This window comes from Prunus avium, chromosome 7 (assembly GCF_965620075.1).
Source record: "Prunus avium chromosome 7, drPruAviu1.hap1.1, whole genome shotgun sequence".
Classification (NCBI taxonomy): domain Eukaryota; kingdom Viridiplantae; phylum Streptophyta; class Magnoliopsida; order Rosales; family Rosaceae; genus Prunus; species Prunus avium.
In genome coordinates this window covers 36,889,274-37,110,413 of record NC_142290.1, presented here as the reverse complement: position 1 = coordinate 37,110,413, position 221,140 = coordinate 36,889,274, and the positions used below count along the sequence as shown (strand labels likewise).

Here is a 221,140-nt window from a genome sequence, read left to right as displayed (position 1 = left end):
CCGATCTCAACTCAAAGTTTTCCAAAGTGCTTGCGGGATATACTATGCAAGATGGTTGTCCAGTTGTTGGCGGTGAAGAGTATTCTTGCATAGTAAGTTCCGCATTTGCAGCTGCTGCCGCCATTGGTGAAGGTGGAGGTGACTCGACTTTTGGTGAGCTTGGTGATGATGAAAATGGCGAGAGTGAAAAAGGCAATGGAGTAGACACAGCTAGTTGGATGTTCCTTTCTCTCAAAGCTTGAGCTTGGATATCTTCTACAGTGTAATCTAATGAAATATCCAAATTTAGAAAGGACATAAGCAAAATGTTCCTGCAATAAGAAGAAACAAAAACAAACCCAAATAAAATGAAATGACAAACAAAGAAAAAAAGAAAATAAAATTAAGTACTCTAAATATACTCAAACAAAACATATAAGCAACCGTGCCAGTTCCCAGGCAACGGCGCCAAAAATTGTTGCATTCCTAAAAGGACACAATTTAATGTGCAAACAACCAATTAAAAATACCTGCAAGTGCACGAATCTATCGAAGTATAGATTGTGTAAGTACGGGGTCGATCCCACGAAGAACTTGTCGGTTGCCTATAAGTTCTAATTCGAGTACAAAGAGAACACTTAACTAACACACCACAATGCACAAATGCAAATTTGAAACTAAAAGAAATGTAAAAGAAACCTAAAAGAAACAAACAAAACAAAAAAGAAATGTGCTGTGAACAGTGACCAGCGACCGGTCGTTATGTAAGAGCGACCGGTCGTTGTGGTATGGCGACCGGTCGTGAGGTAAAAGCGACCGGTCATTTTAGTACAGAGTCGAAACTTCAGAATTGTGTGCTGAGCGACCGGTCGTGAGACACTAGCGACCGGTCGTTCTTGGGCAGAGTTGTTTTCTCTGTTTTTCCAGTTTCGACCTCTGTCCAGTGTTTTGCCTATAACTTTCCAACCGTACGTCCAAAATTCACGTTCTTTATACGGTTGGATTCAGCACAGAAAATAGAAGAACACAACGCGGACCAAAAGTCCAAAAAAATTACGGAAATAGATAAAATTTAGTAACAAAGACACGTAACGTGTCAAACACGCAACTCACACACACATTGAGGGGGGGGGGTTTGATTTGTTTGAAGTAACCTATTTCTATTGCATGAAAGTAAATGGACTTTGAAATTAAATGAGAATGGCAGAGATGAATTATCAAGATGTGAAATCAAAATGTAACAAACACTAGGGTTTCGGAATCCACCCTAAACAATTCTACCCAAGTTCATGAATACTCAAATGATGAACTCTAAACATGTTGATGAAAATGTTCGCAATCAAGACCATGGGTCGTGGCTCAAGACGCATTGATCCTCTCTAATATACGTAAAGTGCATGGTTCGTGCTACAATACTTGTGCCCTCCCCATAACCGAACCTAGGTATGGTTCGTACTTCGATTCAATTACAAGGAGAACCCATTAAGTTCAAAGAGAATATGAACATCACAAGAATCCTAATAGCATGGTGTTTACATTAGGTATTCAAGAAACCAATTCACATGGATGATTCTTACTTCATCCATTTATTGCTTAGGATAACATGAGGATACACATAATCCCAACAATCTCAAGAAGCATGCTTTCAAAGGTGATCAATCAAAGAAGAACATACATCAATGATAGATTAATTTGGTGAATTGGAATTCATCAACAATATCTAGAAATTCATACACTCAAGCATCAAAACAACAAGGTAATCATGTTTAGGGCTTCAACCTAAGCCCTAGCTATGGAGTTTAGTTACACATACTTACTTCAAACACAAATTCAAATTAAAACTAGAAAGAAGTTACAGCTTTTGTGAAGGTGGAAGCTCAAGGTCTTCAATGGTGGAAATCTCTTCCACTTCTTGCTTGGATGACTTTGTCTTCCTCCTCTAGCTCTCTAGCTCCCAGCTTTTTGAAAGTCTCTGCAAATTGGAATAAAAACTGAATGAATGATACGTTGCTTAGCTGCTGCCCTTCCAATCTGCCCAAAGTCAATTGATTCCTCTCTATGCTCCTCTTTCTCCTCCTTTCATCATGGCACACTTTTGCCTTTGTTTTCTTGTCTCCTCTCATGATGAAGTTTTGTCCTCACAAATATACTTTCAGAAAATTCCACTTAACTAAAGTAAATTATTGTTACCAAATGACATGGTAACAAGTAGAAGTAAGATCACACTAAGTGGAGGTGAAAACTGGCCAAGTCGGATTTCCAGAGCTGTGGTAACATGCTGGATTGGTTGGATAGGCAATACTTATCCAATGGAGCTCAAATTTGGATATGTTGTAGTCAACATCCATTGGAACAAGTTTCATGAAGATCTTCACCTCATCCGAGCACCGGAGCATGCTGATCCGAGGCCAAGAAGTTGACCTACGAAAATGAACAAAACAGAATTTATCACTAATAATGCACTTTTAGCTCATTTTCATTATAACCAAGGTAAAACCTATTAAAACACAAAAAAAAAGTAAAAAGCTATAAAAAGTCAAGAACTAACTCAAAATAAGAGGTGAATAACATGAAAAATCATGTGTAAAAATGAACCGAACACTCGTATCGTCCCATCAAACATTCTAATTCGAACAGTGTCGATTCCTTTTACAGGACATGAAGAATCGTCCCCCATTAAAACTTCCCCGCTGTTGACTTCTTTGTAAGTATCGAACCATTCTCTTACTGCACACATATGAAAAGTGCATCCGGTATCCAAAATTCATTTTGTGAAAGCCTTGGAGCCTGATGTTACTGAAAGAAGCTCCTCGTCACTCTCATGCTCGGTGACTGCACTAGCTGATCCTGAGCTTCCTTCCATCTTGGCTTTCTTCTCTTTCCAAATCTTGCAGTTCCTCTTCTAATGATCGGCAGAACCACATTCGAAGCAACCTTCCTTCTTTTCCTTTTTCTTCTTGGATTTTGACCTACCTCTGTTGCTTGTTTTATCTTCCTTTGTCTTTTCCCGTCCCCTCTCCTTGCTTTTGGCATAAAGGCCTTGAGAGCTTTCAGTTATATCATCTAGTTTAGCATATGACTGAAGAGCTTGAATTACGTCTTCAAGCTTCAGGGACTCTTTTCCAAACATTAGAGTTGTTCGAAAGTGCTTGAAAGACGAAGGTAGAGACCTCAGCAAGATGATAGCCATATCATCATCTTTGTAAGTTTCTTCGACCTTTTGAAGATTAGTTATGCAATTCTAGAACCTGCATACGTGATCTTCAATATCACCTCCTTCTTCCAGTCGAAGTCCGAATAATTCATCCTTTAGAAAAAGTTTATTGGACACGGTTTTGCCCATATAAACATTCTCCAACTTTTCCTATGCTTCATGGGCAATCATCTTTTCGGTGATGTGTGACCGAAGTGATCTTGTGAGATGGATCTCGATGGAACTCTTGGCTTTCTTGAGAACCTTAGTCCATGCTGCGTCTGTCATGCTTGCCAGCTTCTCACCGTTGGCTACTGTTGCATTCCTAAAAGGACACAATTTAATGTGCAAACAACCAATTAAAAATACCCGCAAGTGCACGAATCTATCGAAGCATAGATTATGTAAGTACGGGGTCGATCCCATGAAGAACTTGTCGGTTTGCCTAAAAGTTCTAATTCGAGTACAAAGAGAACACTTAACTAACACACCACAATGCACAAATGCAAATTTGAAACTAAAAAGAAAGTAAAGAAATGTAAAAGAAACAAACAAAACAACAAAAAAAAGGAAATGTGTTGTGAACAGTAACCAGCGACCGGTCGTGAGGCAAGAGCGACCGGTCGTTTTGGGTCTGGCGACCGGTCGTGAGGTAAAAGCGACCGGTCATTTTTGGTCAGAGTCGAAACTTCAGAATTGTGTGCTGAGCGACCGGTCGTGAGACACTAGCGACCGGTCGTTCTTGGGCAGAGTCGTTTTCTCTGTTTTTCCAGTTTCGACCTCTGTCCAGTGTTTTGCCTATAACTTTCCAACCGTACGTCCAAAATTCACGTTCTTTATACGGTTGGATTCAGCACAGAAAATGGAAGAATACAACTCGGACCAAAAGTCCAAAACAATTACGAAAACAGATAAAATTTAGTAACAAAGACACGTAACGTGTCAAACACGCAACTCACACACACATTTGGGGGGGGGGGGGGGGTTTGATTTGTTTGAAGTAACCTATTTCTATTGCATGAAAGTAAATGGACTTTGAAATTAAATGAGAATGGCAGAGATGAATTATCAAAGAGTGGAATTAAAATGTAACAAACACTAGGGTTTCGGAATCCACCCTAAACAATTCTACCCAAGTTCATGAATACTCAAGTGATGAACTCTAAACGTGTTGATGAAGATGTTCGCAATCAAGACCAGTACGAGTGGCTCAAGACGCATTGATTCTCTCTAATGTACGTAAAGTGCAGTACGAGTGCTACAATACTTGTGCCTTCCCTATAATCGAATCTAGGTGTGCTTAGTACTTTGATTCAATTACAAGAAAAACCCATTAAGTTCAAAGAGAATATGAACATCACAAGAACCCTAATAGCATGGTGTTTACATTAGGTATTCAAGAAACCAATTCACATGGATGATTCTTACTTCATCCATTTATTGCTTAGGATAACATGAAGATACACATAATCCCAACAATCTCAAGAAGCATGCTTTCAAAGGTGATCAATCAAAGAAAAACATACATGAAGGATAGATTAATTTGGTGAATTGGAATTCATCAACAATATCTAGAAATTCATACACTCAAGCATCAAAACAATAAGGTATTCATGTTTAGGGCTTCAACCTAAGCCCTAGCTATGGAGTTTAGTTGCTCATACTTATTCCAAATACAAACTCAAAATAAAATTAGAAAGAGTTTACAGATTTTGAGAAAATTGTGAAAGCTTCAAGGTCATCAATGGTGGAAGCTTTCTTCTCCCCTTTGCTTGGCTGCACCTTGGCTTTCTCCTAGCTCCAAGCTCTCCAAAATCTGCTCTCAATTGTGTAGAATGATGTAAATGACTTCCTTTCCCACGTTCAAGACCTCTCCCACTTCAGATTGCACTCCCTTTGCTTCCCTCTCTCCTCCTTTCCAGCTTTACTTTTAGTATAAAACTCATTCTTTTCTCTAAAGCCTTTGCCCATTGTCCCCTTGCCATGATGAAGCCTTGACTTCACAAAGATGCCAATTGCTTCAGAAAATATCTTATCTACTAAGGTAAATTCTTGTTACCAAGTGTTATGGTAACAAGAATAATCAAGATGACACAATGGAGGTAAAAGCTGGCCAATTCCGGATTTCCAGAGCTGTGGTAACATGCTGGATTGGTTGGATAGGCAATACTTGTCCAATGGAGCTCAAATTTGGATATGTTGTAGTTAACATCCATTGGAACAAGTCTCATGAAGATCATGACCTCATTCGAGCACCAGAGCATGTTGATCCCAGGCCAAGAAGTTGACCTACGAAAATGAACAAAAACAAAGTTTATAACCAATAATGCACTTTTAGCTCATTTTCATTCCAACCAAGGTAAAATCTAAGAAAACACAAAAAGGAAGTAAAAAGCTATAAAATGTCAAGAACTAACTCAAAATAATAGGTGAATAACATGAAAAATCATGTGTAAAAATGAACCGAACAGCTACATCATCCAAATCTTGTTGTAACAGTACGTTCTTCATCATCCTTTGCCAGTCCATGAATTCATCATTGTCGTCAAAGGGCTTTAACGCAGGTCCTAGATCTGCATTCATCTTCCCTTTAGACATCATAGAACCCCTTTAACCTGGCTCTGATACCAATTGTTAAATAACCCGCACACTAGACCTTGTTCTTTAATGTAACCAACGGCAATAGACTAAACTAGCAAATATTAGAAAACTTAGAAACACACAAGAATTATACTGGTTCGGCTGAACTTTTGCCTACGTCTAGTTGTGATTTCTCTAGATAGAGAAATCACCGCTCCTTTGATTAATAATAGAGATTACAGAATTTTTGCAAACCCTAGAACTAAACATAACAACATTACCTTCTAAATAGTCTTCTTTGCTCTTGCACTTCATCTTCTTCGAGTCTTGTATTTCCTCAACTACAACAATATATATAGACATATGTAGGAGTCACAAGGGAAATATGATCCAAAACAATAAGCAAATCTTAAATATAGTAATGTCAATAACTAACTTAACATACAGGGAATTTTATGTGGCAGACTTGCCCCATAACTTCAGAGCATCCTCCTCTTCTGTTTCAAATCCACTTGCCAAATTAAAAGGCCAATTAAGAAGAACCTCTTTAAAAAACCCGAAACTGATCAACTTCTGTTTTTCATTGCAATAAATTAACTTCCAAAGGTTCAAAGTTATGATTAGCTATTAGAAAATGAACTATGCCAGAAAGAAAACTCACAATACTACCCCTCATGATCCTTCAATAGGTAGAGGCCAGAGAACATAAAATATCAGCCACTCCATGTAGGCCTATGTAGCATTTCAATTTAATTTTTCCCTTTTTTTCTTTATAAATCCAAAATATTAACAAAAAATATAATTAGAAGAGGGGTGAGAATCTATGCTTAAGCGAAACACCCATGGTTCATAGTAACCAAGATAAAACCAAGAACATGGGCCTTCATAGGCAAATTCGAAAGAATAAAAATATGAAAGAAGATAAAAAACCCAGAAATGGAAAAACTCCTTCCTTCAAAGAAAAAACCTAAAATACAGTTTCAGAAACTTTACACAAATTTCTTTACAAATCCAAAGTATTTACAACAAATATAATTATGGCTTACAATTCAATACCCAAATAATTTAACTCTAAATCCAATTAGGGCAAAGAAATCGATTTTTTAGAAACCCTAGACAAAAATACTAAGTTGAAATACCCTTAGCCTTTTGAATCATCTAAATCCTCATATGCACAGTTAGAAAGAGAAATGAAGAGGAGGGAAGTTGTAACCTTTCACATGGATGGAGGTCGAGAGCCCTGGATATGATATTTGGTGGAATAAAGACAATAGAGTAGAGAGGAGAGAGAGATATGGAGGTTAGCTTAATTTTTTTGTATTTTTTATAATTATTTTTAGTTTTAGTTAATTGATGAAAATACCCTTAAATTTAACGGAAACTTTAACGGAGTTAGATTTATATGGTGAATTGCAACACTTTATAAAATTCAGGTGGTTAAAAATAAAAAACTAAAAATTTAGGTGGTAATAACGCACATACATGAAATTTCAAATGATATTTATGCAAATTTCTCATAGTAAAAATATATATATATAAAGCAAAAGGCAGAGAATGGTGAAACATTCAAAATACCAGAAAATGCTCTTGGTTAATGCAAACATTAATAATTGAAATTATTAATTAAATAAGGATAATATGGTAAATTCACACTTTTTCATATTTAAAAAAATTAAAATTAAAAGAAAAATCAGATAATTGCCTATTTTTATGGAAAACAACTACCCATTATCTTTTTTAATTTTTTTTAAAAAAGCCTCTGGCATGCGCGAAAGCGCGTACGGAGAGGCTAGTACTAATAATAACAAAAATCAATTCTTATTTCTATGTTTTTTGCTCATACCGTATTTCTACTTTTTTATTTTCAGCAAACTGGATCAACTTTTACAATAAATAAAAAAGAAAAGAAGGAATCAAATCCATGAATTTCTCATAAGCTATATTGTTTTTTTTAGGGCTGTTTTTGTCTTCTTCTTTTTTTCTTTTTTTTTTGGGTCAAGTCTTTGAGCCAACTCCATTTGCTCTTTCTTAATTTTAAATTGAATTACTAATATATAAAAAATTAAAAAAACCAACCAGGCGTGTCCCAAGAGGCTAGTGACACCGATGAAATAGAGTTTTGTATGGTTTAAACTACCCTCCCTCTCTCTCTCTCTCTCTCTATAAAATGCACCATGCACTGTAATTATTATTTAAATTTGAAGCACAGGAAATCTGCAATTGCGTTTCTCTCTCCCTCTTTCCTTTGACCAAAACCCTAAAACAAACTCATCACGCGAAGCACTGCTGTGACTCGTCGCAAACTACCAAGACTAATGGAAAAAGGAATGAGCCCAACCTCTCAATTTGTCCAACCCAAGGTAAACACTAAAAACTGGTTTCTACAATAACACTAGCATGCATCAAACCTGCACCTTTTTAAAATTGTTTTGTTTCCCATATATACACCTTGTTCAAAATTTTGCATCTCTTTATGTGTTTTTGGGGCGTTTTATTTGAAAAAACCGGCCGCTATTATTTGATTATTTGAAAATAAATTATAATTTAAATAAATTTGATTGAACGATGAAATCAAATAACCCTAGTGCTTTACTTTATTATTATTATTTTTAATCATGTTTATGATATCTCCATAATTATAAGGATGAGGAGTACAAGTTGGAGGAATCGGGGAAAAGAAGGAAAATACTTAAGGATGATGAGCACATGGTGGTGGAGGATCGTATCAGTAAGTTGCCCGATCAGGTTATTGTTAGCATAGTGTCACTTTTGCCGCTAAAGGAAGCAGCAGCTACCAGTCTCCTTTCTAGGAGATGGCGGTATTTCTGGTCATCTACTATGACTCTCAATTTAGAGGCTGTTAATTTTGAAGACCGTAAGACCTTAAGCTACTTCTATCAACTTGACGATGATATACGAGAACAAAAAGGCCATGAATACGTCAATTGGGTGAATCACGTGTTGGAGCAGCATAGAGGCCAAAGCATTGAACGATTCCGGGTTATCTTTTTTCTAGATAACGACTTTACAAGTTCCATTGATAAATGGGTTCAATTTGCAATGGAAAAGAGAGTTCAAGTACTTGAGTTGGACTTATTGACAGCTTGGGGGGGTTTCAACGACGATGACTATACATTTCCCTACAAACTATTGGGTCTGGAAAAGGGATCTGCTTCGACTCACCAGTTTTCTGTCATTCCAAGTCTAAGCTCCGGTGGATATTACAATAATATTGGTTTCAAGTCCCTCAAAGTTATTCGTTTTCAACATGTTGGTGTGACCGGGGAGCTTGTTGAGTTCTTCTTGTCCAACTGTCCACTTCTTGAGCGATTGTCTCTAACTTTTGCCAAAGATTTAGTTAATTTAAGAGTTGTCGGTCCCTCTATTGCATTGAAATATTTGGAGATAAAATATTGTCAACGACTCAGAAACATTGAGATATGTGATGCAAACATTGTTTCATTTATTTATTGTGGAGGGTTGATATCTTTGCATCTCAAGAATGTACCACTGCTTGTTGATGTAACCTATTACAAGTGGAACATTTATGCTGAATTCACAAGGCTTGTGTTCAACCAACTTTCACCCTGTCTTTCTCATATAGAGATTCTGAAGCTAGATATCAGAGGAGCGGTTAGTACGTAGTATTATATGTGAAGAGTCAGTTTTCTTTTCTTGCTTTTTGTAATTTATTCTGTTCCTTACTTGTCATTTGGTTTGGTGGATTTCAGGTCTACAATCAAAATCATGTACTTCCCATACTAGCAAATCTAAAGCATTTGCAATTATTAGTTGATGCAGACAACTGTTGGTCCCTTGCTCGCTTAGCTTCTTTTATGAAGGCAGCCCCTTACATGCAGAGACTTGTTTTGGGGGTATGCATACATAATTAATGCATTTGTTATTCATAGATTGATTGATTACAAGTACAACTTGATAGACAATTGTATATTCTGCATTCATATCTTGAGTGGTTTCGTTCATTTATCTTCATTTTTATAACTGCCAATATTTTTGAAGAAAGAAGCATAAAACGGAAGACAAGAAGGAAGGTTTTGCTTCTAGTTCTTGTGAAGTAAACTAAAGTGTTGTTTTCCTTGGTGTGGTGCAGTTGGGTTTCGGAATATCCAGTGTGGAGTCAGCAAAAATAGAGAAAGCTGCCAAATGCGCCCATTACTACCTCAAGGAAGTAGAAATATCAGGGTATCGTGGTCACAAATGTTGTGTTAAACATGTCATGTACTTGAAAAAGAATGCTCTTGCATTGGAGAAGATAGTTATAAATCTTGTCCGGTTTTGGTGTGCGCCTACTGGATACGAGTGCAATGTCCTAGCAGTTAATGAGGAAGAGAATGCAAGAGATCATGCTACCCAATACCTTAAACAAAAAATGCCTTCTACCATAGAATATGTATGCCTCTAGTATTAAGCTCAACTGCTTATCTTAGTAATATATCTAGTGTTTTTATTGATATCAACTATTAGACTTTGATATATCTATGTTTACTCGATGGCTTGTGCAAACAAGCTCAAATTGAGTACGCATATTTTATGCCCTTTCTATAAACTATAATGACTGCACATTATAGAACACACATCTTTGGTCTCCAATTGGAGTTGTCGAATATTAAAAATATACAAGAGCATATATTCTCAATCCGATCCCTTCATACACTCATTCTAGATGGGGGGAATTCTTTTGTGTGGGTTGGCATGATTGGTTGAGCAGGGGCACTTGTATTTATATGCATCTACCTAAGAATTGCTTTCTGATCAGTTGGACTGCCCATTGTGCTTAAACCAACAGCTTGTTGGAGTAATTGGAGAATGGTCGGTGCTATCTCTGAGAGATTTGTCTCTTGTGTGATTGCTTCATTACCAAGCCAGTACTCAATAATCTTCATCTCATTCAAAGTAAGAGTGCCTTGTCTGTCTGTGCAGATTGTGGTGGCTAACCCCATTGTCTCACAAGCAGATAGTTTCCGCACCAAAACATTATCATTCATCATGGTTTTATGCATTGAATAATTAGCTAGGGTAGTCAAAGTAACAGCCAGAGGCATACCTTCAGGAATTGCCACCACAACAGTTGTGATCACCGCAGCTACAATAGCCACAACATTATTCATCACGTCGCCATAATTGTCCCTGCTGTTTCCTGTGAAATAATGAATCACATAAACCGCTAGAACAAGTAGATCCACTGCCAAACCAACCTTCCCAATACAAGAAGTCAGCTTGTTCAGGCGTGTTTGTACAGTTGTCAGATTATCATCGAAACCACAGCGACTTGCCCTTGGGGAAAGCTTAAAGTTGGAAACAGCAGAGATGATAACAACAAAAAGGCTAGCGAAAATGATACAGCCACCGGCGTACCACCCACCCATCTTTCAAGCCATGCAATTTGATACCAAACAATAGAGTGAGTAGTCCGCATACCAGAAATATCAATATTGCGGCATCCTTGAATGCTTCAAATACAAAACTCAGAAACCCTTTTGCTGCAGCCAATTCTTTAAAACGTCCAATTTGACTCATGAAACGGTCAGGGATCTTTTCCTTCACACTATCAATAGTATTAGCAAGCATTTTCTGATCAATAGCAAGCAATTTCTTCTCTTCTTCTTCTTTGTTGGGTTCCATGTCAATGGCAATGTAAGAGAGGGAGCGCACTAATGGGGCATTTTTGTCCTGTACTACTTCCTTATACAGTGAAACAAGAGCCCTGGTACAGTATATCGCTGTCAGAGCCAACCGCCATTTCCGCTTCTGGCGTTTCAGCATCAGCACTGATGAGGAGACATCTTCTTCGCTCAAACACATAGAGTGAGTTAAAGAACACGGAATTAAAAAAAAAAATGAACAACAAAGGAATCAAGGCTAAAAGTTGAGGGCAGTACTGTAGTCTGTAGGGTTCTAAGGAGTAAAATTCATAGATGGGCTTGGGGTTGTAGATATAGAGGAAATGAAAATGATATATATATAAATGGAAACCAAAAGTTCCCAAGGAAGTGCTTCATCATTTCATTATGTACACGTTGCGAAATTTCTTAAACCTTTCCCTTTTTCTCAACCTTTCCTTCAACCATGAAATTTATTAGGATAGTAGGTCATCATCACATTTTCTTTTGAATTGAGATGTTTCCTACAATGCAAATATGAATTGAGATGTTTCCAAACACAACTTACAATTCTCCACTTGTTTAGTGCATGCACAAAGGACTTTCAACAAGCTCAGGCATTGGTGCTATTACCTTAATTAGCTTGCATATTAAAAGTTCCATGATCCTGTGGGTTTCTTTGTCCGCAATCTGGCCTTCGCGAAGAATATCAGAAGCCAAGGGAGTGCCACCATAGGGGCTCTGTACCAGTGCTAAACCAGCAACTTTGTCTTTCAAATCACACCAGTAGATTGACAATGCAGCTGCAGCATCAAAGCCGCCCTTCCTGTGCCCCAGCAGCATCACACGCTTACTGGATCCCCAGTAAAGCTCCTCGATGTATTGCTTGAGTTCCAATGCATTGTGCTCAACAGATGCCTTCATCCAAGAAAACATATGAAAGGGGAATACAAATTTCACAAAACTCAGTCAGCAACACTCTGAATTTTTGCAATATGGCAAGCTAGACCCATCTTCGAAAAGAATTTCTTTGTTCCAACAAAGTATAAGGGGCTGTGATTGCTAAAGAGGCCTGGAAAATCAAAGTTCCCATAACTATAGGCGCCACAATGCTAAATGTGGATTGAACAGGGGAGAAGAACAAAGTCCAAAGGGAAAAATAAATTCTCTTTACCCGGAATAAGCAGATAGAAAAATGACCTAGGCAATGTGTGCTCCCCATTCCTGAAGTATATAGCATGACATACAAGCAATAGGAATTTACAAGAATAGACTAAACAGATATGATAACAAAATTGAACACAGTTCCTTAACAGGTCCAACCATCCAGTGCAGTGGAGCTATTCTATTAGCTTGGTACCTTATTCCTGCAAGCAATTCCAAGAATCTCGCTGTACCATCCTCCACACCAGGCATGCCAGGAGTGTGTGGCAACCATCCAATATCGTCAGATGAACCTTGCAATGTTTTCTGTACTCGAGATGCCAGGCTGACAAATGCAAAAATGAAGCTCAACTATGAGAACCTAAAAGAATGAAACAATGACTTGTAATTAAAGGCAATGAATTATTTGCATTGAGTAAAACAGAATCCAATCTGAACTAAAACTAAAATAAACTAGTCATAGATGAAAGATTTACAGAGAGGAAAAGATAATTCTTTCATTGATTTAGGGACTATATATATACAAGAGAGAGACAGCCAATATGGCTTGCAGCACAGCACGTGAACATAGTTACAGGAAACAATAAAGGCCTTGGAGTTACAAAACAATTACGGGAAATCAGGAGAGAGTAAAGACATTGGAATTACAAAAAGAAAACATGTATACAGTAATCAAGGGTTGCTTTCCTGATATACAGGTAATAGTGTAGATTCTCCTCTATTACGCCCCCGCAAGCTGAACGGTGGGGACTGAACCGGAAGCTTGGAAATGAGAAAAGAAAAACGAGCAGCAGACAGACCCTTAGTAAACAAGTCAGCAAGCTGATCAGAGGAGCAGACATAACGCACATCAAGCTCTTGTCGAGTGACCTTTTCTCGAATATAGTGATAATCGACCTCAACATGGCGGGTACGAGTATGAAAAACAGGATTGGCAGCCATGGAGAGGGCACTCATATTGTCACACCAGATCAGCGGACGGGAAATAGGGAGACGAAGGTCACGAAACAAAGAACGAAGCCACGAAATAGCAGCAGCAGTGTAAGCGAGTTGACGGTACTCGGCCTCAGTGCTTGATCGGGAAACACCTCGTTGCTTCTTAGAACTCCAAGCAATAAGATTAGTGCCCAGATAAATGCAATAACCACCTGTAGAGATGCGTGTATCAGGGTCACCCGCATAATCAGCATCACAAAAAGCTTGAAGCTTTAAAGGACCAGGGCGATAAAAAAGGCCATGAGTATAGGTGAGCTTTAAATAACGGAGTATGCGCTTGACAGCCACCAAATGAACAGTTGTAGGGCTATGGAGAAATTGGCAAACTTGATTAACAGCAAAAGAGATGTCAGGACGAGTAATAGTGAGGTATTGAAGGGCACCAACAATACTTCGATATTGAGATGGATCAGGTAACGGATCTCCATCAGTTAAACTCAAGCGGCGACCACTGATAACAGGAGTAGGCATGGGCTTGGAGTGAAGCATATCAGTGCGCTTCAGTAAATCCAAAGTATACTTGGATTGAGAAAGAAAGAGCCCATCTGCAGAACGCATTGCCTCAATGCCCAAAAAATAATTCAAAGGACCCAAGTCCTTCATTGAAAAAAGACGGCCAAGATCAGAGAGAAGCTTGGCGATAGATGAGGAATTATTGCCAGTAACCAGGATGTCATCAACGTAAATCAACAAATAAATAACTGTATGGCCATGATGTAGGACAAAAAGAGATGTGTCAGCAGCAGAAGCGATAAATCCAAGCTCCTCCAGGTACGATGAAAAACAAGAAAACCATGCCCGAGGTGCCTGCTTAAGGCCATAAAGGGAGCGCCGCAATTTACACACATAATTAGGAAGGTGGGGATCAACAAAACCTCTAGGTTGCTTCATGTACACATCTTCAGAAAGATACCCATGCAAAAAAGCATTCTGAACATCCAGTTGCCGAATAGGCCAAGCGAGGCTGACAGCAAGAGAAAAAATAAGACGAATGGTGGTATGTTTGACAACAGGACTAAAGGTCTCCCCATAGTCAAGTCCCTCTTGTTGATGAAAACCATTGGCCACTAAGCGAGCCTTGAACCGCTCAATAGACCCATCAGAACGCCGTTTAATGCGAAAGACCCATTTGTTCGGAAGAATATTCATAGAGGGAGAAGGGGGAACAAGAGCCCATGTCCCAGCCTTCTGAAGGGCATTGAACTCCTCACTCATGGCATGCCGCCATTCAGCTTGCTTGTTAGCCTGAGAAAAAGAACTCGGTTCAACAATATCAGTAGCATGAACAACATGTAAAATCAGTTTGGGATTCGGCTTACGAATGCCCGCCTTACTCCGAGTGGTCATTGAATGAGTATTTTGTGGTGGAGCAACTGGATATGTCGGTTGGGAAGGAGTAGGGACATGAGTGATAGCTGGAGGAGGAGAAGGAAACCGAAGAACGCTACGGGTTGAGTCTCTTTGATAGGTACGTAAGAGTGGAAGAGCAACAGTAGAAAGAGTGGGCTCGACAGTGGGAGTGGTGGGGCATTGAGAATGTGTTGGAGTCGTAGGAGGGCCTGGAAGGGACAAAGAGGCTGGAGCAGAAACGCTGGAAAGTGTAGGAGTGGTGCTGGCAGCATGTGAAGGAGCTGTACTGGAAGCATGCGGAAGAGAGGTGCTGGAAGACAAGTCAGTGAAAATGAGTGGAGAGGAATACACGGGAGACACCTGGGGAGTTGGAGCAGCAACTGAAACACGGAAAGGAAAATGAGACTCATCAAAAATTACATGGCGAGATAAATAAACACAACCTGTGGTTCTATCCAGACAACGATAACCTTTATAATTTAAGGAATAACCAAGAAAAACACATTGTTTAGACCGAAAATTAAGTTTATTATTATTATAGGGACGAAGGTATGGGTAACAAGCGGATCCAAAAATACGAAGAGAAGCATAGGATGGAGGATAATGGAATAACTTTTCAAAGGGGGAAATAAAACCAAGAACTTTTGTCGGTAAACGATTAATTAAATATAAAGCAGTGTTAAGCGCATCCACCCAATAAGTAGTTGGCATAGAAGCATGAGCAAGAAGGGTAAGAGTAGTATCAATGAGATGACGATGTTTACGCTCTGCCAATCCATTTTGTTCAGGATGGTGAGGACAGGAACGACGATGATGGATGCCGTGGTGCTCTAAAAAAGTGGTTAAAGTCTGATTGACAAATTCTCCCCCACCATCAGTTTGAAGAACTTTGATAGAAGCTGAAAATTGGTTAGACACGTAGGCATGAAACTTAATAAAGAGGAGAGAGACTTCATGTTTATTTTTCATAGGAAACAACCAGGTATATCGAGTAAATTCATCTACAAAAAGCACATAATATTTAAATCCTTGAAGAGATAAAGTAGAAGAAGACCAAACATCCGAATGTATTATTTCAAAAGGAAACATAGTCCTTGACTGAGACAAAGAAAAAGGTAATTTGGTTGCCTTGCCTAAAGGACACGATGGACAAAAAGAGAAATGCTTAGAACCAGACATAGGTAGACGCCTAGAAAGAGAATCAAAAACAGCTGGAGAAGGATGACCGAGACGAGAGTGCCAGACATCAGCGTCGCTCTTAACACCAAATATTAGTTGAAGCAGATGGAGAAAAAAGAATATTATTAAGAGAAAAAGGATGAGAGGAATGAGTGACGGAAGAGGAACCAATTTTGTTAACCGACAAACCTGTACCAGCAACAACACCACCAACATGAGAACCATGATAATCACGTGCATCATTCAAGTTACCAGCATCAGGAGTAATGTGGGCATTTGCCCCGGTATCCAAAAGCCAGGTGCGGGAAGCAGCAGGAGAATATGAATGGGCAGCCATGGCAGAAAGTTGGGGAGATGGAATACGCCCTTCGTAAGCAAGATTCATACGGTTATAACAATCTAAGGCAGTGTGACCAGGGCGATTACAAATCTGACAGTTGACACGCCCAGAAACAACGGAGCTGCCGGAAGGTTGTGAGCTGCCGGAAGTCTGCGATGGAGAAGAAAACCGACGATTGTTGGAATGGGGAAAATTCCGGTTATGCCCATTATATCCACCGGTCGAAGAGGATGAAGACTGAGGACTAGTAAAACGACCACCACCACGGTTGAAGGAGGAGCCACCACGAAAAACACCATTACGACCACCACGATAACCACCGCCACGGCCACTGCCCCGACCAGCAACTAAAGCAGTGGGTGTGACTTCGTTTAAGTTAAGACCTTGGGATTGAAAACGACCTTCAGCCGTCAAAAGTAAAGCCTCTAAACCTTCATAAGTGATTGGGGAATCCCTGGCTTGAGCGGAACTGACAGTAGTTTCATAGAGAGGACCAACATTGTTCATAATTATAGAGACAAGTTCTTGATCATTAACGGAGTGGCCAGCAAGAGCAAGAGAATCAGAAATACCATTAATCTTGTCCAAGAATTCAGAAATTGAGGAATCACCGCGAGTAGTGCGGAGAAGCTCGCCACGAAGGTGAATAATGCGATGCAGAGTTTGAGAAGCAAAACGTTTCTCAAGGGAAAGCCAGGTGTCACGAGAAGTAGTATAGCGTGCAACCGGTCCAAGAACAGAGGGGGTAAGTGAACCATTAATCCAACTAAGGATAAGCTGATCCTGGCGAATCCAGTCATCATAGGCTGGATTGACTTTTTCTGTGTCGTCTTTATCTTTGACAACAGAAGGAGGGCATGTGGTTGTCCCTTTGACATAGCCCATAAGACCACGACTCTTTAGAAGAGGAGTAATTTGAGCCAACCAGAGAGGATAGTTGGTGCGATCCAGTTTGAGAGTCAGAACAGAGGCAATGGAAGAAGAGTTGGAAGGAAAGGCATATTCAGAGGAGGTAGAGGAAGCCATTATGATTGGACTGTTTACTGGATACGAGAAAAAATGCAAAAAAAAAATATATTCAAGGGATCGTTTTCTGCTCTGATACCATGAAAGATTTACAGAGAGGAAAAGATAATTCTTTCATTGATTTAGGGACTATATATATACAAGAGAGAGACAGCCAATATGGCTTGCAGCACAGCACGTGAACATAGTTACAGGAAACAATAAAGGCCTTGGAGTTACAAAACAATTACGGGAAATCAGGAGAGAGTAAAGACATTGGAATTACAAAAAGAAAACATGTATACAGTAATCAAGGGTTGCTTTCCTGATATACAGGTAATAGTGTAGATTCTCCTCTATTAATAGACTCTATGGAATATGAGTCCATCAGTTTGCATAATTGAAATATAATTGTTTTACCTAGAAATTCGAAGATGAGCACATCTAACGTACACGACAGAACTTCTCCAACAAGAAATTGCCAATCTCCAAGCAAATTGTAAACCGTGTAATGGTAGTGTCAACCTACATCAAGATGAAGAAACATCAGCAATCTAACAATGAAGATGACTAGATTGAGATTTGAGAAATGCAAAACAGTTACAGTAAGTCGTACTTTCTGATAAACACTTGTAATTAGAAAGGGAAGGAGGTGAAAAAGATTAAATATTACAATTAATCATTCAGTTCACTTAAAAGTAGATGGGCTCATGATGTTTTCTCATGAAAGCTAGATTAATTGCCTGACCTCAGTTTTTTAATGCGTACTCAAGTCTTCAAAGATTCATATTGCAGAAAGCTAATAGCACAAAACGGTATTACCCTTTAAAAATGAGGGGGACATCTGTATAATTGAAATTGGTTTCTACAATTTCAGATCTTGTATCTTCTGTAGGCTCTGAGGCTCTTCTTTCACAGGTTTCAGGGTTACAAGGTTTTGCAGATGATGAACAACCTTCAGAAAATGATTTACAAATGCCATGTCTCAATGATCTTAAATGCTCTCCAGCAGAAATGACCAGCAAATCATCTGAGTATCTATCAGCATCTCTGACGGCAAGATCCTCTGCAATAAGATCATTTCCAAATCCATCCATAACATTATAAGAAGATGCATGAGTGTGCATACATGTAAGCATCGTAGAAAGAACTCACCTATAAATTGAATTAATCGACGACTTATATAACTAGCCAGTGTCAATAGACGGGTGAAAATGTCATCCATTGATGAGTAGAATCCCAGACTATCAAAAAGAAGACTTGTGTTCCACACAGTATCATTATAGGCCTGATACAAAGACCTTTATTAGATATTTAAGCACAAGGTCTGAATCAAACTGACAAAACTAAAGATGTCAAATTGAAACTTCAAACCCCCATAACTTATTCCTTGTGTGATAACATAAAAAAGAAATCAAAGAATCGATAAGCTAATTATAATTTCTTAGCTAATCTTGATCAAGAATAAGAAAGTTACAATAGAGAAGAGATACAACAAACATACAGAAAAAGTAGAGATAATTTGCAATAATGCACAATCGTAAAGTTGAAAAGTACTCACTGCGAGAGGCATTTCAGATATTTCATTTTCAATATAGACATCACCCATTAATTCTTCGAATCCTGAATTATGCAACAAAACGATTAAGGTGATACTACAAGACAACTTGAAAGGACGAAACTTTGACACAATCAGTACATAACAATAAGAACCCAGATGAGTAAATCAATCATATGAAGAGAAAAACACAACAAATCAACCCCATTCTTTCAACATACTGAACTTATGTAACTCATCATCAAAACAAAATGTAATAAAGATATCAGATAGCAACTTATAGTCAAAGAAGGACTAAATCTGCAGAACCCAGAAACAGCTTGTGGCTCAGCAGAAGCAAAGCCAATTTAATTTATAGAGGGAAGAAGAGAAGGAACAAAAATCTGCAGACCCCATTTCCAAGGAAGTTTAATACATTGGAAAATCTGCAGATAGGCACTATAGACAACCCAGAATCACACATTGGAAAAATAAATACAAGAATTCGAAGCATTAATATTTGGAATTGTTAACATGTAATCAGGGTAGAGACCAAAACAAAGTGTGAAGTTCATGAACAGTTACAGAGCAGAGAGCACCAAAAAGGCTAACTTTGTTATAGTGAAAAAACTGAAACAACAATTCAAAATCACCTCACTCACATCATATAAACATGATAGCAAAATCCTTAATTTAATTACCCAAAAACAAAAATGAAAGCTGGTTGGCTGGCTCAATTTTACACACATTAATTAAGCCTCATCATCAATAATGTAAAACATAACTCAAGCAATTTCAGTTACAATTGGCAGGCATTCTAGTCTAGTTCATGAATCTATGCCTTACCAGAGTGACTGAGAAACACTAACATTCTCGAGGCAATTGCAAGTTTGCAACAAGAAATGCTATTCTTGTTTGGTTCCCGAGAAAATGAAAGATCATGACTGACCTGAGTACTGGAAAGTACAAAACTTGAGGCTGAATTTCCTTTGAAGCCAAACAGAAAAACCCAAAACTGAGCAGTTCAAGCTTTTTGCAAAGAACACGGCTTTTCTTTGTTTTTGGGAAGTAAAGAAGACGGCTTTTCCAAGTTTGGTCCTTTGAAAGTCCGTTTAAAGAAGGAAGAGCATCTCACTCTTCAGTCTCATCCACTTATTGATTTAAAATACTTTTCCTTAAATAAAATACCAATTCTACTGTCACACTGCTCAGAGACCGCGATCGGGACAAGCATTCAACATATATATATATTTTTTTTTTTTTGCTGACATTCATTCGTTTTTGTTTTCACTTTGTCTTCACTCTGCCATGATGCCATCTGGCTTACTTACTGTATTCATTATCTCTTTTTTTTTTTGTTGGCTTAAAAGGACCACTGTAAAAGTGAAAGTACACTTTGGTTATTAGTTGTTACTCAATTTACACGACTGCCACTGTTCAGTGTTGACCATTAACTAACATTTTGGCATCATTTTTTTTGTACTTGCCGGTTGTAAGATCAATCTACATATAATCCACACCACAGGTAGAACAATTTCTATTATGTGATCTTCAACTAACACTACTTCAAGCTTATAGGAAGCAAAAACACAATCTGTAGTTACTTTTTTCTTCTTCTGTTGAATATTATGACACAATTGGCCATTTACATACACTATCCCCATTAAGCTAGAATTTCCTTGTACTTGAACAAATCTCTCTGTCAGCTTCATTTTCAATTTCAGGGGCAAGAAATCATCGGTAGAGTCAGTCTAGATTTTCGTTATTCCGGAAAATACCTGTCCTGGTCTATCAGAAAAATTGTGCTTCTGTTTTGTATGCCGTGGTCATTGATGGACCACTCCTCATTCACCATACTTCCTTCAAATGAAAAATGATACCTCCGCGGCATAGGGAGGTTCAAGTAGGCCAATCTTTGAGCCAACAGTGCTCTCAGAGTAGAAACAGAGTCGGTAGGATAAGGTCTCAGAAAATATGCATGCCCCTTTCCGATTTGGACCTTCACCTGGATCCTATTTTGCTGCGCTACATTGCCTACTACTGCAGCATCGTGTGCATTTGTCTGGTTGGCTCCTGATGCAGCATCTATCTGATTGGCTGCTGCTTCTGCTGCTGCATTGGCTGCTGCTGCTGCATCATTGGCGGCTGTTGATGATGATGCAACATCTGAAACATGGGTGAAAGATAATTCAATCCGATCCGAGACTTGAACATTTTGATTTGCTGCTGATGATGCTGCTGCATCATTCGCGGCTGCTGAATCATTAGTGAAATATAATTCAATCCCATCCGAGGCTCGAAGAATTTGATTTGCTGCTGAGCACTCGCCGACGTCGGCATTTTGATTGATCTCCTCTGCCATGGTTCCCTTCTCTACGATTATATCCACCAAATATGTGCTCCAATATAAGTTTAGGAATGGGCAAGAGTTCTGCTCGAATTCCCTTCCGTTAAACAGTACCGTTATATGTTGTGAATTTGGTATTGCCAACAACACTCTGAAATCCTGTATAAGTGTAGACACACTGTCCATTATGCTAACCACTCGAGTTTGTTGACTAAAATGAAGATCAATCAACCACCAAGCCGTAATATTCACTTCAACTGTTTGATGTCCAGAAGTATCACTAAAAAAATGAATTAAGACCAAAAATCAATTTCATAGGCAATAATCAAGGTTTTCAAAGACAAATATTTGGTAATAAATAAAATAAACACGTCAAGACTTGAAAGAATCATACCCAAAATTAAGGAAAGAATCATACCCAAAATTGAGGTAGTGTGCAATTTCTTCGTCTGTCACTGTAACCTCCGAATTATCAAGAAGAGGTCCCATATACTCGTTTGGCACCGTGGCCACTGGACAAGATACAACTTGAACCACTACTCCTCTCTTCAAATATTCAAGAACTACGTTCTCCTCTTCTCCGACCACCAGAAAGAGCTGTTGTTGGTTAGATGGAATCCCAGTCTTCTCTTCAATCTTAAATTTCACGTCTTTCACCTTCTCCATACTACTGGAATAATCCACGATCCATTCCTCGTGGCATTGAGAATATTGCCTGATCAATGCAACACGTATCATATTCATGGTGGACTGAAGGTATAAAATTTCAAGGGAATGGTTTTTTGAGGAGGAATTGTTGCAGAGGCTCTCTCAGTGTTTGGAACGCAGAGCTATGAAATGAATGCGGGGGCGGAGGGAAATGTTTTCTTGAATTCTTGCAGAGGCTCTCTCTCAGTGGTAGGAATTAAACGTAGAGCTATGATATGAAGGTGCGGCAGAGGGAAGTGGTCTCTCTCAGTGGTAGGAATTAAACGCAGAGCTATGATATGAAGGTGCGGCAGAGGGAAGTGGTTTCTTGCTTGCTGAGGAATTCTTGCGGAGGCTGGCTCTCTTAGGAATTGAATTTGGAATATGAATCTGCAGGGGGAGGGAAACAAGGGAAATGGTTCAGGGTATCATATTCATGGTGGACTGAAGGTATAAAATTTCACGGGAAATGGTTTTTTGAGGAGGAATTGTTGCAGAGGCTTTCTCTCAGTGTTTGGAACGCAGAGCTATGAAATGAATGCGAGGGTGGAGGGAAATGGTTTCTTGAATTCTTGCAGAGGCTCTCTCTCAGTGGTAGGAATGATATGAAGGTGCGGCAGAGGGAAGTGGTTTCTTGAAGTGGTTTCTTGCTTGCTGAGGAATTCTTGCGGAGGCTGGCTCTCTTAGGAATTGAATTTGGAATATGAATCTGCAGGGGGAGGGAAACAAAATAAGCGATATTTATTTGTTTACATTGGGACAATTTAATCATGTATTCTTAGCAATTAGGCCCAACTACGAAATAATCATTTGTCTCAGTAATGAAAAAGTTGGCCCAACAAAACAAACCCAATAACAAATATTTTTTCCCGTAAAGAAATGACATACTCGGGCCTAATAACGAATAATTGAGCGTAATTAGGGTTTATTCTCTTGTACAAAAACTGCAAATGCCTCCCAATTAAATACCTCAAAGAAAGGAGTAGTTATCTGATATGATGACTGGCACACACTCATAGAATATGGCCTCAACTACTCGAGGTGTGTGAACCTCGTAACCCCTGGCACATATGCAATACTTGCTGCTCTTCATGTATTCCCCGTAAATTCTTTTGCTTTCAATATCACGTGGCATTGGATGTCAGGTTCTTTGTTCTCCCAGTAGTGTAGTAGAATTGGTCGGAGATATCCATGCATGCCCCCGACGAAGAAGGCAAGAATAGATCTTTCTGAAGCAGGTTTTCCTCCAAGATCCTGCAAAGGGTTCTCAACAGAACGTATATATGTAACAGGTATTTGAAGTCTCTACCAACATTGGCATTGCAAAGAGATCTGATGCAATTCTTCATGCACTGTTTTGTGAGTTTTGGGGCCTGAAATTCCATACGACAAGGCTGTATTAGATAAAGGCTTTGATAGAGGATGGTATAATGCAGTTCAATATGACTTATAGTGTCCATTTTCCCCTTGAAAAGGCAAAAGGCAGAAACATATAGGAGAAAACCGCATCATTATCATCCAAACTAACAGGCGAAAACCATACTTCACCAACATTGATCTAGTTGTAATCCATAATTCAGGAAGCACAGCTCCTGGATTAATAGTTATTCTAGACTAACAAATAATGCTCATGGTGCTGAGTAGGACTTATACTACACAGGAACTCATCAACTTTGAAAGAGAAGAGATAGATTGGTGACTCTGAAACTATGACATTAAAATTAGATTGATGCATGAGAACCATACCCAGTCATGACAAGCAACAAGAAAATGATCTGCTCCTTCCGTTCTGTTCCAGAAAGAATACTTTCTTGCAATTAACGCAACATAGCTCTTCAAGTATTTCTCTAGGACCTTCTTACCATTTTTGACATTTTTTTATTCCCCTCAACTAGTTTCATAAACCACCCTTCTGAGGCATAAATTCCTCTCATCAAAGGCTGATGGAATACAGGCTTCTCACCTTCCTTGTAGATATAAACTTTGAGCATGTGATCCATCAAGTCATAACTCCTGCAATAGAATACGTATAAAAATATCAAGATAAAATTTGTAATGGGTTTCCACAAAGAAGTCTACATTTCAAACTTTCTACTCCCTGAAGAGACAGACAAGGCAACATGGAATCAGAGCAATATTCACAATTCCATATCTAAATAGAGAATGCTCATGTATCTCTAAAAGCACGAAGAGAATCTGTAGAGATTGATAAGTCCCAAATTGAAAGTAAAAACATAGACATAACTGAAGCAGTACAAGCAACCACTAAAAGAAAATGAAAATAAAGCATTTTATACATGCATATACATAGTGGACAGATTAGGTATCTAAACAAAACGGGCTTACCTTATGAATTTGGAAAGATTTCGTAAAACAGAAGCACTAAGTCCTGGATTGTTCCTTATGATGGGAGCATTCTCAATCTCTAGTTTTGCAGATTGAAGTTCACGATCACGTATAGAATACCGCCCGTGGGCTCTAGTGCCAATAAAAGTACAAGTGAGTATCCACAAACTTTAACTCATTCCTTGTTGCCCAAATTGGAACCTCAAATTTAAATTCATACCATTGAAGGAGAAGAAACAGGAACTCGAAGCAATAATGCATTCATCTGGGATATTGATGTTGGTCGTGGATTTCACTTCTTTAGTATGGAAATACTAGTCATTGTAGAATTGTCATTCAAGGTGACTGGAACAGGTTGCCATAGCTCAGTCTTTTGATGCTCAATTTGGGTTTCTGTAGTTTGTTTCAGATTGCCCTTTGAATCTGCATTTAAGTTTTCCGGACTCTATGTAGAGATTCCTTGCGATACAACTGGCACAATACCAGCTCCATTTCTACCTTCACTCACTGTTAAAACCAGAGCTTGTTTTAGGTCCATTGTCTGCCTTGTAACTTTCATCTGTTTTATCAGTCTTCTGTAAGGAATCATTTCTAAAATCGAGTGTCTTTTCCTGAACAGAAATATCATCTGCATTTCTATCCGTCCCCTCCAGAAAATTCTCATCAAGGGTTAAATTCTTCTCCAACATGAGCTCCTTGTGTGAATTACTGTCACCGCCTGGTGCCGAATCTGAAACATCAGTATCATTAACCACTAGGCCCACTACAACACCAACATTAGACTTGCTAGGCTTTGAATTGTTTGAGCTGCTAACATTGGCAAAAACTGTGGATGTTGAAGTTGAACCCTTATCAGCAGGTGAAAAGTAAAATTTTTACCAGAGGGAAGCTCGGAACACTGAGATACAACTACAATAACAACCACCCCACCGATTATCAACAGCAGTCTCCGGATTTCAATGTTGCCGGCAATATCCATATCACAGAAATTGCACAGTCAACCACTTGGTTTTAACAACGACACTTAAATATCGGAAAGAGAGATTACACATCACCACCACAACCCTGAAACCATATACATGCACCTAAGCAATTACATTGTAATTTGTAAATGCGGCATGTCGTTCTTATGTTTAGCCGACGACGTCGCTTCGAAGGGACTTGACACTTGGCCGTTGGCAGTTAGCGCCAAGCTAACCTTAAACCTCTCTCTCTCTCTCTCTCTCTCTCTCTCTCTCTCTCCCCCTCCCTCTGCAAACCTCAAACTTGAAACCCCTACTATCAACTGCTCTGCCTCTGCGACGCCGTTTAACTGGTCTGCATCTAAACCCAGCAAAATGCCTCTTTTCTTCTTAAAGTTTTAAGCTTTGTCTTTCAATTTGAGGATCCCAAATCCTACTTTCCCAGTAAATGGTGCTAAATTTGCCCACTTCCTGCCCAATTTTCGCGCCACTATAGAACCTGAACCCGACCCAGAACAGCCCGCCCAAGGAGGTCCGGTTCAGACGGTGGAACAACGCCAACGCCGAGAAATTTAACCAGTGGCGGAGGGCCCAGCAAGAAATCGAGGACGATATCCGCCGCGAGCGCCGCTTCGACTCCGCCACTAGAATTGCCACTATTTACGACTCTGCCACTGACACCACCACCACGAATGAAACATTCAAATCCATAGGCACACCTTCGTTTCCCTCAAGCCCTTTCATCTCGGGCAAAAAAATCCAAATACTCTAAAAACCCTAACTCTAACGAATCGCACCCCGTATTTCGCCGAATCATAAGACACACGAGGCTCTCGAAAATCCCAAAAGATAAAGGACCAACAGTTGACAGAAAAGCCAACATTTCCGTCGGCGACGATGGCCTTTCGTACGTCATCGACGGAGCCCCATTTGAATTCAAGTACAGCTACACTGAGACTCCTAAGGTGAAGCCCCAGTCCCCGGGCCCGTACTCACTCGGGTCGGGTCCAAAGTATGTGAAGTCTAGGGAGGAGATATTGGGTGACCCACCGACGCCTGAAGATATTGAGTGAGATTGTGAATTTGGAGGCAGTTCCAATTTTCAATTTGGGTGTGATGATGTGAGTTTAGATTTTAGAACTTCAAAATGCTGGAGATTTGTAGTAGCCTCAAGTTTTCAACTTTGCAAACTGGAGGAAAGCTTAAGTTTTTACCAGAAATTTTCTAGGTTTGCGATATTATTATTTTTGGTCATTTATGTATTTTTTTTACATTATTAGTAGTTTATGTTACACTTTACACATCAATTTGTAAGATTCTGTTAAATATTTTTGTTAAATTGCTAACGTGACACATATGTCAATTTTCCTGTTTCTCTTTTCCCTGTGCCACCCTGTTTCCCCCTAATTCTTCTGACACGTGTCCTCTCCCTGGACATGAAACGCATCGTTGTTAACTTTGAATAAAATGAAAAATAAAATGATAGAATAAAATGAAAAGAAATAAAGAAACAAAAACCCAGCAGCGACCCAAGCGAAAAAGCGATAGCCAACCCTACCCCCTCCCCCAGTCCTCACACACACACATTCTCTCTCTCTCTCTCTCTCTCTCTCTCTCATGGTAAAGATCTGAATATGAAGGTTTAGAGAGAAAACATATCTGGAACAAGAAGCACGCACCTTTCGTCATCACACTCTCGACTCTCTCACTACTAAATCCCAAAACAAAAACCCCAAAACGTTGTGAGAACTGTGAACTTTTTTAATTTTTTAATTTTTGGTATAAAAAACTTTAAATTTCGTTTTCTCCCTAGTGATCTTGAGGAGCAATTGTTCAGACTTTGTCTCGTTAATGATCGACCGATCAAAGAAACAAGTTTAAAGACATTAAAAATCCAAAAGGAACACAGAGAGCTATGACAATGGTTGATGATGCATTCGAAGTGGGAGAAGAGGTCGGGTTGAGTTCAGACTATCTTAATATGGTGCAGAAATTCAAAGTTGAGAAAGAGAGGCTGGGGGCAGTGACAAGCAGAGGGGGCTGCCGCTGAGGTGTGCTGTTTGCGGAGGGGTTGCAGAGAAGATGAATGATTTTTTTTATATATATAAAAGGAAAGATGAAGATGAACGAATTATTTGATAAAATTTTAATAAAATTGACATATTAAACAGAGTTAACCTTCTGTTAGTTAACAAGACACGTGTTAGAAAAATAAGAGGGAAACAGGGTGGGCACAGGGAAAATGGAAACAGGAAAGTTGGACTCATCACTCTTAGTGTATGGGGTGCGGATACTAACTTGAGAGGATAGGATGTGCTTAATGCAAACTCACACATTTCTTAACTTGCTACCACTAGTGATGGTTGGAGAAAAATTATAACAAAATGAAGATAAATACCATTTAATTTTTATAAATAAACCCAAAAAATAACAGCTGGCTTTATTTTATTTAATTTTGATTATTAAATTACTTTGATGCCCTATTGAGTGTTTTAGGTTTGTTAATGAGGTTTTGGGATTGGGTTTGTTTTAAGAAATCGATGACAATTTTGCAATTTATAAGAAGTTAAAAGCTTTTTTGTTATGTTGTAAATGAGTTTTGAGTGTGTTTTTAAAGTCCATTTCACATATGGTATTTTTATAATTTTGGTCCCTATATTGGGTATAATAGTGAATCTTCCTAAAATGAAAACAACTTTCAAACATAATGGTAAGATAACTCTGAGGGAGAAAGAATAAATAAGATAATGCCATTTTATTTATTTTTTGTTAGACGCCATTTTTTATTCCTTTCCTTCCTCTATCAAATCAACTAAAGAAAATGATTAATTTTCCATCCTCTATGTTCTTTAGTTAATGCCAAGGATTTATTCCATCTCCAAGTAAACGAATTATTTCAACTTGGAAAACTCATTCAAAAATCTCTACATTGAGCTCCATTTGTATCCACATTTTTCAATATAATCCAAAATTTAGATTGGATTCTAGAAGACCGTCTAAATTAAACCCCAAATTAAGAAGTGTTAATGTATATTTAGGATTCAACCACTCTCTCTTATCTCAATAGTTCATTCATTCCTAAAAAAGAAGAGCAATTTGCAAGGTAAAGATGCAATCATTGGAGCCACAGCTCATCAAAACAGCTTGATATTTAGAGAGAGAGAGAGAGATTAAGCATTGATTAATCCGCCCTGAGTTAATTAGTGGTACAATAAGACACAACATTTCCTTGAAGTCCTCACATGCACGTAATACTTGCCACCCCTTTTCTCCAAATATCATTTAAGAAATTAAAATTAACTATTTTATTACTCAATCCTCCTTACCCAGCCAACCCCACACACAAAAAAACATAAAAAATTAATTAAAATTATTGAATAAAAAGAAAACAAAACCAAAATTTGAAATGCTAAAAACACAAAAGAAGCAAACCAGGACGATCAGGAGACGTCTCAGTCCTCCGCTCGTCTGGAATTCCCTGGCAAAGGCCCCGCGTTGCCGCGTTGCGGTGTTTGAAACGGCGGCGTATATTTTGGGGTCTGCTGGTGATGGGCGATGAGAAGTCGTCGTCGTCGACTATAATGGCGAGCAGAGACAGAGAACCGCGAGATCGTGAGCTTCTCATTCCCGTGGCTGACTCCACCGATGAAGATGCTTCTTTCAAACCCTCTTCGTCTTCCTCTATTTCGCACCACACCGGCCGCGAGGTTAATTTCTATTGCTGTTTATTGGCCTAGGGTTTGTTTTCTGTTTGATTGCTTTGTGTCTGTTTGCTTGATGAGAAAACTAGGAAAATTGGAGGGGAAGTTGAAATTTCTTGCATAGGTTGCGAATTAAGTTCGTGGGTTTTTATTGGAATTGGTTTATGGGTTGATTTTTGTGAGAGAGTTTCTAATTTTGTGTTTGACTTGGTCTGACTTACTGTTTATCGAGGCCATTGGAGGACCAAACTCAGATTCAGGTGCTATCTTGTTTCTGATGTTTTCCATCAGTTCAGAAGAGACTTCTGATGTGCTGAATTTGACTTTTTTTTTACTTTATGGGCCTTAAAATTTTGGTATGCATTTGATTCAATCTCTCTGTCTGCTCCAGCCTCCAAGTAATATGATAAGAAGATGAAATATTTGAGTATGTTTGGGCATTTCAACAGGAATTGAGTGAAGACGTTGTGTTTTACTTTGTTTGTCAATCTGTTTTAAGGGTTTTTACCGCATCATAACACTGATAACAACTTAAATTGCGTCTCGTAATATTTCATCAAGAGCCGTTAGATTGTGGTAAAAGTATGATACTACTTTGATGCAACTCTAGGAATTTTCTTTTTACTTGTGCATAGACTTATATCAATTTTATATCATTGATATTTTTCTGGAATTTCTTGTTGAGGACTTAAAGTTCGTTATTTTTGGTGGCCCAACTTGAGACATAGTTTTCTCATGCTTTGTGTGCGTGTGTTTTTCTATTAATCTTCCTAACTCTCATACTATCTCTTATTATCTCTGTGCAGACTTTTTCCAAAGTAGTTAGAAGTTGGGCATCAAAAAAGTTCATGACCGGATGGTGCACATTTCTTTCTTGTGGTTCCTATTTTCCTTAAAGTCATGTACATATGGAATTCTAATTTACAGTTGATACATGTATGTTTGTATGTAAACCATCAATTGGCGAGGGTCTAATCAATTTGTGTTTAAGGTTGTTTTCTTGCAAGTATACAAGTTATTTGATTGTAGGTTATTCTTGAAATTTATAAGTATTTGTTGAATTTATGCTTAGTTTTGACATGCTGACAGATGGAATGATTTAGAGGTGATAGGACCATCGACTTAGCAGATTGTTGCCATGTGTTTTATAATATATCTTTCCCTTTTTCTGAGGGTATAAGTATATTGTTTATTTGAATTCATTTTGTTGCAGACAAAGAAATAGTTGCATAATATATAGCACTACCCTTTTGTTAGATGATTGCAAGAAATCCCTTGCTTAGCTTCTTATAAGTTTTAGACAGATCATAGAATTTTTCTATGCTTATCATGTGTGTTTGGATTGTTTTTTGGTGCATACAATTAATGTAGTGGCTAAACGAGATTTTTAATGTCAACATTTTCTTACAGTCTTTTGCTTAATGCCATTATAGTTGCTCACTTTTTATTCTTTTGCAGTGTGATCCTGTTTCCGATAGCAATCACTTTCTATATAACGTGGTGGTTTATTCACTTTGTGGATAGCTTCTTCTCCCCAATCTATGCTCAACTTGGAATCAACATTTTTGGTAAGTAGTAAGTACACTTTGATTCAGTAGCACATTTCCTTTACGCCCATTCTTTCCATTAGTATACTGTAAGTTGCATTAGTTATTTGTGTTGGGATTTGATGTTGCTGGGATTTCCATGTGGTCAATATTTGGAGTTTGAAAAGAAAATGTACTCCTAATGCAGCATAAGGCAAAACATGGTTTTGTCATATTCATTAAATATGTGGAGTTTAAAGTCAAGCATGCCCTTGTTCAGTGATTTTTCTTATTTTTTTGGCTGTCTGTTTTCATGATGTCTAATTGACCTTTGAACTTCTGTATGCATTTTAGGTCTTGGATTTGTCACTTCCATTACGTTCATATTTCTTGTTGGCGTGTTCATGTCATCATGGTTGGGTGCATCTGTCCTGGGCCTTGGTGAGTGGTTCATCAAAAGAATGCCGTTTGTTCGTCATATCTACAATGCCTCCAAGCAGATTAGTTCTGCCATATCCCCAGGTGTGTTTTATAGTATTTCTATTCCCCTTGTTTGGACTGAATGAAATAGATGTGGACTGTTATAATCTTTAGCTCTGTATGAAATTAGATCAAAACACGCAAGCCTTCAAGGAAGTGGCCATCATAAGGCATCCACGCATTGGTGAATATGCATTTGGGTTCATAACTTCATCGGTTGTCCTTCAGGTCTGCAAATAATTTCTATGTTGTGAAACTACCACTTCAGCACTATTTTTGTCGAACATTTTTCTTTATCATGGTCAGAATCCTGTTATTCATTACTTTTTTATGATAATCAATCTAATTTTATGAGCATGAATGTTTAATTTTACCTTACCTGTGTAATAATGCATGGTTTAAATTGTTGTCATGCGAACAGTGTTTTAGAAAATTGGTTTTGTGATCCATTGTTTGTTGTTACCAAAGTGCAATACTGACAATGACATGGTGATATATTCTATAAGAATTTAAGAAGCAATCTTATGCCTGAATATATATTTCTTTAATGCAGAGCTATTCTGGAGATGAAGAGTTGTGCTGTGTTTATGTTCCCACGAACCATCTTTACATTGGTGATGTATTCTTGGTCAACACCAAGGATGTCATTAGACCAAATTTATCTGTACGGGAAGGAATTGGTGAGTAGGCTATATATACTACTTCATCAATAAGATAAAAAGACCTGTTTTATAGCTCCTAGCTTGAAATTTACAAAACAACTTTTTCTAGTTACTCGACCCCTATCCCTCATCATTATGGGCATCTAAATGCCTTTGTGCTAATTTCCACATAAGCCAGAAGAGCCTTTGGAACCAATGATACCTCCCGATGAAAAAAATACAAGGGTCCTATTGGTTGTTTCCAAATCTACAAGTCAGAGAATAAAGTTGACACCATTGGGAAAGAAAGAAAAAGAAAAGAAAAGAAAACGAAGTTAATCTCCATCAGAGTTCAGTGACTAGTTGTCTTAGATTGGGGTTCTGTATTGAGTTTGCAATTTTCATAAACTATATGCTCCCAACCCCAAATACAAAGGATAATCGAAAGAAGGAAAACAGTTTGCTTTTTATGTCTTTGAAACTTTATTGACCATGAAAGCGGTATTAATTTATCTGTTGTTTAAATGCAGAAATTGTTGTTTCTGGAGGCATGTCAATGCCCCAGATCCTGTCAACACTCGATAACCGGATTATGGCAATGGATAGCTGAGTGAAGGCGTTAGATGTAGAAGAGTTGCTTCTTTATTACCTTTTTTTTGGTTCCTTAATGTCATCAGACTGGCCTTGCAATCTATGTGGTGCTTATGCAGGATTTAGAACCAGATTGTCAAGGGTCAGATTCTGGCGACATTTGTAACATCAGTTGTGATGTCAGAATGTAGAATTTTAGTGTTTGCTTGAAATATAGTTTTGATTGATAAAATGATATAACAGGCGTATTTATAGCCTTTTTGACTTTCAGATTGCTTCTCGACTTTTAGAATTGCCTCTGTTTAATATTTATTATTACTAGCGCGTACGAAATTCTTTGCTGTTGATGTTTTCAGACTAAAGCAATTTTGTAGATTAAAAATAGCTTATTTGGTACCAAATTACATATATTATTCAGCATAGAATCAGGCAAACGAAGATTTTCTTTTCTTTGCTTTTAGTGTGTTTGATTACCCATGCACCTGAAGTTGTGTTGAAATCTCCATTATCCAAGGTGTAGTGTGTTTGATAATGCATTTGAGGTCTTGTGTTAAAAGGTTCCGTATTCGAATCCTCTTCTCCACTATAAAAGAAAAGAGGACCAATCTGGGCCGTAAAATTAACAATCAAGGGAATCCATCGTTTAACTGTTAAGTGATTATTTTAATTATTTTAATTATTTATATTTTATTTCTATCAGCTGATGTGGCATATTATGTCTGATTATTGACGGGTCATTGATTGTTACATCATCATTTAACAGATAACTTAACAGTTTGACTAAGTAAGGTATGCAAGTGGTAGAAAATCAAATTTTGGGTACAAAGTTGATACGAAAAAACTTTATGTAGTGAAGGCTGAATTTCAAGAAACTTCCGGGTAATAAAGTGAAATTTACTCAAAAGAAAAAATATATATATTTGTTAAACTCATTAAGCTATGGGCTTTCGTGATGTGAGGACCAATCTGGGCCGCAAAAATGAAGATCCTCCTTTATAACAGGCGGGCTTTATGTGGATCATTTGTTGTTTTAGCCCAAATCAAAGGCCTTTCTCTTTTAATACGAATTGGACTTCATGATTGAGATGATCTTCCTTCATCACAACATAGCGGGGCAGGATATGACTTATAGTATAGAATAGCCCAATTCAAAAGCCCTACCCAAAACACAAAACCCTAGCTCCAAACCCTCCGTTCCACCTCTTTATAAACCAGCGTAGTGTTTCGCCAAAACCCAAGTCCGCGCTTGGCCGCTAGGGTTTCAGTTACCTCTGAAATTAGTCTATTCACTTCATTAGAATTCCATTGTTGTATCTTTGTTTTGATTTTTCTGGTTCGATTCAAATCGGGACAGTGACGATTCATATTGATAAGGTCTCGTTCGTCGTAATTGGCCGTGAAGGCCTTGCCGACCATCCTGTTATATCACCACCCATATTCTGAGTCCCTTTCATCTCAATTTTGAAAAAAAAGTTTCGTTTTTTCATTCTTTTGTGTTGACATCTGGTTATTTTGAAATTGGGTTTTATTTTATCAAATTGCTTTTGGTGATGCTGCAAAAGTCTTTGTGTGTTACTTCTCAGCCGATGATTAAAAGTAAATATTTAGACAAGCATATGTCTGAATTACTCTATGTGGAACAACCTAATCTTCTCTATGAGGCTGATCATCTTCATTTTCTCTGTGTTAGGAACATGAAATTTTGGATTTTTCATTTCGTTTGAATCAATGTCCTTGGATTAGTAAACAAATAAACAGTATGATTTGCACGTAGCCGCCTGTGATGAGGATATGGTTTCGTGTAATTTATGACTATCAGTGATTACATATATACCTCTACTGCCTTCCTTCTGAGGCTCATAAGTTCTCTGTCTATCTTACGTACTTGTTAGCTACATGATTTTTTGTTTTATAAAAACAATCTGAAAAAAAGGTTGGTTAATTTCATTATGGGTCGAGTGATGATTAAATGCATAGTTCAGCTGATATCTGCGTGATTAATGCAATTTTAGTCTTTCGCTCCTATCTGACGATCCTTATGAATTAATCTGTAGTTATGGTTTTTCAACTTTCTAGTGTTTTCGAGTTTTAAAAGTTGTTTTCTTGGATACCAGGAAAAATGTTTTTCTTTTCTGCTCTGGTAGAAATGTGTACAAAAGCATTGTTAATTATGTACAAAATAGCCAGTGATTTTAATCTTTTTCTAGACAAGCATATGTCTGAAACTGTTGGTGCTGATAAACTTATTTCTATGAGGCCTGTTCCTCTTGCCTTGAACTTACATTGCCTAGTAAGAACATGCTTACCTAATCTCCCTATGTATGAGCTTTTGGTGGAGATGTTTAATAGGTTGTTATTTGGCCGATTTAGATTTCTAGTTTTAGATAGAACTCTAAGTGGACTGTGAGGATGTATTATTGGTCTCGTTCGTCGTAATGGCTCTTGGGCCTTGCCGACAAGAGTGATATATCACCACCCATAGTCTGAGTCCTGTAAACCTAACAGTTGCTGAAGCAATTTACTCTGTTTTTGTTGGTTACAAGCTTTCAATGTTTGTTAATGTTGCTTTCAATTTTGCCCTAGTTTCTCTTCTTTATCAGGTTTCTGTTGTGCTCGGTGATGTACTCGAGACTTTTTAGAGGCCTTCTCCAGCGTCGGAAGAGACCAAAGTTGGAATTGTTTCATTCTCTGTGGGATGATGTTTCCATTTGTTTTGTACTTTTGGCCACTGGCTTTGTTGTAAACCCAGAAAGAACAAATTGACATTGTTGACATTTTTTTTCTGAAATATGTACGGTGTTGAAAGAAGTTTTATGTACCAAATTTTCTGTTGTTCATATGTTTTATTCTTTATGTTGCTTTGGTATATTCTCGTCAATGAATTATATATTTGTTTGCCGTCTTAAAACTTTTCAAAACCATCCCACTTTATACTGTGAAATAATTTTACAAACCACTTTAACCGAAGTTGTAATCTCACCATTATTTATTTCTTTTTATTGAATTTTTATATTTATAGATTTATGGTTGCCGATGGAGTGTTAAAAAATATAATGAGAGTTCAGTTTGGGTTAAAATGGTGTTTAAAATGAAGAGTAAAAATACTGTCGCTTTAGATTGTGTGACTAAATCAATTGTTCCTATCAACTCAGATTTGAGAAATCTAAGACGCCATTTATCGTCAGAAAAAGACACCATCAATTATGCCACCACTTCAGCGACGTCGTTTATGCCAGCCAAACATAGCCCTACAACCCCGTCAACTTCACATGTTACCGCGGGTACCAGAGAGTAACGGACGACTAAAAAACTGCCGACACTTAGTATCCGAACCTACAGCTTCGGAGCCTCCCGAACCTAGCTTTGTCGCTATATCTGAGCATAAAGCCTCTGACTCACTCCAATTCCGTCTGTGTCTCAGTGCACAACACTCACACTCCCAAAGTGTATAATGAAGACGTAGTGCTCTGCTTTTGCTGTGTGTCTCGCTCCAATTCACGAAAACGGCACCCTGTCTCTTTTCACACAGAGAGCTAACAAAGCCACCGCCAATCCCATCAGATTTCTCCTCAGTTTCTGAACCCAAGGCCACAAGCTTTTCTGTTCCATTTGCTCAGTTTGCTCTTCGTCTTGTTTCTAATTCGGGCATTTCTCCCTGTTTTGCCACGACCCTTTTAATGAAAACCTAAGCAATTCGTTAAACCCAAATCAAAATTCCAAACTGGGTCCAATCCAATTCCATCAGATTTTTCCTCAGTTTCTGAACTCAAAGGCACAAGATTTCTGTTTCATTTGCTCAGTTTGGTCTTCGTCTCCTTTCTAATTCTGGCATTTCTCTCTGTTTTGTTTTACCAGGACCCATTTAATTAAAACCCAAGCAATCCATCAAACCCAGATCAAAATCCAACGAAGCTTCAGAATTTACAACTGGTTCCAATCAAATTCAGCATCTTTCACCAAAATCTCCAAAGATAACGCATTTAAACACACACCATATATAGCGCACGCCTGCAGCAAATACGATGCACGCAAAATCTGACTCGGATGTGACCAGCTTGGCACCTTCATCACCAAGATCACCAAAGCGACCTGTTTACTACGTTCAAAGCCCGTCCAGGGACTCCAACGATGGCGATAAATCGTCCACAATGCAAGCCACGCCAGCCTTCAACAGTCCCATGGAGAGCCCATCGCACCCTTCTTATGGCCGGCACTCGAGGGCGTCATCTGCCAGTCGGGTTTCGGGTACCTTTCGGTCCTCTTCGGGTCAGAAAGGGACCCGGAAGCGCAACGATAAGGGGTGGCCTGAGTGCAATGTGATTGAAGAAGAAGGTGACTATGGTGGGCTTTATAAAGATAAGGGAATTTCTAGAAGGTGCCAGATTTGGATTGCTCTGTTTGGGTTTGTTTTGATTTTCTCCATCTTCTGCTTGATTCTTTGGGGTGCTAGCAGGCCTTACAAAGCTCGGGTTGCTGTTAAGGTATGCTTGTTGATGATCATGACCCTCTAAGCAAATTTCAATTTTTTAAAATTTGTTTTGCTAATTTTTTATTGTTTAGGACTTTTGTGTAATCTAGTGTTTGATAATGTATTCGGATTATCTATATGTTATTGAATAAAGTAATCTGTTGGGAATGAATGTTATGATTTTTATAATACTCTGTTGTCAACTTTTAAGTCACATCTTAGATTATTGAAATTGAAGCTGGCACTTGGCAAGAACTACTTTTTGAGGTTTGGAGGGGTGGTCAAAGCCTTGTTCTTGAGGCCAACGAGGGTTGGTTGAGTTGGTAGGGATCGTTCTCTTCGCTATCAAGCCTAAGTTCAAGTTCTACTGCCATAGTTAATCTGTAAAAACCAAAAAAAGGGATAAGAACCCTCTGTATGCCCTGGCCTTGGAATGGGATAGCCTCCCCTATCTCTAAACTTTTGTTTACCATTAAAAAATAAAAGCCTTGTTCTTGCTTCACTTCCTGTTGGTATTTATATTTCAAATGATCTTCAATTTAAGTTTTTTCTTCAGAGCTTGGCTGTGCATAATTTTTATTTCGGGGAAGGATCAGACACAACTGGTGTGCCTTCAAAGATGCTAACAATGAATTGTTCAGTGAAGATGAGTGTGTACAACCCTGCTACGTTTTTTGGTATTCATGTGAGCTCAACATCAATTAACCTTATGTATTCAGAGATTGCAGTTGCAACTGGCCAGGTAAGATTTATACATTGGACTGTTATTGGATTTATGATGATGCAATGCCAATAAGAAACTCATCCAAGTGAGCTTGAATGGCTGCGTCACATTTGCTTTTTCCATTTCTTTTCTTGTAAATTAGAGTCATCTCTTGATGTGTGATTTAAGAAGCTACTTTCAGTTATTTCTTATTAGGTTTAGGTTTAGTTTCACCTTTTTCTTATTTGGTTGCAAATAATGCAGTTGAAGAAATACTATCAACCAAGAAAGAGCTACCGGAATGTGACTGTGAACCTCCAAGGAATCAAGGTTCCTTTATATGGGGCTGGGGCAAGCTTAGCAGTCTCTGATAACAGTGGAGGAGTTCCGATGATGCTGATGTTTGAAGTCCGGTCACGAGGGAATGTGGTGGGGAAGTTGGTGAGATCAAAGCACCGAAGGCACATATCTTGCTCCATGGAAATCAACTCTCATAATAGCAAACCCATCAAGTTAAAAACGAGTTCATGTACCTACAAATGAGCACCTGGGTTTTCACCTGCTGCTATTTACAATGCCTAGTGTTTCTGTTACAGTTATTTTTGTTATCAGTATATGATAGTGTGGAGTGGTATTGTATGCTTTCTTCCTTGCTAAGAAGGTTCATCTTGTCATACAACATTTTGCAAAGTTCTGCATAGAGGCTATTATACTAGTGGGACCATTGAGACTCACCTTATATGACAATTCATAAGTTATAATGAATTTTGCTTTCCGTGTCCAAGCACATCCACAGGTTTATTTATTTATTTATTTTGAAGTGAGAGCAAATTCTGAATTGAAACAAATATTCAGGGGTCGATTTGCAATGTACAACAATTATATGATGAACTAGGGCCTTCCAAAATTCGCCCGTATCCCAGTTTCTTTTAGAATTGAGAAATTACACAAAGATTGAATGCAAAAATGGTAGAGCACAAAACGAAACAATGTCAATCGAAGAGGCAGAAGAAACTTCATATGGTTAATAATTCAATGATACACTTTCCTTTTGCTGAGACGCTGGAACGCTATCCTGCTTATCAGCACCTTCCTTTTGCTGAGACACTGGAATACTATCCTGCTTATCAGCACCTTCCTTTTGCTGAGACACTGAACGCTCTCCTGCTTATCAGCAGCACAACCAGTCTCAAGAACCGTGGCGCCAATCCTCTTTGGAGGCCAATACCGAAACAGGGATCTTCCTAAAATATTTTTGGCTGGCAGTGGACCCCTAAACATAACACAACTTAAACAGTCAACAGGAAGAACCAAAAGATAGCAAGTAAACTGAAGATCTTAAAAACAACATATCTCACTATTCTGCACTTGGGTTTAGTATACATTACCATACGTGTGAATCATAGCTGTTATTTCTATTGTCACCCATCACAAAAACTGAGTTCTCTGGCACACGCTGCACAACATAAACACGAAGAAAAACATGAAAAGTCAATTACTCTTTAAAGCTGAAAGGTACGGAAAGATAAAGAAGCCAAAATATTATAACATAATTCTTACAATAGGAGTCATATTGTACGAAGGTGGTTCAAGGATGAACTTTTCATTTCTCTCCACCCCATTAACAATGAGCTTCCCATTGCGAACCTGCAATCATCATTGTTTTGTAGTTGGAGTTAAATAAAAACCATCACTATATTATTAGAAATCATCATTGTTTCGTATTGTTTTTAGGTGCAAGTCAGAGTTAAATTTGAAAATCTAGATTGCCATTTCCAGGGATAATGGTTAACTAGCATAACATTACATGTTCTGAAAGGAGGGCAGAGTCGGCAATCATTCTGAACAAAATTTTGTTGGTATTTCCCGTTTCTTACAGGAGAGAAAATAAAGTGTATTGGTGTGATGATGTCTCTTGGTTGACACACAGGGATGTAATTAACCGTAGCAAGAATTATGAAAGCAAAAAAGAACACCACGATATTACGACATGGGAAGATGCTCTAATTCAGTAATCTCACCTCTACAATATCACCTTCCTTGGCAACAACTCGTTTAATGAAGACATCATAGTCAGTATACCCTACTTGCTGAAGGACTGGTGGACTTTTAAAGATAACTACATCATTGGCACATGGCTTTCTGAAATAATATGTAACCTGGCAATGTTAAGAGGAAAATAAATTAGGTAAACATTCAATAGTTTTCTCATCAAACAGTCACATCACAAACTATAGAGAAGGCGTATCATTGTCAAAGTTTTAGACAAAAAGTCCAAGCATATAATTCTCATAAGATTTTACCTAGGTCAGTGGTCATACTAATGCAGACAAATATGATCAATCTGGTTTTAAATTAGCTTATGAGAAATTTCAGTGTTAGTTCTGTTGCCACTCGGTAAAAAATTTATATTTCCTTTCCACTATCACCTCAATCATCTACCAGTCATCCTAAATTATAATCTCTGAAAGTTTAACCTTTATTTACCCCCTTCCTTATCATCCTTCTGATGTACCCTTACCCTCAAACAATGCATTTCGAGAAAATCTAAGTTAACACAAGACTAATGGAAAATTGATCATCAAAATTCGGTGACATCCCACATTCCAACTCCCAAAGAAACTCCAAAATCCGAAATGTTATCACCAATTAAGTTCAAACATAAGCCTTATCTTTAAATGTTGCCATTACAATTTTGACTTTTAGCCAACCAACAGGATTCAAAGCTTAGAAAACAGAATTCATACTCCATAAGCAATATATCCACCAAAAAACAAATAAAGTTCTGACCTTTTCTGCTACAATTCGGTCTCCCACATCCAAAGTAGGATACATGGACAGCGAAGGAATGTACCTCGGCTCAGCTATGAAAGACCGGAAAGCAAGCGATACTGCTATCGCCGCAAAGACTGTCGTCGCGTCGTCGGTAGTGATATTGAGCCATTAAGGTAAAGGCCCCCTCTTCTTCTCCACCTGCTCATCATCCCGTCCGCCATCACCTCCGCCTCCTGCTCCACCATCATCACCACCTCCTCCACGGTCCCACACCGCCTTGGTTTCCTCACCAGAGTCCTTTAAAGCATTGCAAGCAAGTTTTTTGAAGTGGGTTTTATTATTTGCGGTTTTTATAGAAGGGGTGAAGTGGGTTCTTGAAAGTGGGTGGAGATTGAGCACTGTGAAATTAGGGATTTTGATGGGTGTGGAGAAGTGGGTATGGTTAAAGTTAGGGTTTTGGAGGGAAGATAATGGAGGGGAGACACGTAGAGAGAGCATCTCTTTCTCTCCCTCTATCTCAGGCTAGCTATGCATTCAATCTGCAGAATTTTAGCTTTTGGTATTTCCTTTTTTTGAATTTTTATTTTAGTTTTGAATATTCGTGAGCTTCCAATGTTCTCCATTTTGTTGGTATCCTCCCATTGTGTCCTTTTTTTTTTTTTTTGGTTGAAAACCAAGGTATCCCCGCGCGATTGCGGGGACTAACCTTCGAGGTACTGTCGGGCGCAAAGCGGGGACCTCTCCCAACAAAGTCTGCTCTATTCGCAAGCGCCTGGGATCGAACCCAGGACCTCTTGTTTAAAGGATCCAAGCCCCTTCCACTTGGACCAACTCCTGTTGGTTCCCATTGTGTCCTTTGATCCTGCTACTTGCACATCATTGGATCCTGTCCCGGTAGTGGGACCCAATTCAATATTTTAATTGTGTTTATTGAGAGCTTAAATGCATTCTTGAGCTAAAACTCCACTTTAGGGAGATTGCAGTGAAATTAACATGAGAATAATCACTGTGGCAGAGAAGAAAAGCTACAGGGGCTGGCTGCTAGCCTGCAACATAAAACTTCGTTTATCAAAAGTAACCCTTTTTATTACTCATTTGTGAATAGTATTTTCATTTAACAAATATATATCAGAAGAAATTGTTATCTTTGGCCCTGAATTATCAACATATGTTACACATTTCATGTAGCAAATTACATAATTTCCTACACTTTGACTATCAACAGCAGGGACACCAATAGAGATGGAAGTATATGCTGCAACACTATCAACAGCTCTGAATAGCAAAGAATCATCAACACTCATGAATCTAAGAACCAAGGAAATGTTCTGGAGCAGGATAATGTTTTGTCCCTCGTCGAAATAGCATCATCTGAGTCGCCTCTGTTTCCTCATCAATGTATTTATTTACAACACTGGGCGTGTATTTACAAACTGCCTGCACATCCCAACTTGAGTCTGAAACTGCACATATGATCATTGGTTGCACTCTAAATGCAGACGTATGAGCAAGACACATGGTTTTAGTAGCATTCTGCATACTGTCAGATGAAAACTGAAATCCTCTTGAAATCATCTAACCTCTTATGTTGGCAGCAGATCCGCCGTTATCAGAAACAACTACTCCAGGTATTGGCAAAACATTAGGATGAGAAGTACTTAAGTTTTGTTTCCTATTAATCATCTCCAAACTCTGCTCAGGTACCTTGTCCCTCCTATTATTTTGTACCACTTCCCTTTCTTCTTCTGAATCATTTAAGACTCTCATGGCTTCGGTCATTAAACCTATCACACGCCAAGCTTCGGCGACAAGCTGGATAGTTCTCTTCTCAGGAATAACACCCTTCTCTTCCATTATATGGAGCAAATCTTCTGCTTTCCATGGTTGCCTAGCTTCTCCATATCCCCATATTAGGGTCTCGAAAGTTTTCAAATTGGGGGCAATGCCCATTTCACACATTTTCTCATAGATACTCCAAGCATGCTCCATTTTGCCAGCTGTGCACCACCCACTCATGATGGTTGTGAAGATTACAACATTTGGATGCACACCATAATTTCCCATGGAAATCATAACTGACTCAGCCTTACCAGGCTCACCAGCACGCACATAGCCTTTTGCAAGAACGCTGAATGCATGGATGTCTGGTTCTATGTCAGCTTTTATCATGTCATTGAAGACCTCCTGGCATTTTTCCATGAGCCCTGCCCAGCTCCATGCATCCATTATGGTGCTAAATGTTATCACATCTGGCTTCATCCCAAATTCTTCCATCAATGTTAGTATCTGTCAAGTTAGGCTGATTGTCAGTGAAAATTCTGTGAGAAAATTGAGGAACTGAGTGACACATGATTTCTCTTTTCATAGTTTTTGCTGATATATTCCCATTAAAATGCCAAAATTAACAGTGCAATATCTAAGGCAAATGGCATTTCACTAGTCTTTTAGAGTGGCATTGCAGATGTAAGAACATTCCATTATTTTCATAGTCTTGTATAAGTAAAATAATATACTACTTCACATCTATCAGGGTCAGAGAACTACACACAATTCAGAATAACAAGGTTAGTGAACACCAAGATTCTGTCAGCGAAGTGAAACATAAAAGCTCAAAATACATCATGGTGAGAGAGAGAGAGACAGAGAGAGAGTTAATCAATAAAAGGATTGAAGGTAAAAACTCACCTCATCAACTCCATCAGTGTCTGTAATGTCCAAAAACCCCTTGATAAGAGAGTTAATAATAACAAGATTTGGATGCACCCCTAGATCCTTCATTCTGTATACAAACCTCAAGGCATCTGTCATGCTACCTTCTTTACAATATCCATTTACAATGATGCCACAAGTTCGCTCGTTGGGGTTCACTTTGTTGTTCTGCATCTCCAACATCAACCTTTCAGCGATATTTGTCTCTCCATTCTCAGCATAAGCCCTTGCCAATGTGTTGTAAGTCACTACATCAGGTTGTATACCAGATGCAACCATCTTATATACCATATTCCAGGCCCTTGCCAATTGCACCCAAACTTCTAAATCATCTTTGGGTTTGTCTTCCCAAAAGGGTGCATACTCTGTAATCTCAATTGGGTATGGTCCAGAAGGGCTTGTATCATGTTCTCTATCAATAGTCTCTGCAATGTTGTGAATCATGATAACTAGCCCCTCAAAGGCTTGTATCTGTATAGTTGTCAAAGGGCTAGACACTGGAAATGACTGCTTGCAAAGCAACTTCCCAATCTCCTCAAACACATTATGGCAAAGGGGATCACAATCATAGTTCACATAATGTCAGTTGTCTGCAGAAATTTATAATCCCTTCAAGTGCAACCTCTTGAAGTTGGATTGAGACTCCAGGACCTGCAACTCTAAACAGCACAAACGTGAAGAAGGCTTCTAATTGGACACGAATGAACCTGCAGAAAAACAGTAAATCATTCTCAAATTTTAAAAAGAGGAAAAGCACAACAAGAAACTTTAATTTCCAAAACATTTCCGAATGAACCTAAAACAATTTCAACCTGCGAAGAAAGTGGTACATATTCAAAACTGTACTGCAAATCATGGAAAAAACAAGTGGGCTCGAACGCGTTCCGTAGTGAACCAAATGGTGAAAGAGATCATCTTTCATCATCCTCAATAGCTTCGAATGCGACCCAATTCCATCCCCACTCAACTCGATTGCAGAGTTGATCAAAACCAGAGCAAAAAGCTGCACATCCTCATCTGCAGTTTGCACAGTCGACCCCTGATCTGTCTCAACCACCTGAACCACATTCAACAAAGAACACAAAAAGTGAAAAATATCAACCGCACACCAAATCCCATACCCAGAATCCAAATTCCCCTCATCAGCATCAGCATCTTCAGTATCAGTACTTGCCGAGCTGTCCCCGTCCCTGAAATCGATTTCGGGCAACCGCGAAAATATGATCTGGATCAGCTCGTGCATCGTGTACCTTGCACATCGCTGAAGCAAGTCTCCTCTGCTCGACAATTGCTGTACCACCTGAAAACAAGTGTTCACAATTGTGCAGGCAGCCTGATCGGAGAGCAGAACCGAAGCGCGGTGGTTCATAATTCCGGTCAAGACCTGAAGAATATTCATCACCACGGCATCCACGGAGACCGGGTCGGTCCATTCGAGCCGGCAGGTGGTGATGGCGGTGACGACGGTGTTAATGGCATCTTTGGCCCCTGGAGTTTTCTCGTCGAAGATTCCGAGCTTGAGAATCTTCAATGTGGCGGAGAGAGCGACGCGGGTGGCGGCGGCGTGAACTTCGTCGCTTTGGATGACGTCTAAAAAGGGGGAGAGTTAAATGGAGGGGTCTATCGTGCGCCATTCTTGCTGGGGGTTGAAGATGAGGGCGCGGAGGGATTTGAGGGGTTGGAGAAGGGAAGGGTCGAAGGCGTCATCGGGGGCGGCGAAGCAGTGGGAGGTGGGGTCCAGGGGACGGCGGATGACGGCGCCGACTTCGGTGTTTAGCATGCACGAGAGCCCGAGCTCTTTTCTCTTGAGTTTTTTGGCTTGGTTTGATTTTCCGTTGTTTTCATCGTTGCTGGTATCACTTGGTTTCTCCGATCTCTTGGACTGATATATATACCTGGGGAGAAAGGGAGCACATGCTTGCATCTCACAACTTCGCACCTGAGTTGCGAGGCTTGTTGAAGGCAGCGGACAATAGCAACACCTGCGCTTCACAGAGGAACTCGAAGATTTTCAACAACTACAGTGCATTGGAAAGCCATATGGATAGGGTCCATCATGGCTGGAAATCTGCATACCCCACTTGTCAAAAGCATAATTGCAAGAGGGTATTTTTGAACAAAGAAGAATATGAGTCTCACAAGCCCACTTGTGGGAAAAAGTGAAATTTTGTGGGACTCATACTCTTCCTTGTTCAAAAACTCCCTCTTGCAATTCTTCTTTTGACAAGTCGGGTATGCAGATTTCCAGCCATGATGGACCCTATCCATGTGGCTTTCCAATGCATTGTAGCTGCTGAACATCTTGGAATTCCTGTTAGAAGCACAGATGATGCAGGTGTTGCTGTTGTCCGCTGCCTTCAAGCCTTGCACCTCAGGTGCGAAGTTGTGAGACAGTAGCGGCAATTGAGGTCGTCCTCATCAGGATTCATGATTTTCACCTAAGAGAAATATGATAAAATCATTAGTAAAAAATGATGGGTTGGAGTTAGAAGACCCGTCCATTTCACAGGCCCAATTCTCCGCCAAAGTGCAATCAAGCAAAGCACAGAAGATATTTCTACAGAAAGAAAAAGCAACCTTGTGAAAATGGGCGGTGCATTTTGATCAGGAATCAACTGAAGATTATTTCATCACACATCAAAAAATATATTATTCAAACAAAAAATATATTATTTACACCCAGTCACTGCCCTAAAACCCTAATTCACCTTCCCAAACCCTTAATTTCCCCTAATTGCAATCGGCAAATCATATGCCCAATTCCCCAAATTTTAACAATAGACCACGCAAGCAAAAACAGCCGATCAAAAATAGTCCCTAAAATTCAACAGAGGTGAACCAGCAATATTTTAAAAACTGAAAATACATTATATAAGGAATCATCTAAGCCACATCTAAGATGTTAATAACTGAAAATACATCAACTTTAAATATCAGACAACACAAACAACATATTAATCCAACAAGATTCCAGATATTAGTGACACTATCGGATCAATTCAAATCATGAATGACGAGAAGTGTTTAGAATGTGACAAGAACATCCTAAACCCTAAACCATGACACAAACAACATATAATGCCATTACCTTCTGTCGCTTGAGAGCTCTTTCTCTCTCCTTGACAGCTTCCTCTCTCTCTCTCTCTCTCTGCCTCTCTCTCTCTCTCTCTGTGGTCTGGAACTTATGGGGATTGAATGGGAGGGTCTGTGTTTATATAGAAGGACAATAGATAGTAGGCTATAAAACAGATAAATAATATAAAGTCGGCTCTGTATATAATATCACAATACGATATTATAAGCGTCTACAAGCGTAAAAAGAAACAGAAAAAACACATGGCTAAAAATTACCCCACTCTCCTCTCTGAGTCCAATTTTCCTGTGCCCTCCTGTTTCCTATCTAATTTTTTGACACCTGTCACTCACTAACTTCTAACTTTAACACTGTTAACATTTAATAAAATTAGAAAAACAAAAATATTAAAGACAAAATAAAAACCCAACAGCGCCCCACCCACCTACCGTGACCAGCCACCCCATCCCGCCGCTCCACCTTGCCGACTGCAATCCTTTCTTCTTTCTCTCTCTCTCAGTCTCTCTATCTTGTCAGTGTTCCGATCTTGAGATCTGGAACTCAAGATCTCTCTCATGTAAGGCAAGTTCTTTTCCAGTAATACAATAATTCTGGGTAGTGGGTCTGATATCCAAACCCTTCTAGACCCAATTGACAAAAAAAAGGGCTGAAGAATAATCTCACATTGAAATCTGAATATAACCTCGAACTGTCTTAAACACCCAGAAAAGGAAGAAGAATTTTTTTTTTAAATGTAATTTATTCTTAAAAAGTTACCTGTTGAATCTAGTAATTTCCACCGCTACAGAGAGATTGGAATGGAATTGGATCTCTGTGTGTGTTGAGTATTTTGAGTTTTGTGTGGTTGTGTGTGTTCCTGATACTTGTTCACACCCTCCTCTATGCTATTTTGAGACTGGGGTGTTTTTGTTTTGGTTTTGATGGGTGGGCTAGGCCAGCGGCAAGGAGGAGATGAGAAGAGGGGTTTGCCGCCGGTGGGTTGGGTAGCTGACCAGGTTGCGTGGGTGGGGATGTGGTGGCTTTTTTCTTTAATAATGAATTTTTGTTTTTCTAATTTTATTAAATGTTAACAGAGTTAAAGTTAGAAGTTAGTGAGTAACAGGTGTCAAAAAATTGAGATAGGAAACAGGAGGGCACAGGGAAATTGGAAACAGGAAAGTTGGACTCCTCCTCTCTCCTCTCTTTTTTTTTTTTTTTTTTTTTTTCCTTCTCTCCAGAGGCGGACCTACTAAGGCGCAAGGAGGTGCAGCTGCACCTCCCCTCGCCAGAAAAACCATCGTAGGATGTCTTTGTCCTTTTACTTTTATTTATTTTTATATTACTCCATTTACTTAAGTTTACAATGTAAATAAAGAAGTACCCCTCATTTGAATTCAAATAAAAATACTAGAAAATCAAATTCCCACCAAATCAAAATATAAAAATTCGGTTTTAGTGCAAAATACGATTTAGGCTAAAAATGATGGCTCATTAAGTCAATATATACTTCATACTAAAATCCCATAAAATCAAGTTTTCTTATTTGATGTGTAAGGAACAAAAGCCGCCAAAAATTATCTTGAGAAAATGATTATTCCGAAAAACCATTTTTCATACTTAGTCAATATTGCACCTCCGCTAAAAAATTTATGGGTCCGCCAATGCTTCTCTCCTCTCTATCTCTCTTTTCTTGTACAAGGACGATAAATAAGAAATTAGCTTGTTGAACAAAGAAGATGACCATGATGAGGATGAGGGCTTTTCCATAGATGGAATGAACTCTCAAATGGCAAATGGTCCCAAAGACCCAAAAACGGAACTACTTCTTCTGCATGAGAAAATTCATGATGAGTAAATATTATTTCAGTTGAGTAAATTTTTTACCTTGCTTTTTCTAAGTATATGTATATAACTTTTATGACAATTTAAGGCTTTGATGTATTTAACTTTTATGTCTATCAACAACTCAAAATTAATTCATTACTTGTATGACTTGTCGCATAGATGCATAGATGCATCCATTCATAGGGTTTAGGGTTATTTCATTATTTTCAGTTTTTAAATTTTGGCTTTGACTTAAAATTTTTGTTAAAGAGACAACACAAAAGCAAAAAAAGTTTGTAAATCACACTATCGTATAAATCTTGATGTATTCTATCCAGCAGCATTATAATAACAAAATGTTTACAATCATTTACATATTAGGAATCCGACATACCAATCAAAGTGCATTATAAAATGCCTTTAGCTTTCTTGTTTTTTATGTACTATTTAAGTTCAACAGATGAAGTGATTTTCATGTAAAGCACAGCATCCATATATTGACACCTGACATCCCAATATTGTCTTTGTGATGCTGCCATTTTCTTCAGCATGAACCATAACATGTGGTCAGGGCAATGCTTGTCCCCATTTTATGTTAATTATACCAAGCATGTCCTCAACTGCAAAAGGACCAATTAGCAATATTCCAATAGTTAAGAACATGACAACAGATTTTGGGGTCAAATCGAGAATAAAGCTTAAATGGACAATGTCCTTTCTACTCGAGCGAAGATCTTTCGTTGACCAAAAAAAAAAAAGAGCGGAGATCTTTCTTTAATATATATATATATATATATATGAGTTTTTCTCTAATGCGGACGTCAGCATTATGTTAAAGTCCAGTCGTCTCCTTTGCAGCTTCTTTTTTGCAAGTGGATTTGGTTCTTAGTGGAACCCACTTTGCTTGAGGAACCATACTAGCTTAGTGGAACCCGTTCATCACTGATATGGCTCTATAATTAAACAGAAAAAGAAGCCAGCTTACAGTAGCAACCAATGGTATTGCTTATTGTTCTTCTGCACACCTTCCCACCTTTGGGATACTTTTTGGAAGGCCCCATCCTTAATTATATATTTATATATGGAGTGCTTACCATGTTATATATATATATATAACGTAGTATAGCCGGGCGGCTATACCCTTTTTCTAGATTAAAAACCCAGAGTATAGCCGGACGGCTATACTATTAATATAACAAAGGGACCCCGAGTCTTTAGCGCCCACTTCACCACGCGTCAAAAACGGCCCCATTAAAGCCGCACGGCTAAACTCGGTTTTTGGAAAGAAAAAAAATTAGGGCTTGTTCAATATAGGTCCCTACATTTTCTATTTCCTAGACATATACCCATCGCTTTATAAATCTATGTGTAAAACCCAATTTCAAACTTAAATGACTAGTTAGATATAAGAGGTCATAGTATTCATATGATTTTACATTGTTGCCACAAGACTTCATATTTTATTTATAATTTATTTCAAGCATTTCATTAACTGCCATAATTGTAATTAATATTTTATCCAATAGGTACATTATTTACCCATAGGTAAATTATTTTACAATATAACTATAAATGCGTATAGGTAAATGTAGAGGCATAGGTTGCTAAGAAAAAATGTAGGTAAATTCATGTACCTAAACACATAGAGGTCAAATAGAGAGCAACATGTTATTTCCCTTTGAACAAATTAATTTCAAACCATAACAATTATTAAATTTGGAAATTGGTATAAATAAAAGGAAATCAATAAGCTATCAATTTGAAAATTAAATACGAAATGATCAAGTAGTCAATTTTATATTTTTTATTTAAACGAGTATATTCTTAGTTTTTTTGGCTGTGGTGACTGATGAAAATCCTTCTGTGGTGACTGAACAAACGGCATTCTTTTGATGAACCACTGACCAAGGCCCAGGACAGATGCAGCCAACCATGATGACATGAACAAGGGCATGCTTGACTTTAAACTCCGCATATTTAATGAATATGACGAAACCATGTTTTGTCTTAATTTAGGAGTAGATTTTCTTTTCGAACTTCAAATATCGACCATATGGAAAATCCCAGCAACATCAAATCCCAACACAAATAAATAACTAATGTGAGTTACAGTATACCAATGGAAAGAATGGGGTTAAAGGAAATGTGCTACTGAATCAAAGCCTACTTACTTACTACTTACCAAAAATGTTGATTCCAAGTTGAGCATACCCCTCAGAAAAAGGGAAAGATATATATATATTATAAACACATGGAAACAATCTGCTAAGTCGTTGGTCCTATCACCTCCAATCCAAATCATTCCATCTGTCAGCATGTCAAAACTAAGCATAAATTCAACAACTACTTCTTCTAAATTTCAAGAATAATCTAAAATCAAAGAACTTGTATGCTTGCAAGAAAACAACCTTAAACACAAACTGATTAGACCCTCACCAGAACATATAATGATTATAATTGATGGTTTTACACACCAACATACATGTATCAACTGTAAATTAGAATTCCATATCTACTTGCCCTCCCCTCACCACTAATGCTATGGCAAGTGTCAATGGTGGTTTCATTACTTTTGTAAAATAAGTAAGGAAGGATTAAGTAATAAAATTGTGAAACTACTTTCATATATAACTTCTTTATCAAGAAAATTAGAACATCAGTTTTCAAGCCTCCAAAACTACTCATTGAAGTGACATATTACCCCCCCAGTAAACTTATGTGAACTGCAGTACAAGTGACATCACACTGGGCTTAATCCTTTGAAGAAAATGTGGGAGCTGTAGACATATAATATGATCCGGCTTAAACCACCATTTGATTGACTCCTACAAAATTAAACAAGCAAAATGAATAAATTGTTTGAAGAACTCAGGTAACGAGAAAATAGAACTTTAGAGAGCACCAAACATAGGTATTTACAGACCAACAACAACCATCTCTCAGTGAAATACCAAAACTAAAGAGACAGTACTCAAAGGCTCAGATATTAGCTTGAACAAAATTTTAAACCCGAAACCCTAAGAATTTATATACAAGATTGAAATTATACATATCTTTAGATGTTTGAAGAAAAATATTAAATAGTACCTCTGGCTCTGAGAAGCCGTTTGTCTGTCATCAACCTTCATAAACTTGTGCATAATACTGGAGAAGGGAAAAGAGTCTTTCAAGTTCCCCATAATATGAAAGAAGTGACATATTGGACTCTTGTGTTGACTATACAATAATTCAATGACTTCTAATGTGTATGAATTTTTGTTTATGGATGTTTAGCAACTAATAGTAATGGGGGCGACGAGGTTGTTAAGGTTCACTTGCTCGCCACTTAGCTTCCATGCTAACAAAAACCTTACATAATAAACAATGTGGTTTTATTCTTTATTCATTGCAATTACAAATAAATGAAATTAATTGTTGAAGAAAATCTTTAATAAAAATATTACATGTGCGCTATGCTACAAGACTATGCCTCTGAATTTTGCTTTTCAGTTCAGCGACTGTTTCAAAATTGGTAGAGATCAGTGAAGGGCACCTTCTTCTTCTTCACCATCTCTTAACAACACCCGTTGCAAAGCAAGAATGGTGGTTGAACTCGAAAGAAACCTTGAGTGTGTGCTAACACAAAATTCAAAAGTGATTGAAGTATCAAGCTACGGGGACTAAAAAAAAAAGAGAATGGCACAAGAAAGAGTCCATTGAGAAATTTTACTTTTTTGGTCAATCTCAGTTCATTCATGCCCCAAAGCTACACTATAGAGAGGAAAAAAAACAAAGATTACAAGAGCCAAAAGGCCAATACATAAAGATGAGTAAGTCCCAACTCCGAAATGCATAAAGTGTAATTTGGTTCGTTGAAGAGGGTGCACTTATATTGTAAGCAAAGCGCACACAACTTTCTCATGGATATTCAACAATGTATTTTTATTATTCGCATAAATTATCCTAGAAAAACAATTTAAAAATGAACGATTTCAATTATACATTCATAGTCCACAAAATAAGATATCCTTATTTCCTAACTATAAAAAGCCTATCCTTTTTATTTAAGTTCAACAGATGAAGTGATTTTAATAGTTGAACTAGCCTTCAACCTGCCCTTGTGGTTCATTGCGCTTGCACTAACTCCTAGTGGTCTTGGGTTCGAAGGTTGGTACCACATTCTCAATAGTTAAGAACATGACAACAGATTTTGGGGTCAAATCGAGAATAAAGCTAAATGGATAATGTCCTTTCTACTCGAGCGGAGATCCTTCTTTTATAAATATATATAATATATAAAAAATAAAGGGTTATTCGCAGCAATGGTCTATACCCATATTTACAGTTTGGTCACTCAATTCAATTATTAGTTGCAGAGGTCACCCAATTAGGTGTTTTGTTGCACCGTTAGTCCTACCGTCAAGGCTTTCTAATGGTAGGGACTAATGGTGCAACACAACACCTAATTGAGTGACCAAAATGTAACTTCGAGTATAGTTGAGGAATCATTGCTACAAATAATCTTAACTGAAAAGTCACATTTGCCCATCAATAATCTAAGAGATGCTTGCCACGTCATCATTTAAAACAGAAAAAATAACAGACTTGATGGTAGGACTAACGGTACAACAAAACACATAATTAAGTGACCAAAGTGTAACTTGGGGTATAGTTGAGGGACCATTGCTGCGAATAACCCAAAAAGAAAACCCACTGTATAGCCGAACGGCTATACTATTTATATATAAAAAGGGACCCCCGGACTCTGCGCCCGCTTCACCACGTGTCAAAAACCGTATAGCCGAGCGGTTATACAATTTTTTAAAATTAAAAACCGTAGTATAGCCGCATGGCTATACTATTTATAATTTTAAAAAAACCAACGGCCTGGCGCTTTGCTCTTGCTTCGCCACGTGTCAAAATAGTATAGCCGTTCGGCTATACTATTTATGAAAAAAAAAATAATAAAAAAAGACCCCAGTAAGGCCGACCGGCTATACTCGTTTTTAGAAAAAACAAAATCCCGAGTATAGCCGCGCGGCTACACTATTTATAAAGAAAGAGAGGACCCGCCTAGCGCCTAGCGATTCGGCGCCACGTCTAGATGAACTCCTCTTATATACGACAAGCCGTTTTAGCTCGAGTTCTTAAAATATCCTCTACTGCGAGGATGTAGAGCTTGGCTGTGCATAATTTTTATTTCGGGGAAGGATCAGACACAACTGGTGTGCCTTCAAAGATGCTGACAATGAATTGTTCAGTGAAGATGAGTGTGTACAACCCTGCTACGTTTTTTGGTATTCATGTGAGCTCAACATCAATTAACCTTATGTATTCAGAGATTGCAGTTGCAACTGACCAGGTAAGATTTATACATTGGCCTGTTATTGGATTTATGATGATGCAATGCCAATAAGAAACCCATCCAAGTGAGCTTGAATGGCTGCGTCACATTTGCTTTTTCCATTTCTTTTCTTGTAAATTAGAGTCATCCCTTGATGTGTGATTTAAGAAGCTACTTTCAGTTCTTTCTTATTAGGTTTAGGTTTAGTTTCAGCTTTTTCTTATTTGGTTGCAAATAATGCAGTTGAAGAAATACTATCAACCAAGAAAGAGCTACCGGAATGTGACTGTGAACCTCCAAGGAATGAAGGTTCCTTTATACGGGGCTGGGGCAAGCTTAGCAGTCTCTGATAACGGTGGAGGAGTTCCGATGATGCTGATGTTTGAAGTCCGGTCACGAGGGAATGTGGTGGGGAAGTTGGTGAGATCAAAGCACCGAAGGCACATATCTTGCTCCATGGAAATCAACTCTCATAATAGCAAACCCATCAAGTTAAAAACGAGTTCATGTACCTACAAATGAGCACCTGGGTTTCACCTGCTGCTATTTACAATGCCTAGTGTTTCTGTTACAGTTATTTTTGTTATCAGTATATGATAGTGTGGAGTGGTATTGTATGCTTTCTTCCTTGCTAAGAAGGTTCATCTTGTCATAGAGGCTATTATACTAGTGGGACCATTGAGACTCACCTTATATGACAATTCATAAGTTATAATGAATTTTGCTTTCCGTGTCCAAGCACATCCACAGGTTTATTTATTTATTTATTTTAAAGTGAGAGAAAATTCTGAATTGAAACAAACAAGTTACTTCATTCAGGGGTCGATTTGCAATGTACAACAATTATGATGAACTAAGGCCTTCCAAAATTCGCCCGTATCCCAGTTTCTTTTAGAATTGAGAAATTACACAAAGATTGAATGCAAAAATGGTAGGGCACAAAACGAAACAATGTCAATCGAAGAGGCAGAAGAAACTTCATATGGTTACTAATTCAATGATACACTTTCCTTTTGCTGAGACGCTGGAACGCTATCCTGCTTATCAGCACCTTCCTTTGCCTGAGACACTGGAATACTATCCTGCTTATCAGCACCTTCCTTTTGCTGAGACACTGGAACGCTCTCCTGCTTATCAGCAGCACAACCAGTCTCAAGAACCGTGGCGCCAATCCTCTTTGGAGGCCAATACCGAAACAGGGATCTTCCTAAAATATTTTTGGCTGGCAGTGGACCCCTAAACATAACACAACTTAAACAGTCAACAGGAAGAACCAAAAGATAGCAAGTAAACTGAGGATCTTAAAAACAACATATCTCACTATTCTGCACTTGGGTTTAGTATACATTACCATACGTGGGAATCATAGCTGTTATTTCTATTGTCACCCATCACAAAAACTGAGTTCTCTGGCACACGCTGCACAACATAAACACGAAGAAAAACATGAAAAGTCAATTACTCTTTAAAGCTAAAAGGTACGGGAAGATAAAGAAGCCAAAATATTATCACATAATTCTTACAATAGGAGTCATATTGTACGAAGGTGGTTCAAGGATGAACTTTTCATTTCTCTCCACCCCATTAACGATGAGCTTCCCATTGCGAACCTGCAATCATCATTGTTTTGTAGTTGGAGTTAAATAGAAACCATCACTATATTATTAGAAATCATCATTGTTTCGTATTGTTTTTAGGTGCAAGTCAGAGTTAAATTTGAAAATCTAGATTGCCATTTCCAGGGATAATGGTTAACTAGCATAACATTACATGTTCTGAAAGGAGGGCAGAGTCGGCAGTCATTCTGAACAAAATTTTGTTGATATTTCCCGTTTCTTACAGTAGAGAAAATAAAGTGTATTGGTGCGATGATGTCTCTTGGTTGACACACAGGAATGTAATTAACCGTAGCAAGAATTATGAAAGCAAAAAAGCACACCACGATATTATGACATGGGAAGATGCTCTAATTCAGTAATCTCACCTCTACAATATCACCTTCCTTGGCAACAACTCGTTTAATGAAGACATCATAGTCAGTATACCCTACTTGCTGAAGGACTGGTGGACTTTTAAAGATAACTACATCATTGGCACATGGCTTTCTGAAATAATATGTAACCTGGCAATGTTAAGAGGAAAATAAATTAGGTAAACATTCAAAAGTTTTCTCATCAAACAGTCACATCACAAACTATAGAGAAGGCGTATCATTATCAAAGTTTTAGAAAAAAAGTCCAAGCATATAATTCTCATAAGATTTTACCTAGGTCAGTGGTTGTATGCAGACAAATATGATCAATCTGGTTTTAAATTAGAAATTTCAGTGATAGTTCTGTTGCCACTCGGTAAAAAAATTATATTTCCTTTCCACTATCACCTCAATCATCTACCAGTCATCCTAAATTATAATCTCTGAAAGTTTAACCTTTATTTACCCCTTTCCTTATCATCCTTCTGATGTACCCTTACCCTCAAACAATGCATTTCGAGAAAATCTAAGTTAACACAAGACTAATGGAAAATTGATCATCAAAATTCAGTGACATCCCACATTCCAACTCCCAAAGAAACTCCAAAATCCGAAATGTTATCACCAATTAAGTTCAAACATAAGCCTTATCTTTAAATGTTGCCATTACAATTTCGACTTTTAGCCAACCAACAGGATTCAAAGCTTAGCAAACAGAATTCATACTCCATAAGCAATATATCCACCAAAAAACAAATAAAGTTCTGACCTTTTCTGCTACAATTCGGTCTCCCACATCCAAAGTAGGATACATGGACAGCGAAGGAATGTACCTCGGCTCAGCTATGAAAGACCGGAAAGCAAGCGATACTGCTATCGCCGCAAAGACTGTCTTCGCGTCGTCGGTAGTGATATTGAGCCATTCTGGAAAAGGCCCGCTCTTCTTCTCCACCTGCTCATCATCCCGTCCGCCATCACCACCGCCTCCTCCTCCACCACCATCACCACCTCCTCCACGGTCAGAAACCACCTTGGTTTCCTCACCAGAGTCCTTTAAAGCATTGCAAGCAAGTTTTTTGAAGAGGGTTTTATTATTTGAGGTTTTTATAGAAGGGGTGAAGTGGGTTCTTGAAAGTGGCTGGAGATTGAGGACCGTGAAATTAGGGATTTTGATGGGTGTGGAGAAGTGGGTATGGTTAAAGTTAGGGTTTTGGAGGGAAGATAATGGAGGGGAGACACTTAGAGAGAGCATCTCTTTTTCTCCCTTTGTCTCAAGCTAGCTATGCATTCAATCTGCAGATTTTTAGCTTTTGGTATTTTCTTTTTCTTTTTTTGAATTTTTATTTTAGTTTTGAATATTCATGAGCTTCCCAATGTTCTCCATTTTGTTGGTATCCTTCCATTGTGTCCTTTGATCCTGCTACTTGCACATCACTGGATCTTGTCCTGGTAGTGGGACCCACTCCAATTTTAATTGTGTTTATTGAGAGCTTAAATGCATTCTTGAGCCAAAACTCCACAGGGAGATTACAGTAAAATTATCATGAAAATAATCACTGTGGCAGAGAAGAAAAGCTACAGGGGCTGGCTGCTAGCCTGCAACATAAAACTTCGGTTTTCAAAAGTAACCCTTTTCATTACTCATTTGTGAATAATATTTTCATTTAACAAATTTATATCAGAAGAAATTGTTATCTTTCGCCCTGAATTATCAACATATGTTACACATTTCATGTAGCCAATTACATAATTTCCTACACTTTGACTTGCACAATCAGCAGGGACACCAATAGAGATGGAAGTATATGCTGCAACACTGTCAACAGCTCTGAATAGCAAAGAATCATCAACACTCATGAATCTAAGAACCAAGGAAATGTTCTGGAGCAGGATAATGTTTTGTCCCTCGTCGAAATAGCATCATCTGAGTCGCCTCTGTTTCCTCATCAATGTATTTATTTACAACACTGGGCGTGTATTTACAAACTGCCTGCACATCCCAACTTGAGTCTGAAACTGCCTCCTACATATGATCAGTGGTTGCACTCTAAATGCAGACGTATGAGCAAGACACATGGTTTTAGTAGCATTCTGCATACTGTCAGATGAAAACTGAAATCCTCTTGAAATCATCTGACCTCTTATGTTGGCAGCAGATCCGCCGTTATCAGAAACAACTACTCCAGGTATTGGCAAAACATTAGGATGAGAAGTACTTAAGTTTTGTTTCCTATTAATCATCTCCAAACTCTGCTCAGGTACCTTGTCCCTCCTATTATTTTGTACCACTTCCCTTTCTTCTTCTGAATCATTTAAGACTCTCATGGCTTCTGTCATTAGACCTATCACACGCCAAGCTTCGGCGACAAGCTGGATAGTTCTCTTCTCAGGAATAACACCCTTCTCTTCCATTATATGGAGCAAATCTTCTGCTTTCCATGGTTGCCTAGCTTCTCCATATCCCCATATTAGGGTCTCAAAAGTTTTCAAATTGGGGGCAATGCCCATTTCACACATTTTCTCATAGATACTCCAAGCATGCTCCATTTTGCCAGCTGTGCACCACCCACTCATGATGGTTGTGAAGATTACAACATTTGGATGCACACCATATTTTCCCATGGAAATCATAACTGACTCAGCCTTACCAGGCTCACCAGCACGCACATAGCCTTTTGCAAGAATGCTGAATGCATGGATGTCTGGTTCTATGTCAGCTTTTATCATGTCATTGAAGACCTCCTGGCATTTTTCCATGAGCCCTGCCGAGCTCCATGCATCCATTATGGTGCTAAATGTTATCACATCTGGCTTCATCCCAAATTCTTCCATCAATGTTAGTATCTGTCAAGTTAGGCTGATTGTCAGTGAAAATTTTGGGAGAAAATTGAGGAACTGAGTGACACATGATTTCTCTTTTCATAGTTTTTGCAGATATATTCCCATTAAAATGCCAAAATTAACAGTGCAATATCTAAGGCAAATGGCATTTCACTAGTCTTTTGGAGTGGCATTGCAGATGTAAGAACATTCCATTATTTTCATAGTCTTATATAAGTAAAATAATATACAACTTCACATCTATCAGGGTCAGAGAACTACACACAATTCAGAATAACAAGGTTAGTGAACACCAAGATTCTGTCAGCGAAGTGAAACATAAAAGCTCAAAATACATCATGGTGAGAGAGAGAGACAGAGAGAGAGTTAATCAATAAAAGGATTGAAGGTAAAAACTCACCTCATCAACTCCATCAGTGTCTGTAATGTCCAGAAACCCCTTGATAAGAGAGTTAAAAATAACAAGATTTGGATGCACCCCTAGATCCTTCATTCTGTATACAAACCTCAAGGCATCTGTCATGCTACCTTCTTTACAATATCCATTTACAATGATGCCACAAGTTCGCTCGTTGGGGTTCACTTTGTTGTTCTGCATCTCCGACATCAACCTTTCAGCGATATTTGTCTCTCCATTCTCAGCATAAGCCCTTGCCAATGTGTTGTAAGTCACTACATCAGGTTGTATACCAGATGCAACCATCTTATATACCATATTCCAGGCTTGATTTATTTTCTTCTTGTTACACCAGGCTCTAACAATCATGTTATATGTCCTGTCATTGGGTTTCGTATTCTCATCCTGCAACATAAGCTCTAGCAATTTTAAAGATTCTTCAGGTTTTCCAGCAATTCCATATCCTTTGATAAGAGTGTTAAAAGTACTGGTTGTGGGCTTACATCCACTCTCCTCCATTTTCTGAAAGATTTTCATGGCATCGTCTATATTTCCAGATTCAGAGGAAGCATTAATCATTGCATTAAAAAGTATTGAGTCGGGCTTCAGACCATTCTCCTCCACTTCAGAGAGGAGCAAGGGAATAGACTTGAAACGCCTCTGGCGGGTCAAGGCAGCTACAAGAGTTGTGTATGTTATAAGAGTTGGCCTGTGTCCTTCTTCTGCTAAACTTTTGAAAATGGATTGGGCTTCATGTGGCTTCCTTCTTGCAATTAGATTATTCATCAGTTTTGTTCTTGAACGAACTACTTGGCAACTGGTCTTGCCCAAACATACAAGGCAATGGGATTGAATTCCTGAATCTACCAGAGTTGAGTCCTTCTTTTGCGAATGTGGTTCCTAAGTAGTTCACAATGATCAGAATTAGACCATTACCATGTTTAACCACAAATGCAGGCATAAACTATGCCTAAAATTCAAAGAATCCTAAGTGGGAATAATCTAAATTGAACTCAACTAAACTGATATTTACTTCAACAAAGGCCACTGAAAGAACAATTCATTGTCAGCCTAATTAGTAGAAGTTGTTCAGTTAAGATTGAGGAAGAAACAGAATGCACATTGAACAATAAACTTAAGTTGCAAGATCAAGCAAACTGACTACTTGCTAATACGATACCCTGAGTGAAGATGATTTGTTGCCTCCAATCGTTACCTCTTGGCGTCCACCCATGAGCTCCTGTCAGCACCAAATGCCCCCAATTCTTCTCCACGGGCTCCTCAATTTTTGAACTAACTTCCTTGATCAAATTCAGATTTTGGCTTCCAGTCCATACCAAAGTGTTTGCTTTCACCAAAGGTTCAGACTTGAGGGACAGTTAGACATTCATTTCCTTCTAGATGGAACCTGTAAAGGATGTTCGAATATGCTTGATCAAATATCTCCTGAGGATGTTTAACATTTAAACCAACGAAGGGGAAGCCTATATGTAAGTCACATGCATCTCATCTGCTAATACAGTTATGAGTTATATAGGTAGATTGATTGGGAATCCAAATATAGTTCGAATATATGAGCAATAGATAGATAACGCAGAGATTAAAGGGCCCTCTATAGTGATAAGGGATGCATCATATCAAAAGAAATGATAAGGGAACACATATTCAGAGGGAAGAAGTCAGTAATTTCTTTCACTAGAAATCTTATACACCCTAGCAACAACAAGATTAGGCAAAATGCAAAGCAGATAATAAGCAACACCACAGATTTTGATGCAAAGCAGAATGGGAGTCGTTCCAAGATAGTGGAAAACAGAACTGAGGTAACCACCATTCATCCATATCCCATTGCTGGCAGAGAAGAGCAACAGTACCAAACATCCAGGCAGCAACAATAACCATTTTCATGAAATAAAAGTCTTGACTGGAGTACTAAAAAACCCAAATTTATGCAGCAAAAGAAAAACAACAATGGGGTCCAAACAACTGACTGTTCTTGATCTTGAATTAACTCTCGCACTAAGAAACCAGAAACTGATATGATTTCTAGTCAGGGAAACATTCAAACATCCCAACCCACATATTTCAAGAATCAAATTTTCAAACAAAATGGGTTTTGGAAACCATCAACAGCTGCCAAATATAAATCAATGCGAAAAAATAAACAATTTGAGCTCAAAACAGCATTAAGTTCAGTAAACTCAAGCAACAAAGTTAAGCAAAAATTATATAAATCAGAAATCCCAAAAACTAAAGAAAGCTGTTTTGGGGGGGAGGAGGGGCTTATACCTGTTGAGCTGACAGTGGCAGAGCTTGGAAAGAGAGGTGGAGTTGCATGGTTGGTTGCCGAGTTGTGCATGTAAAAGTGGAAGGGGTGCTATTGTAGTCTAGCGGGGTGTGTGTGTTTGTGTTGTGTCATCCACTGGAGATTCTTATCCACAAATATTTGTAGTGAAAATTCTGGAATTTTTTTTTGAGGCTGTTAATTGTAGGAGACAAAATAAGTATATTATTTTGTGGTCAAAAATTAGAAGACCACAATTTTTTCTTTTTTCTTTTTTCTTTTTGTACCTAAAAGTATCCTTTTAAATTAATGGTAAGAGAAGTAGGAGGAGCTAATTGATGTAAAACTATTCTCTTCCATCATGTACCACTTGAATTGAAACTACGTGGTCACTTACAATTGTCTATTTTGCAAGATTCTTCCTACTCTTTGGAAGATTTTTATTAAGAACAGCAACAAAAAGAAAAAGAGAACTTTCGCAACCAAAAAAAATCAAAAGAGAAAGAAAAAGAGAAAAGAAACCAAGAGAAAGATTGACAATTAACTTAAGTCAAAATCAATGCTCGGCGGACCAAAGAAAAATAACAATATTTGAGTGAAAAGAATAAGTCTTTAATTATATAAACTTGGCCAATGTGGGTCTGGTCGAGTAAAAGTGGGTTTTGATTTATAGACTAAAGATTAAGGTTTGAATTTCAATGACATCTTAATTATGTGTGTGTGAAAAACCTTCCTCTATAATTTGGTTAAACCTATATTAACTTGAATGGGACAAAATTAGGATGGAAAAGATGCATAAATAAATCTAAATCAAAACAAACTCTCCAAGAGCAGTTTGTAAAATCAAGAAAATGAGATTAGATTATTATCAGGCTCCGTACCAACTTGTTCATAAATAGGACCATTGCGTTCTCGCAGTTTTTAGCTTCAAGCCTCCAACTTCCTCTACCATCCCTCTCTCCGCCTCTCACAAACGTAGAGACATAAAATGATGCTGAAGCTGTGGAAATGGTACCAGAACTGCCTCTCTTTTCACCCACTGAAGACTCAGGTCATCAGCTCCGGCGTCCTCTGGGGCGTTGGCGACATTGCTGCCCAATACATCACTCACTCCAACGCTAGAAAGCGTCTTCAACTTTCTGTGAGTAACCCATTACAAAACCTAATCTTCTCTTACTTCAATATGGTTCTTTTATTTCTTATACCGGATTCTGTAATTTCATTCCTTCAATTGAATTTCTTATTTTCGGGAACTGGGTAGCTGTAAATGTCTCTTTTTGAGTTGGGTTTTCGAAACGGCCACACACAAACAAAAAAAAAAAAAAAAAAACTTGGGTTCGTCTGCATAGCATAGTAGCCTTTTAGAGCCTCTGAAGTTCCCCTTTTTTATTCTTTCTGAATTTGATACCTTTTTTTTGTTTAAAATCATGAACCTTTTCTTCAGAATTAGATACCATTGACTCTGGGTCCATTACGACGTCTTATAGAACTGAATACGTTATACAGCTTTTGAAGGTATGATTTATCATCCACAATAAGGATACTACAGATAATGGAATCAACTCCTAAAATGATGGTAGGGGAATGATGGCTTAATGGTCAAGTTCTATGTCTATCAAAGAGATGAATGCCATTACAGAAAATGTGTGTCATCACAACTGGAGCTGATAGTTCCATGACATGCTTATCTACTACCATTTGCAAATGAGACTCTCATTTTTAGAAATGCATCATAGGTCTATCCATGCTATTTGCTCACGCTTGCCATTGGTAGTGATTTGATTTATCACTAAATAGTGGAACCTTGTTTCATTCATTTTTCTGGTCAGCGGAAGGTTTATGGGGTACTTATTTCTTTCATGAACAAGTCTGCGTCAATAAATGGAGGGGGGTTTTATTTTTTTTGTGGAGTTTTTACTCTTTCCTATGGTTCGTCATATAGACAAAAAAGGCTTTGACTGATTTCATATTTGCAGGTTGATGGTTTAGAGGAACTAATAAATGCTCCTTTACATTTGTGTATATGTTGTTTGGAAGTCAAGGAACTACTTTTATCATGTGCAGGAAATAAATTTTCAGTTTCCATAACTAGTCTTTCAAAATGAAAAATTAACTGAGGAGTTCAGGTACCACTGAAATAGATTCTTCTGTGTGTGTGTGTGTGTGTGTGTGTGTGTGTGTGGTAATGTCAGTGCATGTGTGAGCATGAGTATGTGTTTCCAGTATAATAGCTCCTTTATCTTGCTTTTTAGTGTAGTGTATCTAACCAAGCCTTGATGCCCATTTTTCCGTCCACCTATTTGTTACCTCAAACTTTGTAAGTGTTGAACCTACGCTAAAGAATGCAGTTGAACTTTGGAGCAGAACCTGATTGATTTTGAATTCAAGTCATTGTTGGTGTTTAGGATTTGCTTCAGTTCACGTCATTGTTTTTTTGGTTGAACAAGTCATTTTTTTTGTTTTTTTGTTTTGGAGAAGCAGTATTAGTGTTTTTTTATCACCAACCACTTTCTATGCACATATATGATGATATTTTATATTTCCTATTTTCCTATAGCAGGATACAGACGCAGACTTCAAAGTTAACTGGAAACGCGTAGCTATAACAAGCACGTTTGGGTTTGCCTTTGTTGGACCAGTTGGCCATTTCTGGTTTGTTTTACCTATCCTGTTTCTTTTCCTTCAGGTTGCCTGGTCTGATCTGTCTGCCAACTGTATGATAGAAAAAATAAAAATAAAAAGTATAACATTGCATGTTTATAGGTACGAAGGCTTGGACAAATTTATAAAGCTGAAGCTTCACCTACAACCTAAGTCAGCGCGGTTTGTTGCTGCTAAAGTGGCAATGGATGGCCTTATCTTTGGCCCTTTGGATTTGTTGGTGTTTTTCACTTACATGGGATTTTCCACTGGCAAGAATTCTGTTCAAGTGAAGGAAGGTTTGAAGAGAGATTTCCTGCCAGCCCTTGCTTTGGAGGGTGGTGTGTGGCCAATTGTTCAGATTGCAAATTTCCGATATGTTCCTGTGAGGTACCAACTCCTCTATGTTAATGTCTTCTGCCTGTTGGACAGTGCATTTTTGTCATGGGTTGAGCAACAAAAGGATGCTGCTTGGAAGCAGTGGTTCACATCTTTTACTTCTTTTAAGGAAGGAGGAGGTCAGGGAAGATTATGATTATCTTCTTCCCCACTTTTGTATTCTTTCTTTCTCTTTCGTTTTACAGTACTGCAAATGGGGGGGGAAAAAGGCATGTGTTTAGGACACAGAGAATCATGAGCCCTCCTTAGACTACCAACCTGCGTTTTCAATGTTGGGGTTATGGTAGTGGTGTAATTGTTTTCCAGTTGTATGTGTTTAGTAACATTTATAAAGCGAAATGAAAAACACAGTTTAAATTTTGAATTTGATACGCCATTTTTCATGGATATCTAAATGGTCTTTGACATTTCTGCTCAAGGCCAACCGTGTAATGAGAGATGCCTCATGTCACAAGCACCATGAACCGGACCATGAGCTTCGAAATTATAGTTCATGCTGATGGTTATCTGGAAGATGAACTGAATAATGTGGTGCTTTAAAAACAACTTTGCAGTAGACAACCTCAATATTAGCATTATACACGATGTTTTCCGTACTGAAAGTTTGGGGTTTGAAGCTGGGTTTTTTTTTTTGGGTGGGTCAAGAAGCTGGGTTCAATACAGGTAACCTCGGTTGCAAACTGCAACATAATCTAAAGACAGTACAAAATTGTGCGAGCATCCAGGTTGTAGAGAATGGGTGGACCCGCTGATTCGAAACTATGGCGACTAGATGAACGTACTATGACCTCCGCCGAGTGGTACTTTTGGCTTGAATGTTGCAGATACCATTAAGCATGGGCAGTGTTTGAAGCCAATGCTCTGAAAGGCAAAATGAGGATTGTTACTTTTCAGGAAAAAAGGTTAGATAACTAGAGACCACAATATCCGATTTGAATATACAAAAACTTACTGGGATGCTTAGCAGTAGTCCTTGACTATTCACTAGGACAGGCAGGCCTCTTCTTGCAGCCAGAGGGATAGACTTCAGGGATACAAGGGCTCTTTGTGCTGAGAGCCTTGCATAATCTAGACATCCGTTTGTCTTCTCTTCTGTTTGCTCTACCCTACTATCTAAAGAATGTCTCTGTTCTTGAAAGTTTTCTGAAGTTCGACTCTTCGACAAGTTGGCAAGATACAGCCAATCTGGTTCACTCATGTTCCGCACCTCAACCATCATGTCATGACCAAATACACAAGATCTGCAACAGCCCCGACTTTGTCCCTCCGAAACTCCATCGCTATTAGCTTCCTCAGAAGTTGCATTTTCAGTAACTTCCTCACTCAGTTTCCATGTGACAAAGAACCGGTTCATGAAGCAACATATTTGCCCAGGGTGAAGAGGTTCACTCCTTGATGTACTAACAGATTTGACTCCATGCTCTGACTTGTAGTCAGCTGCGACTTTGCTCTTAGACTTGAAATTCTGAATCTCTTCCTTCTGTAATAAAAGAATATTTGAAAGGGTTGACTCACTAAGCATACCAAGATTCCTGGCTCCAGTTAGAACTGATTCAGAAGTTCCTTCCAAGAAATGCACATCTGATGCATCTGGAATTAAGGAATCTGCATATGATTTGCCATCTGCTATAATTTTCACAATCTCATCTGAAGTACAGTTTTCCTGTTCTGCCTGAAAATGTAGATGGGATGATTCCATTTTTGAAGGTAGAGGACAATCGACAGAAGAACAAACTAGAGCTTTCATGCCTCTAGACCCAGGAGCTGGAGAAAGGTAGCAGCCAGCTGCTGTAAGGGAGGTCTGCATGATTGGAAAAACAGAACGATAATTCAATGAAACTATAAGTAATACCAAATACAGCTATTTGGACTTTGAAAAGGCTAACTTTTCATGTTACAGTTGTATTCATACCTTGCACGGTAAAGTATGTGTGTAGTCCAAAAGCAATTTTGAAGTACTACCTCTAATTGGCCTGTGCCTTTGTGAGATGAACTGCAAACAGAATGAATCTCAGCATAAACATAATTCATCCAAAAGATATACGTTTCTGAGAAAAATAACTATAACGTCAAACAACTTGTATGGTAATAATTGTAGTACCTTCAAAACCAAGGCAATAAACTTTGACAGGCAAATGTCCTCGATTTTTGATTCATTAAGAATCTCTAAATCAATAACAGCATATCCCAGCTGCAGGCACAATACCAAATGAAATGTCTTAAACATATTCAGAAATCTTTACACTATAGTCAAACGAGAAGTTGGCTATAATAGTTATCAGTTATCAGAAACAATTAAAAGGTATGGACACTCAAATGATGCTTACATCCATAACAGTCACTGCTTTGCTTATCAAATTACCACAAATATAATCGATGTATATGCGTGTTTTGCGACAGGCAGAAATAACTGCTTGTAGCTCCAACTTGAATGCACCTAGAAAAAGAAAAAGAAAACACATTGGTAGTCTGTAAATGTTATGGCAGTGTTTGCAAACAAGAAAAATGGCAATAACATTTTTGCATAGGGGAACTATACGTATAGCACTACTACGTAGTTAACAAAACATGCAAGAGAAGATAAAAGCCTTTACCACCCAATTATAAGGACTAAACTACAACAATTGAAATTATGTTTAAAACTCACTTGATGATGAGTCCCTTAGAGACATTCGAATTCTATTACGAGCATATAACAGGCTTTGATTCGTTGGGTCTTCCACCCAGACCTGATTACTTCTTTCACATATCTAGAAAAATTATGAAATAAATTAACTCAGATTGGTTCCAAATACAATTTTTTTTTTTTAAACACACATTTAACAGATACTACTCAGCTCCATTACACTAACCTCGTACATATCTTCTTTTGAAAGATCCAGGAGTGGTCGCACAACAAGGATACCGTAGTTTCCCGAAACTTCAGCATAGGAATGGGTATGCGTGGAGAAAATTTGAGACGTAAAAGGCATACCAGCAAGTCCAAGGACACCGCTATTACGAGATAGTCTGAGCACAAATAACTCAGCCTGCATTGGGTCTTAGCAATCATTATATATCTAGCATCTGTAACGAGCCTGGAAAGTTTAAATCAATACAGAAGAAATAATACCATAATCCTTATAAATAAGCTGATACTTTCTTTCAGTTTTGTGATTACAAATATAAAGACTCTTTCATGTCTGGAAATGGATTGGCCTCTTTTTCGAAACAACTAATTTGTACATGCCTCACACATAACACACAGATATACAGCTGCAAAATGAAAGAAAGTTAAATTAAATGATTGTTGGACAGACCTGGTCATCAGCATGATGTGCAATAAGTAACACACCAATCCGGTTCTGGATGCAAATCTTCTGAAATATTTCATACCTGACATTCAAACCCAATTTAAACAAATTGCAAATGAAATAATGTACATCACCCAATTGAACCATATATGTAATGAACCAGTTATCAATATTCAAAAACAGAAGTAACATCCCCAGTAGTAGGCATTAGGGACTTTGGAAAATGAGAAGTAACCACCTCATGTCACGAGCTGCTTCTTGCAAGTGACCTTGTTTCGGATGACCATCCGGCCAATCACAACGGGCAATATGACTTCTGATTCCTACACAAAGTTCATATTGGCTTATCTACTTCCAGTCAAGTCTTAAACTGAAATTACTATGTTAAGCCGAAGGCACCGAAACTATATATCAGGAGCAACACCGAAAAGTACCCATTTTAGAGACCCGATTAGAAACAGTGTTGGCTTCTTCTTTGCTCTCTGCACGCAGCCCATGGTCGACAATTATTGCCAAAAGCCCGTCAATGAAGCCACAACCATCACATTTCGCATCAAAGTCTTGAGCTTTCCAGTGGGCGGTCAAAACACATAGAGCCATACTGTCTGGACCTCCAGAGACCCCAATAGCTACATACAAAGCAGAAAACAAGCATCACAATCTCACTGGGATTTAATTGAACTCTCCAAGCTCATACAATACAACCAAAGAAAATGAAAAGATAAACAACACCCTTTTTGTTTTTCAAAAAGAAGAAAAATTTAGAGAGCAAAAGAAGCGAAATTAAGCCCATAAAATGAAAAACAAGATAAAGTAAGAATTGACCAATATGTTAACATGAAAAGAAAAACACAGAAAAGTTGCAGAGAAGAAGAGGAAGAAAGTGAGTACAGACCGACTCGGTGGTGGGGCTTGAGGCCAGCCATGGCCATTCGTCTAGAGAAAGCTTCCTTGTACTTGGCCATGTCGACTGCGACGACTGGGGCTTGGGTGGACGAGCACTTGCAGGAAACTTGACGGGACATGAATGGGAGTTTCCATGTTGTTAGGGGTATTTTTGGAATGGCGAAAAGTAAGGTTTGGGTACTGGTTTGCGACGGTAAGATTACCCCTCGCGCCATTTCCAAGCTTCAAGCTTTGAGTGGATTGCTCTGTTTTTAACTGATAGCGTTGAGATGGAGAAGGCATTATACAGAGCCGTTGTCGTACGAACAAAACGCAGCGTTTAACCTAACAAATGAAAGCAACAAAATGCAATAAAAAACTTTTTGTCCCAATGGTTTACCGGTTTTACCACTTTAATCCCCGTATTTTCAATTTTAACCTTACAGTTTTGGATGAGGGAAATAAACTTGAGATTTTAACAAAAGTCAGAATTTGTAAATTGACATGATCCAATTCCCATATTTGGATTTTTTTTAAAACATAGAAATTTAAAGATTTAGCGTGAGAAAAAACATGAATTTTGGAGGTCATAAATTTCAACTTTAAATTCCATCTAAAAGTCATCATTTCTAAAATTTCAAGAGAGATTGAGTTTTTTTTATAAAAAAAAAACTTTACAAATAAAGGTTAAATTCTTTATTTAAATCTGTTACCCAAACAAGAAACTTTACAAATTCTAAAACATTGATTTCCTTCATTTTAAATTTCATCATTTATGAATTCCTTTGTACTTTTAAATTTTCTCATCAAAACACATTGTTATAGTTTTTAATTAGACACAATTTTGAAATTAGGGTTTAGAAAAAATTTGTGTCTCTAGGTTCAAATTTAAATGTATTGAGAGACACATGGTCAAAACGTAACTAAATTAGGAAGAATTTGATAGAAATTGAAATGCTTCGAGTTAAAAATTACAAAAATAAAATTAACTAAATTGACCAAAGTGATAAATTGGCAATTTTTATTTTTATTTTTGTCAAAAGTAAACCAACAAATTAAGAGCATCTCCAAAACCAACAAATTAAGAGCATCTCCAACAAACTCTTTAACCACTTTGAAATTCTAAAATAGGTGAGCCATATCATAAAAACTCTCTCCAACAATCTCTTCAACCTTACTCATCGAAGCTGCAACATCTTTCTCTCTCTTCATGACTGGTAAGTTGACTTTGGCTCTTCAAACATTTTATTTTATTTTGGAAAAACAAAACCTACCTTGAAAATGTTATAAACATGTTTTTTTTTTCTTTTCACATAATAAATTCATAGACATTTTTCATATTTTTCATTCTTTTCCATTATATTGCATTAACTGAATTGAAGAGTATATTGGAGCAAAAATTATTCAAGTAGCAAATAAGGCTTTTCAAATTGGTATATTTTTGCTCACCACTTTAACCCAAGGTGTATCCTCACCACCCTTCTCAACACTTGACACGTGTCCCTTGGCATAACTATAGTTAACTCTTTACTTTGTATTTATACAACCATGGTTATGTAAATATACACATGTCAAATGTTAAAAATAGTGGTAAGGGTACACCTTGGGTTAAAGTGGTGAGCAAAAATACTCCCCTTTTCAAATTGTCACGTAAGTCAACAAACTTCAATTTGACGAATTTTATTTGTTACTATTGTTGAAGATGCTCTAACATAGAAACTCGGCTAGAGAAAATAAACTGCAGGTACAAATTGGACCGGGCATAGAAACTCGGGTTGTGAAAATATTCGATGGGCCAGAGGGCTTTAACAAGATTTAAAATTATTTATTTATTTTTTTACTATTTTATAAAATTAAAATCTGATAAATTTGAGCCAAAAAAAAGACAAGTTTTTTTTTAAATTTTTTTAATAGAGAATAAAAGACAAGTCAGCCAAAATAGAAAGCAAGACAAGTTAAACTGAAAGATTAAACAGTGCTTCTCCGGACCGACCCGCATTTTCTCCGATGCGAGAGCTTTCCCGCCAAATCAATGAAGCGTCAACGCCAATCTTTTTAGCTCCGTCGTCGCCATGACCACTTCTCCTCGTACCTCCATTCCATCGCTTTCCCTCGTCTTCATCTTCATCTCCATCTGTGTCTCGATCTCCATCTCTCTCCTCCATTTCAAGACCCAAATTTCCCCAACCCTAGACCTAAACCGTGGTACGCTAAATTCCTCTCATCCTCAAACCAACCGCCAAAACTACGTCGTTCGATTTGCCGAATACAAAAGGGCGGAAGAGCACCGTGAGTATTTGAAATTGAGTGTTCGATCCGATGGATGGGATTGGATCGAGAGGAACAACCCGGCCAAGAAGTACCCTACAGATTTTGGATTGGTTTGGATTGAAGACTCGGCGAAAGAAATAGTAGTTTCGGAAATTGGGAAGTTGGGGCTGGTGAAGGATGTCAATGCGGATATGAGGTATGGGAGGGGTTTGCTTGCAGAGGAAAAAAGAGACAAAGTTGGGGCTTTTGTCGATGGAAAGAAGCGGCCGGGGAAAATTTTAACGGCGATGTCCTTTAGCGAAGCCGGCGGCGATACACATTTTACGGCCACAAGTAATTATTCGATTAGCTGGAGAAGGCAGCTCATGGCTCAGGTGGGTTTTGGTGCATTTATATGAAACCAAAAGAGCTTCTTGCGCAATTCATGCGTTTCTGTTTTTATGACCAGAAATTGTTTCTTGATTTCCATTTCAATTGAGGAACAGGAAGGAGATTGAAGTTGGGATTCGTATATTTTTCTATGGGTGTTAATCCTATTTTGTGGGAAAGGTTTATCTTGGCTAAGCTACAAGTCCTTCCTAATTGGGTTTAACTTGATAATGGCGGAACGTATTTAAGACTATATCACTTCACTTTGTTTTTCTCAATAAATCCAAGATAATGTGGAGAAGCCCTCCCTGTTTTTTTTTTTTTGGTGTGTGTGTGTCTCAAATACTGGCCATTTTGAAATTAAATTTGGAGAAAGTTCCAGCAGTGTTCCTTCTTTTTTTGGTTTGTTTTGATTCTTGAAAAATTCCTTGGTGTTTATTTTTAATTAACTCTCTTAATTTAATTCTTGCAGAAATCTCAAGTTACTTCATTATTTGGAGCGGATTTTCTCTGGGAAAAGGGGTATACTGGTACAAAAGTCAAAATGGCCATATTTGACACTGGCATTCGAGCTAATCACCCACATTTTCGTAATATTAAGGTACTGTTTTCTGGGAAAAGAGGCTCGAGTCTTTTCCCCTTGTGGGTGTTTGTAGTCAGAGTTAATCACTGTTATTTGCCTTATAAATACATGTCTGTTTGCTTATAAAAATAAAAGTAAAAATCTCGGTGCTATGCCGGTTTTCAATTTTGAGCAATTATGCAGGAGCGCACAAACTGGACCAATGAAGATACATTAAACGACAATCTTGGACATGGGACATTTGTTGCTGGTGTTATTGCTGGTGTAGATGCAGAGTGTCTCGGTTTTGCTCCTGATACAGAGATTTATGCTTTTCGTGTGTTTACAGATGCACAGGTAATGACATCGGACATTGGAAGATTTATTGACATGGCATTATGACTAGAATGATATAGATTATCATTTTCGAAAGAAAGTCTTTGAAAGCAAGATTTAGAGAACTTTGTATTCAAGCCATGGTTTTAAATACTTTGCTTCGTGGCGTTTCATTTGGTTAATCAAATTTAGCAAGATTATGAGAAGCTTGTGTTCAGCTTATTGCAGGTATCATACACATCATGGTTCCTTGACGCATTCAACTATGCCATTGCAACCAATATGGACGTGTTAAATCTAAGTATAGGTGGACCTGATTACTTGGACCTCCCATTTGTAGAGAAGGTAAGGCTCCTTGGTTAATTTTCTGTATTTCACAAAGAACCTTTTAGTGTGGTGGTTTGGACCTGTATCAACTTGTAGATTCTGCATTGAAACACGTGTGGGCATATATCATACATGTTGTGCTATTGAAGTGTGGAACTTAAATTTGTGCTCCATTTGCTCACAGGTTTGGGAAATAACTGCAAACAATATAATTATGGTTTCGGCAATTGGAAATGATGGACCGCTTTATGGAACTCTAAACAATCCAGCAGACCAAAGTGATGTCATTGGTGTTGGTGGCATTGACTACAGTGATCACATTGCTTCTTTTTCTTCACGTGGCATGAGTACTTGGGAGATGCCTCATGGGTAATCTAATATATTTTCCTTCATACCACTTATTGCGACTCTTATCTTCCTTTCCCATGGTTATGCCTTTTTTAAGAGATTAATAGTGCTGTATATTTTCAAGTGTTTGGTGCTCTGATCTTTACAAGGTTTTTAAGTGATCTTAAGGCATTCAATCCTTTGTTGTTCCTTGGGCCGTACAAGCTATGTTAATGTTAACTATATAAGTTTTCTCTGCACAGTTATGGTCGGGTGAAGCCGGATGTAGTCGCATATGGACGGGACATTATGGGATCTAGGATCAGTACTGGCTGTAAAAGCTTATCTGGCACTAGTGTGGCAAGTCCTGTGGTTGCTGGTATGGTATGTCTGCTTGTGAGTGTTATCCCTGAGAGCAGTAGGAAGGACACTTTAAATCCGGCAAGCATGAAACAAGCATTGGTTGAGGGTGCTGCGAAGCTTTCTGGTCCGAATATGTATGAGCAAGGTGCAGGCAGGGTCGATCTGTAAGTTCTCCTGATTTATAGGCCCTTTACTTTTTTGTACAGATCTCATTTGCGGTTATTCTTACTGTTCAGCGTTGGTACTACTGGTTTTCAGTTTTAAGTTTTGACTTTTTGGTCAGGTTAGAATCATATGAAATCCTTAAGAGTTACAAACCTCGTGCCAGCATCTTCCCAAGTACTCTCGATTATACAGATTGCCCTTACTCCTGGCCCTTCTGTCGTCAGCCGCTTTATGCAGGTGCCATGCCTGTTATCTTTAATGCTACCATTCTAAATGGGATGGGTGTAATCGGCTACGTTGAAAGTCCACCCACATGGCATCCTTTAGATGAAGTAGGGAATCTTCTAAGCATTCACTTTACTTATTCTGAAGTTATCTGGCCTTGGACTGGTTATTTAGCGCTTCACATGCAAATTAAGGAAGAAGGTGCACAATTTTCTGGAGAGATTGGAGGCAATGTTACTCTTAGGGTATACAGTCCTCCAGCTCAAGGAGAGAAGGATATTAGGATTAGTACTTGTGTGCTTCAGTTGAAATTGAAGGTTGTCCCTACTCCACCAAGATCAAAACGAGTTTTGTGGGATCAGTTTCACAATATTAAATACCCTCCAGGTTATATCCCTAGAGACTCTTTGGATGTTCGTAATGACATACTTGACTGGCATGGGGATCACCTGCATACAAATTTTCACATTATGTTTAACATGTTACGAGATGCTGGGTATTATGTGGAAACACTTGGTTCGCCTTTTACTTGCTTTGATGCTCTCCGGTATGGAACACTTCTTCTGGTAGATCTTGAAGAAGAGTACTTTCAAGAGGAGATTGATAAACTGCGGGATGATGTTCTTAATTCTGGACTGGGATTGGCTGTGTTTTCTGAATGGTATAATGTGGACACGATGGTGAAGATGAGATTCTTTGATGATAACACACGAAGCTGGTGGACTCCAGTCACTGGAGGCGCAAATGTTCCAGCGTTGAATGACCTTTTGGCTCCGTTTGGGATTGCATTTGGAGATAAGATTCTAAATGGCGATTTTTCTATTAATGGTGAGCATAGTCGGTATGCATCTGGAACAGATATTGTGAGGTTTCCACGAGGTGGTTATGTGCACAAGTTCCCTTTCCTGGATAGCTCTGAGAGTGGGGCCACTCAGAATGTACTTCGGACTCCTGAGATGACCACGGTAAGCAGGAAGGCTACTCATTCAACATTTTCTTTTCTTTTTTCATATCTCAACTTGAATGAGACTCTCTGTCTCTTTGTCTCTTTCACACACACACACACACACACAAAATTATGCAATATTCCTTGAACCAAAAGTTGATTTAACCACGTGCAGGACATTTAGAATATCAGGCATGCAGGCATGTATTTCCATTTTGATAATTAAACTCAATCATGATTCATATATGATTTTGATTATGGTGCCTATTGACAAATGCAGGCAGATTCTCCCATTCTTGGTCTTTTAGAGGTGGGTGAAGGTCGTGTTGTAGTCTATGGAGACTCTAACTGTTTGGACAGCAGTCATATGGTAACTAATTGTTATTGGCTCTTGAGGAAAATATTAGATTTTACTGGTGGAAACATCAAAGATCCTGTGCTTTTCTCAAACTCAGTTAAACAAAAATCAGCTTTATATGTGGAAGACAACCAATTACCATCCCGTAGAACGGATGTGAATTTCTCTACATATTCTGCTGTTGTGGAAAAGGAAGTGATCTGTGGGAGTGACTCTGTATTTGAAATCTGGGGGACTAAAGGTTACAGTTCACAGGTCAGGGGAACAAACAGAAGATTACCGGGTTATTCTGTAGTTGACTTGGATAGAGGTTTAAATTCTACAGTCGATACTTCCAATTTGAAGCATCCCAAATTGCTCGTGGAAAATAGAAGTGATTCTTTGGGGAACAGGTACTTCGGCCTGTTCTATGGGGATGAGGTAAGCCAACAAATGGTTCATGAAAAATTCGTACTTTGATTAGAAAATGATTCTCTCTCATGCTATTCTCTTACTGCATACTATAACATGGTAATTAATGCTGAGAGTTTCTTCTAAACCTTTTTGCAGCTTGATATGCCTGTGGTTGTTCCTAGTCATTGGCTTGTTCCTGCAATAATTGCTGTAACTGGTAAATGATCGTTGACTCTTCCAATTCGTCAGAAGAAATGTTTACATGGTTTTAAATGTCGTTTACTCTTAAACTACTTTGCTGCTATTGTAGGTATTTTGTTAGTTTTGAGCTTTTGGAGAATTCGACAGAAACGACGGCGGCGAAGGAAAGGATCTGGCTCTGGCCGGTTTTCTAATCTATAGGTCCGGATGATTTTTCCAGTAGCCTTTTTTTTTTTTCTTTTTTCTTTTTTTTTCTGAGGCCTTTGATCTCTTGTAGCGTTGTTCTTGTAATACCGTCACGCCTACCAGAGGATTTCTTTGTAACATCACTTCACTAATTCAAGAGTCTTGTTGTCAGCACCACAGGAAACGATTTTGTATCTGTCAAGGTTTGATAGAAGAATTTTTGGTTTTTATAGTCAATTTGTATTCATGGTAATGATGAGTATCAGACAAGAATTTCGAAAACAAACGTAAAACATTCAAATTCATATCGTTTTCTTCATTTTTACTTCCTTGGAAAACAAACGATGGCCAAAAATATTTAAAAGACAAAAAAAGAAAAAAAAGTGAATCAAATTCTTGTACATACAAATTAATAGTGTTCTTCATTCAAATTTCCGATGTACTTCATTAAAATTCGAGGATTTTTGTTATGAACAGAGTTGTATTTTGCCAAATTCGAACTAGCAGAGAGGTCTACCTATTCCCGGTCCCCACCAAGTGATGAGGGTCATAAAATAAGAAGGGCATGTGCAAGACAGCACGAACAGCCAAGAAGCATGGGCTGGTGGGCATCTTCTTCTTCTTCAACCAAAAAAAGTTAAGACTTTGTTTGACTTTGTCAGAGATACACAGCTTTTTCTGTGTTGGATATGTGGGCCGCGACACCACTAGGGTAGGCACTAGGGTTGGAAAATTTGGCTTTGTGTATGCCTTTCATGATGAACAGAATTTGAGCAAACCTTTTAGAAAAGGAAATGGAACCAAAAACCATCATTCAAAAAACATGCACGCTTGTTCATGGGGCGCTTAATATGTAAAAGAAGAAAGATTAAGCCACAAATAAAAGAATTGGATAAGGTTATTTGTAAACTGTTGTATAAGCGCTCCTAAGTACACTGTAAAACCGATAGTTCAAATGGATGAAAAAAAAAATATAGATTTAATTGGTGATAAACACGTTCTTGAAATCAACGTAGGAATATGGGGGGTCGCTTTTTACAGGAAAATTGGTGCATTGGCTGTGTCAAGAAGTTCCACTAAAACCTTTACTGTTCTTCTTAATCCTTCCCATCTCCATTTCTCGGGTGGTTAGGCGGCTTTGGCCTTCACCGCTGCTTGAGCCAGATGGGTACAAGCCATACTCACTGGTGGGTGCACTATACTCGCTGCTACCACCATACTCCTGGCTTCCCAGTGCCATCTTCCTGAATTTTTTCATGTCCTCTTTGTATTGGCTTGTGTCATAGTCTGAGCTCCCATATGAACTATAGACATTGCTCTGCCCGGGCCTGATTCCTTCATTGAGATCAGACAAAGAAACATCTCCCTCTAAAGCACGGACAACCTGCATGTATCAAGTAAATATTGGTCAGAAGACACTTCAATAATTGCACATACAGAGGATATGAACTTGCATCAGCACACGAGGAGGAACGTGAAAGCTTAAGCTCTTACTGAAGAAAATTTACCTGACTCATTCGAGGCCGACGCCGTGCAGAATGACGCACACAAGCTGCAGCACAAGCAACCATGCGAGCCATCTCATTGGGGTCATAACTATTCTGCAGCTTAGGATCAACCAGTCCATCAAAGTTTCTTTCTTCCAGCGCTCGAGTTAACACAGGCCTTGCCTGCAATGCCACAACATGCTCTCTATAAGTACCAATGATATTCCAGCAACCCAAAACCCAAATGATAAAAGCCAAAAGGGGGAAATCTTGATCAAGAACGCAGTTCACAGACAAAGCAAGTTATCACTCACCCAGTCTACCAAACTATCCTCCATGAAAGTTTGAGATGCATCAACAGGCCGGCGTCCAGTAATCAACTCCAAAAGCATAACCCCATAGGAGAAAACATCTGACTTGTCTGTGAGTTTTCCACTTGAAGCATATTCTGGAGCCAGATACCTGAAGGTAGCGAGCATGTAAGAACATGAATAATAAGTGTGTATATATATACTAAGCAATGCAGATATATCACGATAGATCATTTAGACAAGCTAAACTAAGATGAACATCTCGTCATCACACCAAACAACATTCACAACAATCTTGAGAACCTGAGACCACTCAATCATAGCAAAGCAACAAGGGTTGACAGCATGACCATATACATATGATTGCATACAGTTTGGGTGTTCATGCAATAAATATGTTCTATGAAAAACAATAACTAGAAAGAGAGAATCAGCTCAAGCATAGCAACAGACATTTTGGAAGAGATGGAAACAAAAAAATCATGGTCCTACTTTGGGTCAATCTCATACTAAAATCATAATGATATCAATTTTAATATGAAAAAAATGGGTCTTACCCAAAAGTTCCCATCACTCGGGTGGAAACGTGAGTATTAACATCAGAAGACAGCTTGGCAAGTCCAAAATCCGCAACCTGTGACAAAGATGGTGAATCTCAATCTAAACACTCCTTGACACGATCACAACCAATAAACTTTAATATAATCACCTAGAACTGATCAAATTTGAGCGTAATATATCTCATTCAAAATAATTTAAGCACCAACTTTCCAAGGCTAAGTAATAGCCGGCCATATATCAACAAGAACAAAACTCAGGCAGCCAACAACTTGCCATTCAGGAACTAACATTAATTTTAAGAATTGTAAATTTTGGAAAGCCGTAAGAAAATCGATTGACAGTCCATACCTTCGCCTCAAACTTGAAATCCAAAAGTATATTAGCTGCTTTGATATCACGATGAATGATTTTAGGATGACCTGCATGCATGTTCAGATTATTACAATCTAAAATCTGAAGTTATAATGTCAAAGACTATTTAAAGTGATTCTTTTTCAAGTGCATTCTGTGTGTGCACGGACACGGAGAGCTTACAATCCTCATGAAGATATGCTAGTCCTTTTGCAGATCCTAAAGCAATTTTCAGTCTGGTGGGCCAATCCATGGTAGGTTGTCCTTTTCCTGCAATACGAACAGTCTATCAGATCCTTGTAACCAGAAGTATGAACCAACATTATAATGGTAAATATCACCTAATCATAACCTAAATTCTATAGACGCGTACTTCACATTCGCAGATGGAAAATCATAACACTAATGATGAGAGTTCACCATATAACAATCAAGCAACAGTCTATCAACTTGACTATTTAAATTCATTGTTTTACTTTTGATTAAAGGTGTTTATCATCATAAACTCAATAATGTGTGCGGAAAAAAACAAACTTACCATGTAAGTGGAACTCCATAGTTTTATTTGGAACAAATTCATAAACAAGTAGTCTCTCCGATCCAGTCATGCAATACCCAACCAGTGAAACAAGATGTCTGTGATGTACACGGCTAATAATTTCAACTTCTGCCTGGAATTCACGTTCCCCTTGCCCACTTCCAGCTTTTAGCTGCTTGACTGCCACTTCCTTCCCATTCGGAAGGACTCCCTTGTGTACATATCCAAATCCACCTTGTCCAAGGAGATTGGAATCCGAGAAGCCTTCTGTTGCTAATGCTAGTTCCTCATATGTAAATGTGCTTTTAGAGAATCCCAAGGTATAGCCTGGTGGAGGTGGTGGGAGTGGAGTTTCACCCCCTGAATAATTGGAACCAGAACCTCCACTGCTGCTTGTGAAAGGTGGTGGTGGTGGTGGGGGAACATACTGTGGTGAGTGTGGTGGACGTGATGCTGGAGCTGGTGGAGGAGATGGCTTTGGCATCATTGTGACTACATGCTCTGCGGGCGGAAGATTTTGTTGCCACCGATGTGGTGGACCACCGTATGGGTCATCTGAAAAATACAACACTAGGAAATCAGTATTACCATCCATCTGGATAATCCACAGCAATGATATGTTTTTGTTCACGGGCAGTCAGACGCAAATTTTTAGGTGTACAAATAAACTTCCTCAGAAAATGTCTTCTTTCAAACAAAACTGGAATAAAATAATAAGTCATGGAAACAAAAACAAAAAGGCAACCATAAAACACCACGAGTCCTTTAATCCAAGTGAAATGTTAAAAAGAATCCAATGTCTCTTAAGAGAGTGACGGAGTGATTGATATTCAAAGATTTGAGAGTAAGATTCAGAATTCAAGTCAGAGTATTTATAAGTTGGAAGTTTTCTGCTTGATGCATAACACGATACATAATGACCATGAAATAGGACATAAGGCATAACCCCTGAATATAGCATGCTTTACCAGATTCACCAGGGCTTCATGTTAATCCATACAACCACACAAGCAGAAGTCATCACCAATTGGGATAATTATAAACAAAAATCATTGCAATGCGAAACGATGGCAACATTGGAGGGGGAAATGCAGAAAATTGAATTTATAAATTTATACCATGACCAAATCCATAGGGCTCCTCTAAACCCACAAAATCTAGCTAAAGACCATTTCTGCATACACAGTGATCAAAATGGTCCAAATGAAACCGAATCTAAAACTTACCCCAAAACACAAACAAAAAAATGGTACCAAAACCAGATCACAAAATCTCAAAAAACAAAGAAAGCTGATACCTTTAGGCCCAGGAGGCGGCGGGGGAGGTATATAATAGTTTTCGTCATCCCTTCTCCTCCTCTTCTTCTTAGTGCAAAAAATGCAGAAGATAGTCAGCACCGCAAAGATCGCCACAGCCCCAATGGCAATCCCGATTATAACCCCCGAATCCAAGTTCGACGACGATGGCGGAGAAGGCGGAGAAACCGATTTTGGAGGCGGAGGACTCCGGGTCGAAGGCGTAGTGCTCGAACTAGTCGGCGGAGGAGGAGAGCGGGATGTTGAACTCGAAGGCGGCGGCGGAGAGGGCGGAGAGGGCGGAGTAGGAGTGGTCGACGGCGGTGTGGGTGTGGTTGATGATGGTGGTGGAGGTGATGAGAGAGTGGCTGGTGGTGGTGCGCTCGGGGTCGATGGTGGTGGCGCGCTCGGAGTCGATGGAGGCGGTGCGGTCGGAGATGGCGGGGGTGGTGAGGTGTTGTTGGTCGCCGGTGGCGAAGACGGTGCCGGAGCTGCTGGTGGTGTGGTTGTGTTCGTCGCCGGCGGCGAAGAAGGCGCCGGAGTTGTCCCCGGAGGTGGGCTCGACATTGCTGCTACAAATCAGATGTGTCGAAAGAAATGGGTAGCTGATAAACAGTCGTTTCTTGCTCCGCTGAACGAAAAGCTTTCTCCTCTTTCTCTCTCTCTCCAAAAGAAGACAGAGAGGGCAAGAGAGAGAAGTAGAGAGAGAATGTCTAGCAGTTAATGGAGGGAGAGAGTAGGAGAGAGGGCAGACAAACACAGACAGATAGCGTTTGCTTTTTTGGTTTCGGAATTAGGAAGGTATTTTTGTTGCTTTTTTTTTCTCTCTCTTTCTGATTTTCTATTTCATTTCAAAACAAACAATTCTTCAGTCATCAGACTTCATCACATGGCGGTAGGAGAGAGAGAGAGAGAGAGAGAGAGAGAGAGAGAGATCATCATCGTCTGCTTCGCTGGAACTGTGCTGTGGGGAGAGCTCACCACTCACCAACTTGCCTTTTGGCTGAGACCAAGTAGAGCCGCTGTAGTCTGTAGGGAGGAGGTCTTCTTTCTCTCTTTCCTCGTGTGGGGCCCGCGTGGGACCTACACGATTAGTCCGCGCGTTTCTCCGTCTTTCACTCACTCGGCTTGTGATTTATTCTCTTTTGTTTGGGGACGGCGTTTGTTTTTTTTATATCGTTCTCGCACGATATTCGTATATCATGGGTCCAAATTAATTAATTTACACAAAATTTTTATTATGTTTTATATGTAACCGCAAAAAATATTGATATAATAAATATATTTTCGTTGAGGTTTTTTTATAATTTACACTTGTTTCTTGGTGTAGACATCGTACCAAGTATGAACACCTTCAATTACCCAGCAAAGAAAAACACGTTGTATTATTATCCTTGATATTATCTCCTGTAAAATAATATATTTAAAAAAATAGGGTATTATCACTTGTTACCAATTTTTCTTTATAAATCAACCACACCACATGCACACTCATTCGCGTTGAAAAATTGGTATGCATTCACCAATTGGGAAGGGTGTCAATTCTAACCAATTTGGGGGTTAGATTTTTTCGTAACTAACCATGAATATGTGCCAACAAAAATCTTATAACGTACAACAAATTAGAGGAGGGGGGTTTACACAAATATTTATTGGGTGCTTAAGAGTTTCGAATTTGTGTCCACAACATGAATAGAGGTGGAAGAACTCAACCAACTAAACTATAACCCACTCACAACATACAAGCAAATTATGGTGCAAAACAAAACAAATATTTTAATCTAGGAGGTTGCAAGAAACCAAGTAAAAAGTTCATAAGATTCCACACAAACAAATTATTGCATTTTTTTACCCGAGAAAGAGGGTTTGGTAATAGTAGTTGATAATATTTTATCATGTGTTTAGCAATAGTGGGATAGATTCTGTTCAATTTAAGCTTATATCCAATCAGATTTCTTCGCTTGGATTGGATCACTTGATATTTAACTGAACCTAAACTTCCAGACAGAAAACCTAAATCCTGAAACTTCCAAGCAAGAAAGGAACAAAGAGAGACTATGAGACAAATTTGGGTTGATTTTTTCTGATGCCATACACTATACATAGGCCAAAATTGCTGCTTCCCTTGTCACAATTGCTTAGTGTTGCTTTCCAAAATTTTAAACCTAATTAGGTAAGGGAGCGACAGGTTAATTATGTCAGCAAGATAATATATATCTTAATTAAAAAAATCTCAATCTAGATATTATTTGATCATGAAAATGAAAAGTGTAAAATCTCATCAAACTTACATCATAATACTGTTTTTGTAATCCTGCTTCTCATAAAGTGATATATATATAGGATCAACACTCGATCACTTTTGGTCATAATTAAGCACTTTTGCTGAAAATGCTTTTATTAGAAGCATGTTCAAATTATTATTAAAAATTATAGTGCTTTTTTAATTATATATAATTAAACACCCTCTTTCAGCCAGAAGGAGTGTCCATATATAATTTGTATAGAATCAAAATTAAAGGTTTCCCAATCGCATATATATAATTTAATTATGGCTCAAGCAAGGGAAGTAAATGTGAAAGTGAGCTGTAGAAACAAATTAATCCAATTAATAACGCTACCCAGATAGCTTAAAAGAAGGCAATAAATTATGGTCAAGGGATTAGGTGATCCTAATTGATCTGATTTGAAATTTTAAGCCTTGCATGGCTCTAGGCAGTAGCTGTTACTCTAAGTAAAAGCCACAAACCAGCTGGACACCAACAGCTAAACCATACACGACGAAGTTGACATGTTTCCTACACACAAGAGTTATGCCAACTCTAATTAATTATTTAATGCACTCTAAATCCTCTTCTAAATTCAGCCGTTGATGAACTGCATTATATATACAATTCATTTCTATGCATTGTTTGTAAGAATAATTCTTCAGTGATGAAAGCTTTATTAAAAGAATATAGATATTGACCCGAAAACAAATAAGAGAATAAGTGTTTTTATTTATTTGAAATGCAAGAGTCCAACTCTTATTTTGAACACGAGAATAAGATAATTTTATCACCGAAATTATAAGCTCTCGTGAATATGTTTTTCTTATTTTTGGAAAGAATTTATTGTCATTTTTTGAAATTTAGTCTTCTACAACACGATTGATTTCTGATCAACAAGACAAGTTCTTATATGTATTTTCTGAGTTGTGAATGTTTTTAAGTCATATGGAACAATTTGAACGGTCGAAGTAAAAGAAGCCAAGTGTAATAAGCAGCATGCATGTGTAAAGTAAAACCACCCAAGAAGAGGAGGTTTGCCCCAGAAAAGAAAAACCCTAATAAGCAAGAGAGAGAGAGAGAGAGAGAGAGAGAGTAATTGTCCATATCCATGCGTGGAGCGTAGCAGGAAATGGTCCAATATTCGTGTGCACTTGAGGTAGCACAAAAATTGCAGGCATGCGGCGGAGGCCGCTTTTAGCCAAGTCAAATTCCCAACAAATGAGCAGCACTTTGGTCAATATTATTATCACATCTGGGTCTGCATTGCACTGGATTTGCCGGCGATTATTTCATGTTTAATTAATTTAAGGATTATAGACAAACAGACACCTTGCCGTGGACATTATTTGTCTAAACATTGGAAGCTTCCCTCTAAGTCTCTGAGTATGTACTTTTCTAATACGTTGTTTTAAGCTCTCAATTCAAAGCCCAGGAGGTCATAATTGTACCATATTGATGTGCTTTAGAAAGAAAATGGAATCCTCAATTATTTTTACAAAGTTAGATATCCTCTCGCACACACCGTAATTATGATGTGATTCATCACGATGCATTGCGTTCGACTCTTATATATTTATAAGAATTTTATTGATGGAGAGAGGTCATACAATATGCATTGATCGTGATAAAATTAAGTGCGAGGAAGCCGATCAGTTACTTAGACAATATAATGAAGGGTGTTTCGTTAGGAAGGGAAACCATATGACACCGATAAAATGAATAATTTGGTACTAAAAGAAAATTAAAGGGGAAGAGAAGCAAACTGCCGGCAAATGCTTCAAGATAGGGTGATGAGCTGGTGGACGTGGAAGGCAGACACACATGTTCATTTTTCAAACGTGTAATGTAAGGCAGCAGTATTGTCAAGACCATGGACATTTTACCTGACAATGTCATATTTTAAATTCAAAAGAGAAAAAGAGAAAAAGAGAAAAAGAAAAAGCTGAAATTATATATACGATATTATATAAATAAAAGGAACAAAAACAATAATAAAAATGATTAATCAAGTGGGGCTGGAATTTGAATGGCAGAGGAGGTGCAAATGTCGTGGCCTCTCACATGGCGATGGTATTATTGTATTGTAATTGATAGCTTCTCTCCTAATTAGTGCCATGACATTCGCCTTTTTTCTACTTTGACTAAAGTGAGAGGAAGGCAAAATATTCTGCTCTCTCTCAATATCCAGCTATCTGCTTTATTATATTAAATAATAAATATAATAAACTCGTCCTGCTAACTACCGGGGATTACTAAAGTTGCTACTACAATTCCTTCACATTTGGCATTAGGGTTTTAATTTAATTTATTCTTAATGTGTAACTCTATGTATATTTGTCAAATAAGGAAATGATTTATGGCCTGTTGCCTTCAACTGTTTGTTAATATGAAGGCGGCGTGATTCAATCATTGATTAGGTGTGTGTGTGAACACTCAATCTATTGTTGAATTTATACGACTCCATTGACAAAACAATCTCTTTTGAATAAGCATTCCCCATCCGCGATTTCCCCTGCTCTCTCCAAGAGTAACGCTAGAAGGACCGCATTTTATGCTACGGCACAAAGACGACACAAGTCATTGATTTATTATTCATAATTGAAAAAATATGATGGTAGTGTTGTAAATTTTAAGGTTTTTCAAGGTTTGTATGGTATTCGGTCCATTTAAAAAGTAAAATGGTTTTTATTTTTTACTAAAGTTTGAATATTATAAGATTTTTTTTCTATATTTTGGGAGATGTGCAAAGCTCTATAATATTTTTTTTTTGGTTACATTGGAGGAAAGAAACCCCACTGGGGTTCGATCCTGGGTGCCATGGGGGGAAGGGGGAATCCACCACCACTGTGGTGGGAACCCATTGGCAAAGCTCTATAATATTTTCAATTTCAATTTCGATACTTGATATTGGGCTTTGGCTCAAATCTCTTGCAAGATTGCCTCTAAAATCTTGTTAATATAGAGTAGACGTTGATCATGAGATTATGCTAGACATGCTGAATTGTAAACCCCATCTGATCGAACAAAATCCATACTAGCTACAACTCTCAAGTGTGTTAACTTTTCAACTTAAAGCTGATTTTCTGTTTGAGTTTCGACCATATACACCGAAACCCAGGGGAGAGAGAGAGAGAGAGAGAGAATGGCAAAGCTAATTTTATGGTGCATCATAGCGATTTAAGCTGCTACTCTTAGCATGTACAACTTGGAATCAAATACTTAAAAGTCTTTACATGGTTTTGCATAGAAAGCGCACACGGTTTGGATTTGTAAACGATGTGTGATAGTCAAATAGGCTTGTGATGATCTACAATGAATACTTTACAAAAGTTTAGTGTGTGACCGATGCAGGGTAAAAAAATGGTACCCCGCCATTCAATCGGCGACTTTCTATTGCCTAGGTTGTTGTCCCAAGCAATGCAGCTGGTCCTTCACAAATAGCATCTGCCTGAAGGTTGCTGCTTGTGCGAGCGGTTTCGATTTGAAGTATAAGGGAAATCTTTAAGTACCAGGAAAGTTGCTGGTTGTGCTAGAAAGAATTATGAATGCACAAACAACAGAGAGTGAGAAGACAGACACCCAAGTGTTCTCTGTGTACATCTCCATTGCATCCGTAAAGTAAAAACGCGTGCGGTTTTCAGCCCAGTTCCGAAGTCGGTCTGCTTCTGCTGCATATAATGCCTTGCCCTGCAAATTATACCAGAATCAGTTTTTGCTTGTTTCCAACTTATAAATTAAGAACCATATCCAAATGTAAGTATCTGGGTACGATTTTCCTGCTGCTACCATATTCAACAGATGAACTCTATTTGTCACATTGGATGGACGGTAATATATAGCATATCTTACACTTCAACAAAAGTCAAAAAATTACCTGGTCATCAAACCATCGACCACGTCGAAGCCATGCAGTTACTAAAGCAAGTAAAATCCTAGGTGGTGTCAAGTAATTGATGGCCTTCCCCGATCCCTTTACAACCCGAATCCGTGGAACTAAAGTTCTAGCTACTGTTTCAGGAAGCTCGCATATGAAGTTAAACATTTGTTTATTTTTCAAAGAAGAGCCACTGCAAACAAGCCATAGACAATTCATCAGATGCTAGCATGAACAAACACCATTTACACAGTAAGCAGTATGATCTGCTGGGGAAAACTCATTTAATGATGAGCCGGTGCTTGGACACTTTCTATATTGAGCTCATGAGGTTGAAGATTCTCGTTTAACAACAAGCCTAGTGAATTGATATAAGTGAAACAAGAGAAGAAATGGACCACAGAGAACAAGTCATTCAGTGTACCTCAGAAGCAGATCAGTAAGAACCATGCCTGGAGATGCTGTGTGCACTCCTACTTTAGACCGCTTGCACTCCTTTAAAAGTGATGATTGAAGCTGTCTAAGACCACACTTCGTCGACCCATAGCTAAAGGTAAAGGTGAAAAAATAGCATAAGTATCAATGTACAATTGTCATCTATCAGAAATCACAATTTCAAAAACATACGTGACAGTTCAGTCTCTTTCCACAAAAGAAAAAGCTATTCTCCATTAACAAGGCTAGGCACTCACACAGCTGTCAAAGGGGTACTTGACCCCCCAGAGCCTGCCCCGTCCATATTAAATATGTGCCCACCCTTAGGCTGATTTATCATTACACGCATGGCTTCTCGAGTGCAGAGTATAGACCCAACCAGGTTTGTCGAGACAATCTAGAATGTATGAGCTAAGTTAGTTGAACAAGTTTGAAATGATTATATATTACAATGTAATGTTTCAGGAGCATTGTAGGGCAGCTGCATTTGCATTTTTGGGGGGTTGGGGGGATGATAAAGCCACTCGGATGCTACATCTAATACTATCAACAATAAGAGCCATTTATTTACAAATACCTGTTTAATGTCTTCGTCAGTAAACTGAAGCAAGGGTCTAAATCCTTTATTTGTGCCAGCATTGTTTATCTGTCAAGGGGCTTACAAATTAGATGGTAAAAGATTTGAAGCTGCTAAAATATATGGATCAGAGTACAGCTCATGAAGTCCATGGCATATCAAGTGAATAAATTAAAAAAATATCTAAACACACTACCACCAAATGCAAAGTGATAAAACATCCACTAGAGAGCTTCAAAAGCTTACCCAAATGTCAATATTACCGAGTTCACTAACAGCAAAATTTGCCAGTTTCTGCACATCGCCAGGTTCACAAACATCACATGCTATTCCAACCACTTTTGCATGTGCCAGGTGCTTAGAGGAGGCACCAGCACTGATCATACCTTCCCGTAGGTTTTCCTCGAGCTCTCTGACAGTTGCTTGTACAGACTCAGGGCTGCATTGACAAGATTCAGTAATTGGTTGAGGTGGCAGTAGTAGTATTTATAACACCATAACCATGGTACATAGATGTTGATAAGTCAATATACAAACAGATATCATAATCTAAATACCACCTCCGAGAAGCGACAACCACACGATCTCCAGAAAGAAGAAATTCACGAGCAAGTGCTTTTCCAAGTCCCCTTGTACTGTACCGGCCAATCAAACAAACAACAGCAACATGAAAATCTCATATGAATTGGGGTTTTCTTAAGGAAAATTCATCCGGACATTGTATGAAAATCAAGTACGTAAATGGGAAAAGAATAATAAAAGCATCCCTTCTTTCTCTTTCTTTCTTTTTATTATTTATTCTGAATGACCAAAAACCAATCATATATCTACCCTATGCCTTGGTTTCCCTTCCACAGTAACCATATTGCAATTATACGAGATGATTCTTCATGATAACATGGAATTACAAAGCCTCCACCCGTACCACCCCTCCTTACACTACAATTATAGGGCATCCGTTTTGTAACTAGGCAGAGAGAAGAGAGAGAGTATCTACCTTCCACTAATTACAACATTTCTTGGACCAGCTCGACAGTGTTCCTCTAAAACCATGTTAGCTCCTATCATCGTTCCAATAATAACTCCTCCGAGCCAGCTATACCAAACTAGCTCACTCAACTGACTGTCTCCACCTTCACAAAACTTCCCAACAATTAGGGGTCTGCATATGAAATATTGCTTTAGGACAGATAACAAAACTATATAAGTAACATGCTTTCCAACCTGACAACTGAAACCCAATTGCTAGTATAACTCCAGTGCTCATCATGGTCACAATATATCTTCCAATTTGTATGGCAGCCTGATTGTTTTAGAGAGAGGCAGGGTTAGATACTCAGAAGCATCTCAAAAGCCTTAAGAACAAGATAAATCATAAGAGTCCTATCATTAGGTAGCCGATTGTTTTGTTTCGTGTTCTTGTTTTCTCTAAAGTTTTAGTGACAAAATCTTGAGGCTTAACTTCATTTTATTTATTTTTATGCCGTTTATAAGAAATGAATAACCAAAACCCAATTAACAGAAGAACCATTTTGAAAAATCATTTCCATTTGTCTCGGACCTCAATCACTGAAAGCTTCAAGATTCAAAATCTCAATCAACTTTCTTTCCTTGGATTTTCTCAGCAACCAAACTGGTAAGTTATTCACTGTAGCAACTAAAGAAAACAAACACATACTCAAACTAACCAAATCATAATGATTGAGCACAAGCAAACGTTAATCAAATCGAAAAATGAAAAATAAAAACCAGTAAATAACACTCACCGAGGAACAGACCTCCTCCAACTTGGCCACAGCTTTCCTATATTCATCAGAATTTCTGGAACGCAAACCAAAACCTCCCAAAACAGTAGAACTCAAAGATTTCCAAATCCCACTTCCCTTCTTCAAATCCCCACGCTTTCCCGCACTTTCTGTCTCTTTCTCTTCCTCCACGTCCCGTCCATCCTCACCCCTAAACGACCTGCACTGCTTCAAGCAAAACCCATTACGTCCCGTGGGCAGTACCGAACCGAAGCGCCGAAAACCCGACCCGATGATGACCGTTGGGCCGGTTCTATGGTAGTCGTTGAAGTTGAAGTGCTCTAAGCTCTGTGGGCATACGTGAAGCCTTGCAACCATGGCCATTGGAGATAATACAGTGACTGAAAGTTCACCAAAGTGAGGCTCCAATCTTTTGTGAGCTTGCGTTCCAACTATTCTTGCACATTAATCATTTCTTTCAATTTGAAAAGACATTATATTTTAAATTAAAAATATATATAAAGCCGTTTGGTTTTTATGTTTTTTTTAGCTGAGGGAAAATATCTAGTTATATTCGCGGGAGATTTTGCAGGAGCGTTGGGGATGCAGCCAAGGAGGCTTGTGATGACCACACGTTAAACCAACCTTATCTGCTAATGATCAGGTGACACGTGTCGTCGTGGTCTGTGTCATCGTGTCGCTTTTGGGTTGGACAGGTTGGTAAGCTAAAACCATCGAGATGAGGAGTCTTGTACTCATTAAACACGGCTTTGATTGAGTATTGTAATTGGCAAGTGTCAGCCGTTGGATTACGCCACGAAATTGGGCCCATAGTGTCCGGCCCATTTCGATACTGTCGGTGGACTGGGCAAACCTGTTTGTATAATGGGCATAGTTCGAGCTTTTTTCTATGACTTAGGCACAACCTCGGTCCAAGCCCGACCCAAATTAGAAAATTAGGAAATTAGGAAAAGGATAAAAGTGGACCACAGCTTGTGCTCTCACCTTATTGTCTTTATTTCATTTTATTTTATTGTAAAACATTGTTGTCTTGCGTTATGGTTAGTGCTCAATGATTATGATAATGAAATGAGTAATCATGAATGCATTATTATAATTTAAAAAAAATTAACCAAATACAAATCACGTTCATCGCATTTTCTTTGCTGGCACCATCCATGCAAAACCATTGTTGGATTTGGGTTACCAAATTCTTACCTTATTATTTTTTTTTTTTTATAAGAGATCGAGGAGGAGGTTTACACAAATATTTATCGGGTATTAGGAGGTTTCGAACTTATGCTCATATGAGTGAAATTAAGCTATACCCCATTCACCTTACCTTCTTTTTCTTTATTTACTAGAAATTTGGGTTTTTATTTTATTTTTATTGATTTTAAATTCTTTTTCTTATGAGATTGTTTTATGAATCATACAAGTGATAGTGTGGGTAAAGGAATCGAACAGACTTTGAGTGATGAGTGAATGTCATTTAATACTTGAGTTACAAATCTTTTTTAGTGATAATTTATATGAAATTTTTTAGAGAGTACAAAAAAGAAAAACATGAATGTTTATCTGTAACCTTTACATCTTTTATTCCAACAAATATCAAATTAGAATAATGTTGTAAACAAACTGAATTAGAAGAATTAGAAGATCATTTTTCATTGGAGAAAAACTTAGTTGCAACAGGATAACACTATTTCACTATTCCCAATTAACTTTTTATGTCACACGGAAAAGTTATCACGCATGTCATACCGTTATTGATAGGTAATAGCAAAACAGTGCTATCCCGTTTCATGCAAATATTTCTCTTTTCGTTTGCTGACCAATATTTGTAACGATGTCTAAGGTTTTTATTTTATTTTATTTTTTGAAATAATAGAGGTGTTAGATTTACCACCCCTTCCTTATGAAGGTCATAAGATGTTAGTATAAAATGATTAAAATCTGAGGGTTGAGGAAGAAAGGAAAAATGGAGCTGCTAAAAGTGTAAATAGCCAAAAATAATAATTGCAAAAAAAAAAAAAAAAAAAAGCGCATACTCGGACACCTCCAAAGTCTCTCCCTCTAAAATCTCTCTCCTCGTTTTTCTCAATTCATTTTCAACCATCTTTCTTTTGTCTGAACGAGGAGAGCTAGCAAAAACCCAACAAGTACACAGAGGGAGGGAGGTATGCAGAGGTATCCGGATCAACGGTCAAGATCTGCCAAGCCCGTCACCATTCATGGCTACGCTCAGTCCGGGGACCTTCTTGGGTTTCAGAAGCTGCTCCGGGAAAACCCATCTCTTCTAAACGAAAGAAATGCCGTTGTAAGATCTCTTTCTCTTGTATGTGTGAATACACGGGATGGGATTTTCAAGAATTCAACTTCGTATTGAAAGTTGTCATTTTGCAAATTTGGGTGCATTTTGTTTGATGGATTTTATGCCATTCTCATCATTAGGAATGTTTACCAATTGGGTTATGAAAATTTTGTGAATTTCACTCGTTGGATCATGTTTCTTAACCACCCTAATATAGGATTTGGGCTCTTCAATCTTCTTATATTTGTATGTGGCTGTTGTTACAATTTGTTGGGGAGCTTGAGACTTCCATTGTATAAAGGAAGGGAAGCACTGACCTTTTTTTTCGTATATGTATTTGGTAGAGTCTGTCAAATGCAATGCAGTGGAATATGGTGAATTAAGTACCATATGATGTTTTGGTGTAATGAAGAGAAGGAATTGGGCTGGATCTAAGTGTGTTCACCGTTGGACGATGGATAAGGGAGTTTCTTTTCATGGTTGTCACTAGTGGTGGGAACGAGCTTCTTCGCCACTAATTGAAGTCAATTGTACTTTCAGTTATGGATTGTCTGTGTGGCTAAATTGAAGATGAGATCCCATACTTTGTGTAGTTTTTCGAAGGCATATACTTCTTTGGCCAGTTCATAAGCCTTTTCAACCAGAGAAAGCTTAGTTAAAAAAGGCGTAAAGAAAGATAGGATTAGCAGGTTTTATTTTAAGTTCCTGTTAGTAAAGCTATAAAGAACGGAAGGGCATTTCTTTTATTATTTGCTCTTTATTATATGCTTCAATGTAACATTCAGGTTAGGTTATTTTATCAGCTAATCATTTGTTTCCCTAAATGCAGATGGCACAAACTCCACTTCATGTTTCTGCTGGTTACAACAAGGCTGAGATAGTTAAATTTCTTCTTGATTGGCAAGGGCCAGATAAGGTTGAGTTGGAAGCCAGGAACATGGTAGGTAAAATGTTTTCTTTCTGGATCAGAATTTTGTCTCACACAAATTGTTTTGAAATTCAATTTAAAACATGTTGAGCTTTGCAGTATGGAGAAACACCATTGCACATGGCAGCTAAGAATGGATGCAATGATGCTGCACGGTTGCTTCTTGTTCATGGTGCTTCTATTGAAGCCAAAGCAAATGTAAGTTGCCTTTCACCTGATCATACGGTTTCTTTTAAGTTTTAGATTTCTAACTATTATGTCAATGTGTTATTCTTTTTTCTTTTTTTAATCTTCTTCTTCTGTCCATGCAGAATGGAATGACACCATTACACCTTGCTGTGTGGTACTCACTTCGAGCAGAAGAGTTCTCAACTGTCAAAACATTACTTGAGTACAATGCTGATTGCAGTGCTAAGGACGATGTATAGTTCATTGCATTTACTTGCAGCATTCAATTTACTCAAATATAGCACCTATGTAAATGCTAATGATATTGTCTTTGAATTGTTGTAGGAGGGTATGACTCCCCTAAATCACCTTTCAAAAGGCCGTGAAAATGGAAAGCTGCAGGCACTATTACTGTCTCACTTTGAAGAGCAGAGGAGGAGAAGAGCAATTGAAGCATGCAGCGAAACGAAAGCTAAGATGGATGAACTTGAAAATGAATTATCAAATATTGTTGGTTTGCATGAGCTCAAGGTACAACTACGGAAATGGGCAAAGGGGATGCTTTTGGATGAGAGGCGTAAGGCCCTTGGGCTGAAAGTTGGCACAAGGAGACCCCCTCATATGGCGTTTCTTGGCAATCCTGGAACAGGTAAGCATTGCCTACAGTGGTTTCAATCTGGATGATTGGATCATAACAATGTTTCTGCATCTTCTTTTCTTTTTTGCTTTTTTAGGTTACATCCTCGTATTATCATCATTATATAATATAGTTAATGTTATCAACAGGTAAGACAATGGTAGCTCGAATTCTTGGAAGATTACTCCATATGGTGGGAATTCTACCTACTGACAAAGTAACAGAAGTACAGCGAACTGATTTGGTTGGGGAATTTGTTGGTCATACTGGACCAAAAACTAGGAGGAAGGTAAAACGTTGATATTTTTGAAATTATTTATGTTCTAGTTTGTAAGGGTTGATGCGAATACTCTACTGTGACACACTAATTATAATGTTATGCACAGATTAAAGACGCAGAGGGAGGAATTCTTTTTGTAGATGAAGCTTATCGACTAATACCTATGCAGAAGGCAGACGATAAAGACTATGGTTTGGAAGCATTGGAAGAGATCATGTCTGTCATGGATAGTGGAAAAATTGTAGTCATATTTGCGGGATATAGCGAACCAATGAAACGAGTAATTGCTTCCAATGAAGGTTTCTGCCGGCGTGTGACCAAGTTTTTCAATTTTAGCGACTTCAGTTCCGAAGACCTAGCAAAGATTCTCCATATCAAGATGAACAATCAAACAGAGGAAAGCTTGTTGTATGGGTTTCAGTTACATTCTTCTTGCAGTATAGAAGCTGTTGCAGAACTGATTCGAGAAGAGACAACAGAAAAGCAGTGTAAGGAGATGAATGGAGGTTTAGTGGATACGATGTTAGTTAATGCTAGAGAGAGTTTGGACCTTAGGCTCAATTTTGACTGTATAGACACAGATGAACTTAGAACAATCACCCTAGAGGATTTACAAGCAGGCCTTCGGATTTTGTCACAATGAGACAGATTTGGAATAAAGTAAAAACAAGAAGAAGAAAAGGTGATAAGATCATAACCATGCAGAGAAAAGCTTTGCAGGTCTCCCACATATTGATTTGGAATATTTGTTTCTCCAGCTCTCTCTTGATTTCTACATGTGGTCATGAGGTTCGGCTGCACTTACTGCTGGAGATTGTAGTGGTTTTGAGTATTTGCAGAAATTATTTTATTCGTTGGGATTTGATTACTTCCTGGCAGGTTTTGGTGTAATTGACATTTTTTATATGTTAGTAGAAAACCATAGTTCAAAAGCTTTCAATGTCTCGTTTAGTCTTTAGTTTGTCCAATGAATTAACAGATATCTTTGGATGTTGTGTTTACTAATCAGGAATTGGAATTCTAATCAGGAATTGAATTCCACTTTAGGAGCTTTACATCAAGGAATTGAAAAGTAAGTGGGGCCCACACAAAATTAGGAATTGAATTCTTGATTTTGGAGGAATTCAATTATTGGGTGGGAGATGATATTCTAATTCCTGAGAACTAACCCATTAGGAATTCATTTTTTTTACCCTATTATATCCTTACACAAATTTTAACATTCCAAATTTGCCATCTACTTTAACCTAACAATGAGGACATTTTAGTAATTAGCATTACTCATACTTCAATTCCATATGGTTTAGTAAACAACTTCAATAATAGGAATTCGGAATCTAACTCCTCTCAATTCATATGGTTTAGTAAACAACTTTAATAAGAATCCGGAATCTAATTCTCCTCAATCCAACTCCTCCTCAATTCAATTCATCCTAATCTAATTACGGATTAGTAAACTTCCTTGCTTTCTTTTTTCTTTTGTTTTGTTTTTCATATTGTAAATCATGTTAGATGACATATTTGACTGAAACTCCTCCAAAAAATCACTCCAGCAGATTAGCCACCCACAATTAACTCTGTGAACAGTTGCTAGCCAAATATGACTAGTCAGGGGAGGAAAATTAATTTTTGGCCAAATTTTGTTGTCTCTTTCTCTCTCTCCCTTAAATGATTCAATCTCATTAGAAAACAATTAAAGTGGTCAGCTCTAAATGAACTTGTGTCATCAAATTTAACCAAATTTTGGAAGCTGTTGCTAGAGATGCTCTAACAACAGCTACATAATTAAATTATAAGTATTCCATCTGAGATTCTGAGCACTAAAATTTCCTTAATTTATTGGACCTAGGGCCAAGATCCAACTGAAAGAAATAAAGTTTGGCTGATGGGCCTTGATGCTCTGATGGACCTATTTGTTGGGTCATGCCAACCTTTGTCCTTGCGATGTTGGAACTCATTTGGTCTCCCATAACCAAGTCTTCGGCTTTCTCATCTCTGCAGCTCCTCAAAGCCCCAATTTGTCTCGCCAAACGAAAACCCTCGCAAAATCTCTGCAACCCCTTTGCCCTTGGCAGCTTGAGACGAAAATGGTGAACAAAAACCCAGAACTCCTCCCAAAGGTAGAGCACCCCGAACTGCTCCCAAAAGTAGAGCCAACACTCCCAAAAGACGCAAACAAGAAGAAGAGGAAGAAGAACCCGCAGAAACCAATCTTAATCTATGTTGATGCTGATGGAAATCCCATTATTGATGGCCAAAAATCTATTTTAATAAAGCAAGCTCTACCGAATTCAGAAATAAAGGCAAATCCAGAGCCAGTGCCAATACTCACAGCAGTCCAAAGCAAGAAGAGGAAGAGAAAGAAGAGCAAAACTACAGTCCCTGTTGATGCGGCAAAGAAAGTTAAAGTTGATGCGGAGCCAGAGCCAATACTCACAGCAGTCAAAAGCAAGAAGAGGAAGAGGAAGAAGAGCAGAAACACAGTCCCTGTTGATGCGGAGCCAGAGCCAATACTCACAGCAGTCAAAAGCAAGAAGAGCAAAACCACAGTCCCTGTTGATGCGGCAAACCAAGTTGATGTTGCAGCCCAAGTTGGTGTGGCGGGACAAGAAGATGCGGCAAAGAAAGTTAAAGTGGATGCGGAGCCAGAGCCAATACTCACAGCAGTCAAAAGAAAGAAGAAGAAGAAAAAGAAAAGCAAAACCAGAGTCCCTGTTGATGCGCCAGCGCCAGTAAAAAGCAAGAAGAGCAAAACCAAAGCATTCAAAAGCAAGAAGAGCAAAACCAAAGCAGTAAAATTCAAGAAGAGCAAAACCAAAGCAGTCAAAAGCAAGAAGAGCAAACCCACAGAGGCAAAGAAAATTGATGTTGAAGGGCCAAAATATGTTGAAGTGGGTTCTATTTATCATTGGTGAATCTAATTTTTATTTTTATTTTTCTTTAGTAAGTTGATAATAATTCCTAGTAGTTAGCAAAAATTGGAAAAGAAGGATTGCTCATGTTTATATACTTGAATCAATTTTGGGTTTTTTTTCTTCTTATTGTTTGAAGAAATTGGTTAATTGTAATCTTTTGGGAAGTTGGGGTTAGTGCTCTATTATGATTAGGAGTCAAATTTATAGTGATGTTCTGGTTTTGATGTGTTGCTTGCAGATATGTGTGATATGCCGGAAAAAAGGGCATCTCATCCCAACTTGCCCTCAGCTGAACGAAAAGATTGTTCCCAACCTGAACCACAATACTGAACAGAAAAAGGAATCCAGGAAGAAGGGTTCTGCGCGCCCCCAGCCTCCTCAAGATGGTAAGGCCCTTCCTGTGGTAATATTACTAAATTGTGTCCTCGGCTCGTGCTTTAGAAGATGTGTGTAAAAGATCATAGTATGTTTTCTTTGTTACTTTGTGTGATATCTCATCATACTATGTTTTTCCGGTTCCCATTTGTTCTAACTTCTATGCAACAGCATGCATTTTAAGTTTACATGAGCATGGAAGGGTTTATAGATGCATGTTGATTGATATTTCCTGCTTCTTTTGTGAAGCCAACACTTGAGATGCCACCATGTAAAGAGATGTAACCTGCAAGGTAGGAAACTAGTAGACTAATGTCCTCAAAGACATTGCCAGGATATATCCTTTTTTCCACTACATCTTTGATTTACTTTGTCCGGCAAACCACATTGATGTCCACAGGATGTTACAATGGTTCTATCATGTTTCTGACAAATATCATGACTTTCCCTATCAAATTGGATGTATGAAATGAATAATTTCTTTACTGTGGATAGGGGTTCCAACTCTAATAGTCTTTTTTCCAACAGATATAGAAATAATTTGACCCTTGATACTAATTGTGTATAAATAAATCAAATATAATGAAAGTTTAGAATTAAGCAGGATTTGGATAGAATCCCCTTGGTTAGAATCGTCAGCTATTTGTCATATTTTGTGATAGTAGATGATTTTAACCCCATCTGATTGAGGCAAGGCAAGGATGACCTTGATAATTAGGGTACTATTGTTGGCTTATACCATGCATTGTTCTAAGTTAAGTGGTTTCTTGTTTTCAGTGAAAATGAGGAAAGGCCAAGATGACAGGTTACTTGTGACTGGTTGCGCTCTTCAGGTTGATCCGATGGCAGATGAGACGTATGGTGGTAAAGAAGACGAGTCCACTGTGAAACTGAAAGAGGGCCAAGAGGACAGGTTACTTGTGACTGGTTGCGCTCTTCAGGTTGATCCCATGGCAGATGAGACATATGATGGTAAAGAAGACGAGTCCACTCTGAAACTGAAAGAAGGACAAGAGGACAGGTTACTTGTGACTGGTTGCACGCTTCAGGTTGATTCCATGGCAGATGGGACATATGGTGGTAAAGAAGACGAGTCCACTGTGAAAGTTTCACAAGAAAGTCATGTAAAATCAGATAAAAAAAACAGGATCCTGAAGTAGCGAATTCTGGTGCATGATGATTTTTGTAAGATGAAATTCATGGGATTTCTTGTAATTCCTTTTTGTTTATGATCGCAGTTGTCCGACATGTCTTTGCTGTATTGTGAACTTTTTCCCTGGAGTAGCTCTGACCATTTACATTACATGGGTCTGAAATTGTCAACCATCCAGGTTCTTTTTCATTGGATACGTCCTCCTTGCGTGTTCTCTCCCGTAATGCAATTTCCATAGTTATTTATTGTACGGATGCGATGAATTGGTTTTGGTGTATGAAATTGTATTGTTGTGTTTTTTTTAAGCTTTTATTTGTTTTGGTATTTGCAGTGAAACCTCCCCCCCAAATTTTCTCCTCCCATTTAACTCAAAAAATAAAACAAATTTCAAGATTCTGTTATTAATACAAGGAAAAAATTATTTTATTTTAAAAATTCACAAAAAGAAAACAATAATGAATAAAAATTCGCAATAACCTGAACCAGGTTCAACTCCTTTCCACACCATCGAAAAACGCCATTTCCTCTTTGTTTATCCAAACACCCAATTCTCTCTCTCTCTCTCTCTCTCTCTGGAGAGAAAGCATGGTCTCAACTTCACTCACAATTCTCTCATCTACATCCTCGTTTCCCTCCAATTCCAACGCTTACACCGATGCTTCTTCCACTTCTACAAGCCTTAAAGTCAGGCCCTTTGAAGCATCCAAACGAAGCCTTAAATTTCCCAAAGCCTCGAAGCTAGCTCCTTTCAAGGTCTTTGGTTCTTCTTCAATCAACCCAATTGAGGATGGCTCGGCTGAGCAATTTTTACGAAACAATTCGATTGCGGATTTCATGAGGTTCAAAAGGGGCGTTGATGGAGGCACTGGGGAGTTGCAAACTGCGGTTGTTAGCTACAAAAAGAGGTTCCCTTGGTCTCTTTTGAGGCCTTTTCTTCAGGTATTGTGCATGGAATTGGCTTCTCTTCATGGGTCCTTTTTGTTTCTTCATGGGTCTTCTTTCTAATTTCTGGGTTTGTTGTAGGTTGATTTGGTTTCGACAATTCACATTGGGGATAAAGAGTATGTATTTCCTAACAATCATTATTATTCTTGCAAGTTCTTCTTCTTCAGTATTTTGGCAGTTTTCTACTTGTAATTGCAACTGTTTGATAGTTTACTGTACTCAGAAGCTAAAAGCTTGCTGTCGCTCAACCAGTGGGCGCAATTTGAGCTTAGTAAATATAATGTTTGTGGTTTGAGAGATGAAGTTTTCAAGGGTAACTTTCATTTAGGTTCTGTTCTCATGGCTTGTTTGAGATGTGCTTTCAAGGAAAATAATGTACTTAGGGCAATAAAGTGCTAAGGAAATGCCATGAAGATAAACCTCTGTGAAGGCTAGTTTTGATTATGAGTCTCCTATGCTTGCCAAGAGTGTAAGAGACTTTAAGAACTGGTGCTAGGAAACCGCTTTAATTAACTTAGATGGAATTTGTCAAAACTTATTTTCAGAATCAGGGATATGCAGGATATTTCTTTTTCAGCTTCACCTTAAGCTTTGTGTTGGTGTCTATTGTAACTTTTGACAGTGGTCATAACTTGATGTTTTCTTAGCCTATATGTGCAAAAATTGGCTGTCCCAGATTATACAATGTTAATGATCCCAAGTACCTTGTCCAGGTACTTTGAGACCCTGCAAAAGGAACTAGAGTCCTATGATTGTGTCCTTTATGAGATGGTAACAAGCAGGGAGAGTTTAGAGAACAGAAGAATCCTTGCTGCCACAAAAAGACTCAAAGTCAAAGGTTCACGCTCAAAAGGAATTAACATTCTGGGATGCATTCAGAGACAGATGGCTCGATTTCTGACGCTTGATTTCCAATTAGACTGTCTTGATTACGAGTCTGAGAATTGGTACCATGCAGACCTCGACTTCGAGACTTTCCAATTGCTTCAGGTTTTTATTTTCTCTCTCCTTTTTGTGTAGTGCATAGGTAGTTTGATTTCAGGGGCTGTATATATGAAGAACCTCTATCTCTCTTCTTTTCTCTTCCATCATTGCTTGAGAATAATATCATTGTTGCATCTGATGCCATTGTCATTTGTTTTCAGCAAGAAAAAGGTGAAAGCTTCTTCACATTTGCAAGAGACATGACTGTTAGATCCACGAAAGCTATGATTCAAACTGCTACAATCCCAGAAGGCCTTGGTCCTTGGAGATCTAAGCTTAAGTGGGCTGCACGTGTGCTTCCTATGCCACTTGTCGGCCTTCTCATTATTGGAGGTGTCTGTGCAGACACGGGCAGTGAGGACTCAGAATTTCCAGAACTAGAAGCCTTGTCTAGGCTTGATTTTGGTGCAGCAATGAAGGTCTTCTTGGCAAAGAGGCTAACATCCGAGTAAGGATTTGCCAAGTTTTTGCTCTTTTTCTTTACTGCTTCCAGCTGAACATATTGCATGGCTGTTCAAACTAATTATTATTTGGGTTCTTCGTCTCAAAAGCGTATGGTTTTACATTGTGGGTTGGTGCAAAATTCTCAAAACTGACATAAAAGTATTTTACTTGTTTAAGATTCACGCAGGCTACGGCTGATGTAGAAGAGAGCTCTGTGATTATTGGTGAGAGAAACAGAGCCGCCATGGATGCACTTAGAAAAGCAATCGACGGTGGAAATAACAGGATTGCAATACTATACGGAGGGGGTCACATGCCGGATCTCGGGAGGCGATTACAAGAGCTGGAGCTGATCCCTACTCAGGCGCAGTGGATATCTGCGTGGTCCATAAGAAAGCAGGATTTGAATAGCAGTTCCCTTCCATTTCTGAAGAAAATGGCTGAAGTATCAGGTTGGCCTTTGAACCGCTACCAGACGTTGGCGTTGCTCATATTTTCCTCGGTGCTTGCATTGGATCTCTGGTTTTGGGAGCTCTTTTTTGGCACTGCTGTGAACTGGTCCTATCAACTTGCTTCACAGGTTTCTGAATATATTGATAACTCAGGGATGAGTTTGTAGAATTGTCTCCCAGTCTCATTGCTCTAATTCTTTATATGTAAATACCATAAAAAAGAAAAAAGAAAAATCTCTGATTGAGCTTGTGTAATGTTTGACCAGGCCAATACTGTATGTAAAGAGCAAACTCAGACTGGTCTGCTCAGCTCCAAGCAAAGATTATTTTGAGAATTGAATTGTCGTTTGTTTATATAGTAGTTTACAAAAGCCCAAGTCTGTAATGAACTCCATACATGTTACTTACTGGTACAAACTAAACTACAAGCCAAAACTAGTCTTATTAGTATTCATAGCCAACCCAAAGCGCAGAAGCTTGAGACGATGACGAAGCTCTCTTCTTTCTTGGACCTGCCTTGGTACCTTGAAGTTCACAAACAATGCACACAACACAAATTCATTATATGAAAATCAAATTTTTCATCATAGCATCGATGATCTAAAGAAATAATATATCAGCTTTGTTATTGTTACCTTCTCTGAAGTTAAACTTGAATCTCACAGCAACGTGGCGAAGGTACCTCATTCTACCAGTCCCTGTTGTCTTTATTCGGATCGCCTTCACGCTCCAGTTATCTAGTTATTTTTTTCCCACCACATAAGTAACAATTGGCAAACTCAAAAAACAAAATAAATAAAGGAAGCGAAATCAAGAGCAAGAGTTAAAAATATGAAAGGTGACATTTTCTGAAACGGCTGGAAGGGAAGCCACAGGAGGCGCAACGGCTCTTCTGAAGGTGGAAGCTAAGGCGGCCGCACCGCACGCACAGCGTGTGGGTCTTGTTCCTCCTCTTCCCGAAGCTTGCCGTTCCTTTGCTCTGTTTCGTTCCAAAACAAAACAGAGTAAAATCAAAGCAAACGAAAAGTTTCAAATTTTGTATCATTTATACTTAAAATTTTCATATCTGAAATTTGGGATGGAGAAGTTCACCCTACCATGTTTGGTAATTTGATTCTGTGGCAATGGCAGAAGAAGAAACACTAGAATTTAGTTTGGATGGGAGAATGTTGAAGCTTATTGTGCTTCAAAGTTGAGAGCTTGACGGTGTGGTTGTAGCGGTGTTATTTGGTTCTTTCTTTCTGGTTTTAAAGTTTGCCACTGAAATGCGCTCAGCATGGGTCTAAATTACATTGTGTAGATGGCGCCGTTTTAGCATGACAGCAGAGCAGGTGGAGCCCACTGAACTATCCATGGTGGCAGTCAGTCAGTGCACTAGCAGTCCTCTGTCAGTCAAATCTGACAAGAAGGAAGCAAAGTGGTGTTTTTAAGTTGTTGTTTTTCATTTTCTTTGGTGTTTCAATTTGCAAATGAATATTGCTCCAAGAACAACAGAGGCTGCACTGCATATTATTTGAAATATAGAGGAACATTCGTCTTCTGTCATTTGTTGGTTATTAGTCACTCTCTCCATCGACTTCTGCTGGTACAACTCGACTGAACTGAGCATGCTAGCTAGCTAATGATTGTGTGGGACTGTGGGGTTTGCTTGCTTTGAGCTCTATCAGAATTTGCGATTCGAATCTAAGCAATTATTCTTCTGTCGCATTTCAAGTGCTGCTTAATCACAACTGTTCTTCTTCAACTGAAGCTTGTTCAATTTTCATTCAAACCAAGTTGGGGGCTTATAAGCGGGAGAAAAACTTCCCTATCCCGTTGCATTGTTCCTATCTCTCGTGTCACTTACCAAAGTATTTCTCCATCAGATTGTGCCCTATCCTCCCAACCCCACTGCCAAAATCGGGATACATATATAATAATGGTACAGGACATTTTGTTGGCCATTATTTACAGATCAAATCAATACATGATATTGATAATGATCACAATATATGTATATATTATATATATAAAATGCATGCTCGCTAAATTTGTTAAGATATGCTAATCTATATCCATATGCATGTTGTATTGTTGTGTAGCTGCGTGTGCTGGCTTGGTCCATCTCTCTTCATGAGTCCTGCCATATATATATTGGCAGGCATATGGATATGACAGAGGAGGCGTGTGGAGGCAGCGTGGCCTGTCTAACTTTACAAAAGCAGCTTTTCCAAAAAGTAAACGCAGGCACTTAATAACGCATAGTGAATTTCAAATTCTCTTTTTTCTCCTTATACACTCATTCCCTTGTTTTTGGACCATTGATTCTTCTCCTTCCATTTATTCAGTCTTTAAAAACTATAAAGAAAAAAAAAGGAAGGAGCACGGAGAAAATGAGACTAAAAATCACTTCCACCATCCATTCCATTTCTCTAATTACTAATTCACCGTTTACGTTAGAGCAAATATAGAAGATATACTTGTCTTCAATTACCATACATGCAAATGATATATACAAAAACTGATGCACATCATCCCCTCCTTCAAACGACAAACGACTTGCACAGATATATATATATATATATATATATATATATATATATATATATATATATATATATCTCTCTCTCTCTCTCTCTCTCTCTCTCTCTCTCAATTTTACCGTCTTCCCAACACAGAGATCGTCACTCGCTCCTGCTACGCTAATGGAGCCAAGCAACAAGGACCACCATTATCACTTACTTGCTGCTGCTGATTCAGAATCTGAATCCCCATTTTCTACAGATACCCAACTGAAAAGTGACAGTAAAAGACAACCAACATGGCCTGTGCTGGCCACCGGAGCTTCTGATCATCCACCGCAAAAACTCAAAGCTACACAGCCCAGTCTCAACAAATATGCTCTTGCTGGTGCTTTGTTGGCTTCCACCAACTCTGTTCTCTTGGGTTATGGTCAGTACCTTCCTCAATATTTTTCAGCCATCAAGTCCACATAAAACCCACGATTCTATTAAACCAAATTAATTCATTGAAAATTATAATAAAATAAAGGAAAATATTTCATCAAGAACAGAACGGAACAGAGGAGGGTGTGTTTGTTTTAATTTCTAAGTACGGACGACTTGATTTGTTTGCAGATATTGGGGTGATGAGTGGTGCTGCTCTTTTCATCAGGGAGGACCTTAATATCTCAACAACCCAAGTAGAAATCTTGGTTGGTTCTCTGAATGTATGTTCTTTGATTGGATCACTTGCCTCAGGCAAGACTTCAGATTGGATTGGCAGGCGTTACACTATAGTCCTGGCAGCAGCAACATTTCTAATAGGTGCGCTTCTAATGGGACTGGCACCATCCTTCCCTTTCCTAATAGCTGGTAGGGTTGTGGCTGGGATTGGAGTTGGCTACTCTCTCATGATTGCCCCAGTCTATGTGGCTGAGCTCTCGCCAGCTCTCACCCGGGGCTTCCTCAGCTCTCTCCCTGAGGTGTTCATCAATGGAGGAATTCTACTTGGCTACATCTCCAACTACGCTTTATCGGGCATGCCGCAAAACATAAACTGGAGACTTATGCTTGGCCTTGCAGCATTCCCTGCTATTGCTGTTGCATTAGCTGTGTTAGGAATGCCAGAGTCACCTAGGTAGGTGAATGGTTTGAAATTTTGTTCCTTTTTTGTTGTTGCTATATTTCACTCAAATTTTTATAACATATACTTAATATATAGTTGTTGATATTTTTGCCTAGGTGGTTGGTCATGAAAGGCCGGTTAGATGAAGCAAAGCAGGTTTTGATGAGAACATCTGAAACCAAAGAGGAAGCTGAATTGAGACTCAAAGAGATAGCAAAAGCTGCGTCCTCACTGTTGATCACTAGTACCCCAGCAGCAGGCACTTCATTAAGCAGCAACTGGCATGGACAAGGGGTTTGGAAAGAGTTACTATTGAGGCCCACTAGGCCCATCCGCCGCATTCTAATCGCTGCCATCGGCGTCAACTTCTTCATGCAAGCCTCCGGCAATGACGCCGTTGTGTACTACAGCCCGGAGGTATTCAGGGAGGCCGGAATTCACAACAAGAAACATCTTGTGGGTGTCACAATCCTCATGGGCATAGCCAAGACTTCCTTTGTTCTGGTATCAGCTCTGTTCTTGGACAGGTTTGGAAGGCGGCCACTTCTGTTGTTGGGCTCTATTGGCATGGCAATCTCATTGGCAGCTTTGGGCTTTGGTTCAAAGTTTCTTGAGTTTTCAGGTGACAAGCCAGATTGGGCAATTGAGTTGTGTGTGGTGGCTGTTTGCTCTGCTGCTTCATTCTTCTCTATTGGGCTTGGGCCCATCACATGGGTATATTCGTCAGAAATATTTCCAATGAGGCTGAGGGCCCAAGTTTCAAGCTTGGCCATAGGGGTGAACAGATTGGTGAGCGGGTTGGTGGCCATGACATTTCTAAGCATTTCTAGGGAGATAACATTTGGAGGAATGTTTTTAGCTCTTGCGGGAATAATGGTGGTGGGCACAGTTTTCTTTTACTTCTTTTTGCCAGAAACCAAAGGGAAGAGCTTAGAAGAAATTGGGGTTCTATTTGAGGATCAAGTCCATGAGGAAGAGGAGGAGGAGAACCATAAAATGCTTCTTTGTTAGTCGTAGTCATGAAAAATTGTCCACATTTTAACGCATTGTGAGTAACGCTAAAGAGATTGTATTTTAGATTTTATTAGTGAATTAGATTGCACTGGATATTCGAGATGATGTTAGTAACGAGATTAAATTATTTTCCTTATTTCCTCAAAAGGGTATTACCGTATTATTATTATTTTACCAAATCCATAAAAAAGGAAATATAATGAGATATGACTCGAGATAAGAAGTTGAATGAATGAGATGACTCAACAACGTTTATAGCAAGGAGGAGACTCGAAAGTAGCATGGACAGGTGCACAAGTCTGTGGTTGGATTTTGGGCCTAAACCACATAACAAAAGTAAATGGCAATAGAGAAATGCCACCTAAACAATGTGACTGCTTCAGTTGCAGAACGTGTTCTTCATTCCTCATGCAATTTTGGTCCTTCTCTGCAACCTAACAAAACCCATTTACTCTTAGCTTCTTCCTCACCCACCCACAAAAACCCCCAGTGAGTTAGTGAGTCAGTGAGTCACAGATTTTCATCTACAAATTCTCAGAAGAAGAAAAAAAGAGCCGAGGAAAATGGATGTGGCTGAAATTCAACACCAAAATCCCAAGGCCAATTCTGAAAAAGCTGGGACTGGGATGAACAAATTCACCGTCGTCTGCGCTCTTTTGGCCTCCACAAACTCCCTTCTGTTGGGTTATGGTAAGTTCTTTTTTTGTTTTGGATTAATTCAACAAGTTCAATTCAATTTCACCCAAAAAAAATGCATGAAATTGTGCAGATATTGGAGTGATGAGCGGGGCAGTGCTTTACATCAAAGAGAACCTCAAGATCACATCAACCCAAGTGGAAATCTTGGTAGGAACCCTAAATGTGTTCTCTTTATTTGGATCGCTAGCATCCGGGAAAACATCTGATCATATAGGTAGGCGTTACACTGCAGTCTTAGCCACATGCACATTCCTAATAGATGCACTCCTCATGAGCCTAGCCACATCCTACCTATTCCTCATGGTCGGACGTGCCGTGGCTGGCATTGGAGTGGGCTACGCCCTCATGATCGCCCCAATCTACACCGCAGAGCTCTCCCCCGCCATGAGATGGGGCTTCCTCACCTCTCTCCCTGAGGTGTTCATCACATTTGGCCTGTTAGTTGGTTACGTAGTTAATTATGCTTTGTCTGGCCTGCCGCCAAACATAAATTGGAGATTAATGCTAGGGTTATCCGTGGTGCCAGCTGTCGGTATAGGGTTATCCGTGGTAACATGTCATTGTGTATTGTGGGTGTGGCTGTTTGCGCCGATGTCTCGTTCTTTTCAATTGGGCTTGGGCCAATAACCTGGGTCTACTCATCAGAGATCCTTCCAATGAGATTACGGGCCCAGGGTTCGAGCCTGGCCATATTGGTGAAGCGGTTGGTGAGCGGGGTGGTGTCAATGACGTTTCTAACCATTTCTATTAAGATAACATTTGGTGGAATGTTTTTTGTGCTTGCGGGAATCATGGTAGTTGGTACGATCTTCTTTTACTTCTTTTTGCTAGAGACAAAAGGCAAGACCTTAGAAGAGATGGGGGCTCTTTTTGAAGATAGAGATACAAGCATTGCCAATAGGGTAAGGGAACTGAGAGAAATGTAGTGACTGTATTCTTATTCTAACTATGCATTATAATGTGTTACGGTACTTGAAAGTGTTTGTATCTTCACAAAGTATGAAAGTAAAAGAGCTGCAATAATAAGTGGCTTGCAAAATAACATTTGTTCGAAGTAAGGATGAATTAAACCCATAGTGACATAACCGGTAACACAAGACAATTTTTACGCGTCAAACCTATTTACGTAGTGTTATAGAGTAAGGAGTTTGTTACTCAAATGATTAAAGCGTTTACTAAGAGCATTTCTACCCATTTGTCATAGCAAAAGGCAAGGGTAGACAACAGTTGTTACTATTCATATGAATAGTGCCTGCCCTAGCAATTTTGTTGTTGGTTTTCCACCCATTTCCATGGCAAGCCAGGGGCAACCACTATTCACATGAGATATGAGGAGAGGAATTTATATAGAATTTTGGCATGGGAAATGAAGAATATGGCTAGGTATTTATAAACAATAAAAAATCTGAAAAAATTTATTTCCTTTTTCTTTTTCTTTTAATTTTTTTGTTATTTAAATTGCATGTTGACGTCACAATAACGTTATCATCAAGTCATATTGCCCATGCAGCAGCTTTTGACGTTGCTCGGGCTAGTGGAGCCCAGCACTTGTTCTAGTAGCAAGCCTTAGCCGCTGGAAATGGAATTAGGGGCCTAAAGGAGCCACTTGCTGCTCGGGCTAGCCCCTCCCGCTAGAGTCGCTCTAATATCACTTCTACAGAGAGGGAGACAGAGGCTGCAAAATAAACAGATCATATCAGAACTGACTAATATCCAATAACTGTATAACCACTGTACTCATAAGTGTGTAAAACAAGAGGGAACATAAAACGTAGACAAGACAAGAGGATGACAAACAAGCAAGACAAAAATAGTTGTTCACGGGTAGATCTATACAAAAACTGAAGTTTGATTGACTTGAGTTACTGGAGATGGTAAAAAAAAAAGGTCCAAACCACTTTTCATTAAGAGAAACTCTCATTTCTGTCCAATAACACAATTACATGTAGAATAATTATTTCATGTGTTATTGTGTTATTGATCGGGGTAGTAAAACAATAATATCCCCATTATGGGTAAGTTCTTTTGCTTTTGTCATGAGTCATGACCCTTTTACTTTTCCATCGTGTGGTGCCTATAAATTGGCTTCACATCTTTCCCTCCTTTGATTGATTTGAAAAAGCCTTCCAAATTTGCAACTTCGAATGCTTAACTGAACAAAACATATATCCATCTGATTTTTAGAGATTGCATATAAAATTATGGTTGATGAGTGTTATGAAAACTTGTCTCATGGTTTGGTTTATTGCCCTTGTCTTTGTTTTGCTCCAAAAATATTCCCTTATTTTCTACAAATGAACTCATAACTTCACCCAAAAGTCATACTCAAAAATGTCAAACACTAACCCCTTTTGCAAGTCCAGATCAAATTGGTTTGAAATTTTCAGAGCCTCTGGCCTGGCCTTTATAATCATAACCAAAGCATGAAAGCAAGTGAGAGTAGTGGATGAGGAAATCTATGTCCTGCCAAGAGGTTTCTTCTTGTCACTGAGCTGACTTCCACTTGAAAAATGAATCCAACTGCAGAAAGACTGTCTGTTAGCTTTTGGTTGCATGAGCCATCTTGGTTGTAAAGGCTGAGGACCTGGCCTACTTGATATGTATTTGTGCTGTTGGAAGTTTCTAAGACTTTGAGATGCTCTTCAAATTAAGAGATTTATAGATGGAGCCATGGATCTTGACTGATCATATTAATTATATAATGTGCACACAGGTTTTTGACCCCATATACTTGTTTGTTTTTATTGGCAAAATTGAAACGTACGTAATAACTCAGTAATGAAATGAAATGAAATTCAAGTTCTTTGGTGCAGCCAAGAGTTTTAGGTCCTTTCAATTTGTCTTTTAACCAGTCGACGAATTGGAAGCAGACATGAATATGTTGACAAGACATATAAAACCAAATTCAGATTGAAAACATCAAAAGGCTGATAAAACAATAATATTTCCCATATACAACATGGAAAAGGTGACAATATAACCTTTGTCCTCCACTCTGAATCTCACATTTCAAATCTCTCTGATATATATATATATATATATATCTCTCTCTGTGATATGAAAATATGCATGGAACCAGGGTGGTGGTGGGTTACAAACCTGCATGTTTAGGGTGGCTTTCCACTTTCCATGGCACCCCTTTTTAGGCAGCTCTCTTTTTTTGATTGCTGATGCAAACTCTCTTCCCATTTCAAGAGTGAAATGGGGAAAATGCATGGTTATGCAGAATATTATTATACATAGACAGATTCGTGTTTAGGCAAGGAAAATATACTATAATAAATCAAATTGGTAGTTCATGGACATATAGACTAGGGAAAGCATATACTCTATATAGCTTATAGCTTAAATAATTACTAATTAAGCAGCAATTCTTTATTATTTTCATATATATATATATATATGTAGCTTAATTAGCAGTACAAATTCGAATTATTGGGTCACGAGTGCATAGTGCCATAAAGCCAGACTGCGCCTACAATTAGAAATAAAGAGGAGAGGTGCTGCCTGCCTAATCACCCTTCCATTTCCATGCTTCATGCATATCTCTGTTTGTGTGTTTGAGAAGGGTACTTGTCCTTGTCCCTCTGCAAGACTGCAAACCCTGTTTTGAAAATAATAATGTAACAATAAGATCAAAGGTTCTCTTCTCACAGGGCTCAGGAGAGCCAGAGCCAGAGGGGCCTCAGATTTCATTATATTATAGTGACTTTTTATTCCACTAACATATTTTTATCAGAGGGAGGGGAATATTTCCAGCCATGAATTTTATATGGCAAAATAACAAAATTAACTGCAAAACCCTAAGTATAGATACAAGGCATTTCCCAGACAACTGGACATTTCTTCCTCTCTTACTTGGCCATTGAAAACTTCCCAAGCACCCCCCTTTTGGCTACACACTGAAACGTTCAAAGTTCCAAACGGCAGAGCCCATGTCTAATGAGAAAGAATAAGATCAGAATCACAACTACTTGATAAAATTAACTTCAAACACCTTTACTAGGCCATCTTAAGTTTATCATAAGAATATTACTACATATCTCTCTAATAATGCAGGCAAATGTACATTTAGGACCCTCTGTTTAGGTTGTATGTTCTGATATTATGCTCAATCTTATATTACATGGTTTCATTCATCGAGTTTCTAATTAAATACTAAAACTAACATTGAATTAAAACACCCCTCATTTTGCAGAAAAACTTGTGTGAATTGGGGATAGCACTATTTTACTATCCCCAGCCATCCAATCACAGACTTACACATGGAAAAGTCATCAAACGTGACATGTCATGATTGGCCAGAGATAGCAAAATAATATTATTGCAGCTTCACACAAGTACAACGTTAAACAGAGGATTCAATTTCAGACCTATAGTAAGTTACATCTAAGTAATAATTTCCCATTCATTCTCAAGGCAAGATTCAAATTAATTGGTGGAAACCACCAAAAACAGAAAGAAAAACAAAAGATTAGTTGGGGGCTAAAGTTGGTTCATTATGTCACAACCTAGGGAAACCCCCAAAAACAAAATTAAGAAAAAGGAATGTAGCTACAAGGTCAACAACAAACAGTGCATAATCAATCCAATATTTTCTCGTTCAGGACAAAGAAGAAGACAAAAACAGCAAAAAGTTTCCTCAGATTGCATTTAAAATACCATTCAAAACACTCCCACTTTAGGTTTCTCATGCATTTATACCCCTTTCATCCACACACATCCATCTCTCTCTCTCTCTCTCTCAAACTCTGTTCTCCATAGCTCTCTCCAATGGAAAACCGATTCAAGCTCAAGCTTTCTAACATGTTCCGCTCCTCATTTGGCTCCTGCCGATCCCGAAACTTATCGGATGTGATCGAAAAAGCAGTGTTCTTGCCCGAAAACCAGCAAGACTTGCCCACCATTGAGCCTCCTAAGCAGGTGGCCCGACCTTTCCCCACCATTTGCAGACCCAAATGCTCAGACCCCAACCAACCCATCATCAACAATCACTGTGTCATCTCTACCAAAGATGTCATGCTTCCAAGACGCAAAATTTTTGAACGTTGTTCCCCTTTTGTTAAGCCCTTTAACCCTGATGGCCTAACATGCCCTCCAGCCTCACCTTTCGCAGCTTTAAACCCTTTCTACGACCTCCATGATAAGAGCTTCAGACAGAGAAAAAACAGAGATAAGATAAAGAAGAGGAACAAGAAGAAGAAGACGAGCAATGCTAAGAAGAACAAGCCGAGCAGCGAGTTTTTCCCATTTAGCTCTTCTTCTTTTGATAGTAATAACTACAAAGGGTGGTGGTCGAGCAGCGAGGACGATGAGAGAGAGGACGAGACAGATACTCTGTTTTCTTCAAAGAGCCACTCTTCTGATTCATCTGGGTCTCGATTACGACGTCGTCCTCCACGAAACGGACACAGTACTAGCCGGAGAAGAGCGAGCTCTGAAGTGGGTCTGCTTCCAATGCAAGGAAAAGTGAAGGATAGCTTTGCAGTGGTGAAGAAGTCGAGCGATCCGTACAATGACTTCAGGACATCAATGGTAGAAATGATCGTTGAGAAGCAGATATTTTCAGCCAAGGATCTCGAGCAGCTTTTGCAGTGTTTTCTGTCACTGAATTCGCCTCTTCATCATAGAGTTATTCTTGAGGTTTTCACTGAGATTTGGGAAGCTCTGTTCTCTAACTGGGGATCTTGAAGAAAACCCTCTCTGTTTTCTCTGTTCTCTCTGTTTCCTCTGTAATCTGTGTTTTTCTAAGGAAGAAATAGTTAGAATTCTAACTTCTAGTTACCTTTCTCTGTATTTGATTTTTTTTGTTTTTGTTTTTCATTCTTAGAAACTGTGAATCTGTTTGTTTTAGAGTTGAATGGACTAAAAGTGGCCTTTAGATTCCTGTTTGTTTCTACTGCCTTTCTGGGTTAGTACTTGTTTATTTTCTTGTTTTCTTTTATGATTTGACAGAAAAGACATTGCTGTTTGAAAATATGAAGCAGAAAGAAAGAAGAAGATAAGAAAAGAAGAGGCAGCATTTCAATTGCTTTTGAAATGAACATGGTGTGGCAGTTTCCATGATGCTTTTTAAAAAGATTGTTTCAGGGAAGTATATCAGGAGTAAAAAAAAAGTCTATGGATGTTTCCATTACTTTCTGAGTGTGGGATGAAACTTTTTCAACTTGGACACTTGAAAGATGGGGAAAGCAAGTGTTAGATCACATAAAGTTGCTCTAATTTTTCTGTGTGGTTGGACTTTTTGAATTTTCATTCCAAGATTGCACCAAAAGAAGACAAAAAGGTAAATCTAATTTTCAAAATTCCCTAAAGGTAAGTTCTTGTGATTGAACATTATTGTTGTACCACATGCAGCCTACCTTCTCCCTACCTAAAAAGACTATAGTTAATTTGAACATTTTTGGGGGTTTTCTCATTTAGTCTTCATCTTTGGGAGAGATTATAGAATACTACAGTAACATGGTCACGTAATACATCTTGTACACGAGTTATAATATAAATGAACATCATCGTTTAGTTATAATATAAATGAACATCATCGTTTATTTTTCCCCTTTTAAGGAATAGTATAAATAAATATCCTCTTACTGTGAGCTTCATATCCATACAATTGACTAGGATTATTGGCACACTGGCGGTGGACAAGAAAACCATATTGTTAATATTTGAAAATTGTTGTTATGCAAGCCAGACAAAGATATATCATTGGGCCATTGATTTTTGTTGTGTTGTCAACCACAACTGTTTACTGCTTAGTTAATGGAATCAAAATTTGATTCTCGAAAACAGAGGCAAGACAGAACCAAGACCAACCAAGCACACCCAACCACCCTAACATCAAATATAGCTAGCTGTAGTAGGGTCTGCAGCATAGCCTCCTTCCAACATCTTTCGGCATTCAAATTCAGATTGAAAACCAACAGGCATTCATAGCCTCATGATCTGACCAAAAATGAAAACCAAACTTTACAGAAAAAATGTTACCCAATTTGGCAATTTTGTGTATACAGAAAAGGGAAAGGGAAAAGAAGGGTTGGTTTGTTTTGTTATGCAGATGAGGACACTTTCCATTCGAAAAGGCCCTTGAAACTGAGATGTCAATGGTAGCAGCAGCAGTGGTGGCTTTTCCATGAAAACTGATACGTCTGTTTCAAGGGAAGGGAAATGGGGCAAATGGGTTTTGCTTCAAACTAAAATTGAAATGAAAGAGATGACACAATGGAATGAGAAAACAGTGGATCAGACATTTTTGAGGATGGAGTGGGGGACCGTTGGGTAGAATGTATTTATATGGCTTTTATTTCCATGTCTGATACTTTGATAGCTATGTTACACGCCGTGAGAGATTTGGCTTCTCTTGCTTCTATGAAATTGAACCAGAGAGGAATTGGATTTTTTTATGATGGGCCAATAAAATTGGAGGTACAGTGTAAGAATGTCTTACTGTGCCACTGATGTTACATTTGAGGGTTGCGTGCATAGGCCTATATTTGCATTAATGGTCGCATTTTTTGGGTTACTGAGCCTCTTCATGCTCATACCTCTGCATCTCCATTGGGCTAACGATTTTTCATTAATTCTAGCATATTTTGGGTTCTTGTGCCCTCTCTCTCTCTTACTCACGTATTCCCGGGTGAATAGGGTTTTTCTTGTTATAGCCCGGCTCGGGGAAGAGAGATTAACTGGGAGGAGATTAAACCACACAATTAAACCCTGCAAAAGCCCACATGAGTTTGGGGACATGGGCTAGCCCGGGGTTAGAAAAATATAAGCGCTTTTAAGCATTTCATTTTTGAATAAGATGGTTTCATGATAATGAGCTCGCCCCATTGCACTCAAGTTCGAATGTCTTCCATAAGTTAGGTTAATTTGAATTAGCTTAGACTATCGCTTGTATAAAAAATAAAAAATAAAAAAGTTTCACAAATAAATAACAGTAATATGTTACTAGGACAAATGATCAAAATCTAATTTAATACCAGATTTATGGTATTAAAATTTAGGGTTATGTTAGGATTTATGGTTTGGGGTAGAGAATGTTGGGGGATGGTTTAAGTGGAACAAGTGTTAGGCATAGGCATGTCACATGTGATTAGGTTAGCCTTAAGCAGCAGCGGTGATCTTGAGCCCAGGGTAAGCTAAGAGGACTCAGTCACTGATGAGATGAAAGAGACTGGTTCCAACTCTAGGACGACTCGTGGCATGCTGTGAATGGCCAAACCATCTGCTAGACCTATGAGCTGTTCTTCTGTCATTTTCACTCATCAGCTGCTGCTGCATCACTTTCTTCTCACTCACTCTCTCAATTTGGCCAATCCAACAACCGTAAGGTCATCTACATTGGCCTTGTAATTTGCTGGTTTGTTTTAAATTTTCCCTTCTCTTTTGCTCAGGTCTCATTTCAATTAACAAATCTAAGACAACCATTTTAACATTGGAGGAGAACCACAAACCAAAAGCATCCCATGTATTATTTCAGCTTTTGGAGACTTTGGGATGGATGGTAGAGACGGGCACTTTTCAAAGTGAGTGGAAGCCGAATCATTGGTCTTTCTCTTACATTTGCAAGAACCAATTAAAGAACCAAAATAGGAGATTAAATAAGCTAAAATGTCATTATCTAGATGGGATTGATTTCATTCTCAACACTTTTTAAATATCATAATAGTTTTTTTTATACCATATATGCATACAGTAGTGTATATGGGAGTAGGAAAAGGAAAGGAATTAGTGAGATTAGCTAATGCGGAAATGTGAATCAAGTCAAGTTAGTTGGCTATAACAGTGTGATTAATAAGATTAGCTAATACGGAAATGTGAATCAGGTCAGTTGGCTATAACAGTGTTCTGTGCTCAATCCCTCTACGTGAGGAGAGACTCAATCTAACAACCACCCGCTCCTTTCATTTTCCTGAAGAGCCTACACACCAACTCCACCTTCAAAAGTAAAAGTAACGAAACGTTGTTATTATTATATATATGTAAAGAAGCAAGTCACCACCTTTAGCTTCAATATATCTTTCATTTCGTCATCATGATCCCAAAACGAAGAAAGAAACATATTTTCCAAAAAGAACAAGGAAGCAAGGGAGCGTGTGGAGACAAAGAAACATAAAGGGAAAAAAGCCAAAGAGAGGAAGAGCACTTATTCCCTTTTCTCCATCCAACGTTAAACAACCTTCCATGGCTCCTCCGCTTCTGCTATCTGTATAAAGAAACCTTCCTTCTGCACTCAGATCATCACCCAAAACCACTGACAGAAGAATTTCAAACTATTCTCTCAGTCTTTCTCCTCAATTTTTTCACTGAGAAAAAATAAAAAAACCCAACAACTCCCACTTAATTAATCAGCACACCCACCAAAAGTGCCACCAATGCTGCTTAGAAATCCCATTTCCAACACCAAGAGGTTCTTCCAGAAAACCCTTGGGAACTTGAAGAATTTCTTCTCTGCAGGAAGCTACCAAAAGCTCCCAAAATCTCCTCCTGTCTACAACAACCCCTTTCAATATGCTACTGCTGTTGACCTCAACAATCTCCACACCACAAGTTACAAAGACTTGGACAAGCTGTACACTGACTTCACAGACCAATGGGATTCCGAAATTGAAAAGATGAGGAGATCAAACAAGAAGAAAGTTATCTCCACACCCACCAAATTACAAGACCGCCATCAAGAAGTTCAGAGCCCAACAAGCTTCACCAAGCTCAATGCATATCATGCAAGTCCTCCTCCTGCAAAGATCAATAAAAATTATGAGAAATATGATCTTAAAAATAGGATGGTGATCAAGAACAGAGACGAAAAGACGAAAACTGTTCCGAAGGAATCGAGGGAGCTTCGAGAGGGTTGCTTGGTGGCACAGAAGATAAAGGAGATGGAGATGCTTGACATGAGCAATGTGGATCATGTTTTGGACATCGAAGAGGTTCTTCATTATTATTCTAGGCTCACTTGCCCTGCCTATTTAGAAATTGTGGACAAGTTTTTCATGGACGTGTATGCAGAGTTTTTTGGGCCAGCAGCAGCCACACCAGCACGCAGCATCAATTCAAGGCTGAGGCCAAGGTCTCTGATCATGTCCTAATTAAAGGAACCGAAATTTTTAGCAGTAATTAAATTCTGAACCTCTCAGTTCTTGTATTTTACATTCCATTTGTTCTCAAGTCAGTTGTGTATTCTTGTTCTTCATAGATTTCTATCTGTGGTCGGTTGACATTTTTGTTTCTGTGTGTGTGACAACCTCTATCTAAATAATTTGATTTTTTTATTATTCATTAAAGAATTTAACTTGGAATTGTGATCACCTCATCTCATTTTTATGACCAAGTGTTTTCACTAATGCTTTTACAGACCGCAACTAACTTTAATTTCGCATAACAATGTTTTGTATATACATTATACCAACTAACACTTAGTCTAATGGTAATTTTCTTCCCCTTCCGAATGTTCGGACCTAACATACGGTCTAAGTGAGAAATATAACAAATGTGGTGCAAATTCTTTACTTGAATAACGGTTGCATGCTAATGGCTAATGAGGATACTAATTGGGTGACATTAGCAGCTTAAATGGATGCTTCTTGTTGTTTCCTTCCTAACCTAGATGTTTGTCTGGGGAGATTTGTATGTTTGTTCATTTTTATTTTAGTTTTTCTAAAATACACTGGAGAACACACAAATTTTACCCTTCAAACCTGATGAACCCTATATCAATCCGGTTGCAACAATTTATATTCAATTGAATCGAACCAATTATATTGGCAACTTCTATAATCCTTATTGCCTTTTTTTTTTCTCTTCTTGAAAATCCGTATGGTTTTTTCGCAGAGTTTACATTACAGAGGTTGCTGCACATATTGCTTGGGGATGCGGGCTGAATATGGGCTACATGACCCGGACAGTAAAAAGATTAATGGGCTTAACTTTCAATTGATATTTCTGGGCTCACATATAAGCCGAATCTCATTATCGGGCAAAACAACTTTTTGATCCATTTGAACTCATTAAATTTACTTCCACACGGCTCATATAGAGACTAGCCCAAATATATATATTGTTATTTTCGTCTTCGGTCTAGCCCAAATAGCTTCAACCCACGCTGCAAGAATTCTGTAGTGAGGGCCTCATCTAAAGGTCTTAGATGAGATCCTATCTCTTTTCTTAATTATTGGATTAAATTGATTAGTTTGATCATAATCATTGGATCAAATTGATTAGTTTGATCATACTGTTAAGAAATAGGACCGAGGAGAAAGGGGGGAATTCTCACTATTTTTTAGATTCATGGACCATTTCACCCCTAACCACAACTCATGATTATGTTAACTGACTGGTTATTCATTTTTCTATGAATTTCTATGATCATCGATCATAGTATATAAGAAAAAGTTATCAATGAAGTGTGAAAAATGATTTCTATATGAAAGTTAAGTAAAATAGAGATTTAACAAAAAATATTTGTGGTAAATATATAAATAACTTCCTTTATGATTTTCCTCTAGGTCTCAATATATCTGTATAGCGTTGAGCTTTATGATTTCCACATTTGTTAGTGTTTTCTTTTTTGAAGGTAACCTTTATAACTAGACAAATGTTGTAGCAAAAGAAGATGAATCCAGAAGCATGCAAACATGTGTCCGTGACTTGTAACAAGTGATTTTGATGTCTAGGGTTGAGCTTTGTGTCTAATGAAGAAAAATGGTGCGCACCGATGAGAGAATCTTTGGATTATCTCTCCACTTAGACTTTTGGTGGAACCCAACAACAATACATCACATCTTGCAAACTATCTCATGAGTCATGAATTACCAAGATGGAACCCTAGCAAACATGGAACTCAAAACGCATGAGAATTTTGTTCTTTTCCTGGTTTGAAACCCAGGGAAGATTCGCAAGGATCCACTTAGATTCCAAGAATATGGGGGCGAATTAGATGTGCCACTAGAAAAGTGAGCAAGTGGGTTAAGTAAGTTGGCTCTCTCTCTTTCCCCTTTAAGCAAGTCTGCAGCTCTCTTTAGAAATATGCACGCTTTCTCTCCTTCAAACAAAACTTGCTCAGTGACAAAGAAAAAGAAAAAGAAAAAGAACCATCGTCTTTTTGACTGCTGTCTTTCTCAAAGCCCTGCTGGGTGACATGAGCTAGGGTCACATGGGGGAAGAGGGGTTTCGAGTCTATGGTCTTTAGAATTGATATGTATATGCAGGCCTGTAGTGAGTGTCCGATTACGTGATCATATAAATCAGCTCTAAATTGACAAATTGATGACAAGATTAACATATTTCGTGAGTTGACAGACGCAAATTCACGCACAGATTCTTCTAACCTGGCTAGCTTCTTGCGCGCATGTACATATAACGACAAATTTTAAGATGGATTGATGATGACAAGGTTTGGTTTTACTCGAGGCCGGCGGCTATGAAATTAAATGGTATACGATCGACGTTGGAAAAACGTCTAGCTAGCTGAGAACAATTTTTGGGCTACTTTGATTGGGGAATGATCTTCTAGTCATGTTTCACATCATATATATCATGCCATGTGTTTGATGTTATAAAAAATAATAGTGACAGGTGCACACCTCGCCTTGCTCGTATCGCCAACTCCTCGTCACATTGAGATCACGTGATTAGTTGGTCCTTAATAATAATTGTTATGATCATTTATAAACAGTAGTATTCTAACCTGAAAGATATAGATATGTAAGATTTTCTCAGATATTTTGAAAGAATTGGAAATAGAGATTTCATGAAATAGGAAAGTGGAGGGTTGAGTGCAATCTTCAACTTTGGAATCCCATAACACGTGGAAGGATGGATGATTGAAGAATACAAGTTGCAAGTGGTGGTCCATAATCGATGTGTAGCTAGCCAGGTAGATAGTTGAAGAAGAAGTAGAAGAAGAATAGTATTGAAATGTTAGCTAGGTAGCAAAGGTATAGGGTAGAGACGAGACTAGAGAGATGGAATGGAATATAAAGGTGTCATGTCCATCTCGAAATTCCCTAATGCCTCTGACGAATCGTCTCTGTTCTTACTCACACGCCCTCGCGCCTGCATGTCTTGCCCTTTTCATGCATACGTAATAAAGTCACATAAAATTCAGATCCATTTTCATGCCGACCTCTGGTGCCTAGCGGCCTTACCCAATTTCCTCTTTCCATCTCCTCTCCAGGGGCGGTCCTACCCTAAGGGCAGGGTAGGCAGCTGCCTACTCTATTTTTTGCCAAACCAAATATTACCCAATACTTAATACAATTATATCTCTTCTGCCTACTCAATTATATCTCTTCTGCCTACTCAATCTCAACCCACTCAAATATTTCCCCTCCTTAACAAAAACAATAGCCCAACCAACTCAAACTTTCTCATTTAACAAAAACAATGAAAGCAATATCAACTCAAATGCTCCAGCCCAACCGACATTCTCCACTCAGGGCCGTCCCTGAGATTTTGAGGGCCCTGTGCGAAACTTAAATTGGGGCCTCATATAATCTAATACGAAAAATACTATAAATAAAAATTTGTCATAACTTAATGTCTTAAACAATTTTTTTTTTTTTTTATACCTAAAAGTCACCATCAATAAACATGTAATGACTAACTAAGTCGTTTTGTATATCCAGAAACGTATTTTCTAGTGGGTGGCATGTTTAGATTACAAAGAAAAATTCCAAAACCCTATAACCTGGAAGAAAACCCCAACAAGAAATAGATAAATATTTCCAAAAACTATATTCTCATATAACCAATCATCAACATGATAATAATTTAATAAAATAAGTCATGTAATATACAGATTGAAATTTAGATACATACCTAAATTTGAATTGAGATTTGAATATGACTATTTGATTTTGAGTGGTCTTTATGAATTTAGGAATTAGGGTTTTCTCTTTTTGGTGTTGAAATTCCTGAAATTGAAATAATAACAAAAAATTTCAAAGGATTGAAAAAAGAACCAAAAGAGATTGATGAATGATGATGATTACTTAATAGAAAATCATAGTTTAAGAGAAAGAAGAAGTGAAGCTTTTTTTGTTTTGTTTTGAATGAAGAAAGTACTTTTCTTAGAGGAGAAAACTTTTTTTTTTTTTTTTCTAAGAACGATAGGGGAGGAGTAGAAAGTCTTTGGGGGATATATATATATATACTCCTTCTGGTGGTTACCTTCGATGTTTCCTTTTTTTAAAGGTGTTTCTATTCTTTATTTATTTTATAATTATGTAAAGCTTGTTATAATGCCAAAAAAAATATAAAAAGGCAATTGATTGACTTCAATAAGAATCGAACTCTGGCACCTCTGTTAAGTAGAGGCGCGCTAGAAAGCAAACTCGACCGCATATGCTTTTGTGCAAACATTTAGCATGCTATAGTATATATACAATTCTTATAAAATTAATATATATATATATAATATATAAAGAAATTTTTTTTCGAGCCCCTTAAGAATCGAGGGCCCTGTGCGGTGGCACCACTTGCGCCACCCCAGTGCCGCCCCTGTCTCCACTCCAACCCCATGGGCCATGCCCACTTATATTGTACTTCAAAAAAACAAAAATAGAAAAGCAAACCCTATTGATTTCAATTGACGGTCCCCTATTGATTTCAATTTTATGAATAAAATTTACTCGTACCGTTGAGTTTTTAAGTTAAGTTTCGCCTACTTGGCTTTTGAATCCTGGATCCGCCACTGCTCCTCTCTATGGGTTTTCTAAACTTAGTAATTTAATTACAAGACTAGGATCGTTCCTTTTTTTTTTAAATATATATATGTATTATTAATTAGTTTTACTTTATGCATTTGATGATGTTTAAGTGATGGGAAATTAATGGTCCTGCGGAAATTTTAGGGCACTCAATCAGACAGTTAGGGTAATGAATATTATTGGACCACGGATAATAAAGGCTGTAAATCTATGAAAATATTGGCACTCTAAATCGATGAGCATGTGCTCCATGTGTATACGTACACTGGGGAAAGCAGTGCCGGAGCTGCCGCTCATACCATACGCCTGGCTATCACGTGTGTTATGGACCATTTACGTCCTAATTTTCAACCCAACTCAAACTCAAGGTGGTTGAGAGACTTAACGAGAGTCGGTCATAAGTGTGAGAGTTGGTCATATGTGTGGATATGAAGAATTGTACTACGTACACTGAAAAGTTAAGAAATTTTGCATGTGCGTATAAGGAGTTTAATTACTTTTTCATTGTGAATTGATTTTGATTTTGGGATAAGATGCATGAAGCATGCACGATTGGATGCTCTAACCCAGAAGAGAGCAAATTCTCACATTATCTCATTATTACATCTTTTTCTTTAAAAATGACATTGGGATTTTTTTTCCCTTCTTTTAGTAAGCTTCGAATTTCCGATCAATTGGGATGCATTCATTCATGGTACATATATATATATTATAAGGATATGAAACATGATTAGAAAAAATAGTCGGCAGCAAAAGGAGGAGTAGCAAATTATGGGCAGTTTGATTAAATATGGCATTATGGGATCTCATGGGCCATGGCTGCGCGGCAATTATTAGTAGGCCACACTTGCTGGTCCTGATTGGGATTTTGCAAGTAGAGAAAACCTTCAATCAAGATGTTGATACTCTCTCTCTCTCTCTCTCTCTCTCTCTCTCTCTCTCTCTCTCTCTCTCTCTCTCTCTCTCTCTCTCTCTCTCTCTCTCTCTCTCTGTGTGCTTATATACAACTAGCTAGTTTGTCTTCATATGCAGAAGCTCAATATTCGATTTGTATATGTATGCATGCTTCATAAATTCCAGTCGGTCGGAATAAAACCCGCCACCAACAAATCATTAAACCCTAACTAACACCCTCTATATTCTACCAATGTACTTGTCTCACTATCCGTGTCATTCATGCACAGCTTCACACATTTTTATATTGGCTTTGTCAATACACACACACACACAAAAATAATTCAGAAGTTAGTCGTGATCACTTAGAATTGAAACTGATGCACCGACCCTTGTTGTTGATTCACAAATAATTTTCAACAATCAGACATGAAAATGACTTTAATTATATATATATTGATAGAATAATGGTCATAAATGTTATACCCATAAGTGTTGATGCCAAGGTCAAGTTGTGGTGGATATTCTGCGAATGCTCAAGAAGGTCATGGTGGTCCGAGTAATTGATGAGGATATAAAGGCCCAGTTATAGCTCGGGCAATAAGGATAATAATTAATGCAATTTGATCACCAAATATTTTGAAAATATATCATAATCATCATATGCAGTGCAAGATATACAGATATGATATAAGAACCTGATCATGATGGCCACGGCCATGGGGACCTTTTTATTTGGCCAACATGATTTCTCTTTTCTTCTCTTTTCCAATCACTTTTTACTTTCTCATTTCCCGGCCCCAATTCGGATATACGTGATGATATATGGTCCCTAGGTCAAAGTTAATTTGTAATCGGAATCAAAATAAAGAGTTGCATTCCAATTACTGATTATTCTTGTGTTTACTTCACATGGAGGAATGAAAATGCAAGTGGAGCCCACACAATATCAGTAACTCAACTCACTCTTGGGTGGATGTGATATTCTAATTCTCGGAGAACTAACCCATTAAAAATCCATCTTTTCTACTCATTCTATCCTCACTTATTTTTTTAAATTTCAAATTTGACCCAACAACAATACCATTTTAGTAATCAAACTAGTTTCAATTCCGATTCATGGGAATTTAGTAAACAACTTATCAGGAATCAACAACACTCCTACCTCGATTCCATATGGTTTAGTAAATAACTTCAATGGGAATCCGGATTCTAACTCTCCTCATTCCAACTCCTCCTCAATTAAATTCATCCTCACCCGACTACAGATTAACAAACATGTATGTAAATATGGATATATGTATACACAATAATTCTTTCAGAAGATCTTTAGTAATAGCCTAGTTTTATTCAATCAAATATGAAGTTATTTTATGTATATAAAAACGATAGGCTAAATATACGAGAATGAGAATTTGAACTTAATTGCAAAGGGGAATAAATCAAATATGGATTTCTCACACACATGCACACAACTAAGATGCCATGAGGGTTCGAACCTGAGACCTCTGGTCTGCAAATCAAAGGCGTTTTCTATTGAGTTAGACCTCGTTGGCATTTGGAGTTTAACATTTAAATACATCGTAGGTGAAACCAACATTTATACGGTACAAGTGATCATATTGATGAAATATCATATTTTGTATATACACCAATCCCAAATGACATGAAAATTCAATTTGTACCTTATACTTCACATATTCGATCACACCACCATCGATCATCTTAAAATCAGACATTAAAATAATAAACCTGATTAACCAAATCTGAGAAACCCAGAGTCTCTCACTTAATTAACTGAACAGTACCCTAATATATCCTAGCTAGTAAGCTAAAGTAAAAGTGGTAATTTACAAGATATACGTACGCATTGATGATGAGAAGAACCACCAATCCCCACAGCCCAAAAGAAGCATTAAACTTTTTGTTGCACCCAACATCCCCCGAGGCATACTATTATAATTGAATGATTGGAATTGGAACCCAATTTCCAATTTCAACCCCCACAACCTTTTTTCCCCTCTCTTTTTCTTTGCTTTCTTTTCTTTTCTTTTCTTATCTTCCTTCGCTCTACTGGGGTCGCTAGCAAAGGAACCAAATTCCTCGGTCTTGTCAAAGGCAGCTGCATATATATAAAGTGAACAATAATTTCGTTTTTTTGTTTTTATAAATTATCTTCGATATTCACCGCCGGTATATAATATGCAGGTTGTTTTTGCTTAATATAATCAAGGCTGTGGTGGTGGTGTTGGTGGCAGCGCACAAGCTGTGAACCCTAAGCTGTGAAGGCCTCAGCTTTCCAGCTATGCTCAATGTCCTCTGCAATCCTTCTTGCATCAAGAGAAGCGCCCAGCAGGCCACGTTGTGTAAACCCCACTGCGTACAATCCACATTCCCCCTTCCATCCGTTTGGGAAGGGCTTCCGAGGCAATCCATTTTTTTCTGAAAACATGCTTGTTTCCTGAGAAAAATAAAAATAACAAAAAGAAAGTTTCCTAAGTCTTAACCCAAGTTAACTTCAAGAAGATTAGTAGTTAATCAAACAAAGTTGTCATTAGTTCGTACCTTCAACCAAGATGTTACATTACTTTTGTACCCGGTAGCGAAAATGACAGCATCGAAATTCTCTACTTTCCCATCTATAAACTCCACAGCTTGATGTTTTAGTTGCTTTATTGCCTTACAAACCTACATGGGCATGAGTCTGATTAGCCATGCTTGATTATGATTAATCTTTCCATAATGTCACGCCACACGGGACTAATTAAACTTATTAAGCACACAATTATAATAAATATAAGTACCTTGATGTGGCCAGTTTTGATCTTAGCAAGTGTGCCAATGTCCAAAACAGGTGTCTTGCCAGTCATGCTCTTGAGCTCAAGAGGGCCACGCTGTGGGCGGTTGATGCCAAACTGGGCAGTGTCACCAAACATGAGGCGTGAGACAAGAAGCAAAAAGTTATCAACAAGGCGCATGGGGAACCACTTGAGCAACCATATGGACAATCCAAAAGTTGATATTCCCAGTATCTCTTGCGGCAAGATGTGCACCTACAAACAATTGATATTTTACGAACAAAATTCAGAAAGAATTTTCTAAAAGCATTGAAAAAAACAAAACAAATAAAAATATGATAGAGTGTGTAATGAGCTAGAGTACCACCACTGGCTGCTAATTCTTTGCAAAAGAACATTTTGTACGTGGGAAAGCTAGCTAGCTACCACATCATAGATTATATATATATATATATATATATATGGCATAAGATTTTGTGTTCTTCTGACCCATGTTGATTTGCGCATGCAAACGAATTCCAAGAAAGTGAGAAAGAAGAATGACTTCTTCTTTTGTTAGCATATTTTAATTTGTCAACAACATCTACCACTAATCATCCAAAACTAATTATGCATGTGTGTTAAAAGTAGAAACTTTTAAAGTATACTAATCACTTTTTTATGAAACCAAGTTTAAATTAATTAGGTTTTTTTTATAAAACAAAATTTGAAAAGTAGTCAGACTAGGTTTGGCTAGAGGCACTCTGAATTGGAATCAAACATTATACCTTTTAAAGAAATTATACAGAACCTTAACTCACAATGACTAGAAAAGTGCTGAGATTGAAACTATATAAAGGGAGAGGACGAGAATTTGAAGTCTCGTCATCAATAGGTAAATGCTCTATCACTGAAGCTTTATTCCCCCACAGCCGTATTAATAATGAAATGAATTGAGATTATACATATATATGAGATGGGAAAGAAAAAAAGTAAAATTGGGTTAATGAGAGGCAACGCAGAGGTTGAGTATGCTCACCGAATCTTTTACAACGAGAGAAGGGCTTGCATTGTAGTTGCAGAGATCCAAACACACCTCCATGCCTGAATTCCCACATCCAACCACCAAAACCTTCTTTCCCCTGAACAACTCACCACTCTTGTAAGAGCTGGTGTGAACAATAGGCCCCCCAAACTCATCCACCCCTTCAAATTCCGGCACAACCTCCTCAGCATTTTCACCGGTGGCAACAATCAGCCATTGGCAAACATACTCAGTCTCCTCATTTTTCAACCCCAAAGTCTTAACCAACCAAAGCCCACGTCTGCTATCAAACCTTGCACTCACCACTGTCATATTGAAAACAGGCTTCAAATCAAAGTGTTCAGCATAAGCACTTAGGTAAGCCAGAAACTGCTGTTTGGTTGGGTAAGTGGGAAAATCTGAAGGGAAGGGCATGAGTATGAGCTCACAGAACTGCTTGGGGAGATGAAGGCGGAGGCGGTCGTAGGTCTTAAGCTGCCATAACGAAGCTATGCAGTTAGCCCTTTCAAGGATCAAGCTGGGAATACCTTTTTCTTTGAGACAAGCAGCAGCAGCTAAACCAGAAGGGCCAGCTCCAACTATGACCGGCCCAGGAACAAATATACGCCTTGTTGTAGTTTTAGCGGCGATCTTTGCTTCAAAATGATCATGACGACTTTTGCCTTCCAATTCTTTCAAATAGTCCATAAAATCAGCAATATATTTAGTGCTTAAAAGTTGATAAAGTACTAATTGTACTTCACACCTTGAAGTAATAGTACTAGTAATTAAAGAAGAAAAAGCTGATTAATTTGGGTGACCAATGATCAATGAGATTAGGCTGAAGAGAATATTGGCAAGTACAAAGAGATGGGTCTCGTCCAATATGTGCAATGAGGGTTTGGTGGTTTTGTTTTTGTTCAAAAGGAGGGAGAGGCAAAGAGATGGAGAGTTAAGAAGTTAGAGACAACACTTTTGCTAAACAAGGGCAGAGTGAGTGGGAGGACAAATAGGGGAAAGAGGTATTCACAATGGGATTGAATTGGAGTCAATATATATACACATATATGGTAGGCATATAGTAGGCTCAGTGGTAAATTTGTAATTCAAGTGGGACATATGATATCTATTTAGTAATAACTAACCAACAACAACCTTCAGCCTCTTCACCCACTTCATCACAAAAAGAGAGAGAGAGAGAGAGAGAGAGAGAGAGAGAGAGAGAGAGAGAGAGAGAGAGAGAGCAAACATTCTAGTTACAAGGACAAGTATCTACTCTAGCTAGCTAGGATGTTATTGATATGATGACACAGTACTTACTGATTCAATCAAAGGACATAGTGGACGGTGCTGATTGATGACATGAACATCACATGGTCAACCAATATATACATGTAACTTTTATTTTGAAATTGATATTTTGGGGGTGCTAAGCATCGACAATGGTTGTTCAATAATTCAATTTAATAATTTAATAAATTGATATTTTTTGGCATCTATTGAATTGAACTGCAGTTTTACTTGTAATGGTACAGTTCAATAGCTGCAGTTTTACATACTCAAATAAAATAAAAGGGATAAATTTAATAACACTAAAAATTGTACCACTACAATATTCTCAAAGAGATCTTTAAAGAGAGACCAATTTTGAATATATTTGAAAAAAGTAATTGAATTAATATATTTTTTCTATTGCATTAAACTATTAAAGAACCATTGTGGATGCTCTTAAGAACATAACGCATTAATTGCTGTATTTTTTTTCTATTTTTTTTTAATTGTAATTGCATCTATTGTAATGAACTAAATCACAATATTGCAAGTTGCAAGTGAAATTTTACTCTTTTAGTGGTTGCGACTATAGGAGCTGCAAGGTTTGAAGGGCCCCACAAGACACTTGGTGGATGAAGAATCTCTCTTTGAGCAAATATTGGCCCAACTGATATTTCCATGGAGACTATAGTTCCTAACCGTCCGATCATAACGCTTTCTTAGGTATTGGAATTTGGAACCATTCGTGAAACGCGATGCTCTTTTTGACCATCTTATATACCAAAGAGAGCTTAGAGATTAAGATGGCTGGTGATAGAGAATCAGAGGAAAATACAAAAATAACTGCGGAAAAATGGTCGAGAAAGTTGAGAAATTAACCAGCCCCACATCTACCGCCAAATACATCATCATCACAAAAATAATGTTGGATTTCAAGGAATATATAAACATGTATTGCTTATACATCCATGTTTTTTTGTTTTACTTGTAATCATCACTAATACTCTAGACCAATTTTTTTTTTTTTACAAGCGATATTGGGGGAAGGGGGAATAGAACATAGAACCTCGTATTAAGAATAACTGCTCTTAATCGCTTGAGCTACAAACTCCTTGTTTGACCTACAACTAGAGAAACTAGAGGTGGATCCAAATTAATTATAGGAATAATACTAGTCTTACCACATTTTTATACCACGTGATGTGGCAGATGATGTGTACATACTACATCGTGTAAAATACTAGTTTTTGTTTTTCTAATTTTATTTATTAAAATACACTTCATTCGTTTAATTGATGTGGCATATGATATGGACATGCCATATCATGTGGTATATAAATGCGTTGGGTGTTTCCCAGCCTTAGCAAAGTGAGTAGTACGTACGTGGTGATGTAGGGTGTATCCTCCCATAGCCACATGTCAACTTCCTATGATGTGGGGGGTATGATTGGAATAATGTTTGCGTCCAAGGCTTGAAGGAGAAAAAAAAATACCCCTATGCATATAATGGTGTGCCCCTATCATTTGAAGTAAATAAATTTAGGCAGTCTTAATGAAAAATATAGGTCTTAATTTGATAAATTACCTATTTTATCAGGAGTTGAATCTAATGATTCTTCAGCTTATTACCTTAACAAAAGAAAAAGGGGAAATAGACATTACAATTTCTCCAAACTTTTGGTTGGAGAAATGTGTGGGATGCTAAGTGAGAATCAAACTAGACCATTTCAAGTTTGAAGTTACAATTGCCCTGTCATGATTGCAATGGGCCACTATATGTTGCCCTAATTTGGAGGCAGAAAGCCGAAATGCCATCCAAGTATACACAATTCAAATGCCCCATGATTTTGGAGAGTCTCTTTTCCATCTTCTTCTTTGTTTTCTATGAATAGAGACCTAAAACCAAACATATAACCAAGAGTATCTCTCCCTCCTCCCAGATTCTTTCCTTGAATTTGATTACTCGCTTACAATTGCCCACTCTTTTTTTTTCTCTCTCTCTTTTCTTGGATTGGAATTAATTTCCAAGGTGAGGCTATTGTGTATGTGATTGGATGTGTCAAGGAGCTAGGCAATGTTACCGGGTCAACTTATAAATACCAAAGGACATCGAATTGTCAATTTCTCATTGTTATTACCACTCAAGCAGCTAGCATGTACTATAGCATCTACAAGAATAAATATTTCAGGCCATCATTTGTGGCCATCATCATGATTGGTATCTGACAGATTTTAGGAGACGAATCGAGAATCTATATGCCTGAAAATCAATGATCCCATTGTACGTAACCCATGAAGTGAAAAGACTCATTTCTAATAAGTAAATTAAGCATGAGTGTTACCAAAATAAATTAAGGAGGTATCATAGTGGTATATTGGTATCAACTCTTAAGTTGTACTTGTAAGAGCATCTCCAGTGAGGGGTTGTATAATGAGGTGTATGTTAAATATACACCATTTGTGATCCGAATCACCTGCAATGGGGAGGTGTAAACAATTATAAATTTGCATCACAACCGTGAGATGCACATGTACATCCTTTTTTACATCTCCTGTAAGTGGGGCCTACATAAGAAAAAGTGAGAAAATATGGACAAAAGTGAGCAAAATCAATTATACATCTTTAGATTTACATCTTCTCCATTGGAGCAAAAACCACATTTACAACCCCGGAGGTGTAAAGGAAATGTAAAAGTGGCTTTATACCCCCGAAAATACACCCCCCATTGTGGATGCTTTAAGGATATTCTATTAGCAAATTCCCCAATGACTTTTTTATCAAATTTTTTATTTGAAGTCTTAGTGAGTTTTTATGTTAATTGAACGGTAATCCTAGCTAATTTGCTAGATTAGGTACACTCACTTACGAAAGTCAACTTTAAAAATCCTTCATTAGTTTATACAAAAAAGGCACCACTAGATTTGACTAATCTCATATATGCCTGAGGTATTATTGGGTTTGTTAGAATCATGTTTTGCTCTCTTATTCCCCATTAAGATTTTAGTGCATGTTTCTTAATTATAAAACAACTTTACCAGAAGCTTGTTTCTTAATTATGAACTAGCTAGTGATCTCTTTTCATACTCAAATGAAAAGTTTCAACACCTACCTGAAGAGTGAAAAGCATTCTCTTTTTAGGTAAGATTTTGAGACTAGTATAAAAAAGATTACTGTAAAAACACATTAATTAATTTAATTAATTAATTAATTCTCTAGCTATAGCCTTTACGAGTTAGTTAACAATGAGAGTATATTGTAAGTGGGGTCTTAAATAAAGATTAATAGGAATTTCATGCAATATTATATATAAGCAAAGTAGGTTAATGAAAGTTTTGCAATTTGCAAGGGCCAGTTTACTTGTTTATAAGATAATCTTATTTCTTGGAGGGAAGGATCAATACCATTCTCTTTTTTTTTTTCTTTTTTTTTCCTTTAATTGGTTTCTTGCTTGATTGCTTGTCTTTTTCATATATTATACTCGCCCCGATTGTAAGAATATATCAGAAAGTTAAGCATCTGATGAGTAGATGGCACCTGGGTGCTGATTACCAGAGAATAATAATATTTCCAGAACGAGATTGGGCATTTAATTCCACACATATATATATATACTTAGCGTATGAAGACGCATAGCGCTACAACATCCCGTTACTATCGTACATTTATTTAATTAAGCTTAACTTTGTTAATCATTTGAGGTCTCCAAATTGTAATATGACAATATGTGGAGAATAGATATTGCTGGACTAGTCATGCTCATCAGTAATATTTGAGTGTTTAAGAGAGAGACGTACGTGTTTCTTCATATTTGATCAATTTATTAATTCAGACGTGCAAAAACTGCAGAATCACTGCGATGTGTCTCTGCAAATGGGACTAATGATTTTGGATTTTAAATACGTGTGTTATTAATCCCAACAACTTAAACTAAAACAAGCACTTAATTAACTTTTGATTCAGCTCAAAAGGCAGATAAATTATTAGAGGTCGAATATTTTATGCATAATACATACTTAGCATGCAAATACTAGACTTTTCAATGATCATGCTTGTGGTGGTGAATGCTTTTATCTCTCTAACATGGTGATTCATTTTCCTCCATGCGGATACGATTCCCTCAAAAGACACTGCTAATTGGATATATAATTCTAGCAACATGTATTAATTAAAAGGCTAACTAGATGCCCTCCAATGACTGCCATAGTTCATGATCATTTATGTCTTCATATGGTTTTTGTTTAGCACAAGTCACCTGTTCATTTGCTTAATTGTCTTTCCACTCTCTTTCTATATATAAAAACGAACAAAAGAGCCTTCCTGATGAGACCAGTCTTGACCTAATCTAAGATGAGAGGAAATTTATAAACAAAACAAAACAAATTTGATAGTGATATAGATTCCATCATGTTGCTCTGTAGCATCATGGACTGGTATACGGTCCAAATAACTGAAATGCGGTTATTGGTTGGATTATGGGCCTAATAACATGAGAAAGCAATGCAAAAGCTGGCAACGGCCAATGTGATGGATGATGTATATAGAGTGGGCCACAAAACCACTACTTTACTTGAATTGAAGCTCACATATAGCTAAGTTATGAGAATAATTAAGGTCCATGTCCATATCTTTTATCTGGTGGCTATCAAATGCAAATTACATTGCGGTACCTTTTTATTTTTCCAGAAACAATTTTCAATAAAACTTATTACAGTCAGAAAGCCTACTACATATACACACGAGGAGTTACACTGAGGGGGTTTAATCCAACAGTCCAATAATAACTTTACACTGAATCGGACGGCTATTAAGAACCTCCTCATTTTAGTTTCCCTGCATAAAGTCCACCAAAAACATAAAGCCCACTAAAAACATAAAACCCACAATTAACTATTAGTCTAGTGATACGATCTCAAAAGAAGACTCAAATTCAGCATCAAATATTGAACATCTTACTCTACATGTACGATTGGCAATCGATCAGAAGAAACCAAAAGAATAGACAACACTGTTCGTTTTCCAGGTCAATTTTTAATTCTTCTTCTTTACCTACTAACTCTTTTCGCATTTTATAATCACATGCATAATTAGCCCAAAATGCCACATCGCTCTTTTTTCTTAAACTTTTGCTGCTTTTCTCGTTTCTCTAAGCCACGTTTTAATTAAAAATGGTTTAGAGGTGGACAAATTAACCTAAATACATGGCCCTTTTTTCCCCATCCTGAGAGACAAGACAACAATGCCTTTCATCGGTTTGGTAATGGACAGGTGTCACCCTCTTTTCCTTGCCCTATAGGTATAGCCTCCCGTACGTTTGTCCGCCAAAATTATAGTATATTCGCTTACAATAATATTCTAAAGTTGAACCTTATCATAGCATATTCTTTCGCCATGAGTCTATATAAGTGATATTGAAAGACGGAAAATTCAAACACACGACCTCATATAGATAAATACTCTTAATAACTCGAGCAACATGAAAAAAATTTATTTAGAAACAAGATACCATGATCAAGCTGTGTATAATTTATTTATTTATTCTGAGTTAAAAATATACCCATACATACAATAGACTATATAGTTGGTGAACTCACTGAGATACCACACGTGGTGGACCTACATGGTCATGGGTTCAACGTCCACCATGATAGTGTGTGCCAGAGCAGCACCATATTTGGCCTCACCGCTGTCTCATCTCATGTGAACGCTTTAGGAGAAGGATGATCAAAAGTTGATGCATTTGGGAAGCCAACACGTGTCCTTTCCACTTTCGCTGTCCCCACGTGGTTTCACGAGTCGAGGGACTGGTCCCCACCCAAAAAAAGTAGGGGAAAGAAGAAAGATGAAAGGCAGGCAGGGACTTGGTTGAAGGAGACTGGGACCCACAACCATTTTTCCTATATTGTAAACATAGTCGGGTGGCCCACTTCATCATGAGTTTAGTTTCTCCCAGCGCATGACACGAGTCTCAGAAAGCCCATCACGGTTTGGGCTTGGCTGGGCCCCATAATGTAAACCCTCTTGCGTAAATCCTTCGTCAGCATCGGAGCCTGACCCAATTTGAATATGAATTGGAAGCGTATTTAAACACGAGTCACCGGCATGTACAAGAATCCTGGCTAATCATTGGCTATCGTGTTTGACCTTAAACTAATCTTAATTACTTGATAATTTAGGGTCCTTCCTTCACATGCGCTGCGCCTGTGTATTTTTGGCACTCTCTTATTACGATCCACTGAGAGTGAGGGCACAGCAAGCGTGCAAATGTGACATATTTGGTAGGGTATGCATGCTTACAGAGAGGGTGATGGCCTACCTTATTAATGATGGGCACGTCTTGTGTGCCTCTCTGTAATTTTACTGAGCCCCTCTTGCGTCCGAAGGGTCATCCTTCAATGGGATTGAACTCCATACTAGGGCTGGGGTCCATTTTACACACGCCATTGGCAGTTACCAATCGTAAATGCACGTGGAGTTCATAGCACATTAGTGGGTGGAAGTCGTTCAATTTGCTCGCTTTCTTGAGAAGAACTTACATATATAATAACGGGATACCACCGTAATGGTATTTCAAGCCTATCATGCATTGTTATGTTCAAAAGTTAAAACATGTGGTAATAGGTGATTGACTTGGGATAGCGCCACAACGGTATCTCAATATAGATAAGTTTTTCTCCACTTGTAGACAGAATGTTCTTAGCATTTCCTCTTGGATACAATTGTAGTTCGCCGGTGCCAGCAGGGCTGCAAACAGTGGAATTTAAATCAGCCGACTTGGCAATTGGGGAGTGGGAAATAGATTATAGAATAGTCGGCATGCTCACCACCAGGCCAAACTCAGTACAGCCCGTGCTTGCAATCAAAACGATGTCTATTTGAAAGAAGCGCTTTTTGCTGCCTCAGTAAATAAAAGAGAGTCAAACACCATATTTTCCTCAGGAGAAGCTAACTAATCTTGAGGAACTGCTTCTACTTTTCATGTTTGAATCATCTTATTCATGTGTCTCTGTCTAACTTTAATGTGTTCTTAGCTTATTGCTGAATTTATTACCCAATAGTCAACGATACTTGGCTGAAGAGTAATGCTATGCGATGGTTAGGATCAATGCAATTTTATTGCATGAAATTAAACTGAAGTAATAAAATCTCACTTGCAATGGTGGAATTTAATTCATTGCAATAGAGAGTGCCATGTGATGAATTCTCTATTGGAAAAAAAGTATTGCAATTAATGTATTATGTTGTTAAGAGCATCCGCAATGGTTGTTCAATAGTTTATTGCAATAGAAAAAATACATCAATTTATTTTCTTCAAATATATTCAAAATTGATTTCTCTTTAAATATCTATGTGAGAATATTGCAATGGTAAACTTTTTAGTGTTATTAAATTTATCCCTTTTATTTTATTTGAGTATGTAAAAAAAATGTGTAAGTAGATATAACTATTGATTTGAAGCTATTGAAGTGTACCATTGCAAGTAAAATTGCAGTTCAATTCAATAAATGCCAAAAAAGATAAATTTATTGAACTATTGAACAACCATTGTGGATACTCTAATATGTATCATATTTAGTATAACATATTGTAAGGACTCTCTTAATTCAAGGTTTAGAAGCTTGAAATTTGGTATGAAATTGCATTATCGTGTTTGGTAAGTGAATTTAGTAATATCTAACATATGGGTATGAACTTCCTATGGATGGGCGAATTTCATACATTCATGAGAGAAACAACATTTCTTTGCCCTTATTTTCCAACGTTCTCAAACATGACAATAAACATATTCCATTCTACTATCCCGGAATTAGACATGCGAATTTAATTCCCAATACATTTATTTCAAAATCTAAATGGACAAAATGTCTACATGTATATATTATTTGCATATAAACATTTATTATTATTATTATTTTTGGTTACATTGGAGGAAAAAAACCACTTGGAATTTCGAACCTAGATGCCATAGGGGGAAGGGGAATCCACCACCTTTGTGGTGGGAACCGTAAACAATATTGTTAACTCATAATTGAATTATTTTCTTTTGTTATACATAATAACTATTTTTTTTTTTAAATAAAGGATAAATAAAAAGGAACTAATACCAAAAGCCAAGATAAATCTTGTGAAAGTACCAAAATCATAACTAAAAACTAAAAGCCACCCTCTAACAACGAGAATGGATAAGGCGGTGGTGCAGGGATAGGTTCCTCTGTGAGATAACCCACTTCCGCACTATTCCCATACCCGTACCCGGAATTACTACTATTCCCGATCCCATGTCCCGACACCGTCGGGTTCATATTATACGGGTCTTGCACAGCCCGAACCCGATCCACGACCCGCCTCTGCCTCCCCCACTCTCGCGCCGTCGACGTCTCTGGAGACGTGGAATAAAAACTCTCCATCTCAAAACCCGGTTCGGGAGATGACGAAATTACCCCTACGGTTCCGTCATCCTCATCCTCGGTCTTGACGGAGTTGGTGGCCCCCATGCCCGACGACGAGGACGACGTTGAGGTTATCATCATAACCCGCCGCTTTTTCTCCCCCAACTGCGCTCTGACCGTACGATCCTTCTCGAGCATAATACGTGGCAAAATCTCAGGGTCCTCCGCGACTTTGTGCAGAAAAGCCATCATTTGCTGGGGTCGTCTCTCAGTTGCCTCCAATCTCTTGTTCATGTTCTCCATTTCTTCTTCCAACGCCTTCTGCTCCTGCTTCAACCTCGCAATCTCCATCAATATCTCTTCGTCGTCAAGCTCCTCGTGCTTCCCCTGTAATAAGCACGTGCTCGAATTCGAATTCGAATACGAATTCTTACCCATGTGCTTTCTCCTCACCACGTTCCTCAGCAAATGCGTTTGGCCCCGCAGAAACCACTCGTTCGCAAATTCCCACCTATCTGGATCGACCTTTCGAAATCCCTGCACATATAATCAAATTTGAGAAATGGGTTTTCATTTTCACCGATAATTAATCAAATCAGTGTACAATTATATGTGTTATATGCCCACATATGTGTTAAGCTGGCGGACGAAGCTGGAGAAATTGTTGTGCTTGAAGTAAGCGGGTAAGAGCCTCTGAGAGAAGTCTAACGGGTCGACGACGATGAAGCTGTTGTTGGCTCGGCCCCAAGTGATTAACTTGTCCGTCGTCGGATCGTTGACCATCTGGTAAGTCTTCATAACGAACGGCGCGATGACGTTATTGTTCTCCTCCATCATCATCCCATACAGTCTGTCTTTTTCCCCTTTTCCTTTGCTTTCTCCTTCTCTTTCTCTTTCTCTTTCTCACACACACACTCTCACTCTCTGCAACTCTCTCTGTCTCGTGTGTGTTTTCAGAGCCTTATCGGAATCGCCTTTTCTTTTTTCTTCTTTTAGAATGTTGAAGTACCACCGTAATATATAACGGATGCGCGCACAGTGACACTGGCTAACGTGGCACATTACCATACGTTTCTGATATTCATTGGCGAGTATTATGGGACCCACTGGGCTCCGCTTTTATCACACGTCATCGTTAGATATTTATCAAACTCCAGGGGAAAGAGATGCTTCAACGCGCGTTTTGGGGGCGTGGGATTCAGATTCAGTACAAGTATTGTTTGTTTAATTAGTGACGTGGTCCCCGGGGTAGCTGACAACTGTAGTGAGTCCTAGACGACAGGGTGGGTATTAGTCGACATTAGATTGGATTAGCACACTCTCGTATGATAATTAGAGGGTTTAATTTAATTAGTCACAGTGTGTGAAAGTGCAAGATCTTAGCTCTATTAGCCTATGATGTGTGAAAGTGCTGACAATTGGTTCTCCATTTCTTCTCTCATGAATAAACTATGAACTCGGGCAGCTAGTGGATTTGAAAGTTCGTATATACAAATGAAAGATAATGTGATTTGTCTATTTTTGCGACTGACATGTGGTTTGGAGAAAAAAGGCATTCTCATCGGCACTTGTATGGGGGGAGGAAGACCAAGCCGAGCCACTAGGAGAGTGAGGACTTCCCACGTGTCAAAATGAATGTAGCCTCAACTAGAGAGATCAACTTGCGCCTTTGATTTTAGGACGCCAGTGGCGTAGAACGCACTAATCCGCGACAAGCTAGTTTTCCGAAATCGAACTAAATAGAATTGTGAGTTCCTAAAAATGCTTGCTGAAAATCAAAGATAGAAGGTCCATTAGTTTCATTTAAAAGGTTAGTAATGTTGAAGGAGTACAAGTTTTGCTCATCTAATGTCAGTGGGTCAAATGCACACGTGAAGTTTTGCTCATCATCAAAATTTCAAAATGGGGAAAACTAAAATATAGGTATTAGTTAGCTTCGATAGCAACAAGGCATCCAATGAAAAGGGATGCTTAGCCGAAAAAGAGAAACTAATGTGTGGTGCTTAAGTTTTTGTCTACAACCTAATAGTGATAATGATGTATATAAAGTCAAAATGAAATGTTCAATTATATATGCATACGAAGAAACTACTCATGCAATGCAAGTGAAACATTATGCATGGTTGGATGCCAAACATGTAGGGCGCTTGTGGGGGTTGAAGCTGCATTCACCAAACAACACACGCGCTTGTGTCTAGGGTTTGGGAGATTTCTCCAAGATTTATTAAATGAATAAATTAGATGAAACGTAACCAATGGGAGGGTGTAAAATGGAGAGAGAGAGAGAGAGAGAGAGAGAGAGAGAGAGAGAGAAATTAAAAAAAGAAAAAGAAAAAAATGAGTGGGCTTATAAGATTCGGTCGCTAGGAATCCGATTTTGCTTTTTGCTTTTGCTTTTGGGCTCATAGGCTGCTTGCTCGTGCGTTGGCGCATAAAGCGGTAGCGTACGTGTGGACTTCCTACTTGGCCACGTCCATGGCTCTAAGGCCTAAAGCTCTTGTAAATATGTTTTTGGCTCTTTTGGAATGGTGTTAGGGCCAGGGGGAGCATATTTATTTCCTCCAAATCCATGCTTGTCTCTTTCTTACTCTCTTATTACACCTTGTCGGTTCATTTTATGCCATACATTTTTTATTTTTTATTTTATTTTTATAAGTTAATTAATATTGATTTTCCCTATTCTTTATAGTAATGGTCAATTAGTATAAATTAATTTATATGCTTAGTCACTACTAAGCTTACGGGTATCCAGTGGGGATAGAGATAGTTTTGTTAAATAACATCTCTAACTAATATTAAAATTATAATTTAGAAGCAGTCTGTCATTATTTATTTAACATAATTATTTGAAGTTAATAGGAAACATTATTTTTATTTTATATTTTCCATGAAAATGGGAGTTGATTTTTAATTGAGAAGAGATTGTCGGGCATGTAAGGTAAGTCAAACAAATATTTGGTACCTTATAATTAAATAATCATGGTGACTTATTACAATTATAAGATTTCCAGAAATCTTTGGTGGCATACATAATTTTTTGTTAATTGTGTATTATTGATCTTAAGGAAAAGAAAAGAAAAATTAATTAGAAAAATGAGTGCATATAGCTCATATGAGACTATAGATTCATACCTATGGCATATAGCTCAAACCCATAAAACATGGGGAGGATGAGGATATTCGGGGTTCTAATAGAAAATGGACAAATGGCATTGGCTGCTATATATATATAAGTTCTCAAATAAAAAAATTACGCACAAAAAAATTATCTTTTCCTCTTTAAGCATAGAAGATCCTTTGCTTGCCCAAATTAGAAATAGGTCACTAATTTGACCAATTACATATTCCATCAACAAATTATGTACTTAACCCACAATCCACATGACATGAACAAAATAGAAAATAGGCCCATATTTACCTCTTCTTTATTTTTTTTATCAACGTTTGGAGGGTGTAGGTATTATTGAGATTCGAATATAAGATCACTGATATGCAAACAAAGACTCTTATCACTAAGCTAAGGACTCGTTGGCAGACCCATATTTACTTGGTGCCATGCTTTAGTGTATGCATGAGATGGGTGTTTATACGGCAATGATCTTTTTCAGTGTTATCTTACTTAAAATGGTTAACAATTAATAAGTAATTAGATTTCGAATTCCCTTACTCCAAAGATTTTTTTCCATAAAAAATATATATATATATTTACGTTAAATATGTAATAACATTTAGTATCGAATCATTTTTCACATCAGTTATGCAAATTGTAGACGACTAGGTCTCTCTGTCCAATCAAATGAAGGTTAAAGAGTCCGAAAGAAGAGAAAAAAGTTACAAGAGTTTGATAAACAACTCCAAAACAAACCCTCCGATGGGACTGATTTATTACGAAAGCGTTACCCTTTTGAAAAAAGGACACATTCATGGATGTGATTGATTTATAATGAAAACAACCACCGCCATAGAAATAATTTTGTTTAACTATTTTCCAATGAACAACTGAGTTCATAATTCCCGTTTTGAGGACGCAATCTGCGGTGGTTAATTGACAGCCAAATGTATATGTATTTTTAATTAAAATTCATATGCTATAGTTGGTAATCATTATAAAACATCAATTGGTGGGGTTTTTATTTTATTTTAATACAAGCGATAGTCCAAATTACAAAAAAGAGATGATTTTCTTACACACACATGGGGTTCAAACCTGAAACTACTAGTCTGCGAGCGAAAACCATTTTTCATTGGGCTAAACCCGTCGGCACCAATTGATGGGTTAGTAGGTGTTTTCAAGTTTGTGACTAATGAGGTTTAGCTTTTATGAAATTGAAACCAATCACAAAAAGCGGACAAGGAAGAGCCACAAAATCTGGAAAAGAAGATTACGGAAGGGTACAAAAGGATCCAAGAGACTTTGAGAAACCCAAAAAGAAATGATAGTGACTTCAGGTAAGACAAGATTTTATCACACAGACTGCAATGTCTCGCTGGTCAAGGAATAGCAGTCTTTTGGGTCTTAAGCCGACTTTGAGGAAGATACCAGATGTAATTTGAAACAAGAAGACACTCTATTGTGGTAAAAGGTTCAGATACATATGAATGATTGAATGACATTCAAAAAACTGTAACTAAATCAAACCTGAGAAATTTGAATTTGAGACATTTTTCAACATAGTAAAAGCAAATTACAAATACGGATTGACCAATAGCTAGCTGATATGGAATGGAGGTCATCCATTAAAAGCTTAAAGACCAAAAGCCAAATAAATAAACAGTCACAGAGCTTTACAAAACATGCATATGCTTGCATGTATCTTTCTCATTCCTCTCATAGGTCATAATTTCAAGAATCAAGACGACTTGATATAATGTTGACAGAAAAAGAAACAAGATCAAACCATCTACCCCCAAACAAGCAGTTTGAGGTAGGTGGTTTTCATGTATTATAGAAACCCTAGCAACTCAAACAAGCTTACTCTATAAGCACATTGCCACAGAACTTTTATGAAGAGCCAACAAGCTAGATAGATAGGCATAACAGACAAATAAATAAACAAGGGCCAAACCTCTATCAAGGAAGAGAATGAATCATCACATCAACTTCCTGGAAAGCCACATGCCAACTGCTCTGATTAGTTCTCTCTCCCAAATTATATCAATTGCTTGAAGTAGATACTAAAACACTATGCTCATTCAGATGCCTCTGGAACTCAGCCAACTGAGTCTGCAGTTGAAGAATCCCTGCAGCCTTCTCAGAGAGTATGGCATTCAATTTACAGATATAATCATCGAGTCGATTGCCTGGTTGGTCAGCTTCGGCCAGAAGATTCATCTCCTGCATAAGTAAACACAGTTAAGCTACGTCCAAGCATAGCACAAAATAAAACTACAATGCGCTCAGAAGAGATTGTTTCTGACCTCCCTAACAATGTCTATGGTCTGCTCTACTTGTCTTCGGTGAGCAGTCACAAGGTCTTCCTCTTCCTAAAAGCAACCAAATGAGAGTATGATGAATATCATATATCATTTAGCAATTAGAATTTGAATGACTCATATTAAAAATCAAGATGGAAAAATGTAGAGTGTATTCACCTGCAAGACGGCATTAAGATCATCATCAGAATTTGAGTTTATAGCCCCAAAATCAGGCATATCCCTCCATTTCACCTGACTGCCAATCTTTCGCTTTTCCTCCAGCGATGATCGCTGGTAGGTCTCTGCCTTCTTACTATTCCCTCGCGATGGTTTCTCTTGTTCATAAGCCTGCTCAGGGTAGTCAAGATCATCTGTGCCTATGAGATTTTGACCACCTATCTGATCCTTGTAGTAATCTGAATATACAGATGCAGCCAAACTTCCTTCTACCCTCCCACTAGGTACACGATCCACATTAAATTGTGGGGAGGGTTCTCTCTCTATCTGTTTGGACCAACCAAAGCTGCTCTTTTCACTAGGAACATAATTCATGTCATCTTCAAAGGTTGTGTCAGTTGATGTAGATGAAGACAAGGGCATTGTGGTTGAGTCTCTAAGGTATGACAATGAAGACGATTGATGCCTTCTGGAGCCGCTCCCTTTTGATAAACTCTTCACCCTGGAAAGAAAGAAATTCATGAGAAATGTATAAACAATGATAAAATTCACTTCTCCACTTATTTTGTACAATACTAAATACCTATCAGCATATCTCAGAGTGTTGAGAGTGTGTTCACACGATCCTGAGCTTGGTGAAATGCATGATATCATAACGGTGCGCGAATCACCAACAAATGAATCCCTAAGAACTTCAGTCAACTTACTCCCTCTGAAAGGAATGTGGCCTTGGTCACTGTCAAGAGCTCTAATGCATTCTTTTAATGCAAGTAAGCTTTTATTAATTTCAGCACCTTCCATTCTGCAAGAAGAAAGTAAACTATCATCTCTTGCAACTCAAAGGTCCTTTAACAATAGTCTGTATGGACAATCAATATAAATAAAAAAGGAATAAGGTTAAGCCAACCAAGCAGTGAAGATCTCCTAAGGGAACCAATTGATTCATCAACCCTAGCTATGCCAAGGGTGATACTATTTTCTGAATAAGTATCATGCTAATTGCTCATAATTCCAAACAACAAATTCCCACCTTGTCTGTTTATCATTATCTGTTGTATCTGCACCACGCTCACTTCCAGCAAGGTCTATGAAAGATAGCTTGCCTACAAGTCGGGCAGGCTTTGATTCAGTTCCATCAGCTGATCTCTTGATACAGAGCTGAAGTATAGCATGTGATCGGGAAGATTCCTCATTTGCACCAGTTGTACCAGTACTTCTTGTGGCATTTCCTTTCTCAATGAACTCCTTGACTGTCTCCACATTTGACACCCTGTACTCTTGCAAACCCACGATGCACACTTGCTGCTTACCATCCTCCCTCATGCAAAGCTTTCTGCAAAAGTGGAACTCTTTGAGGATAATGAGTCTGAATGAAAATCTTCACTGGCCTACAGGCTAAAATAACTTACTTTCGATCATTTAGGAGATCAAACAGTTTCCCTCCATATATCTCGAAGAAACTAACAAATAACTGAAAACCTTGGTTTCGGTAAGTATCGAGCATTAATCTTAGAATATCTTGGGATGCTTTAAGGGGTAGTGGTTGCATAGTGTAAGTCTTCCCACTACCTGAACAGCTAAATAAGATTAACATCAGTTTACAGGTACATATATAACAGAATAAGAAGTGAGAAACAGAAAACATAAATATTTGGAATGCATTTCCAGGGAGGAAAAAAGACATATTCTCTCAATTAAACCAATTAGAACTTAAAAGAACAGTTGAAAAACTCCAACAAGATAACATAACTTACATACACGAGCCAACAGTTTAAAGAATCGTGGATGTTGAGAAAGGTGATGGCAAAATTTTAAGTATAATGGAGAAGTACTAGGTTTTCATAAAGGTTATAATACTTGCCTGTCTGCCCATATGCAAAGCAAGTTGCTTTTGTTCGTTGGAAAATCAGTGGAACTATGGGCTCCACAGTCTCAAAGTACACCTAAAGTAACAAAATTAAAGATAATGTAAAATTATCTGTAACAAAACAGTAAAATGAAGCAAGAGTCTGATAAACTCACCTCATCATTTGAAACATCTTCATTCAGCACAGCATCAAAAACAAATTCATGTTTCTCGACATATTCTGTCAAGTCAACCTGCAGAGGATGGTGACTTAGAATTAGATGCTTCTAAAAAGTAAATACACAGCTCCATACATAGAAAAGAGGAGTTTTCTGAGCACATTAAGCTGTCAAAGAATTGGAAATTGCTCGGTCACACACACACAAACACAAACACATGAATGTTAAAGAGATTTTTCTGGGAGATATTCACTTGCTCAGTCACACCCAAAGACACATGAATGCATGCAAGCATGAAAACATAAAACATTGGAAGTTGAACTCTTGACAATTGCTGTTAAGGAATTGGCTCACCAGGCGCTCACCTTAAGTTTTGTTTCATGAACTGTGAGAGCATTAGAACCTGGTTCTATTGTAATAATGTCTTCCTCTTTCTTTGAAATTTCCTTTTTATTTAGTGGTCTCTTGCGTACCTGCATAAAAAATAAAAAAATAAAAAAATTATCATCAACATTTCCACTGCAAAAAGAGAAAACAGAACAGATAGTCATGTTGATTCTGGAATACAATATTTTGTGAAATCAAGAGCAGCCATTCCCTGCACTGCATGAGATAATACAGAGAAAGAGAAACAACTTTTAAATGGACATACCACAACTTTGATCTTAGCAACACTATTGGCCCTTTCTTTATCCGATGAAAAACTCTTGAGAAGATTATTCTCAGGCAAACCCCGTGATCTGCTTGTAAGCTTGTTGGTGGAGAGAAATGGCTCAGAGTCATCAAGACTTTTACCACGACCAGGATGATGAAGCGGGTGCCCATTAGATTGGCCTGAAACGGGCATCTACCAATGCCAAACATCAATCAACAACTTTTTTTAAAAATTAAAAAAAAAGTATTACATTGGATCAAGGCAGAGAAATGTGAGTTTTAAGCTTTTAAAAAAAAAAGGAAAATAGCAGGGCATTTATGAACAAGTAAACTTAAACTCACATTTCAGTCTCTAAATCAATGTAAAAGAGATAAACATGGAATTTAGCGAAATTTCTGATCAACAAAAAAAAAAGAGTACAACTTTTAAAAGTAACGGGACAAACCTCAGGCAATAACTCGGTGTCAAAGGAATGCAGATCAAGCAAGCCGGGGCTGAGCTCACTGGGCGAAACTCGATCATCACCGTTCCTTCTCGTGGTCGATGATCGCGATGCAATCGAAGCGTCCGGTGATCGCTCACTAACACTTCTCTGATTATACCTGCTCGTTTTCGAGCCGTACAACTCAAAGTCCTGCAACCAAAATCTCAGAGAATGTGAGCTTTTCATACGAAGGAAGGACTGGTTAAGTAATTGTGAGCTCAACGAGGGGCAAATTTGCAAAATGTAATCAAAGATGAGGACCTGTGAGAGACTGGAGGACTGGAGCCACTTGGAGGAGGCGTCCATGAAGTTGTCCGAGTACTGACGCTGGTGGTGCATCGCCGAATTAGATCGCGCCATCGGTCTCCCCACCACATTCATCTTCGTCTCCAACTCTCTCTCTCTCTATCGGCTCCGCTGGCCGTACAAAGCTCCAATACGCTTTATGTACCAGTGAGAGAAAGCTTCTGAGAGAAGCTGCTGTTGCAGTAGTGATGGTGGTTGGGAGATGTTTTTCTCTTTTTCTCGAACTTTTTCTTTTCCAGTTTTCGCGTTAAACAAACAAACAGAGCGTGCGAGAGAGAGAGATAGAGAGAGATTTTGAAACTTTGAAAAAGAGAGGGTGGGGTGGGGCAGCTGATTCGAGGTGCGATATGGGGGGACGACGAACGAACCAAGATGATGGAATGGCGGGGACACGTGTCGCTTATTCAAACCGTCAATTGCCTCGAGCGGGTAAGGTGGCCTTCACGTCGTTGAGTGCATTGTCCGATTCGCTACATCGCGGGTCTATGATTATCTATGCACCGTCGACGATTCACCGTTAGATTATGGATTGGGCTCCGTCTGGAAAATTGGACGTCGGATGGTGTAGCCCATTGTCGAAACAAAGCCCAGGAGTCACGGTTCACTTATTAAAATGGATCGTTTTGGGAGGTCCACATTTGTTGTAATATATGGGAAAAATATGATGAATGGTATCAGTAGGAGGGAAAAGTTGAATTTGAATTGGTATTTTGTCGGTAAAAGTTTAAAATTGATTTCAAAATTCCATTTGGAATCTTCATTTGGTTCAAGGGTTCAAATTAAATGTGTATATGAATAGTTGTATTTGTACTCCCTTTAGCTTATTCAACACTTAATGATCATATATAGGGTCCACAAAATCACATGTTGAACACAATTTAGGATTTCAAAATGCAAATAGAGAATTATGTATCTTAGCTTAAGTCAAAACAAAAAAGCATGATTAGGCTATAGATGTAATGTTTAAACTTTCATATAAGGAAATAAAAAATCAATAGTTAATTGCTGTTTTTAGGTATGTCCCTCGATGTTATATAATCATTATCTAGTGTATAAAAGCTTTTATTTGAGAGACACTCTTGTAGGGTTCACCATATATTGTATTTCAATGATCCAAACCATCTATTTTCTAGGTATTCATTCAAAAATCATCTATGCACAAAATCACTTGAATATGAATATGTTTGACCACTCAATTAAAGTATTGTTATTTTTGTGTTTTCTTAAAGCATCTTATTCGTCGATTTTGTTGGGCACAACTAAATGTCTTAACAATTTCCGAGTTGCCTAATTTCTTTACAAGGATGATCGATAAATGAAGACTTGAAAAATAAACAGGTTGGATCGTTGAAATAAAATTCATAGTGGGCCTTAAAGAGTGTCCCTCAAATAAAATTATATTAAAAAAAAAAATCATCAATAGAAGGATAATGTATTAATTTACATACTTCATTCATCATCATCTTATTTTAAAACATCTTACGCGTAATCTTTAAATTAAAAGTGCAAGTATTGTAGGTTGTGAGGCCAACCTTGAACATGTTTGAATAAACTCAACTCAAGCTTTAACAAAGTTATAAGTGTAAGTTGTCATGGGTTAGGTGATTGGATTGTGAATTGAGATGAAGTATCAATTTTCGAATATACATTATACATCATACATGAACCTAATATGTATTGTTTGATAACGTTTAATTCGAGTTTCACTAATTAGAGCGGCTTCACAAGTTGTCCTATAAGTTTAAATTTTGATTGAATTAAAACTGGTTCGAGTTAAATCATCGAAGTTGCGCAAAATTTAAAGAACATATATTATCTATTTTCTTTTAGTTATTGCATATGTATTATCTATATTGTTTGATTGACAATTAATTTTGACATCTCTAAGTTGTGTGGATTTTTAGTCCTTGCTAGGTGGGTGTTTTTGATTTGCAAGACAAAAGAATGAGTTATTTAATATAAAGAATTTGTGTGCAAACATTAGAGCAACTCCACCGCACCCTCAAACCCGGGTAAAAGGCCCCCCTCAACAGCCCGAGAGCCCTCCAGCGCAGCAGCCTGCAGCCCAGTTTGGCGTGGGTCCCACCAGCCCGGGCAAGCCCAAGGGCAAGTTTCGCCTGGGCTTCAGCCCGAGGGCTATGACATCAGGGCTGACGTCACGCTGACGTCAGCTCGTGCTAATTCAAATTTTTTTTACCGTTGGCGCGTGAGTTACACGCGCCAACGGTAAAAAAAATTTGACTTCAGCGCATCTGCCACGTGTCGCAACCTGGGGCGCTCCGATGGGTTTTTTTCCAGAAATCCGACGATCCTCGTTTTTTGGGCTTAAAAAATTGCAAAAAAATCGAAAAAAACCTGAATTTTTTTTTAAAAAATACCAAAAAAGTCTGTATTTTTTCCCTATAAATACCTATCCATTTTTTTCACTTTCCACACCAAATCTTCATACAATTTCTTCTCCATCCAATAATTTTTTCTCTCCACTCACATTATTCACTTTCCACACCAATTCTCCATACAAACTCTTCTCCCTCCAATTTTTTTTACTCTCCACTCAAAATTTTCACCTTCCACCCCAATTATCCATACAAACTCTTCTCCTTCCAATATTTTTTACTCTCCACTCACATTTTTCTACTACTTTCCATTTGTATAAAAAAAAAAAAAAAAAACAAATGGCATCCTCTGTTGAAACCGGAGGCTCGTGGGCAACTCAGGAAGATATTGCGTTGTGTCAATCTTGGGTGAACGTTAGTCATGACCCTATCACGGGCAATGAGATGAAGTTCCATCATATGTGGAGCAAAATTCATGGAGAATTTTGTCAAAGATCGGGTTCCATTCGGACCGAAATGGCCTTATCTAGTAGATGGAAACTTCTAAATAAAGAGTTAGGAAAATGGAGAAATGCGTTGACAAAAGCAAGGGAGAACATTCGAAGCGGTCAAAATCTATCCGATGAGGTAAAATCTTTATAATTGCCATTTTAATCAATTTAATGTAACTTTTTTTTATTGCATATTCTATTTCTTTTTCTTGCATATTCTTTTTTTTTCTTTTTGCATTTCCAATTTGTCTATATTTTCTTGCATAATCAATTTTATTCTTGCATTTCAAAATAGTTTATATTTTCTTGCATAATAATTTTTTTTTCTTGCACTTCCAATTATTTATTTTTAATAGATCATACAAGCACAAATGTGGTTCGGTGCCATGGGGCAAGGCAAAAAAAGTTTCGTGCATTTCCAATGTTGGGAAGTTGTGAAGGATTGTTCGAGATTCAAAATTATTCCCACCGGTCCTCCGGTTGTGTTGAATGAGACGCCGCTCCACGATTCGCCATCAACCGATTCGCCATTGGACTCCCCAATGGAAACAGAGTCACCACTCCCACGTCCGCCGAGACCTATTGGGAGAAAGGCGGCAAAGGCCAAGAGAGGTGGCACTTCAAACAATGAATGTGTACAATTATTGGAGCAAATAGCTAAGAACACCTCACTAAGAATTGAGAGAGACTTGAAAAGAGATGCATTGGACATGGCACGAGAGGAAGCATACAAACTTCAACAACAGCAAGCACAAGAAAAAGACATGGATGATAAAGAGATGAAAATCATGGCCATGGATACGAGCCATATGTCTCCTGAAACAAAGGCCTATTGGAAGCTAAGACGAAGGGATGTGATGAGAAGAAAACTTTTCCAAGACGACGGACCTAGCAATACGGATTGGTTAAATGATGAAAACCATTAGGTTGTATTGAAACACCTTTGCCATATGTTGTATTGTTGTATTGTTGTATTGTTGTATTGTTGTATTATCCTTTAATTTGTTGTATTGTTGTATTGTTGTATTATCCTTTAATTTGTTGTATTGTTTCCTTTTTATTCAATAAACAAAGCATTAAATAATATGACTATTTATTAAAAACCTTTAAGCATCAACACAAAGATGAATTAAAAACACACCTTCATTTATTGCAAACAACACACAAAAGAAACCATACATAAGAGCATAATAATAAAAACAAACATAATTCCAAAAAACACCACACACAAAATAAAAGCATAATTAAAAACAAAGCATAATTCCAAACAAAGCACTAATCTTGACTTCATCCATTGTGATTGCCTTTCCTCTCCCACAAGTACTCGATCAAGTCCATTTGACGTCTCTCGTGAACATATGAAGATTGCATTTCTTCATAACGATCAATCATGGGGTTGTTGAATTGACCATCCCGAAGTAACGGTTCGGGCTCCATTGGTAGTCCATTTGGTCCCATCGGCCTTTCATATATTCTTGTCAACGCCGTGTTCATGGGATCGGGTTCAAACACCTCTGGAGCATCGTAGTCATACTCATCCTCAACAATCATGTTGTGGAGGATGATGCAAGTCATCATAATACTCCGCAGCACCTCCTCATCTAGCATCCGAGCAGCACCCCTGATAATTGCCCAACGAGCTTGCAAGATACCGAAACACCTCTCCACGTCTTTCCTGTAACCTTCTTGAAAGGAAGCAAAGTTTCTTTCCTTCTCGGATTGGGGATTCGAAATTGTTTTCACGAATGTCGTTCACCTTGGATAAATTCCGTCGGCAAGGTAATATGCACCAGAGTATACAGTATTGTTGATTTGGTACGTGACCTGGGGGGAATGACCTCGCAATACCTCGTCGAACACCGGGGATTGACCGAGGACATTCAGATCATTCTGAGATCCGGCAACCCCGAAGAAGGCATGCCAAACCCAAGTGTCGAATGAAGCTACGGCCTCCAAAATTATACTTTTTTGCCCCTTCCGATTCCCGTACTCTCCTTGCCAAGCAGTAGGACAATTCTTCCACTGCCAGTGCATGCAATCGATGCTTCCAATCATTCTTGGGAAACCTCGATCCTCGCCTTTTTTTAGAAGCCTTTGCAGGTCCCTCGGCGTGGGTTTGCGAAGGTACTCCCGCATGTACAAATTTTCCACTGCATCACAAAATCGCACCAAGCACTCTAGGATAGTAGATTTTCCCATCCTTGCAATCTCATCCACCTGCTCTGCAGATGCCCCATACGCAAGCATCCGCAAAGCAGCTGTAAGTTTTTGCTCCGGGATAAGACCCAAAACTCCAACAGCATCATGCTTTTGAGTGAAGTATGTGTCATAATTACAAATATCATGCATGATTTTTTGGAATAAATGTGGCTGCATTCTATATCTCTCTCGAAACTTAGAAGCAGGATATAAGGAATTTGGGATAAAGTAATCCTCCAAGAGATTCTTACCCCGAGACTCCCTACGTCTGTCCATATTTGGGGCACGACGATGGTGTTGCCTTGATTGATTAAGCATACACACTGCTGCTGCAAGCATTTGTTCCTCTTCTTCATCGGCGTCTCGATCTTCATCAGCACGTCTACGCCGGATTTCTTCCCTTTCTTTTTGTTGCCTCTCCAACACCCTCCTCAAGTTTGACATTGAGAGTAGAAAGTGTTTTGTAAAATTTGAGAAATGAAGGAATAGATAAGAGATGGTGTGAGAGGTATGAGTTGATGGTGTAGTTTTATAGAGGGATTCAGAAGATAGAGATGACACGTGGCACAAATTTAGAGGGTGAAAATCTTATCTGAAATCTGAGATTATAATTTTTTAAACATATCTGAAAATCTTATCTGACATAGGACACGTGGCACAATTTTAGAGGATGAAAATCTTATCTGAAATCTGAGATTATAATATTTTTTAATGAATATCCGAAAATTTTATCTGGAATAAGACACGTGGCAACCGAGATTCTCATCCGAAAATCTTGACTTGAAAAATAATGGACACGTGACAACCAAAAATCTATTCTGAAAATTTAATTACAAAAGATTATCAAAATTAATGATTTAAAGTATAAAAAAAATAGGAAATAAAGTACAATGAATAGTATTTGCCTTAGACTTGCCCTAGACTTAGCCCTTGTGGGTGGAACCACAAATGCAAAGGCTGACACTATTCACGTGAATAGTGGCAGCCCTTGCTTGCCCTTGCCTTAGACTTAGCCCTTGTGGGTGGAGTTGCTCTTAGCATCAAGTTGAGATGGCCGAGTTGGTCTAAGGCGCCAGATTAAGGTTCTGGTCCGAAAGGGCGTGGGTTCAAATCCCACTCTCAACATTCATTTTTCTGTTTTTTAATCGGCTCACACACGACGTGATTGGATCATAACCGTCCCTATCCACACATCTAAAAAATGAAATATGAACGGCCAAGATCAATCTCTCCTTCCCAAATTTCCAATTCCGAATCCCACGGCGCCCGCGCTTTTTTAACAAGCCTTCCATTTTCACAGTTCCAAATTCGCAGAGAAGCTAGACTGGAGAGACAAGCGAGCAAAAGCAGAGACGCGAAATGGCTCAAGCCGCGAGGCTCAACCTCCGATTGCAGAAGGAGCTCAAGCTCCTCCTCACCGACCCTCCTCCGGGTGCTTCTTTCCCTCTCCTCTCTTCCTCTTCATCCCTAACAACCATCGACGCCCGTAAGCTTCCCAATTCACCCCCCTTTTCAGATTTATCTAACACTGCGTTTGGTTACCGAGAAAAAAGAAGAAGAAGAAGTTGATATTAACGAAAGTTTTTGCTTTTGTTTCAGAAATTAAAGGCCCAGAAGGAACTGTGTACGCCGAAGGTCTATTCAACATTAAGATTCAATTACCCGAGAGGTTGGTGGAAATTTTGATGCCTAGTTGAGAATTTTCTGAATTTTTTTTTGGGGTTATAGATTTTTTAAATTTTACAATTTTCAGGTACCCGTTTCAGCCTCCAAGCGTGACCTTTGCTACGCCGATTTACCACCCGAATATCGACAACGGAGGCCGAATTTGCCTCGACATTCTCAATCTTCCTCCGAAGGTGAGTGAATTTTTCGATGTCTCCGAAAAAAGTGTTAATAACAAATGTGGGTTAAGCGAGTTAGCCAAGGGCATTATAACCGCCCCTTTACACTTGAGGTTGGAACACCTCCTCCTCGCATATACTAGTTTAGAACATCGCTATTTCTAAAAAAGAAAAAGTGTTAATGTATACTGTCACCGAGGATAGTCTGGTTTTAGGTTGTGAAGTGAAAGTTTTCTGTTTTGTTCATCGATCAATTTATAGTGAGGGTTAGGTTAATTTATATCTGTGCAGGGGGCGTGGCAACCGTCATTGAACATTTCAACCGTGCTTACAAGCATTGGATTGTTATTGAGTGAGCCCAATCCTGATGATGGCCTGATGTGTGAAGCGGTGAGTGTTCATGTGATGAATTGTATATATATATATATATTATATGCTCATATTCAGTAGATGGTTGGGATTTGGGGATACCAATTACTGCTTAACAAGTTCAATTTTTCTATGTTTGGATGCGCAGAGTAGGGAGTTTAAATACAACAGACAAGCTTTTGACCAGAAAGCTCGATCTATGACTCAGAAATATGCTACTGGGAGTGTTTGTGACACTCAATTTCACAGCAATGCAAATCCAATCACAGTACTGTCACTTTATCTTAGATTTATTTGGTTGTGAAGCTTTACTTTTCTCGGATACAAGCTATTCAAAATTGTTAATTTTTTTTTCTTTCCCTGGTTCTTGTATCTCCCCAGGTGCAGCTGGAGGTTGAAACAACAAAGCATGAGCCAAAACATGAAGCAGATGAGTTTGTTGTATGTGATAAGAAGGTAATTGGGGGTAGCAGGAAGTTGTCATTGGAGGCTTCAGGCCAAACCAAGAAAAGGGATGCTAATGGGGAAGGGAATCAAGTCCCTAAGGACCAGCTCTTTCTCTCTGATTTTGGAAACCAGATAGAAGAAGAAGGAACAGAAAAGGCAATGAAAGATACCCTTGATAAATGCAATCAAAGTCAGGAGAAGAAGCTATGCGGGAGCAGAAGGAAGTTATCATTAGAATCCCTCGGCCAATTCCAGAAGAAAAGTGATAATGATATGGAGAATGTGGTGCCAAATAATCATTGTTCATCATCACTCAAACCACAAAGCCTTCCTGTGCCCTCTTCAGGTTCATTGGTGCCACAATCTGGAAACAGTCACAAGCAAGGGCTTCATCAGAGTCAAGAAAGTAAATTGGCAGATGACAACGTAGGCATGAGATCAAAGAGGGTGCGTAAGTTTGGCACCAATCTGTCATTGGGTTCTTTGAACACATCCAAAATGATTGACGAAAACATCGTTATCCCTCAACTGTCGCCCTCTCAGTCCCATTGCAATGCTTTGTCTGAGCCCTTGCCGATGGTGCCAGCTCTTGGCAGTGTCACCAAATTGCAACCACATAAAGATTTGGTTGATGGAATTGGAAATGGCTCCATTGGTACAAGTTGCAAGAAGCTTTGTTTAGCTGGCAAGAAGCTTTCGCTGGGGTTTAGAGGCTCATCAGAGTCACATGGAAAGGTTGACAAGGAGAATGTGGCGCCACCGGTGACTGAGAATTCTGATGCAGTATCAAAGAATGGGGGTATAAATGCGAGTTATACAAAATGTGGGATGGATCAATCGGAAGAGAAGAATAGTAGAAACATGCTTCCACAGTCCCAGAAGAGTGTCTCTTCATATCCATCCAAGTCCGTTCCGAAGCAAGAACAAAACTTGAGGTGGGATGAGAAGCAGCTATCTAAACAAGGTTACAATTGCGACATTACCAAAGTGATTAAGCAAAAGGGATCAGAAGGACCAACAATACCCGAGTCGGAGGCAGTAATTGTGTTGGATAGTGAAAGTAGTGATGAGGAAAGGCGAATACCTCCGAGGTCTAAATCACTGCTAGCAAGAAAGCGCATGGGAAAGTGGAGAATAAGAAGCTGAAAGTCATTACACCCCAATTCAGATTAAGCTCTTTGATTGTGGTTCCCTTACGAACTTTGTGCTCTTTATTCTATCTATGGATGTTTGACCCTAAAAATATTGTACCGCCAAAATGAAAGATCTTGTTGGTTTCATAATGTAATATATTATTATTATATTTCTTGAACCAAGAAAGCCCAAATATAATGGCCCAACTCTAATGGGCCAATTGCTAAAGTAATATTTTGGGCCTTTTTTGTGTGCCATGGAACTGAGGTCAATTAAATGGGTTGGGTTTGGGCTTAAGTTGTTCTAGCCGGTCTAAAAAATAACCACAAATAATCGATAAATAAGTAAATGACTAAAAAGGGTGAGGAAATCAAGGAAGAACTGTGGGTAGAGAGAGGGCTTACAGAAAGAAATAGAAGACAGGTAGAGGGAGAGGCAGAGGCGTCGAGCTTGTGGGTAAGGCGGTTGGCCTTGGCCTGGCCTGCTCGATATAGTGTCAGTCGTTATAGGCTTAGCGGCAGCTCAAGACCTTGAAAGACGAGAAGCCCAAACTCGAACTCGAAGAAGCAGCTGAAGAAAGAAGACAAGTGATATGGCGTCGAGCTGCCTCTCAACGCTGGGTAGTGTACCTCCTTCTTGGAGTGGTTGGTCGAGTTGGAGAAAGCAATCTCCTTTAGCCTCAGCAAGCTCGTCATCTTCATCCTCTGCTTCATGGTTCGATTCTCGACGGCTTCGGAGGACCCAGGTGGTGTGTATGGCCCCAGATGAGGAGAAACTCACTCGCCGCAACCCTCTCGATTTCCCAATTGTAAGTATGCTCCTCCTTCCTCTGCCTGCTCACTTTCTGTGCAAAACCCAATAAACAAAAATCCAACTTCTGTGGTCTGTGGAATTTGGATTGGCTGGAAATTTTTGGTGCTAATTTGTATTTGGTTTGCGTAATTGCGTTGTAGGAGTGGGAGAGGCCTAAGCCAGGGCGTAGACCTGACATCTTCCCGCAGTTCAGTCCTATGAAAACACCTTTGCCACCTCCAATGCCATATGACCCTCCCGAAGAAGACGAAGACGAGGAAGAGAAGAAGGAGGAAGAAGAAGAGGAGCAAGAGCAAGAGGAGGAATCTCCTGAGAAGATTGACCCAGATAAGAACAATATTTAATCCGTCTCTGCACTCTGGTTAAATCTGGATTGCTCCCTTTTTGTTTTACCTTCACTTTAAAGGTCGATTCAATTGATGGTCTTGTACTTGTAGTGTTTCTGTAGGTCTAAGTGCTCTCCGGCCCACTGTATGAGTTCAACGGATTATGCTATGTTTAATGAGTTATTTGATATTGAAATTGAATGTTAATTGTTTTTGGATGAAATGTGTACCCTTTACTCGAAAACTCACATCGATTTCCATTGACACAAATACTAGTTCCACAAGACCGACTTCTTGGTGTTACAATTAGAAATTTATGTTTCTGCGTATTTACATCCATTTAGATAGTCTAAAATAAAGAAATGAATAAATAGTTTCTTGTGGAAAAAAATGTATCCAAACTCTTCCTAGATTCAACAGGATTCTCCCTATGCACATAGCATTTGTAGGATCCCTATTGAATAATGAATACCATCTGATAGAACGTGAAAGTAGTATCTTTATCTAGCTTCCATCATAGTTATAGATACACAATTTGATGAACCCATATCCAACCTTCCATGAGGTTGTGATGACCCAACTTCACTTCTTGAAATACTGTATGCAGGTTGTTTTGGATCAGGTAAAAACATGATCTCGCTTGTAAGCATGGATATTACCTCTGACATGGTAGGTCTATTTACTGCATACTCTTGCACACATAGGAGACCAACGTGAATAAATTTTGAAACTTCATCTTTTGGGCACGAGTCCATTGATGGGTCCCTTAGCTCTAGGCTGTCACCTTGTTTCCATAAGTCCCAGGCCTGCAATCATTAGAGTTTTGATGAACCACATGAGTGTTAAATCACATTAGGATTAGGGTATCTTTCTGTCTAATGGAAATTAAATTCCATTTTGCTCTTCTTTATAACTTACTAGTTCGATAAGGCTGAGAGCAGTGGATGAAACAAAAACAGTGTTCTTTTGGCCGCTCACAATCTCCAGCAGTACAACTCCGAAGCTGTATACATCGGACTTCTCAGAGAAAATGCCATTCATGGCATATTCTGGAGACATATAGCCACTGCATAAAATCATTACAAGTTAGGGAACATTCATATTTTGCAAAAGTAAAGATAAATGTCAAAGTGTCGTTTGGAAGACATTACTATGATTTCTTTTTTGGTACTTACTATGTTCCTACAACTCTATTCGTATTTGCTCTGGACTCATTCTGTCCGAAAATTCTGGCCATTCCAAAATCTGATATCTTAGGGTTCATGTTTTCATCAAGTAAAATGTTGCTAGTCTTCAGATCTCTGTGTATGACTCTGACTCTAGAATACTTATGAAGATAAAGAAGTCCTTGTGCAATCCCTTCGATGATGTTGATGCGTCTCTGCCAATCTAAAAGATTCACTCTAGTGGAATCTGCAGTTAAAGTGGTGTGTAGTGGTCAACATAATAATCAAATATAAGATGCCAGATTAAGCAGATTTGTAGGGTTAAAGATCAGGGGGAAGAGGGGAGTGTATGGATTTGAAAGGGAATTATGGACAAACCAAAGAGGAAGGCATCTAAGCTTGTATTTGTCAGGTATTCGTATATCAGAATCTTCTCTTCTCCTTGAATGCAACAACCCAAAAGCCGAACAAGATTACTATGTTGAAGTTCAGCTATAAGTGTAATCTCATTCATGAATTCTTCTATTCCTTGTCCTGAATGTCTTGCAAGTCTCTTTACTGCCACCTGTTGCCCATCTGGTAATACACCCTACATCATTTTTCAGTGTCAGGTATCAATTTCCCAGATAATCATTGTTTTATTTTTAATTTTTTAAATTTCCAGATAAACTTAAATTTTACCTTGTAGACTGGTCCAAAACCACCCTCTCCTAGCTTTCTGGCAAATGAGAAGTCATCTGTTGCAGCCAGTATTTCAGAAAAGCTGAGCATCTTAAACTCCTGCCCTCTCCCTTTGCCTGTTTTGAGCTTGAATATGTCACGAAATCCTCTAATTTGAGATCCCAACTCAAGTAGTCCTTGCTCTTGGCTTGTTTCCACCTTGTCTGCATTCCGATAATTTCAATAGTATATAATGTACTTGCACTTGCAATTTATAATTAACAGAAACAAAAACTTTTATCGTTTCAGCTTACCAGTTTGTTGCACGACTGCAAGTTTTCTTTTCCTTGTGTAGCAGCAATAGCCTAAAAGTAGCACTGCCATAGCAAGTATAATACCTACGATACACCATATCCACCATTTCTTCTGTGTACTTCCTTTTTCGGTAGGCGTTCCATCTACACCAACCACAAAATTAGTTTCAAGTATTAAGTGGTTGAGAGCTGTAGCTAATTCTAACTGTTTGTTCTTATTCAAAACAATGCCAGACATAATCGTTGCATTGCAGTGTTTTGTATCATGGTATCAAATAGCACAAACCCACCATTACTTAATTTTCTTATTTATCAGTTTCAAGCATATTTCTAACTTCTGAGAAAGCTCAAAAGATATAGAAAGGATGTAAGAATCAGGAGATGCATAAGATAAACTCAGTATTGGTTTAGGCCGTACATACCTCTGCTGTTATTCGCTATGATAATGAGATAATTGACTCCAAAGTAATCATTCTGGACAAAATGTGCTCCCTTTTTGAAAAACAGGCATCCAGATCCATTGGTATGTATATTTTGGTAGCCGATACAGGTGCAATCACTCCAGCAAGTAGCGTGACAGTCGCTAAGATCTAAGTTAGTATTATTATCCTGATGTGTAAATTGAGCATCATTTAAGTAGCCTCTTGTTGGCACAAGTAGCTCAGATCCATTCCTGCATTCAGTGGGCTTCTGCTCTATGCACACTGCATCTGGGTAATACGGGTTGAACTTGCATGGACTTGTAACGGTGGTTTCCCAAGTAGTACCGTTTGGGGCCAAAATTGACTGCAAGAGTTGGCCCCAAGTATTCAGTTCCCATCTTGAAAGAGTAGAGTTGTTTTTAACAGAGTAAGTGAAGTACTTTTCTTCTTCATTTGATACAAAAGTGAAATCAAATAAATCAGTCCTTGTTGTCAGTTCAGGGGCCTTTGGAAAACTTCCATTCTCCCAGATCCCGCTGGTCCAGTATACAACCTCTCGCCGCCAGATGATCAATTGGTTGGTGCGACTGGGGTCCACGCCAAGCCTGAACGCACCAGACACCGGGGATTGATAACTGAACCATGAAGAAAGTGTTCGATTATGTCCAGTCTTAAGGTTCATGCCTAACTTCATTCCAGGTAACAATGTGTTGGATGGATAATCAAAACTTTCCCATAGAATGTTTGCAGGCATTCCATCTGATGTTACTTCTCTTAGGATAAAATTTCCAGTATCCATCAAATAGGCAGTCACATTACCAGAAACTGTTTGATTGGGATCTGATATAATAATCTGCCCTCCACCATGTATGATCTTCAATTTTCCATCACTATCTAATGTAAATACTCCAGATGAATCGACAACCGGAGTTTCTGGGTTGGCCACCCACACTGCATCTGGATGATCTGGTAGTTTGCTGTACCATATTCCCAAGAAACGGTTACTGGTAATGCCGAGGTTACTTGAAGCACCAGGACTGAAGAAGCCTAACTTGAAGTGGCCATGTTGAGAGACGAGATGATCGGTGTCCTGGTCCCGGAGCTGTTCGCCTTGCTTGAGGGTATATATCACTGTTTCTGCATAAGAAGAACAAATATACCGCATGAAGAAACATGAGAAAAAGAGAAGCACAAGGCTTCTCAGTTTAGCCATCTGCTAAATGTTTTGTGTAAATGATCTCTGTTCTCTCACAGAAGTGTTTGTAACTTGAAATGAGCCTCTATGGAAGACTTCTCTCCCCCCGACTTTTCTTGATTTAACAAATACAAGTAAATTAGTAATTACTTGCACTGTTGTTATACGTGTGGGGGTAGACTTGTGTCCAAAATTGGTGACTCTTGGACCGTTGACCTCAGTATTTTATTGACTTGTTCTTTAAAAACTGCAAGGATGGCTCTGAAAAAATTATGCGAGTCATAGTGGAAGGTTCTTGTGATAGCCATTAAAGTCATGAACCGGGCCCCTACTAATTAGTCATCTTAATTTCGTAGGCATACTTCTAACTGTAATTTGAATTTCCTTCATGGACCGCCACTGTCAAAAGGATGTTCGCCTACATGGGACTTGTAGCTCAATTGATAAGAGTATTACCCATGCACTTGATGTGCTAGGTTCGATTCTCCCTCTCTCAATATCGCTTGTATAAAGGGCAAAGAAAAATCAATGTAGTAACCCCAATTCTTACTAATATCTGATGAAAAATGAAACTAGTATCTTTTATTTATCTAGCTTCCATTACAGTTATGGGTACACAATTTACTGAACCCATATCAAGCCTTCCATATGGTGGTGATGGCCAAACTTCATTTCTCGAAAAATAATATGCAGGTTGTTTTGGATCAGGCAAAAACATGATATCACTCGCAAGCATGGATATGACTTCTGAAATGGTAGGTCTATCTGCAGCATGCTCTTGCACACACAGGAGGCCAACATGAATAAATTTTGAAACTTCTTCTTTTGGGCATGAGGCCATTGAGTTGTCCCTTAGCTCTACACTGTCACCTTGTTTCCACAATTCCCAGGCCTGTAAATCATTTAAGTTTTGATGCAGTGTATGAGTCTTTCTGCTCTAGTTGAAAATTGAAATTGAATGCCTGTTTTGATCTGTCTATCTTTGTTACTTACAAGTTCAATAAGGCTGAGAGTAGTAGATGAAAGGAAAACGGTGTTCTTTTTGCCACTCAAAAACTCCAGCAGTAAAACTCCGAAGCTGTAAACATCGGACTTCTTGGAGAAAATGTCTTTCATGGCATACTTTGGAGACATATTACGCTGCATAATTGTAAACCTTAGAGAGCATTCATACTTGGGAAAAAAAAAAAAAAAAGAAGCAAGTGCATATATAAATGTTACACTGCTGTTTGGAAAACATCACTGTGAAAATATTTTTTCTGTACTTCCTATGTTCCTACAACTCTTCTTGTATTGTCCGAAAATTCTGGCCATTCCAAAATCTGATATCTTCGGATTCATTTTTTCATCAAGCAAAATGTTACTAGCTTTCAGATCTCTGTGTATGATTCTCAGTCTAGAATACTTGTGAAGATAGAGAAGTCCTTGTGCAATCCCTTCAATGATCTTGAAGCGTCTTTCCCAATCTAGATGTTCCCCTCTAGTTGAATTATGCTCATTCAGTTTCCCAGTAAGTCCAAATAAAATAAAACAAAAACTGTACGTTCTCATTGCCATAAGAGTGGTGGGAAAAATATGTTGCCAAGAGGAGTTTCGGGTAGGAATTTCCCGGTTTATAGATGTTTTAGACTCAAATGTCCAACAATATATTTCCAATATGTCGAATTTTCGTTCTCCCAATATCACTTGTATAAAATATATAATCTCGTCTTTGTAATCAGTCATATTGTCAATCATTGTGTATACAACCGATTTAGATTACATTGAACTGGCAGACATACTCGTATATTACCCCTATAGACCGCAACGTAAAGGTATTTTCTAAGCTGCCAAACGGTCAATGACACAGAATCCTTCTCGTATTCTTGGCGTCAGATCAGAGTCTGAATTTTTTTGGAAAGTACATGTTGTTGGTCCCATTCGGATTTTAGATTATTAGATGGGGATGAAAAAAAACATTTCCCATTGATTTCAAAGTTGTACAAGTTTCTGTGTCACTTTAATTAGCTGAGTTCAAGAAAACAAAACTGCTCGAAGTTGGTTGAAATCTCAATTCTCTGATGATTTTTTGTAAAAAGATGAACAGAAAAAGAAAAGTTGGGTTTTGTTTTGATTGAAAAAACACAGAGAGAAAGTAGGGTTTTTGGCCAATAGCGCGCGACCTTAATTGAATGCACCTATTGGCCAATATTTTCTTGTAAAAGTTTCAGAATATGGACGGGTAGGTTTGAATGTTTGCTGGAGATTGGCAGCTAGAGATCCTCACCAAATCACCAGTCACCCCAACCCCAATCTCAATACCTCGCCTCTGTTTCATCTCAGAATTTCATTTTTAAAACTTCAAGTCCTTCTTGCTCTTCTTGCCTTGCTCACCAAAGCCATGGTATGTATATTTGATCATCAAGCAAACTCCTTTGGGCTCTCAAATTGATTTCTATTTGTAACTTTTTTTGCTTTCTTTTCTTTGTGTTTTTGTTTCTTTGTGATGCAGTCTCTTACACCATTGATGTTTAGGTCACTGATGAGGCTACTAACATCTCTAATTGGAGAGCCAGCTGCCTCAGTCTCAACCTTGCTTTACTACAGTGAGCTTCTGCCTCAGAATATCATCTTGGAAAGATTAGTTCGACATGAATTGCTCGATCGAGAAAACTATTTGTTCCATTTCCTCATCAACTTCTTGAGATGTTTTTGGTAGGTAGGAACCGTCAAGCATATATACAACAATAGACTCAGTATTTTCCATAACAGAGCCGGCTTTCTTTCTTATGCATTTTTGTAAACCCATTATTTCTTGGTGGCCCACCATTGAGAGTTTAAATTGTAAAATCTGTGATTTGTGATCATAATGAGATATATTTCACAGTTTTTTTTTTTGGGTGTGTGTTGTTGGGATCTGATTTGGAGAGAACTTGTCACATTCGACATCTTGTGAATTAGTCAGTAACACTATTTTTCTTTTTATATATAAACGATAGTTTGAATTAGTCTAAATTAATCTAACTTATAGGGAGGGGATTCGAACTTAATTACTCCACATCTACATCAACTAACACAAACTTAACATTATACAATCCCAAATTTTTGTAGTAACTTTGTGGCACTAGCAGTATAAACTAAACAAAATAACCAGAGTCCGTGTTGAATTGCCAATGCTGTTAAAATGGAAATAGGGCTTTTTCGACCAAAAAAGAAGAAGAAAGAAGTAAGGCTTTTTTGTTTTGAAAGAAGTAGGTCACCAAAAAAGAGGGGTGGGTCAAAGGTCAACCTGCCCTTTCAAAGTGGGTAAGTCAACTGAATGCAAGAGACAATCTTTTGGTTAGACTAGTCACAAATCTATCTAATGGGCTTGCCAAATTCCAATTCAGCCACGTGTAAAAGGTTGACTGGGTTGAATTGGGGCGACCCAGGTTCATATGTGGTTAGCTTTTGTGCCTATGGCCCAAGTTAGGATATGGCATTTTTGTAATTTAACCTCATTATTTAAGAAAAGGATTTGGATCCTCTACTCTGATATTATCAGTCATGATCTGCTTGATTTTTGTTCTCCACATACCACCTCATTAAAATTTAATCTAAAGGATATAAACTGGACACATCATCCTTACAATGAAAACTCAATTTACTCCTAATTAAATATATAAAAAATGCCCTAATTAACTTAAAGTGAAACCTAACCCCTTGCAATCTTCCTTTCTCTCTGCACGTCTGCCCATAAAAATCTCATTGTTGCGTCATCAATTCAAACATTCAATCTTTCCTATGAAAAGTCATTTGAGTCTTTGACCCACCACCTGTTTTTGGTGACCTTTCAAAGAAGATCCTTTCAACTGAATGCAAGAAACAAGCTTTTGGTTAGACTAGTCACAAATCTATCTGCCAAATTCCAATTCAGCCAGGTGTAAAAATGATGACTGGGCTAAAGTGGGCCGACCCAGGTTCAACTTTTGTTAGCTTTTGGGCCTAAGGCCCAAGTTAGGAAATGGCATTTTTGTAATTTGACCTCATCATTCAAGAAAGAATCATGCCACGAACAGACATTGAAATCTCATTCATCAGAAAGGAAAAATCTTAAAATGGGTGGTGCTAAACCTCAATTAAATTGGAAAATGGTGGGCTCTTTAATTAGTGGTTTGCTAATTTGGGTCGCTGCTGCAGGAAAGTTAGATGAAGGTAGGTAGAATTAGATTGGTGATGAGGAAAATGAAGATGTATGTGATAGTTTTGACCCTTTTTATTTTTTCCATTTGTTAATGGAAGTAACATGTGGGTTGCTCTTAATTATAATCTTCCAAGTTATAACAACCATTTCAATATTGGATACACCATTTCAAAAAAAATCTCAAACAGATAACACTTTCTATTTTTCATAGATATAATCTTTAAATGATAATTTAAGACACAACTATTATTATAACATGTGTATACTGAAAATTCGTTGACAACATAATAAATCAGAGGTACACCCGAAGAATAAGATCCATTCATTATTAGATGATCCAACCTATAACATCACAATAATGAAAATGATTCTTTTCAAGGGAGGAAAATGGAAGAGAGACGTTTGGAAAGAAATTGTAGGAATTTAGGATGAAAAAGATCACTCACCAATAATGAACAATTTTCTTTTCTATTTTCAGACAAAATTCTTATATATACGGTTGGTATGGCCGTTATCAACGGCTCTGGGCCCCTATCAATTTTTGTTTCTGTCAGACCAAAAACAATAATTTCACACGGTTTTTATTGTCGTCCCATGAAAGCAATATAAAATAAAATAAATAAACAAATACACTAATAATAATTAAAAATAATAATATGACCGAAACCAAAGGCCTTGATGGTCACCACCCTCTCCGGGTCCAGCTCAGCAGATTTTATCAACTCCTGTGACACTCGTCTTTACCCACCTTGACTTGATGACTTCTCACCCCCCACCTCTCCACAACGAGACCTCAAAAGTATTCAAATCCAACGCCCATGATCTCCCCACCACACTTTTAGCCACCGACTCATCCGCCGCACTCACCAAAACATCGCTATCTCCCCAAAATACCCTCCCTAACGTTAAAATGACCGGTTGTTACCCGCGTCAACGTCGTTACGTAAAGGTAAAAGAGCAAGGACCTTATGGTCACAGAAGTTTTCTCTGTCCCATCAGTTTAGTGGCCAAGTGAGTTTGAAAAATGTCCGAGACCCACTGAAGGAAGCGGCTTTCACAAAGAGAGAAAGAGACTTCTTCTTCTTCATCTTCCTCCTCCTTCTTCTTCTTCTTTTTGTTCAAGCTCCAGCTTCGCTAATGCCCGCTCTTTCAGTCTGAGTTGCTCAGTGTTCACCGAGTTGAAGAAAGAGATTGAAAAATGTTGGACGGGCTGCTCGGCCGTGGATTTGCCGCTAAATGGTTTTCCCTCAGATCCCTCTCTTTTTACAATTTCATCTGCATCTATGTATCTACATAAATTGAAATATTAGTGTGCTTATGATATGTTTCGTATTTTCTGCATGTCTTTTGTTTTGGTAGTAAATCGTTGATTAAATTGACGAAAACTCGGATCGATGTGATACGGAGGAAGAGGAACGCCACGCAGAAGTTTTTGAGGAAAGATATCGCTGATCTACTCGCCAATGGCCTTGATATTAATGCTTTTGGAAGGGTGAGATTGATTGCTCTGTCTTTACAATTTGTATTTTGGCTTTTGATTCATTGATGCTTTCTTTCTTGTTGAGTGATTTTAGTTGCAATTCCGTATTTTCTATAATCTGTTTGGTCGCCGAGAAAAAACAATATTCCGCTTTTGTTTTGTTTTGTTTTTTTTTTGCGACATTTGCTATTTGAGAGGATATAATCTTTTGATTAAATCAAATGCACAAGGTTTATTTATTAATTGGATATACAGGCTGATGGACTAGTTTTGTTTTTGTCTATCTTGTCCACCTAAATGAAGAGTGTTATATTTGTTAAATACAGGCTGATGGACTCACAGCAGAGGTGATACTTTCGTCGTGTTATGATTTCGTGGAGCGATGCTGTGATTTGGTGCTGAAGCATCTTTCAGTCATGCAGAAACAAAGGTATACCTTGTTCTTTCCTTCTTGTGCTTATCTAGAGATTGTTTGCTGCCAATATCAAGCATTTGATTTTCTTAGTCTATTTAGCATATGCAACTGTATGATGCTCTTTTTGATATCAGTCTCGCCAGTTTACTTAATTTGCCAAATCCTACTGATGCAGCATTGTGTATCTTCTCTTGCTTTCATCTTTGGATTTGGCACTCTTATACTATATAACCTTCTTCTATACATGTCATGTTCAACTCTGTGAATTATCATATTATATGATATGCACATGTGTACAATTTATGGCTGATGGTGTTTGAAGCTGCAAAAATGGGTGTAGATTTGGTTGGCATCCTTCTAGCTGGGGAATATCTGTTGGGAAGATATTGATTTGAGTAAAAATCTGTTACAACACTATCCATGTGTGGACTACTGTAATTCGATTGCAAACTCTCACCAAATTCTGCATTTGACCACATCATGAATGATTGAAGTTGGTAGCTGATTCTATGTCCTTTCTCCATTATGTCTGTTAATCTAACGTAGTTCCTCTAATATTATACATTACAAAGTTATCCAAACAAATGGTTTGGATTCCTGCTAAAAGGAATGATATTACCATTCTTGAACCTTCCTTAATTGCATTAGTTTAAGAACAATAAAATCAAACTCAATACAATGTTTCCTTGCTGCATTATTTTCATTGTAGCGAATGCCCTGAGGAATGTCGGGAACCTGTATCATCACTGATGTCTGCTGCAGCAAGGTTTTCTGATTTACCAGAATTGCGTGACCTTAGGCAACTATTTCAAGAGAGATACGAGAATTCTCTGGAGTATTTTGTGAATCAAAAGGTAACTATTTATTGACCTGCTCATAATAGAACTGTGTGAATCCGTAACTGCTTTAAAACTAACCAACTGAATTTTTATTGATAGTTTGTTGAGAACTTAGCTTCAAAGCCTCCTACATTGGAGAAGAAGATTCAGTTAATGAAAGACATAGCATTGGAATTCTCAATAAAGTGGGACTCCAAGGCCTTTGAACAAAGGATGTCTAAACCTCCTGCATTTATACAGGTATGTCCACCTACTGTGTTAACATCTGTAATAGATAGAATAAAAAATCCTTAGTCAAAAGCATTGCTTTCTCAAAATTTGAAGTCACTTGAAAATTGGGACCTTGCAGGAAAAGCCAAAAACTTACGGATCTTCCCATGTTCCTGATAATAAAGGCAAATTGTCTAATGGGGCATCTGCAGTCCCAAAAGGAGATAAGCATAATATTTTGCCTACAGAAAGGAGGCTTGATCTTAATGATGCCCACAAATTACACAATGACAAGGATGGTACTGTATTGAAGACGGATGAGCACAATCATCAGACGAGGCATAGACTCGTTGGAAAAGAATACAAGTCTCTCAGTGGCAGGGAAGATACGGTTGTGGAAAAAAATGGGCATGGAATTTTGTTCCAGGAAAGGCAAGAAGTTGTTTCTCACAAATATGAAGCATGGAATGGAAAGGAGGATGCTCCCCCAAATTCAGTTGGATTGGGCAGTTCATCTCAGGCAAAAGGACAGGAAAGGCATCATGGTAGGGAGAACAATGTTCCTAAGAGAGACTGCCATGAAGCTTTACCTCATGTAAAGCCAAATGTTGCTGGATCGCATGTGAAAAGCAATGGTAAAGGCTCATTTGCTGATGACAATTATGGCGGCCAACACAATGATGCAAGATTAGCAAGTAAAGAAGAAGAAACACCTAAAGTGAAGAATTATGGCATCCCTCCTCCATATGTGAAACCTAATGTCAAAGCAAAAGGTAGAAAACATGAAACCAGTTTAGGTTCTTCACATCGTAGTTCTGGCAATGATGGCATCACTAAGGATCCTGTAGCGTATAACATAGCCTTTGTTGATAATATACTGGGAGGAGCACAACCAGGATCTGATGATGAGGGTGAGAGGCGTGCTGCTGCAAAGGTTAATAATCATGATCTTGAGAAGGATCACACTCATCGGGATGATGCATCTAGCAAACCAAGATCAGCTAGGAGGAGACACTCAAGATCACGTTCCTCTCACAATGATGCCGGAAACAGTGAAGATGCAGAAGTAGCAATGAGAAAATCCAGAAGCAGGAGAAGGGATGAGACAAGACGAGGCCTGCAACTGTTATTTGATGATGAGCACGGTAAGAAAGATGAAGAAGAGAGGAGAATCGATGAACTGCTGATTCATTACAGTAAAAAGCCATCCAACTTTGAACCAGAAATGTCAAGAAGAAAGTCAAGAAGTCGTCATCCACGTCATGCAGGCACTGGTGTTGGTGAATCCCCAAGGCACGAAAGCAGAGATGAGTCAGAAATGGCAACCCCAGCAAGATCGATTTCCCTTCCTAATGAACATAGTGGTCCATCAGAGGCAGCCAAAGTTTATGCTCGGGCGGCTTCCTTTCAACCAGATAGGTCCAACCCAGCTCGGCATGTGCATCCCAAGTTGCCAGACTATGAGGATTTGGCTGCCCAATTTAAAGCACTAAGAGGAAGGTAGCGGGTAAAGCAATCAGAATTCAAAATCTGAATCCTTATCAGGTAGATGGTAACCATTGTTATCTTGTTGCTTGTGTTTCACTGAGTGGCTATTGTGTTGTCTTGAAGAAAGTTAACACGACTAATATCGATTGCTATAGTTGAGTGGCACTGTGGCACCCCAGGATTGGTGTTTTACCTCACTCTGAAAAGCCCCAAGTCTTTACTGAATCTGCTGAGTCATCATTGTAAATCGTCGGCTGAACCATCATTGTAACAGTGTCTGCTGCTTCAATTGATAGAGAGATACTAGAATCTGACAGGAACTTGAAATTTGAGATTGAGAATGCTTTGTTGTTGTATGATGTATAACAGCTCCATTGTCATAAATGAATTTTTCTTTCTTTTAGTGATTGTAGAATGGTAATTTCGTCTGCACTCCAGGACAAAGAGGTAAATTTGTTGTTTATACCAAGTGTTTGCCGATTGTCATGGGATTCGAACGTAACTGTCAAATGGGTTCCGATATTGTAATAATGGTGTTAACCTTAGTGGTAGTACCACCCAAATTACTATTATGACCTTGACTGTCAGAAGGAAAAGCCTTGACATTCCCCAGGCCTTTTGCCCCTTCTAGATTCGCATCCCATGCCCTTTCCTTGTCAAAGGGGACGTACTGTTTCCCGCCAAAAAAAGCTTCTCACCCTCCAATATAACACAGGACCCTTTCACTGCCTCACACTCCAGTCTAAGAGAAACAGAGTGAGAAACAGAGAGAAAACAGAGAGAGATGAAGGGCACATCCAAGGTGATAATGGGGGCCACACTGGTAATGGTGGTGAGCCTTGCCATAGTGTTGGGCTTAATCTTGGTGCTGCTAGCTGAGCTCTACTGTTCCCTCCTACTTCGCCGGCGTCAGCTCAAAACCAACACCTCCAACCCAAACCTCAACGCCACCGCCACCGCTGATGCCATCGACTCTGCAGCCACCACAACCTCTTCTCAGCAGCCCTCATCACAGCCTCAACATCACTCAGCTGGCCCTCCTCTCAGCAGCTTTCTAGGGGTTCTTCGTGCTCCAAGAAGCTTCCTTTTCCCATCAGTTCCTTGCAAACAAGACAATGCAGAAACAAAGAAGCACCATACTCACCTTCTTCACCAGGTTTTTGACATCCCGGTCCCAAACCAAGAAATATTACCAAACACAACCCCCTGTCATATTGGGGTCATAATATCAAGCCCATCCCCATCAATTTCTTTTGTGACTTCACCCCAGCCAACCCAAGAAGAGAAAATTCAAGCTGGTAATAGCAGTCCTGGTGCTCATTGTAATGAGAAAGCTGGTGGTGGTGCAGAGCATTTTGTGTACATTTCTAACCCCATTTATGACAATGATGAAGCAAGCACCAGGCACAGTGGAGGAGAAAACAACACTCCCTTTGAAACTCCAGAGACTTCACCTTCAAGACTAGAAATGGGAGGGGGTTCTTCTTCTAGCTCTGGAGAGGATGAGGTTGCCCAACCAACCCCTTCTGGTCCCTCAAGCCCAACAACCACACCTCCTCTAACTCCAATGAAGAAGCTCCCCGCAGAGGCTTGCTCTGTTCCTCTCAGAGATGCCAGGTCCTTAGGCACTTCAGGTAGTGATTCCAATACTAACAATGGCCTCTCTTCCTCTTCATCAGGTTCTCCTTGTACTTCTCCTTCATGGTGATTAATGGTTAATTCTCCATGCCATAATCAGGAGAAACAGTTTAGTTAGAGCTTTAGTTTTTAATCTTCTTTTTTAATTGTATTTAAGAGGTGGGTGGGTTTTATTTTTTTCTGTTTGGTGATTTGTAATGGGAATAGTAAAAATTAGCTGGGAAGAGGCAGAGTAGTGTACCCAGATCAGCTTTTTTCACTGCATGCGTGGCCATGGCTCGTCCACCCAAGCCAGCCCATGCCACATGAATTTCCAACTCTTTCTCTCTCTCTCTCTCTCTCTGAACCTGCAGAGAGACAGAATTGCTTTTCTTGTTTTCACTTGGGTTTTTAGTAGTTTTTGGGAAAGCAGTTTTATCGCATTTTCTATCTTAACATATTCTAAAAGACACTCATAGTTTAAGTATTTAAGAGCAGTTAATCTTACATTCGAGGTTCTTAGTTCGGTTCCCGACTCCCCAATGTCGTTTGTATAAATTCACATTTACAAGACATTTGTAGTTAAGTGTTTAAGAGCAGTTAGTCTTACAATTGAGTCCTAAATTTGGTTCCCCACTCCCCAATGTCGCTTGTACAATAAGAAAACATGTTCACCTTTGATTTTGTTTTTGTTTTTGTTTTGGGATGGTGAGAAATGGCACGTGAACTGTCAAGGGTGGACTTCCAAAAAATGAAGAAAGAAAAAAAAACCAAGAGGGAAAAAACATGGAAAAGAAATCTCTCTGTTTTTGAGGGACCTCGAGTTCAGATAACTATGCATTGAAAGCTTAAAATACACAAAAACTGTCTCTTTGTGTGTCACCTGCCCTTGCTGAGGTCTTTGTCCACTTTGATAAGGACGAGACCTTTCTCTTTGGTTTCTATGAGGGAGGAGAGGAGAGCTCTATTAGGCAAGAAGCTTCATTTTCTGCACACTGCACCGCATTTAATACAATATTGAATTTCGGCTTTGGCTTTGGCTTTGGCTTTGGCTTTCAATGCCATTAAAAATAAAGACCCCAAACTCTGCCAATATGCCCTCAAAGAGCTGACTTTCAAGGCTACCATGGAGGATTTAGGACCACCATTGACAATATATTTATGGTGTCTATTGTTGCATAACACACACACACACACATTTCAGAAATCAAGAGTAGATTGCTTTATTGGCCATGCCACGTTGCATTTTGCTTCTCCATATTATGTTCCACAATCACTCTTGGAACATCAAATGAACATAATGAAACAATTCTTATAATGTACATAACTAAAGGAAATTAATATTTGTAACGTGCGATTCGCAGAGCTCGCAGATGAACCATGTGCTTGATCATGAGCCACGATTAGTTAGTTTCTCCATCTTCTTGAACCATGATGTCCTTGAACACAGATGAACCTGTAATCATACAAGTATATGTTTGTTGCTTCTGGGAAAAGGAAAAAAAAAAACAAAATCATATTAAAGAATCTATTGAAGACTTGAATTGAAATGATAAATTTGATGCACATAAGAAAGTTGCATACTGGCGTGGCGTCATCAAGAGCAACAAAACATTCTCCTGCTGTTTTGCTGTGATCTGCTATGCAATTTTATCCCAGTTGGACGAGAAGGGCTAGCTTTAGCCAACTTTTTTCCTGCAAAAAGACTTGCTTTCATAAGCATGGTAAAGAAGATCCGGGACTGAAACAATTTGCATAACATATGAAATAGGGTGTACCTATTTCATAAAAGAGCTCATTGACATTCTGTGCAGTTTTGGCAGATGTTTCAAGAAAAACCAAGCCATTTTCCTTGGCATATTGCTCACCTTCCTGCAGTATAAAAAACGTAGTCATTTGCAAAACAATCTAAGAATCAATAAAAATTTAGTTTCAGATTCTGTTATAAATCTAACAGGTGTGCCTTTCATTGTACTTGTATGAATATGAAAAATGACCAAAAAGGAACATGGGATGGTGAAGAGTGAATACCTCAAACCCCACTTTTCTCTTCTCTTCCAAGTCAGCCTTGTTACCGGCCAAGAACATTATTAGAGTTGGATTTGCTGAGATCAAATAAGGATTTGAACAAATTTACTTTAGCTTGAAACAATATTGAAATTCACTTGAACCAGAAAACACTGATCAGACTCCAAAAGTTTTCAAAAAGTACAAAAACTGTCATGCACCTTGTCTTTGCAATTCTTGAACCCACTTTTTTGCTCTCACAAATGATTCCTGCAGCCAAAACACCACATATTGAACCAGGCATATTCTAAGAGAAATCTTTCTGTTGCACAGCAGACATATTATGAAGTATCTCTGCTTCAGGAAGAATGAAAACCGAAAAACTTCATGCACACAACAGATAAACTTAGAATGGCAGCATTGGAAGGCATGTGAAAAGCTAGCAACAAATGTGAAAAACATTTAAGTTGCAGTCATCTTTCAAGGCATTCTGTGTGTGACAAACATGAACATGTGAAAAGCTAGCAACAAATGTAAGGATCGAAACCCTGTTGGATATATTAGTTTAGTTACCATACCATGCTTGTGATATCATACACCACAACAGCTGCAGCGGCACCACGGTAGTACATAGGAGCCAGGCTATGGTACCGTTCCTGACCCGCAGTGTCCCATATATCAAATTTGATGGTAGCTTCATTTAGTGACAGAACCTGAGTGAAGAAAGCTGCTCCAATTGTTGATTCCTGCAGCTTACACTCATGTTAGAGACCAAGAACTAATAATGCTACAATTTATACAGAGAAAGATTCTATATATATATATATATATATATATATTCAAAGTGAACCTGGTACTCCAAAAATTTTCCTGTCACAAATCTCAATACCAAGCTTGTCTTCCCAGTTCCCATGTCCCCAAGAAGTACCTGGGAAAAAGCAATGATAAAGCCAATTAATTGACCAAGATGGCCTCCTCTTGCTGGTTTTCAATGCTAAAATATTTTAATGGAAAAAATGTAACAATCCAAACAATCTAAGAACCAAGACTTTTTCAGAAGGTAATTACTTATATGGGGATAAAACAAATTCTGAATTCAGAGAGATAAATAAATTTTAAAAAACATATAATCATAGCATCATAGATGCTGCTCATCAAGTGAATTACAATCAGCTAAGCATTCAAATAGAAACAAGAAGTTTAATACATCAACTTCTACTCCTCAAATCTAGGCTAGGCATATTTCAAGTGATCTGTGATCCTCCAAGAAAAAAACTCAATTTATTTCCCTGAATTACAAACCAAACATATTTCCAAGAAAAGAAACTAGTAATTAAGAGTATCCCATTTCATGCACACAAGTAAAGTGAATGAAAGAAAATATAAAGGAAGACATACCCACCAGCTTGGCTTGTATGTTCTTATTGCCTGTTCTCGCCATGGATCGTATCGCTTAATCACTGCAGCTTTCTCAAGTTTCAGGGGAAGCCAGGAAGAGATAAGAGTTATGAGTTTGAAAGTGAAAAGAAAGCAAAGGCACCAATGAGATGAGGAAGCTGGGAGAGAAAACAAAACAAAAGACCATTTACACAAAGCTTTCCTGTTGGGTTTGCTGTTTCCAGGGAATGGTGAAGCACTTGATTGGCATTTGACCACCAGGAAAAGCGGATGGAAGAAGGAAGATTTGTATTAGCAATAGCATTTCAAACTGACTGGTAGTTTTGTTGGTTGACTGGTAGTTGTTTGCTAGCTGCCTCTTTTTGTCTACTTTCTTCTTTTCGATTTCCATATGCCTTTGTTTAAAGGTTGCTTTCAGTACACAGGGGGATCAAGTCAGTGTTTCCACCAACACAAGAAATTCATGAATCATCAACTGAATCATCAACATTATCCCACTTTTCTTAACCCCTACGACATGCCGTTCATAGATCGTTCATTTGCATTTAGGCTACGATTTTTGGACCTTATCAAACCAAAAATTTGAGTTACAATATGCTCTACAAGTACCAAACACATGTAATTTACCCTTTCACTTTATTATTATTTTTTTTCTCAGAGAAGAAATTAAATATACAGAATCTGAAGCAGCCAGCTGACTTGCTTTGTTGAATTCATCTACTATCTTTAAAAAACCGAAATATTGGTCACCGTCATTTAACGAAAACGAAACTTGTGGAAATGGGTTTCTTGAGGAGGAAGGTGTTAGGTACCACCCCAATCTTACAATATTACAAGGTTTGATTTTTTGGATCATTTTAATTTATATATATATCGTGCGGATGTTATTGTAAACATGCAAGAAAGCAGGGAGGGTAGTACAAAATACATAATGTCCGCATGATAATAACGTCTGAATATCCACATAAGAGAATTTATGTATATATATGACTACAACAAGAGATTGAAGAGATGTTTGTATAAAATACAACTGGAAGGATATACTTTAGAAAATAATAATAAAAAACTACAAGGATATATATCCAAGTTGATATTGTTTTATGAAATTAAAACTTTTTTTGATACCTTGAAAAATGGTTTTTTTATTTAAAGACCATCACACTATTTATTGGGATAAAGACTATCCTACTTTAACTCGCAACATTTGGCAAATTGAGTACAATGATTGGTATCTTGGTCCCATTTTCATTTGTCTTTAATCATTAATCAAATTCAATGATGATGCAGGGTAACAGCTTCCAGCACTTTCTTGACATTTTTGGAGAAACAAAAGACTAACTGGAGCTTCTCTCAAAGTTCTTTTTCACTTGAGCAAGCATTGAGATGTTTTCCTTTTCTTTTCTTTTCTTTTTTTCTGAACGAAGAAACGCAGAATACTCATGGCTAAAATAAAATCAATTCTACGCATTCATAAGACTGGTCCAGTTTTGCAGACAAAAAAAAGAAGAAAGAAGAAAAAAAACCAAAGGCTATCAGATAAGTTGGGAACCACCCTAGGAAGTTAGAACAAGAACATATGAAGTCATGATCAACCCAAATATCATCAATATGAGCTCATGGCTAAGATATATACGAAGTGATCAGAAGGCAACAAAAAGCTCTTACACTTAGCCACATGGGGAGGCCAAATCTTTTGACTTAGGGAGAGAGCAGATGGACCATCTGGTGTACAAGAAAAAAAATATTATATTAAAAAAAAAAAAAACCAAAAGAGCAAAACCAATAGCAGAATCTATACGTGTACAAATGAGCCACATATAAAAAGATGATCATGAGCCCTCCTCAGCTCTCACATGGAAACCTCATCTTCATGCAGCTACCCACTGACCATATCCAGTCCTTTTCCTCTCTCCCTCAAGGCTTTTTAATTTGTATATATATTTTTACAAAGTTTATGTTATTTGCATACAACCATTACCATAATCCTTCCAAGTGGGGTAGATTATGGAATCTTTAGTTATTCTATTATCTTCTTTAACAGTGGATTTGTTTAAAAATTGATCAGATAATGACCCCCTCCTCTGTTTTAGATGTGATCACTCTTTCAACCTTAGACCAGTCTAGTCTACAGAGTTCGAAGAGTTACATAACTCGTGTAAAGCATCGGTTGGCTCTTAACAACAAACAAATTTATGCATTTTGATTTTCTGTGTTAAACAATATCTTAAACTTACAAAAATTGAGTTTTCTAATTTGGATTATGGCATCCGACACCGGTGATTACGTGTCATATTGTAAATAAGTTGGTAAACAAATTGGTGTTCGTAACATTAGAGATAGTGAAGTTTACACTAGGGACAAAGAGGGAGGAATCAAAGGGCACAACTTGATTGGCTTTCCTGTTCTGGCCTCACACTCTTCGAGGATAAAATCTTTTTTTCTTCTTCTTTTCTATAAATATTCACAAACCCAATTGCCATTAAATTGCCAAAAGAAAAGAGAGTTTCTTTCTTTCATATTAGTTCACACACATATTCTTCATCAACAAGGCATGGCCTCCCATGGCAGTGGCATGACAGTCTCAACTTCTCCAAAAAGTGGTGGCAACGCAGAAGCTGCAGCAATTTCACCAAAAGGAGGCCAATGCTTGTGCTCACCAACAACTCATCAAGGATCGTTCCGGTGCCGGTTTCACCGGTCCCGATCATCGGCTTGGATGAAGCGATCAAAGTCTATGCCCACCAATAATAACTCTGTGGCTTCTTTCTCTCCCAAGTCGGTACTTGAGTCTACTTAGTTACCAACATGTAAGTCCCCAACCAAAACTATATTGTATAAACAAATAGGTATAAAGCAATATTCTCTCTGTTTGCTGAATTCAGGTGTGTTACATATATAAATTATATATGAATTATGTATTACTATTACAGTTTTAATGTATGTGCACTTGCTGAATGTTTTACACTGATATAAAACATCGACGGTGTCTCTCTTCTCTTGTTTCTGCTCAAAGGAAGCATCTTTCTTTCTACCCTCTCAAAAACAAATATTTATGCAGAAAGGCAAATGAGTTTGCATCAAAATCTTATAAAGTCATTGATTAAAAAATTACTTGAAATTTTATTTGCACAGAGTACTTGGCGTTGGCGACTCGTTGTAGATAATATTGGTTTTCCCCTCCTTTTCTTTTTCTTATTTCTTCTTGACCATAAGGATGAAGGAATTCAAAATTGCAAAGAATTATTAAATGACGGAATTTAGATATCAATCATTTAAATTTCTGTCAATTAATAATTTCAGTGTTTAGATTTATGTGTGTCAAATTTTGCAAATGACAGAAATTATAGTAAAAACGAATTCCTACTTGAAATAATAGAATTTGCAAAATAATGACTCTTTTGCCGGAAATTAAACTCAGGAATCTTGATCTTCAATTAATAAGTTCCATGTTTAAGTTGCCAAACAATGAAAATATCAATTTCTCTTCTCTTCAATTCCTAACTTTTAACTAAATCTCGAGTTATTTTCTTCCATCCCAATGGAGGATAATGGAATATCTGAGATGAGTTTTGTAAGGCCTATGATTTTACTCGTTTTTATATAAAGTGTATATGCAGCAATAGAAACCCTGATTTTCATAACCAATAATTAGATGGCTCCAATAACGAAAGTAGAACAATTATCTTATCATATGGTCGAATCTGGAATCGATAGTTACGTGCCGAAGCCGACACAGATATTTGCAATGTGTCACATTCCTTCCATGTCAAACATTCTTGGGTTTACATTGAATTCTTTGAAACGTGTGTACCAGTCCATGAAAAATGCATCCATTTATGGGAATTTATATACCACACACCAAATATTCCACCAAAAATTAATATATTTATTTTTTCTACGTAAAGTAATTGAAAGTTCTAATGAAAAGGATGAGTTTAAAAAGTCATTCTTAATTATCAAAACAATCCAAAACGATATATTAACGAGCAGAACAAATTTGTTCCACATATACATGTGGTGGGCAAAAATTGAGAGCTAAAAGAAGAGAGAGCACTCATTCCACAATTTTGAGCCAATGCAAAATGACTGTTCCAGGCTCCAGCCCATCAAAGTTATGGGTGGTTTGGCAAGTAGCGCACAAATTTGTTCTTCGGAGTTCAGATAGAGGTCGTGGTTCAACTATTGGATTAATAAAAACCATTCAACTAAACAGAAAAATGCTTATCTTCAAAAAATACAGAAATGCTATACATATTTATTGTTTAGATTCACAGCATCACTCAATTTCCATATCTAATGTTCAGATTCATGACACCCAAACTTCTACGTAGGTTAGCGTAGGTAGTGGAAGCATATGTAGTGTCCAATCACTTACTTCAAGGGCATGGCTCAATTCTCGTCTTCGGCTTCTTGTGAGAGCAACCAGGAGCAGTACTCAGACTCCTGGCCCAATTGGTCTGGTGGAGTCACCCTTTTTCGTACGAGCATTTCTATAGTGGGGTACTTCCTCTTACGGCCGCCCCTTGGCCTTGACCGGAATTGCTCATCAGCCTCTTCAAAATCCCCCTGCAATTCAAAGCAATAATGTCCCACATATGAACTCAAAATGTGGCATTGCCTGGAAAGATGCTTATCCCAAAATCCAACATATGAGGGTATTGAATTATCTAAGAATAATACTCACATATGCATAGACATGACGTCCAGTCTTCTCATGCTTATCTCTCACATGCTTATATGCGAATCTCATGCCACAACCCGAAAAGCTACAGACAAACGGTTTATATTCAAGGTGTACTGCCTTGACATGTTGATGGAGATTTGATTTCTGCAAATGTAAGCAAAATCAGAAATGGAAACAATAAAAAAACTAACAATGGCAATGCAAAGAATGCAAAACTAATTTTTTTTCTTTCCAAAATAATGAAATCTGTTTGTTCTTTATGTGCGTACATAAACCCATTAAAAGTCAAGTCAGTAACTCACAGTTGAAAACGTGTGAAGACAACCCTTATAACTGCATTTAATTCTCTCCACTGAAGCACCTCCCCCTTCATGCATGCAGAGATGCCGTTCGATGTTCCTTTTCAGCTTCTTGGTCCCACATATCTCACAGGTGATATGTTGGTGGCAGGACTGAATATGGGCCTCAAGGCATTTCTGATTAGAAAAATATTTCATACAGCCAGGTTCAGAGCAGAATGCCTCCACTGAATCCAGCTTAACTACACATATAAAAGGATATATTTAGAGTTTGCATTAAGCATACCGCCAAAAACTTCAACAAAAGCACATCCCCTCATTTTCAGGAAAATTTGTATCTTACAACAATATTCACCACTGACGCACACACAAAAGGCAGAATACAAAAAGAAGATCGAATTCAGAAATTAAAGCTACCATGAGAATTCTCATGCTTCTGCAGCTTTGAAGCAAATTTGAACACCTTTCCACAATCCTGGCATGCATGCTGCTTCTGACCTCCAACATTTGCCGAAGGATCATCCTCATTGTGGAGTTCTTTCACATGCCTCCTCATGTTACCTTGGGAACTGTTGTGTAGATACAGCTGCACCAAAATGAATTCAGTTGCATCCTCAACTTGTGATACTCGCAAGTGCACGAACCGTTGGTAGTTTAGCGTATGTAAGTGCGAGGTCGATTCCACAGGGATTGGTGATTGAATGATCCAATTTAGTTTCCCTACACAAAACAGAAATGAAAAGGAAAGGAAATAAATAAAACAAGGAAGAAAGAAATAACTAACTCAAGCAAATAAGTTCCCAAGTTCAATTAGATTAATGGATTGGTTCTAGCTAAAGTATGATTAAGCCATGGTGTGTGGTCATAACCTTGTGTTCCTAATTCCCTAATTTGATCATTTGTTGTCTAACCTAAAATTAAGTATTAGGAACCCATTAAGCATAGAAGAACAATTTAAACAACCAAGCATGTATCTAATCCCTGTTGTCGAATGTCCATACATACTCTTCTTATTCATAGTTCAATTCGAATTAAAGCATGGTGTATACTCTTAATTCAAACCAAGATAGCTAACATGCAAGCCTAAATGGTGATCAATCATTCAAACTAGCATATTAACTTATAAGCATAATGAATAAGAACAAAAACCATAATTGAAACTTGGAAACTAATTCAACTTGAAAACTTAAGAAAATAATTTACATAACAAAGAAAAATAAATTACAACTAAGAAGCAAAAGGAAAGCTAGAATTGAGAACTAGAAAGCAAAATTAAGAGAATTTGAGGGAGAGAAGGGAAGGGAGCTCTAGAGAAGTGTTTGAGAGCTCCCCCCTTGGGGTGTGTTTACAAGCTTGGGAAACCTCACTATATATAGGCCTAAGGAAGCTGAAAATCTGAATTAAGTATGGCTAATGCATACAACACTTGTTTTATAAAATCTGAAATGGTTGATGCACTTCACTAATGCATACAACACTTGCATTATAAAATCTGAATTGGTTGATGCACTTCACTAATAAATCCCACCAGCAGCCCTAGCTCATCTTCATGTCACCATGACCAAGCTTCCAACCAGAAATAATAGCTCATCCTGAGGTCAGCATGACCAGCAACTTCAAGGGCTTACAAATTGGGCTTCCCTTAAGCAAATTAAGACTTTAAGCACTCAAACTTGAAGTTCAGAATGTCTTCTTTCCAGCCATATATCATTTGGGCCAATCCAAGGTCGGAGGAGGAAGTTAAGGCCAAAACAAATTGCTAACTCATTTTGCGCGCTGATAAAATCCATCCTGAGCATGGCTCTGTGTTTGCTAGGTAACAGGCTCCACAATTATCCAATGGGGCTGAATTTCGGATATGTTATAGTATACACCCATTGGAACAACTTTCATGAAGAATGTGGCCTCATCCGAGCTATGTAGGTTGCTGAAACAAAGCTTGCAATATGACCTACGAAACTGGGCTGGCAGGGGACTGTAGCCAAAATTGAGTTTGTCTTTAAGCTCTTCATCCATTCATCCAAATTAGGCCCTAACATGCATGGATTGCATCATTTACTATCCAAAGCCATCATTATTACCTAAAGCTCAATGAACTGAAAGATAAACACAAAAAGGATTAAAAGCACAAGTTTAACTCAAAAACATAACCAAATCATAAGCTAGAAGGGTACAAAATGATATACAATTATGAACCGATCAGGAACCAAACCCACGATTACAGTTCTCAATCGGACACTTAAAGAGTTTCCCTTGGTGCTGAAGAAGATGACGATTTAAGTGGTCCTTTCTTCTGAAGCTGGAACGACAATCATCCACCGAACAAACGTATGGCCTCTGTAAAGAATAAGCTAAACGAATTCAGGAACCAATAACCATAGTTTCAAAATACAAGTGAACAAGCATTCAATTCTAACTGAACAGTACGTGATTGAGGCTTGCTTGATGGAGCTTCCCAGGAGGTCTCCCACCTGGTACTGGTCCATTCAAGTCAAACCCTCGCACATTTTGGAGTTCTTTGTGTGGGATCCAATGCTCCACGTTGTCCAACAGATACTTCTTTAAAATGCCGATTCCTGCAAAACTTATAACTTCAATTGATGCAAATACTACAGAAACCTCATCCAAAATGTAAAAAATAAGCTAGAAGGAATTCATGAACGAATAACCATATAATTTCAAAGTGCACATGATCAAGCATTCAAACCTCAAACCAAGCAGTACGTGATTGAGGTTCGCTTGTTGGAGCTTCACAGGAGGTCTCCCACCTGATACTGGTCCAGTCAAGTCAGAAACCTCTCGCATTTTGGAGTTCTTTGTGTGGGATCCAATGCTTCACGCTATCCAAAGGATAGTTCTTAAAAATGTTGAATCCTGCAAAATTTATATCTTCAATTGATGCGAAAATTACAGGACCTTCATACGAAAAATAAGGAAAGCTATAGACACAATCAGCTGTTATGAAGCTATCAAACTAATCAGTAGAAATATCATCAGACGAGTACTATACAAGCTGCCGCTGGTTTCCTTAACACAACTTCAGACACCAATACTCTGGAATCATGTGAAGGTTTATTAACAATTTGAAGTTAATAGCAAATATTACCTCAAGGGAATGGCTTTGCATGTGTTGCTTGAGATATGCAGGTTTTTTAAAAGTAGCACCACATTCTTGGCAAGTATTGGATTTTTCCCTCTCTCCTTTCCCATCAGCCTCTTTGGCCATTTCCATCTCTTCCTGTAGCAAAAGTAACCAAATTATAAGTAAAAATTTAAGATAATCAATCTGAAGACACCCAGCTTCAGATTTTGTTTAAAATACAAAAACCAAATGAACCCACAACAGTAAATCCCTCAAATTCGAAAATCCAATTCATAAAAATTCATAATTGGGCAATAAAAAACCAGAATTAAAAAGAATGGACTGAAACCTTGTGGTGAGTGAGCATGTGAGAAGCAATCAGGGTCTTTTTGGACCTGCAGATGCCACAGTACTCACAATAATATTGTCTTATATCCCTGAAAATAGGCCCTTCCTCCTCTGCTTCCCCTATACCCATTGATTTCTCGCGCTCTCTCTCAACTGTCACCCGCCAAAATCAGCAACAACGACAACCGACGCTTGGTTTGCCTTCTGAGAAGTCTGCTTCGCGGCTAGGGATTTCGTTTTCTTGAAGAAAAACTATTTACCACTCCTCATTTTGCCACGTCCACTCCAAAATAAGAGTGGACCTACCGTGGACGACCCAGATCCTGCCACGTAATTTATGACCCACAATATGACAAGTCAAACCGGTGCGTATCAGTCAACAACCCAATATTTTACGTACGGAAATAAAACGAACCGTTTGGCCGTAGCGAATTAAGACTTAAAAACTCTGTGCAGTCTTGTGTCTTTATCAGTTCCAACAAACAATGGCCTCCAAGGGCGAGTTTGTATACTACGCTCCGATCCCATCCGACCCGACCCACACCCAACCCCAGCAAACCATCGTCGTTTTAGCTCCCTACCGTCCCAATCCTAACTACCGGAGACGACGTCGTCTCCTCCTCTGCCTCTCAATCACCGCCTCCCTCCTTCTCCTCTCCACCGCCATCTTCTTCCTCTTCCCTTCCGACCCCACCCTGCAACTCGTGCGACTCAAACTCAACCACGTCCGAGTCAACTCTTCCCCCAGACCCACTCTCGACCTCTCCTTCTCTCTGACCATCAGAGTGCGAAACCGTGACTTGTTTTCTCTGAACTATGACTCGCTCCGCGTCACGGTAGGGTACCGTGCGAGAGAGCTAGGGTTTGTGAGCTCCGATGGAGGGCGTGTGAGGGCCAGAGGGTCGTCGTACGTGAACGCCACGCTCGTGCTGGACGGGCTTGAAGTCATCCACGACGTGTTTTACTTGCTTGAAGATTTGGCTAGGGGTGTAATACCCTTTGATACTGATACGGAGGTGGAAGGGACTTTGGGGCTCTTTTTCTTCAAAATTCCTATCAAGGTAAAAACTTGCTCTTGATTCAATGTAGAAGCTTTTAATTGGTATTGATTCTATCTGATGTTTGCTTGGAACAGTAAAAGTTAAAGATTGAATTTTGCATTGAATCCGTATTAACTTGTCAAATTTTTGAACAAAGTTGCGAACTTTTTGTTGGTGAAATGGTCTTCGTAGGCTGAGTTTTACTCGTCTTATGAGACAGTTGGGGGGGTTTATGTGTAAGAAGTGTTGCATCTAGCTAAGATCAACTTCACACAATGTGGTTGTTTTCATTTTGTTGATTAATTTCTTCTTTGATGTTCTGGAGTTCATAGTGTTTATCAGTTTATGTCAATTTAAGTTAATCAGTCATTTCAAAAGTGAGTGAATTTAAAGGACGGGTACCCTTCAATTTGTGATATATGCATTATAGATTGGTGCACAGCCTGTTTCACCCAAATTATTTCGTCTTGGATAAGAAAAGTAAAATCTACTGTTCTTTGATACCCTGTAATATTCCTATCTGCTGGTGGATTTATCACTCTGTAGAAAAATTACATGTGAAATGCTGCGAAGTAACAAGGATGAGTGGCTGAAGAGGCCATTGATTATGGTGTGCCCCACTTTCTATTTGACCCCTCTATCATGTGCATGTTAGTTTCGATGTTAATTCTTTCGTTGGCATTTTTTTCTAATTGTGATCATCAGGCAAAAGCATCATGTGAGGTGTATGTAAATATAAACAGTCAGACAATTGTTCGTCAGGACTGCTGCCCTGAGGTGAGGATCCGATTTCTTCTTTCTTGTGGCTAGTTTGAAATTTCTGCAAAACCTCTATAGCAGTATACTTTCTACTTTATATCCATTTTCTAAGTAAATTGCATGCATTGAGAAGCTGTTTCCTCTGATACAGCGAGTCCCGACTGATTGAAAAAGTTTTCACATTTTTCTTGCTGTGTATTTATAGTTACAGTCCTAATTGCTTGGTCAAGTTTAGGTTCTTTGGCTATACCCAATTAGTGTAGAGGCTTAGGCATTGTTTGGTGCTCCGGATTGGATTGAATTGGATAAGTCACTAAATCTAAGGTATATTGAAGGAGGAACTGAAGGTAGAGGTGAATGACTTTCCGTGTTAGGGGGATTAGGAGGAATTAGTTATAAGGTGGTGTTATCCTACCATTTTATGGGGATTATATGGGATAAGTTTTCTTCTTCAACCTTCAACTTGATAAAAAAAAAATTCATTTCTTCCTTAAACATGATTTAAATATAGTGAGTATCCAATCCAATCCTAATCACCAAACATGGCCTTAGTGTCATATATGGGAAGCTGGGTTTGCACCAGTTCCCCAAAACGGTGACATTTCATTTGGTATTTTACGTCAACTAAGTGGTTGTTATAAATCTTGCAGTGAAGCGGTTAAGATCAAGGGACTGTACGTGCGGTAGAATCTGTAATTTGGGTGCTAAATGTGAATGACAGTTCCAACAACTCCCTGTCCATGTGCTTCATCAAGCTCTCACTGATCACAACTATCTATCAGCATGTAGAATGCGAGAGAGCAGTGTGCTTATATACCAAAAGAAAGTCATGGAGGAGGAGGATTCATTTTACTTTGTATTTAACAATTAAATTACAGGGAATATGGATGAAAAGTTCCCTTGAGGAGATATTTATATATATATAAACTTGTTTTAACAGTGTAAATTGGTTATCGGAATCGAATTTGGAATTGAAAACATGTCAATTTGTGAATGTCGTTTTCATAAACACTAGAGGCCATCAAATGCAATAGTGAAACATGTCAACATTGGAATATTAGAAATTGGTTTTGGACGGCAGGGACATATAAACATATATTCTTTTCCAACACGAAAACTCTCTCAATTCGAGAGATTACTGATTGATTTGTGTGTTTAGTCGAATATTTTGACTAAATGAAGAAGGTAATGATACTTCATCTTGATGCAAAGTTGGTAAATTCAAAACCTGAACTGAACTTTCCACGGGAAAATTTTTTATTAAGAAAAAAAGGTTTTGAAGAAGAAATTACAGCATATAGAGAAAGGACATCGTGTTGATTATATGCGTGATTAATTCATAAACACCCATATATTTATATGCAAATCATCTTTCTCTCCTTAATTTGTACACGCTTTGCAGTCTTATAATTTTGGAAGTAATTAATTAGTGGAGCTGTTTTTTCTCACAATCCGACCAGTACCCCAGACATACCCAGCATGGTGTTGCCTGCACCGAAACGAGCCCGGATGCCGGGTCGGCGAGCACAGGCACTGCCTTGTCGGGCTACCGCTGCCACCTCTTCTACCACCACCACCAGCAGCCTCCTCTTCAACCCTCATGCCTGCAGCAGCAGCTGCATGCCAATCCACTGAAGTCTGAATCTGAACCACCGCAGGACCTTGCAGAAGAAGCCATCTGCCATGGTGATGCAGCAGCGCCAAGTCTCTCAGCCTAACCAAACTAGGCACACCTGGGTGAGGGTGACACATAATAATTTCTTACTGTCGAATTCTCCTCTGCCTCAAACCTGAAACTGAAAGCTACAGAGCATCATAAATATAGCTAGGAATTAATTGACAGGAGGAGGAAAATTAATATTTATAGCAGAGAGGAGGGAGGGAGGGTTGGCTAAGTAAAGTTATTTGGCATAAAGAGGTAGCTTTTTGATTGATGCCCAGGAAAGCTATTTCCTTTTAGATGCTTTAATTCTTGACGAGGCAGGCTTTTGTGTTAATGTTGTGTAATTCTTTGTGTGTGTTAAGTTTAAGGTGGTGGAGAGAGGCCAGCCAAACCAGAGCTACACATGTCCACATCATATGCTCCATGGCCTAACAAAATGAAAGCGATGCTATAGATAGTGTGCTTTCATTTCAAACCAGGGTTGGATGCTGCCTCTGTTTTGCCACGTCCCTTTGATTCTGCCACTTGGACACAAGTACAGGCTAGTTTTGGCTCAGACGGATACACACCTGTCTTGTGCTGAGTGGGGGCAATATGTATGTATATTTATACAGTCTTATCGAGGAGACTCGAACACATAGCCTCGAGTGCATGAGTAACGATTCTTAACTAGTTGAGCTACAAATATCTGCAATTTTAGCACCGATGTTTTATATGTTCTAAAGTCAGGCAGTTAGCTAGCATATTTGTTAATTGTGGGCACTAGTTACTTGCTGATATGCTTGCATGGCTGGTTTGGGAGACCTAAACAGAGGATTTAGGTAGGTTTGTGACTATGATTGGTTAACTAATGATGCTAATTTTTGCCTGGGGAGAAATCTTCAACATGAAGGAAGGGATTTTAGTGGGGTAGGGACTGAGTTAGGCTTTGGCTAGCTTTGGAATTGTGTGGCGTTCCTGGTCAGATTATATATTCACCTAATTAAATGTCTTGCCTTTTCTTGGATTGTAGCAAACAGCTTGTGTGGTGCCACGTTTATCACAGTCAGGCCCTGTGCACATATATCCAATCTAGCAGTTTGCTTTTTTGGAAATATTGCAATAAGCAGAGGACAAATCAATTGAAAATTTGAAGCAGAAAATAAGGTTTTTTTATTTTTTTATATTTTTTAGTAAGAATAAGAACAGAAAAAGAAGTTGTAGTAAAAGGAAACAGAAAGGAATGAATCTGAATGCACAAAGAAGTTTAAAAGAAATAAGGCAAGTGGAAAATAGCTCAAAGCAATTTAGTAATTTAACATGAACACAATGTCAGTCATCTATCTGTACTTGAACAACCTTCAAAGGGAAGTTTCTAAAACAATGCTTCTGCATAAAAATATTGAAGAATATTCTTCACTATCTTCCTTCTTTTTTTTCTCACTTTTTCCTCCAAAACTAGAGCAAAACACTTGCAATAAACCAACTTATATTCTTGAAAAGGGAAAAAAAAGCATCATGGCATAAATAAAGTAATCAATTAATTCTGTGCTAAAGCAGAGCTGCTTAGCCTGGTGTTACATGTTCCCAAATGGAAACCATGGTGAATATCCAGCAGCTGCAGAGAGGTATAAGGTGGAGCTCAGAAAGATTAGAAGACCACGACGAAGAGGATCAATCAGAACATTACATTGCAAGATTGTTGTTTATATCTCTCTGGTGTGTTTCTGTTGCTCCAAGGTTTTGTTCATCCTCTCATTTTTGACTAAATTGTACATTTTGGGATAATGAACAAGAACAAAATGGTTTTACTAATTGCAGGATCATTGTCTCTGGAGGAGTCTTTGCGGCTGATGAGGAAGAAACCAGAGAAGGGTTGCTAAGCAGCAGCTGCCCTTTTTGAAACATAGTGTAGTAGATGCGTAAAAGAAAGATATATTGTCAAATTTTGTTGCTTCTTCTTAGCCGTTGACATTTTCTTTTGGAACATTAATTTACAGCAATTTTTGTATGATTTCCTTCACTCAGAAAATTCTAAGGTTTTCTGCCACTGATTGAGTCATGTGGTACAGCTGGAGTGGGAGCCACGTTTCAATGGAAAAATTAATTCAGTATGAAGAAGAAGAAGAACATGCACTTTTCCATGAAGTTTGTTGTCTTATGAGAGAGGTTGGAATTAAAATCCTACTGTATCTATTAGTGGCTGCATCTGTTTAAGACTAATTCTAAATCATCGCTTAATTAAACAAAAAACTATACCACCATTCTCTTCTCTTCTCTTTGACCACCCACTCTCACATGGAAAACCAATCATGGCCATCCACTCAACTCACACATGAAAAACATCATTATTATTAATGTTTTCATACAAAAAGAGGAATTCGAACCGTATTATTAATGTTTTCATACAAAATGAGGAATTCGAATCGTATTAATCAACTGGTCTGATCCACGTTTGCAACAAAATCATTATTAACCAAAAAAAGAAGTTAGATAATTTTATATGGAATCTTCTTTTCTTTTTTTTGGTAATAACATCAACGGTATGAGTGGAGATTTTATTGTATACTCTGAAAATAATGGAGGGGGTCGAAACTAATTTGAAATACAGATATTGGAAGAACCCTACACATGGGCCAAGTGGGTATAAGCCTGCTTTGAGCCTTCTCTGGCGGGCTTGAGACCCAATCCATTGCTTGAAAAGGGACTCGCTTTTCCCGCTTTCTGGTGAGTCCGAGTCAACAAGCCGCCGACTCGGAGTCAAAATGATGCCGTCAAGGAAGTCGTACTTTTCCTCTCCAAAACCATCACACGCGCAATTGACACTCATTTTCTCTCTCCTCCACTTTCCAAGAAACCGCACATGTACCACCACGTTCCCATGTTCTTCCAGAAACCCCACCACCCCTCCACCTATATAAATACCACACCAACTGTATGCGCAGCCCCCATCCCATCTTAAAATCTCTCATAATTTTCCTTTATTTCCTTAGTTTTCATTACCCTAATTTAGTTCGGATTCATTTATTTTTGGGGGTTGAGGATGAATTCGATGAGATCTTGTGCCCTTCCAATCATCGGCTTTGTGTTCATGGCTCTGCTGAGCCTGAGTTATGGGCAGGCCCCAGCTCTTTCTCCAACAAGCGTTGGTGAGTTTATCTTCTTCTGCAAAACCCATTTTTCTTTTTTGTTGGGTTTGGTGTGAATGAATGAAAATTTGCAAACTTTAGGGTTTTTGAAATTGTTGGGGTTCAGCTGATAGTAAGTTGATCTTCTTATGCAAAACCCATAATTCTTTTTTGTTGGGTTTGGTTTGAATCAATGAAATTTGCAAACTTTAGGGTTTTTGTTATGGGTTTTCAAGTGTTGGGGCTCAGCTAATGATGATTTTGTCTAATTTTCTATTTTGTTGTGGTTGAATTAATGCAGGCATGGCGATTGATCAAGGAATTGCTTACACTCTTCTGCTGGTGGCCCTTGCAATAACTTATTTGCTGCACTGATTTTCAGGCAGCCCAATCACAATGAGCTTATTATTATTGTGTACATGATCGATTCGATCTGGTGATTATAAAATTCAAATTCTTTGTATATTTTTCTCCTTATATTCACCTGGAGAATTTACAGCTAGCCCCTTTGTAGTTTGTACCTGAATCTGAATGAATATCATTTCTTTGATCCTTTTTTCCACCAATTCATGGTGTTCTTTCATTTATTTATTTTTCTTTTGGCCAAATTTATCAATTTCTGTTTCTGGGTTGGTCATTGCAAGTCTTAAATTAATTCTGACCCATTCAAACTTGGGCCTCATTATTCACATTCAGCCTCTTTGTGGGCCTCAGTAATTGTTTTGGGCCTTATTGGGTCAAAAATAAAACGTTTGACCAAAAATAAAATAAAAATGGAAGAAAACGACGTGTCATTTTATTGCCTTGCGGATTTGAGTTGAGGTTAGGTTATGATCACTAATATGGTGATATGGAACAAAACATTCGCACAATCCTAAACCACATACTCAACTTTTCGCAAACAATATCATTTTAATTTTCTAATATTTATCATGACGCTTGAAATTAATAATTTAATATAAATTCAAGATATAGAAATGGTGTCGATGCAAATTTATAGATACTTATATGAGATATTTAGTCATATATTCATTCTTAGCACTAAAACTATAAATAAACCCTACACCATTTAATTTCTATAAACAAATTCAAAAAAAACTCACAAAATGATAGCTAGTCATATTGAATTTAATTTTGATTATTAAATTACTTTGATGCCGTATTGAGTGTTTTGGTCTTTTTATGAGGTTTTGGGGTTGGGTTTGTTTTAATAAATCAATGGCAGTTTTGTAATTTAAAATAAGTTAAAAGCCTTTTTGTTTATGTTTGGGCTTTGAGTGTGTTTCTAAAATCCATTTCATATAGAGTTTTTTATAATTTGGGCTTTTATATTGGGTATAATAGTGAATCTCCCTATATATTTACTTGATAATGGAGATCAAAACAAGTAAATTTTTTAAGATGGTATGTCTTAAAATTCTAGACATATATAAAAGCGAGACGAATAAACAAGTTTCTTTTTGCAAAAAATAATAGTCTAAATTATTATAATATAATAATTTATACGCTAGAGATCCATTGTCTCTACACCAAATCTTTTTTTTTTTCTCTCTCTTTTTAAATTTTTAATACAAGAGAAGTGGGGTTTGTCACACACACACACTATCAATGTGTTATGAGAGTTCAAATCTAAGACCACTGATATACAAGTTAATGTTCTTTTTCTACCCGTTGGCAACCAAATCTTCCTCTTAACATAATCTAAAACAAATGACCTAGTTTTCTATTTTTGCTTTAATAACATTTTTAATCTTTCTAGAATTTAAAAATTAAAACCATGGCCCAATTGAGTGGGGTCATTAAGGAGAGGAAGAGTGAACGGGAAGAGTTCTGATCGTTTGATGATATAACAACTACGTCGTTTAAACTTTTATATTAATTATTTTTCAATGTAAAAATCTTACATTAATCTCTAAACTCACTTAACCTCGAATTAACATGGTTTTGGATATAAACACAAAATAAAATTGTCACAAAAAAGATACTATTGGCCGAAGAGCAGAAGAGAGAGGGACTTTTAAAATAAAAAAAGATAATATACATGAGTGGATAAATAGTATTATAAAATTAAAATGTATTGAATATTATGAATAAAGCTTTGTCGAAAAAAATATTTTGTCAAGTGTCAACAGGTCCAAATAGAATTTACCAACAACTAATTTGCTGACCTTGGCACCTGCGACAAAATACCCAAACATACTCACTACTTAAGCCCAGATACAATACTCAATGTCCACGGTAAGGTTGCTACGCCGCCAATGAATTCACTCCACGTCAGCCATGGAGATATCGTACGCACCAGGTTCGCTTACACCGTCTTTCCCATGGGGATACACCTCTCTCTCTCTTACACATTCAGACCCACCTAAGTCACCCACCGTCAAATTCTTTGATAGCCTCTCTTCCATGAAACAAACCCCATTTAGTTAAATCCCATTCTTTCTTGATTTTGCTTGTATTAACAAACACAGAATCCAATTGGGTTCTCAAATTCATGAACTTTTTTTTCTCTCATAAGGTATGTGCTTGATAAAGTTCGTCTCTTTCTTGTTTTATCATCTGTATATCATCCATTCCCTTTTCTTTTGTTCTTTTGATGTTTTTGTGATTGAAGTGCATCGCTTTGTGTGAATCTGGTATGTGGGTATTCTTGTTTTTGTTTTCCAGGGAGTTTTGCGCTTGCTGTGTGTGCATGGCTCTTTTGATTCATCTAACTGATAGGTGCCAAAATCGAGATGGGTTTGATTGATATGAGCTAAAATTGGTTGATTTTCAGGTTAAAAATGTGTACTTTTGTGCGATGTTTATGGTTTTTGGATTAGATGATTTGGGATTCAGTGGTGATTTTACTCTGCACATGATATATGTGTGTCTCATTCTGTTTGAATGAATCATTGGAATTTTAGACTGTTTGGTTTAACTTTGAACTTATGGGTAACGGGGTGTTTGGCCAACTGAAGATCAAGAATGTTGTTGCTTTTAAAAATTAAATGGACTTGTGTATCGATGCTAGCATAGCTGCAGTTGGATTGAGTTTTGTTTTGAATGTCTATTATTTTTCTTATGGACATACATCAACTTGCAATGCAGCTTTTCTGAATCAAATTCTGTTTCTGCGATGTATAGGGTTCAATTGAAATGGGCCATTGCTATCATAAGTCACACGTGATTGAAATCATTGTTTTTTGTTTGTTAGGTTTGAATCTTAGGTTTGAATTGTTCGACATTCTTTGGGGCTGGAGAAGGAAAGTGGGGATTATTTGCATGAACATAGAATGCCAGATTTAAGAAGTGGTGTTCGGCGATCAAAGAGGATCAATTATGTCCAGGACAATCCTGCTGTTTTAGTTCCAGCTGCACGGCCTGGTGCTGGAAAAGGTAATAGCTTCAACATTCTACTCTTGAGATCACCTCTGAAAAATCCAATTAACCTGTGGTTTCTGTGTCCAAGTGCAGTGCTGACTGGTAAAGGTAGGGGTAGAGGGTCTAGAGCCATGCATCAAGGGAAGAATTCTAAGCTATTTGGTGCTGGAGTTGGTGGCCAAGGGCATACAGGTTTAGATTTTCCAGAGAGAGATTTAGTGCCGGTTCATGATGAGTTGGTAGGCCAGAAAGGTGCACAAAAATTAGCTGCTATTGAGGATGAAGGAAGCACTAGTCCACTTCCAGAAAGCGTAATTTTTATCACCTTCCTGCTTGGCTTTATGTAGTTTGTTTACTGAAGCTTTGTGATTTAGTATATGATTCTATAATTTGTATTTTCAGGTACAAGTTGGCCACTCTCCCATATACAAGCTAGAGAGAAAGCTGGGGAAAGGGGGTTTTGGACAAGTTTATGTGGGAAGAAGGATGTCTTCTGGCATAGGGTGCACTGCCACTGGAGCTGATGCCTATGAGGTTTAATCTTTGCAGTGCATCTCTTGAATATCTGTGTAAATTCTCAAGGAAGTTGATTGTGGTACTAATGGCGGTTTTCTGCATCTAATTGTAGGTTGCTCTGAAGCTTGAGAGTAGAAATGGTAAAGGGTGCAGTCACGGCCCTCCTTATGAGTGGCAAGTGTACAGGTATGCACTATTCATCCTTATTTTTTGTTAAATTCTAATCTTTGTTTCCTGACCAGTGTTTTATGATATTACAGCAATCTTAATGGATGTTATGGGCTTCCCCTCGTCCATTACAAAGGTCAACAGGGAGACTACTATATCCTAGTGAGTTTCTTTGCTATCATTATTTGTTTCCTAGGCATGTTTTCCAAAGCTTGTAAATATTGCCAATACTTGCCGTTCCTGAATAATTATTTCTCAATGTGAATATAGGTCATGGATATGCTAGGCCCGAGTTTATGGGATGTTTGGAATTCTCGCAATCAGTTGTAAGAAACAATTGGTTCTCTTTTTCTGTGTTCCAAGTTTCAGAGTCAATACTACTGAAAATGATACACCTTCCAAGTTTACAGTATATGCATTAAACACATTGTTCTCATATCGTTTTTTTTTTCTCTTCAAAGGCTGTCTGAAGAGATGGTTGCTTGTATAGCAGTGGAGGCAATATCAATTCTAGAGCAGCTTCACATTAGAGGGTACTTGCAACTGATTCTTTTCTCCATTTTCCTTTTTCTTTTAAACTTTTGTATGCTAATGTTGTTCATGGTTATTGATTTGCAGTTTTGTGCACGGAGATGTTAAGCCAGAAAACTTTTTGCTTGGTATACCTGGAACATCTAATGAGAAGAAGTTATATCTTGTTGATCTTGGTTTGGGTATGTGTTCTTTGTTAGACAAGTTTTGGGAAAATAGAAAGAGATCAACAATTGAATGTGCTTCTGTATATTCGTGTCATGCGAATTTTGGAAAAATTTGTGATAATTCTTGTGCGTTTTACTTCTTCAGCTTCTAGATGGAGAGATGGGTCTTCTGGACGTCATGTTGATTATGACCAAAAACCTGATGTTTTCAGGTAAATACAAGTTTACAACCTTCACAATGCTGTGTACATTGGATGATCAGGTCACTAGATGGTTATGAGTTGAGAAGAAGTTGTTAATTAAATATCCTGAGAAAAACCCGATGCTTTAGAGGGATTTTATGATATTTGGAGTAAGAAGCGTTACAGAAAATAATCCAGTTGACTGATTGCACATATCATTCTTGTTAACTAGCATTAGTTCAATCTGAGATTGTTTATTATAAGCCCATTAGACTCAATTTTTCCCATATGAAATGCACTTGGGATCTGAAGTGGCCTAATATATCTGATATTTTTAAAAGGGGAACTGTACGTTATGCAAGCGTACATGCTCATTTAGGCAGGACAGGAAGCCGAAGGGATGACCTCGAATCGTTAGCATATACCCTAATATTTCTCCTTAGAGGAAAACTTCCCTGGCAAGGCTACAATGTAAGTTCATTTTGGTATTCCACTATGCATTACTGTTCCAACTAGATTGCCTAATGTTTTCTGTTTATAAATGCTTGGCTGGGCTGTTGCGCTGCAGGGAGAGAACAAAGGATTTCTTGTTTGCAAGAAGAAGATGGCAACTTCTGCTGAGACACTATGTGGCTTGTGTCCTCCTCCTTTTCAACAGTTTCTTGAAATGGTGACCAATATGAAATTCGATGAAGAACCAAATTACTTAAAGCTTATTTCCCTTTTTGATAACAGTATTGGTGCAATTGCCTCTCTGCGACCTATCAGAACTGATGGAGCTGCAAAGGTGGTTGCTTGTGTTTTAATTTGTTGATGAATTTTTGAAGTTTGTGGTCATTTCAATATTTTTTATTGACCGTTATGCAATATAGGTGGGTCAAAAAAGAGGAAGAGTGCCTGTTGAATTGGTAGATGGTGAGCAACCTAAGAAAAAAGTTCGATTAGGTAGTCCAGCTACTCAGTGGATATCGGTCTACAATACCAGATCATCAATGAAGCAAAGGTAGTTGATGTAATACAAGCAAACACAATCCCCTTTAAGGTTATCTTACTCTATTGTGCACATACGAGGTAGAAAAGCCTAGACAATGTCTCACTAATCACCATCCTAATTCACTTTCCGGGTTTTCCTTCAATCTTATTTTTTTTCCTGTTTCACTCTATTGTTAGTTTTACAGTCTTGTTCCTGTATCAACAAGTAACAAGAAGAATTTTGTGCAGGTATCACTACAATGTTATGGATTCAAGACTAGACCAGCACATTGATAAAGGAAAGGAAGATGGGTTGTATGTTAGCTGTGTTGCTTCATCTGCGAATATGTGGGCTATTGTCATGGATGCAGGGACGGGCTTCACGTCCCAGGTTTATGAACGGTCATCTGTTTTCTTGCACAAGGTAGCTAATCTTGAAACTACTTTCATGAACTTTAACTTTGACATTTAATTATCTTGTGTTCCAGCAAGTTCATTATTTCTGACTGTTCACCAGGAGTGGATAATGGAACAGTGGGACAAGAACTACTATATCACTTCACTTGCTGGTACATGCAATGGAAATGCCCTGGTGGTAATGTCCCAAGGTATGTGAAACTAGTTGACAGAGCTTCCTGTTGTCTGTGGCAGTGTGGCCATAGGGGTCTGGTCCTTGATGGTAATTAATTTTGTAATTAATAAGTATAAGATAGGATGATTAGGGGCTTGGTTTCTGCACTGGAGTCGCTTTTCTTTTTCCCCAACCTTCACCTTTGATCAGCAGGATGATATATCTCATCAAATTATCATTCTGACTTGATTGAGCTGCTCTTTTTTTATAGCTAATTTTTCCATTCCCCTCTTCCCATTAAAGGTGTACCTTATACTCAGCAATCCTACAAAGTCAGTGATGTGTTCCCTTTCAAATGGATTAATAAGAAGTGGAAAGAAGGTTTTTCTGTTACCTCCATGACTACTGCAGGTAGCAGATGGGGCATTGTCATGTCTCGAAATGCAGGTTATTCTAGTCAGGTATACCAGTCTTGAACCCCTGTTGTAATGTTCTATGTCAGGTGGAACACTGCAGAAAATAATTCTCCTATGTGCTGTCTTGCTAGGTTGTTGAACTCGATTTCCTATATCCTAGTGAAGGCATCCATAGAAGATGGGAGACTGGATATCGGATTACCTCAACTGCTGCTACAGAGGATCAAGCTGCATTCATACTTAGTGTACCCAAGAAGAAATCACCAGATGTGGCTCAAGAAACTCTACGGACATCGGTTTTTCCAACTTACCAAGTAAAGGTACATTTTAATTGCTGAGATAAATTTAATTGGGGGAAACTGGGAGTTGCCTTCTAATAGAATTATTATTATTTTTTTAATATGCATTGGTATTAGTTTGGTAAATTCAGAATGTGGTAAATTTCTTGATTATTAGTAATTACTGATACTGTTTCTATTATTTTGGCTGTGGCAGGACAAATGGTTAAAGAATCTCTATATTGCATCTATTTGCTATGGGAGAACAGTATCTTGAGGTTGAGGTTCGGTGAAAAAACTGCACCATGATGTTAAATGCAGGTATGATAGGAATCTTTTAGATTTGGCTTAATTTGGTAGACTTCTTTCAAACAAACCTTGGACTCAAGTCACCTCCATTCAGCCTTAAGTATTATCTCAATTGCAGTATACCTGAACTATATAAGCTCACAATTTTTCTGTAACATGGAATTCTACAGGGACACCAAGGTGGCGTTATGAACTTCATGGCCAATGGCTGAATGCACCTTTTGTCTAGCCTTCGTGGACGATACAGAAAGTTCTGTACCATGTAGAGAAGGCAAATGCTTTCATGTATAGATGCTTTCATTGAGAACAAATGAATAGAGGAGCTAAAATGTACCAGCATTCATGCTTTTAAAGGTACTTAAAAAAAGGGAGAAGTTTGCACTCTTCCTATGTTGTATTGGTTTTAGAGGGATGCATTCTCTAATTTGAAGAAAAAACATAATCTCTTAGGGAAAGCTCAAGTTTTAACACTGGAAGACATTATGCTGTTTGGGACAACAGAGTGTCACCCCAAAGTAGTTGTGTGTAAAGGAATTGTACTATCACTATCAATTGTAATATTTATTAGAAAAAGAAATGAAAAAGTTAATTGATCCATTTCCTTAGATTTGGATTTGGAGTTTGTTCGTTTCCTTTCCCCTCACGGGTTCAAGTTTCAACTAATGTGACGTTCATGTGCGTTCTGAGCCATTTACGTTACCATACGGTGTAGCTTGGTCCACGCTTTTTCTCATTGCATTGACAATTGGCAATGGCAGCCGAAAGGTTTTCGCTTCCTATTTTAGCGAGACATTGTGATGGATAGAGGCAGAGGCTTTTGGTCGGTATTAAACAAATGAAAAAGAGGCCCCTGGTCAAAACTCTATAAATCCCTTGTTTATATATAGTTAAAGCAACCCACATGGTATTTGCATGCACCCTTCAAGGTAGTCACGTGCATCACGTGACATATGATGATGGGATGATTAGGATCCACATAATCTGGACTAACAATTTTATAGACACGTTTCTAGATGAAACTTTTAGTCTTTGCACCTTCCAGCAAAGTGAGCTATCAGCTTTTCTATTAGCTACCCAAGTTGGACCATGCGAGTCCCAAAGAGCCAGCCAACCACTTCTCTCATTCTCATACTTTTAGCCAACATCATGTTCTCTATATTTATGCACCCAACATCCACTCTCAGTTAGCTCGACTTTGACAAGACACTGGATATTGGTTTATTTGTGGCTGCTGCAATGGATATAAGAAACTGGTGCAGTTCAGGCAGCAGCAAAACCATCCACTTGGGTGGGAGGCACTACGATGAGATCGACCGTATGAGATTACGGTCTGATTCTGGTAGCAGATCAAACAAGTTGAGGTGGAAAGTTTTGTGGGTGAAGTTGAAGAAGGAACAGAGGAAGATTTTCGAGTCTCCAGCCCCTGTGCAGGTCTCATATGATCCTTACACTTACTCTCAAAATTTTGATCAAGGGTGCGCATTGGACGAACTTGATGAATATGATGACCTATCTCGCTCATTCTCCATGCGTTTTGCAGATCCTTCTAACATCTTTTTAAAGAAAGAATCGATGGTTTAGGAGAGCACAAATAAAACTTGTAGTTATACCTATGATTCTTTATTGATACTGGATATCGATATGCGGTGTATATAGTAATGTTCTTGAGCTCTGTCTCATCATAGCCTCTTCATCTATTTTGTGTTGTTGTTGTTGTTACCACTTAGTTTGGTTCTTAGAAAACACACAAGTTCATCAGATTCTATTTCTGTTCTATAAGATCTCAGCCTAAAAGGGTCGACGAAGATGATGAGTTTTGTTTAGTTTAGTTTTGTAACCATTCAAGCAGAAGAGAAAATGAAAATTCTGAATAAACCTCTTGTTCCAAACTCCTTTACTTTCATATCATGAATCTTGCAGAAATTTTAGGATCAAGTTAAAGATTTACTTGCAAATTGTTGTGAGATGATAAGCTTATGAATTCGACAGCTAAAGAGTTTGCTTGCACTTGCTGGAAAATTATGCTCTACCATCATTAATATCATGAATTTACAGATGCTTAAGATGCTCATGGTGATGTTCAATTCAACACTGAAAAAGAAAGCAGCCCCCAATTGTCAAACATGTTTAGCTATCTATTCCTCTTGGCTGACATCTCTGAAAAACCAGTAATACCCTTGTTGCTTTTGTAATGTAGTAGGATACAAACGACATTATGTATTTATCCTTATTCACGAATTGACCCCCAACGTCTGTTGTCTTTTTCAGTTGAGGACATATTTGGTTTACTAATTAAGGTTAAACGACACCCCGTTCATCTCCCAACGTGAAAGGATCATAGAAAATTCATTCACCAGAACTGGAAATTATCAGTATACAGACTGACTGACTGGTCGTCGTCTTTCTCTTCTTCTGCAATAGGGTTTAGGGTTTTCAAATTCCCAAATCAGTGACTTCTGAACACCGTCGTTTCAAAATCATACACCAATGGGGACCGAACTGGTGGTCACTACGGACCGGGTCCAGAAGTTCTTCGACGACCTAGAGGCGCAAAAGGCCATTCTCTCCACATCCACGAAGCTATTCACAACCCTATCCAAACACTTCAATTCCCTCGAAGACTCCCTTTCCCAGAAATCCCAATCCCTAGAATCCAAAATCCAATCCCTCGAATCCCGTTCCCGCGAAACCTTAGAATCCCTCGACCTCCGGGAGACCTCCATCCCGGAGCGCGAGTCCGCTGCCGCCGCCCGAATCGAGGAGCAGAAAGCTGCGGCCTTGGCCGAGTTCGAGAAAAGCATTTCCGGGAATTTGGATTTGCCCGAAACCCTGAAATCGTTTTCCAGGAAAATGGATCCGCAGGGATTGCTGAAATTCATCGTTTCCAAGCGAAAAGAGTCGATATCGCTTAGGACCGAGCTTGTACAGGCAATAGCCGAGGCGGTGGACCCACCAAAGCTGGTACTTGATGCATTGGAAGGGTTTTTGGATTCTAAAGCCAAGAAAATTGGGGTTACCGATAAGAGGTGGGCGTGCGGGCTGTTGGTTCAGGCTCTGTTTCCGGAGGGTAGGTCCAATTCCGGCGAGAAGGGGCCGGAATTTTCCCGGAGCATGGTGGAGAGAGCAGCGCGGATTGCGGACACGTGGAAGGCGCAGATGGTGGGGGATTCGAACGGTGGAGGCGGGACATTAGGGGCAGCGGAGGCCGTGATGTTTGTGCAAATGGTGATTGGGTTTGGATTAAAAGAAAAGTTCAGTGAGGAGTTCTTTAGGAAGTTGGTAATGGAACATGCGGCGAGGAGGGATATGGCAAAGCTCGCAGGGGCATTAGAATTTGGAGAGAAAATGGGAGGTATGTGGTTGTTTAATCAGATCAATTTTGTTGTTGCTTCAGTTGGAGATAAAAAATATGTTCTTTGTGGCAATTTGTTACTGTAGAACCTTTAATTGGTTCATGAATATATAGATATACATACATATGATTAGTAACATTGGTAGCAATGGGATCCTGGTATTTTATATTGCAAGTGTCACTGTGCAAGAAACTATATGCTACCATTTGTTGAGAAACTTGTATTTTGTGTTTTGTATTTGGTATTTGTGCTTGCATTTTGTATCCTGCTAACATAACCAGGCATAAAACCTTATCCTAGATTGTTGGCGTAAGTTTTATTTTTGAACGGCTCCCAGAAGTGTTCAAGTTCAGTGTGCTGTGCACACAGGTTAGGGTTGATGTCAGTCTCTCTGTTTCTTGGTACCAATGAGATCTTAGGTTGAATTAATCATGTAGAAACACAAAACTTGTATGGCTAACGTTGTAGCGTATTTGGTAGTAGATGGTATTAAGATTCTTTACTTTTTTGAAATCTAACTAGGCTAATTGATTTGCAAATCATGGGTCCCTCAGAGTGTAATATCTGGGTACTTAGAGCTGAAGCAGATAGCTGAAATACTAACTTATGATGATGAAGTGGTGCCTTTTCAGAAATTTCTGCTCAGAGAGACAGCATTATTATTCGCTTACATTTGATTCAAATAATTTCTGATTTGTACAGATGTGATTGATGAGTTAGTGAAGAATGGCAAGGAGATAGAGGCTGTATATTTTGCTTCTGAGACTGGATTGACCGAGAGGTTTCCTCCTGTTTCTCTGCTCAAGTCATATCTCAGGAACTCCAAAAAGAATGCTACGACCATATTGAGGAATGGCAATAATAGTTTGGCTGCAACTGTATGTGTAACTCCACCTTTTATCTTAGTTTCCCAATGGAGTTCTGTTTTCATTCTGTGATCCGATGAGTTTTCTGCACCCATTTGTGAGATTTCTTAATTTAAGTTCATCTTACAGGAGGAGTCGAGCACATTGGAGTTGAATTCCATCAAAGCAATCATCAAATGTGTAGAAGACCACAAGCTTGAATCAGAGTTTTCTCTTGATAGCTTAAGAAAGCGGGCTACTCATCTGGAGAAAGCCAAGACAGAAAGGAAAAAGAGTTCAGCAGCTTCCAGCAGGTCTCATAATAATAATAATAAGCGAGCCTACGGGGGTGGGGTTGGTGGTGGAGGTGGAGGTGGTGGCCGAGGGGTTGGATCATCTTCTTTCCGCCCTGCCAAAGCTGCCAAGTTTTCCAATGCTTACCCCTCCTTTAACAGGAGGAACCCAAATCCTCCTCCACAACATAGCCCTGCAACACGATATTCCGGTCCATACAATTACCCAAGCCAAAGTGTGTACGATGGTCCAACCGCAGCCTCATATGGATCCACATATGGAGTGCCCCATGCTCAAAGCCCTGCTGCTCTTCCACCACAACACTACTCCCTCTCGGGGGACAACATGGCTGCTGGCGGGTTCCGAAGCAGCGGTGCATATGGTGGCCAGACCAGCTATGGGCCATATGATTACGCAAATGCTGCTCCACCATCCTACCAACCTCCTTCATATCCACAATAGTTAGAAGCAGACATAGCTTAGATGGAGCTTTGTTCCCTCTTGTATTTGCTAGCCTTACTTGACTTTAGAGAGTTGCGTAATCACAATTGTTTTCATTACTTTGATTATTAACTTTCCAAATCAAAGGTTCAAGAAAACATAAAAAAAAACAATTTATCCATTTCTTTCCATGGTTTACTTCAATGATCAATCCAAGGTTTTTTTGGTTCAGTGGTAGAGCGCTCGTTTACGTATCCACCAGAAGGCTCTGTTTTAGTGTAGAAAAACAATGGGGAGGGAGGTCAAAGGACTCACGTGGCCAAATTGACAACAGGTGCTTCACGCCATTGATCTCTATGCTCTCTATTTTTTGACAAATCTCGGCCTTCAGTTTCATACATAAATTATCGCCCACCCAAAAATAAAAAATAAATATAAGAGTTTGTTCTTAGAACGAACTACAACTAGTCTACAAAGAAAGCTGGAAAATACCAACTCGGATTTACTTTTTTGTGTTGTGTCATTCTTTTGCCATTTTCTCATCACTTCCCCATTGAAAATGTGCAAGGAAAAAAGCAATGTTCTTTTGCCTTAATACATTAAAACTAGGTATTTGTCAAATTAAAGGAGCTACTAGACCATAGCATAGAATAGACATAAAAAGCAGAAAACATGGTGTCCCCTTTTGCCTTGCCTCCTTTGCTTAAAATTCCAAGCTCAGACAGCAACTAAATTAAAGAAAGGAACCCTTCATTTCGCGTTTGTTTTTGAGCTTCTGACCGTGTCTATTATTCAAATCATTCAGTATGCCGTGTCTATTCTTCTTTCTTATTTTTTGTCCCAATTGATTCTTTTGCCATGCCCGTCCATTTAGTTTGTGTTGTCGTAAGGGAACTGTAGTTTTCCATTGGACAATCAACTCTTTCTTTTCTCTTCCCCAAACCTAAGTTGCCATCTTTCTCAGGTCCTCATAACAATTGTTGTGCATCAGTCACAACGCATCACAATGCATCACAATTGTTGTGCATCAGTCACAACGCATCACAATGCATCAACGACTGAGAGTCATTCACGTGCATGAATTCCTTATTAGCTTTTTTACACAAGACATGCTTATTTTTACTTTTTACATCCAGTCGATCAATATGATAAATAACCTCTGTTTACCACTTGTGGGTGCTAATGAGAGCATACGCGGGTTGCTCCTCATACATGGACCACCCTTCGTTCAATGCGGAGATTGCTTACGTTTTGAGATCTCATAGTTGACATTGACCCTCACATCAAATCAAAATTACATTTGTCTCCTCCGCTTTTTAGTATTAAATACAACAGAAGTATACAAGGAAACTAACTCAATTTCAGACAAGGAAAGAAGAGAGAGATGGGAAGTGATTGTAACGGCAGCTCAGCTTCCGAGTCTTTTGTGAAGACACCCACAATAAAGTTCACCAAGCTGTTCATCAATGGAGAGTTCGTTGACTCCATTTCAGGTTTTCTTCTCATCATCATTTTTCATTTCTCACAACGAAGCTAATAAATAAATAAGCCATAGCTTTTCACGTCCAGTTGTTTTTTCTGTCCTTTTCTCTTCTTCCATGCTTTCATTCTCCAACCAAAACCCTTTTATTCATTTGCCAACTTGGTCGTATCTGCATGTTTGTCTGATCCAAAACTCTTAAAATTCAATCTTGGCCATTTTTCAAGAAACAACCAAGAACCCATCTCTGTTTTCAACTAGTGCATGCCATATGTATGAAGATATGAGCAACCCACGTGCTCAAGTCGATCACAGTCACTGATCAAATTGTTAAAACTTTCTGATCATTTACTAATATGCTAACACAAACAATGGGTTTGTTTCTTATGATTTTGTGAACCCAAATAACTTGAAAAGGGAAAACATTTGAGACGATAGATCCAAGGACAGGGGTGGTGATAGCTAGAATTGCGGAAGGAGATAAGGAAGATGTTGATTTGGCTGTGAAGGCTGCTCGCGCTGCGTTCGACAATGGCCCTTGGCCCCGCTTTCCTGGCGCTGTATGTGTCTTTTACTCTCAACCTTTTTCTTTTGACCCTTACTATTTTAACCTTATTCGACCGTTCAAGACCTTGCCTTGTCCTTATTTTTTTATTTTTTTAAATTATCAATATTTAAAAACAAAAAACAAAATCTTTCACCAAATCAATTAATTGCTCATTACAGATTTTTCTAATTTTAACTACATTATTGTTCTTAAAAAAATTAAAAAAAAACTATTTTTAGAGAATTTGGTCTATTGGGTAAAAGTAAAATGTTCAGAGCATTATTGAGTGTTTTATATATATATATATATATATATATATATATATATATTAATTCGTTGGGTCACGAGAGCTTGTCATCTTCCTCAAATAATGTCTGGAGGAGGTACACATGATTTTTTTTTGGTTCAATTTTAGTACAAGAATATGAAATGTGATAGCAGCCAACTCACTTTTGTCATAGGGATGAATTTTTTTTTGGGAGATTCACAATTATACTCAATGTAGAGGTCCAAATTATAAAAATACTCTATATGAAATTGACTTTAGAAATACACCCAAAGCTCATTTATAACATAAGAAATAGGCTTTTAACTTCTTATAAATTACAAAATTGTCATTGATTTCTTAAAATAAGCCCAACCTCAAAATCTCATAAAAAAACCAAAACAATCAATAGGGCGTCAAAGTAATTTAATAATCAAAATTAAATTCAATAGGGTCAATTGTCATTTTTTTGAGTTTATTTTGAATTTGTTTATAAAAATTAAATGATTTGTAGGGTTTATCTATATCATTAGTGCTTAAAATGAATATAAATATCTCATTATTTTATATCCAATTGGGGCTGGCACCATACCCTCACAATCTTCAATAAATTCTGAAATGCATTTAGTTAATGTGGACAGGTTAGACTTTGGGTGATAATTTAATTCTATTAGATATATATATTAAGATAACGTAAGAAGAAAAAAGTCTTTTAATATCATAGTAAGAAGGCAGGCGGCCACGACTAAAAGTAAAATGATATTTTTTTAATTTAAAAAATTATTATTTGCACTCTAAAAAATTCATTGTGCAACCCTATTGCGCATGATGATATATATATATTCATTTTAAGATGCCTTATATACACACAACTAAGATGCCATAAGGGTTCGAACATGAGACTTCTCTTAGTGCATGAATCCATAATGATATTTTTAGATAACAACTCCTATATTTTTTAAGTGCCAATAACAACTCCTTTTATTTTATTTTTGTTTAAATATAAAAATCGTCATAGTTGCTTGCGTTATACGACGCTGCCTTAATTTTTTAGATCTTATAATTTGAATAAAATCATTTTCAAAGATATATTCAGTGTACTTCTATTTGATAAGAAGGTTTCGTTGACAAATGTTTAACAGCATTTATGAATAATAAAGTTCAAACTCAAATGTCATTTTCGTTAATAAAAGAAAAAGAAAAAAAGGATTTAAAAAAAGAAAAATACAAAAGGAAAAAGTAAACGTCCTTTTCTGAACGAAAGTTTAAATTATGTATTACCATACAATTAGTACCCAGACAACTCCAAATGCAAAAAAATTCAGGAATGAAAGGGATGGGCATGTAGAAGCGGTCAGTTCAGTACTGTAGCTAAAAGAAAAACCTACTTTGCCTTTGAGAATTTAGATGACTCACACGCAATTGTCTGATTGTAAATGATTGATTAGTGAGAAATTTACTGTAAAATCCGTATTAATCAGTGTGCTATCAAAGCGCTAAGTACTATACTGCCTTGAACAATGTTCAGGAGAGGGGAAGGATAATGATGAAATTTGCGAACTTAATTGACCAACATGTAGAAGAACTAGCTATCTTGGATACCGTTGATGCTGGGAGGTTGTTCAACTTTGGCAAGGCCGTAGACATACCTCAGGTAGCAGAAAATCTACGCTACTACGCGGGTGCAGCCGACAAAATCCATGGAGATGTGCTCAAAATGTCACGCGAGCTTCAAGCCTATACATTGCTTGAACCCATTGGTGTTGTGGGGCACATCATCCCATGGAATTTCCCAAGCACCCTGTTCTTTGCAAAGGTCAGCCCTTCCTTAGCCGCCGGGTGCACTATGGTCATCAAACCTGCTGAGCAAACACCTCTCTCTGCTCTGTATTATGCTCACCTGGCTAAGTTGGTAAGCTCAGTTAGCCATGCTAGCTCTATGTGCGTGTATTAATTTATATTGGTATTATTGCTAATGTGGCTTCTTGGTGCTAACTTTGGCTTGTAAATTTCTTTATGAAGGCTGGTGTTCCTGATGGAGTGCTCAATGTCATAACTGGATTTGGACAGACTGCTGGGGCTGCCATCAGCTATCACATGGACATTGACAAAGTAAACATCTTTCGTTTATAAGAACATTTTCTTAGAACATTCGAGGACCATACTTGAATGGCTTGCTGTAATCTGTGATGTTTGATACTTGGTCTTGACATTTTCAGGTCAGTTTTACTGGTTCCACGGAGGTAGGGCGTTTAGTAATGGAGGCTGCAGCAAAGAGCAACCTAAAACAAGTTTCACTTGAACTAGGAGGCAAGTCACCCCTTGTGATTTTTGATGATGCTGATATAGATATGGCTGCTGACCTTGCTCTCTTGGGAGTCCTTTACAACAAGGTTAAGTTCCTAATTTTAGTTCAACTTTTAAATTAACACTTCCTTTATAATCACTTGGTTAGATTATGTTAGCAGCACTAACTGTGTGTGTTATCAATTCATATTTTCAGGGAGAAATTTGCGTGGCGAGTTCTCGAGTTTTTGTTCAAGAAGGGATTTATGATGAACTTGTGAAGAAGTTAGAGGAGAAGGCAAAAGCTTGGGTAGTTGGGGATCCTTTTGATCCAAATGTTCGTCAAGGACCCCAGGTAACTAAACAGTTGACAGTTAAGATCCAAGATCATGCTTTAATCAGTAAATGCCTTGTAACAAATTTACTCAAAATTGCAGGTTGATAAGCAGCAGTATAATAAAATCCTAACCTACATTGACCATGGGAAGAATGAAGGAGCCACTTTGTTAACAGGAGGAAAACCTTTGGGGAACAAGGGATATTACATTGAGCCAACAATATTCACTGATGTCAAGGTACATCTTCAACTTCAGAAATGCTATCTGATATGATTAAAAAGGTCTTGACATAATTTTTCTCATCTCTTTGATCTAATAACAATTTGCTCAGGACGACATGCTTATAGCCAAGGATGAAATATTCGGGCCGGTGATGGCGCTGATGAAATTCAAGTAAGTGCAGCTCTCAACTCTCATTTATTTTGTTGTTCAATTAATCCAAGCAATATTGGGGAAGGGGGATTTGAACACGGGACCTCAGATTCGAACATTGTTTTACTCGTGTTTTGATATGAGCAAATATTGTAGGACCATTGAGGAGGCAATACAGAGAGCCAACAACACAAAATATGGGCTAGCAGCAGGGATTATAACCAAGGACTTGAATGTGGCCAACACCGTCTCGAGGTCAATTCGTGCTGGCGTTATATGGATCAATTGCTACTTTGCTTTCGATCTAGACTGCCCTTATGGAGGATATAAGATGAGTGGCTTCGGCAGAGACTTTGGCTTGGAAGCCCTCCACAAGTATCTCCACACCAAATCTGTCGTCACTCCCATTTACAACTCTCCCTGGCTCTAAATTATCACACTCTGCAAGTTGCCAGATGATTGGGAAATCACATCATTTGTAGCAACTTGAATAATGCAATAAACTACTAACTTTTATATATATATATATATATATATATCTCTGTATTTTTATGAGGGAATGGAAATGTCAGATTGTATATTATCTTTTGTTTCTGTTGTTTGTGATGCAAAATACACAAGTTGGAGTTTGACGTGTATCATTATTGGACATGGGTTGTAAATTGCCCTGTGGCAGCGAAGGTAACATGACATCTATCCACTGCCCTCGGTCAATGGGTTCTTTACAATAGACCTGTTAAACTAGGGAAGGAAAAATCCAATTCAAATTCAATCCAAATGGACAACTCCAATTAATATGGCTTGCCAAACCAAACAATGCTAGGACAATGACTCATTAAATTGAACAATTATTAATCGCCTCCGTAATAATTACTCTAAATTAATAGACAAAAATGAGAATTCAAATTTGGGAAGCGGAGAAATGAGAATTCAACCTTAAGTGCAAAGATGCGTTAGGCGTCCTGAAGTGCAAGGAAGCGAAGAAATGAGAATTCGACTTTGGGTGCTAGGAAGCGGACACATGGGTTCGGGCCAACTATTTAATGGAATATAAATGAACTTAAGCCCAATCCTGATCCAGCTCAACAAACAAGCCCTTTATATGTAGCTGGGCCACGAACAAGTTGTCGCTGTTTTGTTTTGTTTTTTTTCTGGATTTTGAGCCCACATATATACTCAAAAACTGGACAAAACTAAAACAATTTGGTAAAAGCTGAGCCCAAAACTCCAGAACGACTTTGTAGACAGCCCAAAATAATTCACCCCAAAACCTAAATCCTCTCTTCGCCTCCTGGTATTTTATGAAATTGATGAGATTGGGGACAAATTGATGATCAGATCAAAGCAATAACAACGAAAACCAGAATATCACGCCAATGACAACATCAAACTCCATTGATCTCATGAAATCAATTGGCAATTTATTTAGCCTATACATCCTTTGCATCTTTGTACATCCTCTCTCTCGACTCACAACACACACAGACAACTGACAAAAACCATTACACCAAACATTTTGTTCATAACATACACCCTAAAACGACGTCGACGTCAGCGTTTTTAGCTTTTCACAGTACTAATTTTATTTGCCAACTTTGCCCCTGAGCTTCACTTCCAGAACCCTCTCCATCTTGGAGAGCACGGCCTGATTCGGTACCGCCTTGCCATTCTCGTACTCCTGAACCACCTGAGGCCGCTCGTTGATCCGCTTGGCCAGGTCGGCCTGGCTCAACTTCTTCGCCAGACGAGCCTTCTGTATGGCCTGCCTCACATCGTTCGAGACCCGGTCCAGCGCGGCCGGCTCGGTCCCTTCCTCGAGCTTCTTCACGCTGAAGACCGGCGCTGCCTTCTTGTTGGAGCCCGCGTCGAACTTCTTGATGGTCTGGATCGGCGCGCCGGACCGGAGCGCCTGGTTCACAGCCTTCGGGTCGCGGAGGTCTTGACCCTTGGGCCTGGACTTGTGGATGACCACCGGCTCCCAGTCCTGGGTTATCACTCCTGGGTTTCTGCTCGGCATCGTCGGAGATCTAGAGAGAGAGTCGGATAGATGTAGAGAGAGAAAGCTTGGATTCGTTTGCGATTGGTGGAGAAGATAATCAGGGGTGCTGAAGACGGACGATCAATTAATAGTGGGGGTGAGAATCTGGAACGTTCTCAAACTTTCTCAAACGTTCTTTTTAAGATTTTTTATGGATGGAAAATTGAAAATACGCGCGGGTGGCGGTTATTATGTGCTGCACTGGTTTTGTTCTCCACGTGTTCTTCGCAGCGTAATGCTCGCATTACTTGAATGGAAAATACTGTGGGTGTTCACAACGTGGCAGTCTACCATTGGTTGTCTTGGTGCCTCGTTCTACATCCTCGCAGTAGAGGATATTTCGAATCGCAAGGCGCTAGGCGGGTCCTCTCTTCTCTTTCCCTTATAAATAGTGTGGCCGCGCGGCTATACTCGGGATAATTTTTGAAAAATTAGGAGTATAGCCGTGCGACTTTACTGGAGTCTTTTTTGACACATGGAAAAGCGGGCGCTATGGGCCAAGTGGTGGTCTTTTTTTTAAGCAATAGTCCCTCAACTATACCTGTATTTACAGTTTGGTCACTCAATTCAATTATTAGTTGCAGATGTCACTCAAGTAGGTGATTTGTTGCATCATTAGTCCTTCTGTCAAATTCTATTAAATTTTCTGTCAAAAGTGAGGATAAATTCGGAAATTCCTCCACAACCCTCCATTGCTGCAACCCAATCCTTGCCGACACCAAAAAATTCAATTCAAAAGAAGCCGCACAGCAACAAGAATAGTTTCATACCTGCAAACAGATTCAAGATCTCGCATTTTAAGCCACTTAAGAGAACCCAAGTCACGTTCTTGTTCCAATTTAGCACTCACTTGCTTCTCCCCAACAATCTAAAATAACCCAAAAAATAAGAGCAGGAAAAATAACCAACCTTTGAATCCGATCTGGGTATCGAGACCAACCCTTCTCCTAAATCACATCGGGCTTTCATGATCTTCAAACCCAATTCAAATACACCAATTTAAAACCCGACCCTTTTGCAAGAGCTACTAAATATGACTTATGCTTGCTAAAATTTGTAGACTTTTGAAACAAAAACAAAAAAGGGTAAGTGCGGAAATGATGAATCTTTGGACCTCCCCGAGGGAGCAAACAAGAATGGAAGGTTGAACCATAGGTTCGGCACAAGAGGAATCTTTCTTAGACTTAGTTTGCCGTCAGTTTGCAAACCATCGAAAGGTTGAGAGGGAAGAGGGGTTGGTGGGTTAGGGTTTTGAAGTTTTGTGTAGCAGATCCATGGAAATTTTTATTATTTGATATTCAATTTGAATTTCCAAATTTCCAAATTTAAAATTTTTGAAGTTGTGGAGGATAGGGAGGGTTGTGGATGAATTTCATAATTTACCTCACTTTTGACAGAAAATTTAACAGAATTTGACATAAGGACTAATGATGCAACATAACACCTAATTGAGTGATGTCTGCAACTAATAATTGAATTGAGTGACCAAACTGTAAATACGGGTATAGTTGAGGGACCATAGCTGCGAATAACCTTTAAAAAAAAATTATAAATAGTATCGCTGCGCGGCTATACTACGATTTTTTATTATAAAAAATAGTATAGCCGCCCGGCTATACCTTTTTAACACATGGCAAAGTGGGCGCTAGGCCCCAGGGTCCCTTTTTGTGTAAATAGTATGGCCGCACGGCTATACTTCGGGGTTTTTATTTATAAAAAGAGTTTTTATATATTATATATCTATATATATAAAGCAAAAGGCAGAGAATGATGAAACATTCAAAATACTAGAAAATGCCCTTGGTTAATTTAAATATTAAGAATTGAAATTCTTAATTAAATGAAGATAATATGGTAAATTCACAATTAAAAAAATTAAAATTAAAAACAAAATCAGATAATAGATTATACTTTTATGAAAAATAACTACCTTTTTTTATTTTCTTAATTCTAAAAACTTAAAAAAAAAAAAAATTGGCACATGCGTCAGCGTGTGGCAAGGGGATAGTCTATTTATAAAAGAAGGATCTCCGCTCGAGTAGAAAGGACATTGTCCGTTTAGCTTTATTCTCGATTTGACCCCAAAATCTGTGTCATGTTCTTAACTATTGGAATATTGACAATTGGTCCTTTTGCAGTTGAGGACATGCTTGGTTTAATTTAAATTTTATGGTTCCGCAAGCAAATACCAGAAGGTAAAGTGTCACGAAGGTCAAATTCATTCGGCGCCATTTAGGCATAGCTGTCACTCCAAATTCTAAAAATTTGGCGCCAATTCTGCATTGCTATTTATACCGATTCGGCATTCGCGCTTAGCAATTAGCATTCTCTCTCCGAATCTGAAAAAATGCAACGCCAGCAGTCGATCCTCTCCTTCTTCCGAAAACCCTCGCCCGGAAACCAGAGCTCCGGCTGCGGAGACGCACTAGCCGGCCCTCGAGTTTCTCAGTTTCCGGCGACGCAACAGGATCAAAAGGCCGTCATTCCCAATCAGACAACAGCACCCGAAGTAACGGGAACCGACACTCCGCCGGAGAAGGTGCCGCGTCAGATTTTGCCGGCAAATGTGGGGAACTTGAAAGACTCTTCTCCCTTCTCCAGTATTATGCACAAGTTTATGAAGGTTGATGACAGACAAACGGCTTCTCAGAGCCAGAGGTACTATTTAATATTTTTCTTCAAACATCTAAAGATATGTATAATTTCAATCTTGTATATAAATTCTAAGGGTTTCGGGTTTAAAATTTTGTTCAAGCTAATATCTGAGCCTTTGAGTACTGTCTCTTTAGTTTTGGTATTTCACTGAGAGATGGTTGTTGTTGGTCTGTAAATACCTATGTTTGGTGCTCTCTAAAGTTCTATTTTCTCGTTATCTGAGTTCTTCAAACAATTTATTCATTTTGCTTGTTTAATTTTGTAGGAGTCAATCAAATGGTGGTTTCTCCTATGGTTCTACAGTATCTGGTAAACCTAATGAACCTCAAGGGTTGTGTAAACCAGCAGTGGCTTCTCAACACACTCTATTTAAGAACAACATTACCAATTCCCATAAAAAGGTTGATCAAGGTTCTGTTGTGCATATCAAATGTGACGATGACGTTGCTGAACCAGAAACACCGGGAACAAAACGTCTGGTTCCCCGTATGAAACGAATTCTGGAGGATGTTCCCAAGTTTGGGGATAAGCTTGAGAGTTCATTGCTGAATTCTAGCAAAAGAGTGAAACTTCTTCAGGAGCCAATAACCTCAGACAAGAGTCATGGGGAAGTATCTGATATGGCTAGCAAGTTTGAGTGGCTTGACCGATCCCGAATCAGGGATGCAAATAGAAGAAGGCCTGATGATCCTCTCTATGACCAAACAACGCTCTATATACCACCTGATGCTTTGAAGAAAATGTCAGCATCACAGAGACAATATTGGGATGTCAAGTGTCAATATATGGATGTTGTGCTTTTCTTCAAAGTGGTTAGTCAGAACTGGTCATTTGCTTACCGTTGATATTTTATAGCCGGATCATATATGTCTACAACTGCCACATTTATTTTGGAACCCCTTTAGCTGGATTAAATGCCTACAAATGCATGTTGACAAGAGCAATCCATTTGGGAAAAGGACAAAAATACAAATTTTTCTTGTGAAGGCTATCAACTAAATGACCTTCATAATGGGTCATTAAAATCTAATTTATTGCACCATGAATTTTGGGATGATTTTCTATTTTTGATATACCTCAAAAGTTAGATTTATTTAATGTATTATAAGGGGCAAGACAAATTGAGTTTCTAAGCTCAAATTCTTATTTTTTTTGATAACATTATTACCTAATTTCATGGCTTGTGATCAAACACAGGGAAAATTTTATGAGCTTTATGAACTAGATGCTGAAACTGGCCATAAGGAGCTTGATTGGAAAATGACCTTAAGTGGTGTGGGGAAATGTCGGCAGGTGACTAGAAACGCTAAATTGTTTAGTTAACATCACTTGTTCAGGTCAACCTTTTAAAAGTATATGTCCGTCTGTTGACCTGAGTATTTGCATGCATTGATTTTCCCTGTGTGGTCAGGTTGGTATCTCTGAAAGTGGGATTGATGATGCTGTTGAAAAGCTGGTTGTGCGTGGGTATGTGATTAAGTAGCCTTATATTAACTCTCTTTTTGTAATCATCTGCATCTTTTGTTGCTAGATGCCTTTGATCATAATTTTCCTGTGTAGTCATACGCCCGTGTCTCATTTCCTACATTTATACATCATATTCACTTTTCTTTGTTACATCTTTTATGAAGCTATAAAGTTGGGCGGATAGAGCAGCTGGAGACTTCTGATCAAGCAAAAGCCAGGGGTGCAAAGTCTGTAAGTTAACGATGCTAATATATAAGAAAGTTAAAGGGTTTGGCCAATGGAATCTTTTCCTTCCTACTTCATGAAGTTTGTAACGTGTAAATAATCTTCCTAAGATTTAAAGCTTAGTGTTAGTTCTACACTTTGTGATTGTTTAAGTAACCTTTGTGCTGCATGGTTTGATTTTAAACCTTGGCTTACAGGTGATTCCGAGAAAATTGGTTCAGGTAGTCACACCATCAACCACAACTGACGGAAATATTGGCCCTGATGCTGTTCATCTTCTTGCACTAAAAGAGGTTTGTAATGCTCTGATTTTTTATTTTATTTTATTGAATGTGCATGCTAAATATGCTTTTTGCAATTTTCTTGCCATACCTTGCATTCCATGTCCTAAATCTAATTGTGTTAGATTTAAGCCCAGTGTGATGTCACTTGTACTGCAGTTCACATAAGTTTACCTTGTAATATGTTCCAGTCCAGAAGCCCCTGAATGTAATAGTTATTCAACTCAGATATGTTACAAAAAAGCATTAGAGCATACTCTTATTCTGTTAAGATCATTCTGGGCATCACAAAGTGGACGTATTGACAATTAGAATATATATTTCTTTTTACTTTTCTGCTTATCATATACATTATAGTAGTTGGCTTCGTAGCATCTTCTGATGCTTTTTCCTTATAAGTTTGTCATGCTAAAAGGATTTTCATTTCTTCTCTGCATGCCTATCTTTTGGGTACTAGAAATGTGTTTTCAGGACTATAAAACTAATAACAAACTTCCTTTAAATATATGTTTAGGGGAACACTGCGGTGGAGAAAGGTACTGTTGTGTATGGGTTTGCTTTTGTGGATTGTGCTGCTTTAAAATTCTGGATTGGTGCCATCACTGATGATACTTCCTGTGCTGCTTTGGGGGCTTTGTTGATGCAAGTATGTTCTTGTATTCTTTTCGTTGTATAATATCTTCAATGAGTAGTTTTGGAGGCTTGAAAACTGATTTTCTAATTTTCTTGATGGGATTTGACTTAGGTGTCACCTAAAGAAGTTATATATGAAAGTAGAGGTAAATATTCTTTGCCCCGGAACTTTTGGTGTGTCATAGTTCCATTTTGAAGTTTGCATGAAAATCACTTCATCTGTTGAACTTAAATATTCAAATCTATGCAGGGCTGTCAAAAGAAGCTCAAAAAGCTCTGAAAAAGTACTCAACAGGTTCAAATTCTCCTTTTGATTTTCCTGATTGTTAAATGAGGGAGAGAGAGAGAGAGTTTTTGTGTGTGTGTATGTGCGATGTAGTTGAGTCTGACTGCATTTATGTTCATATTGCAGGTTCTGCTGCAATGCAATTTACTGCAGTACAGTCAATCAGTGATTCTGTAGACGCTTCTGAAGTTAAAAATTTAATTCAGTTGAAAGGATACTTCAAAGCGTCTTCTAAATCATGGAATCATGGACTTGACAGTGTGATAGACCATGAAATCACCTTGTCTGCTCTTGGTGCACTTATTGGCCATCTATCCAGGGTGATGGTAAGCTCCCTTGCAATTCTTTCGTAAAAGAAGAAATAATTATATAGAACATCTACGTCTGCCTTAGTTATAATTGACACGTTCCATTTCAATACAGTTAGATGATGTTTTACAGAATGGAGATATATTTCCTTACCAAGTTTATAGGGGTTGCCTCAAAATGGATGGACAAACTCTTGTAAATCTGGAGATTTTCAGTAATAGTGCTGATGGTGGTCCATCAGGCAAGTTTTGCACTTTCATTGCCTTCAACCAGAATACTGAGTTTGTCCATTTCTTGATTCCACTTATTGTTATCTTGTTTTAGGTACACTGTACACATATCTCGATAACTGTGTGACATCATCCGGGAAGCGGCTTTTACGGAAGTGGCTCTGCCATCCGTTGAAATCTGTTGAGTCCATTAATAATAGGCTTAATGTAGTTGAAGATCTACTGGCACATTCAGAAATGATACCACTTATTGCTCAATATCTTCGCAAGCTTCCAGACTTAGAAAGGGTGCTTGGACGGATTAGGGCAAGTGTTCAGTCGTCAGCTTCTCTCCTACTGCCCTTGTTTGGCAAAAAAGTATTGAAACAGAGAGTAAGTCTTTTCTACTTTAATTTTGGAATTTCATTGAAACTTCAAAGAATATGGCAAATGTTTTTGCTCCTCAGAATTTGAGACAGTGCTGTTCACTGTTCAGACAATAGATTTATGGTTTGATAAAATCAAACCATTCTCCTTAACCATGAATTTCTATGGTAAGATAGAATAACACTGTAAATGTATAATGCTTTTACTGTGGTACAGGTGAAAGCGTTTGGAACTCTTGTGAAAGGCCTCAGATTTGGAATGGATTTGTTAAAGCTATTACAGAACGAAGGGTATATCATTGAACCACTATCAAAAGTATTTACAGTGCCAATTCTAAGTGGCAGTGATGGGCTTGATCAATATCTTAGCCAATTTGAAGCAGCTGTAGATAGTGACTTCCCAAATTACCAGGTTTTACCCCCAAATGCTCGTATCTTGCTTTATAGAAGTCATATAAAGCTTGCAGCATATCTTCTTTTTGTATTAGTATTACCTTTTTTTCAGACTGCTTTATCATTGAATTAGTACTGCATCTTAGGTGAATTTCTTTCCATGACTAACATTTTGATTCTAGTTTCAAGAGTTGAACCTCTATGAAAATGACTAACATTGAATTTGATACCAGAATCACGACGCAACTGATTCAGATGCCGAAACACTCTCCATTCTGATTGAGCTATTTCTTGAGAAAGCAACCGAATGGTCTGATGCCATACATGCCATCAACTGTATTGATGTACTAAGATCTTTTGCAGTTACTGCAAGTTTTCCAAGTGGGGCTATGTCCAGACCTGTTATTTTGCCTCAATCAAAAAATATGACTTTGAATGGAGAGAACAGAAGTCCCACACTTAATATTAAAGGACTATGGCATCCATTTGCTCTTGGGGAAAATGGAGGACTGCCTGTCCCAAATGACATAGTCCTAGGTGAGGATACAGATGGCTATCATCCACGCACTTTACTATTGACTGGACCAAATATGGGTGGGAAATCAACTCTTCTTCGCGCCACATGTCTGGCTGTTATACTAGCCCAGGTTCTTTTTTTTCCTGAGTTATTTGTTTTGTCCTTTAGAACCCAGAAGTTGGTCATTGAAGAGTTTATAGATTTTGGCCATTAGATTTTTTGATGTTTAGTCATTTAGTTCATTGATGGCTTGCAGTTGGGCTGTTATGTTCCCTGTGAGATATGTGTTCTCTCACTTGTGGATATCATCTTCACACGGCTTGGTGCCACTGACCGTATCATGACTGGCGAGAGTAAGTCTTTTTAGCAAACTTATAGTCTCATTTACCTTGTTTTTATTCTCTGTGTTCTAACTTCTAAATCACCTCTTTGAAAAATGGAAAACAAAGTGAGATGATGCTGGGTTTTTCTCAACTCTTTCTGTCAGTGTCATTATTAACAAACTCTGTAAATCTTTTGGGTTTTTCTTAAACATACATAAAAAAGAGACAAATTTGTGATATCTTGAATTGCAAAGTTTGATCATAGAAGCCTTGTAGGTACGTTCTTCGTAGAATGCACAGAAACAGCATCAGTTCTTCAACATGCCACTCAAGATTCCTTGGTTATTCTTGATGAACTGGGTCGCGGAACAAGCACCTTTGACGGATATGCCATTGCATACGCTGTGAGATTCCCTCTCTACTAATCTGTTAGGACAGTAGATCTATCTGCCATGGTAAAGCAACATGTTAATGTTTGTATTTTCTCTTGGTTAGGTATTTCGCCATCTTGTCGAAAAGATTAACTGCAGATTATTGTTTGCAACTCACTATCACCCGCTAACGAAGGAATTTGCTTCTCACCCTCATGTTACATTGCAACACATGGCCTGTGCTTTTAGGTCAAAATCTGAATGCCCTTCTAAAAGAGACCAAGAGCTGGTGTTTCTCTATCGCCTTACCTCTGGGGCTTGTCCAGAGAGTTATGGATTGCAAGTAGCAATGATGGCCGGGATCCCCGAGCAGGTGGTTGAAGCCGCTTCCAAGGCTGGCCAAGTGATGAAAAAATCAGTTGGACGAAGTTTTAAGACGAGCGAACAGCGATCGGAGTTCTCAACTCTCCATGAAGGCTGGCTGAAAACCCTTTTAACTGCCTCGCAGGCTGGTAATTTTGACGACGAAGATTGTTTTGATGTATTGTTTTGTATGCAGCATGAGCTTAAGAGCTCATATAGATCAGGCAACTAACAGAAAGGCATGATGAGATTGATAGATTGCAGTGTAAAAATTTCTAGTTTTGACGTCTTTAGCATGTAACCTTATTCTAGGAAAGGGGTAGCTGGCAAACTCCATATGCCATATAAAGCGTAAATTAGCCACTCCAGTTGTAAATAGGATTATTTTAGACAGATAAAGGCTTTGTTTGAACACTCTGATTTGCTTGAGCTTGCTGCAATTTGACACTTTTGTGGTTCTCTAATAGGTCACAACTCTCAACACCTTGATATGTAGAGTATACGTTTTTCACTTTGGATGATCCATAGACATTCCAGTGGTAGTTGGATGAAATGAGTAATTAAGTCCACAGCTGTAGCCTGTAGCAGCCACCCCACTCCGTGAATGATGGATCTCATTTATGAAGTGTGTTTCGGAGTATGGGGATTGAACTCTGTCTGGACTTAGAAAATTTTAAAATACATACCTGCCTCTGCTTGCACAAAGTATATATGAACTTTGATCATATGGTTTGATGATCCATAGCTGCCTCTCTCTCTCTCTCTCTCAACCACCATTTTCGCGGAGCCTAAGCTTAATGTTCCATGGACTGCAATATGGAACATCATTAGAGGGAAAGAAAATGCTCATTCAATTGAAGCCTTCAAAGATCTCTTTTACTATCTTCCAATCACAAATAGGGGATAACGTTGATAAAACATAATTGGCATAGAAATTCGGCTGACAAAAGTACCACTTACCATGCGGTATTGGTTCTTGCCTAGAATTCCTATGAAGCATGGATGCTCTGATATGAACACGATGGATCCAGTTGCTGTTTCTTCCACAGCAGCAGTTGCAGGTCTCTTTCCGGAAGTAACAGACACAGAGTTACCTATTCAGTTGATTGTATCAGTCGAAAAGGTCTGACTTTAATTCGAATACATTTGTTATGTTTTTGCTTTGTACCTAATAGTAATAAGATGGTGATACTGTGCTCAGAAGAAGGATTCTTTTGAGTCAGTGGTGGTGGTGGAGCATATAAGAATGAATGGCGCATACTGGGGTTTGAGTGCTCTTGATCTTCTTGGGAAGCTGCACACCGTTGATGTCAAGGAGGTTGTTTCCTGGGTCCTCTAGTGCCAACATGACTCAGGTTTGTACTTTGTGTAAATTCTTAGCCAGCCCAACAACGCTAAACTGTTATTTTGATCTTCATTGTTTGTATGGTGATTTTGAGTTGTAGAGAGAATGATGATACAGCTTTGTTTATGCAGGTGGGTTCATTGATTAATGACATTCAAAATAATTGTTACGCCTTGTGTTGAGAGGCTGCTTATAGCTTCCTAAAATGAGATGTAAACAGAGACAACCATCTACAAAATTAGACAACTAAATATGTAAAGAAGATTGAATTTAAGCAAATTTGTGCAACTTAATATAAAACTCATTTTCTGGGGACATGTGGGGTGAAATTGATACACGGTAGTCTTTTTTAATTTCCTCTTCTTTGGGAATTTTATGATTTGTTGAAGTTGCCATCATCTCTTTATGTAGAACATGACCAAGTAACAAATTCTTTGCTGTTTCTTATAAAAGAAATTCTTTGCCATCTCTTCCCGTTTCCCCAGATATTGCATGTATAGAAAAAACAACACTTGAAAGAAAAAAACAAATAAAAAATATGGCTATGCATGCACACAACAGCAGTGATTAAATTGAACTAAAATTAATAGTTCAAGTTGGTAGTCTATTAAAAGAATGAGATAATTCTCTATGATACAATAACACGTACAGTATAAGATTAATTATATAATTGTGCGACGTTTATTCTGGCGATAATTAAACAATTGAATTGAAGGTTTTGTAACCATATGAAATGTGAAGGGCATTTAAGTAAGTCAGCATGCAGCGGAACAATGGTCTGGTAAAAAAGATCTGAAGAAAGTGGAGAGGGGAAATGCCAATTGGGCCATGTACGGCACCCACTATTACGACTATCCCTCGTGGCATTTTTGCCTGTATCTAATTTCTTATTGGTGCTAGCCCTGGAAAATGGGCCGGGCCAGGCCAGCTCGGCCTTAAGAAGTGTGAGCCCAAGCCTTATCTTTTATGGGCTTTTTTTTTTCCCTAGACAACTAACGAGTCGGGCCGGGCCAGCTCCCTATGAAATATACAAAGCCCAGGCCCTGCCCACGAGCCAAATTCTTTCGGGCTTTCAAGATGGGCCTATATGGCCCTTGTTTGTATTAATATATATAACATTAATAAATATTGAAATCAATATAATATTTGGAGATTTTAAATGCCAATTAAGGCATTTACCAAAAATCTCAACTAAAAATTCAGTTAAAATCCAAATGGGGCTTTCAACAACCCCAATAAGAATTTCAAATGGAATGCCGATGTAAAGAAACATAGGTAAAGTAAAGCTATTTATAAAGGAAAAAACAATTGTGTTGGTGTGTGAAGTCGATGTGGGACAGAAATAGACACCCACCCCCACTCACTCTTTCTTTTTCTTCCTTCCTAGCCTCCTCCATTCTATCTTTCTGCGTTTGCTCCTTTTGTTTTGTTTGAACTTTGAAGTATTGCCCAATCCCACATCGTTTTCTTAAGGCAACCTCCCATTTGTTATCCATTATAAAAGGCTTCCAAATATCAATATTATTGCTCACAAAATATCATTAAATATAAGTTAATTAATTATATTGGGCCGGGCCGGGCTTTTCAAGGGCCTCAAAACAAAGCCCAAGCCCTGCTCATAAGTTGTCGGGCCGGGCTAAGCCCGCCCAATGTGTCGGTCCGGGTAAGCCCAGAGTTTAAAAAATGGGGCCGGGTTCGGGTTGGCCCATCGGGCCCGGGCTTTATTTCCAGGCCTAGGTCGTACCATATGATTGGACAATTTTAATTCTACTTTGGATTCATCTTCTTCATCCCAAAACAAAATTACTACTGTTACTTTTACCACCATTCAACTTATCATGCTATTTTCACACATATAAAAACAAACTAGTTTAACCTCGCCTTGCTGTTTCTTATAAAATAAATTATTCACTAATGATTTTCTTATTATTTTCCTATATTAGTTGAAAATCAACATGGATCTTTACGATGACGAGCTCTTTTGCCGCTACTGCGATGGGTTCTCGAGCCATGATCCTGAAGCACTACTAGACCACATGATTGAAAGTCACAAGTTTGCACATGAGGTGCAGGGTCCAAAGGCAGAAGACAATGGCAACAAGTGCATCATCTGTGCATCTAACAAAAATTCCAAGACGTTCACCAGCCACAATGCCTTGGAAAGCCACATGGATAGGGTACATCATGGCTGGGAAACTTCATACCCGAATTGTCAAAAGAAGAACTGTAATAGGGTATTTCTGACCCAGGAAGAGTATGAGTCTCACAAGCCCACTTGTGGGAAAAAGTGAAACTAGGTTTTTAATATATTATTATGCTTTATATATATAGATTAATATTTTGACTGGTGAGGTCTCACAAGTCTCACAAGCCCACATGCGGGTCGTACTAGGCCTAGAAAATGGGCCGGGCCGGGCTAGCTCGGCCCTAAGAAGTGTGAGCCCAAGCCTTATCTTTGATGGGCTTTTTTGTCCCTAAACAACTATCGGGCCGGGCCGGGCCAGCTCTCTATGAAATATACAAAGCCCAGGCCCTGCCCACGGGGCAAACTCTTTCGGGCTTTCAAGACGGGCCTATATGGCCCTTGTTTATATTAATATATATAACATTAATAAATATTGAAATCAATATAATATTTGGAGATTTTAAATGCCAATTAAGGCATTTACCAAAAATCTCAACTAAAAATTCAGTTAAAATCCAAATGGGGCTTTCAGCAACCCCAATAAGAATTTCAAATGGAATGACGATGTAAAGAAACATAGGTAAAGTAAAGCTATTTATAAAGGAAAAAACAATTGTGTTGGTGTGTGAAGTCGATGTGGGACAGAAATAGACACCCACCCCCACTCACTCTTTCTTTTTCTTCCTTCCTAGCCTCCTCCACTCTATCTTTCTGCGTTTGCTCCTTTTGTTTTGTTTGAACTTTGAAGTATTGCCCAATCCCACATCGTTTTCTTAAGGCAACCTCCCATTTTTTATCCATTATAAAAGGCTTCCAAATATCAATATTATTGCTCACAAAATATCATTAAATATAAGTTAATTAATTATATCGGGCCGGGCCGGGCCTTTCAAGGGCCTCAAAACAAAGCCCAAGCCCTGCTTATAAGTTGTTGGGCCGGACTAAGCCCGCCCAATGTGTCGGTCCGGGTAAGCCCATAGTTTAAAAAATGGGGCCGAGTTCGGGTTGGCCCATCGGGCCCGGGCTTTATTTCCAGGTCTAGGTCGTACCATATGATTGGACAATTTTAATTCTACTTTGGATTCATCTTCTTCATCCCAAAACAAAATTACTATTGTTACTTTTACCACCATTCAACTTATCATGCTATTTTCACACATACAGAAACAAACTAGTTTAACCTCGCCTTGCTGTTTCTTATAAAATAAATTATTCATTAATGATTTTCTTATTATTTTCCTATATTAGTTGAAAATCAACATGGATCTTTACGAGGACGAGCTCTTTTGCCGCTATTGCGATGGGTTCTCGAGCCATGATCCTGAAGCACTACTAGACCACATGATTGAAAGCCACAAGTTCGCACATGAGGTGCAGGGTCTAAAGGCAGAAGACAATGGCAACAAGTGCATCATCTGTGCATCTAACAAGAATTCCAAGACGTTCACCAGCCACAATGCCTTTGAAAGCCACATGGATAGGGTCCAACATGGCTGAGAAACTTCATACCCGAATTGTCAAAAGAAGAACTGCAATAGGGTATTTCTGACCCAGGAAGAGTATGAGTCTCACAAGCCCACTTGTGGGAAAAAGTGAAACTAGGTTTTTAATATATTATTATGCTTTATATATATAGATTAATATTTTGACTGGTGAGGTCTCACGAGTCTCACAAGCCCACATGCGGGTCGTACTAGGCCTGGAAAATAAGCCGGGCCGGGCCAGCTCGGCCTTAAGAAGTGTGAGCCTAAGCCTTATCTTTGATGGGCTTTTTTGTCCCTAGACAACTATCGGGCCGGGCCGAGCCAGCTCTCTATGAAATATACAAAGCCCAGGCCCTGCCCACGGGCCAAACTCTTTCGGGCTTTCAAGACGGGCCTATATGGCCCTTGTTTGTATTAATATATATAACATTAATAAATGTTGAAATCAATATAATATTTGGAGATTTTAAATGCCAATTAAGGCATTTACCAAAACTCTCAACTAAAAATTCAGTTAAAAATCCAAATGGGGCTTTCAACAACCCCAATAAGAATTTCAAATGGAATGACGATGTAAAGAAACATAGGTAAAGTAAAGCTATTTATAAAGGAAAAAACAATTGTGTTGGTGTGTGAAGTCGATGTGGGACAGAAATAGACACCCACCCCCACTCACTCTTTCTTTTTCTTCCTTCCTAGCCTCCTCCACTCTATCTTTCTGCGTTTGCTCCTTTTGTTTTGTTTGAACTTTGAAGTATTGCCCAATCCCACATCGTTTTCTTAAGGCAACCTCCCATTTTTTTTATCCATTATAAAAGGCTTCCAAATATCAATATTATTGCTCACAAAATATCATTAAATATAAGTTAATTAATTATATCGGGCCGGGCCGGGCCTTTCAAGGGCCTCAAAACAAAGCCCAAGCCCTGCTCATAATTTATCGGGCCGGGCTAAGCCCGCCCAATGTGTCGGTCCGGGTAAGCCCATAGTTTAAAAAATGGGGCCGGGTTCGGTTGGCCTATCGGGCCCGGGCTTTATTTCCAGGCCTAGGTCGTACCATATGATTGGACAATTTTAATTCTACTTTGGATTCATCTTCTTCATCCCAAAACAAAATTACTACTGTTACTTTTACCACCATTCAACTTATCATGCTATTTTCACACATACATAAACAAACTAGTTTAACCTCGCCTTGCTGTTTCTTATAAAATAAATTATTCACTAATGATTTTCTTATTATTTTCCTATATTAGTTGAAAATCAACATGGATCTTTATGATGACAAGCTCTTTTGCCGCTACTGCGATGGGTTCTCGAGCCATGATCCTGAAGCACTACTAGACCACATGATTGAAAGTCACAAGTTCGCACATGAGGTCCAGGGTCTAAAGGCAGAAGACAATGGCAACAAGTGCATCATCTGTGCATCTAACAAGAATTCCAAGACGTTCACCAGCCATAATGCCTCGGAAAGCCACATGGATAGGGTACATCATGGCTGGGAAACTTCATACCCGAATTGTCAAAAGAAGAACTGCAATAGGGTATTTCTGACCCAGGAAGAGTATGAGTCTCACAAGCCCACTTGTGGGAAAAAGTGAAACTAGGTTTTTAATATATTATTATGCTTTATATATATAGATTAATATTTTGAGAACTCTCATTTTGGGCACTCTTTTTCCTTAGGGTTGTAGCCATTGGTTATCTGAAAAGGTTTTAATGAGGCCGTATGTAATTTTTTATTATTAATATATTTTTAATTATATAATCCACCCTGATATTGAGAGAGAGAGAGAGAGAGAGAGAGAGAGAGAGAGAGAGAGAGAGAGAGAGATAGAGAGCAATGACACTGAGTTAATTAATCCACGGTACAATAAGGCACAACATTTCCATGCACGTAATCCACCCTAAATGGGCCCAATTTGAAAGTAAAAGGCCCATCTAATTTATCTTTTGGGCTATATCAATAATTGAATGGGCTTTATTGCAAATACAAGAGAAGAGAAATGATGTGGGCGGGTTATATCATCTTTTGGGCTATGTCACCTTTTGGGCTTCATTATTGAATTCTAAACTTGTTCAGGCGCCAACAACCTCAGACAAGAGTCATGGGGAAGTATCTGATATGGACACTAAATGATGAGCACAAAATTAATACAAGTTTTATCCTTAAATTTATATTTGTTAGTATTTTCTTTTGTTTTATATAAATCTATTAAAGTATTTTTATTGTTTCTTTCCAATCTTTGTTTTTATATTTAATGAGTGGTTGTTTGTAGATATTAAGTGTCTTCCACCAATAGCATGTTGAGGAAAAGAAGTAAGTAATGTGT

The 221,140-nt window shown here is 38.3% G+C and overlaps 33 protein-coding genes, 6 long non-coding RNA genes, 5 other non-coding genes and 3 pseudogenes across 59 annotated transcripts; 30 read left to right on the top strand and 17 right to left on the bottom strand.

The window, feature by feature from the left end:
• Positions 1-4,714: 4,714 nt before the first annotated feature.
• On the bottom strand, positions 4,715-7,045 carry LOC110744551 (uncharacterized). Of its 6 annotated transcripts, none has more exons than XR_015837187.1 (5): positions 6,966-7,045; positions 6,198-6,249; positions 6,034-6,093; positions 5,590-5,793; positions 4,715-5,461 (listed from the first exon to the last, which is right to left on the bottom strand). It is a non-coding gene; the product is annotated as an uncharacterized LOC110744551 (long non-coding RNA). The 6 variants fall into 6 exon arrangements; XR_015837188.1 differs by having other exon boundaries at positions 5,590-5,787; XR_015837185.1 differs by having other exon boundaries at positions 5,590-5,745.
• An 839-nt stretch (positions 7,046-7,884) lies between these two features.
• Positions 7,885-10,246, top strand: LOC110744544 (F-box/FBD/LRR-repeat protein At5g22700-like). Its single transcript, XM_021944536.2, has 4 exons — positions 7,885-8,112; positions 8,396-9,385; positions 9,484-9,627; positions 9,864-10,246. The coding sequence occupies exons 1-4, from the start codon at positions 8,068-8,070 to the stop codon at positions 10,173-10,175; spliced, it is 1,491 nt and encodes a 496-aa protein (XP_021800228.1). The 5' UTR covers positions 7,885-8,067; the 3' UTR covers positions 10,176-10,246.
• Positions 10,247-22,774: 12,528 nt separating this feature from the next.
• Positions 22,775-26,465, bottom strand: LOC110744539 (putative glycosyltransferase At3g42180; annotated as a pseudogene). Its single transcript, XR_015825643.1, has 4 exons — positions 24,545-26,465; positions 24,325-24,456; positions 23,725-23,991; positions 22,775-23,351 (listed from the first exon to the last, which is right to left on the bottom strand). The product of XR_015825643.1 is annotated as a putative glycosyltransferase At3g42180 (transcript).
• Positions 26,466-28,678: 2,213 nt separating this feature from the next.
• LOC110744550 (protein CONTINUOUS VASCULAR RING 1) lies at positions 28,679-32,495 on the top strand. Its single transcript, XM_021944544.2, has 7 exons — positions 28,679-28,993; positions 29,794-29,846; positions 30,446-30,555; positions 30,868-31,035; positions 31,124-31,221; positions 31,547-31,673; positions 32,165-32,495. The coding sequence occupies exons 1-7, from the start codon at positions 28,835-28,837 to the stop codon at positions 32,242-32,244; spliced, it is 795 nt and encodes a 264-aa protein (XP_021800236.2). The 5' UTR covers positions 28,679-28,834; the 3' UTR covers positions 32,245-32,495.
• A 1,078-nt stretch (positions 32,496-33,573) lies between these two features.
• Positions 33,574-33,672, top strand: LOC148293410 (small nucleolar RNA Z43). Its single transcript, XR_015825978.1, has one exon. It is a non-coding gene; the product is annotated as a small nucleolar RNA Z43 (small nucleolar RNA).
• Positions 33,673-34,000: 328 nt separating this feature from the next.
• On the top strand, positions 34,001-34,083 carry LOC148293409 (small nucleolar RNA U83). The gene has a single exon (XR_015825877.1). It is a non-coding gene; the product is annotated as a small nucleolar RNA U83 (small nucleolar RNA).
• A 91-nt stretch (positions 34,084-34,174) lies between these two features.
• Positions 34,175-34,263, top strand: LOC148293408 (small nucleolar RNA snR60/Z15/Z230/Z193/J17). The gene has a single exon (XR_015825983.1). It is a non-coding gene; the product is annotated as a small nucleolar RNA snR60/Z15/Z230/Z193/J17 (small nucleolar RNA).
• Positions 34,264-34,623: 360 nt separating this feature from the next.
• Positions 34,624-34,716, top strand: LOC148293407 (small nucleolar RNA Z43). The gene has a single exon (XR_015825980.1). It is a non-coding gene; the product is annotated as a small nucleolar RNA Z43 (small nucleolar RNA).
• A 904-nt stretch (positions 34,717-35,620) lies between these two features.
• On the top strand, positions 35,621-53,754 carry LOC110744547 (late embryogenesis abundant protein, group 2). 2 transcript variants are annotated; one of them, XM_088244002.1, is made up of 3 exons: positions 35,621-36,706; positions 52,933-53,118; positions 53,344-53,754. In XM_088244002.1, the coding sequence occupies exons 1-3, from the start codon at positions 36,248-36,250 to the stop codon at positions 53,620-53,622; spliced, it is 924 nt and encodes a 307-aa protein (XP_088100128.1). In that variant the 5' UTR covers positions 35,621-36,247; the 3' UTR covers positions 53,623-53,754. The 2 variants fall into 2 exon arrangements, with proteins under 2 accessions (XP_088100128.1, XP_021800233.2); XM_021944541.2 differs by lacking the exons at positions 52,933-53,118; positions 53,344-53,754 and adding exons at positions 37,250-37,435; positions 37,661-38,180 and having other exon boundaries at positions 35,623-36,706.
• LOC110744587 (uncharacterized) lies at positions 38,247-44,860 on the bottom strand (annotated as a pseudogene). Its single transcript, XR_015825629.1, has 9 exons — positions 43,693-44,860; positions 42,857-43,587; positions 41,585-42,457; positions 40,354-40,456; positions 40,187-40,272; positions 39,418-39,555; positions 38,957-39,043; positions 38,785-38,852; positions 38,247-38,669 (listed from the first exon to the last, which is right to left on the bottom strand). The product of XR_015825629.1 is annotated as an uncharacterized LOC110744587 (transcript).
• LOC110747489 (uncharacterized) lies at positions 44,862-47,068 on the bottom strand. The gene is made up of 3 exons (XR_015825630.1): positions 46,731-47,068; positions 45,969-46,085; positions 44,862-45,318 (listed from the first exon to the last, which is right to left on the bottom strand). It is a non-coding gene; the product is annotated as an uncharacterized LOC110747489 (long non-coding RNA).
• A 138-nt stretch (positions 53,755-53,892) lies between the features above and the next one.
• Positions 53,893-56,455, bottom strand: PLSP1 (plastidic type i signal peptidase 1). The gene is made up of 5 exons (XM_088244001.1): positions 55,842-56,455; positions 55,085-55,222; positions 54,624-54,710; positions 54,452-54,519; positions 53,893-54,336 (listed from the first exon to the last, which is right to left on the bottom strand). Exons 1-5 carry the CDS (start codon positions 56,322-56,324, stop codon positions 54,090-54,092), a joined length of 1,023 nt encoding a protein of 340 aa, XP_088100127.1. The 5' UTR covers positions 56,325-56,455; the 3' UTR covers positions 53,893-54,089.
• A 227-nt stretch (positions 56,456-56,682) lies between these two features.
• On the bottom strand, positions 56,683-60,757 carry LOC110770928 (uncharacterized). Of its 3 annotated transcripts, none has more exons than XM_088243997.1 (4): positions 60,600-60,757; positions 59,491-59,718; positions 58,314-59,210; positions 56,683-57,916 (listed from the first exon to the last, which is right to left on the bottom strand). In XM_088243997.1, the coding sequence occupies exons 2-4, from the start codon at positions 59,542-59,544 to the stop codon at positions 57,032-57,034; spliced, it is 1,836 nt and encodes a 611-aa protein (XP_088100123.1). In that variant the 5' UTR covers positions 59,545-59,718; positions 60,600-60,757; the 3' UTR covers positions 56,683-57,031. The 3 variants fall into 3 exon arrangements, with proteins under 3 accessions (XP_088100123.1, XP_088100126.1, XP_088100125.1); XM_088244000.1 differs by having other exon boundaries at positions 59,527-59,718; XM_088243999.1 differs by lacking the exon at positions 60,600-60,757 and having other exon boundaries at positions 59,491-60,547.
• A 649-nt stretch (positions 60,758-61,406) lies between these two features.
• On the top strand, positions 61,407-64,002 carry LOC110770932 (Peroxisomal membrane 22 kDa (Mpv17/PMP22) family protein). 2 transcript variants are annotated; one of them, XM_021975167.2, is made up of 3 exons: positions 61,407-61,735; positions 63,155-63,246; positions 63,358-64,002. In XM_021975167.2, exons 1-3 carry the CDS (start codon positions 61,583-61,585, stop codon positions 63,767-63,769), a joined length of 657 nt encoding a protein of 218 aa, XP_021830859.1. In that variant the 5' UTR covers positions 61,407-61,582; the 3' UTR covers positions 63,770-64,002. The 2 variants fall into 2 exon arrangements, with proteins under 2 accessions (XP_021830859.1, XP_021830858.1); XM_021975166.2 differs by having other exon boundaries at positions 61,408-61,735; positions 63,152-63,246.
• A 146-nt stretch (positions 64,003-64,148) lies between these two features.
• Positions 64,149-68,099, bottom strand: RSY3 (Adenine nucleotide alpha hydrolases-like superfamily protein). Of its 2 annotated transcripts, XM_021975163.2 has the most exons (11): positions 67,822-68,099; positions 67,361-67,555; positions 67,165-67,249; positions 66,933-67,008; positions 66,486-66,662; positions 66,281-66,383; positions 65,961-66,070; positions 65,735-65,824; positions 65,546-65,626; positions 64,586-65,434; positions 64,149-64,494 (listed from the first exon to the last, which is right to left on the bottom strand). In XM_021975163.2, exons 1-11 carry the CDS (start codon positions 68,045-68,047, stop codon positions 64,402-64,404), a joined length of 2,085 nt encoding a protein of 694 aa, XP_021830855.1. In that variant the 5' UTR covers positions 68,048-68,099; the 3' UTR covers positions 64,149-64,401. The 2 variants fall into 2 exon arrangements, with proteins under 2 accessions (XP_021830855.1, XP_021830856.1); XM_021975164.2 differs by lacking the exon at positions 67,822-68,099 and having other exon boundaries at positions 67,165-67,242; positions 67,361-67,498.
• A 1,641-nt stretch (positions 68,100-69,740) lies between these two features.
• S1P (SITE-1 protease) lies at positions 69,741-75,072 on the top strand. The gene is made up of 10 exons (XM_021975162.2): positions 69,741-70,456; positions 70,924-71,052; positions 71,218-71,370; positions 71,578-71,694; positions 71,861-72,045; positions 72,267-72,530; positions 72,650-73,721; positions 73,983-74,480; positions 74,610-74,670; positions 74,764-75,072. The coding sequence occupies exons 1-10, from the start codon at positions 69,884-69,886 to the stop codon at positions 74,853-74,855; spliced, it is 3,144 nt and encodes a 1,047-aa protein (XP_021830854.1). The 5' UTR covers positions 69,741-69,883; the 3' UTR covers positions 74,856-75,072.
• A 636-nt stretch (positions 75,073-75,708) lies between these two features.
• PERK1 (proline extensin-like receptor kinase 1) lies at positions 75,709-80,411 on the bottom strand. Its single transcript, XM_021975160.2, has 8 exons — positions 79,386-80,411; positions 78,089-78,643; positions 77,734-77,820; positions 77,548-77,618; positions 77,196-77,272; positions 76,642-76,789; positions 76,349-76,510; positions 75,709-76,224 (listed from the first exon to the last, which is right to left on the bottom strand). Exons 1-8 carry the CDS (start codon positions 79,948-79,950, stop codon positions 75,904-75,906), a joined length of 1,986 nt encoding a protein of 661 aa, XP_021830852.1. The 5' UTR covers positions 79,951-80,411; the 3' UTR covers positions 75,709-75,903.
• A 4,502-nt stretch (positions 80,412-84,913) lies between these two features.
• NYC1 (NAD(P)-binding Rossmann-fold superfamily protein) lies at positions 84,914-88,823 on the bottom strand. Its single transcript, XM_021975170.2, has 10 exons — positions 88,306-88,823; positions 87,764-87,842; positions 87,537-87,672; positions 87,100-87,174; positions 86,786-86,978; positions 86,540-86,608; positions 86,220-86,359; positions 85,952-86,074; positions 85,528-85,720; positions 84,914-85,340 (listed from the first exon to the last, which is right to left on the bottom strand). The coding sequence occupies exons 1-10, from the start codon at positions 88,666-88,668 to the stop codon at positions 85,155-85,157; spliced, it is 1,557 nt and encodes a 518-aa protein (XP_021830862.1). The 5' UTR covers positions 88,669-88,823; the 3' UTR covers positions 84,914-85,154.
• Positions 88,824-90,299: 1,476 nt separating this feature from the next.
• On the top strand, positions 90,300-93,551 carry LOC110770923 (AAA-type ATPase family protein / ankyrin repeat family protein). Of its 2 annotated transcripts, XM_021975156.2 has the most exons (8): positions 90,462-90,604; positions 90,943-91,287; positions 91,428-91,538; positions 91,626-91,724; positions 91,838-91,948; positions 92,040-92,343; positions 92,481-92,620; positions 92,718-93,551. In XM_021975156.2, exons 3-8 carry the CDS (start codon positions 91,428-91,430, stop codon positions 93,252-93,254), a joined length of 1,302 nt encoding a protein of 433 aa, XP_021830848.1. In that variant the 5' UTR covers positions 90,462-90,604; positions 90,943-91,287; the 3' UTR covers positions 93,255-93,551. The 2 variants fall into 2 exon arrangements, with proteins under 2 accessions (XP_021830847.1, XP_021830848.1); XM_021975155.2 differs by lacking the exon at positions 90,943-91,287 and having other exon boundaries at positions 90,300-90,604.
• Positions 93,552-94,568: 1,017 nt separating this feature from the next.
• Positions 94,569-97,359, top strand: LOC110770925 (uncharacterized). The gene is made up of 3 exons (XM_021975158.2): positions 94,569-95,502; positions 95,765-95,912; positions 96,679-97,359. The coding sequence occupies exons 1-3, from the start codon at positions 94,699-94,701 to the stop codon at positions 97,059-97,061; spliced, it is 1,335 nt and encodes a 444-aa protein (XP_021830850.2). The 5' UTR covers positions 94,569-94,698; the 3' UTR covers positions 97,062-97,359.
• Positions 97,360-97,492: 133 nt separating this feature from the next.
• On the top strand, positions 97,493-100,233 carry LOC110770924 (thermosome subunit gamma). Its single transcript, XM_021975157.2, has 5 exons — positions 97,493-97,993; positions 98,078-98,115; positions 98,713-98,989; positions 99,145-99,431; positions 99,605-100,233. The coding sequence occupies exons 1-5, from the start codon at positions 97,640-97,642 to the stop codon at positions 100,044-100,046; spliced, it is 1,398 nt and encodes a 465-aa protein (XP_021830849.2). The 5' UTR covers positions 97,493-97,639; the 3' UTR covers positions 100,047-100,233.
• Positions 99,979-101,111, bottom strand: LOC110770927 (large ribosomal subunit protein eL37z-like). Its single transcript, XM_021975159.2, has 4 exons — positions 100,977-101,111; positions 100,723-100,858; positions 100,515-100,616; positions 99,979-100,403 (listed from the first exon to the last, which is right to left on the bottom strand). Exons 1-4 carry the CDS (start codon positions 100,977-100,979, stop codon positions 100,324-100,326), a joined length of 321 nt encoding a protein of 106 aa, XP_021830851.1. The 5' UTR covers positions 100,980-101,111; the 3' UTR covers positions 99,979-100,323.
• A 1,404-nt stretch (positions 101,112-102,515) lies between these two features.
• LOC110770934 (putative polyol transporter 6) lies at positions 102,516-104,644 on the top strand. The gene is made up of 3 exons (XM_021975169.2): positions 102,516-102,810; positions 102,996-103,497; positions 103,602-104,644. The coding sequence occupies exons 1-3, from the start codon at positions 102,564-102,566 to the stop codon at positions 104,494-104,496; spliced, it is 1,644 nt and encodes a 547-aa protein (XP_021830861.2). The 5' UTR covers positions 102,516-102,563; the 3' UTR covers positions 104,497-104,644.
• Positions 104,645-104,755: 111 nt separating this feature from the next.
• Positions 104,756-106,236, top strand: LOC110770938 (putative polyol transporter 2 pseudogene; annotated as a pseudogene). The gene is made up of 2 exons (XR_015825762.1): positions 104,756-105,189; positions 105,269-106,236. The product of XR_015825762.1 is annotated as a putative polyol transporter 2 pseudogene (transcript).
• A 3,584-nt stretch (positions 106,237-109,820) lies between these two features.
• Positions 109,821-111,101, top strand: OFP8 (ovate family protein 8). The gene has a single exon (XM_021975168.2). The coding sequence runs from the start codon at positions 109,972-109,974 to the stop codon at positions 110,887-110,889; it is 918 nt and encodes a 305-aa protein (XP_021830860.1). The 5' UTR covers positions 109,821-109,971; the 3' UTR covers positions 110,890-111,101.
• Positions 111,102-114,225: 3,124 nt separating this feature from the next.
• LOC110770937 (uncharacterized) lies at positions 114,226-115,428 on the top strand. Its single transcript, XM_021975171.2, has one exon. The coding sequence runs from the start codon at positions 114,576-114,578 to the stop codon at positions 115,287-115,289; it is 714 nt and encodes a 237-aa protein (XP_021830863.1). The 5' UTR covers positions 114,226-114,575; the 3' UTR covers positions 115,290-115,428.
• A 7,484-nt stretch (positions 115,429-122,912) lies between these two features.
• YUC2 (Flavin-binding monooxygenase family protein) lies at positions 122,913-125,618 on the bottom strand. The gene is given in 5 exon segments (XM_021972017.2): positions 122,913-123,090; positions 123,093-123,264; positions 123,369-123,491; positions 123,608-123,856; positions 124,620-125,618. Coding segments are annotated over 5 exon segments (1,296 nt in total). The 5' UTR covers positions 125,313-125,618; the 3' UTR covers positions 122,913-123,031.
• An 8,269-nt stretch (positions 125,619-133,887) lies between these two features.
• HSFC1 (heat shock transcription factor C1) lies at positions 133,888-135,268 on the bottom strand. The gene is made up of 2 exons (XM_088255976.1): positions 134,892-135,268; positions 133,888-134,801 (listed from the first exon to the last, which is right to left on the bottom strand). The coding sequence occupies exons 1-2, from the start codon at positions 135,102-135,104 to the stop codon at positions 134,028-134,030; spliced, it is 987 nt and encodes a 328-aa protein (XP_088112102.1). The 5' UTR covers positions 135,105-135,268; the 3' UTR covers positions 133,888-134,027.
• A 3,780-nt stretch (positions 135,269-139,048) lies between these two features.
• LOC110768305 (kinesin-like protein KIN-13B) lies at positions 139,049-143,670 on the bottom strand. Its single transcript, XM_088244443.1, has 12 exons — positions 143,282-143,670; positions 142,982-143,170; positions 142,534-142,728; positions 142,247-142,354; positions 141,879-141,956; positions 141,714-141,799; positions 141,266-141,421; positions 140,887-141,189; positions 140,440-140,658; positions 139,857-140,358; positions 139,683-139,748; positions 139,049-139,599 (listed from the first exon to the last, which is right to left on the bottom strand). Exons 1-12 carry the CDS (start codon positions 143,399-143,401, stop codon positions 139,420-139,422), a joined length of 2,202 nt encoding a protein of 733 aa, XP_088100569.1. The 5' UTR covers positions 143,402-143,670; the 3' UTR covers positions 139,049-139,419.
• Positions 143,671-146,106: 2,436 nt separating this feature from the next.
• Positions 146,107-146,541, top strand: LOC148293406 (uncharacterized). Its single transcript, XR_015837025.1, has 2 exons — positions 146,107-146,289; positions 146,510-146,541. It is a non-coding gene; the product is annotated as an uncharacterized LOC148293406 (long non-coding RNA).
• Positions 146,542-149,396: 2,855 nt separating this feature from the next.
• Positions 149,397-149,477, top strand: TRNAL-AAG (transfer RNA leucine (anticodon AAG)). The gene has a single exon. It is a non-coding gene; the product is annotated as a tRNA-Leu (tRNA).
• Positions 149,478-149,609: 132 nt separating this feature from the next.
• On the top strand, positions 149,610-152,318 carry LOC110768302 (uncharacterized). The gene is made up of 6 exons (XM_021972012.2): positions 149,610-149,838; positions 149,952-150,021; positions 150,106-150,211; positions 150,488-150,586; positions 150,714-150,833; positions 150,947-152,318. Exons 1-6 carry the CDS (start codon positions 149,712-149,714, stop codon positions 152,156-152,158), a joined length of 1,734 nt encoding a protein of 577 aa, XP_021827704.1. The 5' UTR covers positions 149,610-149,711; the 3' UTR covers positions 152,159-152,318.
• Positions 152,319-152,512: 194 nt separating this feature from the next.
• Positions 152,513-153,508, top strand: LOC110768301 (uncharacterized). The gene is made up of 2 exons (XM_021972011.2): positions 152,513-152,954; positions 153,100-153,508. The coding sequence occupies exons 1-2, from the start codon at positions 152,739-152,741 to the stop codon at positions 153,301-153,303; spliced, it is 420 nt and encodes a 139-aa protein (XP_021827703.1). The 5' UTR covers positions 152,513-152,738; the 3' UTR covers positions 153,304-153,508.
• A 68-nt stretch (positions 153,509-153,576) lies between these two features.
• Positions 153,577-157,138, bottom strand: LOC110768300 (G-type lectin S-receptor-like serine/threonine-protein kinase B120). Its single transcript, XM_021972010.2, has 7 exons — positions 155,848-157,138; positions 155,426-155,569; positions 155,133-155,335; positions 154,830-155,040; positions 154,461-154,698; positions 154,204-154,351; positions 153,577-154,091 (listed from the first exon to the last, which is right to left on the bottom strand). Exons 1-7 carry the CDS (start codon positions 157,058-157,060, stop codon positions 153,786-153,788), a joined length of 2,463 nt encoding a protein of 820 aa, XP_021827702.2. The 5' UTR covers positions 157,061-157,138; the 3' UTR covers positions 153,577-153,785.
• A 426-nt stretch (positions 157,139-157,564) lies between these two features.
• LOC110768297 (uncharacterized) lies at positions 157,565-159,918 on the top strand. The gene is made up of 2 exons (XR_002528436.2): positions 157,565-159,425; positions 159,534-159,918. It is a non-coding gene; the product is annotated as an uncharacterized LOC110768297 (long non-coding RNA).
• Positions 159,919-162,197: 2,279 nt separating this feature from the next.
• LOC110768293 (Regulator of Vps4 activity in the MVB pathway protein) lies at positions 162,198-166,039 on the top strand. The gene is made up of 6 exons (XM_021972001.2): positions 162,198-162,443; positions 162,564-162,696; positions 163,011-163,114; positions 163,809-163,953; positions 164,038-164,178; positions 164,288-166,039. The coding sequence occupies exons 1-6, from the start codon at positions 162,403-162,405 to the stop codon at positions 165,650-165,652; spliced, it is 1,929 nt and encodes a 642-aa protein (XP_021827693.1). The 5' UTR covers positions 162,198-162,402; the 3' UTR covers positions 165,653-166,039.
• A 104-nt stretch (positions 166,040-166,143) lies between these two features.
• Positions 166,144-167,696, top strand: LOC110768294 (uncharacterized). The gene has a single exon (XM_021972002.2). The coding sequence runs from the start codon at positions 166,421-166,423 to the stop codon at positions 167,342-167,344; it is 924 nt and encodes a 307-aa protein (XP_021827694.1). The 5' UTR covers positions 166,144-166,420; the 3' UTR covers positions 167,345-167,696.
• A 755-nt stretch (positions 167,697-168,451) lies between these two features.
• LOC110768296 (ras-related protein RHN1) lies at positions 168,452-170,897 on the bottom strand. Of its 2 annotated transcripts, none has more exons than XM_021972004.2 (8): positions 170,663-170,897; positions 170,111-170,188; positions 169,839-170,006; positions 169,482-169,530; positions 169,285-169,358; positions 169,032-169,125; positions 168,838-168,948; positions 168,452-168,709 (listed from the first exon to the last, which is right to left on the bottom strand). In XM_021972004.2, the coding sequence occupies exons 1-7, from the start codon at positions 170,699-170,701 to the stop codon at positions 168,851-168,853; spliced, it is 600 nt and encodes a 199-aa protein (XP_021827696.1). In that variant the 5' UTR covers positions 170,702-170,897; the 3' UTR covers positions 168,452-168,709; positions 168,838-168,850. The 2 variants fall into 2 exon arrangements, with proteins under 2 accessions (XP_021827696.1, XP_021827695.1); XM_021972003.2 differs by having other exon boundaries at positions 168,452-168,740; positions 170,663-170,876.
• Positions 170,898-174,864: 3,967 nt separating this feature from the next.
• On the bottom strand, positions 174,865-179,320 carry LOC110768289 (transcription factor IIIA-like). Its single transcript, XM_088256158.1, has 7 exons — positions 179,073-179,320; positions 178,748-178,879; positions 177,849-177,978; positions 176,059-176,211; positions 175,645-175,883; positions 175,343-175,486; positions 174,865-175,224 (listed from the first exon to the last, which is right to left on the bottom strand). Exons 1-7 carry the CDS (start codon positions 179,199-179,201, stop codon positions 175,048-175,050), a joined length of 1,104 nt encoding a protein of 367 aa, XP_088112284.1. The 5' UTR covers positions 179,202-179,320; the 3' UTR covers positions 174,865-175,047.
• Positions 179,321-179,525: 205 nt separating this feature from the next.
• On the top strand, positions 179,526-181,850 carry LOC110768304 (Late embryogenesis abundant (LEA) hydroxyproline-rich glycoprotein family). The gene is made up of 3 exons (XM_021972015.2): positions 179,526-180,132; positions 180,817-180,888; positions 181,521-181,850. Exons 1-3 carry the CDS (start codon positions 179,557-179,559, stop codon positions 181,521-181,523), a joined length of 651 nt encoding a protein of 216 aa, XP_021827707.1. The 5' UTR covers positions 179,526-179,556; the 3' UTR covers positions 181,524-181,850.
• A 2,210-nt stretch (positions 181,851-184,060) lies between these two features.
• LOC148293405 (uncharacterized) lies at positions 184,061-184,660 on the top strand. The gene is made up of 2 exons (XR_015837201.1): positions 184,061-184,231; positions 184,334-184,660. It is a non-coding gene; the product is annotated as an uncharacterized LOC148293405 (long non-coding RNA).
• Positions 184,661-185,106: 446 nt separating this feature from the next.
• Positions 185,107-186,206, top strand: LOC110768292 (uncharacterized). Its single transcript, XR_002528435.2, has 2 exons — positions 185,107-185,661; positions 185,942-186,206. It is a non-coding gene; the product is annotated as an uncharacterized LOC110768292 (long non-coding RNA).
• A 1,778-nt stretch (positions 186,207-187,984) lies between these two features.
• On the top strand, positions 187,985-193,720 carry LOC110768299 (casein kinase 1-like protein HD16). Its single transcript, XM_021972008.2, has 19 exons — positions 187,985-188,158; positions 188,837-189,018; positions 189,097-189,314; positions 189,406-189,537; positions 189,632-189,705; positions 189,780-189,849; positions 189,958-190,013; positions 190,149-190,220; positions 190,306-190,400; positions 190,531-190,597; positions 190,909-191,038; positions 191,136-191,354; positions 191,440-191,570; positions 191,789-191,963; positions 192,057-192,147; positions 192,414-192,571; positions 192,658-192,846; positions 193,022-193,125; positions 193,284-193,720. Exons 2-18 carry the CDS (start codon positions 188,916-188,918, stop codon positions 193,079-193,081), a joined length of 2,040 nt encoding a protein of 679 aa, XP_021827700.1. The 5' UTR covers positions 187,985-188,158; positions 188,837-188,915; the 3' UTR covers positions 193,082-193,125; positions 193,284-193,720.
• A 970-nt stretch (positions 193,721-194,690) lies between these two features.
• LOC110768303 (FRIGIDA-like protein 4a) lies at positions 194,691-198,235 on the top strand. The gene is made up of 4 exons (XM_021972013.2): positions 194,691-195,281; positions 195,382-196,465; positions 197,169-197,344; positions 197,462-198,235. The coding sequence occupies exons 2-4, from the start codon at positions 195,601-195,603 to the stop codon at positions 198,065-198,067; spliced, it is 1,647 nt and encodes a 548-aa protein (XP_021827705.1). The 5' UTR covers positions 194,691-195,281; positions 195,382-195,600; the 3' UTR covers positions 198,068-198,235.
• Positions 198,236-199,381: 1,146 nt separating this feature from the next.
• ALDH2C4 (aldehyde dehydrogenase 2C4) lies at positions 199,382-203,922 on the top strand. Its single transcript, XM_021972007.2, has 9 exons — positions 199,382-199,539; positions 199,944-200,086; positions 201,867-202,250; positions 202,361-202,450; positions 202,558-202,731; positions 202,842-202,979; positions 203,062-203,199; positions 203,294-203,355; positions 203,491-203,922. Exons 1-9 carry the CDS (start codon positions 199,431-199,433, stop codon positions 203,762-203,764), a joined length of 1,512 nt encoding a protein of 503 aa, XP_021827699.2. The 5' UTR covers positions 199,382-199,430; the 3' UTR covers positions 203,765-203,922.
• Positions 203,923-204,702: 780 nt separating this feature from the next.
• Positions 204,703-205,524, bottom strand: LOC110768290 (multiprotein-bridging factor 1c). Its single transcript, XM_021971999.2, has one exon. The coding sequence runs from the start codon at positions 205,349-205,351 to the stop codon at positions 204,917-204,919; it is 435 nt and encodes a 144-aa protein (XP_021827691.2). The 5' UTR covers positions 205,352-205,524; the 3' UTR covers positions 204,703-204,916.
• A 2,032-nt stretch (positions 205,525-207,556) lies between these two features.
• MSH7 (MUTS homolog 7) lies at positions 207,557-214,046 on the top strand. The gene is made up of 17 exons (XM_088255817.1): positions 207,557-208,030; positions 208,293-208,839; positions 209,225-209,320; positions 209,439-209,494; positions 209,659-209,725; positions 209,917-210,012; positions 210,515-210,646; positions 210,746-210,779; positions 210,884-210,928; positions 211,046-211,245; positions 211,343-211,469; positions 211,553-211,830; positions 212,041-212,235; positions 212,450-212,863; positions 212,990-213,086; positions 213,333-213,460; positions 213,552-214,046. Exons 1-17 carry the CDS (start codon positions 207,720-207,722, stop codon positions 214,020-214,022), a joined length of 3,294 nt encoding a protein of 1,097 aa, XP_088111943.1. The 5' UTR covers positions 207,557-207,719; the 3' UTR covers positions 214,023-214,046.
• The last annotated feature ends 7,094 nt before the right edge of the window (positions 214,047-221,140 follow it).

Coding starts and splice junctions, on each gene's coding strand:
- LOC110744544 (XM_021944536.2), top strand. CDS start 8,068: ATGGAAAAAGGAATGAGCCCAACCTCTCAATTTGTCCAACCCAAG. Junction 8,113..8,395: donor CTCAATTTGTCCAACCCAAG/GTAAACACTAAA, acceptor CATAATTATAAG/GATGAGGAGTACAAGTTGGA. Junction 9,628..9,863: donor TGCAGAGACTTGTTTTGGGG/GTATGCATACAT, acceptor GGTGTGGTGCAG/TTGGGTTTCGGAATATCCAG.
- LOC110744550 (XM_021944544.2), top strand. CDS start 28,835: ATGGGCGATGAGAAGTCGTCGTCGTCGACTATAATGGCGAGCAGAGAC. Junction 30,556..30,867: donor ACTTGGAATCAACATTTTTG/GTAAGTAGTAAG, acceptor TATGCATTTTAG/GTCTTGGATTTGTCACTTCC. Junction 31,222..31,546: donor CTTCATCGGTTGTCCTTCAG/GTCTGCAAATAA, acceptor TCTTTAATGCAG/AGCTATTCTGGAGATGAAGA.
- LOC110744547 (XM_088244002.1), top strand. CDS start 36,248: ATGCACGCAAAATCTGACTCGGATGTGACCAGCTTGGCACCTTCATCA. Junction 36,707..52,932: donor AAGCTCGGGTTGCTGTTAAG/GTATGCTTGTTG, acceptor GCGAGGATGTAG/AGCTTGGCTGTGCATAATTT. Junction 53,119..53,343: donor TTGCAGTTGCAACTGACCAG/GTAAGATTTATA, acceptor CAAATAATGCAG/TTGAAGAAATACTATCAACC.
- PLSP1 (XM_088244001.1), bottom strand. CDS start 56,324: ATGCTCTCTCTAAGTGTCTCCCCTCCATTATCTTCCCTCCAAAACCCT. Junction 55,223..55,841: donor ACCGAATTGTAGCAGAAAAG/GTCAGAACTTTA, acceptor TAACATTGCCAG/GTTACATATTATTTCAGAAA. Junction 54,711..55,084: donor AGGAAGGTGATATTGTAGAG/GTGAGATTACTG, acceptor TGATGATTGCAG/GTTCGCAATGGGAAGCTCAT.
- LOC110770928 (XM_088243997.1), bottom strand. CDS start 59,544: ATGGGTGGACGCCAAGAGGTAACGATTGGAGGCAACAAATCATCTTCA. Junction 59,211..59,490: donor ACAAATCATCTTCACTCAGG/GTATCGTATTAG, acceptor TGAACTACTTAG/GAACCACATTCGCAAAAGAA. Junction 57,917..58,313: donor ACACTGATGGAGTTGATGAG/GTGAGTTTTTAC, acceptor CTAACTTGACAG/ATACTAACATTGATGGAAGA.
- LOC110770932 (XM_021975166.2), top strand. CDS start 61,583: ATGATGCTGAAGCTGTGGAAATGGTACCAGAACTGCCTCTCTTTTCAC. Junction 61,736..63,151: donor GAAAGCGTCTTCAACTTTCT/GTGAGTAACCCA, acceptor ATTTTCCTATAG/CAGGATACAGACGCAGACTT. Junction 63,247..63,357: donor GGACCAGTTGGCCATTTCTG/GTTTGTTTTACC, acceptor GCATGTTTATAG/GTACGAAGGCTTGGACAAAT.
- RSY3 (XM_021975163.2), bottom strand. CDS start 68,047: ATGGCGCGAGGGGTAATCTTACCGTCGCAAACCAGTACCCAAACCTTA. Junction 66,071..66,280: donor TCTAAGGGACTCATCATCAA/GTGAGTTTTAAA, acceptor TTCTTTTTCTAG/GTGCATTCAAGTTGGAGCTA. Junction 65,825..65,960: donor AAGCAGTGACTGTTATGGAT/GTAAGCATCATT, acceptor TTGTGCCTGCAG/CTGGGATATGCTGTTATTGA.
- S1P (XM_021975162.2), top strand. CDS start 69,884: ATGACCACTTCTCCTCGTACCTCCATTCCATCGCTTTCCCTCGTCTTC. Junction 70,457..70,923: donor GAAGGCAGCTCATGGCTCAG/GTGGGTTTTGGT, acceptor TAATTCTTGCAG/AAATCTCAAGTTACTTCATT. Junction 71,371..71,577: donor GTGTGTTTACAGATGCACAG/GTAATGACATCG, acceptor AGCTTATTGCAG/GTATCATACACATCATGGTT.
- PERK1 (XM_021975160.2), bottom strand. CDS start 79,950: ATGTCGAGCCCACCTCCGGGGACAACTCCGGCGCCTTCTTCGCCGCCG. Junction 77,273..77,547: donor ATTTCAAGTTTGAGGCGAAG/GTATGGACTGTC, acceptor TCTTTGTCACAG/GTTGCGGATTTTGGACTTGC. Junction 76,225..76,348: donor GTCGGCCTCGAATGAGTCAG/GTAAATTTTCTT, acceptor TGATACATGCAG/GTTGTCCGTGCTTTAGAGGG.
- NYC1 (XM_021975170.2), bottom strand. CDS start 88,668: ATGGCCATGGTTGCAAGGCTTCACGTATGCCCACAGAGCTTAGAGCAC. Junction 87,673..87,763: donor AATTGGGTTTCAGTTGTCAG/GTTGGAAAGCAT, acceptor AGTTTTGTGAAG/GTGGAGACAGTCAGTTGAGT. Junction 87,175..87,536: donor AATGTTGTAATTAGTGGAAG/GTAGATACTCTC, acceptor TGGCCGGTACAG/TACAAGGGGACTTGGAAAAG.
- LOC110770923 (XM_021975155.2), top strand. CDS start 90,467: ATGCAGAGGTATCCGGATCAACGGTCAAGATCTGCCAAGCCCGTCACC. Junction 91,539..91,625: donor AGTTGGAAGCCAGGAACATG/GTAGGTAAAATG, acceptor TGAGCTTTGCAG/TATGGAGAAACACCATTGCA. Junction 92,344..92,480: donor TCTTGGCAATCCTGGAACAG/GTAAGCATTGCC, acceptor TGTTATCAACAG/GTAAGACAATGGTAGCTCGA.
- LOC110770925 (XM_021975158.2), top strand. CDS start 94,699: ATGGTGAACAAAAACCCAGAACTCCTCCCAAAGGTAGAGCACCCCGAA. Junction 95,503..95,764: donor AAGGGCCAAAATATGTTGAA/GTGGGTTCTATT, acceptor TGTTGCTTGCAG/ATATGTGTGATATGCCGGAA. Junction 95,913..96,678: donor CCCCCAGCCTCCTCAAGATG/GTAAGGCCCTTC, acceptor TCTTGTTTTCAG/TGAAAATGAGGAAAGGCCAA.
- LOC110770924 (XM_021975157.2), top strand. CDS start 97,640: ATGGTCTCAACTTCACTCACAATTCTCTCATCTACATCCTCGTTTCCC. Junction 98,116..98,712: donor ATTCACATTGGGGATAAAGA/GTATGTATTTCC, acceptor TACCTTGTCCAG/GTACTTTGAGACCCTGCAAA. Junction 98,990..99,144: donor AGACTTTCCAATTGCTTCAG/GTTTTTATTTTC, acceptor ATTTGTTTTCAG/CAAGAAAAAGGTGAAAGCTT.
- LOC110770927 (XM_021975159.2), bottom strand. Junction 100,617..100,722: donor TTCCAGCCGTTTCAGAAAAT/GTCACCTTTCAT, acceptor AAAAATAACTAG/ATAACTGGAGCGTGAAGGCG. Junction 100,404..100,514: donor CAAGTTTAACTTCAGAGAAG/GTAACAATAACA, acceptor GTGAACTTCAAG/GTACCAAGGCAGGTCCAAGA.
- LOC110770934 (XM_021975169.2), top strand. CDS start 102,564: ATGGAGCCAAGCAACAAGGACCACCATTATCACTTACTTGCTGCTGCT. Junction 102,811..102,995: donor CTCTGTTCTCTTGGGTTATG/GTCAGTACCTTC, acceptor ATTTGTTTGCAG/ATATTGGGGTGATGAGTGGT. Junction 103,498..103,601: donor GGAATGCCAGAGTCACCTAG/GTAGGTGAATGG, acceptor ATTTTTGCCTAG/GTGGTTGGTCATGAAAGGCC.
- OFP8 (XM_021975168.2), top strand. CDS start 109,972: ATGGAAAACCGATTCAAGCTCAAGCTTTCTAACATGTTCCGCTCCTCA.
- LOC110770937 (XM_021975171.2), top strand. CDS start 114,576: ATGCTGCTTAGAAATCCCATTTCCAACACCAAGAGGTTCTTCCAGAAA.
- HSFC1 (XM_088255976.1), bottom strand. CDS start 135,104: ATGATGATGGAGGAGAACAATAACGTCATCGCGCCGTTCGTTATGAAG. Junction 134,802..134,891: donor TCCGCCAGCTTAACACATAT/GTGGGCATATAA, acceptor TTATATGTGCAG/GGATTTCGAAAGGTCGATCC.
- LOC110768305 (XM_088244443.1), bottom strand. CDS start 143,401: ATGAATGTGGTGGGGAGACCGATGGCGCGATCTAATTCGGCGATGCAC. Junction 142,355..142,533: donor TTGCTAAGATCAAAGTTGTG/GTATGTCCATTT, acceptor TTTTTTATGCAG/GTACGCAAGAGACCACTAAA. Junction 141,190..141,265: donor GATCTCCTAAATGATCGAAA/GTAAGTTATTTT, acceptor CCACTTTTGCAG/AAAGCTTTGCATGAGGGAGG.
- LOC110768302 (XM_021972012.2), top strand. CDS start 149,712: ATGGCTCAAGCCGCGAGGCTCAACCTCCGATTGCAGAAGGAGCTCAAG. Junction 149,839..149,951: donor CCTAACAACCATCGACGCCC/GTAAGCTTCCCA, acceptor CTTTTGTTTCAG/AAATTAAAGGCCCAGAAGGA. Junction 150,022..150,105: donor AAGATTCAATTACCCGAGAG/GTTGGTGGAAAT, acceptor TACAATTTTCAG/GTACCCGTTTCAGCCTCCAA.
- LOC110768301 (XM_021972011.2), top strand. CDS start 152,739: ATGGCGTCGAGCTGCCTCTCAACGCTGGGTAGTGTACCTCCTTCTTGG. Junction 152,955..153,099: donor ACCCTCTCGATTTCCCAATT/GTAAGTATGCTC, acceptor ATTGCGTTGTAG/GAGTGGGAGAGGCCTAAGCC.
- LOC110768300 (XM_021972010.2), bottom strand. CDS start 157,060: ATGGCTAAACTGAGAAGCCTTGTGCTTCTCTTTTTCTCATGTTTCTTC. Junction 155,336..155,425: donor TGCAGTCGTGCAACAAACTG/GTAAGCTGAAAC, acceptor ATCGGAATGCAG/ACAAGGTGGAAACAAGCCAA. Junction 154,352..154,460: donor AATAGAGTTGTAGGAACATA/GTAAGTACCAAA, acceptor GATTTTATGCAG/TGGCTATATGTCTCCAGAAT.
- LOC110768293 (XM_021972001.2), top strand. CDS start 162,403: ATGTTGGACGGGCTGCTCGGCCGTGGATTTGCCGCTAAATG. Junction 163,115..163,808: donor TCAGTCATGCAGAAACAAAG/GTATACCTTGTT, acceptor TTTTCATTGTAG/CGAATGCCCTGAGGAATGTC. Junction 164,179..164,287: donor AACCTCCTGCATTTATACAG/GTATGTCCACCT, acceptor GGGACCTTGCAG/GAAAAGCCAAAAACTTACGG.
- LOC110768294 (XM_021972002.2), top strand. CDS start 166,421: ATGAAGGGCACATCCAAGGTGATAATGGGGGCCACACTGGTAATGGTG.
- LOC110768296 (XM_021972004.2), bottom strand. CDS start 170,701: ATGGCGAGAACAGGCAATAAGAACATACAAGCCAAGCTG. Junction 170,007..170,110: donor GAAAATTTTTGGAGTACCAG/GTTCACTTTGAA, acceptor TGTAAGCTGCAG/GAATCAACAATTGGAGCAGC. Junction 169,531..169,838: donor TGTATGATATCACAAGCATG/GTATGGTAACTA, acceptor TTTTGGCTGCAG/GAATCATTTGTGAGAGCAAA.
- LOC110768289 (XM_088256158.1), bottom strand. CDS start 179,201: ATGGGTATAGGGGAAGCAGAGGAGGAAGGGCCTATTTTCAGGGATATA. Junction 178,880..179,072: donor ACATGCTCACTCACCACAAG/GTTTCAGTCCAT, acceptor CTTTTGCTACAG/GAAGAGATGGAAATGGCCAA. Junction 175,487..175,644: donor GTCTTCACACGTTTTCAACT/GTGAGTTACTGA, acceptor TTACATTTGCAG/AAATCAAATCTCCATCAACA.
- LOC110768304 (XM_021972015.2), top strand. CDS start 179,557: ATGGCCTCCAAGGGCGAGTTTGTATACTACGCTCCGATCCCATCCGAC. Junction 180,133..180,816: donor TCTTCAAAATTCCTATCAAG/GTAAAAACTTGC, acceptor TGTGATCATCAG/GCAAAAGCATCATGTGAGGT.
- LOC110768299 (XM_021972008.2), top strand. CDS start 188,916: ATGCCAGATTTAAGAAGTGGTGTTCGGCGATCAAAGAGGATCAATTAT. Junction 191,355..191,439: donor GAACTGATGGAGCTGCAAAG/GTGGTTGCTTGT, acceptor TATGCAATATAG/GTGGGTCAAAAAAGAGGAAG. Junction 192,148..192,413: donor CCTGGTGGTAATGTCCCAAG/GTATGTGAAACT, acceptor TTCCCATTAAAG/GTGTACCTTATACTCAGCAA.
- LOC110768303 (XM_021972013.2), top strand. CDS start 195,601: ATGGGGACCGAACTGGTGGTCACTACGGACCGGGTCCAGAAGTTCTTC. Junction 196,466..197,168: donor ATTTGGAGAGAAAATGGGAG/GTATGTGGTTGT, acceptor TGATTTGTACAG/ATGTGATTGATGAGTTAGTG. Junction 197,345..197,461: donor ATAATAGTTTGGCTGCAACT/GTATGTGTAACT, acceptor TTCATCTTACAG/GAGGAGTCGAGCACATTGGA.
- ALDH2C4 (XM_021972007.2), top strand. CDS start 199,431: ATGGGAAGTGATTGTAACGGCAGCTCAGCTTCCGAGTCTTTTGTGAAG. Junction 199,540..199,943: donor GTTCGTTGACTCCATTTCAG/GTTTTCTTCTCA, acceptor TAACTTGAAAAG/GGAAAACATTTGAGACGATA. Junction 202,732..202,841: donor TGGGAGTCCTTTACAACAAG/GTTAAGTTCCTA, acceptor TCATATTTTCAG/GGAGAAATTTGCGTGGCGAG.
- LOC110768290 (XM_021971999.2), bottom strand. CDS start 205,351: ATGCCGAGCAGAAACCCAGGAGTGATAACCCAGGACTGGGAGCCGGTG.
- MSH7 (XM_088255817.1), top strand. CDS start 207,720: ATGCAACGCCAGCAGTCGATCCTCTCCTTCTTCCGAAAACCCTCGCCC. Junction 209,321..209,438: donor GTGTGGGGAAATGTCGGCAG/GTGACTAGAAAC, acceptor CTGTGTGGTCAG/GTTGGTATCTCTGAAAGTGG. Junction 210,780..210,883: donor AGTTATATATGAAAGTAGAG/GTAAATATTCTT, acceptor AAATCTATGCAG/GGCTGTCAAAAGAAGCTCAA.